Source organism: Solanum verrucosum, unplaced genomic scaffold (genome assembly GCF_900185275.1).
Source record: "Solanum verrucosum unplaced genomic scaffold, falcon-dt-bn FXZP01000238.1, whole genome shotgun sequence".
Taxonomy (NCBI): Eukaryota; Viridiplantae; Streptophyta; class Magnoliopsida; order Solanales; family Solanaceae; genus Solanum; species Solanum verrucosum.
Window position 1 is genome coordinate 1808613 of NW_026020630.1, and position 285647 is coordinate 2094259.

A 285647-nucleotide genomic window follows, 5' to 3' on the forward strand; every position below is an offset into this window, starting at 1 on the left:
AAGATGTTACACTTTACAAATGTATTATTTATTTATGTTAATTGATTCACTAATTTGATATTCATGACCACTAATAATGAATTATTCGAATGTAATTAGGCTTTAAGGTTAAGATATATAATTAGGGATTTAAGCTTAAGGTATAAGAAATTAAGGATTAGTACTTAATACGTACTTGATGACAAATGTCTTCTCATATACTAGTTTTTGTGCCGCTAAATGATTAAATTTTTTTTCAATTAGTAGTTAATTCAAAAGTCATATTCCAAAATTTTAAAAAATAAAATAAAATAAAAATGATTGCACTGCTTTGCATGTTATAAAAACACTGTCCATATTATAACTTTTTTATGTTTACCAACTGTTTTGTGGTTGGAGAATAGTTGAACTTTAGAGAAAATTAATCATTAAACATTATTTGAGGGAATAAATAATATGATTATTCATAAAACAAATGCTATGAAGATATTCTATATCTCCAATAGATACTTGTGATTTGCCATATAATCAATTTCAAGAATCACTCAATAAATTTTCTCATAAAATTGTTATTATGATGACCTTGGTTAGGTGTGTATATGAATCGGTTTGATCAAATTTTTATCAAAATTAAATTAATAATATTTGTCTGATTAGTTTTGTTTTTCGTTTTTTATCACATGAATATTATTTTTATCTTATTTTGTTGATCAGTATGTGTATAGTAACGTAATAACTGACAAGCATATGATTTATTGAACATATAAGAGTTAAATCAAATCGATAAAAAAAACTATGTGAAATAGTTTAAATTTATCCTTAAACTTTATGAAATTATGCATATTTTTATTTTTTTCTGCTATTACCCATTATCACTCTAATTTAATTACCGCCACAATAAGTAATGCTTTAAAGTCTTAGAAACATCACGTAAAGCTATGAAAATACTTATAATAAGAATATACATAAATTATCACATTCAAATAATTTCTCTCACTCTTTTATCTTTAACATTTTTCTATGTCATTATTTTACTTTTTGACGTAATATCCCACTATGATCATCACAATACTATTATAATTGATTTAAAAGCTAAATATTATGTACTTAGGTTTATTTTAGAATTAGGAGATCGATGTGGAGCTTTGACATTGTTATTAATGATTTGAGAAGTATTAGTGATCAAATCGTGTAAATGGAGTTTTGGCTAAGTTAATTTTTTTTAGCTTGATGGTGTAATTGTGTAATGTTTGAGTTCATTTAATAGATTATTCGAAATTTCAGGATATTTATATTAACTTCTGTTTAGAATAATTATATTATTATTGGAGATTTTGAGTATATTGAAAAAGATGATATTGTTGCCACTACAACATTAACCTCCTTCTTCAAAGTTCATGGATAAATTTAAATCATTTCACACGATTTAAGGATAAATTTGCTAATTTCCCTTTATAAAATATTCATATATTGAGAACTTTTATCGTCAGAGAATAAGAATATAATTGAACCAATTTATGATAACACTTGACAAGGATATATTTGACCTCAATTATTAATGAAGGATAAACTTAAATCATTTCAGAAAGTTCAGGACAAATATACTACTCGTTTGGACATGATTTGAAATCAGGTTAAATTGAAATTGAATTTTATTTTAAAATATAATTTAAATTTCTCAAGTCGTATTTTTCTTCTTGTAAACACGATAATCTTATAATTTGTGAAAATTATCATAACTTTCACAACTCTTATACAATTTCATCAAATAACCAAATTTTAGTTCATAAATCATACACAATGTATCAAGCTAAGACATCCTAATACGCTGAATTAACAAATCACATATTTATACATTTATTTTAATAAATACATTTCCCATACCATTACAAACTTTCAAATAAACTTAATTTCACAAAAGTTTCATCAATTAATAACTAATTATCCTTTTAAAAAAAAAAAAGACAACCTGGCAAGGGTAGGTTGGTGGGCGTGGGGTGGGGTTGCAATTACTATAAGCATACATTCATCCATTGAAACAAAATATACATGTTCTCTTCAACCTCCATAATATCACCATTTTCATCTCTGAAGCTTCCTCGAAGAAACAAAGAAGAAAATAATTGCTACGCTTTTACTAATAAGCTATTAGTTCAATGGATCCATGTCCATTTGTTCGTTTAATAATCGAATCATTAGCTCTAAAACTTCCATTAACAGCAACTAAATCAGCTTCTCATGGAATCCATCCATCTTCAACTCCCTGTTATGCAAAACTTAAGCTCAAAAATTTCCCTACCCAAACCACAATTCTCCCTCTTTCCCCAAATTCCTACACCCAATCCCCGCCGGAATCTGCCGCAATCGCAACCGGATTTCATCTCGACGCCGCCGCACTCCGTCGTTTATCCGCGAAACCCGTAACCCTAACTGTCTCTGTTTTCACCGGTCGAATGGGGGGCCGCTCGTGTGGAGTTACGTCGGGGAAATTGATGGGTTCTGTTCAGGTGAGTGTGGATTTGAGTGGGACGCATTCGAAGGGGAGGGTGTTTCAGAATGGGTGGATGAAATTGGGGGCGACGGCGATGACGGAGAAGGATAAACCGGTGGCGATGTTGCATATAGCGGTTCGAGCTGAACCGGATCCGCGGTTTGTTTTTCAGTTTGGTGGTGAACCGGAGTGTAGCCCGGTGGTTTTTCAGATTCAGGGGAATATTAGACAACCGGTTTTTAGCTGCAAGTTTAGTGCTGATCGGAATAATCGCTCACGGTGAGTCTCCGTTGCTACCGTTTTGTTTATCTCGTTATTTTGTTATCATCATTTTCCTGCTTCGGTTATATTCCAAGGGTCAATCTCCTATCTATTCTAATAGTGACCTCACGTAAAACTATGCTTAATATGTTATTATTAAAAACTATCAAAATCCGTTAGTATAAGTATATGTAAGGTTTTTTTTTTTCATGTTACTTCTCCTGTGATATTAGAGTTTTAAGGACTATTTAAGTATCTATTAATATGAAAATGAAAATATTTATATAATGTCATTTAAAAAGTAATATAATAAATTTTTTAAAAAAACTTAATTTTTACGTAGATATAATTTTGTCGTTTCTTTGAACTTTCTTGTGGAAATATGTCGTGGGGATTGGAAAATATGGGACCATATCATTGACTCTCTTTGGACAAATGGAGTGCTAATATTAATGGTTGAGTCGAAATTTTTACTAACGTTAATCAAAATATAAAAAAGTAATTATACGATGAAGCTGATAGAATGATAGTATTCAACATATATATAGTAGAAATAAATATATAATTTTAAAAGTATAGTAAATTTCAATATTAAGAACCTCTCAAGTATTTAGCTACTTAGTTAACTTTTACAAGAAATTTTGATAATTTATTTTTTGAAATACCCATCACTAAATATAGAAAGGAGAGTTTTGGCGTAATTGATAAAGTTGTTGTTACGTTGCTGTAATCAGAAGGTCACGTGTTCAAACTATAAAAATAACTTCTTGCAGAAATATAGTGTAAGACGGCATATAATAGACCTTTGTATTGTAGGACCGTCTTTACTTATTATGAACATTTACCTGTCTTTTTAATGGACAATTCTTTATTAGGATTTGTTTTTACTCTTAACATGGGAGATATTAACTAAAGTTGATTAAAGATTATCTCATGATTTTATTCTCTTAAATTGTGGGTCCAAAAAATTAACTATTTATCAAGTTGAGCATTTTACTTTAATGACAAAGATTAGAGAATTGTCAGTCAACATAATTAGTTTGATCTAACAGACAAAAAATTTAACTTAGTGTTATTGGCAACCACCATTGATTCCCTTTCCATGTGCAAAGATTTAGTTATAAATTCTTCATTAAAGTTATTAATATTCTTCTTTGACTGTTTGTTTAGTTGGATCAACCATCTATCTTAGCATTAATTTTGTGGATTATTGAATACACCTACCTTACTATTTAGTTTACCAAATTAAGCTTACTATTATCACTCTCTTAGAGGGTGTTCGTTATAGAGTGAACGTTTTCTTATTTTTTCATGTCTGGATAATCAAAATGTTTCGATATGCATTTTTCTAAGAATATAAGTTCCTTAAAACTATGAAAAATCACTTTACTAAGAAAACCAAGTATTATAAGTGGCATCCCAAGCTCATTGTCTCCTCCCCAACCCTCCAATGCCCCCAACACCCAGCCTCACCACCACCACCCCTCCCCTTCTGACCAGGGGTGGAGACTTAAGAGGAGCAAAGGGGGGTTCATTTGTCGAAAAATCTCACTATATATAAATATATGTAAGGTCAGAACTTTTTTCATGTACATATAATAGATGATGAATCCCCTTATTAAAACTTATGCCTACGCCCCCGATTCCCTACCCCACTCACCTTGATGTTTTTCAAGATTACGGATATATATTTTTGCTTACTTACTGAACACTAGAAATGTTTTTCAGGAAAACAATTTTTTTCATACTAAACACACCCTTCATTTATTGTTCTAGGTACTGAATTTGTTAATAAGTTGTCCCTAAGCTGATATTTGTCTCTCTTTTATGTGTTAAAACAGATCTCTACCAACTGATTTCAACTTAAACAACAGAGGATGGATGAGAACATTTTCTGGAGAAAGGGACAGAACAGGAAGAGAAAGAAAAGGATGGATGATAATAATCTATGATCTTTCAGGCTCAGCTGTTGCTGCTGCCTCAATGATCACACCATTTGTCCCCTCTCCTGGTTCCGATCGTGTCTCACGATCAAATGCCGGAGCATGGCTCATCCTCCGGCCTAATGGCGCTTGTGTTAGCAGCTGGAAACACTGGGGTCGACTCCAGGCGTGGAGAGAAAGAGGGCCAGTTGATGGTCTCGGTTACAAATTCGAGCTTGTTACTGATACTGGCCTTACTAGTACCATTCCAATAGCTGAAGGCACAATGAGCATGAAAAAAGGTGGTCAATTTTGCATTGACAATACAGTGAAAGACACTGCATTGAGCACGAATTCTCCGATAAGAGGATTCGTGATGGTGTCAAATGTAGAAGGCGAAGGCAAGATTAGTACACCGATGGTTCAAGTCGGGGTGCAACATGTCACTTGTATGGCTGATGCTGCCCTATTTATCGCACTTTCGGCTGCCATTGATCTAAGTATGGATGCTTGTAGGCTTTTCTCTCAAAAACTCAGGAAGGAACTTTGCCATGATGATCAAGAATCATACTTCTAAATCCGACACGGGTGCAACAACATTTTCACAGAGGTCAAAGACATACAATTTTTTCATTCATATGCAGTGATGACCAAAATGTGAACTCTGGTTTGAGCATGAAAGATATATACCTTTTTTTTATTGCTTCAGATTATTTTCAACACACACATACATACATATTCATTTAGAGTTTAATTATATACATCGTCAATGTAAGGAATTTTTACACTATCTGGTCATCTTTACCTGTTATAGCAGATAACAATGTCTTATTTTCAAGATTACGAATCTCACATTTTAAGTAAGCTTACAAGTAGATATTGTCTTTTTAGATGACCAGATAATGTTAAGAGTTCTGTACTATGAAGTATATATAATTTAAATCCACTTATTTTTTATTATTTTTATAATGAAAACACTTTTGACATTTTGTAATCCTTTTCGATTTAATAAATATAAAATATACCAACAGTGATCTTTTTTACTAGACCACTTATTAATGCTTAACATGGAGATTAATCTAAAAGTGTGTATAGATAAATAATCACCTATACTCGATATAAATGTTTGATTTTCACAATTCGAGAATAAAGCTTTTACCAAGAATTTCTCTATATTCAAGACTCAAACTCAAGACCTCAGAAATAGTCTCATTCACTGCACCTCGTCAACAACACGTAAGACCTAAGTCTCAACAGAAAGAAAATGAATCAAAATTTGGCAAGGCTAAGCTATAAGCCGTCCTCGAGACAACACCTTCTAGGAAGGGTCTGCCTTTGGACCTCGTCATTTAGCAGCAGATAGGTCTTACATTTAAATAACAACATATTAGCGTAATTCCACAAATTAAGTCTGAGAAGATAGTATGTATGCAAATCTTACTCAGTGGCGGCTTAAACTAATTAGTGACTTAAACACACAAAATAAATTGGAACCTAATTTTTATTTTATTTTTTATAGTTTTTGAGATGCAAAGTCATTTCATTCTTTTTATTGAAAAACCTTTATTTTTTCTGTGGTCTTAAACTAAATATATAAATATATATGTTTTTTGATCTTGTGGTTTTAAACATGTCATGTGGAAGATAAATTTAAAATTTGACAAAAATGAAAAAAAAAAAAACTTTAATTTTTGTTATCATAATTTTATTTTTATTAAAATATTGAGCCCCTACAAATTTGAGGGCCTATAACGGATGCCTTATTTTTTAAAGCATTAAATTGCATACACGACAAATCGAAAAAGCCGCGTAATTTTTAAAAATTGGCTTGTAAATGCAGAAATAGGCTTAAAATATAGTGGGACTATACGTAATGCTTCCCCAACTCATTACGGAGGTCCTCATAAAGTTTAATGGTGCTCCAAGACGTCAGATCTAGAGGCTAATACACACGAAAAGCCAAAAAAAGTCGCGTAATTCCTAAATGTTGGTTCGTAAATGCGAAAATAGGTCTTAAATGGACAATATGTACTGCTTTCCCAACTCATTACGAAGTTCCTCATAAAGTTTTTTCAGAATTTTTTTTTCAGTGCTCCAAGGCACCAGATCCATAGGTTAATACACATGAAAAACTAAGAAAGTCGCGCAATAAATGCAAAAATAGGCCATAAAATATGGTGGGACTATACGTCATGCTTCCCCAACTTACTACGGAGGTCCTCATAAAGTTTTTCAGAAAATAACTTTTGGGTGCTCCAAGGTGCCATATTCATTGGCTCATACACGAAAAATTGAGAAATTTGCGCGATTCCTAAAAATGGCTTGTAAATGCGAAACAGGCATTAAATAAAATTGGTTTGAGTATATGTTATGGTTCCCCAACTCATTACGGAGGTCTTCATAAAGTTTTTTGAAATTTTTTTTAGATACTTCGAAGCGTCAGATCCATAAACTAATACACACGAAAAATTGAGGAATTTGCGTGATTCCTAAAAAAGGGACTGTAAATGCGGATATGGGCGTTATAAAAATGGCGTGAGTATATATGATGGTTCCCCAACTCATTAAAGAGGTCCTCATAACGTTTTTTTTAGAAGAAAATCTCCGAGGCGCCATATACATGGACTAATACACACATTAAATTGAGGAATTTGCGCAATTCCAAAAAGGGCCTGTAAATGCGGAAATTGGCGTTAAAAAATGGTGTGAGTATACGTGATGGTTCCCTTACTCAATACGAAGGTCCTTATAAAGTTTTTTGAGAAAAAATTTTGGGTGCTTCAGGTACAAGATTCATGGGCTAATACACAAAAAAAATTGAGTAATTTACATGATTTCTAAAATTATGCGATTCTTAATAAAAATTTTGAGGAAAAATTGTGGTTGATTTGGACGCCAGATCCATGGGGTAATACATACGAAAAATTTAGAAATTTGCGCGATTCCAATAAAATTGCCAGTAGATGCTGAAATGGGAGCGAAAAAATAGTGTGAGTATATGTGATCGCCCCCCAACTCAATATGGAAGTCCTCATAATGTTTTTTTCAAAAAAAAATTTTGAGTGCCCGAGCGCCAGTTGCATAGGCTAATACACACAAAAAATTAAGGAATTTGCGCGTTTTCTAAAAAAGGAATTGTAGATGCGAAAATGGGAGAGAAAAAATTGGTGTGAGTATACTTGATGGTACCCCAACTCAGTACGGAGGTCCTCATAAAGTTTTTTGAGAAAATTTTTTTGGATGATCCGGGAGTCAGATCCATGTGTTAATACACACGAAAAATTGAGAAATTTGAGCGATTCCTAAAAAAGGGCCTATAGATGCGGAAATAGGAGTGAAAAAAAATGGTTTGACTATACGTAATGGTTCTCCAACTCTTTATGGAGGTCCTAATAAAGCTTTTTGAGAAAAAAAATATGGTTGATATGGGCGCTAGATCCATGGGTAATACACATGAAAAATTGAGGAATTTGTGCGAATCCTAAAAAATGGACAATTGATGCGGAAATGGGGGCGAAAAAAATAATGTAAGTATACGTGATTGTTCTCCAACTCAATACGGAGGTCCTCAAAAAGATTTTTGAGAAAAAAATTTTGGTGCTCCGGGGGCCAGATCAATCTGTTAATACACACGAAAAATTGTGCAATTCCTAAAAATGGGCCTATACATACGAAAATGAGAGTGAAATAAATGGGGTGAGTACACTTGATGGTTCTCCAACTCAATATGGAGGTCTTGATAAAGTTTTTTGAGGAAAAATTGTGATTGATCTGGGCGCCAGATCCATGGGGTAATACACATGAAAAATTAAGGAATTTGCGCGATTTCTAAAAAATGGTCAGTAGATGAGGAAATGGGCGCGAAAAAATGATGTGAGTATACGTCATAGTCCTCCAACTCAATACGGAGGTCCTCATAAAGTTTTTTGAGGAAAAAAAAATTAGGGTGTTCCGGGCGCCAGATCCATGGGTTAATACACTATAAAAATTGAGAAATTTGCGCTATGCCTAAAATAGGGCCTGTAGATACGAAAATGGGAGCGAAAAATATGGTCTGAGTACACTCATAATGTTTTTTGAGAAACAAATTTTGGGTGCTTCGGACACCAGATCAATGAGCTAATACACACAAAAAATTGAGGAAACTGCGTGATTTCTAAAAAATGCTTGAAGATGCGGAAACGAGGGCAAAAAAATGGTGTGAGTATATGTGATGGTTCCTTAACTCAATATGGAGGTCCTAATAAAGTTTTTTGAGAAAATTGTTTGGGTTCTCCAGTTGCAAGATCCATGGGCTAATACACACGAAAAATTGAGGTATTTACGTTATTTCTAATATTGGGGCTGAAGATGCGGAAATGGGCGCGAAAAAAATGGTGTGAGTATACGTGATGATTTTTCAACTCAATACAGAGGTCCTCATAAAGATTTTTTTTTTAAAAAATTGAGTTCTCCGGCCGCCAGATCATAGGGCTTATCACACAAAAGATTGAAAAAATTGCGTGATTCCTAAAAAAAGGACCTGTAGATGGTTCCCCAACTAAATATAGAGTTCCTCATCAAACTTCTTGAGAATTTTTTTTTGGTGCTTCATGCGCCAGTTTTATGGGTTAATACACACAAAAAATAAAGAAATTTGAGCGATTACCAAAAAAGGGCCTGGAGATGCGGAAATGGGCGCGAAAAAAATTGTGTGAGTATACGTGATGTTTGCCGACTCAATACGGAGGTCCTCATAAAGTTTTTTTGAGAAAAATATTTTAGGTGATTTGGGCGCCAAATTCGTGGGCAAATACAGACGAAAAATTGTGAAATTTTTGCGATTTCTAAAAAAGGGCATATAGATGCGGAAATGGAAATGAAAAAAATGGTCTGAGTTTATATAGAGCTCCTCAATAAGTTTTTTTTAGAGAAAAGATTGGGTGCTCCCGGTGCAAGATGAATGGACTAATACACACGCAAAATTGAGGAATTTACGTGATTTCTAATATTGGGCCTGAAGATGCGATAATGGGTGCGAAAAAAATATTGTTAGTATACGTGATGGTTCTGCAACTCAATAAAGAGGCCCTCATAAAGTTTTTTGATAAAAATATTTTGGGTGCTTCGGTCGCTAGATTAATGGCTAATATACACGAAAAATTAAAGAATTTGTGCGATTCCTAAAAAAGGCTTATAGATGCGGAAACAGATGCGAAAAAAATGGTGTGAGTATACGTGATGGTCCCCCACCTCAATAAAGTGGTCCTCATAAAGTTTTTTGAGAAAAAAATTGAGTGCTCCCGGCGCCATATTCATAGGTCTGTAGATTGAGAAATTTGCGCGATTCCTAAAAAAGAGTCTGTAGATGTGGAAATGGTCGCAAAATAAATTGTGTGAGTATACTTGATTGTTCCCTTATTAAATACAGAGGTCCTCATAATGTTTTTTTGAGAAAAAAAAATTTGGGTTCTCCCGGCGCCATAATCATGGGTCTGTAGATTGATGAATTTGTGCGATTCCTAAAAAAGAGTCTGTAGATGCGGAAATGGGAGCGAAATAAATTGTGGTGAGTATACTTCATTGTTCCCTTATTAAATACAGAGGTCCTCATAAAGTATTTTGAGAAAAAAAAATTGAGTTCTTCGGGCGCTAAATCATTGGGCTAATACAAACAAAAAATTAAAAAAATTGCATGATTCTTAAAAAAGGGTATGTAGATGCGCAAATGGGCGTGAAAAATGTGGTTTGAAAATACGTGACGGTTTCCAACTCAATACGGAGGTCCTCATAAAACTTCTTGAGAATTAATTTTTTGGTGCTTCGTGCACCAGATCCGTCGGCTAATACATACGAAAAATAGAGAAATTTGAGCGATTATTAAAAACGGGCATCTAGATGTGGAAATAGGCGCGAAAAAAATTGTGTGAGTATACGTGATAGTTTCCCAACTCATTACGGAGGTCCTAATAAAGTTTTTTAAGAAACAAATTTTTGGTGCTCCGGACGCCAGATTTATGGGCTACTACACACGAAAAATTAAGAAATTTGCGCGATTCCTACAAAGAGGTTTGTAGATGCGGAAATGGGCACAAAAAATGGTGTGAGTATACGTGTTGGTTCTTCGACTCAATACGGAGGTTCTCATAAAGTTTTTTGAGAAAAATATTTTAGGTGTTCTAGGTGTCATATCCATGGGCTAATAGACACGAAAAATTGTGAAATTTTTGTGATTCCTGAAACGGGGGATGTAGATGCGGAAATGGCAGCAAAAAAATGGTGTGAGTTTATTTAGAGGTTCTCATAAAGATTTTTGAGAAAAAAATTTAGGTGCTCCGGGCGCCATATCCATGGGCTAATACACATGAAAAATTGAGAAATTTGCGCACTTTCTAAAAAAGGGCATGTAGATACGAAAATGAGCGCGAAGAAAATGGTGTGAGTATACATAATGATCCCCCAACTGAATACAAAGGTTTTCATAAAGTTTTTTGAGAAAATATTTTCGGTGTTCCAGGCGCCAGATCAATAGGATAATGTACACGAAAAATTGAGTAATTTGTAAGACTCTTAAAAAAGGGCATGCGCAAAAAATATGTTGTGATTATACGTGATGGTTCTCCAACTCAGTACGGAGGTCCTCATATAATTTTGTGAGAAAATAATTTTGGGTAATTCGGCCGCCAGATCCATGGGCTAATACACACGAAAAATATGGAATATCGCGATTCTTAAAAAAGAGCCTGTAGATGCAGAAATGGGCACGAAAAAAATAGTGTGAGTATACGTGATTGAGACCAACTCAATATGGAGGTCCTCATAAAAAATTTTCTGAAAAAATTTTGGGTGCTCCGGGTGCTAGATCCATGGGTTAATACACACTAAAAATTTAGAAATTTGTGTGATTCCTAAAAAAGGGCATGTAGATGCCAAATGGGCGCGAAACAAATGTTGTCAGTATACGTGATGGTTCCCGAATTCAATACGGAATTCCTCATAAAAAAATTTGAGAAAACAATTTTTAGGTGCTCCTGGCGCCAGATTCATAGGCTAATACATACAAAGAATTAAGGAATTTGCGAGATTTCTTAAAAAGTCATGTAGATGCGAAAATGGGTGCAAAAAAATGGTGTGAGTATACGTGATGGTTCTTAACTCAATACGGAGGTCCTCATAAAGTTTTTTTAGAAAAAAAAATTGGGGTCTCCGGGCGCCAGATCCATGGGATAATACACACGAAAAATTGAGAAATTCGTGCGATTACTAAAAAAGGACCAATAGATGCGGAAATGGGCGCGAAAAAATGGTATGAGTATATGTGATGGTCCCCAACTCAATATGGAGGTCCTAATAAAGTTTTTTGAGAAAAAATTTTGGGTGTTCCGGGCGCCAGATCCGTAGGCTAATACACACGAAAAATTGAGGAATTTGCGCGATTTCTAAATAATTGCATGAAGATGCGGAAATAGGGTAAAAAATTATGTGAGTATACGTGATGAATCCTTAACTCAATACAGAGGTCCTCATAAAGTTTTTTGAGAAAAGAAATTTGGGTGCTTCAGGTACAAAATCTATGGTCTAATACACACAAAAAATTGAAGAATTTATATGATTTCTAAAATTACGCGATTCTTAATAAAAAATTTTGCGGAAAAATTGTGGTTGATCTAGACGCCAGATCAATAGGGTAATACACACGAAAAATTTAGGAATTTGCGCGATTCTAATAAAATTGCCAATATATGCGAAAATGGGCGCGAAAAAATGGTGTGAGTATACGTGATGGTCCCCAACTTAATACGAAGGTCATCATAAAGTTTTTTAAGAAAAAAAATTTGGGTGTTCCGAGCGCCAGATCAATGGGTTAATACACACGAAAAATTGAGGAATTTACGCGATTTCTAAAAAAGGGCCTATAGATATGGAAATGGGGGCGAAAAAATTGTGTGAGTATACATGATGGTTCCACAACTAAATACAAAGGTCCTCATAATGTGTTTTTTAGAAACAAATTTTTGGTGCTCTGGACCCTAGATCCATGGGCTAATACACACAAAAAATGGAAGAATTTGCATGATTTCTAAAAAAGTACATAAATATGCGGAAATGGGGGCAAAAAAAATGGTGTGAGTATACGTGATGGTTCCTTAACTCAATACGGAGGTCTTCATAAAGTTTTTTGAGAAAAAAATTTGGGTTCTTCGGGTGCAAGATCCATGGGCTAATACACATTAAAAATTGAGGAATTTATGCGATTTCTAAAATTGAGCCTGAAGATGCGGAAATGGGTGCGAAAAAAATGGTGTGAGTATACGTGATGGTTCCTCAACTCAATACAGAGGTCCTCATAAAGTTTTTTGAGAAAAATATTTTAGGTGCTCCGGGCGCCAGATCCAAGGGATCATACACACGAAAAATTATGGAATTTTCGCGATTCCTAAGAAAGGGGCATATAGATGCAGAAATGGACGTGAAAAAATGGTGAGTATACGTGATGGTTCTCCAACTCAATATAGAGGTCCTCATTAAGTTTTTTAAGAAAACGAATTTGTGTGCTCTGAGCGCCATATCCGAATGCTAATACAGACGAAAAATTGAGAAATTTGAATGATTACTAAAAAAAGGCCAGTAGATGTGGAAATGAGCGCGAAAAAAGCAGTGTGAGTATACAGGATCGTTCCCCAATTCAATACGGAGGTCCTCATAAATTTTTTTGAGAAAAAAATTTGGTTGCTTTAATACACACGTAAAATTGAGAAATTTGTGCGATTCCTCAAAAAAGGCCAGTAGATGCGGAAATGTTCCCGAAAAAAATGGTTTGAGTATATGTGATGGTTCTCCAACTCAATACGGAGGTCCTCATAAAGATTTTTGAGAAAAAAAATTTGGGTGTTCCAAGCGCCAGATCCATGGGCAAATACACACAAAAAATTGAGAAATTTGCGCGATTCCTAAAAAAGGGTCTGTAGATGCGGAAATGGGCACGAACAAAATGGTGTGAGCATACGTGATGGTCCTCCAACTCAATACGGAGGTTCTCATAAAAAAAAATTGAGAAAAAATATTTGGGTGGTACGGACGCCAGATCCATGGGCTAATACACACGAAAAATTGAGAAATTTGTGTGATTCCTAAAAAAGGGTCTGTAGATGCGGAAATGGGCGCGAAAAAAATGGTGTGACTATACGTGATGATTTCCTAACTCAATTCGGAGGTCCTATGAGTCCTATGCCCTCAATTAACCAAGCCTATGGTAATCGTGATGAAAGACAGAAGTTTATAGTTGCAAATTCTGGAATTTTAGGGGCAAATCCTGCGTCTACTGGGAGCAGTAATTTTGATATGGTCATGTTCTCTTGAAGTGGTCCTTCATGGTACAAGAAGAATTTAAATTTTCAGTATGAGTTTAGTAAAATGAAAGGGCACACAAAGGAGGTGTGTTACAAATTAGTGGGATATCCACAAGACTACAACAAGTTCAAAAAGAAAAGGAGTTCAGGTTGGAGTTAATTGGTACAACTCAGGTGCTTGGGCTCATAATGTGATAGTTGACAGTCACTTTCAAGGGCGTGATCAGTGTGATAGCATGGTTGATACATGTAATGTTGTGACTGAAGGGACTGGTCAGAATACAAAGGAAAATAATGGTGTAGTAGTTGAAGCCTATTATAGAACCCTACAGTAGTGTCCAAGAAAGTTTATTTACCTAATGGTGTAGTAGTTGAAGTCACTCATATTGGATCTAGTAATGTTTCTACAAGGACCTCTTTGTCCAATGTATTGCATTTTCCCCAATTCAAGTTTAATCTGATGTTTGTGTCGAAAATAACAGAAGAACTCGGGTTCTCAGTGAGTTTCTTTCCTGTTTTTTGCCTCTTTTAGGATCGAAGGGTGAGAGAGATTGGTAGAGAGGAAAATGGACTATACATCCTAACTGGAAATACAAATGTTCAGCATCAAAATAGTGGATGTGCTCTTGCAGTAAAAGAAGACAACATCTAAAGGATATCTGAAGATGTAGATTTGTGGCACAAGATGTAGTCTTGACATAGTTCATTAGACCAATTGTGCCTATACCCCCTCAGCAAACTGGGGTGGCTAAGAGAAAACACACACATTTGCTAGAAGTAACAATGGCAATCAAATTTCAAGTTGAGATAACTATCAGGATTTGGGGTCTGTGTCTTTTAGCTGATGTACATTTAATCAATAGATTACCTATTTCAGTGTTGCAATATAGGTCTCCATATGAGGTGTTTTACAACAAAAAAACCTTGTGTCTCACATTTAAGAGTACTTGGTTGTCTCTGTTATGCTAAGGTTGTGCAAGAGCTTGACAAGCTAAAACCAAGGTCTAAGGTTATACACAACACATTTCATGAGAACAAGGCATTCCTTGAAAATGGTTTGCAAATGGTTGTCACTTTGGTGAGGATCTGTTTACGCAGAAGGAAGACCTGAGACCCAGTATGCTTGAATCTCAAAAAGCACACTCTTGATCAATTGAAGTCTGCCACTATATGAAAGAAACTTAGTGGTCTAGCTACTGATTCTAGAGAAAATACTATCGATAATAGGCATGTATTGTTGAACAGTAAGCTTCTTTGAGGATAACGGTACCCCTAGATACTTTAAAGGGCATTTCTCCCCTAGTGAAATTCATTTCTTGTAGTAACTACTGCTTAAATTCATCACTCACACCAGCAACATACAGTGAGCTCTTGTCCATATTAGCAGGGAAACCAGAAACCTCAGAGAAAAGATTGAATGCTTTCATCATGAGGTGTATACACACACATTAAGAGGTCATTGGCCAGTTTTCTACCAAAGCATCACACAGACAATAACATACCCAACGTAATCCCACAAGTCAGGCATGGGGAGGGTAGTGTATACACAAACCTTACCCATATCTTGAGAGATAGAGGGGCTATTTCCGATACAGATACACCCATCACATTGATAATAGCCCTTCTATCTCCGATAGACCCATCACATTGATAATAGTTCAACTAATAAGGATACTTCATGATATTAGACAAATGAACGAAATGTTTGAGCTCTAGATTACATCTGCTTGTTCACACATATGAGGAAATCGCAATCAAAACTAAACCTTGCATTTCGTATAATTGAAAAGAAAAACTTAAGCAATCAATCCAATCATCTTTTGATGTACTCAAAACCAAAAATGGTACATATGATATGAAATCTCTATGAGGGAAAAGAAACAACAAAGAAAATACACATTCTACCAATTCCTACAAAAGAACACAAACTATATATAATGTATCACAAAACATCATTTTACTACAAAAATTTTTAGTTAAAAGAGTCTTCTTTTCCTTTTTCTTCTAGCAATCTTTATGTTACCAAGAAAACTAACCCATTTCTGCAAATCTTCTTTCAACAACAAACCTACCAATGCAGCACAACAACAAAACCCTAATGCCCAATCCAAAACCCCTCTTTTCCACACATTAACAGAAAACCCAAAAAGGGTTAAACCCAAACCCCCCAAAAACACATCAATTTCCAATCTTTTCATCAAAATCAACCACAACCCAACACCAAGAATTGCAAAAAACACAACCCCAAATCCCCAATTCATCTTCTTTCTACTTTTTCTTCTTCCCCACCCATCAAAACCACCCGACCCGAAACTAAACCCACCACCTCCACCTCCACCATTTCCACCTCCAAATTCCCTTAAAATAGAATCCAATGGCTCTGGCAAAAGCTTGAGCTTTGAAGCAATGAAGTAAGCTGATTCTAGCATGATTTTCGTTGATCTAACAGACCCAGATGGCCTTTTCTTTTTCCAAGCTGATACAATCGGTTTCTGCAAATGCAAATGCAAATGGGGAAGAACCCCATTTCTGGAAAATGGATCGGAATGGTTCACTGCAAGATTTCTTGAAGAAAAATCACTGGTTTTTCGAATTGAATTTGGTAAAAGGGAAATATACTTGGCTTGAGTGCTCTGCATTTTCGCTCTAAGAAAATTTTGAAGAGCTAACCGCAACCTTACGGTAATTTTGGCAAAAAAGACAAAGGAAAGGAAAAGAAAAGGACCGTTGATAGGTTTTAATGGAAAGGATTTTGTGTTTCGAGGGTGGAAAACATATCTAAATTATCTTTTTTATGAGTTGTGTTCTTTTTATATTGTGTATATTAATTTATTATCGAGATGTATTTCAATACCAATAAATCATAGTTGAGATATGAAATGGATGAAAATGTGATAGTTTCGGTGTTCTTTTAACCATTAACCAATTATATCTTACTATTGTGTATCAGAGATCGACTAAATTTGAACTTATTGAAAAAAAAATGAAAATATGTCAGGTGAATTCGTTGTAAATATTGTGATCTAGTTCATGGCTTATTAGAAGTAGAATGCATTTTGATGAAATGTATTTTCACGGACGAAAAAATTATAGTTGAATTGACAATCAAAAAGAACGTTGCTTCTAGTGACCCTAATTGAGGAAATATGATGCTAACGATTCTTATTCTATCCTATATCAGCGATCTCTTTGAGAAAAAATGATTTGGAGTTTGAAGAAGGGGTGTGAGAAGGAGTTCTTAACCTGAAAAAAAAAATTATCCAATTACATTGTTTAAACTCCTAGAATATGACATCCTCAAGAGTTTTTATTTGATTACATCAAAAGGCTCAATGAATTGTGATTTCACTTTTAATTCAGAAGCGATCTTGGAGTTTGAAGAAGGGGTGTGAGAAGGAGTTCTTAACCCGCAAAATTTTTTTATTCAATTACACTGTTTTAAACTCCTAGAATATGATATCCTCAAGACTTTTTATTTCATTATATCGAAAGGTTCAATGAATTGCGATTTCACTTTTGATTCAGATTATTTCAGGGCAAGCAAGTCATTTTTAATAAAAAAGATGAGCTTCAAAAGAGTTAATAATTCAAATTCTTTGGCCTTATTATTATCCTTATAAAATTTAGCTTATATGAATCATTATTGATTATATATATATATATATCAATAATAGTTATAAAAAAAAATAAGACATAATACACTATTTTAACTTGATGCCAATTTACTTTAAAACCTTTAATTTTAAACGTGTATAAATAGACACTTATTAAATTATCATAAAATTGAAAGTAGATATACACATCCTACATAACAAATATCATGTAATTTGCCATAAAGGACACATGTTTCTCACACGATTTGTCATGCATAACACGGATCTATTTATTTGATTTTATGATAGTTTAAATATTTACTCATGTACACACAAAACGAAAGATCATAAATGTCATTTGAGTTTAATTTAGAATATACGTTTATGTATTATATTATATGAATTCATTTTCAAACATTTATATATTATTATTTTTCAATTTCTTCCAACCAAGAGTCACATGCAACTCACGTGACAATTCCTAACTTGGACTTTTCTGTAAATATCCTTAATTCCATACCTAAATTATTTGCTTTCATTGCTCTTAATTTCCAAATTTTTTCCACAAATTTCGTTCTACTGGTCCATTTTCTTCTCTTCTAGAGTCCTCTCAGTTCAATCTTCGAAAATCTCCAGTTTTCTTACAATTATCAACGAATTATCCCTCAAAATCTCCATTTCTACACAATCTCCTGCTTTTTCTCTCTCGATCGATGTAATTTTCACCCAAAATCGTTAACAATTCAATCGCTCAAAAGTGTTTTTTCTTTTTATCAGTTTTAGGGTTCAAATCTTTAGCTTCAATCAGTTTAGTTGAGTAGGAATCTCGGAAATGAAGATCGTGTATGGTTTTTGTACAGTTCAGTGTTAATTGTAGACCCCCCAAATTTTCGTTTTGATCAATTTAGGGTTCAATCTTTAGCTGCAATCGGTTTGGTTGATTGGGGTTTGTGGAAATGAAGATCGTGTATGGTTTTTTTACAGTTCAATGTTCATTGTAGAACCCCCAAGTTTTCATTTTGATCAATTTAGGGTTCAATTCTTAGCTTTGATAAGTTTAGTCTAACATCAGTTCAGTATTCATTGTATAGAACCCCCAATTTCTCGTTTTGATCAATTTAGGACTCTAAGTGTTTAGCTGTAATCAGTTTGGTTGTTTAGGATTTTGGAAATGAAGATTTTTCGTCTAGCATGTGATAGATTTGTTTGATTTATGTATAGTTCAGTATTCGGTGTAGACGCCGTTGTTTTGATCAATTTAGGGTTCAATTTTTAGCTTTGATCAGTTAAGTGGATTAGGAGTTAGTGGAAATGAAGATTGTGGAATTGGATGGCTCGTTAATAGAAGGTGATGGTAAGTGTGTGAACACTGAGAGACGGGTGATTGTTGGTGTTGATGCTAAGAGAGTGTTGGTTGGAGCCGGAGCTCGGATCCTCTTCTATCCGACACTTTTGTACAATGTTTTTCGTAACAAAATTCAGTCGGAGTTCAGATGGTGGGATCAAATTGATCAGGTTTACTTCATCCTTAACATAAGTTTACACTCCTTTCCCTAAAAAGAATGAGAGTCTAGAACACCTAGGTCAATGCATTTTATTTTTTCAATGATCTCTCAATTTTTCAAAGTAAAATTGCATATTAAGAAATTATGTACTGTGTGATTTCCATAGTTGTAATATATTTGATGGATGTTTGAGAAAATCGTTGTAGAAAACTTTTGGACTCGCCAAAAAATGCCGTTGTCTTTGCAGATAGATGATTGCCAGATAATGGGTTCATCTAGTCCAATTTGACTGTTTTTATCTATGGAAATGCTGGGGAAAGAGTGAATTTTATTGGTCTGTTATTGTAATTTTCAATATATTATATGCTTTTGTATAGGGATGAGTTGTTGTGTGCAATAACTTATTCTTTAGTTGCTTGCGCATTTGCAACTTTGAAGAAGTAAGGAAATTGCCTCCTCCTGTTCCTGCCTCCCCACCCCGCTCTCATAAAGAAAAGTCTAAAGGGAGAAATAAACAATTACTTCTCATTTGCCCTCCATTAGTTTAATATGTTAAGGTTGATGCCTTTGTGACTCTGCTTTTTTGGTTGTTCAGTTTCTCCTTCTTGGAGCAGTTCCATTTCCATCGGATGTCCCTCGGTTGAAGCTGCTTGGAGTTGGTGGTGTAATAACGCTGAATGAACCTTATGAAACTTTGGTACCATCATCATTGTACCATGTGAGTGATACATGTATTAAATATCATCCATTTTCATAGTCATAATATGTGATTATATTCTCGATAAGATTTTTCTCCTGAGAAGCTTTCGGACTATGATGTTTGTTTTTTCAGTAGCTCAATTAAAATTTGCTTAGTTTGTTAATTGGTGTGTGCATATAGCAGGGTATTAGTTTTCGTTTGTCACAAATTTAACATTAGTACCAAATGACATGATAAAATCTTCAGGGTGTTGCTCAGGATACCCAAAGTGACATGTAGACACATCCCCTGTTGTAGGGTGGTAAAGATTTCCTTTCATGAATGAGTAGGCAGTTTATGAGCATCAAAGAGTAAACAATCTTCTGTCATTGAAACTTCACAGTTTTGATCTCATATGATATCGATCAGTAAATACACGTTTCTCTATTTCTGATATCCCATATTTCACTACCTGAGGTGGACACCACCTTCTGCCTGTATTATACAAAGACATGGAACAGCTTTCCCCCTTCCTTCCATCTCTGCAACTACAGTGTGCTGCAGAGGTTGGTATCTTCAAGAGACTCCTTGATATCCTTTACGATTTGTTTGATTCGTTTTTTTCCTTTTTAATTTGATACTGTTGTTAATGCATGGTAGAAATGGGTTTCCACACGTAGAGGTGTATTCACATTCCTATACTCTGATTTCAGGCCCATGGAATAGACCATCTCGTTATTCCAACCAGAGATTATCTTTTCGCACCCTCTTTCATGGATATAAACCGAGCAGTAGATTTTATTCACAGTGAGTGATTATCATTTATCTTCTGTATTATTGACTTATTGTAGGGCCCTTCCTCACTTCCTTTTTCTCTTCTCTGTTGCAGGGAATGCATCCTGTGGTCTGACTACTTATGTGCATTGCAAGGCCGGAAGGGGAAGGAGCACAACCGTTGTGCTTTGCTATTTGGTAGCTACCTTAACCCAATATAAAGCCATTTGTTTTCTGTGTGGATATTGTTTCTTGGCCAGCTAATTTTTTAACTTTCAAATGACTAAAAGGTTGATTCTTTCACTAATTTAGGTTGAATATAAGCATATGACTCCTGCTGCAGCACTGGAATTTGTCCGTTCCAGAAGACCTAGAGTTTTATTGGCTCCTTCTCAATGGAAGGTAAAGAACATTTCGAGTAAATTTTCTGCTCCATTGTGCACCATAGGAAGTTTATCTGTGTCAACATATCTTTTTCGTTAAACAGGCTGTTCAAGGATTCAAGCAGCAGCGAGTGGCATCTTCTCCACTCTCTAGTGACGCTGTGTTGATCACTAAAGCAGATCTTGAAGGGTATCATTCTTCTTCTGATGATAGTCATGGTAAGGAGCTAGCCCTTGTGCCCCGAATCGCAAGAACACAACCAATGATAGCTCGATTATCCTGCCTCTTTGCGTCACTGAAAGTATCCAGCAGCTATGGACCCATCACCAGGCAACTGACCGAGGCACGTGCCTGCTAACTGCTGCACACTCATCAGCAGAGCTTCCTCGTACAGATTAGGTCTCTGCTTAAATAAGGTCCCAAGAGCTTTATATCTTTGATTCTGTAAGAGTTTAACATCAAGGGATTCTGAATACAGAAAAAAAAACTGTTGAATGGGTCTTTCAACATTGTATAAACATGTGCAGAGTGTATGACTTTTGGTTTCATTTGTAAATATTTGGGTCATTATCACTCCCTCCATTTCAATTTATGTTAACATAGTTCGAATTGATACGGAGTTCAAGAAAAAATTATGACTTGAGAAACTTTTTTTTCTTAGTCATTGCGGTATAGCATTTGAAGCCAGAAAACTTTGAAACTTGTGACCTCAAACATGCTATAATATTTGTATGGTTATAAAAGTATACTAATAGTCAAGGTGTTTTGTTCACACTTGGATTAATTCATCAATATTTACATAGCCATGATTTTGGCATTATGCTAACCGAAATAATTTCAATTTTACAATAAATCCAATCCGAAGTTAAGTAAGTTGAATTGAATGTCTCTTATATAGCCGACAGAGACTTTTCATATCTTATCTTATCCTATACCTAATGAAAAAGAAGTTTGTACAGAAATTATGGAGTGCCACAACTTTTAATCGTTTTGTTGCAATGCAATAATAGAGCTAAATTCTTATATTCAATAATTTATTATAAAGTATTTTAAAATGAGACATATAAATTTAAATAAAGGTGAAGAGTAAGTGTAAATTTACTCAAAAATAAAGATCAACAAAGAAAGTTGTTTATTGATATGTACGATGAAGTTCGAGATCATTTGGACATGTGAAAGAAATAGCCTATAAGTAGAGATAGAAGTAGATCGAAGACTAATTATGGTTAGTTGATTAGACCAGACATAACATATTTTTAACGCACAAAGAACATGATGCTACTAGATAAGGAGAAGAAAGCATGAAAGTCAAAGCTCAAAGCAAAAAGTCAATAGATAATCGCAAACGTTTTCTCTCTTTTGTGTGAAAACAGGAGGGATTTTTATCTAATTTCTTCAATTCTTAATTTATCACTATTATTAATGGGTTTTTTTTTACTTTGGATATCTCACTATTTTTTATATCAATGCTTCTTTTTTCCAAGTATTTTCAATTAAAAATTACTTCACATCTGTATTTTTCAAACATGTTTTTTAAAACATTTTTCTTGAGACAAGGATCAATCAAAAACCACTTCTCTACCTCAAACAAGGCAGAGGTAAAGCATACGTACACTCGACTCTTCTCAGATCTCATTTGTAAGATAAGATGACATGTTGTTGTTTTTATTATACCAACTCCCAAGGCTAATTAATATCCATCAACCTTGGTATAAATTCATTGGATTCACAATATTGAGATAAAATTAGTATTTCTTCCCATTTTGGGCAAAGAGGAATTCTCAAAATTGTTAACTAGAGTAATCTGATGACTTCCAGCTGCAGCAGTAATGCCCTATGCCATTATGTCATCAAAATATCAAAGAAAGCTGAATGAATTACAAACTGTATACACAAAAACCATGTGCCCAGATGCTCTTTATCACAAAGCTTTGACAGAGCTGAATTATCGATAGCTCGTAACCCTTCTTATTTTCCGAAAATTACAGTCACACGCGTAAAGATTTTCTAAAAACCTAAAAAATAACAGCATGATAGTCCTGCTGTGTACTTCGTAGTTGACAATTGATTTATTTGGAACGGAACCTGCTGCTGACTGCATCGTATGATGGGAGGGAGAGAACTGCGATTTTGAAGTAAAATGAGCAAACCCACGGGAAGTCGAGAGAAACAAATAATTATAAAGAAGGATTCACAATATCAGTCACTTTCAATAGAAACAAATAATTGTAAAGAAGGATTTACCATCTCCATAGGATGCCATGGTCAGAGGAGAAGAAATAAGCTTCTGCACAACGGAAGCAATATCTTTTGCTGAAACTGCATCAATGGCTTTCAAGAAATGTTCCACTGGTTTCCTGAGGACCCAAAAGCAATTGCATAGAAAATCTTTGTAAGTACTAATTTGATCAGAGAGGTACAATGATCGATCATACGTGAAGAGGCCCGGGAGAGGGAAACGGGGGGGTGTCCTTTTTCTGGACAAAGGAAGAACACCATTTTGATCTCTTAGGGTCATATACAATATCCGCGGCAAAATGGGTCTTTGAATGGAATTTTTAATATAGGGAGGACAAAGCCTGAATACAAAGTTTCCTCAGATTTTCTTGATATATATTGGGAAAGCTAATTTTATGATTAGCCAATCCAATGGAAGGTCAACGTAAACCACCTAATCTATTTATTAGGTGGCACCAGCTTCTCAGATTCAAACAACGTAACATGGGCAATCCGTAGAAAACTTCCAAGCGAACAATGTTCATTCAGAGCAGCAATTTTTTTAAATAATTAAGTCAGCTAGGTGAACATTAGAAACAAGTGTGTATATACCTCTCTCCATATGTCAAAAGCTGTCTGCCGATATCTTCTGATGCAACCATCTACAAATTAGACATCAGCAGTAAGCACATACATTATACAACACACATCCATCTGCAAATCCAAGCCAATAGAATATAGCAGTTGAGTTAATATTACATACCCGGGATTCCAAGTTCATCAGAATGGCAGACTTTGTAGCCTGTTTAGCACGGTTTAGCTGTACTTGGTCAACTGTGTGAAACGAGCAGAGGCAAAGCCACAAAATAGCAATCAGTAACAGGATAATAATGGTGGTGGAAAATTGCATTGGCATATCGATGGACTTCTTTAGTTTGAAAGAATACTTCCTCTGGGGAAGTAACAAAATTAGGCAGAAAATTCAACATAAATTTAGGGAAAACAAAGTAATAAAGTTCAGAATTATATGTCAAACCTTCACTGGGGTTTGCTACTGCAATAAGCTCTTTAACTGCTACATCAACAGCTTGAGGCCCAAAATCAGAGCTCTGATAACAAGAACACCCAAAAGAGAGAGACTAAGCTTTGCAATTTAAGAAGTCGCTATTTCTTGTAGAAGTAACACAACATGAATCCGAAAGTGCTTCATAGATGGAACTCTGTTGGCATATGCAATGGTGAGTCACCCACATAAACAACAAAACAATAGAGTGACAAGGTTTCAATCATTTGCCCACAATGGAGGAAGCAACAACCTAACAAAACTAAGCCCTCATTTGTTTGCACTCAATGAATGTCTAAACATATTATTCATATCTCAATTAAGTTTGTTTTTTAAATCTGAATCTTGATCCTTCAGATCTTAATCATCAAGTGAGTTTTTTATTTTATTTTACAATCACTTAAATAGGTATGAATAGATCTGAATGATTAAGATGTATAACAAAATTTTGATATCAATAAGGTGTTCATCAAGGATTTTCTAGAAAGATGACAGTTCAACTTTCACAGCTAGCCGCCGCCGTCTACCATTATCAACTACCACTACTTACAACCACAATCCTCAGCCACAACACCTATGCTGCCAATATCGCTGTTTGTCATCCCCACCACCAACCACCACCAATAACTATCAACGATCAATTGATAACCATCAACCACCACTATATATCACCAACTACTGGCATCATTCAACACAATTATTAGCCGCCACCACCACCCACTAGCTACTATCCACAAGCAACACCATCTCAATCAACATCCACAACCAACATCAATGGCAATAATATTGTTTAAAAGGTAAGGTAAAAAAGCTACGTAAGTTTGTGACATTTCTATACCAATACCACAAGCACATTTCCATTATATCACAAGAAAATTTAGCAAGACAGATATGTACTTCGCATAGATTATTGTTAGTCATTAAGATCTGGATACTAAAACATCAAGCCACCCATAATGACAAGATAATTCAAATGATAAATACTAAATAGTAACCTATTCAGCAAGGTAGGGAGGAAAGGGGAAGAGAAAGAAAAAGGGTCTGGATGAAAATGATGCATAAGAGAGAGAAACAAACGCAAGTTACCAGATCAAACATTTAGTTTGAAGACGGTGATAGCATTGATAGGAATCATTGTATCTTTTTTTTTTTTGAAACTAGAATCATTGTATCTTTGTTTGAAATATAAACGGATAGATAAGCAATAATTAAATCATCATAGGGCTTATTACCGTAGTTCCTTGAATTCCAAACAACCCAGTGTTATTGTAAATGCTGCTGAATGCAGAGAATGCGTGAATCTGAGGGTACTGGTTTAAGACACGAAGATCTGCTCGTCATTGTGGAAAATCATGTAAGTATGTGAATGCAAGAACTAGGAGAAAATCATATTTCCAAAATTAAATGAGTAAATATACAAATTCCAACTTTGTGCAGACCAATAACCAAGTACATATCCATCTGATTATCTAAATATCACCAAACAATTGCATTTAACTTACTAATTTGTGAGTGTCAAATGAGTATGTTTCCTTTTGAGTTTTAAGTAAATGTTAACCCGTCTATGTGAAACAGCACAGACTGTTAACAAGACTCCATATGAAGAAGACACAATGGAGTACCAAATCCATCTTTTGAAAATGTTCAACATGGGGAACACAATAGAGGGTAAACAAGGGAGATGATGCCACCAAAAACTGAATTTAGAAGGAAGAAAGGAATGGAGATCAGGAGAACAGGGTCATCACTAAATCATGATTGCACCAGGGAGAGGTAGCCAGGAATGTCTGTGTCTTCAAAAAAGATCAATATGAAGCAGAAGATTGCAGTGGAACTGAAAGGCTCTGAATGATCCCAATAAAATAGTTATGATGAAACCAACTGTGTAAAAATGCAAGTCGTCAATGGTCTGCCTACAAAATTAAAGATAAGGTGAACATTATGATTGCACGAAACTTATGGGGTTATTTTTGGACGAAGTTTACATTTTCTTATTCCATAGAATCCACCAAAGGAATACAGCAGCATGTTAACTTCAACAGGATTGTCTTTCAACAAAGTAGAAAGAAAGCTTGGAAGTGAATCTACTGTCTTGTTGTCCAGTAAGAACAGAGAGAAATTGATGGGCATTTAAGAGCATTGAGAAATCAATCTGGAGCATTAAAGAGCTTCTTTATTTGTGCAGAGAAGAACTTTGGAAAGCTCAAAGCTGAACAGTGCATATTATAAATTCTGACGAACCTCTTTGGGGCTATCATTTCTGGAATTACTTCAGATTATATAAGAAAAGTAAAGACTGAGAAAAGCTTACATAATCTTGAGTACATCCCTTTTCCAGGACCGCCAGCTGAGAAAGATCCACCTCCTCCCATAAGCATCTGTTAAGTCCTCAAAATTAATAATTACATTCCAAAACCCACATATTATCACACGGACAAAGACAGAAAACCAAACTATAAAATCAGATGAATGTTCAAAACTATCAAAGCAACAAAGTTTTTCTAATTTTCTAATTCATGATACATCTTAACAAATTAGGTACCAAATTTCCTGATTAAACATGTATTACGAAGTAATCTTCATCCAAGTAGAGACTAACATCTGCACACATACATCTCTCTTTTCAGTTCTTTTTTTTTGGATTATTAACATCTCTTTTTGGGGTTGGTGACGCATATGCATATGTTCCCTATAAGTTTGTTGAAATGTTGAGCTAATCGGGTTTACAAATGGGTAATGACTTGACAAGATCTAAAGCTTAAAAGAGACTCAATGGAAATTAATTGATGAAAAAGTAAGGAATCCCTTCAACATCCCTCAGGGATCACACCATACAGTTGGAATTGCATAACACAAGCTGAAAAAGCATAAGAAATGTTGAATCATAAATTGTATTGGAAGCATTAGGATATTGTATAGAAGCACTAATGTCAAATCCTACTCAAACACTCCTAAAGGGTCAATAAACCAACTACTAAACAAAGATTTTGTATCAGAGGGATCATACTGTAAGTCCAAAACCATTACAATGCTTTTTATAAGCTTTAAGGCCCAGTCCTACTTCAAGGGTCAATAAACAAACTGGTAAACAAACACTGCTAATGTAACACCTATATTTCTATACAAACTCACATTACAAAAATAATTACAAAAATATAACAAGACTCCATAAACAAAACTAAATTCATATTTTGCAGAATATTCAAAAAAAGAGCAATAAAACCTTAATCCTGAAAGCAGGCAGGAACCTGTAAATCTTAACAGATTTGAGGACAAATACAAATAGGAACATATTAAAGTAAGACTTTTAAAATATATTAAAATGCTCAGCTTATGCCATCAATTTAATTATGTAAGCCCACAAAATGCTGACATTTGGGAACTATTTCATCTCGAGTATATTATAAACTGCATCCATTTCGAAAGCAAGAATATTTTTTAGTTCAATATTTGTTGGAATCGACACTTAAGAACTATTTTATCATGTTAGACTAGCCTTGCGTATATATATATATATATATATATATATATATAGATCTATTGTACAATATTTCAAAAGTTTCTTGATATGGTTCTATAGGCAATATTTTATGCTTTTCCATTTCCTGAGATTGTTTGAATTTGAGAGTTAACCTTTGCTGTTTGGCCAACTGGGAGATGGAAAGGGAAGTGCAAGAAAATTCAATTTTTTCTACATTTTTGTGCATTTGATAGTATATAAGTTGTTGGACCTATGAGAAAATCCTTCCTGCCAAAGTTGTAAGATTGTAAAACACCTGCAATTCATACTTAAAATATCATTTTTCCCTTTTCCAATAATAACTAAAATAAATGGCCACATACGATTTTCCTTCTCCTTTGTTAATTCATTTACATGATTTGTTTTATTTGACATTTTCCAAGAAGCACATCACAAACTGTCCTGTGAATATCCAAATGGACCTGATAGGTAAAATCTGGTGCAGTCTAAACATTCGAAGAATTTAAATGAAACCTGTGTACCTGAAGAACTGTTAAAGTCATTGTTTCTTTTTCAGACATCCAGCCACCGGGAACTTCAAAGGCAAGGGCAAAATGAGTCACCTGGGTTAAGAGGGGACATAGAAAAGTGTTAGACACAGAACACAACACGTATGTAAAGAGGATATGGGGGGAGGGAGAGATAAAAAAGACGTTTCAGATACATACCTCTGCATCGGCTTGACAGCGGTAATCTCCTCCCACATACACAGGTTTAGGCTCCTCAGTGGCGGCCACCTTAGGTAAATCAGACAGAAGAGGTTCTGCAACTTTTAAGAATTCTTCATGTTCAACACCAGATGCAGCAAGAACCATCCGAGGAGCAGTATAATTCTCCTGTAAGAAGGAAAACCAGTTTAAAAACAGAAGTTCCTCTGCAAAAGTAAGTAGTAAAAAGAGGATGTGGGAAGACCAGTGGAGGGAGATCAGGGTTTTGACACTCACAGCTACAAACTCCTCCAGCACTGTGCTGTTTAACCTGTTTATTGTAGCTTCTGTGGCCATCAGAGAATTCCCATATGGACCAGCATAACCAGCAGAATGAACTGCCTCCAAAAGCAAGTGTTGAGGGTTTTTGGAGTACTCGCTAATCTCAGCTTTAACCTTCTCAAGCTGCAAGGCGAATATTATTCTCAGAAAAAACAGTTTGAAAGCCGTTTCAAGGAAACACCAAAGATGACCAAGAAGAGGGAAACCTGTTCTTTAACTTCCCAATCCAGGAATGCAGGATTTCTAACACAGTCAACAAGCATCTCCACCATTTGTGGTACATAAGTTTTCAAAGCATCATAAGTGTAGATCATATGCTCTCGTGAGGCTGAAGCTGTTACATTACCACCAATTGCTTCAATTTCTCGTACAATACGCAAGTGACTCCGGTTTAATGTGCTTTTGAAGGCCATGCGTTCCAAGAGGTGTGTGGCTCCATATGAAGCTGGTGTCTCGTAAATAGAGCCACAGTCAACATAGAGGCCAATTGAGGCAGCAGGGTTCTGGATTCAATAAAGTAGAACCATAATTAGAAACTGCAGTAAAGGTAATTCAAAGTGAATTCAGTTGAAAAAAAATCCAGGATTCATACCACCGATGCTTCAGAGGCCACTTTGAGACCATTGGCGAGAGTCGTTATCTGAGTCTTTGCAGGTTCTACATAATCAGGTAATGGCGGTGAGAGTTTAACATCATTGAGGGGGAAATCCAAGGGAGTCACTGAACTTGACGTATCACCAGTTATCCAACTAAAAAGACCTCCAGATGGCTTGGTTGCAACAGCAGCTGAACTTGAAAATCTTGTCAAGACCCTGTTGCCTTGACGTGCCTACAATGCTTTATACTTTCAGAAAATGCGTAATCTAATGATTATCTTTTCATGAACATGAAGTTGATAACAAAACCTTACATCAGAATGCATCAAACAGAAAGTACGAATTCTACTTCAACCTTTTATTAAATAAAAAATACCCTATGCCCAACCCCTCTCCCCAAGAGTCAATAGTGATCCTTCCTCAATTTACTCCCTTGGTGACTCGAACCGCCAACTTCAACGTTGGACATGGAGAGTGATTCAACTTCAGTACCCATCCCTTATCGCATCAATTCTACTCTTAGATAAACCAGAACAATGTTCCGTAATACTAACTTTTCACAGTCTAATTCAACCTACTTAGAGCAGAATTAGCTTTAAAACTTGGTCCTTTTTCTAAATTTCCATCCATTACTCATAAATGCTCCCAAATTCTTTTCGCAATGCAACTTCCACCCATAAAAATGAAATATTTTGTATATCCCATTTATAGCAATACAATGAATTCCCAGCCGTAATACCAAACCACCAAAATCGTGGGATGGTGATCATAGTGGTTAATGAAGCGGGTTGAGAACTATAAGGCCTCAGGTTTCAAATGCTGGCCAGCAGAGACAAAAAAAATACTAGGTGATTTCTTTCTATTTGTCCTAGTCTAGGTGGACAGAGTTAGCCAATAATTGTTGCTGGCAGGAGCTGAGAGGTCAAAGGTATCCCGTGGAATTAGTCAAAGTGCACACAAGTCAGCCCGAACACCACGGTTATCACAAAAATAAAATGATCAAATAGTTGCACCCAAGGGTGTGGCCTAATGGTCAAGGAAGTGTGTTGAGACCTATGAGATCTCGACAAATTCCAATAGAGACAACCCAGGTGATTCCTTACCATCTATTCTAGGTAGCCTTGGTGGACATAGTTACATGTTACCTGGTAGGAGGTCGCATGTATTCGTATAATTAGTCGATTAGTCGAGTTGCGAGTAAGTCAGTCCAACACCACATATATAATAAAAAAATGATCAAATCAATGCCTTTTATCAGATAAATTTTGTTTACTAAATTTGAAAAACAGAGAAATGAACTCTACCTGCCATACATGATTAAACTCAATATATTCCATCTAATAAATTTATCCAATAAATAACATAGCCGTCATATCGACAAAAAAACGACCTAAGATCAGATCCAAAGATCTAACTAGATATCTGCAGAATCGATTTTAATATATGAATCTAACAATAACACAAGAAAAAAACATTGCGCTAAAATTAATTACAGTTTATATGTAGACTTTTTCACATATCTGCGTGTGAAAAAAAATTAAAAAAAATATGGCTGACCTTAAGAGAGCTGAGGCGAGACGATGCACATCTGTACATTTTGACGGTGATGATCGGAGAACTGAGTAGAGCTCCGGGAAGATGAGAAAAGCGATTTTGTAGGGGAAAAAAATCAGTGAAAAATGAAGCTGCGGGGAAGAAGAGCAAATATTTGGGTGTATTGGAATTTGGAAAAGTTGAGAAACTTTCTTTGATGGGCTTTTGCAAGAATGTAAATAGCCCATTGGGCTAAGGGATAATTGGGTGGGCTAGTCACTTTTGGAAATGTTTTCTAAAAAAAAAAAAAAAATTAGGTTTAGCAAACATAAAAAATCATATTTGTATGCTATAACTATAGTTTGTAAAATTGCGCTCCATAGCAAATTTTATATTTTCTATGGCTATTAATCTATATATTACGGTATACATATACATAAAAATTTGTATTTGTATATTTTGGTATACAAACTAAAACATAGTAATTGTATATAAATAAAATTACTACATATATACAACACATATGTATATCGAATGGGTCTATTGTATATTTCGGTATACAAATGGGTCCTGCAAATTAATTTTTATACAACACATATGTGTACTGAATGAGTCTATTTGTATATTCGGTATACAAATGGGTCCTGCAATTAATTTTTATATGTGTATACCGAATGGGTCTATTTGTATATTTCGGTATACAAATGGGATGGCAAAAAACATGGAATATTTGCTGCGAATTACAAATAAAATAAACTATGGCTATAACATTTAATTTGAATTAATAGTTTGTTATTTCATACAATTTTCCCTAAAAAACGAGTTTTCCAAAAAAAAAAATTTTGTGTTCGGTAGGTAAGTAAAAAATATAATTCTAAAAGTATTTGTATATATAGTTTAGACAAATAGAATGAAAGGTGGAGGTAGGGGTCGGGATGAGGGATATGGTTGGATTGAAGATAAGGCGTGTTGGAGAATGAGGGCTAAGGGGGATTGAAGATGAGGTGTGTTGGAGGATGGAGAGAACATAATCAATGTGAACTGCTACATGGGGAACTTGTTTTTTTAATGTTCATTAGAAAAGTCATTTTTCTTAAACTAATTTTTTTAGAGAAAATGTTTTTCAAAAAAATTGCCCCCAAAGCCTAGCTCGAGTGGCAAAAGGTGGAGGATTTGTCGTTTAGGTGGCTGGTTCAAGTCCCACACCACGCAAAGTGAAGCCTGATATTTAAGTGGAGAAGGGTAGAGAGGCGGGCCCATTATCCACCGAGTTTAGAAAGTTGTGATTGATCCAAAGGGAGGATCACGGACAGATTTCTTGATTATCCAAAAAAAAAAAAAAATCAAAAATGAGAAAATTGAAAACACCGTTAGAACACACCAACCGAGCTACACTCAATTTGTGGAAGTTATACATATGACCACTTGATAAAAAATATTTAAAATTGTTAATCAATACGTAGACGGACAACTATTTTGGTTAATTTTCTTTTAGACAATCTTTTCATTTGAGAAAATATCAAACTATGGTCTAAAATTTTTAAATTATTATAAAATGACATGATGGTCTAAAATTTTATCTATAAGATCAAGAAATATATTAGTAAACATTAGACTTGAGTTTAACATTATCCAAACAAGCTTGCTATTTTGTAATTCATCCACCTTTTAGTTAAACTATGGATCCTCATTTTGGTAAATATAAGTTAAATATCTTGTCACAACTTCATTCAGTCTCCTATGAATATTTCATATTATACACCTCGACTGTTTCACCGAGTACATGTTGTCTATGAGGTAACTCTGTTTACCAAGATTTGGACATATGGAAAGAAATCACAGCTAAAAAACTGTTTCTCCGGAAAATGTGGTATTTAGCCAGTTTTCGAACATTATCTACAAATAATAGACTGATTCAAATGCACAAATCAAGCAAGATGAGTTCATCAGATGGCTGCAGGTCTTCCATCTTTCCTAGGATCACTAACAGCCACAAGCAGACCACGAAAAATACCGTCTTTATATTGTTTTCCACTCCTTCTGCCTAACTGTAACGGAGGATTTGGAAGGTTTTGAACGATTAACTGACAGATGGCTCCTCCGCTTCTTGCCTCGAGTTGGTGACCTCTCTCTTCTAAGAAATGCTTTTTATCATCCGAGAGTTCAATGTGATCGCCATCTATGCATGTCCAGTTCTCATACAGAACAACATTTGGGATTAGCTGCAAAATGAAAGGAATTGAACACGAATCAATACTCGTGATTTGAGAAATGAGTAATGAGAATAGTGTACATTATGCAAAAGGATCAACCTCGTGGTAGACTCTCGGACTCTGTACTGCAGCTAAAGGATCCATCCCTAACACAAAATGGTTGATGAAAACTTGGACGACTGCAAAGATGATTTTTAGGCCACCACTACCACCAATTACACCAGCTAATTGATTGTCCTGTAAAACAATCATTCTACGTCATATGACTACACTAAGCAGCTAAAAGATGGACTTGTCGTTCAAAGGATCACATTCTGAATACCTTGAGAACGATAACTGGAGTCATGGATGATAACGGTCTCTTTTTTGGTCGAATAAAATTAGCAGGAGCAGGAGGGAGTTTATCGGGGGATATTTCATTAGGTGTTGAGAAATCTCCCATTTCATTGTTGAGTACTATACCGGTTGATGGAGAGAGCACACCGCCTCCAAATGGATAGTTTACTGTGGTTGTCACTGATACAGCATTTCGATCTGCATCCACAATGCAAAAGTGACTCGTTCCATGATCTCTTAGCTGACCCCACCTAAGAATCACGGATCAAACGCGTTAGAGCCAGTTGGTAGGCAAGAAGCAAGAATCTTGTTAGTCCTAGCTTCAGTCCGAAACAGAACTTATCTGACCTGGGCAAATAGTATTCAGGAGGAAAGGTGGTATTGTCAAAGATCTTTCGTTGAATTTCTTTGGCGAAAGACGGGGAAAGCATGTCAGATACGGTACTACTGATATTTACAAAGTCGGGATCACCAAGGTTCATTCGAACTGCAAGCATGTGTTTCATCGCCTCAATCATTCGATGCTGTCCTAAAGAACCTTTCACAGCATTTGAACTCACATAGTTTTCAAGGACTTTAAGAATCTGTTTTCCTCAGACATAAAGGTTTTAATCAGACAATCGTGTCGTATTAATTTTAGCAAAACAAGCTAAGTTGATTTATATACATACCAGAGAAATCCCGAGTGTTCCACTGGACGGAGGTGGCATCCCAACGATTGTATAGCCCATAGCATTAACAGTAACTGCTTCTGGAGTTTCCACTCGGTAATTCCTTAAGTCGTCCATCGTCAAAATTCCACCTGCTCTCTTCACATCTTCGACAAGCTTTTCACCAACCTCTCCGTTATAAAATGCTTCTGGCCCTTGTTCAGCAATTAGCTCTAAGCTGTGGCTAAGTTCTATGTTATGACAAATTTCACCTGCTCGTAACGGCTTTCCCTCAGGTGCAAAGACTTGTCGCAAGCCAGGATCTTTAAGTAGCAATTTTGCTTTTGTAGCAATAGAGTTTCCGAGATATGGAGCAACCACGAATCCCTCCCTTGCAAGTTTAATGGCTGGTTGAAATAGGGTCTTCCAGGGCAACCTCCCATTTTTCGACCAAGCTGCGTGAAGACCAGCTAGCTCACCAGGAACTCCCATAGACAATGCTCCATTTAACTTGGAGTCCCCATTATTATCATACATGTTCTGTTTGAGTATAAACAGATTAAATTCTGTGTTTCCAATATTTAGATACTAAACACAACAACTACTATGTCTCAGTCATAAACAAGTTGACGTCGGCCATATGGATCCTGACTTACCATGTTACTCCGTATAAGCTCATTTCATGCCAATATTATACAACAACAACAACAATATACCTAGTGCAATCCCACAAGTGGGGTCTGGAGAAGTTAGAGTGTACATAGACCTTACCACTACCTTGAGAGGTAGAGAGGTTGTTTCTGATAGACGCTCGGCTCAACAAAAAGCATATCAAAGCAGATACTATAGAAAACATGATAAAGCATGCTGGGGAAAAAGGCCACTAAAGTAAAATAGTGCGATAATTGAAGTACAAGAGATAATAGATGATTACAGAAATCGAAATACAAGAAACTATAGACGAAATACTACGACTACTAGTTTGAAAGGACATGTCAACATTATCCAAAATAAGAAGTAATAGAAGTTCATGATATTTGAAGGGCTAAACAAAACTACAATTATCTCATGCAAACAGCAGCAACAACAGCTACTATTAGTACTATTGCTACTACACCTCAATCACAAACACGTCAGGATCGACTATATGAATCCTCACTATACATGTCACTTCGTGTAAGCTATAACTTTCTCACGTACGTACAAACTAAATAGTTATTCGATGAATAAAAGTTGAACACAATGCTAAAAAAGAAGGAATTATGAACCTGTGAAGCAGCTAAAGGAGCAGTTTCCCTCATGTCAATTGCTAAGACTTCTGATGTAGATGAAGATCTAACAACCATAAAACCGCCACCGCCAATTCCACTAGCCATTGGATTGACTACTCCAAGGCACAGTGCTGTGGCAACTGCAGCATCAACTGCATGTCCACCAATTTTAAGCATGGAAATACCGATTTTCGAGCACCGACCATCATCAGCAGCAACAACTGCTTCCTCTGATTCAACAACATCAGCATTTTGCTGTAGTCTTTCATTATATCTGCTACTATTTACATCTCCAATTAGCCATACACCAATGTCTCCATGATGTGTAAGCCCAACAACTAAAAAAGAATGTTAAAAGTGTGAAAAAAATTGTGTAGGCTCAAGCAACTTCTTGAATTTGTATTTAATTAGACAATCCATGTTTAGCCATAAAATTTGATCAGATTTTGAAAATCTCCAAATTTTAGGGCTTCCACTCATAAAACTTCGATTTTTTTCCATATAAAATCCATATCATAACACAACTTCAAAAACTCAAATTTTCAAGTTTCAACTTTAAAATCTATGGTCAAACCCGAGCTTAATCAAAACATATCTCAAAAGGGTCAGTGGAATTCAACCCTACCAACAATAATTCAAGAATCTCCTTCACAATTTCAAGATCTACAACATGACACTTCACTTCTTTAATCCAATCTAATGGGGCACTTTAATCTTCGTAGTTTTAAGGGAAAATGGTTTGATATACACCGTTATAAAAGTAACTCATATATACTCTTAGTAGTGTTGCAAAAATGGCTCACAACCCAAAACCCAACTAAATATCCTATCAAGTATTAACACAATCATAACCAACAACAATAACAACACAACCAGATGATAGGATATACGCAGATGTTACACACAAACAACATTTTCTTGATTAGATTGTTTTTTTCCTCATATACACCCATATTAAAAACCAACATGTTTTCGAAAGCAAGATTGCAAGAAAAATACGATAACAAAATAGCAAGACACAAAAATAAAGATTAAAACTCACATGTTATGGCAATGAATGCAAATAAAAAGCAAAGAGAAAGACTCCATTTTTTCTTTCTATTAGAACCAAGAGGAGGAGGAGAGTCCAAAAGTGGACCTTCTAAAATATGTTTCCCCATATCTCTAAAATTCTATAGCTAAACAAGAGACATAATAAAGGAAGGGGAAAGTTAGATAAAACTTTTGCTTATAGTGTGGGACCTTTGTTAGTTGATCATGACTATGATCGCTTGGTGGTGCCAACATAAAGAATCTCCTTTTATGTATAATATATGGTGTTCGGATCCTACATTAAAGCTCTAATTGTATTTGAATTGCACACTGTAAACGTCTATCCATGGGTGATGCTCTTACTATAATTTTCTCAATATTCCGGCTCAAGTCGACACTTTTGATTAAGGATGGAGCATCCTCAACACTGCACCACAACTCATGTTGATAATTTTATGTGCTACAAAAGTTTGATATTTTGAATTTTTTTTAAGTATATCTATGTCGAAGTACAACTTTAAATTCTAAAAATCACAACTTTAAAATTTGTATATGTTGTTGTTAAAGAATTATAAAACCTTGATCTCAAAGTGAATAATAACAAATTGTGTCATTAAAGTAAAATTTTAAAAATTAAAATTAAATACTGTAACTTTTTATCTCTGTGCGGAATCAAAGCTGTCCACCTTAATTAAATACAAAACACACGTTTTTTTTCCATGTGAACTTTCACTATAATAATAATAATAATAATAGACTGTCTAATTATCATAACAGGCTGTATTGATTTTATATATTATTACCATTTTAAGTCCGTCAAAAATCATTAACTGCTTCCACACATTTTAACTTTTGTTGGTATAATATATCACAAATATAATAAATAACAAAAATGAACATACTTAATACTTCTCATTTTTTTCCATTCTATATTTTCTTATACATTTCTTTTCTTGTACTCAAAATAAAGTACAACATTTGATCAACACCATTTAAGAAATACTAATATTAAAATGTTGCTCCAATCATTTAAGAAATACTAATATTAAAATGTTGCTCCAACAACTTTCAATTAATTTTGGTCAACACCCCGCCCCCCACCCACCCCACCCCAAAAAAAATTGTGAATTTTTCAATAATTTAGCAAACTAATGGATGTATTATGCTAAATTTGCCTTGATGTCTCCATATATGAGGGGATTTATTAATTCTTAAAAGTACTATCAATACCATATTTTTCTTATTTAAAGGGAACAACAGATATAATTATGAATAATTGAGGAATTAAAAGTATAGTTATTCCTGATTTTATAGAAACAAAAAGGTTTAGTTGTTGGATTTTTCTCAATTTTTTCTTAAGGGCGTTTGGTACGTGGATTAAATTATTTTGAAATTGTAGTTTTAAAACTCCTTGACTAATTTATTCTATCTCAAAAGTGAGATAAAATAATATCAAATTTAATTAAATGAGGTGGGATTAAGGTTATATTTGGAATTAGAATTATACTATATGTCTAATTAACAATATAAATTTATCTTATAATATAAAGTTAATCTTAAATCTAATTTTGAAATATCTCAACTTATTCCACGTAGCGAATTGTTTAGTTGAGTGCCCTTATTATTTTGATTTTAGTGAAAACGACAAGGAGGAATCTTTATGGACTATGGTATACACAAATATAAGTGATTGGCCAATCCCCAAAAATATCTCCACACGTTTATATGATTTTACTATACTATTGGAATCTCATACTTCATCGATATATTATATTATAAGTGACGATAATAAATATGAGTATTTATAATTATCATTATATGTAAATATTATTAAAGGTTTTAAGCCTTTCAAGGTAAGATATTAACTTAATTATGGTTAAATATTTTTGCGGTAGTTAATATTACAGCTAAAAGAAAATTTTATCATCACTAGATATCACTTTTGTTATAGATCATATGATTTTATGGCTATAAGAGTTTTCATCTCTTTCGTTAATAGTGACGGATCCAACGATGAATTCAACAAAAATCATCGTTTTCGAATTAAACTAGATCTATACATAAAATATTAGTATTATTGATATACTTAAATATACATTTCAATCTTAATCGTTTTGACTTAAAACCTCTTTCAAACTCCAATAGAGAAAGAAAAAAAAAAGGAATTAGCTACTAATATGTCGATAATCATCGTTAAATTCTTAGTAGCTAACAAAATCTTCTGATAATATATCTTTCATCACTAAATAAAATTAACAATGAGTTTTATTGTTTAGATATAAAATTAATTTTATTTGATTTGTTTTGTTAGTTGGGGATGACTTGATGACATTTATACGTTTTGGTGAAAACGGCAAAGGAATAATCCGTATAAAATCCAATAATAAATTTTTTAGACTCTTTGGATTTTTTCATTATTTGTTATTTTTTTGTTTTATATTTGTATTTTTTTTTATTTGATTATTTTGTACATGACCTCTTTATTATTGTATTTTATTTTCTTTTTGGATTTGAAATATTTTACTTGAACCACGAGTCTATCGAAAAAGTTTTTCTACCATCATAAAATAAAAGTAAGACTGTACACATATTACTTTAATCAGGTTTCACTTATAGAAATACACCGTCCATATTATTAATTGTAATAAATTTGTAGGACGCAAATATATGTGATTGGCCAACCTTGTACCTTATTTTCAAAAATATCCCCACATGGTCATAATTTGTATATGAATAATATTTGGTCATCACTCACCATCTTACATCAATGAATAGTTACCCACATCCACAAAAAATGAAAAATCCTAAATAATAAGTGGGTTATTAAATATTGGTCGGATTGTGTTGAATTTAAACAGGTTAAATCGACTAAGTTAATAAGTGGATAGATCATAAATTCCCGCAAAAGTTATTTCGATTAAGTCAACATGGCTAAATAAGGGATCATGATCTAACATGTCCAACGCTTTTCAAATACTCATATCATATATCTTTTCTTATAATTTATTTGATAACCAATCAAAATAACTTTTATAATATTTATTTTACACTAAGAGGGTATTTGAATTGGCTTAAAACTTTTAGGTCAGTTTTTTACTTCTGGAAGTGTTTGACAAATATAAAAAATAACTTAAAGCAAGTCAAAAATGACTTAAAATAAGTTGAGAAGTGTTTGGCAAGGTCAAAAATGACTTAAAATAAGTCAAAAACTAAAAGTAGGTCTCCCCTTACTTTTTATTTTTTGACTTAAAAGTCATTTCAGTTTGACTTTTTATTTTTGACTTAAAAACTACCTTTTTTAAGTCAATCCAAACGGGCCCTAAATTTGAGACTTGTGATAAACCCATGATACCAACTGCAACTCTATTACAGTTTCAGCACCAAATGACGTCGTGTAGTGGATGGAGTTGATTCTCATATAACCAGAGGTCTCGGATTCTAGTCCTGGGTTAAGTATGGGGAGGTTTAATTTCTATCAGGCGCAAATTCGAATCAGTCATACTCCAATAAAAGTGTCGGACACCGAATAAAAAAACAAAAACAAAAACAAAAAAATAAACTCTATTACAGTCTCAACTATTTATTTTGCTTTAATTCTTACCAAATCCTCCAAATCACAAATATATCTACACTTTGGGCCTGACTGGCCCAGAACCAGCACGGCTAAGTTTATGTCAAGTGGGCTTAGTTTGGTTTCGAATTGGGCCTCAGTTTAACTGGGCTGATTAACTAATAGTGGATTAAGCCTAGGATTTGAAGTAACACCATTATTGGGTTTTATTGAGTTTAGTAATGAATTGTTCAAGATGACAAAGTAAATCTATTGATTTTTGAAGGTTTAAATTGAATTTAACAATTAGAAGATTGAATATCAAATTTCGAGTTGATTTGAAATCATTTGGATCAATTTTGAAATTAAAACGTGCTACTGAAATATCTATGACTTATCAGAATTATCGAGATTTGATATCAATTTATGACAATTTGCAACCTAACAAATTGTGTGGCGATTCATCAAAATCATCAAGATTTTATGACCAACTTATTGTGGTCGTCAGGATTTGTAATAAGGTAACTCGATAAATTTTATTGAGATCCGCTAGAATCGTCGAGATTTGATGATCAAATTATAGCGTTTTTAGTCGCAAATTTATTCTTGTAATTTGTTTTTTAAAATTACATCAAAATTTAAATATTGATATCATAAAATCCTATTAGTCAAAATCGTCTTGATGATCACATAAGTGGGACCAAACATGTCTCGTCATCATAAGCATAACCATATTTCATATCATTAGTAGGGTGTGTATTGATCAGTTTGGTTTAAATTTGTATATTATTAATTTGATTTATTTGATTTTAATGTGTAAAAATCGTAAATAATAAAAATCAATAAGATAACTATTATTGATTTTTGGTTCTTAATTATTTATTTTAACTGATAAAATAAGTAATCGTATATATACGATGTTCGTTATCTATTTTGTTGAATCTTCTACGTAAAGTTATTGAATTTAACAGGCTGTATAAGACAATAAAATCTCAATGGAATTTATTCATGAATGAAACGAAAGAAATACATTTCTAAATTTAAAATTAAAAAAAAAACGAAAATTACATTTCGAAAGGATAAAATGTTTTAATAATCAACATAAAGGAATATGAAATATAGTTGAAAATAGCTATTTCTCTATAATTAACAATTAATTATATATTATCTACTCTGCCACCATGGATTCAATTACCACCTCAGCTTTGTTGGGAAATACTGCATTGCATTAACAAAAGAAAATATTAAATTTATTAACAATTGAATCTACTATACCATATAAAATTATCAGGTTATTAATTTTTTAGTTGTATAATTTATCTTTTAGGTAATATGATACATATCGAAAAGCACTTACCTTTTCAATAAGAGAGAGATAGTATGGCTTGACTTTTTCCACATCAATTCGAACTTTACTCTTGCTGTATAAATCATATTTGCTGCATTTAAATTTGTAAATTATAAGAAAAAATTGTTGAAAATAAATATGTAATTAATAAAATTGAAAATAATAATAATTACTTAAAAATGTTGAGCCACTTCATGTTCTCTTTGTCCTCCTCATTCATCAAGTGTGTATATGCTCCTGACCTATGTAATGCTGTAAAATATTATTAAAAAAAGTTAGTTCACATTAATAAATCAGAATATCAAGAATATATTTTAAAAATATTTAAATTAAATAAAGTACTGATCGTGTAAAAACTATTTATATAATTACATCATTCAAAAGATAATTACATGTAACTGAACGCATTTCAACTGATTTACATAAATATTTTTCTTTTAGCACACCATTTTAAATATTAGACTATTTTCTCATTTTTAGAACCGATCAAACGTTTTCCTGTAAAAATTTCAATTGCGATCTAATAGATTCATATATTGCAAGAATTTCTAATCTCTTCCCACACCCTTTTAATGAATCTTATGTAACTCAAATTTAAATTAATCGAGCCAATAGATATCGATACGAAAATAAAAAAATCTTACCATAGAAAGAGTGGTAACGTATAACAAATAAAGCAGCAGAAGGAAGAGTAGTTTCATTTTCCTTGGAAACCAAATACATATAATCATCATGTCCCCATGACATAACAACTTTGTCAAGTCCACAGCCTTCTTTATATACACCATTTTTTGTGTTATAAATATTGTTGTTGATATCTGGATTTTCCTTAAAATACTGCATGATAAAAAAAAAATTATAAAAAAAAGTCGGTAAATATATAATATATGTATAATTCATGTCATATATATAATTTTTATGTATAATTAGTGTATAACCTATGAATACTAGCCGGAAAAAGTAAGTAATGAATCTAAAAAATAGGGGGAAAGTTAAAGGGTGCAAGAGGGTTAATGAAACTTGTTTTTGATAAAAAAAAATTATACTCTATATATAAAGTTACAATTATTTTTTATGTCCCTTGATTTTCTCGTCTATTTACTTTTTAAAATTTTGGAGTATAATAAAAATTCTAATTCCGATACTAATATGAACAAAAGTATTAGTAGTATACCTTGTGGTGAACAATTGATTCATCAAAAGCACAACCAAGAGGAAATGTGTCTCCAACAACAGCCCATTGAGGAAGCCCTCCAAAACTTGGATGAAGAAGTACTTTCCCTAGGTCTATGGTTCAAAATAAAAACGAGTTTAAGTTATACGTATTGATAATCACAATAATAATAACATATTTAATAAAATTCTATAAGTGAGATCTAAGAAAAATAATACGTATGCACTCTAAACCCTATCTTACGAAGATAAACAAAGTTATTTCAATAGGGCTTCGGCTTAAGTAAAAAAAAAAAACAAAATAAGAAGGAATGTACATAAATTTCCATGAGAAGTAATGATATCATAGCCTAATGTATATTTTGAATTATCAACTGTTGTTACGCAATATATATAATACTACAATATAAACTTCATATTCTGAACTCGCTACATAAATTGAAACAGAAAAAATACCATGAATGAGGCCAGTCAAATGAAGCCAATCTTCATTTGGATAATCTTTTCTAATAGCTTCAGCAGTTTGTAACAAATGCTCAATTTGTGGTTCATCCAAATCAGGATCACTATCATCAACTACATCATTCAAAAGTTCACAACAATCCCAAATACTCATTTCGATTTTGTTCAATTTTCCATATTCTTCTCTCATTTTTTTCACCTACAATATTTTACAAAAAAAATATCAAAATTAATTATATAAATCATGGTTAAATAAAAGAGAGCTTTAATGAAAAGATGAATTTTGTGGTTATATCTTGATCAAGAATAATATAGTATAAGATGAAAATATAACGACTTCTGACATCATCGAAAAGATCGTTCAATCAAGTAAGGAAAGGTCATGGGAAATCATGCTTCAAATTTCTATAGAGATTATTTTTTTTATTAAAAAAAATACAATTATTTTCTATAACAATCAAATACTTTTTAGAATCAGATTTTTATGTATATGTTATATCGAAATAAACGACACCGTTATAAAAAGAAGGCATTGAACTTACATAGTCATATGTTTGGTTAATGTGTTGAACCCTATAAAATTCTTCCACTGATTTTTGTCTCTCATTTTCTGCATTATAATCCCTATCAAACACATTCAACTTAAAAAAATTAGTTTCCATTTAAATCAAATCATTTTTGAGTTTTATTTTTTAATTTCAGAACTCGAATAAAAAATCTTTCACTAAAAATTGACGATAAATATATAAAAAAAATAAAAGTACCTAAATGATTGACCAAATGCATTTATGTCTGGCACTTCAAATATTTCATCTTGAGAAGACAATGTCTTTGGTACCATAAATCCACCATCCAAAATAAGTTCATTGGCATTGAATGAGACCTTTTTCTCCTCCACTTGTGATCCTATCATTTTTTTAAAAAAAATAAATCCATATATAATATTAATAAGAGTGTATACAACCAAATTTTTTTATAACGATTATTCTTTATGATGTTTTTCTTAATGGAGGCTATTTTTCACGATATGTTATACTATTATATGTTCTGATATTTCGTTATAGCAACCAAAAGTTATCAAAACACAACATCGTTTGGAGAGATTTGATTATAGATGTTATCGACTGAAACGTGTGGAAAGTTTCAAAGAAGAAAAAAAATATTTAAATTTCATATAAAATTTTAATAAAAATTAATTCATTTCAAATCTCTTCTCTCTCTATATATATATTTCCAAGGCCTAGCTCGAGTGGCAAAAGGTGGAGATTGTGGCTTAGGTCACAGATTTAGAGGGCCGGGCCCATTATCCACCAAGTTTAAAAGGTTATGATTGGTCCAAAGGGCGGATCACATACGGATTTCTCGATTATTAATATATATATATATATATATATATTGTAAAAATCATTTTTTGTTGAAAACATTTTGCTATAGCAATTAAAAAGTATAAAATCACAAAGCAGTTAGGAAGAGATTTGATAATACATTTTTAAAAAATAGTATACTCTTGGAAAATTAGATACAAGCGCAATAACATTTTAGGAGAATTCGAACAACACAAACAGAAACTCCATATCATTTCATTCACAATATAAACTAATATAGTTATTTAAAAAAAAAAGGATTATAACATACCAAATTCAGGCTGCTCAATGAGAATAGTCATTTTCTCAACAAAAAAATAATAATAAAATAAATCAACAAAAATTAGCAAATGAGATTTTGTTTATGCTGTTGTATGATGTGAATGATATTGAAAAACAATTTATGGGTATTTATAGTGTTTAGATTAAAATTGTCCTTGCCTGAAATTTATAATATTTTAGAGTCCTTAAAAGAAACCATTTGGTCAGTGGAGTCCTCAAAAGAAATCTAGCAACTCCTTAAAATTTCCAAAATTAGATATTTTGAAATCTTTGAGTCCTTAAACTGAAAAAAATAAATTAAAGTTATTATAAATATTATAATAAAATATTCCTTAAGACCCGTTCAAAATGACAACTACTTACTTCACCGTCATTTCCTCCACTCGCTTCATAAGCGCGTGTTTAAACAACCAAAATAACACTTCCGAAACTCGCCGTAGATTATTAGTTTTATAGCTTTAAAAATACTCTTATACTTGACTAACTGAACTTAAATACACCTCTAATTTTTCAACATGAGTGAAATACACTCCTAAATTATCATCAAGTTTAGGGATGTTTTCAACACTTCTTTCGACTTTTTATTAAGAGCATCATGCTCCTACAAAAGTTTGAAACCACTTGTTATGTCATTTGGCAGATCAGGGGTGTATTTAAGTTTAGTTAGACTATCAATAGTTCGGGAATTAAGATTAATAATTTGTGTCAAGTTCAGAGATGTTTACAATACTTCTATCTATTTTTTAATATTAAAGATTTCATTATAATATGTAATACCGTGTGATTGAAATGATTCACGTATAAATTTTGAATCTTTTTATTTCATGCTAAAGCTTCGTTAATAATAAGAAGTGTGAAGTGATTTGCTAGCGATAAGGATAAAATTGAGCAGTTTTGATTAGTACAGGGACAAATATGAACCTTTTATCTCGCTTGTAACGAACACGCGACTTGCTATGAGAGTGGGGAAGATTGAGTATATGTGTGATGAGTCAGCATTACGTGTATAGATAATCTTATTTTTATTGAAAATATTAGGCTAAATGACTAGGAACCAAGTCATTTCCTACAAATTTTTTGGATTAAATTCTAAGTCTGAGCTGTGAATTTTATTTTGTATTATCAAGACTAAAAACAAAATCAAGAACAAAAACCAAGAAAAAATAACTATCATCCAGGCTGTAGCCACGTCATCACACATTAGACCAAAAAAAAAATCGTGTTAAAAAAAAAGTAGATACAATTGGACGAGGCTAAATATGTGATCAGGAACGGAGCTAGTAGTTCAAATGTGAGTTTTGTCGAATTTAGATTATTTTTTTTTGTTTATATTGTGTTTGTATTCAAGTTTTATTGAAATATACTTATTAAGAATAGTAGTGAAGTTAAAAAATTAGTAAAGAATATTTAAGATTTTTTATACATATATCTTATTTGATGTGACAATTTTTAATTTTTCGTTTTTAGTCCGTCTCAAAAAGAGTGATGCCTTATTATAATTAGAAACAATTTAATTTTAAAGTTCTCATTTTACTATAAATAAAATGATTTATAGTCACACAAACATAAAAAAATTATTATAGATCATAAATTTCAAAAGTTTGATTTTTTCTTAAATATCGTGTCAAATTCAAAATGGTGCCATATAAAATGTTATTAGGGCTACTCATAAAGTATTAGAAGTTAAATGTTGTCAAAAATAACTTCAAATGTCATATATTATGAAGTTATCCGAAGTAAATGTGCATATAAATAATTTTAAAAATACAAATTATATGACGACATCAAAATAAATTCTCCACTAATTGAATAATTCATATTAAATAGTACAAAGATAGCGATTGATCGAATCAAAGTTGTAAAATCACCTAGTTGCAAAGTCCACAATTTAAGCATATTTTTTTATGCAAAAGATAACCAACATCTCTGTCTTGTTGCATTCATATTTTCATTAAATTTTTTAAATATATATATATATATATATTTGACTCAAATTTAAAATATCTTGCAACTTGGGATTGTTAAAAAACATTTTAAGTTGTCATTCTCCAATTTATTCAAATGCAAGGAAATTGAACTTGCATGTTGTACGTTGGTTTAGTTCGTAAGCATTGAAAGGCACGAATAGAAGCGAACTCATGATTTAAAGATAACGAAGATACTATAAAAAAAATGCATATTGGTGAAAGTGATCAATGTCATACTACATAGTTTTATGCATTCTTGTAAGGAAAAATTACGTGAAATAGCAAATATTTAGAGTATATTATGTAATACACTTAAAATTTTGATTATTTTTAATTTGTGGCTTTAGTTTCGCGAAATCTTGATATTCAGTTTCCTAATTAATTTGGTTCCTTGTATAAATATAGATTTTGTAAAATACGATTTTTGATTGTATAAATACATAATTTTTATATGTTTATCCTAGCTATATATATACGATTTATGAAAAAATTATAATAAATTACCATGTTTGTATATTGACAAGCGAATTATACAAATGAAGTTCTGAAAAAATTCTTAAATGTATAAATACAAAATTTGTATTTAATTACCCTATTTGTATATTGACAAACGAAATACACAAACGGGCAAACGAAATATGCAAGCCGCAGCCTCCTTAGCAAGTAGAACTATAGTTAGAGCACAATTACCGAAACTATAACTATAGAACCTTATTATATCTATTATTTTTGCTATTTCTGAAATTCTCTTTTTTTTAATTGTTAGCTAAACATGAAAATAATGTAGCAGCCCATCACATATGTCGGGCACACATAAATATTCATCTTCTTTAATTATACATATTAATATAAATAGAAATGCTAGGATTTAACGGTTCATTGAGACTAATGCATATAATTAAAAAGTGACATATTTCAAGTTGTTAACTTACATACGTAATGGGCATCCAAGAACACATTCAATTTTTCCCCTCCAAAAATTGATACAAATATGTCTAATATCAACAATTTATCACATGTCCTAATGCTCAATGGTCACAAGTCATAATTTGGGCGCATGAGTAAAATTTACTAACAAATTTAAGAAACTGACGTACAAAGGGTCACCCTTGTACTGGGCTCATATCCAAAACAAAAATCTGGGCCTCAAAGAGCACTAAAATTTGGACCCGTAATTGCAATACTTGACTCTCACATGTTGGCCCAAGAGAATTTTGGGCCTTTGAATCATAAGAAACTCACCAATGAATTCGGTTAGGTTTTCAGACGTTGATTGGGCTGGATCTATACTCACTTGACGATCTCTACAAGTCTCATCGCGTTGATAGACCTTAGACACCATATTAGATTCGCCAAATATATATAGTATACCGTCCCATAATTAGTCATGACAAATCACACTTATCATTAGGTCTATATTTATGGACTATTAAACTCGTGTTTTTCTTACGTTCATCTAAAATCTAATAATTTTATAATATATATGTATATGTATATGTATAAATTCTAAACAAAATAAATGAAATGATTATGATAAAATATCGAACTCAAAATTTATAATTTCATGACTTTCTGGGGTATAGATTTTGCATGAATTTTCCTTATTTCGAATTGATGTTTAATTTTTGCTCCTCAAATTTGTGATTTTTAAATACATGTCTTCTTAAAATAACAATGTTTAGCAAAGCTCACTATCCCACTAAAATGGGCTGATTGGGCCATAAGGCCCACTCAATAGAAGTAGCCATTGTGAAAATGTCATAGTTTGCAAATGTTAAATTACATGTTATAATATTTTATCTATAAGGTTGGATAATATATAAATAAATATTAAATCTAGATTTAATGTTACTTGAAAAGGTAATTTCTTTTGATTCAGCTTGGATGATATATGAATAAATAATAAATCTAGATTTAATGTTACTTGAAAAGATAATTTGTTTTGATTCAGTCGTATTATTTGTTATTGCTATTATTATATTCTCCTTTATTTTAGCATGACTTCTTTACTAGATGTGTTTCCTTTTCATGCTTGAATTTGATATATTTTACTAGAATTAAAATTTTATCGAAAATAGTCTCTCTACCATCATGTCATAGGAGCAAAACTACGTACACATTATCCTTCTGCCATTTATGCAACTACACTAGATATGTTGTTGTTTAGAACAAAATTTAAATAATAACCTAAAATAAATATTTGTGTAAATTAGCCAATGTTTGATGTGATGGTTGATTATGATTATTTAAGTTAATTGAATATGACATTCAAAGACAGCTATTTTACTTTTAGACAAAATTAGTGATATGTTGTTGAATATTTATATTTTTATATTATATAAAATTAATTCAACGGTTGATATTTCATGCAATATATCTTTAATGAATTTCTTGCTTGGTTCAATTATGTCACATCTTATCATTGAATATTATGTCCTTTCTATCAAACCAAAATAAGACATCACAAAAGCTAAATGACATACTGGTTGTGTTACAAAATGTTATCAAACACACCTTTAAGTATTTATGGACGTGATAAAATAACCCACAAGTCCATTCAAGAAGATACGATAAAATTGAAACGATATAAAAAAAATTGAGAAAAAAAAACAATTTATTTAAGTTTGAGTGGTATTGAATTCGTTCATTTACTAATTCAGTATTGAGTACATAGATTTCATATATTTAAAATTAGATTAATTCAAGTCAAATGTGTCATTTAAATTACTCATGAAAAAATTATATAAACAACCTTCTCTAATCACTTTTTTGATGTATTTTTGAAAAATAGTAAGGAAATTTTAAATTTTACTATTGAAACTCCAAGAGTTTTCCTTGTGCGTGAATAATTGTTTGTGTGAATTACTATTATTTAGTCCATGTTGACGCATTCCGTCTCATCTTAAATAATTCTCAAATACAATTACTAATTCACCTTTTTTTTTTTTTTTTTTTTTTTTTTTTATCAATTTCACTTTTTTTAATTCATTTAAAATTCAGTTAAATTTGATCATTTAACACGTCGAAACACTTAGGTACCTGGAATTCTAATAGAAAAATTCCTTAAACATTCTTCAATTGCTTGTTGTTATCATCATCAATAAAACACCATCATAATTAGAGCCGTCAAAATGGGCTTAGCCCATGGGGCCGGCCCAACCCAACCCGTTATTGGGATAGGATTTTTCAATCCCTTTTAAAACTAGGGCTTATAAGCCTGACCCATATAAACCCTTGGCCCTTGAGGCTTGATTGGGGCCGGGCCGGGGTCAGCCCATGGGATAAAACTTTTTATTAGGGTAACTTATAATAATCTAACTAGTATATAATTTAATTACTTAAATACACGTTATGTTGTAATATTATGAATCTTACTAGATTTTGGTACGTCCAGATACATATAACTCGAAATATATGGACTCAAAATTAGGTTAATATGTTCTAGATACACTTTATGTCTTTGTCAAAGTAGATTCGCATGTATCTAGGATGCATAGACAAAATCTCGCACCCTCGCCTCCCTCCAATCTTACTTATCACTTACTTATCTCGCTCGCGTATCTGGTATGTGAAATACACGCTAATTACACTAGGCTTTTTACTAGTATTATTAAAACAACACCATTGTTTATCATATTTGATTTGAAAATCTTCTCATTTTCTTAATGTTATAGAATTATAAGTTTGAAAAGAAAAAAAAAGAAGGGCTAGCCCGCCCTAGCCCTCGGCCCTTCAAGGATTGGATTGGGTTGAGCATATTCAGGCCCTTCCGAATGAAGGGCCAGCCCGCCCCAGCCCTTCAAATTCCTCGTCCCACGAGGCTTGGACCGACCCTTTTTTACAGCTCTAATCATAATCATTCAACTAAAGTGACCTCAACTTTTACCAAAGAAGGTAATGGATATTTCACTTTCATTTTACCAAAACTCCATCCATCTTTTAGAAATTATAAGGGGATTGTTCAATATTGTACAAAATAATAATAATAAGTAACTATAATTAACAAAAAATTAACAAGAATCTACAAAAACAATGGTCAATAAGAAATTAACAAATTACTGACTCTTCAAAAGTTATTTAGGCTAAAAAGCAGATTATAATAAGACCAATTTAATTCTTATTAAATTTTAATTTCTTTGTTTGTTGTTTTATAATTTTTAACACCTAACGAAACTATTTTTTCTTTATTATAATTACATATAACATATTAAATAAAAATATGTCATTTTAAAATTATCTCAACAAAAGATTTCATAATTCAATTTAAATCTATTCATTTTTTTATGGGTGGAAAAGCATTAATAAATGAACAAATCAATAGTGAGTTCAAAATTAAACAAATCATATTTTTATGATCTAATTTTACCGTGCAGAGTTAGGTATTTATTAAATTGTTATTAGTAGTAAGTTATATGAGAATATACACGTGTAAGCATATGGTACAAATTCAAAAAAAAAAAGTGGTACGACAAAATTAGATTTTATTATTGTCCCCTACTATAGTGGCATTGCCTTAAACATAACTCGTGGCGGGGTATCACGTGATTCATCTCCCCACCTATTTTTATTTTTTTTGACTTTGACTATTTCCTAACGCACTTTTTTCGAAAGGTGGTTGGATAGTGGCGAGAGACAGTGACGGAATCAGAATTTTTATTTTTCTTTGATGTGGAGGGTGGTGCGATGGGGCAAGAGTTGTGGTAAAATCAAAATTCGTACTTTTTCGATTTTGGCAATTTCCCAACTACTTGTTTTCTAGAGGGTGGTGGCCGGTGGGGGTAGGAGGCGAAAGCTGTGACGGAGCTAGAATTGAAATCTTTAAATTAGATAACATAATCACTCACGATAAAAGTAGAAAATTCGAGCCAAAATTGAATTAGATAACATAATCAATCACGATAAAGTAAAAATTTCGAGCCAAAATTGGATATTCGACCAGTGAGAGTTTTTACAACTCCTTAACTGTTGTGCTAACTCTTTATAAAGTATTGAAACGTATAATTTTATTTGTCCACTTTAAATTAGCGAGTTATGTTATTATATATTAATCAAAAGAATAATTATGAAAACCCAAATATTTAAATTTTAATTAAGCGCATCTCCATTTAAAAGTCATATAATGTCTGTGTAAAATTTATTGGCAAGTTATTGAATTTTATGTACGGAGAATTTATTGTTCACTTTATTAGTGTGGGCTAGAAATTCTTTCCAACAGGATTTGAACACTTGTAAAACCTTGTGCCAAGTGCTAAAACAATTAATAGTTATTATAATAGTAACAAACATCTCTCGAAGGGGTTGTATTTGGTCACCAAAAAAAATCGATTTTTAATAAAAGAATCAGAATTTGAATTTGAGCATCGAAATAAAAATAAAATTCTCGTAAAGATCTATTCTTCAAATAATTTATACAATAAATAAATGACCTATTGATCGCTCAAACTTAGATGAATTAGATAAATCATGCATTTATTGACTAATTTTATCACCTTTTATTTATGATATAATAATTAAAATACGCATAAATTAATCTGAACACCATCATTATAAATGAAAAAGATGCAAGTAGGTGAAGATTTAGTTTTGGATACTCCCCAAAAGTAAAAAAAAAAGAAGCTATATGGGAAGTCATGTGCTTCTTGAATGCTCACAAATAAATTCATCTCTACGTGTCCAACCTTATCTATCCAATTTATTCCCCTTTACTTCATATCAAATTGTCTTGTTTTATTATTATTTATTAGCATAGACAAATAATTTAAGATTTTAGGGGAGATATTTATATCTTCTAGCTTAGTATTTTATTAATAATATATGGCTCTTGGTTGGCAAAAATGGTGACAAATGGTTTCATTGAATTGAAGTACTTTGCTTAGTGATGTTAGGTAACGCCAATATTCTATCCATGAGGAGGCTCAGATGATTCGAGTCGAAGTCATAATCGAACATAACACTTATTTATTTAATGAGCTTAATTAAGAAATAAAATCTAATTTTTTATTATTATTATTAACATAGCATAGACAAATAATTGAGATTTTAAGGAGGTATTTATATGTTCTAGCCCAATAATATATGGCTCTAGGTTGGCAAAAATGTAGACAAAAGGTTTAATCTAAGTGCTTTGTTTATTAAGTACCATTTAGGTTCCATTTGTTAAGCTAGGCATAAAATTAGAGGATGTATTCGAAAATAACTTTTTATAACCCTATATGACTATAACATATATTGTAAAGAAAAAAGAAGTAAAAAAGACTATAGCCTATAATCTACTTCACTTCATTGATTTTTGTTTAATTGCAAGTCTTTTTTATTTTTTTGTTTTAAAATTTAAAAGTGTTTTTTTTAGATGAGAGATTATCATAAATAACTGATCTACTTATAAGATATTGAGATTTGTGTATTTTCTTATATATAATTCATTTATATAATTACATTAATTATATTATTATTGTTGTTTTAGAATTTTATCATTAACAAGGTGAAATTGTGGGCATGAATTTACCAATAAACCCCTCAAAAATTTCATTTGGGAGGGACAAAAATGTCCAATAATTTCAACACAAATTGTCAAAATTGGTCACACAATTCCCGGCCCATTAATTACTCTCCCTTTCCATTTAAATCCTTCAAAAACAATTTTATTTTTTTATTTTTATGAGATAATAATAAAATGTGCGCACCGTCTATTTTCTATACCTCATCAAATGATGTTTCACTAGATACATTATTCAAAAATAACTTTTCTACATTTATAAAGTAATGATAAAATCTGTACACAATTTATTTTCTTATATACTCCTTCTATTTTACCATTATCAAAGTGAAATAGTGGACAAAAAATTGTCAATCAACCCCTCAAAAATTCACTTGAAAGAGCCAAAAAAAAAAGGTACAATATTTTTTCAATACAAAATGTCAAATTTGGTCACACAATTTCCGGCCCATTAATTACTCTCTCTTTTCATTTAAATCATTCGAAAACGATCTTTCTATCTTCATTCGATAGTGAAAAAACAAGCATACAACCTTAAAAAATTTCACTAGATACATTATTCGAAAATAACTTTTCTATCTTCATAAAATAATGATAAAATATACATATAATTTGTTCTCCTCAAATTTCACCTAATAAAATTTCACTAGATACGCTATTATTATTATTATTTTTCCATTTAAACTCCCTCAAGTCTGCAAAAAGCCTTCACGCCGCCTAGGGAGCTCTAGAGTCGTCAAATGTAAATTCTTATTTATTAAAGTCACCTTTGGTCATTCTTAATTACATCACCAACCAATCATATCAATCCACACAAGTATACAATATTCTTATCCACAACACGTGTCCTTTTTAATAGAAAGCAAATTTCATCCTCTCTGCCCCCACCTAGATTTGGTAATACTCTATTCCGATTTAAATGTTTTACTTTTCTTTTTTTAAGACGCTCATGTTGTTCAAAAGTTAGAGCATATATGTCATTCATTTTAACGAAAGACTAAATAGGGACACGTGGTATAATCTTATCCGTCGATATGATATTTAATAAATGTCGATTTAATGGATATAATTATGACACGTATATGTCCGTTAGTATAAAGAGTATATATGCTTCAGTTTTTTAACAACAGGGGTATTAATATCCCAAAAATATGACGAAAAATATCTGAATATCATTAACAATAGTTCGGAGGTATATATTCCTTTTTCCGTACTTTTTAACATAAGTTTTTAAGTTGCAATATTTATGTGATAGATTAAAGATTATAAAATACAAAAGTTTCTTCTGTCCTTTTTTTTCTTTTAATTTTATGATCAATCAAATTAAGATTTTTAAATTAAAACGATGAAATATACTTATTTTAAAGCTTAAAACTGAATTTAATATATTGATTTAAGATTTAAATTTTATAGATCATTATCGATATATATTTTTTCAATCAAATCTAATGAAGTAGTTTTATTTTAAATCATTGTTCAATTAATTTATAATGTTAATATTGAATTTTAAATTTAATTTTAATATATATTTGATATTTAATATAATTATAAAATTTTGAGCAAAAATATTGTATTCGATTCAATAATATGTACGTAACCTTCTAGCTCCGCCCCACCGCTTTAATACGACTTTCTATTTCCATAATTTACTTGGCGTGTAATTTTAGCAACTCCCATTATTTTAACCGCAGTGGAACGTCGAAATGTCTAGCTCACAGTTTATATAACTTAACCATGGTTAGTAATTCTTAACCATGGTTAAACTCCACTTTATCACCCCTTTATATACAAACCATCATCACCGCCTGAACTACAAATCGCCACCACCTTTTCAACTAGCAAAATGATCGGAGAAAGAAGACGCCGGATTCCGACGATCGATGTTCCACCGTGGCCGTACTCCGATGATCAGACGGCGAACATGCAGTTCATGTTAAGCCCTAGTACAAATTCCATTTCTACCCCTAATAATTACAATTACAGTAACTTTGTTGTTGAAGATGATTATTCTCTGTTTCTACAAAATGATGCGGAAGATATCGATGAATTTGAGTTGGAAAATCGTGAGATTGAACTTCCGGTTGATGTTTACGCTTGTGATAATTTCAGGATGTATGAGTTTAAAGTAAAGAGATGTGGACGTGGAAGGTCACACGATTGGACGGAATGCCCGTATGTTCATCCCGGTGAGAAAGCTCGCCGGAGAGATCCACGGAAGTTTCACTATTCCGGTACTGCATGCCCGGAATTTCGTAAAGGGAATTGTAACAGAGGTGATGGGTGTGAGTACGCACACGGCGTATTTGAGTGTTGGTTACACCCAGGTCGCTATCGTACGCAGCCTTGTAAAGATGGTGGTAACTGTAAAAGAAGGGTTTGTTTCTTCGCTCACTCGCCTGAGCAACTCAGAGTATTGGCTCCGGGTTCGGGTTCGGGTTCAGATTCGCCTCGACGGTATGTTAAAGCTTTGCATTTTGTTTCATCGCCTGAGTCGAGTTCGCCGCCGACGGAGTCACCACCGATGTCTCCGATGACGGCGAACTCGTTTACCTCACTGAGTCGATCACTCGGATCGAACTCGGTGAATGAAGTAATGGCTTCACTGCGTCAGCTACAGTTAAACAGGTTGAATTCCATGCCTTCATCATGGAATGTACAGATGGGTTCACCTGTACTCGGGTCACCTAGACGACCCGTTATCCGACCCGGTTTTTATAGCTTACCTACAACACCATCTGGAGATCCGACCCGACCCAGAAACCGTTGTTTCGATCTATGGGAAAATGGGGAATGTCAAGAAGAACCTGTTATGGAGAGAGTTGAATCGGGAAGGGATTTAAGGGTGAAGATGTTTGAGAGGCTAAGCAAGGAGAATCCACTCGACGATCCGGTAAAGCCGAACCCGAATTTAAATTCGGGTCCGGGTCCAAATCCGGATGTCGGGTGGATTTCGGATCTGATCCAGTAAAGTAAATGGTGGTTCTTTTTTGTGTTTTCCTCATTTTGGAAGCTAAAATTGAAGGATATTATGTATGTTATTATTATATAATATGGTAAGAATTTAATAGTGGTAATAGATATGGGGAATTATGTTTGGTTGTAAAGGGGAAAGTGAAAATTTAGGAAGTTTTTTTTTGAAGGAATTGTAGGGAGCTATTATTATTATTAAAAAAAAAAATACCCCAATCTTTAGAACGATTTTTTTTATAAATGTTTAGCCAAAATGGCAAAGTAAAGATGGGGTGTTGTGTTTGTTTTGATATTTGAAGAATGGCAAATTGTAATCCTTTTAATGTTATGTATATGTACATTTATATATGATTTTGTAATTTGTAATGTTATTTTTATTATTGTTATTGTTGATTGTTTTTTAAGTTTCATATTTGTTAAGCTAGAGTAATTCTCTTTTTATGTCAATTGTTTAACTAACTAGATTGTTTATATCTTAAGTCGAGAGTCTATCAAAAAATAATTATTTTACTTTTGAGGTAGAGGTTAGGTCTGTGTACTCTCAATTCGCCATGGATTTTATTTTATGGAACGATAATGGGTTAACTAAGGTGCAAGTGCGAGGATCTATCGAAAATGATCATTCTACCTTAATATAATTAGGTTTGAATGTGTTTTTATCTTCTTTTTTTTTAGATTTTATTTTGTAGAACTACGATTAAGTTTTTTGAGTAGTATTAGCCAAGAGAATACGTGACATATTTTTGGTATGCATTTGCATAATTTAATCATAGTTAAGAGCATACTTTTTCATTAATATATAATTTAATTATGATTAATTTTGGCATGTACTTATTTAAACATTAAGGAGTAATAAATAAATAAATATTTAGGAAAAGACAATGAAGTACGTACTCTTTGTCATGTTTGATTATTAGAGGCTGCAGATGTTGTACGTATTCACAAGTATGATGCCAAGTGTAAGTCATGCCCCAAATACAAAAACTATCTAATCAATCGTTTCGTTTGGTGGGTGAGATAAAAATAATAATTTTGAGATAAATATAAAATAAAAATAAAATGATAGATTTATCAAATCTCGTATAAAAATGAGTTAGCTAATTTTATAAAATATTTCAATCGTTAAATTTTCTTATCTATCTTTATCTCACCGATCAAACGATCCGTCACAATTGTGGGGACATAATGGAATTGCCAAATGTGTGGAATTTTCTTCTGGTACAACTTTGTTTAGTTTGCTAAGGGTGTTTCGACGGAAAAGGCAAAAAAGTAGAAGTAACAATAGGCCATTATTGGTGTCATAAATACTGTAGTTTCATATGATCCAAGAAAACTTTATAATGTGTTTCATGTGTTCGATATTAATTGTATGAGATTTCTTTTTATTTTATAAAGAATAACTCGGAATAGATAAGGGCGGGCGGGGGATTATGCAACGGGCTTAAAAAGTATTTTCCTAATAAGAGATAGATAAACGATGGAAGATCTAGCATGTGTCCGTCTTTGATTTGCGATTCAAAATAGAAAATTCGTGTTTAATTTTTATGAGATAGAGATAAATAGAAATATTACATAATAAATATCTATGGTGTGAAATTTGTGATTACCACAATCACTTTCATTATCACAATCAATTATTGGTAAAGAGCGATAATCATTTACAACAATCACAAATCATACAATTTCATTAAGGTCGATAATTTATAAAGTCCACCTAAGCAAACTCAAAAAAAACAAATTTCTCATCAATTTTGAGTTTAAGAGTACGCTTGGATACAAGTTTCTTTCTAAGAGGTGAAATAGAATAATTCGATCTGATCAAACATGATAATCATACTATAGTAGAACATTATATGACCCATTATTGTACTATCTTTTAAAAGTATGATGACAAGTGTATGTTGCTCCAATAAGTGAGATGATAGGACAATTTTTGGGACACAATGGCATTGCCATATTTTGGGGCTTCTCTTCTGATGCTGTTTTGCTGTTTTTCTAAGTATGTTTTGACATAATATGCAAAGAGTAACAAGCAACAAAGGCTATAATTGGTGTCAGAGTTACTGTATTCTCAGATGGTCCTTGATAGCTTGTGTCACTGCTTAGGATGCGTGTGTTTATTTATTTATTTGGCTTAAGTCATTTGTAGCCATTTAAATTTGTCCGTATATTTCACTTGGACACCTTATCTTAGGCTTGTTCCAATTGAACACTTTTATTAGTAAAAAATAATATCTATTGAACATTTTTTTACAATCAATTAAAAATAAAAATTGTGTGTCATACACTCGCGATGACGTGGTATAATAACTAATCAAAAAAATACATGTGGCATTGAACCCATAATAACAATTAAAAAATAAAATAAAATAAAAATTATATTATCAACTAAAAAAGAAGAAAAACCTTTCTCTCCTTTTCTTCTTCGCCTAAACACCAGGCACCGACCCACCCCCAAAGTCCATTCTTCCTCATTTTCTTTTTCGCCGGAACACGCACAACCACTTCCGGCTAAAATCGTACACTCTGATAACTGTACACCTACCTCCTCTCCTTTATTCTGATTCAATATTGTAGTTGTTATTTTTCCCAATCTCATTCTCTTTTTCGAACAACAATCAAGATTTGTTGATATTTCTTCTTCATGTTGTGTGCTCTTCAGAATTTGAATTCTTTAACGATTTCAAAGAAAATAATTTTAAATTCGTATTAGTCTTGTCGGAATAATGGAGTTTCGCCGGAATTATTTTTTACTCAATTTGATTTTTATTTCTTTAATTGATACTTTTCCGATGAAGAAAACAACGACGATATTGATAATGACGGAATGATGCTAGAAAGAAAGAAAGAATGCAAGAATAGATGGAAAAGGGGGTGTATTGAGAAGTTCATTGGGGAAGATGACTAGCAGGGATTTTTTTAAAAACTTTTTTTTATAGGTTCAAATTATGATTTTTCTAATGGTGACATGTCCAATTTTGATTCGTCTGCAAAAAAGAAAATTGGCTTCACTCGCTTTATTGGATGTGTATTACACTCATGATGCCATGTCACCAAAAAGTATTCAATAGGTACATGTTTTGAACGGTAAAAGTGTTTAATAGGTACAATTTCTAGTTGAGGTGTCTAAGTGAATTATCCAGACAATTTTAAGGGGCCGCAGATGACTTAAGCCTATTTATTTTTATACAATTTAGGGGTTGTTTCGTTAGGAACAAGTTATTCTACGAGTAGTTATCTTGAGACAACTTATCTCATTATATATATGGGATAACTTATCTCATCGGCTATTACTATGGTATAAATGGTGGGATAAATTATTCTAAACATGGCAACCAAACGAGACATAAAATTGTCCTTGGACTAATTTTTTATCCCAAGACTATTTATTCTCATCCTCACACCAAACAACGTGTTTACTTGTGCGCATCCAAAATTAGAGAACATGAATGTCAGCTGGAACCAAATTAACATGTCTTTTAGCTTGATTGTAAACTATGACTCTGATAGTATTGCAAACGTCTTTATTTCTTCTTTGAGATTTATGAGGACTTGGTTCTTGAATCTTCATTCTTCCTTTTCTATATAGATTTGTTTTTCTTTACATAGTTTGTCATCATCAAATTACCTTATAATCTTAAATTTAGATACAAAGATGATGGTAATTTGATCCAATTTTTTTATTTTTGTTCTAGTTTATTTTGATTTGACTGTAATTAGGAGTCGCCATTATCAATAGTTATGAGTACTATTAATACATTACATTGGCCACCACCATTCACTATCATAAAAAATTACCATCATGTGATTAGTATCGGTCACCATCACAAATAGGTAGTACCCATAATCACTATCAATACTATCACCATAAACTATTTGCTATACCTACTAGTAGAGAAAATGACATAAATAGTCTCTTAATCATAGGAGTAGGTCTAAAATGGTCCCTTAACTATACACTTAACGAATATAGTCCTTTAACTATTCAAAAACTTATCAGTTTTGGTTCCTTAACTATACACTTACCGGTTTTAGTCTCTTATCTATAAAGTTACCAATTTTAATCCTTTAAGTATTCAAAAACTTATCAGGTTTGGTCTTTGTTCATTTTTAATATAAATTGCTTAGGTTTATATTAACGAAATCCATGCCTCGAGAAATTAAATCCTTTAGCAATTTTTTCTATTGTTACTCTCTCTCCGCTGCTTTTTCTTCCAATTAACCTTATGCGAAGAACCTTAACGATTCAAAATAAAATTCACGAGGAAAGAAAGTATAAGTCATAATTTCATTCAACAGAGTATAAAATGAAGCATTTTTATTGCTACTAATGGCTTGAATATGCAAAACTTTATTATAAAAAGAAAAAAAATTATTTCCCGCTAAATCCAACGTTTGTACTCCAACGACTTCATTGAACGGAATTGGTTTAATTTTTCAGGAATTGAAATTTATAAAATGGTAGATTTGCAATTTTTTTTATTTTTTTTAAATAGATCAATTTTATTATTCTATACATTTTATTTTACGTAAAGAATTTGAGTAAATTAAATAAAATCCGCACTAATTAGAATATTCAAGTGCGGCTTCAAGTCATTAACAATAATTATATGCTTAATTTTATCCTCCATTGAATAAAATCAGACGTATATCTTCTTTCCTCATTAATTTTATTTTGAATCGTTGATGTTATTGTTCTTTTCATAAGATTAGTTTGAAGAAAAAATGGCGGAGTTAGAGAAACAACTTTAAAAATGGGTTAACAACAACAACAACAACATACCCAGTGAAATCCCTCAAAGTGGGGTCTGGGGAGGGTAAAATGTACGCAGACCTTATCACTACCTCGTGGAGGTAGAACTTTAAAAATGGGTTAAAGATTTAATTTTACAAATATTTCCGTTAATATAAACCTAAGTTATTTGTATTAAAGAAATGGACAAAAATACCAAACCTGATAAGTTTTTGAATACTTAAAGGACTAAAATCGGTAACTTTATAGTTAAGGGATTAAAACCGGTAAGTGTATAGTTAAGAGACAAAAACTGATAAACTTTTGAATAGTTGAAAGACTATATCCATTAAGTATATAGTTAAGGAACTATTTTAGACCTACTCTTATAATTAAGAGACTATTTATGTCATTTTCTCCCTACTAGTATTGACACTCGCTACCACCAGTTAACACCTACAGTCATTATCACCCGTTACTTATTATATTACTGTTTTAAATTTTTCTTTTATAATTAAGTTGTGCATTAAAATTAAAATATTTAAATTTAAAAATTCATTTGAATATAAAGATATTGTAACAAATTGTGGACCCAACACAATCCAAGAGATAAGGTATTTCTGTTGTGTGATTTTCCAACACACTATTAAATACTATCAAGTCTTTATCATATGCCTAATCCTTTTGGACTTAAACTTGCATCATTATTTAAATTAAATGATCCCTTTGAAATCCGACGTAAGAATAAAATTATGGAGTAATTAATTGTTTACTTTGATTCAATTTATTAAGCAACTTTTTTTTAATCTACAAAGTTACATCACTAATAAATATTTTGACTGGGTAGCTGATCAATATGATGTTGACAACCATGACTTTGACCAATATAATTTTTTAATTATATGTGTTGGGAATTTATCTTCTAAATTATGACATAAATTATTTGAGGTTTAACTTACATTAAGTTAATATGAGCTGCATGAATATATATGTACATATCAAATATGAGAGCATGACTGGTTTTTGAATTGGAAAAGATAAAAAAAGTTTGATTGATTCATTCTAACCTGACTATCGTAATTGTAAAAAGAATTGATCACTAAAAAAACTGAAATTAATTACAATTTTTATTATTTAGCTATTAAATTTATTCGTCAAAAAATTGTCACAAAACATTTCTAGGCACAAGGAAAATGTTAGTACTACTATTTATTATTCTTATGTGTATATAGTTGATATCCGATGATGATTACAATAATATACTTTCATTGAGGCTTTACTACCACAATCAATTATCAGTATGATCAACAATTACCTTCATTATTACAACCAATTATCAGTAACAACTGCTAATCACCTTCATTACTGTAATCAATTATTCATAACGACCGACGATCACATTCAACCATCACAATTGCATAATTTCATTCGAAATTGACAATTTATGAAGTCAAGATCAACAAAAATCCACTTTAGCAAGCTTAACATAAACATTTTTGGCTAGTTTTGAATTTAGGGTGCGCTTGACGTACAAGTTCTTGAAGAATGTATAGTTATTTCACCTACATATTTTAGTTAAAATATCTTTTTCTTTCTAAGAGGTGAAATAGGATAATTCAATTTATCAAAACGTGAAAAGCGTACTCTGATAACACATTATTGTACTTATTTTTTAAAGTAAAATGACAAGTGTACGTTGATAAGTATGTTTTAACAAAATAGGCAAAAGAGAAACAAGCAACAAAGGGCTATAGTTGGTATCATATAGTCCTTGGTAGCTTGCTTCTTATGCTATGTCAGTAGTACGGTTTTATAAACGTGTTTTTTAATTTGGATTCCGTTGATTTTTATGCAGGCTAACTTTGAGTATGCATAAATAAACATTTAAATATGTATAAAATTAAATAAATAAACACAAATTTTATACAAACACTATAACGTGTGATTAAGCCACACGGGAAACCGCAGAGCAAAAGACCACTAGGCATGGTCAGTGTGCTGAGTAAATTCGTCATGCTTTAAAGAATTTGTAATATAAAATTAAATAAGTAGATACACATATCAGATAAGCTAAAGAAATATTTTCAATTGCTTGTTGTTATCATCACCATCATCATCAATAAAACACCATCATAATCATTCAACTAAAGTGACCCCAACTTTAACCAAAGAAGGTAAGTGGATATTTCACTATCATTTAACCAAAATTCCAATATTATTTAAAAATATTATCAATAAATAATCCTATTTAACAAAAATTTAATAACAATCTACAATAAATGGTCAATAAGAAATGAACGGAGTATTGACCCTTCCAAGATTATTTGGGCTAAAAAGTAGATTATAATCATAACAGTTCAATTCTTATTAAGTTTTAATTTTTTTATTTATTAATTTTGACACCTATTATTCTTCTTCTTATAAATGACTACATATAATATATAAAAGAACTATATAATTTTTTCATGGACCAATTTGGATATGTTCATTTTTGTATGAACGTTTTATAAAAGTTAATAAATGAATGAGTCAATAGTCAGCTCACCCCAAAGTATTCATTGCTAGATGATGCAAAGTCACTTCTTCAAGCAAGTTTTTTTTTTTTTTAATGTACAAATATTACTTTACGAATAAATATTTTGATGTGTGTCACAAAATAATTCTAGCAACTAGGAAATATATAGTTATTATTTTGATGTGTGTATAGTTGATATTGATTTTTCTTTTGCATGATTATTTCTTTTTATTTTTTTTATCTTCTTAATGAAGATTCTAGTTATGATCCCGCCATTATATAAATTTACTTGAATATAATTAGCAACTCCACTAGTTTAGGTACATGCCAACCAACTTTAATTAAGTTGTTGAAGAATTGATGCAAAAGCAATATATTTCTTATTTCCACTTGGACTATACTTTCTTTTATTAATTTTCTAGTGAGTTAGTGTTAAGCTTTTTGTCTCTAGTTTAACTAAAAGTATTACTTCGATTGAGTTATATAATAGTCTTTCATTTATTTAGATGTTGAGATAAGATAAATTGTAAATTTTTTATTAAAAAATCTCAATTTCATCACGGTATTATGATTTCAAGGAAATGCAATATTGAAGCAAACTACTTATTAATATGCTATCTCGGTCTAATAAAGGACATTCAGTAAGGATCGAGAAAATTTTGACTTTTATGATATACTATTAATTTCATCACGATAATGATAAGATGATGAAATGATAAAATAAGTTTGACTTTTCTCATCTAATGATAGTGAATTGTATTTATGACATAAAAGTCAAGATTTTTAAGTCTTAGATGTTAGTTGAAAGTTAATATAATTGTGTTGACTTTATCATGATCGGTATGATAATGGTTGAATTTGTCTCAATTAGCACATTTGTGAAGCAAGTATATAGATTTCAACAGTTAACTGAATAGTCATTGTCTTTGAATACATATTAGTTTAAAAAATCAAAACTTGGATAGCACTAAAGCAATACATAAACAAATAATCATCAACATCTCTATAGCAACCACACTCTCACCTAAACAGTTATACACTCCCTTAGTTCTACGAACCCTTGTTGGCGATCCTTTCACCGAAGAACTCTTCAAAGAGGTTCTAACAATTACATTCTCTAAATAAATCTTTTCTCATGCTCAATAAATTTATCGAATATGATATAATATAATATAACATGAGTTATAGAATAGGATGGGATAGATGATAGAGGACAACTTGCGCACAAAACCCCATCATATTATTAACATCGTTCGTGTAAACTTGTCTGCTTATTCCGAATAAAATTGTCGTCGTCATTTAACTTGTGTTTGTGTATCTATATTGGTATAACAATAGATATACATTATTTGAAGTTAGTCTTAACAAAGTCTAACTTCACACATTTTGTTTGAAACTTTATATAGTTGATGCTTATAAAAGACATATGACGGAAGTTCAATCATTCTTGTCTGATTTCAGTCATTTTTGTTTGAAGTTTAACAACATGTGCAATGTGCATGAACTTCGGACTGAAATAACTGAAATTATCAAAAGTGACTAAAATCCAACTATAATTGCTTGAACTTCAATCATATATAGCTCCAAGCACTGTGTCTGAAATTTGATTTTGTAAAATTCTAATTTCAGACACCACATATAAAAAGTAGATATATGTACCAAAAAGTTTCAAAATATTTTTATAAGTTAAATAACGATATCAAAATAGGTTGTCCCGTGAAATTTTTACGTTAAAAGAGAATTTGGCCCAAAACATGCAAAAAGTGATTATATTAAGAGATCTCTTGTATCAACTAAAACAAGCCCAACATTATCTTCATTCCAAGTTTCACAGACCACTGGATTTTGGCCCATTGTAACATTTTTAAAGTACGAACAATTTTGCGACACAACAAACATAGCCTCTCAAGCTCATATTTATTCGAAATATCGATACTTTAAAAAGATTATTATACATAGTGAGAGTTTGAATTTTAATAGAAACTATACCAAATACAAGTATCTCTGTATTTCATGTCTGAAATACAAGTGTATCTCATAAAATATAGTGACATACAAGAAAACTTTTTTTGTGAAATAATCTTATAGAAATGAATAATTTCTAAATAAGGTTGCTAAAAACAGTTACTTGGGTGTCATTTTTACTAGAAAATTATATTCAGTGACCTTAAAAATGAGTGATTTCGAATTTTTAAACGTCGTTTTCCCATTAAGGTCAAAAGTGTTTCCAGAGACAAAACTTGTTAAACTTTGAAATTTCTTATTCATATAATAAATAGATTAGAAAATAGGGAAAATTATGCAAAATAACAAACATTTAGCCTGCATTAGGTACTATAGCTACAGTTGAAGAGAACTTAATTTGCGATTACAGTGTCCCCAATTCTTGCTATTTGCATGGTTTATATAATTCACCTTATTTTTATAAATCCAGATTTGTATAATTCAGTTCCTTATTGTGTAAATCTAGAATTTTGTATATGCTTACCCTAACTATTTGTATACGATTTATGAAAAATTCATAATAAATTACCATGTTTGTATATTGGCAAGCGAAATATACAAACATAGTTCCAAAAAAATCCTAAATGTATAAATACAGAATTTGTATACAGTTACCCTATTTGTATATTCGCAAGTGAAATATACAAACTGGCAGAAATACATAAACCGTAGCTTCAACAGCAAACAGAACTATAGCTATAAAGCACAATTATCGAAACTATAGCTATAAGGCCTTATCATGTCTAGTATGTTTGTTATTTCTGAAATTTCTCAAAAAAAATCAAATCAAGGCCATTCTCTTGTAAATCATCCCAATTTTAACTGGGCTTTTTGGGCCGTTTGTTGAATATTTGAGCTTGGAATCTACACAAACTTGTTCACATTGTGTTTAGAAGACAAAGCCCATCCTAATTTCTAATTTGCTTAAAAAATGGCAACCAAACTAATTTGCTTAGATAATTAGAAGAAACAAATCCACTTTTTTTCCTTTGTCCTAATTTCTAAGTATGGTTTCAAGATTTAAATTATCGAGTTGGAATTATCATCTAGACCATGTGTGACGGTGTGAAGTCCCATTAAGATTTTCGTGAAATGTTTCGTTCATCCTTGTTGAAGATTCATGCATACTATATTTAGACGTGCTTGACAAAAAAACATCTATTAATGTATATATTGGCATATGGTAAGCAAGACAAAGCAAGTCGATGAAGGAAAAAACTTTCGATGACCATATATTTAAATGGTTAGAACATGCAAGATCTCTCTTGAAACTTTCTTACTTTATATAAGAAATCCTCTTGATCGGTCAAAGCTAGAAGACATATGAAAGACACATGTCTTACATTCACTGATATACTAGAGGAAATGTTCTTCTATGCACGCTTCTACGATCTTCTATTGTTACTTTCTATTAATCTTTTGAAAAGGTAAAAAGGTCATATAAACTATAATAAATTAACATATATTATATTATAAAGTAAAATTTCATGTTTGTAAGAAGTAAATTTCGAAGAAATAGTAAAGTTTAGTAGGTGTAAAAGAAGTTGAACATTCAACCATGAGCTAAGTTAATGTTTTGTGGGCTCTACATATAGTTGATAGCAAAAATAGGAGATATTATGTTGATAATTACAAAGTACCCCCTCAAGTCTCTTGAATACACATTGACTGAGTTATTTTTATCCAATAAATATATGAAAATGAAAATTTATAAAGTACATATAAAGATTGGAAATTAGTACTTCTTGTCCCTCGAATATTGATAAATTTTGGTGTCTTTCTGATTTTTGATTAACCACATCTAACCTTTAATTTGATATGCTGCTTTTGATCCCTCAACAGTAAATCTTCCTTTATAAATTTGATAAATTGTTATGTGCTAAACCATATAACTATCAATACGTACTCTTGTTACTCCATATTTAAATGTATTATAATTCTAAAAATAAGCTTAATGTCACTAATATCCTTTATAAAATGACCCAAAACACATATTTTCTGACAATTAAATGTGCGTAACAAGATATTACAAGAACTAAAATCAAACTTTACCAGTAAGCAAGGGACCAAAAGTGCAAATATCCCCTTAATATTGACCAAGTCAAGTTTACTCCCCCCCACCCCCACCCCCACACACACCCACACCCACACACCCCACCCCCACCTCCTTTTGGAAAAAAAATAGAAGTAAAAGGATGCCCTCTTCTCTTTATATAATGTAAGACTTAGGACTTCTTTGTTTGCTTCTTTTTAAGTAACAAAGACTACTATATAGTTATTATAAGTGTCTTCTTAAGACATTTCTAGTATTTTGTAGTAAAAAAAAAACAACATTTTAAGCTAGTGTTTAATTATAATTTGTAAATCATGGGAAGAGCTCCTTGTTGTGACAAAACCAAAGTTAAAAGAGGACCATGGTCTCCTGAGGAAGATAACATCCTCAAGAATTATCTTGAGAAAAATGGCACTGGTGGCAATTGGATTTCTTTGCCTCAAAAAGCAGGTTTCTAATATTTTTTTTCTCCCTCCAATATTCGTTATCAGAAAATCGCTAATTTTCGATGAAATTTGAGTGATGTGTAAGAAAATTCATTAGAAATAAGCAATTTTCTGATAGTAATATCCATATCTTCGCTTTAAATCCTTATGATTAAACTTATTATTTGGTGTTGATGCCTCTCATGTTTAATATTTCTTGATAGAATTCACCTTATATATATACTGATAGTATAGAGAATTTTTACATTAATGGTCAATATAATTTTAATTGTCTATAATTGGTTGTCAATTTATTGTAGAAAGTCTTTCTATAGTAATCTATTAGCTAGGTACCATGTTTAGTGTATAAATATTACACTCTTATTTTTAACGATATTTTTATATCTTTTTAAAAAAAATTATGTTAGGTTTAAGGAGATGTGGAAAGAGTTGCAGACTAAGATGGCTTAATTATCTTAGGCCAGACATTAAACATGGAGGGTTCACTGAGGAAGAAGATAACATTATTTTAACTCTTTATAGACAAATTGGAAGCAGGTAATTGGTCAAAGGATCTTTAATTATTTCATCACATGTTCAAACGTAACTTTAACTTTCACATATATCTTTTTTCAATTTTATTTCTCGTAGTATATATTATTTTTCAAATATCATTTGATATTTTATTTGAACTGAATCTATTGATAAAAAATTAAGGTGGTCAGTGATAGCTGCAAATTTATCAGGAAGGACAGATAATGATGTGAAGAATCATTGGAATACCAAGTTGAAGAAAAAGCATTTGGCAGCACAAAATAATAGTTTTCTAGACATAGGGTACAATTTCACCAACAATATTAATTCTAGTGATTTGAATCACAATTATTCAAGAAATTACTATGGGAAATTGGATTATTCTAACACATTCACAAGTCATATGAACACAAATGTAACCAATTATTCAAGTAAAAATTGTGATCAATTCCCTCTTCCAACCTTGATGGAAATTCAAGAAAATGATGCAACAATTCAATCAGTTCAAGAAGATAGTTCCTTGGACTCGTGTCAGATTTTCCAGAAATGTGTTACTTCTGAAGAAACCAGCATGTGTCCGTCAACGTTTTTGAAGAGTACGAGCAACACAAGTTGTAATTATATGGATTTGAGCTCCGGAATTTCATCATCATCATCTTACTATGATGACATTCTTGAAAATGGCTTTGATTTTCAAGAAAATGATATAGGAGGAGTTGATCCAAATTCTTCATATTACAATAATATTCTTGAAATTGATCAACTTTTCAAAGGATTTGAAAATTAGCTAAGGGGCTAGATTTAATATATGAAAATAATATGAGGGACAAGTAGGTTTATTTTATTAAGATTTGCACTTACTTTTTCTATTTTAGGTTCCTAGCTACTTATTTAGGTTTTAAGATAATGTTGTATGTATATATGACTCTTTAATAGTCAAGAATATTGAAATTATCTTATTCCATCTAACCATGTGTATTTTTATTTTTCTTCTTATCCTTTCTGTGAATAATGATTAGGATGACTATTCAACTTTAACTTTTACGATCGGAAATGATTTAATATTATCCTCTGTTATACTATCGATTTATATATATTTTTAAAGTTATATTATCGGTTCACATTATCATATATGTCCCTAAGATTATACAATCGGTTTATATATGACACGCGTTTCCAAAGTTTTACATATAGATTGATGGGAATTCAGTAACTTTTGCTCATATCACTGATATCAGTATTAAAAAATCTCTAGATATTTATAAATATTTGATTGGAAATCCAACTATTATTGTAAATTAATTCAAGATTATTATACGCGATATTCATGTTTGTTTTTTCAAATTCTGAATCTACCGTTGTATGGAATCGATGTCATTAATTAGTATTAAAAAATTAATCCACTAAATACTTGTAAATACTTGAACGAAAATCTAACTATTATTGTAAATTAATTCAACATTATCATACGTAAAATTTAATTTTTTTTAAAAAAAATCTTGAATTCACCATTGCTTGGACAATCGATATCATTAATTATCAGTACGTATATAGAATTACCTTGTGAAGCAAGTTGCCCATGAATGCATATAAATGTTGAAATTTTGTCACTAAATTGTCAGCATCGTGCAATCTTTGTTAACTCGTCAGTACGTAGTCATGAATATTGCATGTATTTGCCCAATTCAAAGACAATTCATAGCGTGTTGACGTGATTTTGGGAAACTAATTCACTTCTTGGTCTTTTTTTATTTTTTTTATGTTCGACATTTATATCGAGATTTCTGATAAATACTAATTTCATATCAGATTGCAGGTTTCAATCAAGACCTCTAATTAAAATGAGGAAGTACTTACCATTTCACCATTTTCTTTATTGGTTTAAGTGTTTGCTCTTTGATACAACAATACATATATTTAGTGTATAGTAGGGTCTGGGAAGAGTACTGATGTATGTAATCTTAGATAGAAAAACTGTTTATTAGACCATCGACCCAACTAAAACATATCAAAATCAAGTATTAAAAAATATACCGTAGTGAAAAGACACACTAAAATAAAAACGAGAACAGAACAGTTACAAAAACTTATTAAATAATATAGTAATCGAAACACAGGAACAACAAGTAATTATAATTAAAAATCAAAGAATAAAAGAGTGAGAGAGTAATAATATTGGTCATAATTGGTAGAGAAAACGATAAATGATTAAATATTTTGATTGGCAACTTTTAATAAACAATTAATTAGAATCAGTGGATAAAATTAAGCATCTTATCTTCACGATCGAAGAAATGCTTGCATCTGCATGTACGTAGACATTTGGCACTTAAATTCATAATTGCACTGATAAATACTTATGTACAATTTATTTTAGATCATAAATTTAAAAATATATATTTTATTTTTATATTACGTATTTAATTAAATACCATCATATAAATTGAGACAGAAATACAAGTAAATCTATGTTCTATAAGCTTTAGCTACTTGACATTAATGTGGTCCTCTCCCAAATGGTCAAATGGACATTTTTTGATCAATTAAATTATTAAACCAATAAGGGTGAGAGTTGAGTTTGAATATAATAAATCAACCCCCACAAGGGAAAAAAGAAGTGTATAATTTTCAATCCAAGCTAGTGTGGTTGAAATATTTTAACTAAAGCTTCCACATAATAATTGATGCCTCTTCAAACTAATTAAGGTGAGCCTATCCTTTTAGGGTTTGCCATAATGTTAGAGCTAAGGTTAGACCTTAGGTGAGCCTAGTCACACATCGATTGATTCCACGAATAAATCAAATAATAGTTTTATCAAAATTTGGACAGATGAAAAGAAAGCATTAATTAGTGTTTTTTGCCTTCACTGTTGTTGTTGCTCTTGGATTACCCATCTTTTTATTCCCCTTCGCTTGTCTTGGTGAGATCAGATTTTTAAAATGAATTTCTCCTGATCTCTTTCTTTGTTTCGTTCTTCTTTTATATTGTCACTTAGCTTGAATGAATACACTCGATGGCCGGACTGTATATATGCGCGCAAGTTACCAATTAATGATTAATTACATTATAATTTGGATACTTATATATTAGTATACTATTACTCCATCAAACATATTGAAGTTATTAAGTAGTATAAGTAATTAGTTTGGTAATTCTGAAATTTTCAAATATCCTTGTGTAGTTTCAAAATTGATACTACATTTTAATAATATGTACTATTATTATTACTATATATTAGTTTGCACATTTCTCTATCATTCCTTTTCTTCTTTTTATTTTAATTCTTCTAAGCATCAATTATATGATCAGATGTCAACTTAATTATTATCTCTATTATTAGTTGTTTTATGAAATTATAAGATATGTGCTAATTAAAGTCAATGGAGACTCGAGAGGCCACTTATTATTATCTAAATTAAGTTTGAATGTACAATAATTGTCAATACTTATCCAACAAAATCATAAATTAAAAAAATGTTAGTAACAACATTTTTTTACAACTATTGATTTAACAATTAACAATGTTTGTTCATCGTTCAATGTGCTAGCTAATTAGAAAATACATCAAATTAATTTAGTGGAACTATTTTAGTCCAATAAGTATCAAATCTAGCTTTCGAATTCTTTGGTTGCTTGTTGAAAATTAGTTAACTTGGCTATCAAGGGATGCATTTGAAATTGTGATTTTTTTTGGTTTTCATTTAACGGGTCATACATGTTACGAACTTAAACAATTAGTCGAAACCAAATTCTATTGAATATCGAATGATTATTAAAACAAACTAAAACATTATGCAAATACATGATACAAAATAATTGTGTAGAACTTATTCACTCGGTGTTTATATCAAATCATAGTAATTTATTACAGTTAAGTGATAAGTTAATCTTAGAATATGTACTACTTAACTATAATTAGTAGCAATCTTAAGTTCTTTTATTCGGTATAATCATCTTATATTCGAAATTCATTAGTCGAACTAATCCAAATTGTGAATATATAGCTAGCTTCATAAATAACAAACGAAAAAAGTACTAAAAAGAAGAATATGAAGCAGAAAGAAGTTCTTTCTCACATGTAGAAGTGGAGCCAGTATTTAAGATACAAATTTATAAATTGTTTGAATTTATAAGTTTTAAATTTTGATTCCACTTTGATGTACGATTGAATATTAATGTTTTTGTTTACTTTCATATGTAAATGCAAGGCCCGCTTTAGTAGACTGTACGAAAGACATTGCATATTAATTGTCTTGACCAAAAATAGGTAGCAAAGAAAGAAAAAAGGAATTTTTGAGTAATATATATATAAAAGAGAAAATATGGACCTTTTTCCAAACAGGAATAGAAATTTTCAAGAAAGACAAAAGACCAGTTTCTCTCAAGATAGACTAAGAAACAATATGCTAGCTCGAATAATGAATAATTCATCTAGACCAAGTAGTAGTCATCAGTTGGATGAACTAATAGATGTAGATAGAGACATAGAAATATTCAAACAAAATAAACTAAAATTATTAAATTCACAAGTTCTCTATAATACAAGATTTTTCTCGTCAACAACACATCTATACATACATTATAGAGAAGAACAGTTGAGTGTATCAGAAAACGATAGTGAAAGTATAAATTGTATATATATATATATATATATATATATATATATATATATTAAAAAATATAATTTCCACAGTGTTATGTGTTTTGTGACGTTCATGATGGAGGGCGGATTAATGAAGACAAGTCAGAAACATGTTTTAAGATAGATAAACTTGTAAAATAAAGAGTACACACAACACTTAGACATTAATCTTTGCATTAAAACAAAAGATAAGGTACATAATACAAATTTATATATATGATAGACAGTTTTAAACTCGATAATGACATAGTCCATAATGGACGAATTGATAAAGTCTATTGGGTCAAAATCGGACAATACATATCATAAATTTGGAGTTTGGACTATGCCATTTTCTATTTTACCTGTCTCTGCGTGCATAAATTCTTTAAACAAGGTACGAATAAAGTTCAAATTATATGAAAAACACACCATTAAATGAAGTAACAATATAATTAATGTGTCTGAATTGCTTTAATTTTTAACATCGTTAATTAACTCTTCAACACATCTAAACAATATGGTTAATTAGATACTCCTATTAGAATAGTACTTAAAATTACGTGGTAATTAAAGAGAATATCCTTTGTTATGTTTTGTTGAAAGATGATAAAAGAAAAGAGCTTGAAAGTCCTTTTGTGGAAAAAGGAAAAAAGAAATTTACTTGGATTCAATATTTACAGTAAATCAACAATAACCATATCTAATTATCTAGTATAATTTCATAAGTGAAATCTGTGAATTTCTCATCGACATAGAAAAATCATTTGCAATAGACTTTTGATTAAATAAAGTATCTTAAATTAGTTTGAAAAGAAGAATACATAAATAAAAACAGTAACAACAACAGAGATAAAGAACTAGCTATGAAAAGAAGTACATAACATACATAAAAAGAACAGTAACAACAATGAATTATCTAATGTGATAATAATCGAAGCACAAATGGTAACAACAATCAACGAATAAGAAACTACAACAATAGTGTTACTCCTATTGATAAAAAGATACAGTAGGAACATAAACACACACTTATATTCTATCATGCTCGAAAGCGAGAGAACGTTCAACTATCAACTAGCATTCTACTCAAATCAACGACCTCCAAAATCTCATATCTAAAGTCATGACCTCGTTAAATTCAAGATGCACCATATTTTGTCTAATCTCCTCCCCTCGATACTTTCCAAGACATGTCTCTAATAAATATTTCAAAATTACTAATCACGAAATCAAATACAAAATAAAATTATTTTTCGTATTATCGCTTTAGTATTACTCGATCCAAACAACCCCTTATTTGCTTTCTACATAAACCGGGTCTATATAAATAGCTACTTTTTCAGTACCGAAACATTCCCGCCAAAAATATCTTCTGGATTCTTCTTCAATACGCCTCTTCCCAATTTTTGTTTATCATCTCCGTGCAGCTTCAACTGCAACAAAGCCAACTTCCGATCATCGGTGATTCGAAATGGTAAGCATTTCTGTATTCTCTATTAACAGTAGCTTATCAATTTGTGTTCATTGATCTGTGTGTGTTTGCTTCTTTTCACGACTGTAAATACGTTGCTGGACCTAATTTCTACAGTATCGAAATCCTTAAATGAAATTCACAGGTTCGATTACAAATTTCCATATCTTTTGGTGGAAGTTTTTCGGTGATTGATGTATTTTTTTTGTAAAGTTATTTTTGTACTCCGATTAAGGTTAATATTGCAGTTTAACATCAATTTTGAATACATATGGATTTTTTTTTTATTCTCACTAATCTATGTGTGTTTGCGGCTTTGCACAACTGTTAATACGTTGCTGGATCTGATAGCACTGTGTTGAAATCCTGAAATGGAGTTTACCAGCTCCATTAGTATTTTCAGGTTTTTTGGTGGATTTTTTTCAGTAATTGATGTATATGTTCTATTGAAGTTTTTTTTGCTCTGATTAAGGTAAATACCGCAGTTTAACATCATTTTTGAATAGACATATGTGTTTGTATTTGTACACAGAGGAAAGAGTTATGTAGTTTACTGCATTAGATTCAGTGTAAGAAGTGCTTCTGTAGCCTCAATTAGTCTGCTCTCTTTGTTGTCTGATTCATGTAAGGCGAGGCTTCGTCTTATAGTTCAGTATCTGTCTCGTGCTGCTGGTGTTGTAATTAGTCAGGTGACTGTGTGGATTGTTTTCTATTTTATTTGTTCTTCAATTTTCATGTAATCCTTTTTTTTGTCTCTTTGCTTAATGTAGCTGTGGTTTATGCAAGTAACTATCTAAAAAGAACAAGACGTTTGGAGCTCTACCATACTGAGATAGCTATTTGGCTAGATAATTTAAATGAATGTAGTTTTTTAGCATTGGAAGTTGGAACAAATAAGGTGTAAATCATGTAGATCTAGAAGTCTAATTTGAACTCTAAATTCTATCCAATCCAATTTGATTGAAGTATGTCGCATTGATGCATATGATTTTGTGATATTCAGTATTCAACTCCTGTATTTTATGACACAGTCGAAGAAAAGAGGTCTTTCCTTGGATGAGAAACGAGAGAAAATGCTACAGATCTTTTATGATTCACAAGGTTTCTTCCTTGTAAGTATACTAGTTCCTTGTATACCTTTGATTTTTGCTATAAAATCATGCAAAATAACAATGGAGATCAATGACATTTAATTCAACTAGTGGTTTTAGTTTTGGTGCAAATTTGATGTCACAGTCACATCAGGTGTGGGAATCAACTAATTTCTATGTCTTATTTTGTTCTTTTACCCTGTTTTAGCGATTGATTTCCCTCGAACCGATTGTATCATGAAATCTAATATTTAGCATCATCCTGCCTATTCTTTATGTATCTGTTCTGACTATTCTTTCTGTATCTATTATGCTTTGCACCAGTGTTCATCTGTGGGTTGATAAGAATGCCTATTTAAGGGTTTTTAGTCTGGGCTTGTTAAATCTTTAGCACCATTTAAGCTAATCAAATTTAGAAGGGGATCTTTAGATGTTTACCAGAGAGCTCAAAAGTTTTGAAGTAGCTGAAAGGTTCTTGTTTGACACTGGTCTGTGATATTTCTAACCAGATAATTATCAGATAGTCAGAGAGAAACAGTCACACCCTCTCTTAGTTGTCTTCTCCTGTATAATACTGGAGATACCCTAATGACCAGGCTATTCTTGTGGTATCTGTTTTTATGTCTTCAAGAATGAGTCTCACCTTGCCTCATCCACCAAACTCTTTTCATATATAGTTGTTTTTATCCTGTTCTTTCTGACCCTCATGATCCATGATAAGATCACATGTTGCCTTCTGGAATAAGTTCAACATCTTTCGATTACTGCTGGAGTACAAATCACATTTTATTTATTTACAGTATAATTCTTCCTGCATTATGATCTAATTAGTATTAGATTTTTCAATTCGTTGTCATTTCAGCTTAAGGAACTTGAAAAGTCGGGCCCTAAGAAAGGTGTTATCAGCCAGTCAGTGAAAGACGTTATCCAAAGTTTGGTGGACGATGATCTTGTGTTTAAAGACAAGATAGGGACTTCTGTGAGTAATATCTGCTTTGTGTTATAACAGAATCGTCATTTTAATCCTTTGCTGCTAAGCATAAAGTTGATCATCTATATTTTATGTTCTATAAGCATCATCAGTATCCCTCCACACGTCTATAATCTCAAGCATGTTCGTTTTTAACAATCAATCTCAAGTATGTTAAATGACTTGCATATTCCAGGTATACTTTTGGAGTCTGCCTAGTTGTGCTGGGAACCAGGTAAGTGTTTGGATTAATCTTTGCACATGCTTGTCATCTTTATTTTCAGCTGCTTCATACATGATGTTCATTCAACAGCTGAGAACTGTCTATAGAAAGCTTGAGACTGATCTCCAGAACAATAATAAGAGGCACACTGAACTTGTTGAACAATGCAAGGCCTTGAAAAAGGGACGTGAAGAATCTGTAAGTACACCAAGTTCTATATGGTCCTCTAGGATAATCTTGACACAATTTTGTATGGAATAGGTTAACTAACAGACCGTTTCTACTTTTCTCTTGTGGCTTTACTAGGATGCACGAGAAGAGGCCTTGAATGAGCTGAAAGCTATTGAACAAAAACATAAGGAACTTAAGGTTGAGGCGTGCCTTTGATGTTTTGGAGCTTGCGAAATTAATATGATATTTAGATGAATATGGGTTAGCATTTTTATTCTGAAAAAACTAAGGTGAGATTATTTTCTTATTCAGGAAGAGTTGATGCAGTACGCTGATAATGATCCTGCTACTATTGAAGCAATGAGTAAGGAACTCTGAGCATACTTTTTAGGCTCCATCTCCAATAGTATTTACCAGACAATATGTTTTATTATTCAGCTGTCTATTTGCATGAACCAGTATGCTTCTCTTTACCAGAATGTGGGTGTTTCCTAACTTGGGAAGTTCTTTTTGGCAGAGAAGGCGATTGAAGTTGCCCATTCAGCAGCTAATAGATGGACAGGTATGACTGTTCCTGCATTATCCAGTCATTACCTTGTATGCTTCCCTTATTTCTCTCTTTCTTAACTATCATGTGCATTTTCTATACAGATAACATCTTCACATTGAGACAATGGTGTTCAAATAACTTCCCCCAAGCAAAAGAGCAACTTGATCAGCTATACAATGAGGTAAGAAGCAAAATCCATCATAAAGAGCCATGAATTTGTTTGTATAGGATTGTGAACTACTGCTTCATCATGCACCCCTTGGATATATCAGAAGAGGTTTAGAAAGTTAAGAAACTTTGCCATATTTCATATCGATTTTGCTACCATGTCTCTCCACCTTATTGACTAATGTAACACCATCAGTCATTTAAAAAAAAATCAAAGCAGAATTAGATCAACTCCCTATACTTGTAAAAAAGGAGTTCTCCCCTAGAAAGTTATACATAGACCAAATTAGCCTTCAACACTTTCTATCCCATCCCTCCCATAAGCCCTTGTGGCCCTTACACCTGATCCTAGTCCCCTATAATCCTCTCTTTCTCTCTTGTTTTTTCACTGTTTCTTGTTGGGAGCTTTTGAACTTGATTATTATCGCCTTTCTCCATTGGAATAACTACTTTTAGTTTAAAATGGTTAAAGTTTTTTGTGCTAAGGTTAAGATCGTATTTTCAAATTTGAAAGGGTTATGAATAGAGACTGAAATAAAGACCAAATAATGAAATGATTGGAAGAAACAAACTAAATGTAGATACACAGTTTACTAGCAAATTTTCAACTACCATGTTGAACTAGTCTTTTTCTTGTCTTATGGCAGGTCGGAATAACAGATGACTTTGACTACTTAGAGTTGCCAGCAGTGGTTCCTCTTGCAGTTACTGAGGGTGAACTTTAATTGTCTGTAAGCTAGTTTGACATATGCTTTCCTTGTGTTCTTTTACCTTTTATTATGTTTGTTCTTTCCAGTGGTATCGGAGTTGGTTCTTGCTTTAATAATTTGAATGATCTTTAAAAGCATTGTCATATATGTAGTCTGGGCAGCTTAATAGCCATAATTTTGATTAGCATTATGAATGTGCTTTCACTTTACCATGTTTCAGTATGTCTGGATATCTTATTCTCTCCCGGAAAATAGATTTCTCCAGAAAAGATTGTGAGTTCAATTCATATTTTCCCCTCATGATTCCTCAAAATCTCGTGCTAGAGGATATTGTGACACTGACCCATATAGAAAATTGTTTGTGGATGCTATCATACTAGATGAGGAGATTTTATTGATTGATTAATTCAAATTTACATTAGATAGATAGGTGTCATTTCGTCGTGTTATTTTATCTTGACACCAAAGTACTTTATGCAATATTAAAGAAATCCGTCAATTTGGGGGATGGAACTACTGATTAACGGCTGAATAAAAGTTCCAATAATTGAATTAAAGTCCCAATAACGGTTATTAGCCAGCTACAAAAACGTCAAAAAAGGAACGACCAACTCTATTTTAAAATTTGAAAAATTAAGGAAGGAATATATAGGACAAACATTCATGTTTGGCAAGTGGCAAGTGGGGAAGGAATTTTCATTAATTGGAATAGGTCCACAAATTATTTTTTCTACTGTACAACTCAAAACAATCTGTACTCATAACGTGCATTGAATCTCAACCTTACACCTGTCCCTTTATTAACGGCTAATAAAAATTTCTTATTATTGAATCTTTTCCAAATTGGAAAGAAATTTAATTTGACAGAGTGTATACTGAGTGGAGATCCTTTACAACCAAAATTTCATAAAATAAAAAATGAAGGAAATAAGGGATTAAAAATTCCCTTCCTTATTTATAAAACCCCAATTTTTCTTTTTTAGTGAAAACAAACATTAAAAGAGTCTCAACTCTCAAGAAAGAAGAAAAAATGGAGGTGTTGAGACTCTGTTTAATGGCTATTTTTGGTTTGGTTATGGCTTTGGTTATTCCTTCTATCAATGCTCAAGTACCTGAGCCTGCTCCTGCTCCGACAAGTGATGGTAAGTTCTTTCTTCACCCCCTCCCCCTCGGTGTTTAATATCTGTATTGGAGCATGACCAAGGAACAAACTCGAGACCTCTAGTCAAGGGAGAAATAGTTCTTATTTGAGTTTTTATAATAATAATGTATGAATGAACAATTCTTGATTTGATAATAGATCTAGGATTTATAAGCAATAGTACCACTTATATGTATAGTATATAAGAGAACATGTTGTGATGTACATGATACATACATTGCCTATACACCTTTTTTTGGTTTAACCATATGGTATATTTGAGGTTTACTAGCCGATTAATTTAGATTCGCATGAGTAGGCTTATGAGTGGATAAAATGCTCACTATTAAAGAATTTTTCATTCTCAAGTTTCGAACTCGATATTTCTGATTAAAGATGCAGAAAATTTCACTAATTTGGATTTGCCTTGAGTGGCCCGTGAAGGGATAACGTGTTTTTTACCAAGACGAACTAGTTTTTGTGTTTTGAAGTTGAAATTTCTAGATAAAGATATATGAATTTCAATCATCCCACCCTACCCCTTGATTGTCATTGTGGGTTATAAGATTAGGTTTCATTAGCATAAATTCATGTTTTTTTATTTTATATAAAATTCTATGTTTTGGTAGACATTCATTTTATTTTTTTCAAAAATGCAAATATTAAATGTGTTTTTGTTGATTTGATTTTTGCAGGAGTTGCAATTGACCAAGGTATAGCTTATGTGCTAATGTTAGTTGCTTTGGCAATTACTTATATGATTCATTAGGCAATGCGATACAGCTTCCATTGCAGTTTTTTTCTTATTATTTTTTCTAGTTGTGATTAATTTTTAAAGAAATTAATTTCGTTCTCTTGTATTCTTTTTAGAGGTTGAAATTTTCTATTTTCTTTTATTCAATTATTAAATCGTAGAAATTCTTTATACCTTCCCTTTCTTTTCCATTGTATATGTTCTTTTTATTTGTTTCTATGCAATGTCTTGTATATTGTTTTGTCCACAAAGAGCGGGAGTTGAGATTTTTATTAAAAAAATCGAAGCAAACATGTTTTTTTGTTACGTATTTACATAATTAATTTTTTCGATGAAAAAGTGCCCCCTTAAACAAGAGCCTTAAAGAAGAGTAGCTCTACCCTTGTTTGCAATTTACTAAGGAAAAGAAGAATTGTATAATAATAGAAGTATACATATGAGAAATTATGATCAAAGATTTCTTTACTAACCGCAAATAAATTTCTACAAGTTTTGCTTAGATAAACAAAAAGTGATATCTTTCAATTAGTGAATTAGATAGGATTCATTTGTCTAGAATAAGAAATGTTTGATCAAGTGGATCAATTTTCATAAATGTTGTCATCAAAATGACATTTGTACAAAAAAATTGCAAAGAAAAGGCAAACAAATAAAAACCTATGTTTTTTGAATTCTTTAAAAATATCGTGTAGAATACTTCAAAAGTAGTACATTTTAATTACAGAGGCACAACCACTAGGCGTTTGGCGGTTCTATTCTAAATTTCCTTCCCCTTTCTTACCAATGAGCTGTCAATCAGTTTTGTTATGGATTCACAAGTTAATACATATATATTTACTTAATTTTCTAGTACAAATACAAGGCCTATGGAAAAGGGATCGAGTTCGTCTAAACTCACGAACTCCCACCTAGCTTCACCCCTGATTTTAAATCAGATATTTTGGAGTGTCAAAGCAACGTATATGAAAACTAATCTTCAGTGATTCACCAGATATTTTAGACCATTTCTTGATTTGTGCTTTGTCAAACATTGGGCAAGGGCCATGCTAACAACATCACTAAACACAAATAGCATAAAGTTTTTTTGAGCATGGACCACAAATGGTAATGTTTTCATGAAAATCTCAATTTTCTGCAACAAATCTAAATATACAATGACCCTTATAGATCTAAAGATATGTGAAAGCACATTGTTCGTACTCTTCAATAAAAGCATTGGATGCATGTTAAATCCTTCAAAATAAGTATTTTTTTGTAGTATCTGATACGGGTATAACAATATTAATGAAGAGTCCAAAACAACAATGATGATCTCACTTAAGTCTTTAAAAAACACTCATTGCTCACTTTTTTCACCAATCATCTTGTCCATATCAATAATTTTCTTGTGATGAATTTAATATTTATACCTATGTAATAAATTTATCTTCATAATACTTTTTTATCAATAAAACATGAAAATATTGCAAAATATCTTCTTTTTTTCATTCGATGTCTGATACACATATTGAAGTTGGATTAATTTAGATTCATGTGCCCTGTAGGTAGGGGTGTTTACGGTTTGGATAAAAACCGATCCAAACCGAAAAATCGAACCAAATCGATAAAATAAAATCGATTTTATTTGGGTTTGGTTTGGTTTGGTTTGGTTTTAGATTTTTGAAAACCGATAGTATTTGGTTTGGTTATGGTTTTATTCGAAAAAATCGAAGAAATAACTGAACCAAACCGATGAATTATATACATATATTTTATTAATATACATACTTAATATATTATTTTTATAAACAATTTTAAAGATCTTATATATGTTTTCATTATAATTTACTTATTGAAAGCAAAAATTCCCAAGGTGAAAATATTTATTTTATTGATTTCATGTATAAGAGTGTCTGTGACAATTCTTTGTGGGACTGAAAATGTTAATGTTTTTTCCTTCTAAGCCAATATCGTGAATTTTAAAGCTTTAATCATAATAAATTCAGTGATCAAAAGTTCAATAATTTCAGTCATTCTAACTATTTTTTTGTTTTGAATGGATTGTTGTCACTTTTTTCACATTTTGAATGATTTTTTTCTTTTATTTTTGTTTATGGTTAATAACCGAATAACCGAACCAAACCAAACTGAAACCGATAAATGTATATTATATTTGGTTTGGTTTTGATAATTTTAAAACCGATTAAGTTGGTTTGGTTTTGGTTTTGATCAATAACCGATCCAAAATTCCAATCCAACTCGTGAACACCCCTACCTGTAGGGCCTCATTCATGTTCATACCAAGACTCGAACCTGAGATTTCTAGTTAAAAGAGAAGCAAGTCTCATCCGCTGCATAGCATCAAAACATTTCTAGTGTTCCCTCACCAAACACACCCTTATGGCTAGTCAGCTAGATTCTGATTCTGAATTCCCCAAACTACAAGTCAAAAGGGGCAAAAAAGAAGTAGATTTATTTTTTCAAGAACTCAACATTTTTCAACCAAATAATTTCTCATGGGTTTCTTGAAATGGGTTGTTGCCTTTTCCATTCTATGCAATTTTTTAGCAACACCCACCTTATCAATTTCTTCTTTTTTGAACAAAGAGGAGTTTGCAAATATATCAGTTAATTTCTTGAATCTTGCAAAAAGACCTGAGCTTTTTGATTGGATAGTGAGAATTAGGAGGACTATTCATGAGAATCCTGAGTTGGGGTTTGAGGAATTTGAGACTAGTAAACTTATTAGAAATGAGCTTGATAAAATGGGGATTTTTTACAAGTACCCTGTTGCTGTTACTGGTGTGGTTGGTTTTATTGGAACTGGAAAACCACCCTTTGTTGCTCTGAGAGCTGATATGGATGCTCTTGCTATGCAGGTGTTTTACCAATAACTAGTTTTTATGTGTATTTCTTAAATGTGTGTGTATATTCATTTCTTGTAATGTTTTAGTCATGTTAGTATTTTTTGTTATTTTGCAATTATATTGGTTTGAAATGAGCTTAAATGGAGTGACATGGTCTGTGTGGATTCATATAGTTGACACTAACTTGGTGGGGATTGAGGTGTAGTTGTTGTTGTATTCCTTTCTTGTCAATGTTATAGTCATGTTAGTATTTAATTTTTTTTGGTCTGAGATGAGCTTAAATGGAGTGACATGGTCTACGAGGATTCAATTAGGTGACACTAACTTGGTGGGGATTGAGGCGTAATCGTTGTTGTATACTTGTATTCCTTTCTTGTCAATGTTTTTTCAGTCATGTTAGTTATGTTTTTCTTATTTGGCAATTATATTGACCTGCGATGAGCTTAAATGGAAAGATATGGTATGTGAGGATTCATATAGTTGACACTAACTTTGTGGGGATTGAGGTGTAACCACTGTTGTATTCCTTTCTTGTCAATTTTATAGTCATGTTAGTACTTTGTGTAATTTGGAATTATATTGTTTTGAGTTGAGCTTAAATGGCACGACATGGTCTGTGAGGATTCATACAGTTGACCCTAACTTGTTAGAGATTGTATGTTTTATGTGCATTTCTAAATGTCTGTACATATATTCATTTATTGTCAAGGTGTTAGTCACTTTAGTACTTTTTTTTTTAAGATTGCAATTATGTTGGACTGAGATGATCTATAATGGAGTGATATGGTCTCTGAGGATTCATGTAGCTGACCCTAACTTGTTGGAGATTGAGGCGGAGTTGTTGTTGTATTCCTTTCTTGTAAATGTTCTAGTCATGTTCTTTTTTTCTTCTTTTGCAATTATATTGGCATGAGATGAGCTTCAATGGGGTGACATGGGCTGTGAGGATTCGTATAGTTGACCCTAACTTGTTAAATATTGTTGTTGTATTCCTTTCTTGTCAATGTCAGATAGTTTAGACAAATGACAATGTGAGGTTGATCTGCCTTATTGTATATATTGATAATTTGTGGTAGATGTTTGTAACAATATGTTTTCTTTTGGGGGGAGGGGAACTCTAGATGTAAAACTCTAATATGTAACTTATTTGTGTTGCACTTTGCCTTCAATATGTTGTTGATTGGCGCAGGAGGAAGTGGACTGGGAACACAAGAGTAAAATTCCGGGCAAGATGCATGCTTGTGGACACGATGCCCATGTTGCTATGCTTTTAGGTGCTGCTAAGATTCTTCAGGAGCAGCGCGATGATTTGCAGGTTCATACTGTAGTTCTCTCTCTTTGCTTGGATTGAATCAGGGGAAGTTGCTCAATAGATAAACGTTCAGTAGTTGCTCTCAGTTACCTTTTGATATATAGAAGTTGTAGATTGTCGATAGTTCTGTTTAGAAGGGTTATCTGGACCTATGTTGCTCGGACTCTTCAAAAATGTTATCGGGTGCGTGTTGGATTCTCCAAAAGGTTTGCATTATTAGAGAATCCGACATTGGGTGCAGAAGCATTTGGAGAGTTCGAGCAGCATAGTTCTAGACCTTAATATCTTCATTCAACTGACTTGGTCCACTTGTTGCTATGGCATTTCAAACTGATTTAAGTGGATTAAGAACTCCTTGGTTAGTCGGATAACTTATACCATAAGCAATAACGCTTATGTAGCTTGTTGTGAAGATATTAGCGGCGTGTTCAAGGATTAAACAGTGGGATCAACATATATGAATAACCATGGATGTTTTTGAGTTGGGAGTCGGGGATTGACAGATCGAATTTTTGATGGCAGGGAACTGTTCTTTTGGTTTTTCAGCCAGCCGAGGAAGGAGGTGGTGGTGCAAAGAAAATGCTTGAATCTGGGATACTTGACAATGTTGATGCCATCTTTGGTCTGCATGTTTCCCCCATAAGTCCTATTGGCACAGTTGCTGCCAGTTCTGGCCCTATCATGGCTGGAAGTGGCTTCTTTGAGGCAGTAATAAAGGGGAAAGGCGGTCATGCCGCAATTCCTCAGCACACTATAGATCCAATATTAGCAGCTTCTAACATCATAGTTAGCTTACAACATCTTGTTTCGCGGGAAACTGATCCCTTGGATTCACAGGTGCGCGCTCTCACGCTCTCTCTCTCTTTCTCCTTAATCTTAGTATCATGTGAATACCAACACATGCAAATAAATCTCAAAACTTGCATATGTTCTAGTAGTTGTGCAAAGCTTATTTATACAACCACCACTACTACACCTCAGTTCCAAGCAAGTTGTAGGGTCGGCTATGTGAATCCTTACTGATCATGTTACTCTAACTAAATTCATCTCAAGCCAATATTATATGCAAATGTACGCAAGTTGTCTATATTTTTCTAAATTTCCGAAAGGCTAAACCACTCCTAAACATTGGACCTACAATAAAAGTACTTACATGTCTAAACCATATTCTCGACTAATAGTTATCGTCTATATAGATCTTTTTCTTCCACTATATCCTATGTTTCGCTAAATGTGCATGGATCGATCCCAAGAAATTGTAGATTCTTCGAGACAATTTCCTTTCATGTGATTTTAGGTTTACTATCCTATCTTTCGCTAAATGTGCATGGATCCCAAGAAATTGTAGATTCTTCGAGACAACTTCTTTCTATGTGATTTTAGGTTTACCTCGTCCTTTTTTTAACACATTCACTCACCATGGTTTCACTCACCTACCCGTGCATCGGGAGGTAGTCACAGGACATGACCAAATCATCTCAAATGATATTCTATCAATTTATACTCGATATGTGCTACTTAAACCTTCTTATGAATGTGATCATTTCTAATCTTGTATGACTGCACATTTATCTTAGCATCCTCAATTTCTTGGGATCGATGCAGAAGTGTCATATGGAATAGTAACGCTTATAAAATAAACATAATCATTTTAAATGTTCAAGAACAAGACTCATACCTTTTTCATTCTCCAAGGACTTTACTTTGACCTTTACAACTTATGTATCGATTACCTCAAAGGTGTATGATTTTGCAGGTCGTTACAGTTGCAAAGTTCAAAGGTGGTAGTGCGTTTAATGTTATACCCGACTCTGTAACAATCGGTGGAACTTTCAGGGCATTCTCAAAAGAAAGCTTCACACAACTTAAACAGAGAATCGTAGAGGTATACTTTCAATATTTGTACTTGAATGCCCAAACTATCATATGATAGTTGAAGGTTGTTCCATGGAAAGAATGTGCTATGACTATTGAATGGTAAAAACTCGACTTGTTGAGTGAAAAATTACACTGTTTATTTTCTACGTGTGTCTAATTCTTTTATATTGTGTCACCCCTTAGTAAAATTCATGGCTCCGCTACTGTTGGAAACAATTTACAGGTTATCAAACGACAAGCTGCTGTACAAAGGTGCAATGCAACAGTTGATTTTGACATAAAAAATAGGCCGTTTTACCCGGTGACAGTGAATAATAAAGCTTTGCACGAACAATTCCGAAATGTAGCTGGACAGATGCTTGGTATCGACAAGATCATAGAAATGAAACCAACGATGGGGACAGAAGATTTTTCGTTCTTTGCTGAGGCTATTCCTGGATACTTTTACTTCCTTGGAATGGTTGATGAAACTAAAGGACGATTCGAGTCAGGACACTCCCCTTTCTACAGAGTCAATGAAGATGCACTTCCATATGGTGTTGCTTTACATGCATCGTTAGCCACGACTTACCTTCTTGAACATCAGCTAAAATCAACCACTCGGGATCAAAATGTTCATGACGAGTTGTAAGGTCCTCTGGGAGAGTGGAGACCTCGCAGATGAAAATAATTTCTACTACATGCAGCCGAGCAGAAATTGGTTCCTCTCTTTCTATTTACTTGATATCTATCTAAGCTTGTCCCAAATCAAGTTAGTGTTGGAGCTAGTTTGGTTGATCATCATCCAAAAAAAGGTTATTGCCATCAGTGGTGCTATTGCCTATTGGTGAGTCATGAAGAATCTTGATCTCGTCACATAGTTATTTTCTCTTTTCAATGTGATTGATATAAACGACCCCAACTTATTTGGGACTGAGGTATAGTTGTTGTACGCTATTGATATTGAATCCCCATTGTGCTTCTCTAAGGGTACCCATAGAGACAACTGAATTGCAAACAACGTAGTTTCTTGCTTATACATTCTCTTTTTTTAGCTGAATGTATAGCTATGTTATCGATGACATAGGGTGAAACATCTCCCAAACACCCAAAAATGGTGTTGAATTTCAAGAGATGAATTATGTTAACTTGTATTAGTTTCTTTCTAGGCTAAATGGTCTGGTGAACCCTTGTACTTGTACCCGTTTGTATTGTGAATCCTTCTACTTACCCCTTTGTCATCTGAACCCCCGAACTCATTTAAAGTCAACATGTTGAACCCTTTCAACTCATCATGACTCTCAATCGCGCTGATATCACATTCTATGTAAGATAAATTTTGCCACATCATTTTTTATTTTTTATAATAATTTCTTTTTGGACAAAAAATCATAAAGTTTTGATTCAAACTTTACAAAAAAAAGATTAATTATTCTTCTAAATTAAAATTTTGGGTCTCCCTACATCATTTGCCATTTTCACCGTGAAAAGGCCCAGTTGCCAAAGAAATTTGCCGTTGCCACCACTCCTCTTGCCGGCGAGACCACAAATACTCTCTCCCTCATCTGTCTTCGTCGCACACTTTCACCATTTTTGTTACCTCATCCTTCTCCAACCTCCAAAAACCATAAGCCATTGCACCAGCTCCTTGCCCCTCTCCACTGTCTTCCTTTTTCCATACCATCGACGACTCCTGCGAACCACCAAGGACCCCTATGCTCTCCATCCTCTCTGGTGTACCAGAAGGCCAGAAAATTTCTCATTGCCTCCGGTGTACTAGCATACTCCTCGCCGCCTCTCTGGTGTACAAGACCACCTAAAGAAGATGAAAGAAAGAAAAAAAGAGGGTTGGAAAAAAAATGGATATGGCTGAAAAAAGTGGGTCGTTGGGTGAAGAAGAAGGGTTTCAATTTTCTTTTTTTATGTTTATTATTTTACTCTTTTAATTTAAATATTTTTAAAATTTAAATATGATGTTCACTTGCCTTAATAGGCGTGTGGTCTCACTCTCTTGCCAACTCAATCATATTAATGCCACATAAGCATGGTCAACGATCAAAAGGACTTGATATATTGCGTTTTATTATGTAAGGGTTCAAATGACAAAGGGGTAAGTAGAAGGATTCACAATAAAAACAGGTACAAGTATAGGTATCCACCAAACCATTTTGCCTTCTTTCTATGATAAGGTACAATATTGTATTAATGTTTAGAACCACTGAACCAATAAGGTAACACAAGTATAAAGGGAACTTAACCCATAAACTTCAAATTTTGGATCCCCATATACTTGCAGAGTGTATTTTTTACCAACCAAATGCTGTCGAAAATGCCTACCAAATGAAACTATCAGAATGATCCCACTGAACTAATAGAACATCATAAGGTAACCTCTGTACCGAAACATTCTATCATGTTTATCTGCTCTACTAGCATAGCAAGAGCAACAAGGATGACTCCGAGAATCATCAAACTATTAATAGCATACCAAGAATAAAAATGATAGAGAAGTATAAAAGACGGAAGGATAAAATTCAATTAATTCTTGCAAAACAGAACGTAATCATTCATCCTACAAACACCAGTAATAAGCTAGTCTTCTCTCATTATGAGGTTTGAGAATCAAAATTTATAAACATCACAAAGATGAAAACTTTTGAAGCAGTAACTTCTCAACCTAAAGTAACTGAAGTTCTCGTCTACTTCTCAGAAGAGTTTGGTCCTCTCTTCTTTCCAAAGCCAACAACTGCAAGCAGACATAAGCAGCAATCCATAAGAAACAAATTTCATATGTCAAAAAGAGAAGCTTCAAAAAGTTAACAAGCATAATAAAGCACACATACAAGTATCAACCTAATACAGATAAAAGGTAAACACAAAAGAAACATCACAGCCACTTGTTCATTAAAAAATCCAACAGACTCAATGCTAGAATCATACAATGATGGGAAGAGAAATAGGAAACCTCAAATTAAACACCACGGATACTTTACAGAAGATCTGCAATCAGATCTCTCATCTAGAATACTACTTAGTAGCAGAGATGCAGGAAAAACTTAGGCGGATTAGGGAGATATCCTTTAAGGTAAAATTTCCCCAGAACTTTTATAACCAGCATACAAGCATATAATTATTATACTCAAGTATCTGCACGTCTAAGTGAGGTACATAAGCACTTTGAAAACACATTTAGTCTCTGAACATCATTGTGTATGTCTACAGATGTTAACAGTTACATTACTTGATTCTTTAAAAGAAGAAACGAAGTAGTATATCACTGTGTTAAGATCATATACTGCACTTAAAAGAAACAGATGAACTCAAACTAAACCACAGAGATATTATATACATTATAAAGATGTGACAGTCCCCAAAGTAGACTAGAATGCTTAATAGCTAAGATTCAAAGGTTTATTAGGGAGGTTCCATACAAGGTGAAATTTAATTTAGAACATACATACACCAGCAAAGCTGCTTCTACAGAAATGAACAATCTTGAATACTCAAGTATATGGACCATGCATAAGTGATTTGTACAGAGACACAGACACACACATACTCTTATGTATAATTGTGTGCGACTACAGTTGATTAACAGATCGAATCTGGTTTAAGCTTTCCCTAATCTTGAAATGGATGTGTTAATGTCAACTAATATACATTTGGCAAATTCATATACATTTGCATGTGCAGATGGATACCACAGAAACAATAAAAAAAATTAAGCTAGAAGGTATTGTGTACCAATGAAACAACTACTACTTCCAGACAAAAGATTAAAACTTGGTTAAAGGCGTAAACTTTATTAGTTTTTACTTACATATAGGCATAAATTTAATTAGTTTTTACTTGAATATACAATTCAAGCATGAGGCAGTAAACATCCATTCATAAAGTGAAATAACAAAAGGAAAGCAAGGTTACCAGCAGTAACGAATCTGCGATTGTATTGCATACGCTTGTGTGCACGTCCTCTTGGCTTCTTCTTCTTATCCTGCTTTGCAACCTTTGGTGTTTGCCCCCTAACCTTACCGGCACGAGCAAGTGATCCGTGAACCTTACCTACAATTAACAATATCAAAAACTACAAATCAATCCTCATTCAACAACAACAACAACTACAACAACATCCGTCCCAATTTAACTGTCTTTGCTTCCCTTTGTCCACTCTACATGACAAATTTAAGATCACAACATTCAAAATTCCGTCTTTATTTCCTAAAACTCCGTGCACAGTTAAATTAAGACACTTAAATTGGCTATATGATCTTCTATGTGGATGAAGATCCATTAATTATAGTTCCATTACACTACGGAATAATTGTACCTATTCTGAGAAAAAATGGCAAAAATTGAAAAAACTGACAATGAAGAGAAATGTATTTAAGAGTCGCCGGAGCTTACCCATGGTTGATTTCTGAGTCGCCGGTCGTCGGAGAAGCTGCGAATCGTTTGGAAGCTGCAAAAGTTGGAATACTAGGGTTAGGGTTTTTGGGAGAGTTGAATTTATAGGGAAGCTTTTAAGGCGTGAAACTGTACTGGGCCTTTGTTGTGAAAAGTTGGGCCTTAGGTAAAGAGTCCAAACGATGACCCGAAGCATGTGATCCAATTGGAAAATTAATTGGCCCGATCGACTGAAAATAATTACATGTATAACTTACGGAAATCTCATATATTTGGGGGCTAATTACATCATATCCAGGAATTTTTCCAATTACAAAATCTCAAAATTTCCATTGCTCTCGGATACATTCATTGGTTGTCTGATACATTACTTAATAGGAGGGATGTATTTGAGAGAGAAGATAGAGATGTATTCAAGAGAAGATAGAGATGTATCCGAGGGGGATAGGAATGTATTCAAGAGGATATAGATGTATCTGAAAGTAGGGTTGTTCATGGTTATGGTTACAAAATCAAACCAAACCAAACCACAATCTTAACCAAACGATTTAAAAACCCAATATTTTGGTTAGGTTTGATTTTAAATTTCGAAAACCGATACTATTTGGTTTAATTTTGATTTCACTAAAAAAATCGCAAAAATAACCAAATCGATCTGAAAAATTATATATATAAATTTTATAATTATTATATTATTCATAAGTAAAATATAAATATTTTGTTAAATTTTAATTAATTTTAAGTCTTTAACTTTATCATTTTTAAGCCCAACTATTAAAATCCTAAGAGCAAGTCCATCAAAATTCGTTATTTTAGTCTTGCCTATCATAGTTCACATCAGATAGTCATACATTCTCTAGATTGAATCATTTTGTTCGTGTAATATTAAGTTATTAACTCTAGTGTTGTTTAATTAAATCCACAGTAGCTTTTCGATGGACTTCTCATGTACTAGGTGTCTATGTCTATCGAGATGGTATGCCCTCAACAAATTTATTATTTTCAAATCGAAAAAATGAACCAAACCGACACTAATCAAACCGATAGCTATTTTTTTCGTTGGGTTTGGTTTGGTTTTTGAAATATAAGAACCGATTAAATTGGTTTGATTTTGGTTTTAACCAATAACCGATTCAAATCGAACCATGAACACCCCTATTTGAGAGGGGATGGAGATGCATCTGAGAGGATAGGGATGTATCCGAAAGGGGATGCAATGTGTCCAAGAGGGAATTTTGTAATTTTTTTTAAATGATAGGAAATTTTAGAGATTGTGATATATTAAGTTGTGTATTTATGTAATTTTTCCTAATTACATTGCTAGTGAAATATACAAAATATATATATTGGCTATTATTTTAATAGATGGCTATTTATGTTAATTGCTCCTTTCTCTCCCTCTTTTTCATTTTTGTTAGATTTATAATTTATATATTTGGTCCTATAGAGTATAGTTAATTCTCAATACTATTTTCTGGTTCTAAATGCTTGATGCAATTTTTGTTGACATATTTGTAATTTTTCCTGTTTTATATGTTCAATAGTCGAGATGTATTAAATTTTTATACTTTATTGATTTTGATAAAAAAAAAAAAAAAACTATATTGAATGTCATAAAACAAAATTGATGTACTTATATTTTATTACCGTATTTAGATTTGTCTTTTTAGTGTATTAGGGCGATTAAAATATTTCTTTATAACTCTAGTTCTTATTATCATCATTTGTTATAGATTGAATTAATAAAGAAGTATTTTGATTGTAATAATATGTTAAGGATTGAAATAATGTACAGTTAAATTCTCTTTCATCATTGAAACACGACCTCTCTATCATATGTTTTTTCATATATAAGTCAATGATGTCTTAAACTATAGGTGACAATAATCTCTATAATGTTATATTTATGTGTTCACATGCTTCATTCACTTGTTGTTGCTTTGTTTATGTCAAGTAGGGTTGCATATCGGTCGGTTCAGTTCGGTTTTGAAGTTTATCGATTTGGCTTATTGATTATCGGTTTGTAGAGATGCTAAACCGTTATAGAACCATTAAGATATTGGCTTATCGGTTATCGATTTTTGATCGTTATCGATTTAACAGTTAAAATTTGTCACACAAAAAAAAACATTGAAAATCACTTGGAAACAAGGTGACAAACCAAATAAACCATGCACATGAATTCACAAGTTACATCTTGCTAAAAAACAAATACTTTTACGTTGTAGAATAACCAAGTGTTTGAGACAACAAAAAATAAAAGTAGGAAACCAAACTCTAAATCAAGTACCTAATATACAAAATCGTGTAAATATAACTATTTAATTTACTATCGGATTATCGGTTAACCAAGAACCGATAACACGATAACAAAAAAAATCAAAACCGTTATCAAAACTGCTAAACCAATAACCCAATACTGATAAACCAATAACTTTTTTTCGATTCAATTTTGAACAGCCCTATTCAAGTCTTTCATGCTACTTATACGATTCATATGCTTTCACTTAAGATGTCTATTGTATCCATTTGATAATATCTCATGTCTTCGTCGAAGATGTTCATGTACTTTTATTTGAACTATCTATTTTCTTTGTGTTAAATACCATACGTGAATGCATTGAGCGTCACTTGTAAATCATTCTCAATAAATACAACTTGTAAGTCACATTCCATGAATCCATGTCCAAGAAATACAATTTATAAACCACATTCATCATTCGTGACTTAAATTTCTCAATTCCACAATATTATACCTACTTCTAATTTGTGTCTGAAGTTATCGATTTAAAATCAAATTGATTTTAAAGTTGAATTATTTATTAGAACATCCAATTTGAATCTCATAATTGATACCTTGCTCTTAAATATTAAAACCCTTTGATTTATGTGAACTATCAAAATTTTCCTAACTCTTGCAATATTATATCAAATGAACTACTTATAGTTAAAAAACAAAATAGCAAAATATCATAAAAGGTCATATTTATAAATATCACATTTCTATGTCTCTTTTATAAATAAATATTTGTGATTATATATCACCACAAACGATACGATACAATTAAATTTGAGTAACGATAAAAAGTAAAATATTATATTTAAACTAACATTACAATACAATACGTGTAACGCAAACCTTCCAAACAAGTTGTTATACGTGTCACGCTTATATAGCAAACCACATCATATTACAGTAGATCCTATATATAGGATATCTTCCCCCAATCGGTAAAAAAATAAAATACTTAGCAAAAACAAAAAACCGAACAGTTAATTAAAAAAAATAGTAATAGTTCCAATTAGAGACCGGAGAGAAGAAGAGACGGCACCGGAAAAATGGATTTGTTGCCGGCGGAATCATCACCGATACTGCCGAAGAAGCACAGATTTCGTTCACTGAAGCTTGTAAATGTGAATATGGATGAAGTATTATCGGAAACGCCGCAAGGGGTTGAATACGGGAAGCTCGAAAATGGGTTAACTTACTATGTCCGATCCAATTCTAAACCGAAAATGAGAGCTGCACTTGCACTTGCTGTGAAAGCTGGGTATGCCCTAATTGTGTTTTTGAATACCTCTTTATGTTGTTAGTTAGTTAGTTTGTTTTTACAATTGTGTGATATATACTGTGATTGATTTGTGATTTTTGACTGTACACTGGTTTGTTTATGATAAGAGTGTTGTGCAAGTTTTACCGTGTTTGTATGTTTGTGTTATTCCATGTCGAATGAGAGGATTGAGTTGCACCATGAAAATTGAACAATTTTTCTATCAATGCCAACCCCAATTATTTTTTAATTTTGATAAATGTGGTGTATGTGCTGTGCACCTCAACTAATTTCACGGAATACATGTCACGTTCCACTAGCAACAGGTACTAGGACCAGGTAACCATGTCCATCAAGGATAGGATAGATGGGAAGAATGCCAACCCCAATGAACAATAGATTGGATTAAGCTATGTAAACTGATATTGAAAATTATTTTTACTTTGAGTATTGGGTTAACTTATTATGTCTGATCCAATTCTAAACTCAAAATGAGAACTGCACTTGCTCTTGCTGTTAAAGCTGGGTATGTCCTATTTTTAAAAAATACCCTTTATGTTGTTAATTTGATTTGATTAATCCCTTTTAGTTTGTTTTTACGATCGTATAATTCTTTTACTGTTCATGTGTTGTGCGTAATTTGTGTTTTTATCGTACACTAGTTTGTTTGATAGAGTGTTGTGCAAGTTTACTGTGGTTGTCTGGTTATTTTACTCAAATGTTGATAATGTGGGGGCTGGTAGCAGCAAGAAAATTGAACAATTGTCTAGCAAAGCCAACCCCAATTAACAATATTTGATTGGATTAAGTTATGTAAATAATTTTACTTCAAGAAATTCCTAATTGTCTATCTATCTCTGAGATATTTGTATTTTTTAAATTTAATGGATACACAAGCGATAGAGCTTTCACTTGTTCAAATACTAGCAATTTAGGTGAAGCAGGGTTCTTTCTAGATCTAGCTAAAAGGATGTGACAATATGCAAAGACAAAATGCGTCACCTTATAGAAATTTCTCCCTCCCTTAGTCCCTTCCAATTTGTTTGTTTTACTTTCTTTTTAGTCCATTTAAAATGAACGTCTCTTTTATTTTTTGGCAACTCTTTAATTTCACCATTCCGCATTGCATGTTACATTTTGGTACTTTCTATATATCTCTAGTTTAAGACCACAAGATTCAAAAATCTTCTTTACTTTCTTAAACTTCGTGCCAAGTCAAAATCATACAAACAAATTAAAATGAAGGGAGTAATAGTTTTAGCTTGCGTTTGGACATGCACTATGAATTCATGACATGTTTTGGAATTCCAAATCATGGTGCCCCCAAGGCCTAGCTCGAGTGGAAAAAGGTGGAAGATTTGTGGCTTAGGTCGCAGGTTCAAGCCCCACACCACGCAAAGCGATGCCTTGTATTTAAGTGGAGAAGGGTAGAGGGGCGGGCCCATTATCCACCAAGTTTAGAAGGTTGTGATTGGTCCAAACGGATTTCTCGGTTATCAAAAATAAAATAAAATTCCAAATCATGATTTCAATTTTTTTAAAGGTATAACTTGACCCATACGTTTATTTGTAAAAAAAATAAGACATCATTTTATATTTTGCAAAAAAAGACTCGTGCTCGGTGTGAAGAGATTGTCTGTACCTTGTGTAATGAAGGATTATATTAAAGAATAACTAGTTACTAATATTGTTGACTAGTGGATCTTTATAAAATTGTGCGTATTTGGAAGTTTGTAATCACAAACATTTATTTATAAAGTAACATATACGATTTATCAATGATGCACCTTAGGATATTACGATACTTTGTTTATGAACTATGATTTTTTATTTGGTAAGATTGTATAAGAATTGGGAAAATTTTGATAGTTTTTCACAACTTGTGGGGTTTTCATGTTTATGAGAAAAATGCAACTTAAAAAATCTAAATTACATGTCCAAACAAAACTTCAACTTCAAATCAATCCGATTTCAAATTCTCAGTCTGATTTCAAATCACGATTCCATATCGCAGGTCCAAACAGGCCCTTATAATATAATTGGACTAAATAAAAAAATCTTTTCGAGTTGCGTGATAACTTTTTCTTCTTCTCGATTAGTCTAAATTAATTTGGTTGACCCTTTTTTAAAAAAAAAGATTACAGATCTAGTAACATAATAAAGTAAAATTCATTTTTGCAGTCAGTATACAAAATGTAAGGCTTATTGAATTCTTGCTATTTCAGCAGAGCATAAAATCAACTGCTTTTACTGCTTCAAGACTCTTTCTTCTGGGCTAAGATGAGAAGGAGCTTTCTACATAATTATTTTATGAGTAATGGGCTAAGATATTATAATTATTGGTAAATTAGCTCCAGATAATGGTTAAACAAAAAACTCTAGTCCTTTGCAACTTTCTTGATTGTTTGCTCAATCAGTTTGTATCACTCTGGCACAACAAGAAACAAGACCTTTTGGTTGTTAAATCACATGTAAATCATGCTGCATAGAGCAAAACTCAACCTAGATAATGGAGAAGTTGCATATCCTACATTGGTTCAAACTTCCTTTCAAATTCTCTGGCTTCCGATTCTCTTTGTAATCTTTCAAATATTAACTCAATCTGGTGCTTCCATTAACTCCAATTCTTTTTGTAATCTTGCAAAACTTGCACATTGGTTTGACTCCAACTTTGCTTCATTGTTACCTAACTAGTCAGTGCTTTCTTCCTTTATGATAGCTGACGTGCTAGTTGTTTTGATAAGAGATAGTTGACGTGCTAATTAAGTTCAAGGTCTTAATCCATTGCAGCTCAGTTTTAGAAGAAGAGGAAGAACGCGGAGTTGCTCACATTGTTGAGCATCTTGCTTTTAGTGCCACAGAGAAATACACAAATCACGATATCGTCAAGTTTCTAGAGAGTATTGGGGCAGAATTTGGTGCTTGCCAGAATGCAGTGACTTCTGCCGATGAAACTGTTTATGAGCTATTTGTCCCTGTAGACAAACCTGAACTATTGTCTCAGGCGATCTCGGTGTTGGCTGAGTTCAGTTCAGAGGTGCATACAGTGCCTTTCTAATGGTATCATTTAGATCATATCAAGTTTTCTTATATAACTTTGCTATATGTAGGTCAGAGTGTCACCGGATGACTTGGAAAAGGAAAGAGGAGCAGTAATGGAAGAGTATAGAGGAACCAGGAATGCCAATGGAAGGATGCAGGATGCACACTGGGTTCTCATGATGGAAGGTTCAAAGGTAACATTTCTAGCTCTTCTTGACTTCTTATCAGTTCCACTTGTCCTTTTCTCCACCCATATACAGTATTTTTTCTTTGAATGCACTGTATTTACTAGAGAGAAACCTAAAGCACAATAAGATGGCTAGTTATATTACTCTTTAACAAGATGGAAATGGTCTTCATATAAAGCTATGAGTTGTTTTCTTTTCAACTTTTTTTTAATTACTAATATTTTTTAATAAGAAAGCAATGCTATGAGCTGTTCTCTTTTTATTTTTATTTGGTTTTGGGACTAGCATTGTGTATGAGTTGACAGACTCATGAATATACCATAAATAATTGAAAGAGCTAATATGTTGTCTTCCATTGCTGATTTTAAACATGTTGTTGAAGTTATATCCTCAACTGACTGCTCTCATCCTGATCTCCTTATTTATTAGTATGCTGAGCGGCTGCCTATTGGACTGGAAAGGGTGATCCGAACAGTTTCTCCTCAGATAGTAAAGCAATTTTACAGGAAGTGGTACCATTTGCAGAATATGGCCGTGATTGCTGTTGGGGACTTTCCTGATACGCAGGTTCGTAGACTGTTGCTGTCTCCTTCCTGAAATATTTCATACTTCCCTTTTCTGTCTGTCCCAATCATCTGATTTATTTCCATCAATAACAATATCGATCATGTTGAAATTATTGAAGTGATATATAGATCTGTTTATATATATATCTAAATTGCTCGACATCATAAATAATTCAAAATCATTTCTCAGTTTCTGACATATCCAACAGGGATAAATAATACTTGATATCTAATCCTAAACCTCTGCCCAAGACTTTAGTGGATCAACTCATAAATGAGATGGAGTTAACCTAGATCTAATCTTTACATAAAGTCTTGGAATTAGACATTATCAACCATATTAATCATTTGCCTTTCTCTTTGACAGAGTGTTGTTGAGTTGATAAAAACACACTTTGGACAGAAGATTTCAGCAGTTGATCCTCCTCTTATACCTTACTATTCGGTTCCATCACACGATGAGCCACGGTTTTCATGCTTTGTGGAATCTGAGGCAGCTGGGGTTAGTATTCTGCAAATCTTTCATCAGTCACAGTAGATACATTGTGCCTTCATGCTGCTCTGGGTCTAAGACGTTTCTTTTGAAATGGCTTGTAACAGTCGGCAGTGATGATCAGTTGCAAAATGCCTGTGGAAGAGCTCAAGACAGTGAAAGATTACCGGGAATTGCTCACTGAATCCATGTTTTTTCATGCTTTAAACCAGAGATTTTTTAAAATATCTCGTAACAAAGATCCTCCTTATTATTCTTGCTCGGCTGCAGCGGATATCCTTGTTCGTCCAGTTAAGGCCTATATAATGACATCTTCCTGTAAAGAGAAGGGTACTGTTGAGGCCTTAGAATCAATGTTGACAGAGGTGTGTTTCCAAATCCTTTCGAATTATGTTCTGCTTTCTAGTTGTTTCTAATACCTTGTTTCCAGGTTGCTAGAGTAAGAATTCATGGTTTTTCTGAACGTGAAATATCTGTTGTTCGGGCTCTGCTGATGTCAGAGATTGAGTCTGCATATTTGGAGCGAGATCAAATGCAATCAACAAGTTTACGTGATGAATATTTGCAGGTGCATCTAATTACTTCCCTTCCTTTCTTTCAAGTTGCTTTGCCACAAACCTCTTCAATTGGGTGAATCTCAAGTGATTTTGTTTTTTCTGTGTAGCATTTTCTTCGAAATGAACCTGTTGTTGGGATTGAGTATGAGGCACAGCTCCAGAAAACTCTTCTACCCCGTGAGTGTCTGCTAGTATTTCACTTTCGTTTATGAGTTCTTATATATTTTTGAAACAGCATTGTATTTAGGAGGGAAAAGAGGGAATGAAAGAGAATCTTGTTCTCATTTCACCTGATGGAGGGGATATTAATATTGCTAAATCTTTTTTGATTGAATAGATATATCAGCATCTGAGGTGTCCAAATACTCTGAGAAGTTTCGGACTTCAACTAGCTGCGTTGTAAAAACAATTGAGCCCCGAGCAACTGCTGCAGTGGATGATTTAAAAGCTGTTGTAATGAAGATTAATTCTCTTGAAAGAGAAAAAAGTCTTCCTCCTTGGGATGATGAAAACATCCCAGAAGAAATTGTCTGTGCAAAACCGGATCCAGGGTAAACTATATCACGTTTAACTTTCATAATATCTTATTTTACCTAGTACCAGTTCTGCATACATAACAGACAGAGTCTCGCAACTCATTATATTGTTTATATGTAGGCTACTATTTTATAAAATTTAGAAATGCAGTTCATCTGTGTTTATATATTTTGCTTTGACACTTGTGATGTGATCTTCAAGGCAATGCATAGTTCTTAGCAGATGTCCTTGATAACTTCTTCTCTACTACTATTTGCTACTCTGTTACAACAACAGTAGCATACCCAGTGTAATCTCACAAAATGGGGTCAGGAGGGGAGGGTAGAGTGTACACAAACTATACGGCTACTTCCGAGGTAGAGAGGCTGTTTCAGATATACCCTCGGCTCAATAAGAAACAACAAATAGTAATGGAAGTACAAGAATCAACAGATAGTAACAAAAACAATAGATAGTAAAAGAACAATATCACAACAAAATAATACGACAGTCGAAGTACAAGAAACAACCAATACTAACAGAAATGGAAGGACAAGAAACTACAAGAGTAATACTATGACTACTAACGACCAATGCACTCTTACCTACTAACTGGGTATGACTTCCACGCTAACTAGATTCTGGAGTAAAATCTATTTTCTTTTATCAAACTAGGATGTCAAAGAGAACAGTTAAGCCTGACCTACCCCTCAAAAATAATAGAACTATTGAGCTTGTGCAATGAGCTACTGTACTGTCCATTGTATATTGAAGGCAAAATTAAAAAGTGCGTTCATATTATTGATAACCTCACTTGTAGCATTTCACTGGGTATGTTGTTGTTCATATTATTGATTATTACTTCATTTATCAGCAATACTTTGCATTCTCAGAGATGAAAGACTAAAAAGAAGATATTTTTTGTTCCACCTATATCTAAAGAAAATACCCTAGGATGATAATTACCTGCGGACAAAGCAACACTATCTGGATGATTTTCTCTGGGAAGACAATTTGCCCACATTAACTTAGTAGGCTGTCGTTTAAGCACCTTCTGTCACTCCAACATTTCCTCAGACTTGGTCATCAAGTTTACAGATTTGCTCTCCTAAAAGAAAAACAATCATGTGGCAGTTTCAGTCTCCTTCTTGCCATGATATATGCTGAAATTGATCCTAGTTTCTTTTTTCAGGCATATAATAGAGCAGCTTGAATATTCCAACATTGGAGCCACTGAGTTGATTTTATCGAATGGAATGCGAGTTTGCTATAAATCTACTGACTTCCTTGATGACCAGGTAAATTTTCCTAGGCACAGAGTAAGCTGGAGACATTTTATGAGATTTCTATTCAGCGGTCTCCATGTCTTATTTCTCTTTGGAGATGAAGTTTTCTTATCAACCTTCCTTTTAGGTGCTGTCATAGACTAGTGAATGGATGTCACGGATAGTCGTTCTTGTCATTGAAATGGTAGTTTGGTAAAAATGTACCTTAAGAATGCTCATGAAACATATGCAGCACTGATTTGGCTCAGTAACGTGCCATTGCAGATAATTAAGTTTTTTATTTCTTTCTAGTTACTAGAGCAATGCTTCTTCTTTCTTTACCAAGCCAATATCTCCATCCCAAAATTCCCCTGAGTTGTGAAATCTAGCTCTCACTGCTCATTAAAGAGATTCATTTTAAAAGAAGATACCTCTAGGAATAGTAACTCTGGAAACACATTGGTTTTTGAGTCCAAGTTGATGTGGTACTTGTTATTCCTATTAACATCTTGTTTAAATAGGTTTTATTCACAGGGTTCTCGTATGGGGGTTTGTCTGAACTCCCTGAGAATGAATACTTTTCATGTTCAATGGGTTCAACCATTGCTGGAGAAATTGGTATATTTGGTTATAGACCATCAGTCCTCATGGATATGCTTGCTGGAAAAAGAGCTGAAGTTGGTACAAAACTTGGAGCATATATGAGAACTTTTTCTGGTGATTGTTCACCTTCAGACTTAGAAACTGCATTGCAGGTTAGACCATTTTCTTGAAGTGCACATGGCATCTGTTTTGTCATCATGTATCTCTCTCTCTCTACATATATATGTGTCATTCTAAATTTATGTATATTACATAAGAAAACAAAAGGCATGCAGGACTAAATGATAAATCCTCCATCTCAGTTGTCTCAAGGTAAATTCTGCCAAATTCAGATTAGTTGGTTGGACCTAGAAAGCATTGAGCAGGAGTTTGAAGATACATAATGATTCCTTATGAACCTTCGCAGACGATTCATGAAGATTTCTATTCAAAGAGTAGTTATAAAATTTTCTTGATCGAGTATGCCGTTCATGTCATTAAGTACCAATATTACAAGGAATCATGTGGGGGTGTCTCTATAAGAGTACGGAATCCTAAATATTAAGGTTTGGATATACAAATAGAATTACCAGTATGGGTTTTCATAAATCTAACATTATCATAAACGTCACAAGCTTATAATATGTTACTAAAGAAATTATCACTTGACAAGTGATCACAATCCAACTATCTTTTCAGAGTGAGGCCATGTGTTTTTCTAAAACTATGTTTCAAGTGAGTGCTATTAATGGAATTTCAACAACTTTAAGGCAGATAATAGCAACAATGGCGTACTGTGTCTGCCTGTCTGCCCATGGTAGTTTGTTTTTCGGTAAGAGGAGCTATTCCAAAGTCAGATTTTTTTTAGGTAGCCACTTATCAGAATCGTGGTCCTCTAAAATTTTCAAAGTAATGGCGCTTAGCTGTTGATTGAGTAGCTCTGATTGGCGGGATCTCAAACTTTAGCTGCTTCCAATGTTTTTTGTTTTGCAAAATTTATGTTGAAAACCAGTTTCTTGAGTGATCTCTTATGTAAAGTTCTCTCCCATCAATTGAAAATATACTTTCTAAATAATAGTAGCAAGATTGTTTAAAAGATACCAATTGTTAAAATAATAGTATTAAAAAAAGAACATTACTTTAACCTTGGTGGCAGAGTTACTCGATATATGTGTTGGTGGGAGATAGTAAGTGCATCGTCGAATTAGTTGATGTGCGCGCAGGCTGACCCAGACACCATGGTTATCCCAAAAAAACACCACTTTAATTAAGTTTAAGTGGTTGTCTTGGTCTTTAACCTTAATTTTGTATTTTTGTTTGTCCTACTTGTATGTGATATTCTCTTCTTGCATTCTGCAACTTCTCAGCTTGTATATCAACTTTTCACAACAACCGTTGAGCCCGGAGAAGAAGATGTCAAAATTGTGATGCAAATGGCCGAAGAAGCCATACGTGCTCAGGAGAGAGATCCTTACACTGCATTTGCGAACCGAGTGAGGGAGCTCAATTATGGAAACTCCTACTTCTTCAGGGTAATATGATTTTCAATCTGCATTGCCAACTCTGTAATGACGGGGGTATTCATGACTTACATAGTAGAGTATTTTCTTGCAGCCAATCAAATATAATGACCTTCGGAAAGTCAACCCATATAAAGCTTGCGAATATTTCAATAGTTGCTTCAAGGACCCCTCAACTTTTACGGTGGTGATTGTTGGGAATATTGACCCTTCTATAGCATGTCCATTGATGTTACAGTACTTGGTACGTACTATGATTTCTAATGATGTTGGTCTGTAGAATTGTTTAGCATCTGTCATTGGTTTATTCTTCACTATGCAGGGTGGAATTCCAAGGCCTCCTGAAGCAGTTCTACGTTTCAGCCGTGATGACCTCAAAGGCTTGCCTTTCCAGTTCCCTACGACAATAACTAGGTGGTCCCAATGTTATTTTCTCTCTAATTAATAATGTAGTAAGCTATGCCCTTTCAATTAATGAAGCTAATTGATTGAAGGATACCTTAGCTTCAAAGACTTTACCTTTGCACCTTGTCCTTTTCCATTGTTCTCTCTCTCCTGACGCCTTGAGGTTTTTGAGTTGGGGGCATGGTTAGGGAGTCCTAATGATATGATGTTTATTATATATTGTTCTTCCGAAACTAGCAAATTATATACAGACAAACACATGTATATCCTTTATACTTCTTTGTTTTGTTTTCTTTATTTTGATGAACAGGTGTGTGTGTGTGTGTCTTTGAATACTTGATCAGGAGAGGATTCCTGTTCAGTGTGTGAAGTTACTGCAGTTTGGCCTGGAACAATTGGTTACACTTTTTCATAACACCTTCCCCGAAAAATAAAATAAAAACATAAAAAGAGAAGATCCAACTTGATTAGGGGCCTAGGGTTCCCAGTGTTAGTGTTCATTTTCGTCTATGTGATAAACTATTGAAGTTCTATGATGTGCTTTATGTGCAAAAAAACACCCTCATTTAATGTGTTGCATGTGATTGTAGAGAAGTTGTTCGGAGCCCAATGGTGGAAGCACAATGCTCGGTGCAGTTATGCTTTCCTGTCGAGTTAAAGAATGAAAACATGGTACGTGGTTTAGATACCTAATATTAGATCTATATATTCTTAAGCTTTGTGTTACATTGACATGTATACCATCTCATCTTATTTACAGATGGAAGATGTTCATTTTGTTGGATTTTTGAGCAAGCTTCTGGAAACAAAGATAGTACAGGTTCTCCGCTTCAAGTATGGACAGGTGTGTACGTGTGTAATCTGTGTGATATTCTGTAATTCATTTCGTTAATTTGTTACTCTTGGAACTTTTTGTGCCTTAGATTTATTCTGCTGGAGTTTCTGTTTTTCTTGGCGGCAATAAGCCCTCCAGAGTTGGCAATATCCGTGGAGATATTAGTATAAATTTCTCCTGTGATCCAGACATCTCATCGACATTGGTATGTTTGCAATTTTTTATCTGCATGTTGCAAAAAATGGTTAGCAAATCCTAACATCACAAATTCTTGACAAGGTTGATCTTGCTTTGGAGGAAATATTACATCTTCAAGAGGAAGGACCCTCAATTGACGATGTTATGGCCGTGCTAGAAATCGAGCAAAGAGCACATGAAAATGGGTTACAGGTGACGTTCTACAGAATCTTTGTCTATAGAGGATCAAAGTTTCATTGATTGCAAATATTGTGAGAAGATGGATATGAAGTATTACAGATATAATCTATAGTACTAAGCTCCAAATTTCTGCTGTCTAAATTTTAGAGTTTGAATGTCCATTTAATCCACTGCTGATTGCTGTCTTTTTTTCAGGAGAATTACTATTGGCTAGATAGAATATTGCGCAGTTACCAGTCACGGATCTATTCTGGTGACATTGGCAATTCTTTTAAGGTTCGTTTTTAGTTCAAGTGCTTGTACAATTCCTTAAATGCAGTCTGCTAAGTCTGGTGCTTCTTGTTCCTTGTGCATGTTGATGTTATCCCATTATTTGTCATCAATGCCTGTCTGAAATAAACGACCGTTGTGATTTCAGGATTGTAGACTTACGGTGTGTTGAATATGCACCAACACAACCCATCAGTTTTTCCTTATCAAAAAAAATATACAAAATGCACTAACAGTTGTAAATTGGGTTTCCTCCAGATTTTCATCCTAGTTGGTTTACTTTGTTAATCTGTATCTAAAGAATGCGTCCTGACATGTTTATGAATACTCTCAAATGTGGCTCCTTTTTATTTTGTGTTCCTGGGTTATTCTTTCTTCCGGAAAAGGGGGAAGAAAGAACATGCAAAGTCAAATATAAGAAGTTGTTTGGAAAATTTAAGATGTAAATGCTTAACTCTCTTTTTTCGTAAAAGCTCCCTTTCACTTCCACAGTGGAGCCTTTGGAGTTTGCCATATAGTTCTTCCTTTGAAACTCTCCCTTTCACTGCCACAGTGGACCCTTCGGAGTTTGGCATATAGTTCTTCCTTTTAAACTTCTGTAATTTCAACTATGTTCAGATATTGCCTTAGAATAGAATATCCTATGGGACAACACCTTTTGTAATTTGTTTAATTTTCTTATGCAGATCCAAGATGCTGCACGTTCCAAAGTGAGAAGTATCCTGACGCCATTAACTGCCCAACTAGCCTTGCAAAGAATTTTACCGTTCCCTTGTAAAAAGCAGTATACTGTAGTAATTTTGATGCCTCAGGCATCTCATATTAAAAGGTTGAAGTCATTGATGCAATTTGTACCCAAGAGTTATTCAAGAGATGCAAAGGTTAGTTTCATGAAGTTCTCATATTTCCTCTTCCAGCATCATGATCTAATCTACGTTTATATTTATAATATCTTCCCTCTTCATGTGTCCCTTGCCATGGAAAGAAAGAAAAAGAGAATCTGATCTTCAGCCTTGCCCCATCCTTCAGCACTTTAAACAAGAAAAGCTACATAACATCGACAAGTTCACTTAGGTTGTCGCATGCCTGAAGCCTTTACTCTATTCGTGTACAAGCATGCCAGTTAATTAAACATGTTCTAGTGCTTTTGCCTAATATTTTTAAGTTACGCACAACTTAGTTTCATATCTTGGACCTCTAAAATTAATACACATGCATGAATATAAAGTTAACATATTGGTGCTATTTGCTCTTAAGTAGATTTCTTTCCTAGGCTGTACTTTATACATCCATAATCTTCAACGGTCAACCTTCGAAGTCATTCTTCATGTTCTGCTTTTTTATAATGTCTTGCCTACTTTTTCAGATTCTGGCTGGAATTGCCGGTGTGACGGTTTTAGCCCTCAGTTTATGGAAATACTCACGAAGTACACTGAAATCGTAGTAGAGATCTTTGCTGAGAAAATAGACTTGGAGGGAAACTGTTGAAAATGTAAGCAATGTTCTACACTTGCTTATCCAACCCAAAAGTAGTACAGTCAAATGGCTTGCATGCCTCACATTTTTTGCCAAAACATCTGTTCATACTCAGCTTTGGCCTTCTTGTACCATATATCGATGCGCCATTGTTATCGACAACTGTTATAAAGAACATTAGGTTGTGCCAGGATTAATACGCTTAGAAAGTTGATAATCATTGTGCTTGCACTAATGTATCAACCAAAGTCTTTAAAGAATGTGTCTTCTTGGGTTTGATCCCTACCTTATAATTGAGAAAGTATGAGGTTCTTTTTTCCTCTTTGGGTTACGTGCAATTTTCGTCTCTTTGGTTTGGAGATTCCATGTTTGTTCTTTGTTTAATCGTCGCTTTGGTAGCAGGTTGACTTGAGAAAGTTGTCAAATCGGTTGAAAGAATTGAAAGGAATACTGAGAAATGAGCTTCAAAGATTGAACTTTCACTTTCAATAGTCAGAAAAAAGCGTTGATGGCACCAATCTTGATCGTTTCGAAAGGTTTTTTCCTATTAATGAGTACACATATGCGGCCTTAGTATTAAACAAAGAATTAGAAGGGCTACAAGTGAAGTATTCAAAAAAAATACTATTCCTATACAAGGATTTTAGTATGAAGTTAGGTTTTATAGTTTAAACTTCAAACAAAAGTGTCTATAATTAGATTTTGGAGCCACCAGATCAAACTTGAGACAAAAATATTTGAAGTTTTGCTTGTTTCCAAACTAGGTTAAGTTTGATTTTGACTACAATTAAAAGTGACTAAATCATAAAAAATAAAATCACACGCAAATATATACTAGTTAATTAGTTATATAGCTATAGTTTTAGTTAATTACCAATCACGACCAACATTCAGTGATAATTACGTGGACTGGGGTTTTGAGTTTGTATAATTTACACATTTATATAATATAATTTGTATAATATAATTAACTGTTTAAAGTTTTGTGTTTATATAAAATCGTTATTTCGAGTTTATAAAAAAATAGCTCAATTATACAAACGTACCCGCGAATTATATAAACCCGTGAGTTATACAAATGAGACAGCTTAAACTGTAGCTATAATCCATAAATATGCAAACTATAACTATGGAGCATAATTAAGTTTATTATAGTGATTATTCGCGAAATTTTTTCAATAATTTATGGATCCTAAAAACTGGCTATTAGTGCACTTGTTCGAAACAAAGCTGTAGTTCAGATTTTCAAGCCCATAGTCTTTAGGCCCAAGCCCAAGCCCATCAATACTTTTAACATTTTAAATACAAAATAACCCCTGATATAGACTATAATTACGACATACCACTAGGGTTTTAATTCGTTCGATATATATACTTCATCTTCTCTTCTTCTTAGCACTTTGCCTCCTTCCTTCAAACCCTAGTAAGCTCTCTTTCACTCTAAAATGGAGGAAATAATTGATTAGTTTTCGTTGTAGATCTGAAATTGTGTAATGGTGTTAAATGATTTTGTTGTTTGAATTCAGGAACGGTAAGTGTAGTGAAAAAAAGGAGCGAAAATGGTGGAGAAAACTAAAGGAAGAAAAGAGGAGGTTGTTTCCAGGGAGTACACCATTAATCTCCACAAGCGTTTGCATGGATGGTAAAAATCTTCTCGCTTCTTATTGATTTGTGTTTGAAGTTCGTCGATCAGATGCAGTTTAGTAGGTTTTTTTGGTTATATTAGGTCTCTTATGTATATTTGAAGTATGATTTTGATTGAATTGTAAGTAGTGTAAAGGATTAATATAGCTGATCTCGCCTAGTTTGGAATTGAAGTGGTTTATTTATTGAGTAGTTGTTGAGCTGAGAGTATCTGAAACACATTGGGTATGTTGCTGTTATTGTATGTGTTGTTGAACATTAATATATTTGTATTTATGGATGACCTTTGAATCTAGGCGATGGTCAGTGGTAACATGAGTGTATATAGGTAATATATGAGGATTATTATTTTCAATGGAAAAATGGTGATTGTTTTGGTTTGTTCTTTTTAGGGTTGGTGGAATTTGTAGAACATAGACAATTTGGGATCACTTATCTATGAAGTTTGTGTTTGCAGTGCCTATTGAACAAACTGCCATTGTTTTTACTTGCTTAAAAATGCATAGAGAACTACGAGGTTCTGAGGTTGGATATGGTGTGGAAACTACAATACGGTTAATTTAAGTCGAATAAATGATAAAAATGTTAGCTTGTTGTAGATTGTCTGTATCACGAGTTGGTAAGTGTAGTGACCTGATGAATCCTTCCTATGAGTCACTGCATTGTTATGTTGCAATCTTTACATTTTCTAACGCAATCTACATCCTATGACACTCCAAAAGTGAGACTGATCATATCTTGAGATCAATCATTTTGCTTTATTTTTGTACGAATTGAACTCTTCGTGTTCTTTGAGAAGTGACCTATTAAGTTTTGCCCTTACACAAGTTTTTGTAATGATTATGGCATACGACACAGTTGGATAAATAATGAATTGGAGATCACCCACTTCCTTGTAGATTCTTGCCTGACATTGTTGCATTATCTTCTGGGATTACAGTAGTACTGTCTCTAGCCCTATTTGTGTTTTCTGTAATGCCATTACATATCCAACTCCATAATTGAATCCATAAGAAATCACTTCTTATTGGCATTGTATTTGGTAAGAGCAGAATCATGTTGTTCCTTTTTGCAGTTAGATTCTGGATAGTCAGTACTAGTTTTGTGTTACTAGCACCCCTTTGACTTGTTGGCAAAACAATTTGGTTTATGTCCTTGTTGATGTTGGCTAACATTAGACTGGCTATATTATTAATAGCACATTCAAGAAGAAGGCCCCTACAGCCATCAAGGAGATCCGAAAGTTTGCACAGAAAGCTATGGGAACAAAGGATGTCAGAGTGGATGTGAAGCTCAACAAGCAGATCTGGAGCAGGGGCATCCGAAGTGTTCCAAGACGCATCAGAGTTCGTATTGCTCGCAAGAGGAATGACGATGAGGACGCAAAGGAAGAGCTCTACTCTCTTGTCACTGTTGCAGAGATCCCAGCAGAGGGTTTGAAGGGTCTTGGTACCAAGATCATCGAAGATGAGGAATAAACTGTCTTTTTTAGCGAAGAATGATGATACCATTAGTGTTTTTTGTTATCCCTTTTAGTGCTTTGAGACTGCTAAATTTTGTTTATGATACTCGAGTATTTCCGTGTTTCAAAGTTCTCACCATGATTTTATGCTATTTATCTTTTCTGTTTCTCTGGATTTTTTATTGATTTAGTTCTGTAGTCATAATTTTCAACAACAAAATTGCCTCTAGTAGACTCTGCAAAGCCAAGTGATAATTGAATATATGCAGGGTCATGTTTGGTACTACTATATTCCAAGAGCATATTTCAAATGTAAGGATAGAGATTGAAGTGCGTAGAGAATCCTGAGGACTAGATAATGAAGTGCGTAGAGCATTGTGAGGATAGATACTACTAGGCGACCTTCGAAACTACTATCACATTTATCTTGTCATAGACTTTTTTGATCCTCTAGCAAGACTTCAGTTAAGTAGGAATTTTGGGAAGTCAAGATTGTAAAGGGGATGAATCGAAGACTACTTCACCCAAAGCGAGAATCATTTATGAGTTCTTTGTCGTGCTCTTTGGCTTGACCAAGGTGCCAACAAACAACCTTTTGGAAGAATTGACTACAAGAGGCAAAAACACTAGGTAAACTTGAGCTGATGGCAGATGACAGAGAATTAATCGAGATACGCATAACGTGAGCTTGAGTTATTAAAAAAAACTAGTAAGGCTACACTCTACAAACACTATTGGCGGGTGCAATTAATAAGAATATCGTTAACATTTGAATCATTTTTACGATCCCTAAATGAATTAGTTTTGTAATAGTATCCAGAAATATTTTCCAACAAGGGCGTTTGGTCTAGTGGTATGATTCTCGCTTTGGGTGCGAGAGGTCCCGAGTTCGATTCTCGGAACGCCCCTTTTTGTTTTTTTTTTCTACGGCTTTCCTTAGACCATGCTAACGCGTGATTGGAAGCATCCAATAACATATATGCATTAACTCTAACCAATTACAAAACGAACAATATACTTCGGGGTATATTTCAACCAAATCTCAAATCTCAAATCATGTCTCAATTAAGCACTTAGCATTTTAATAGGATAAATTAGGTTAATGTCTTTGTTTCATTTCCACTTATTACGTTTTCTTGGTGTTTAGCATGAGCCAACAATATAAGTGTTTGTAATAATCACCTCTTTATAATGTTATAATTGTGATTCAAAAATAATAACGATAACAGTTTAATTTGAACAAGATGGTGAGCAGTTCGAGTGAGATTGATTTCCATTGTATTTTGCAGTCTATCTACCAAAAAAAAGAACTCCAACAAAAGGTTTAGAGAATTGAATGGGAAAAGTGGAGATTGAATATGTTTTAAAGGTTGAGTTGTGTCATGAAGGGAGAGTGAGTGAAAGGTCAAGTAGTGTCGCGGTGGAGAGTGGAAATGTGTTAAGTGCCACACGTTGATTGAGGGAAATAGATGTCTCCTTGTGTGATCTAAGACTGTCCCTCACCTCATGAACTAGCTTTAAGGATTAATGATCGGGTTTTGGTTGTTGTGGAAGGGGAGCGTACCGGGGGGGGGGGGGGGGGGGGATTTGATGAAAAGATCGTTCAACTTGTACGCCATGCAGCACAGTAAAAAGGGGCGGCCTGGTGCAGAAAGCATTCTGCATGATCCCAAATTCTCAAGTAGGGCCGTAATCCAAAGAGAGTGTAACGTAGGCAGCCTACCTGATGCAAGACAAAGATGAACATGGGCAAAGAGCAGGGAACTCCCAAGTACTGAGGGATACAAATGATAGGAGAGACTGGGTTTGTAGCTCCGGCAAACCAGTTATCTTGCTCGGATCCTCCAAAAATGGATAGCTTTTGGAGGATCGTATTTTTGAAGAGTCGGAGCAACATAAGGTATGGTGGATCAGCTACTCCCCGCATCAACAAAAGGAACACTAACAAAGACAGATATTGTCATAAGCAGCACTATCACTCAAAAGATAAAGTTACCTTTTACAAAGTTCAGTCTAAGCCTCTCCACTGAAGTGGGAATGAAATGAGCAAAGACGAGCAAATTATTGCATCAATTTAAACACTGGATTTCTCAGATCCAAAAACTCTCTTGGGAAACAAAATGTTGTATGAATTCCCTGTTACTCAACTCATCCTAATAGAAAAGAGAGACCTTGCAATTGTTCAATTTGCCCAAACAAATTTTCAGAAACTGTTATCTTAGACATAGTAACCAGTGAATGTAAATCCTCTTCCTACTATCTCACCAGCACAATACCATGCAAAGCATTCCAAGCCGAACAAAGCAGCAATGCCTGCATCTTCAACCTTTAATTCCTTTCTGTTCCTCCACAAGTGCTTGACAGAGTCAACTTCCTTCCAAAATGACTCATAACGGCCAGGGATGCTGGAAGGAGCAAAATAGGCTCAATGACAAACGACACTCATAACATCCAGTAAGCTACTCATAAATATTTCAAATGTAAAGATGCATACCACTCCATTTGGCTCTATGGAAAAATGATCATAAAATCTCAGACAGGGGATGCATTTTTTTTTTGTGCGCGCGCATGTGACAAATACATAATGATGTCTTTGGCCATGTTACATTACATGCAGAAGATTAGTTCGCATAGTAACATTTTATTATAGAGCATAGAATTGTCTATAATAATCTTTAACCAGAGAATTTAATGACCGTTGCTGTAAATCATAATCTACTTGATGCTTTTTAACACGAGATTATGATTATGGATTTACTATTTACTTGGTTTGACTGACAAAGACCACAAACATTATGATGCACAAAAGTTTGTACTTCAAAAACTATCATATAAAAGAACTATAAGATGCAGTCCAGGGTCTACTCTGCATCAGTAAAATCAAAGCAATTTGGTGTACCTAATCCATCACCCAAGGAACCAAAATTACTAATACTCACTTTCATGTGTAAATTAGAATTTAGAAGAAAAGTCAAAGCAGATAGTTGCTTGCGTATTACAGAACTCTTTTAGAACAATGACTGATTCTAAAAGCTTAGCAACATCTATCAAACAATTAGGCTGAAGAGAGTATAACCTGGCAAGGCGAGTGTAGAGCAACTGCTTGGACAATTCATTGCATTTTTCAACAGTGGGTGGCTCTACAATATACTGTTTGTTCTGCTCCAGCAACTGTTTGTAGTAGGTAGTACCATGCTTAGAGAGAAACTGTGAAGCTTGACAAGCCTTAGATTGCAGTTGCTGAATCTTGGAAGCCATCAATCCCAAGAAAGTCCTGGACCCAACAATTAAGGATATAAAATCAACATCGAACCAGCTAACAGACCAAAATACACCCGCCCTAGCTCAGTGGCGGATACGATGAAGATGCCCAATTATATAGAAGTTGGTTAGATCTAGGCTTGATGGACTTTTTATACAGAATGTCTCAGAGTTGTGCCACCAGAGTCTTATATTTATCCAACCAAAAAGAAAAAGAGGGTGGGAAGAAGAGCAGACGTACACCCCTCATGTTGCAACTTTATTCAATTTAAAAAACAGCATTAAATCAAATCAAATCCAAAACCATTTAATTCCACCAACTTACTAAAATAGGTAACCACTAATGATCTAGCCTGAAAAAGGTTCAAAATATCACACACCAATTCCCTCAGAAAAATACAGCAAAAGGTTAGCTGGAGTGAATGAGGCTTTTGATCAAGTAGTATCAAACTTGCTCACACATGTACCTAGAATGGATCACACCTCTATTTCCGTGGTTCATTCTAAATGTTCTTAAAATAAGAACAGAATCAAGTCTCAACTCCAAAACTTCCATCAAATAATCAATCAACTGAGCCTCAATCCCATCCATTTGAAATCATCTACATCTATTTTACTCTATCTCGGGCCCACTTCAAAACTTCAATGATATATTTTCCCAGATAAATAAGTAAAAACCCTACTAAAAACAGGCAATCCAAGATTTTCATCTCATTTAACAGCATATAATCATTTGAATCTTAATGCACACAAGATGAAACAACAGTATCTTTTTGTTGTTTCGTTGACAAACTACAAGTAATTTCTCTCAAAACGCAAGCTAATGGTTTTCTCCTAGCTAATTTCAGATCCATCTCACATACCAAGCTAAACATCAACAGTCATAACCGAGCCAACCAATAAACCAAAACCCTTATCATCTCCCATCAAAAGCACAAATATAAGGCCTACCACAAATTCAATCTCTTATGCACATGCCTGAGTCAACAGCAGTTCTTTTCGTGTTCTCATTGACAAAAAACAAGTTCTCTCAAAACCCCGCAAAATGGAAGCTGACACTTCCCTAGCTAGTTCAGATTCCATCTCACAGATCAAAGCTAAAATCAACAATCAAACATCATAAGTCATAGCTGAGTCAAACAAATAAACCAAAACCCTAATCATCTCCCACCAAAAAACACAAAACATAAACCTATCACAAATTCAATCTCTTATACACATGCCTAAGTATACATCTTGTGCTTATTATTTACACTTTCTTTTTTAATAACCGTGATGTCCAAATCAGCTTGCGTGTACTTCAACTAATTCCACACGATACTTGTCACCTCCTTTTTCATTTAGCTGCTCTAATGTTCCTTACTTGAGCCGAGAATCTTTCGAAAAAAGCTTCTCTAGCTCCTCAAGGTAGGAGTAAGGTCTGCGTACACACTACCACATTCATACCCCACTTTTGGGACTACAGTCCTACACTGGGTTTGTTGTCATTATTATACCCTCCTTTTTCTTTTAGCTGCTCTAATGTTCCTTACTCGAGCCGAGAATCTTGCGAAAAAAACCTCTCTACCTCCTCGAGGTAAGGTAAGGTCTACGTACACACTACCACATTCATACCCCACTTTTGGGACTACAGTCCACACTGGGTTTGTTGTTATTATTATACATGTCATTTCCCACCAACAACAAGTTTTGGAATAGATGGCAAGAAATCACCAATTTTTTTTTATCCCTGCTAGAGTTTAAAACTGAGATCTCATAGTTCTCCGTTCACTTGATTGACCACTAAGCCACACTCTGAATGCTATTTACACTAATAATTAACGAGATCTGACAGAAATTGATTAGCAAAAAGTTGAAATCTATCACTCAGTCAATCAATCAACTCCGCCTCAATCTCAAACTAGCTGAATCGCCTATTCAAATCCTCTTTATCCATTTCAGTCAATTTCATTTCATAACAAAATACTGCACTAAAAATGAAGCAAAAAACAGGGAAAAACTACGAATCAAAGAACACAGTAGTATGAAGATGGAGCTAAAAAATTTACCTTTCGTTCAGCGGATGAAATCTACGATTTTTGCTTCAATCGCCGATAACCGCAGATGAAATATTCTGATGGAGACTTTTGAGAAAATTATGAATGGCAGAATTTCAACCTTTCCACTGAAGTTACGATTATTACAGTTTGCACCTACAAAAAACAAGTAATTCACTTGTAATACCCTTAGTTTAGGTTTATTACCAAGCTTTCGACTACGATAAAATTTGAATATGTTATATATATATACTCACACATTATATATTGCGCTTTTATTATTTATTACTAAACTAAAGGGCATGGGATAATAACCTTGAGAATAGATTTATTATTCTTTTCTTTATGATTTTGAGCTGATCGTTAAATTTCTCGAATTAATTAGACTCGTTAGTAGTTAATTTTGGTTTGCTCATGTAGTCATTTGTCTTTGCCAAGAATATTAAATTATAAATAAATCTATTATATTTATGTAAGTTCGCTTGAAAAAAATGACTTAAAAACTATTTTATAATTTACCTTTTTATTGTAGATTTGAATCTTTCTGAGTTTAAATGACATACTTTTTCAATTCGTGTTTACTCCTATAAATGCACTTGTTGTGTTATAATATTCACAAAAAAAAAGTTCTATGTCCTACTAATTATTTCCAACTATTATGCAAATAAACATATTTCCTCACAAGTTAAGCTAATATTATTTTATGCAAATTCTAATGGGCTTTTTAATTATTTTGTTAGCCCATTTACAACAGATCACATTTAATGGGCCGAGTCATGAGAACATTTCAATGGTACTTTAACCCAAATATCAGAGAGGGCCCAACATGGAGGGTTGTTAGTAGTCTGTCGTCTAACTTTTATAAAAATTTAGATCGTGATTAAATGTTTTGTCTTATGAGATTTCAATTTTCATAGTTAGCTTGCGTCTGGACATACGATATGAATTCATAATTTCAAATCAGCGTTTGGACATGATTTCAAATATCAAATTCTCCACACACGGAAAAAAAAAATATGATTTTAGGATTTCAAATCATGGATTCAATTTTTTTTCTTTAAATGTAAAATTTGACTCTCAGTTTATATTTTGAAAAAAAATATCATTTTAAATTTTGTAGAAAAAAAAAAGGCGCATGCTAGGCGTGATAAGATTGTGTATGTCATGTGGAAAAATTATATCAACGAACAACTAGTTACTATTATTGTTCACTAGTGGATTTTTATAAAGTTACGTGTATATGAAAGCTTAGAATTGCAAATATTTATTTATAAAAGAAATATAAAGATATATGATTAACAATGCGGTATTTAAAATACTCCGATGCCTTATTTATAAATTATGATTTACTCATATGAGAAAATTGTGTAAGAATTGAAGAAATTATGATAACTTTCATAACTTGTGATAGGTTTTCATGTTCATGAAAAAGAAATACAACTAAGAAATTTCAATTACACGTGCAAATAAAATTTCAATACTTCATATCAATGAAATTTTATATCATAATTTTAAATCGTAATTTCATAACTCATGTTGTCATGCAAAGTTTTGTTAGCGAGGTTTTAAGGAAAAAATGTTTAAATACACATCTTATTTTATCATAATCTCTTAAATTCTAGACCATTTAAAAAAAATTCATAAATCCTCTCTCGGATACATCACCTTCTCTGATACATCCCTCCCCTCTCGAATACATTTCTCCCCTATGTATCCGAATATCATATCCCCTCCCTGATACATCCTTATCCCCTCTCTGATACATCCCTCCCTATGTATCTAGATGTCTGTTGATGTATCCGAAAGTCTAATAATGTATCTGAAATCCATAAATTTTAAGGATTTTTTATAATTAAAAAAAATAGAAAAATAATATACGTAACTCTTAATACTATGAGATTTATGTAAATTATTTCTATTTTAACTGTCAAATCTTATTGTACTAGATGGGCAAGCCTATGCTTCGCACGGGCCCAATATAAATTACTTTTGGTTATCAAAATTGGAAATTTGGTGAAGCAAGCTCTTTTCCTATTTTTATAAAAAGTATGAAAACTATTGTCTACTAAACAAATTAAAAAGTAGATACATGTATCCACAAAATTCTATATTAAATTGTAAAATACATGTGTCTATACTAGAAGGGCAAATAAATTACTCATCTAATAACATATGCCCAAGTTGACGGTATACCTCACATTATTGCTACTTTAAAAGTACTATCTATATTGCTTTTTGTACAAATATTTATAGCTGTGTTTGTTCCACCCTTTTTGGGCTAGTAAAGGCCAAAATTTATGAGTCTTATAGTACAATTTAAATAGCTTTTGGTACCACTATTTAATGCTGTGTTATTGGTACCAAGAAAATCTTGGACCATCATATTATTCTACGCATGCAACAACTTTTTCTTGATGAGCACTTAGCTGTATTCAAATTGATGTCGGAGTAATAAAGCTTTCGTTACAATTTTATATTAGGTAATTCTATAAGTGATTGTTTTCATGACTTATTGAATCGATGATCTCTTGATCATTATATAACAATAACTTTATTAGTTATGTCCAGGCTCTCTTTCTGATTGAGGGTAACAACTGTTTTTGCAAAATAAATTCCATGTTAACAATTGATGTTGTACTTTCTTCGTCCACCTTTTTTTTTATGACAATAGTATTCGGGTCAGCTTTTACGTACCTTGACTAATTTCACGGAATACTTGTCACCTTCTACCAACAATAAGTACTAGGGAACTCTGTCTATGGGAAGAATCACCTAACGTTTTTCCTCCACTTTTACTTGTCCAACATGTTTTAAAAATAGATGTCCATTGTTTACTTGTTCAATTTAGAAAAATTGAAACACAATATATCACCTAGTCCCTAATCAAAGTATTAAATTTATTTTGTCCTCAAAGGATGATATAATAACATTGTCATTCTGTTTATCGTTTTTTAAGATCAAATATGTCATGTTAATACTGAACAAATAAAAATGAACGGATAAATAATAGTAGTATTTCTTTAATTAGTGCAGCAGGTTGGTTGGCAGATGAAGATTTCAGTTTAGTCTATGGATGATTGGAAATTTTTTGTATTACTATTATTTTTTAGAAATTAATCAATTCATACTATGATTTGCAACTCACGAGGCACATGAGGTACTGATTTGTACGACTCTGATTGGTTTGAAATTTTTTGAAGACTTTATATTAGAGGGATCATTTGACTTCACTATCACTATGAGTTGGTGGTAATTTGACCATTGTTAATGAAGAGGTTTTTGGTGTCGAGTTCGAATCTTGAGTATAAAAAAGTCTTTAATAGGGAGCGCTAATGAAGTTGTCATACACAATGCGAATCTGGATGATTGATCTTTAATGTAGATATTGAACACCAGCTGGAAACCAAAAATATAATAAATGAAAATAGTTTTTGCAAAAGAGTCAAGAGTGATCTGAAGTCTAAACTCTTTATTATCCTCGTTAGGGTTTGAACTTCGAGTTGAACTACCTATGAAAAAATTATTGATAAGGAGTGTTTTTCCCAAAGAAATTTTATGTGGCATGAATTCAAATTACAGACCTCGGATAAAAGCCAAGATAAAGGATTGGATTATATATTTATTTGTGGCGTCAGCACTTTTTGAAACTCGTTGATTTCACATGAAAGACAAAGTAATAATACAAGAGAACGAGACATAATATCATACGGTGTATTTGGTACGGAGGAAATATTTTCAATTTTTTTTATATTTAATTGGTTAAAATATTTTGAACAATATATTCTATCGTAGAAAAACAAGTTTATAGAAAAATGATTTTTTTAACGAAAATAGTAAAAATAAATTTCATAAATACCACGATTGAGGATTAAACTTTATTTTATGCCACGTTTAGAGTGTTTGGTAGAACTACAACACGGCAATGACGCAAATTTATGAAAAAAGCCAAACGAATTGGAGTTTTGGGGTTCAACTTTGACTTTTTCTATAATTTGTGTATAAATTATAACTTTGATTGAAAGAATTTTCTATTGAATATATGGAACATGGTTTGACATCAACAAAGTAAAGGAAAAAATAAATTACTTAATATTTACTTTTAATAAATTGATTTGTTACACCAGAAGAATAATAGCGATAGACGATAGTATAGCTGTACTGATTTGATATACTCTAATAAAGACGCTTTTGATATAATATTGACGATCTCACAAAGACGGAATTTTAGTTGATTGTCAATCTCATTTTTTACGGAATCGATTGTCATGTTAATTTAATGAGACAATATATTTTAAATACCAATTAAAGTTTACATAATTTGATATTTGAAAAGTGAAACATGAGACACAAATTTGTCATATAGGATGAATGTGTCTATTTGTTCAATTTTATACAAGTTTAAGTGTCTATTTGTGTACATTCTAAGTTGAAGGGTCTAGACAACCGCTGAAGCTAAGTTAAAAGACATATTTATATATTATGTCAATTTATTAATATATAGTACGAGCTTTGACCAAAATTGTTAAGTTCACATAAACCCATAATCAGAATAGTAGATTCACCCCTACGCCAAAAGTAACACTAATGTAATTTAAACATGTTATTATACGTGTATAACTATAAAATCATATTATTAGGAATAACAATAAAAATTAAATATCACTAATAATTTCCCAACATATAGAATCATGTCTTCTTCTTTTTTAAAGATAGTAAAGACAATATCATATAAAATAGAACTAAAGAAGTAATTCTATATATAACTTCAATTCAATAATGATGTACAATTATATGAGGACAAAAATCCAAATCCTTGGAATTAACATCAATTAGAGAATTAATCCAACATCAATCAAAATTGGATTTTTCCCCCTCAAACCAAAAAGAACTAAAGAAGAAAGTTTTTTTTTTCTCTGAGTATCCCATCTGATGTTCGATACTTGTATTAGGGTCCAACCATTCAATGTTTGATACCTCTATTAGGGCCCGATTAATCTGGATTCACCGCTACATAACCCTTGTTGGTCTAAAGAAGAAAGTTAATCCCTTTTTTGTGTTCTTCTTTTCATGAAATTATGTAATCTTTTGAGTGCAATTTCTAATGTTTGTTCACTCATATTAGCAAAGCAAACTCTAAACCATCCTGGCTCTGAACAATGACATGATGATCCTGGTGAAATATTCAATTTTACTTCACATAAAATTGAATTCCAAAGTTCCAATTCACATTCTTTTGTTGAATTTTCCAATAATTGACTCAAATTCATCCAACAAAATAACCCTGCATTCCCTTGCAAACACTCAATTCCACTACTCTTTAATCCATCAATATTTTTTTCATATCTCTTCCTCAATCTATCGCGATTCGTCTTAATATAATTCGTCGTAAATTCCTCATTAGACAACATGGATGCCAACAATTGTTGTGTTTGAGATGAAATCAACGTAAAACTTGACATCCTCCTAGCTGTTGTAACAACATTGTCATTGTATGAATAAATTGTACCAACTCGAAATCCAGGGAGACCTAAGTCTTTTGAAAGGCTATAAACGATGTGGACTCTCTCTGAGTCCACACCATTTCTAGATTCCAGAACCTCAGCTATGCTCACGAATTCCGAGGAACAAAATGCTGAGCCAGAGTAGATTTCATCAGAGATAAGATGGATGTTTTTACGAACCGCGAAATCAAGAATACCCTCAAGATTTGATCTTTGGATTGTTGCACCTAGAGGGTTTGAAGGATTTGTTATAAGTATTCCTCTAACTTTAATTTTGTTGGATTTTGCTTCTTCATAAGCTGATTCTAAGGCTTGTGGTGTAACTTGGAAATTATTTGAACTGTTACAATGAATTGGAATTATTTTTACACCTGTTCTCCACCTTAAATCTCTATCAAATCTGTAAAAAAAAAAATACAAATAGAATCATAAGTTATTGGTAAAACATAATTATAACTTAGATTGTGAGTGAATTGAAATAGGGGAAAATGTTCAAATTTACTTGTCTACGATACGAAATATCTTAATTTTATCTTTTGTTATACTTTCAAGTTATTCATATTTTGTACAGTATCAAAATCAGGATTTTCACCTAAGGAGATTTAAAATAAAAAGAAAAAAATGCACCAAATTAAAAGGCTAAGAGAATCCAACACCTTCTATATTCAATATGTAATTTTTCAACGTAGAGAATTTATATATTCCTACTTGCATTTAGGATTAGGAATACGCGTATTAAATTTAACTAATAAGGATATACATGACGACAAAGTATAACATACTATTAAATTTAAGATATTTTAAATAGTAAAAAGGTATCTTTGACTCTTTTCCCTATAAAAATATATATACTATAGTAACTAATAATTATTTGGATAAAATAATTTACTTACTATAAATAATATTACTTACCCTGGATAGTAAGGAGTTGGAACAAGTAAGGCATCACCAGGATCAGCTAAAATAAAAGTTAATAATTCATTAGCAGCAGTAGCACCAGCTGTAATAACAATTCTATCTGGATTAAATTTTGCCCTTCCACCTCTTATTTTTTCCATGAATTTTGCCATTGATTTTCTAAATGAATATAATCCATGATAATCTTGAAATAAAGCATTTTCTCTGAAGTTAGAAATTCCACTTCCACAATTAATTGTTTTTGAATGTTTTTCCAAGTATTCTTCCACCATATCAAATGATACCTATACACAAAAAATAGAATATATATTAGCTTAATCATGTTATTCAGACTCTTAAAAAATGTTGTGAATTACTATATTTTTGAAGGATTTAACGTGAGTGTGGTAACATTTTAAGAGAGTCTGAGCAGTTATTAAATTGTGTTATCATTTCATCTATAAGTTTTTGTTATTAGACAAGGTAGTATGTTTTTACAACAACATCTACATATATATCAGTGTAGTTACACAAGTGAGATCTGGGGACAATGATGTGTACGCAATTGTGCTCTTATCTTGTGAAGGCAGATAAATTATTTTCGATAAACCCTCGATTCAAAGAGCAGAACCATTAGGTTTGCTTAATTATATCTTCAAATACGCTCTTCAACGTACGAGCTTGAATTTTTTTCATGATCAACACGTAAAAATTCTTTTCAATATACCCTAGAGATGATATTCTAAGATACTATTCAAACTTACTTCCATTTCGAGCCAAGAAAAAAATAAATGGTTCGAATGTCACCCTAGAATGAAAGAAGGGATGATGAATATCAACGAGATTCAAACTCAAGACTTCAACCTGATGACTCTAATATTATGTTGAATTGCAAGAATGTATCATCTAAAAGTTTAACCTGTACGAGAAAACAGTTTATACTTACTTGATTTTCAGCCAATCCCATTTGAATTACTCCACATGGATTGTGCACTTCATCAAAAGGATCTTCATCATAAGCTTTCCATCCTGCAAAATATGGTGAATCTTCACCATGAGTATCTGAATTTGCAACTTTTGATAGCTCAACACTGGCCATATTTATTATTTTTTGATATTTTATTTTCCAGAAAATATGAATATATTGCACAAACACAAGAAAATGAGAACTATTTGAATGAAATTTTATGTCAAATAAACCCCTTATATAAATAGAAAGAAAAATTGGGCCCCTCAAATTTCATTGAAAAAAAAAGGGATAAAATTCCTTCAAAATAACCAATGATTGATTTTGTAGAGTAAACAAGATCAAAGATCACCTTTTAACAAAAATATACTATAGTTTAAAAATTAAATGGTTGGTGACAACTATTAAGCTTTTGTCATCTTTTTCAAATCTTGTATAAATCTCAATCTCCAAAAAGATCCCCATAGAAAATATGGTGGTTGAAATATGGGGTTTGGGAGGGGGGGGGGGTGTTTTTAACAAAAGTCACATTTTCCTAACTTTGTTGTTTGTTTCTAATTACAAGTAATAAACTAATAATGTCTTTAAATATGTACTATATTACAAGTAATAAACTAATAATGTATTTAAATTATGTACTATATTATTGATCATGCATGTGGTTGATTTCTCTATTTCATACCCCTTCCATTTAAATTTGTTTCGAAATATGAAGGTCAAACTAATTAATGTTTGATTTAAATTTAGATGTAAACTTTTTAATTTTTGTTTATATATTTAAAAACAACAGTAATAACTTACTTGCTTTATTACAAGATAATTACTAATTAATCTAGCCTTTTTATGGAGGCTAGCTATTTCTAGGTTTCTTTATTATAATTTAATGGCATAAAAATTTCTTTACCTATATAAGTTAAACCCTTAAAATTTGTACTTTAAATTGTGAAAACATATCAAACTATTTGAAAAGTTTCTAGAGTGGTTAAGTATAGCCTGATAGGGACATATATTATTCTCTTGGCCTCAAATTAATTTTCGTAATTTTTAAAAATAGCTATTTTATATTATTTAACATTTTAGAAGTTTAAGATAAAATTATTTCATTTTATCCTTATAGTTATGGGTGATGTTATGTTCATTCAAATATCAGGGACAATAAAATAGTTTTAAAATCCCTGATCAATATGTTTTAAAGAACATATAAAAGAGAATCATGATAGATAATTTGAGGTCGAGATTAATCATAAGATCATTATGATTCTGATTTTTTGGTGCAAAAACAATTAAAAAAAAATAAATGAAGCTGCGAAAGGATATTTTTGGCCCCACATACTTTTAAGGATATGTTAATCATTATCATTAAGGTTTAATTATCATTATTGCTTCAAGTACTTAACCAAAATATACAATCTTCTGCAGATTATATATCCTAGACCACAATGGTATATATTTTATATGCTTAATATTCTTTGTTACAATACCTAATTTAGGTGGCACTTTTCGTTTTTCGAGAGTCAAACAATTTAAGTTTGATCGGGAATTCACGCATGAAATCTTCATTTTTTTAAAATAAAATTTATATATTTGTAAACTACATAATTAAAAAGTACTATAAGTCACAATAATTGACAATTCAAAATGTATAAAAATCTATGAAAATTTTATGGTAAAAAATAGACTTATTTGAATTTCGAAATCCGAAAAGTACCACATAAAATAAGACGGAGGGAGTATTTATTTTAATCTTTTCTATCAGAATGTAGCTAAATTAACTCATCGATCATATGGTGAAACAAATAAGTGTAATGATCAAATATTTTTAGTGGTGTGAGGTTTATTAAAAAAAAAGTCATGCAAACATTACTTCAAAACAAATATTTTCACATTATATTAAGAGTGTTTTTAAGCTAACTCAGGAAATTAAGAGTGATTGATTATTTTTTATTTGCTACGACTAGTATTAATAGAAGTGGACAATATTTTAATTCCTAGCATGATATTTTTCTCTCCTTTAATTTATATTAGTGAAATGAAATCAATTAAATTTCATGTCTATTAAATACTGTATATATAAAATATAATTTTGATTTTGTAAAACAAGGGTATTTTTTGATAAAGGGGTTCAGATGAATCATTTGACACATCCTTAGCTCCATTCCTAATCTAGATGACTGTTAGACTCACAAGGAAAATAAATTGCTCTTTATTGAAAAGTTCAATCTCTATTTTAGGATTTGATTCGTAAAAAATCTAATTAAAATAGTGGAGAATTCTCGATCAATTACTACATTGTCAATCAATAGGCTATGTATAGTATTATCGACAATGTAAGTACACTTGAAGGTCAAAATAGTAACCTTAAAGAGTACTTTTAATTGTCAATACTATTATACTATCGTCCGACGATCGCGTGTGGCCTAAATGTTTAATTATCATGTAATTCAACAAAATTTAACAATTTTGATCTAAATAATTTATATGTGTTCAAAATATCTTCAAATACATATTAAATATTAAATTGAAAACTCAATTACAACACTTGATTAGGTGACTCCAAAAAATCGAAAACTATAAAATTCAATAAAGTTTAAATTCTGAATCTATTGTTGTTTCTGGTGCTTCTTAATTAAGCCGCAGTTTAATTAGAACCTCATCAGCTAAAGTTTATCTATTTAGCATATAATATAAGTAGTGCAAATTTGACCAAATTAAATATTATATCTCATGATTAGAGAAGGGGATGCTTTGTGTTTTTTTTTTTAATTACCTTAAATATATATGTGGAAAAGTGTTTGTTTGATGTCATTAATTTATTAATCTAATTATAGGGATTAGATAGTATCTTAAAGTGTCTTTCTCTATAAGTAACTTGCTACAATATAATAGTATAAGATTCAACAAATTGAAGAATCATAAAGGTATTATTATATTCTAGTGGGTTAGGTAACACTAGAAATTAAAGAGATACTGATCATAATCAAATCAATATTCAATCTCAAAGGATACAACAATAATTATATATTTTAGAATAATTTTATAAATGAGGTCGGGAGAAGATATAGTCTGAAGAGAGCATAATAAATATAAATTATATGGTATCTTTTTGTAGAAACTCATATTTTCAATAAATTCTTTCCTTAAAAAAGGTGAAATGAGGATGAAAAGAAAATGATAAGATGAACGTAAACAAAAGAAGTGATGTAATAAAAATTAAAGATTAAGATATTATGTGAATACTAACCAATGTTATTAATTAATGAGAAGATGACCACTTGAGCAAATGAGACTGGCCCCTGTTTCTCCCGCATCAAAAGTATGATAACACTCTATTTTTGACTATTTTAATCCTTAATTTTTATATATTTTTATTAAGAATCGTATCTTTCGTAAGCTAAAGATATGTTATATCTTGTCCATACCTTCTACTTAAAGAATGAAATGCTCATTAATTTGTGATAAATTGGATTACAGCTAAAAGTGCATTAATAGTGAAGAAATTACAATAAAACATGAGAGATGTGACAATTTTAAGATATATAAAATGTGACAAACTGAATTTTCTTTGAATAATAATAAAAACATTACTTATTGGAACAAACTTAATTAATTTCAACTTTCTATAGAGTATCAATTAAACACTAATAAATAAATAACTTCACTTATTAACAACTCTTTTACGTTGTTTGAATATGATTGATTTCTTTGACGATCATTCCATTAATAAAGCTTGATAAAGGACTTCGTGAAGATGTTAAGTGTTAAAGGGAACGTCTTCTAAATCAATTGAAATAAACACCTCAAAATAATATTTTTTTTAAAAGTCAAAGAAATACGCAATTATATATCCCCTCTAAAATAGGAGTGCCCAATTAGCTTTAACAATTACATCATTAACAAAAGGAAACTTGTCTTAATTTCTAAACAACTCTCTAGAAATTCGACTAATTATAACAAACTTCCAAAAATGTCCAAACACATTTATTATAATCGCGCACATCTTAATTATCGCGATTAATTAATAAGTTTGCTTTAGCATTGGCTTGTGAACATCATCATAGAGTCAATTAATCCACCTAATCACATCTAATTAACTAACTAAAGTACTTATTTTAAGTACTCAAAATAATTCTAGACTATAATGTCAACTTAAAAAATATTTTCTTGTAAATTATTCCATTATTGCTTGTATATATGAGATAAACTTTAAAGAGAATAAATAATGGTTTGACATTACTATCTACTATATCAAAAATTCAGATCTGCAACAATAATTTGTTTATGTGGAATCATCCAATACCACAAGATTAAAACTAAATACTCCATGAATCAGACAAAAATAAAATTATTATGAAAAAAATAAATTAATTTATTGAAACTATGAGGAACACTAATTTCTTTTTTGTAGCTCTAAGTTATGGCACAAATCTTTTTGGAAGATATAGGACCAATAACAACATGACATTTGTTGAAAAAAATTACTTAATGTGAATGATGATAAGATCAGAATCATACTAATTCTTGACTTTGGTTAGATATTAGAACTAAGGTTCTCTCATGAGATTTTCATGTTTAACATTTGGAGTTTATGTTTGAATTATATATATTGATGGTGTAATTTTCAAAAATATTATCAGTATATTTTAACATGTTATAACATGATATTAGTTAATTATCTAACATATTATTAATAATAGTCTATAATAATCTGATTGTGTAATATATATTTTTTCTAGTCAAAATATATATAGAAAAAAGAAAGTTTTGAAGCAATGATAAAATTATCTCTTAACTTATAGGTTATGAATTCGAGTCATGGAAGCAATCACTAAGACTTGTATAAGCATTAGATTATAACGTCTATATGAGGTCCTTGTCCAAATATTATTAACGTGATATTTTTTTTTTAATCAGACTTGAAATTGATAATATACTTTTAGAAAACGATTTATTTAATTTTATTTCTTCTAGTTCGACACACATTTCCACGATCATTTTTTTTTACTTTATAAAATTTGCAATGTGTTTGGTGAGCTAATTATTATATATGTAGTGATATGTATCAAGAAAATTTCTTTTGGTCTTTGGACGCAAGCATTATTGTGAATCTAGTGACAAAATCAACTATTCCCTAGAAATCCTTTTTAGTGGTTCCCTCTTTGCAATATATGAAATTAAGCAAGATGAGGGGAATGTTCTTGGTGAGATTTAGTAGTTTTTGTGAGTAATATCATTTCTTATATTGATATTATTTTGATAAATCTATGCCCCATAACATCATTTGGAGCAAGATATATGTGTTCTTGGTAATCAGATTGCATGAATTTCATATTAATTGTATATAAAAGTATAATCACCATTACTAGAATTGAAAGACAATAATTTAGAGCAAAATTTGTAAAGTTTAACTAAACTCACCATTGTCAACCTCAATTATATATATAATAAATATATTAAAATGTATATATATTATAAGATCATCCTTATTATAAGCCTATCAAATTCTGAATTCGCTAATATTTTAAGATGTAAGTCAAATACTTTTTTGCAATATTACATTCCCATTCGTGTAGCCCTTTCATGTTTGTTGTATTCATCCTCTTTCTTCTCCCCCCTTTTTATTATTATTATTATTATTATTATTTTAGCTAGTTATTACGATATATATTGATTCTTTTGATACTTGTATTATTTTCATTTTAGCAAGAATACATTAATTGACGACAAAAAAAAAAACATCCTACTTGAACAAGAAGATCAATTCTTGCATATATTATTTGTGTAAATGTAAACTACCAAAGTCATATGTAGTTGTTGAGAATTAAGTTCCTCAATACTAAACAAATGTCGACGTGTTTTTTTAAGATGAACAATAAATGCGACACACACGAGTTTCCACATAAGCCTTTGACAACTATTCCGCTTGATGTCTCGTATTCGCACTGAAATTTGTGGTATATTATAGTTATTGATTTTGCGTCAACGCTTTCAATATGATTTTTTTATATTTCCAATATTTCAATTTCGAAATATTTGATTAAAAATGAAGGAATCCTAACTGATAGTACAACCCAAATATTGACTCTTTGATCACTAGTTATGAATTGACGGAGACATTTTCTTTAACATTTTTAACATAAATAATTTAAATATGCCTTCATAGTTCATAGTTCATACTATATAAATTGAGCAAATTTATCATCCGTTACTTGTCTATGTCCTTATCGTCAAATACTCGACTCAAATTTTTGTCTTATTTTAAAAGATTTTACCACTTAAACCTAATTACGAGATTAATCGATTAATTAACATCAGACCACGATACACTTCAAAACTTAAATTTATCTGACCTCATATAAAAGACATAGTTGATCCCACACTCATACTTTAACGATATATTTATGAAGTTATATTACTAATATATTGCGTCCAACTATAAATATATATCCACTAATGTGGGAGCCTCACAGCCGCGCAAGCTGAAAGCAAAATAATCATATGGACGGCTCTTTTATAATATGCATTGGAACTAGAGAAATTATTAGGTAGCAACTAGCACTTGGAGAATCAAGCCACATGCACTCAAAAATTGAATGATTGTAAAATCACTTGCGGTTACAATGCCTCTATCGAAGCAGAATAAGTCTAATACTCCAGTCTTGATTTTCAGAGATTTCATTTCGATCTATGCCAGGAAACTTATATCTTTATATACGAAATTACTTTTTTTTTTCTTTTTTTTTTTCGCTCAGAGTCCGGAGTCTACATTGGAGCCCCGACTAAATTCGGAGGGGAGTGCTCTCTCTCTTCTATGTCAGCAAAGGAATTGTTATTCCACATACGGTTACAATGCCTCTATTAAAGCAGAACAAGAACTAATACTCCAGTGAGTCCAACCCCAGTTTTCAGGAATTCCATTTCAATCTAAGCCTGAAAATTCATATCTTTATATACGAAATTATTTTTTTTCTTTCTAAATTCCTTTCCTCTTATCGTCAAGTGGTGGAACACTACTTTCTTTTTACTAGTTCTTACATAAGCATTTTGTAGAACGCATTGCAGGGCTACAATATCTCGTACACGTACTATCATGAAGTTACACTCTTTTTAAGTTTGAAATCCACAACAACATCATGAATTTCAAAATTATGTCAATATCCTAAATTTTTAACTTACTCAAGTACTAGTAATTATTTTTCAAAACGATCGAAAAGTGGCTAGGCCTTGCAATATTTGCCTTGTTCCTTTTGTGGCCCAAAATCAAATAATTGCGGCCCAAACATTGTTCATATACCTGATCCCCAATTTTAAAGCCCATTTACACAGCCCAATGGCCCATTTAATAAAACGCCGTAGTTTCTAGAATAATAATAGAATTGTTTAACTCGATTTTTTTTCTACACTCACCTTCACAAACCCTAACAGCGTAGCTGATCGCCGAGCAGTTTTCCGGTTCACCCTGCCGGAGAAGTTGTAGCCGTTGGCCGGTTTGTTCTATTCTCTATGTATCTATATGTACAAACTTAAAATATGTTCTGTTCTGTTAAAACTGAGTGCGAAATTATATAATCGACGTCGAAATTGATTGAGATTTTACATGTTCTGATTTTTGAATTATCAGGATAGTACTTAGAAGTGATGAATGCATCATTTTGCAGTGTTTTTTTTTTTCTCATTTAGGCCGAGATTTTGGGAGGTAAAAAAATGTGGTTTTTCTTCAAAAGTGCTTATTTTTAAAAAATAACTTGTTGTTTGGATGTGGGTAGCTGGTTTGGAAGTGAGTTATGCGGATATTGAATTCGGCTCAAGTAATAACACGTATAGTAGCTGGTTAGAGGATAAGTAGTTCATGTATAAGACCAATACGGTGTTTGGTTTGCAATTTTAAGACCTGCTTAACTAATATATTTGTAAGTTATGAGGAAATATAGCATATTATTATATGCAGGATAGAAGGTGGATAATTAATACATTAATAACCAATCTTGCATAACTAATATCTACTAAATTAATACATTAATTCCCTCATAACTAATCCAAGCATTATTAATACCTTCGTAATTCTAACCAGTGGCGGATCTATGAAGGGCTGTGGGGGTGCCACGCCACCCCCGAACTTCAACGGAAACTCTATATATACATAGGTATATATATATATAATATTTATATAAATATAAAGCGTGCCACCCACAGAACAAAATTGGCTTGTGGTGCCACGGTAGGAGGGCAACTTTAGAAGGCTGATGTTGCGGGTTTGAATCCCATTTGTACCTATTTTTTTGAGAAATTTTCTGCATACGTTTTTTAAGAAAAAAAAAGACACGTTTTTTTAAGGAAAAACAACTGGCACAATTTTTATTTTTATTTTTATAATTGTTATTGACTTAAATTAAATTAATTACGTTATTACTCTTTTGACTTTTCTTTTATTTGATTAAATACTCAATAAAAGTGTAATGTCTTATTATTTATATTTTATTGATTGATTTATGATATATATCGAAAAGACGAATAATTCAATCAAATATAAAATTAATTTAATCGATAAGTCTATTTGGTACCCACGGACTCTAAATCCTGAATCCGCCATTGATTCTAACCAGCTACCAAATAATCCCTTGGGTCGTTTGGTTGGAAACAAGTTATCCATGATTAATTATCCTGGGATAAGTTATCCTAAGATAAGTTATCCTACCATGTATATGGAATAGCTTATCCCATCAATATGGTATAAATGGTGGGATAAGTTATCCCAAACATGACAACCAAACAAGACACCAAAATTTTATCCCAGGACTATTTATTTTTATCCCTCACACCAAAACGACCCCTTGTGATTGACCAAGATTTTGGAAGAAAATAAGTACTTTTGGGGAATAAAAGCTGATTTTCTGAAGTTAAATATCGTAGCTTGTGCCCAAAAGTACTTTTTTTAAAAATACTTTTGGGACAAAATTCTCCTTTAAGCACTTTTTAAAGTTTGGTGAAACATTAATTGCTGCTCAAAATTGTTTTTTAAAATTTATTGGCCAAACACAAACTGTCTCTCACAAAAAAATGTACTTTCTTAAAAAACACTTTTTAAATAACATACTTTTCAAAATAAGCTGATTTTAGAAGCTTGGCCAGATAGACATGTGTTTTAGGATGTCTTAGCTAGTTTGTGGTCCTAACATGTTTTAGCTTCAAGTCAGGTGTTTTACTCCAAATCGTCTATGGATCCCAATGAAAATGGGCTTACTCAGCTCACTCCTAGTGATACTGGTGGTGATAATGAAATAGCTGGTGTGGATAACGGAGAAGAAGAGCATAACTCGAGCAAGAGAAGATCAAGCTCTAAGGTGTGATGAATCTTTTGAAAGTTTCTTTTTAACCATATTCAATATACATTTAAGGAGTAGAAGATAAACATCTAGACAATGGTGAAATTTTGTGACTGTTAAATGTTATAATAATCTGTTATTAATGATCTTGCAAATTTTCTGGTAACTGTTTCTGTTTATGTTTAGAATACACCATAATATTAGGCCAGACATGTTAAAAGGACACATTTTATATTGGTTTGTGACCTTTGGGCATTTTAATGTGTATGCTCCATGTTTTGTTTATGCTTCTTCCGTATAGAGGGTGAATATGCTGAGCTAAAAGGGAGTTCCTTCTATTGTTACAGACTCACCCCTGGTATCAGGGTGTGGACACTTGAACTTCAAAATGGCATGTATTTTGTCAATGGTCAACATCACATAGAACATTCCAGAAATTTGATGTGTTTAAGATCATGATATATGTTATATGAGATGAACCAGCTTAGCAATTGTGAGTCATCTAAAACCTGTTTAGTTTTATTATTCTTATATTGGATAAAATGGGATGTTCTTCCTTACGAGAACATCACATCATGGAAATGAATACTTTTTAGTGCAAATGTAAGGAATTGGGGTTTTAGTTTTTCATTCTGGAAGTTAAGCTTTTATATAGGTCAGTCAAAGAAGGTTCCTTCTGATTTTAGTGTGATATTGGAATTTAGTCATAGCATTTGATTTCCTGCGAAATAAATCAGAGTTGTGTATTTGGATATTACCCTTGTGCAACCCTTTGTCCCGGCCACTGTAGCACATGTGTCACCCAGGGCATTAGGAGCATGATGACTTGAGCATTCTAAATACATGCTTTTCATTATCTCTTTGTTACTCGCTCCCCTTTATTGCTTCTGCTTTTGATAAACATTTCCAATGATTTTACATCTTTCAGCCTAGTTCCCGTGATTATGAGGGTGAAAGAGAATCTTCAAGAAGCAGAGACAGAGAGGGGGGAAAAGGATGTGATAAGGACAGAGGTAGGAGCAGAGACAAAGATAGAGATCGGGAAAAAGATCGCGATCGTCGCCACAGCGATCGAAGCGAGAGGAGTAGGACTAAAGGTAGAGATGATGATGCTAACGTTTCTGATGGTGGTCCTGAGAGCCGGGAATACTGGTAATCATTACTCACTGTAATCACTTGTGGTAGAACCGTTGACATATGTGCCACTGCATTTTCAGTGTTCTGGATTACCCACTGTATATTGTCTACTACTCTTTTTCGCATTATTTCGTTATTGTTACTGCTCGTGTTTCTGTATCCCCTTTTTTGAACTGCTTTGCTATGCATAGGAGGGTCTATCGGAAACAACTTCTCTATCTCTACGAGGTAGGGGGTAAGGTCCGCGTACACTCTACCCTTCCAGACCCTGGTTGTGGAATTACGTTATGTTGTTGCCTTTTCATTGTTTTGCACTTGTGCCTTTTGCCTTCTTTTTGGTTGGGGACAAGCGGTGCATAGTGTATTCATGTCCGTGTGCTTTTTGTTGGTGCAGGCAGAAAGATTATGATAGAGAGAGGGATGAGAGGCACAAACATAGGTCAAAATCTTATGAGAGAGAGCGGGAGGAAAGGCATAGACACAGGTCCAAATCATATGACAAGGATAGAGAGGAAAGGGATAGGCACAGGTCAAAATCCTATGACAAAGATCGAGAGGATAGGCACAGGTCAAAATCCTATGACAAAGATCGAGAGGATAGGCACAGGTCAAAATCCTATGACAAAGATCGAGAGGATAGGCACGGACGTAGATCTCACTCGAGGGGAACATCTAGTCATAGGTCCAGATCACGTTCTGGGTCTCGTTCACGCTCCAAAAGGTAAGGTGTCTGCTGTCCATGAAAAACTGATAATTTATAGTGCAGGGAGGATTTGCTCACTATTGCATAGACTGATAGTTCTCATTTTTCTTTGGTTATGTTGAGGAATGTGACATAGCAGCGGAGATTTCTTGAACCCTTTTTCCTTTGGTTATGGAGATAAGATAGTTTTCAATGGTCCAATTGTTATTTCTTAAGTTGCCAAGGAGTAACATGGTTATTGAGGGTTCATTTTATTGATGCCAACTTGTTTGACATTGAGACATAATAGTAGTTGTTCCGGGCTTTATGTGATTTCAGTTATGAATGTAATTTTGGTTGTAATAGAAAAACCAGATTGATGAAGCTAATGTTAGTTCATTCATTGGCGTTGATCTGCAGATTACACAGAAATATCCTCACTCTTATGATAGGTAATTAGTTTCTGAAATGGGACACACTCCCTTGTTTTTAGGGGTCGGGGGTGTGAGGGTAGAATATGGTTTTTATTCATAGGAGGACAATTAAAGACTTAAGCTCTTGGAGCATCCAAGGGTATGATGTTCAAGAAGTTGGAATGAATACAATGGAAGACCAGGTATTCAAATCTCAACAGATGCAGAAAAAAAGAAGAAACTAGAATATTTTTTCAATTTGTCTAAGCCGTGGTAGACATAGTTACCATTGTAACAGTGGAAGAATGTATACCTGGAATAGTGCAGGTGCGCCAAAGCTGGCTCAGACAGTAACTTTTAGGAATTTTTTTAGCTTAGATGAGTTGGAAAAAACTCCACTGGGAGTGGAAATCGTGGATATGTCACTACTAATTGTGATGGTAGAGAGTTTAATTTCTCTTTCTTTTCTATTACTTTTTTTTCTTTTTCTCTTTTTGGTGCTCTTTTATGTGGGTGGGTTGGGGAAATAAGTTAGTACTGTTGGTTATTTTAGTTGAAGGGTTTTGAAGCATTTCTCTAACTGTTCATACTGATATGCTTGTAGCAAAAGGGTCAGTGGGTTTGACATGGCACCTCCTACTTCTGCTCTGTTATCTGGTGCTCCTGCTCTTATAGGTACTTACTTATTCTTATATATTGGCAATATTTTGGTAACTGTTATTTTTTTTTCTCCTTTGGATGTAGTGTGGGAAGTTCTTACCAAAATGCATGGTTTCATTTTGGTATGTCGCTAGATTGACTGTTCACATTTTATTTCTGTTGATCTATTGTTCACATTCTATTTCAATTGCTTACTTGGTTAAATAACTCCGAAACTGAGAAAATCTTTGGTTTTTGTTGTCTTTGGTGTTGTTTCTTTGTTTAGTATGTCTTATCTTATGTTCTAAGAAGGCAACGTTGGGCTAGTTGCCCCACTGTGCTGACAATGGGCGTGAGCCAACAGCTCTAGCTTTTATGTTCAAGGAAGACAATAAAAGGTCTCGTTCATCTTCAACCAGGGATTTTTTGTTTGGTAGCTTTCAAGTTATTTCTCCAAATTAATTTTGTAATATTTACTGAAGAATTATTTGAGGAAACATTGAAGATGTTCTTATTGTAATAGCCAAAGTAAAAAAAAAAAAAAAAGTAGATCTATATGTTCAATGGTCCTTCTCATTGATGAACAAAGAAAATGTCCTCATTTTTATCCCTATGAGAAGCTTCTGCAGGTCTACTCCCTGGCACTGCCCCAGCTATTCCTGGAATGCTTCCTAACATGTTCCCTTTGGCCTCTGGACCGGTATTTTCTCCCTGTTGGAAATATAATATATTTTGTTCATAATTTTTTTGAATGATTTTAAATTTATCTTTGTTTGTGGCAGCTTGGAGCTATTCCTGTTCTGCCAGTTCAGGCAATGACTCAGCAGGTATTAGTTGTCTCTTCAACCACTTCCTTTTGTTCGATGTTCCATGATTAGCTCTCTGTCTGCTTTAATTGAATGCTCTATTATATTGATGATATTTCAGAATGGTCACTTGACTTTTATAGATGTAGTGCAACAGAATCTTCTTCCTTCCATCTTATCTAATTGAAGGAAAATGTTAAATGTCATGCTCTCTAAATTTCACATTTGGCATAAAGTTTTGAGTTGTAGGTTAAATTTCAATAGACTTGAGGAAATATTTTAGTATCAGAATTTATTTGTGAAGTTATTTGGCGGATCTTCTTAGAGTGCTTATTTCTCAGGCAACGAGACATGCAAGGCGAGTTTACGTTGGTGGACTTCCTCCAACTGCAAATGAACAGGTAATCTTTTTCATCCTGTAGTTCAAATGTTTTGAGCTCCCTATATTTGTGTGGAGTTAGTTGAGTCAGAGTTATCTTTGTTTATTAGTCTGCTGGTGGTTTCATAACTATTTGACTCATGCTCCTTCATTAGTCATCCCTTCTTCATAACTTATTTAAGTCCATCCATGTTTCAGTCTTGTATCAGTTCAAGCATTTTGACATTTCCTTAGCATGGCTGGGGAGGGTTTGAATGTTTTCCATTTTCAGTCGAATAGCCCTTGTAGCTTCAGCTTAATATTTGTTCGACTTGCCTTTCTCAATATCCCCTAATGATATCAATTCCTAATTCGAGAAATTGCATCAGTTGTCAACTGAAGTAATGAACTTGAAATTCATGTGAAAATTGATATCATGATTCAAGCATTCCCTGGAGAAGCTTCTAGAATGCCACTATGTTGACTTTTTGATCTTGTCGTATAAAACAGGAGTGGGTGATGCTTTTTGACCTTTAAATGAATCTCTTAACGCCTCGGGAGATTGCATTTAAGTCATTAATAGCAGAGATATCAAATCCTTACAGTGCCAAAATGTTCATCAATCAATATAAATCACCAACAAATACAAAGGGCCCCCAAAAAACATCAACATCAACAATTACACCTCAATCCACATATCAAAAGCAAAGAAACTATGTAGGAGTATTCAAGGAATATGCTAGCTACGCGAGTGAAAACATTTGTTTATCAAGAAAATAAGATGGAAGAAATATTCTTCATTTTATACGGGATCCCTCAAATTAGGGTTTGACTTACATAACATTAATCTATGCTTATATTGGAAATTTTGCAACTTCGTTTTTTCTATTAAATGGGAAATAATATCTAGAACTAGGAAAGCACCTGTTCAATAAATTTTGAACTTATAGGTTACAAATGATATCCTAGAATGGGTAGATCGGACTTTATCTTGTTTCTTCTGCCCGCATAACACAGGAACCTTTAGAGACATATTTCACTTATTTGAGCTTGTAGATTCTGTCTACTGATAATATTGTCACCGTGCAGTCAGTGGCTACATACTTTAATCATGTTATGTCAGCTATTGGTGGAAACACTGCCGGTCCAGGTTAGTTACATTGAACTGTCTTCAGGTCTTGATGCAACTATGCAGTACCCATTCTTGGATGCTTTAATTTTTCACTATGTTTTCCAGGTGATGCGGTCGTTAATGTTTATATAAACCATGAGAAAAAGTTTGCATTTGTTGAGATGAGATCTGTGGAGGAGGCCAGCAATGCCATGGCCTTAGATGGCATTATCTTTGAGGTAATCATCCTTCTAGTTTTGGGATCAGTTTATATTCTGAATGCTTCTGAATCACCTGCAAAGACAGAATGTGAAAGGTTGACCTGGATTCATGTATAGGCTGGTATTTGTTAAAATTTGGGAATTGATTTTACCCCCTTTACATTAGTCTGAGGCATGTATTTGATTGATGGTTGTGGTGTTGTTTCTTCTGTGTTGGTTCTTTTGTTTTTTCCTGCTGGCTCCTTTTACTTTATAGTAGTTAATTTTTTGGCATATGTAGGACTTGTTTTATATGTGCTATAGCTTTTGGAATAATTATTTTTAGCATTGTACTATATTTAGTTCACATTGGAGAAAACTCAAACTTGTGCTTATATCGTCTCTTTGGGGCTTTTAGGGAACACAAGTTAAGGTCAGAAGACCGACCGACTATAATCCCTCTCTGGCTGCAACTCTTGGTCCGAGCCAACCGAATCCAAACCTTAACCTTGCTGCAGTAGGATTATCACCAGGATCCACTGGTGGGCTTGAAGGTCCTGACCGTATTTTTGTGGGAGGCCTGCCTTACTATTTCACTGAAGCTCAGATTCGGGAGTTGCTGGAGTCCTTTGGCCCTCTTCGGGGGTTTAATCTGGTCAAAGATAAAGAAACTGGAAACTCGAAAGGCTATGCGTTTTGTGTCTATGCTGATGTGTCAGTAACAGATATTGCCTGTACAGCTCTGAATGGTATTAAGATGGGTGATAAAACTCTTACTGTCAGGCGTGCAAGTCAAGGTACTTTACAGCCTAAGCCAGAGCAGGAGATTGTATTAATGCATGCTCAGCAACAAATAGCACTGCAGGTAAGGTGTATCCTTTTGTTACTCAATTTGTTGAGCTTTTTAATCCATTCCTCGGCTCTTTTAGACTATATATTTTAGGCTGTCAAATTCTTGTACTATTTAAGCGAAAAATGGCGACTGACCACTTGGCCCTTTGGTTTGCTTATGGAATTTGATTTGCAGAGACTCATGCTACAACCTGGAGGACCTCCTACTAAAGTCTTATGCCTAACACATGTGGTTAGCCCGGATGAGCTCAAAGATGATGAAGACTACGAAGATATAGTGGAAGATATGAGAATGGAATGTGGGAAATTTGGTAAATACATTGTCACTTCAGATAGATGCATCAAACTAATCAATGTTTTATTTTACTTTTTGACGAGTCGAGCTTCGTATTTGATAGCTCTATACTAATCTTCGCAATTCTAGCCATAAATTTAATTTATTTTCTGGGTTCCTTCTGTTGATGTGTGACATGTATACTATATTTTCTTCAATTTGCAGGTGATTTAGTGAATTTAGTCATCCCACGCCCAAGGCCCGATGGTGAACCTACACCTGGGGTTGGAAAGGTTAGTAATTTAGTATGCATTATGACGCTTTATGCAGAATTTTTTTATTCACCAATGTACTTTAAAATAAATATAAACTGTGTATGGTACTCAACATGAACATATAAACAGAAGTGCCAGTATTGTTACGATGCTATATAGGTGGTGACATAATCGCTTGGTTTTGTCACAGCAACAACTGATCATATAATATTTCAACAGGTCTTTTTGGAGTATGCGGATGTGGAGAGTTCTTCGAGAGCTCAACAAGGATTGAATGGCAGAAAATTTGGGGGAAACGAAGTTGTTGCTGTCTTTTATCCAGAGAACAAGTTCTCCGAGGGGGACTATGAGGGGTAGGGTAGGTAGTATCTGCTCTTGAGTGCACTCTCAGCCAGACAATGTCTTGTATTGAATAGGTAGCTAATGTTATATCATTAACGTTGGAAATGTTAGGTCGGTGTGGGGATTTTATGTAACCAGCTATAAGACTGGCTGCTACTTAGATAGCGATAGAGCTAGTAGGAAAGCAGTTTGCCTAGTCAAAGAGGCATCGCGTGTTTTGCCCGTGCATGGCTTTACTTGCAATAGCCTGGTCTGTGCATTATTACTTAGTGACACATTGATATCGTTAACCATCTCGAAGTTCTCTATCTCTAGAACCAGAAAGTTATTGTGGCTAATACAAAATTGTTATCTCAATTTTATAATGGTAGTAGTTGTGAACCTTGTGCCATCCTCATCTATGTGAAGGGAGTTTCAGTAAAGCTAAATTTACTTTCAGTTAATTGATTTCTGCACTTTGTACTCTCAAATAATCGATATTTCATTAGTTTTAGTCTTTCCCTTCATATGGCAACTTGATCAATTCTTTTGAATTCATTCGATCATTTTTCACGTTTGAATATCCCTCCTTTGAAATTGATTGAGTGAGTTTATCAAATGCTCGACAAGTTTCATACATTACTAGTTTCTATAGACTCGAGTACCTACTTATAATGTTGTAGGTAAAGAGTGTTTTTTTCTATAATTTGCTAATGATTTTGTTTAACTATTAATTTCATGCTTTATGACAAATTAAGTAGTTTTGTAGTGTTTGTGTGGGTAAAAAAATTGTTTATAAAATTGAAAAGTTAATGCAAATAGGCTCTAAAACTAAATAGAGGAATTCATATTAGATTAAAACAATATCTAACCAAGGTAATTTCATGAGGATGATGATAACTAACCTTATTATTGTCATTTCTCTTGTAAAGATATATCGACGTTACTAGTAAGCACATTTACAGTATATCTGAACTTGTACAATAGCTTTTTCATTAAACCAATAACAACACATGCCCATGGAGAAAAAATAGTAGAAAAAGTCTTGAAATCAAAATTAGTTACATCGACATGATCAAATAAAAAGTTGACCTAATTAGAGTAATTAAAAACTTTGGGGTACATATTAAAATTTCGGATTATGAGAGTTTCCAATGCTTAATGGGAATCATTTTTGGTAGGAAAATTGTAAGAGCAATCTTGAATTACCAATCTTCTGCCTCCAGTAATTCAGTATCACTAGTTTTTGCTCCCAAAGTGATATGACCATGACTATAAAATATTTGGTGTAATGAACCATGCATGCATCAGTAAGATAAACAGATCTATATATCCATTTTGCTAACAGTGAGAGCAGCCAGCCAGCTCTCCCACTCCAAATTTGCAGACAAACCAACACCTTGCTGTCTAGAGTGTCTGTCTCTCATCCAAGTGCTCGGGGTGATGAAAACATTCACTCTATTTCCTGCACACATCCCATCCCCGAAACAATTAGCAAGAAATGTATTATTGATGCTGCATGTTTCTTTTGAAACAGTATACATAATGGCATAGGTCAATACATGCAGGCAGAGAGAAGATGAATTCCGTTACTTAACTTAAAGCAGGGGAAGTTGATGCATTGTTATCATTACTCTTCTTTTTTACAAAAGTAACAAACAAACAGAAGCTTTAATTTTACATGGAAATGACAGAATTTCCAACTGGCCAACATTAGGAAGGATACGAAATCAGGAATATGAAGCTCACTATCAAAATACTAGCTTTAGCTCCCACACAATTGGTAATAATTTTTGGTGATTTTCCTCCCAACTATCACATTTTGTTAGCACCATGGCATATTATCAAAATTTATGATCAATTATGATGCCATAAGGAACGTGCACAAAGCTCACTGTCAAAAACTTAAAAAGAAAAGAGAGTAATCTGCAATTGTTTCAGTGTCACATGGTTTACACACACTTCAAGACCATGCAGAAAATACTTTTAATTTCAACTAATAAGCGAGTACGAACCAGAAAGCCAATATTTACTAACCTGCTACTCCTTTTTGAAGGAAAAACTAGTCCCCTTTTCTCCAGGCTTTTAAACCCATCTATTGCAAGGGTGCAGCATCCCCTTGTTCAAAATAGAAAGCAAATCACATAAGAGAAAAACCTTGAAAATCGAAATCAGGAATGCAACCTTCAATTTACGGAGGGAACCAGTAATCTCTTCAGACAGTAAGACCTGAGCAGGAGCAGGCACGAATCTGAAATGACAGAGGTCATTAATCTTTTTGTCAACATCGAAAGTTATTGCAGGAATAAAGGAAAACCACAAGAAAATGAGTCTCATTGCTCAGTTCATGCAATCATCATTCTTTCAAACCCCAAGCTCCCAGTTGAAACATTTTTAAGAGTTAGAACTGTAAAGATCCCTTTGAAATCTGATGTTCTAGAAAAACACTTTTTCTCAGCAATTCAATTGTTGAAACGTTTTTACTCTAAAATGAAACAGCACATACTTGCGCTTTCCCAAGCGTGATGGACAAGATTTTAGTTTTTCTTTGATAACAGTAACACGGCGTAGATGTCTTTTCTGTTTTTCTCCTTCCTCTCTCTCTATTTCTTGAATGATATCCGGTAAGCTGCAGGCACAAGAACATATCACAATCTGTACAGAAGGCAAATTCTATTTAACTGGAATATGATTAGCCTGATATTCTAAGTATTAGCAAACCTATCAATCTCTTTGGAGAGCTGTGCTGCTTTTGTTGCTTCAGCTTCTGCTTTCAACTGTTCTTTGCGTCTAGCCCGTCGATTCTTCTCAACTTGTGTCAGCATTTTGAGCTTTTGTGGCCTGAATAAAGTTAATGATGTATAATTTCATTTAGTGTTAAATGAAAATACTGATGACTAGCAATAATGCACTCAACGTAACATGAAATGCCAATGACGCTAAACTTAGCACACTGCAAACTTTCAGAAAAAAGTTTGGATCACACTTACTGGAGACTTAGCACACAATCTAACTCAGCTACATTAAGGAAGGATCATACCTCTTCACATTAAAAATATGATTTCAGATGTAGTTGACTTAAACTGAACATATCCAAGCAACCTTAGTGATATACAATGTACTCATTCAGCAACTTTAAATAAAAAGGGAAGACTTTCCAACGGGAAAGAATCTTGAGCGACTCTATCCTTTGCCTTAAGCTATTGAGTTCAATGCAAATTCTTTTACATGTTATCATAAGATTTTGGTTAAATCCATTTTTCACCCAAAAGTCAGATTTTCTGTAACCTGTGAAACCTCTAACAACGAGTGGGACAATATTAGAGATATACACAGTATTTCATATCATGTGCGCCTCAAAGCATTTCCTAATTGCAGTACTGCTCAGTTATCAAAATATAAGAGCTACTAATGCTGGAAATAAGAACTTCCCACTGAATATATTATTTCCTAATTGCAGTACTGCTCAGTTATCAAAATAATGTGAACTTCCGCATTAGCTACAAATGTTGGAAGAAAATAAGAGCTACTACTAATGCTGGAAATAAGAGCTTCCCCATCAGCAACAAAAAGTAAGCAAACAGAATAGGGCAGAACTGGATTCAAATAAATAAGAATGAAGGAAGCATGAGGTTTTAGATCATCAGTGATAGCAGTACATATATCACCTTTGACTTATAAACATCCATCAGCTTAGAACCATGTGAAAACTATTAAACATGCAAAGCCACATAAATAAAACAAGATTGTGTTTCTAGTGATCAAGAATGATATGGAATTGAAAGTAGAATGTGACAATTGTGAGTCACTAACAAAAACGAGGACAATGCAACGCATGTTACCATTGTAAAGTTATAGTAAAAATGTAGGACTTAAAGCTAATTTGGGTGTAATCAGTGTCCAGAGATTGAAATGTAATTAATTTTACTGTCAGCAAAATTAATCATGTAGTTAACACATCGAACTGTCACATGATTAATTTCTCTGAAGCCTAAAGCCTAAAGATTGTCAAAGAAGCCTCTATTCACTACAAACATGAACAGACACAGGTGATTAAATTCTAAGTAAAAGCATAATTTTAAGTACTCCTGAATACTAAGCTAGCAAAGAATAGAACATGTTTTAACGCTAATACTATCATGACAGATGAGCAATATAGAAGCTTACCTTTTATCCAAATCTGTTTTTCCGTCTTCCACTAGATTTTCATTCTCCCTGTCACTCCCACTATCCGCTTCAAGGAAATACATCTGAGGAAAATGAATCTTCAGTGCATACTCATACCGAGTATAAGAAAGCATAGCCCATGATGCATCTGCAACGGCCATGGTCAAAAGTACTAACAAGACAGTAACAGCTTAAACTTACATCTTCTTCATTAACTGCTTCTCCAGGAACAATCAATGGAATAGGCTCCGGCCCCAATTCATTTCTATAAATTATCTGCATTTCATCTGCAACAGCACAAGCTAATGCATCCTGAATTGAGAAGATATGGAGCGAATTATTAATTGTATGGACTAGGAGCTTGGTAATGGCAAAATATGACATACAGAACAAATTTTACCTGATGACTTTCGGATGGCGGATTGAATGAGCATCCTTGAGGTTCAACTTCCACGGCAGGTATAACAGACTACTTGGGTTTCTGTCACAGGCAATGCATATAAAATTGATTACATATACTAATGCAGATTTGTCTTTTCCCTTTTTGAAAAGTAAACTGATGCAAAATCTTCTAGGAAGGTAAAGAGATGGAACTAAGAAGAAGAAGACAGGGAGGTACAAAAAATTTACACCAAGGGGTCGTTAGAGAAAAGTTATGCGAGGACTGTAATGTAGGGATTGTGTCTTAGGGATTAGAGTAATACAAGGATTGTAATGCATGAATTATATTATAGGTTTAAGTATGTGTTCTGTTTAATTTTAGAAAATGATCAAATACATGACAGTTAATTTGGTCATTTTAGTTGTTTTAATACTGAGTTTATAACATCATAGTAATGCAACCAAACGAGCTTGTTTCACCAGCCAACCCACCCCAGCTGCTGAAAAGGGAAAATTATGAAGATACTTCGCCCCGCAGCAGCAGGAAAATACAGAAAATCAAACCCTAAAATGCAATCACAATCTAAACATGCATCACATATTTTGAACAAGATCTTTAGACAGCCTAGAGCATCAACAATGCTAAAAGGAAGGATTTCAAACTGCCAAATTGAGGCATGAGCAAAATGGAAAAGAATCCAAGTTAGATTTTTCTTTTTGGATGCATGTTATCTTATTTGATGAAATCTTGTATCAGTTACAGATCATAGTATCTGCATAATCTAATTCGTCAAATGAAGTGGTGAAAGTGTGTCGAGTGAATGGAAAATTAACTGAATCAATCAATCAACTATGCATCAATCACGAACATAGTTAGAATCAGCTATAATGGGTCACTACATCCATTTTGCTTTATTTGGGTCCATTACCTTCCACGATAAAGGATCTTTTATATCCAATCTCATGCCTCTTTTTTCCTTTTTACTTTTTTACTCATCTATTCTCTGACAGGATAAGCATAGGATGTGCAAGGAAAAGGTTCATCACAAAGATGCTTTTTATATGTGATGTTTTCTTGAAAATAAGAGATTCAATTGACTTTAGACAACTCATTTTTAAGAGGACTTTGAAGTAATCATTGTAAGGCAATAATAGTAGTGCTCATAGAGAAAGGCAGGTTGCATTAATAAACCCTATAGCAGGTATTGCATCACAACTTATAAGGACAAAATCCAGCTGATTTAAAATATGTTTTTCATGTGAGGACACCAAAATTGAAAAGGAAGTTCCTGACAAGTGGCCCCAAAAAAGATAGGGAGAGGAGAAAAGAATTAAAAAATTTCAAATACGGAAAGGAGAAAACAGTGTACCTTTTTGGTTTTGATGACCAGGTCACCTGCAACAATGCAATGAAGGCTGTATCAGAAAAGTCATTTTACCACAAAAGTGATGAGGAACAAAAAGGCTCTAATCACAAGGACACCTTTATCATCCCAAATGTCAACCATGCCAGAGTCTCCACCAGCCAAATCCTAATCACACAAAATTATGAAGAAATAAACAATGAGGATCCATTGGGCATGTGCATTCAAATGAATAGATTTTTCCCCTATTGAGAGATGTGCAATATGGCAAGGAAGCAGCAGCCATAACATCTTGCAATTGGTGAATTGAACATTTAAAATGAAATACTGAACAACCTTTTGATCCTGTTGGGCAGTATCTTTCGCTATCTGAAGTTTACTTTTCTTCTTGGACTTCTTCCCAGTTGAAGAAGGTACAGGTTCAACAAAGGCATTGCTTTGTAGCATACTATCACATCGAAGTACTTTCTCCCGGTGTTTTTCAATTTTCCGTTTGACAGAAAGATCTGGATTATAGACATAAAAACTTGTCACATAATCGTTAAAGAAGGATTCACCAACAAAAAACGACAGAACTGCAGTAAAGGAACAAGGAAGATGCACCCATAATGAACATCAACTGCTAAATATTCCAGTGATATAGTACTTAAGGTGATTCTAAACTTCCCTCTTCTAATTCTAAAATGTCAGTTACTATCTCCAAATTTTGTCCGGCTTCGTATTACACCCAACAATTGGATGTGAACAGGAACCATTGACTGAAAGTAACACCCAAACTCTACGGGATACCGAACTATTTTTTCTACTTGTTCTTAGTACACAATACTCTTGAATGATTCCACCAAAACAAAAATTCTGGAGGAGATTATCAGAGAACTCAGTTATTTCCCTGCATATCAAAAAATTATTCCTAAAGAAACAACCATTTTTCACATGTGGAGCAATCCAGTTATCTAAACAAAAATAGTTCAGTACATCTGTTGAAACGGTAAATAGCATACATGCCAATCCATCAAACGACTATATCAACTGCTAGAACATATACGTGAATGCCAGCCTGATATCAAAATAGCCTTTTTTTTAACCTTGTTATGTACTTGAACAAAAGATATTTTCTGGAAATTTTCGAACAGGAAAAGAAGTGTTGAAAAATAGAATACCTCTGGATTTGTCGACATAAAAGAGAGTCACTGGGAACTTGAGCAAGAGAACTGCCAGAAAGAGCATCTTTAGTGGAGTTGTCAAAGAAATCTTCAATATCCTCCGAACTTATGTTGGCTCTCCATGCCTTCTTCCCTTTCCTTGAGCTCTTATTCTTCCCCATCTCTCTACTTAACAAGTGCGGTAAAAGGAGCTCTTATTCTTCCCCATCTCTCTACTTAACAAGTGCGGTAAAAGTCATATGAAAATCATGGTTCCAAAAACAGATTTAGCATTAATGTAAAATACTCACTTGAGACTTTATACCTCTTAATTCCTAAGTGAACAAGTAGCAAAGTCAAAGAGATGAGTGGACAGTGTTAAGATAGGATAAGGATGAAACATAAATGTGACAAGATTTGGCACGCTAAAACTCTCGTAAAATGGGATATGGATCTCTGACAGCTGCTGCACAAACAGGGAGGGCCAAACCAATCTGGAAAATTATTACCACTAAATTCTTAACGGATTTAGTCTTAACTAATGATACTAAGGTTCATTATTCAGGTTTTAAGAAGTGGTAAGCACAACGAAGAGAGCAACAAAGCCCCTGAACAATCATGGGTTTATGAACAGTGAAATGAAGAAAATAGTCACAAAAAAATAAATCGCATCCAACCGTTAGACATAATACATCTTCATCCAACTTGATCCATAAACTACATTTTACATCACCACATAACATGAGAAAGTGAGCAACCCTAGTCTTCATCTTCACCATCGTAGTATTCTTCATCATCGTTGCTGCTCCCGTAATAGTAGTCATATTCATCATCATCCTCTTCTTTGTCATATAGAAGCCCTTTTATACTCTTGGTCCTCATCTGCTCTTGAATTCGGTCTCTTATGACAGTTCCCTGTTGAAATTCCAATACGTATGATCAGAAGTGCAAATATAAACCACTCTCATTTGTGTGTGAGAGGTGCTAAATTTTTTTCTGCCTGGAAAACTGTAAGGGAATTGAACACCAGATAGAGACAAGAGGAGAAGAGCATGGGAGGGAGGAGGGATGGGAAAAGCAGCATAGAGATCTTACCATTTTGTGGCAACCCTCTTCAAACATCTCAAGGAAACCAGCAACCAATCTATCAGCATTCTCCACCCAAATATTTCGATGCTTTGCTACTGTTTGTATCTGCAACAAGTAGTCTTTTTAACATGTTTTGTGCTTGAAGACTAGAAATAGGTTTTACTGAGAAAGTGATGGTTCTTCAATGACGACAAGCATCCGTCTTATGTTTATTTCATTAACATACGAAAGAGCTAGCGGAACTGCTACCTACTGCTCCATTTTTGGTAACACTGAGCTACAAAATACATAGTGAGAATAATCATGGAGAAGAAAGAGCTTTCTTTACTCGGAAACCTAGCATATAAGATGAAAAGTAGCTTCATCTATCATAGTTTAGCACTCACTCTTCAGATAATTGCAACTTCCACCATCTCCACCACCCAAATTCTACAAGGTGATAAACTATTACGAATTGAAAATTAATACTACACCCCTTCCAATTTCCCCGATCATTGTACATTCCAATTTGAATTAGTAATTTTGTGTCCCAACTCTAAACAGTCCTTACCAACTTATGCATCTGATCATATATGTATTATCTATACCAACAAATAATATAAAAGAACGGGGTTTGGATGCGTTGGCAGTTCATTCCAATTTATGTGAAGGCATTTGACTAAAGGAAGCTTGAAGTTAATATTTTTGTTAAAAAGAAAAGATTTTTGAAACTTGTGGTCTAAAATAAGCTATAGAAATTTACGTGGCTATACATCATTTCATTACGGATAAAATGGGAAGTTTGAAGTAAAATTTTACTAAATCTAAAAAAATGTTATTCTTTTCGGGACCAACTAAAAAGGAAAGAGTGTGACATGGAGGGAGTAGTAATTAGTAGAATAGTAAGAGGAAAATTTACCCAGAAGGTAGTACACATTGCAACACAACATTAACCATAATCGGATGCAAGCTCAATGATAGAAATAAATATATATACTATCCCTATTAAAAAAATATGTACTTATATACTATCAACCGAGCCGCATCATAATGGGGAAGCAAACCACAAAAGCTCATGAACACTTCATTACAGGTTAAGAAAATTACTTATACTAATTAAAAGCTCCAGGCTTCTCAACAAATGAAACCAAACCAGTGTTGCATTAAACAAAAAGAACCATCCACCTACTAAAAACAAACAATTCGGTCAGCAAAGATATCTACTTATGCATCTAAAAGTGGTTAGACATCACCCTACTCATAAGAAATAGCAACTAAAAGCACAAGCAATGATCCAGGCTAATATAGCTAATATGAAAATGTGGATAGCTATTGTATTTGTATCAAAAAGTTCCTATGCATGACATAATACGAATGCTTCATCTCCTTGGGGACAAACTTGACCTTATGAAAATGTTGTCAGCTTAAAATATAAAGGATCTAATAATACGAGAACCTACAAGAACATGTCAGTTGTACAGCGATGATAAAAGATTAGAACACCTAACACTGACATATAATGTTGATATTCCATAATAGGATGTGTTAAACCAAGTCGCCTACACTTCATAATATTCACCACCACCACAACAACAATATACCCAGTATAGTCCCACAAGTGGGGTCTGGGGAGGGTAGGGTGTATGCAAATCTCAGCCCTACTGCCTACCTTTGTGGGGTAGAGAGGCAATTCAATTGTATCCTCGAATTCAACCTTACCTTATATACCATATTGTTTCCTGTGCTACCCCTTCATTGCTCAAAGTGTCATTTGCACAATATTCCTATGTGTTCTAAATGCCTTCTATGTGGAGAGAAAATGAAACAAAGAGCCACCTATTATTTATCCATTGCAAAGTTACCAGTACCCTGAGGCAGCTCTTTAGTCTTACCGAATATGAAAGGGATCAAATGGATAATGAATGAAACGTATAGCCAACTATTTATCCATTGCAAAGTTACCAGTACTCTGTGGCAGCTCTTACCGAGTATGAAAGGGGTCAGATGGATACTGAATGAAACAAGTAGCCACCTACTTATCCATTGTAAAGTTACCAGTAATCTGTAAGCTCTTACTGAGTATGCAAAGCCTCAAATGGATAATGCCTAAGAAAACTGCTGAGTTGTTCACATGCTGGAATAATCCAGACAATTTTGTAAGGCAGAAGAGATGGTGGAGAATTATTCCTACATGCGTCTGGTGGACAATAGGAAGGAAAAGGAATGCGTGGTGTTTTGAAGATGCAGGCACTCAACAGAAGACTAAAAATATATTGTATATATTTTTGTTTCATTTTTGGTGTAAGGAGGCCTAGCAGAAGATATAGAGATTCTGTAGTTGACATTATTGGGTCATTGTAACTAGTTAAGGAATCGGTTTATGTTTTTTTGGGGTTCCTGTAACTATGTTTCTCTTATATACTCTTTTGGTTATATAAAATATGGTTACCTCTTTAAAAAAAAATTTGCACAAACGATAGAGGACACAGATCTTAATATCCTTTTCCCTTGCTTTTTCCAAATAATTGCCAAACTATATTCAAAACCACATATTCTATGGAGATTGGAGACTCTTCTAACAAGCTTGTATTCGAAATAGAGAAATGAAAAGCAGTCAAATAATTAAAGAGTATACCTTCTCTTCCACTTTCTCTTGTTGTTTCTTTACTCTCTCATGCAACTTTTTCAAACCCCTGTTCACTCTCAGTCTTTTTTCCTAAAAGAGGCAATAATGAAGTTAATACCTGGCAAAGCAAATAATGAAACAAAATGTAATCTTTGACTGTGTGCTATTGATTCTACTATTATTAGTGCGGAATAAAGCTAATGCTAGCAGAAAGTCTACATCATCCAATTAGCACACTTTTTCTTTCATTGCATTTGCAAAATAAGAAAACTTCTTTCCTGAGAAAGGTAAGGTATTATTACATCACCCAATCAAACACTAAAGAGTATACCTTCACATAGCTCAGACCAAGATCCGTTCTTGAATATCCTCGGTCCAAATTGCGCATCACATATTCATTGTAGTCTTTTACAATCCTCATTATTAAATCTGAAGTAGATATTCCATCAGTCCGCTTGGTCTCCAAGAACTTACCAATGGATTTAACCTAATAACACAGGTTTTAAAAATATTCACATTACACATGGCTTCACAGCAAGCATTAAAGAGTGAATATCAAACTAGATATCTTACACTGATTAATAAAGGATAAAAAATGAGCAAATAAAGACCGACTTTCATACAGCATGTTAAAAAGATGAACAAGTTGCAAATCACCCTGGTTTATGCACACAAAAACATTGTACAGACACAAACTAAATTGTTTAACAGAAACATCAAATGAATAAGGTAAAAGTCGCGTATGATAAACTGAAGTTCATTTTGGACTTACATACTCGTAAACGTCATTTCCAGCTCCACTTGCATCCGCATAACTGACGTGTACAGATAAGAAGACGAAAAATTAAAAGAAAAAATATATATGAACTCAAAATGAAACACAACACAAACAAATAAAACAAAGCAAATCACACAACGGGGGAAGACCTTAAATTAGTTATGTAAAGCTAATTCCATCTTAAAGTAAAATAATGAATAAGTCAGATAAGGCATATCAAAAGCTGGTCTAAATATAGTTCCAAGGAAACAGGGACCGTTATGCAAATCAACAGAAGTAAAAATTTTATGGGCCGTTTTGCCTTACGGAAGAGCGTCATGTGCCACATAGTCAATCCGATGTTTCTCAATGAACTCTGGGGTAACAACCCAAGGCGCATCTGGAATAACTTCATCAACCCATCTGCATCAATGCATACACAATTAACCTAATTGAAAACGCACCATAACAAAATTGAAGATAAAGGCAGATATCAACCATTAGAAGCTACAATATTAGAACCATCATAAGCAACATTTTTTTTTCAAAAGAAAGGTAACAGGCTTGTACTGATAATAAAATCAGCACCTGGCAAGTGCTGATAACTGTATGTACAACTCAAAAAGAGAAAAAGAAGAGAAACCTCATGTAACAGTTACTTGCAAGCCACCTATTAAATCCATCCGGTCTCATACATAATCCAAAAATTCCTGTTTACACCAAAAATAAAGCAAAGAAAGACGATTCATCTTGATCTTCTAAATATAACTGCTTTTGTCTTCAAAATATTTTGAGTTCCTTTCTGTCTCTGTCTTTCTCACCATTTCTTCTACCAATCTGTTTATCAGCCATAGGCCACAAAAACTAAGCTAATCCTAAAGAGCTAGTGAAGTTCAAAAAATTAATAGGACAATTTACAGGGGAGAGATTCTGCCAACTATACAACCATAAAAGACCTTGAGCCTTGAGAAAATAAGTAGGAGTTGAAATCCCATCAAAACATCTACAATTCTTTTCTGTCCAGACACATCAAAAGATACAGGCAGGAATCATCTGCGATGGACTTATCAACTTCCGAATTAGACCAGCATTCATAGGCCTCTTTTACGTTTTGTGGCATAACCCATTTGAGACCAAAAATAGAGAAAAACGTGCCCCAAATATCTGTGACGATTGTGCAGTGTAGCAAAAGAAGTCTATTGGAATCTAATTTATTTAGGCATATGAAGCATCTACTCTCTGAATTTTCCTTCTGTAGAGTTTATCCTGTGCAAGGCATGCTTCATGTAAAGCTGTCCAGCTAAAACATATGATCTTGAGACGAGCTTTAATTTCCAGATATATTTCCAGAGCCATCTATCAATTATCTCATTGTAGGAGAGCAGAGGTGAGAAAAGCCTTCCTTCACTGAATAGGGACCATCCTTCCATTTTAGGTTGTCAATAATACATGACTTGACAACAGTGTTCTAATTTAAGCCATAACTCTATAAGGTGAGGCAGTTCCCAGTCTTAAATATTCCTCCTGAACTGTATTTGCCTGCAGTTATTTTGCCAATTCTGAGAGATGGTGGAGTTATGTTCTGAGCTATCTGATACAAGCTTGGAAAGTCATTCTTTAGGGTAGACCCCCCTAACCATTTGTCTTCCCAAATTTAATGTTGGTACACTTACCAATTTAAAATAAGAACTTAGGGAAAATTTACACCATAACTTTCTGATACTTTTCCAGAGTCCAACACCATGAGGTCTTCTTGAAAGATTGGTGCACCAAGGGCATTGATAACCATGTATTGCCATTGAAGCCTCCATCCACAAAGAGCTCTCCTCCTTGCAATACCCCCATAACCATTTCATAAGCATACATTTATTGTAAATGCTAAATTCCTAGTGCCTAGACCATATGTAGTGTATACTTTAGCCTTTCTTTAATAAACTAGATGGCCGAATGGTATATATTGGTAACTATCCCATATTCTTAACCTATTAATATCTGGATAACCTCTGGATTAGAGTTAATAATGAAGGTATCGTTGAAGCATCCAGTAAGACACTTAGAGAAAAAAGAGTCAAGCTCGCCTACTCTGTAGGCTCCAACCATATTAGAAAAGTTTCTTGCGATCTATGGACCCAGAACTGGCCATTGAGCGATTTCTGCAGCATCAATATATGAGTTTGAACTAGCCAAATTTAATCTTGAATCAATGTGATTCCCCAAAAATTTAATGATTTTGTGTGCAATGTAGTCCCAACACAATGGCCTCCCCTTTTACTTTGTAATATAGCTAACAACGTCTTTTACTTTTCTACCTTCTGTAAATATCGCATCTTCTTGATGCCTTCTATGAAATTCATTATCTTATAAAAAAAATGATCTTCACACATGCTATATTACTCTCATCCTTGTTTCTCTTAATTCTCACAACAACAAGCATTTTTTATACAAAATATCTAGAACTGACCTCAACTATTCATCTCATTGGCAACCGAAAGGAAAATGAACAGACAACTACAATCATTTTAAAAATCAAAGTTACCATCAATATACACAATATAAGAAACATCTACATGAAAACAGAAGTTCATATATTTGAGAATGTATTCTGAAGACATCAGACAACTGAATGAATCTCACCCCAGAAATTAGAGATACTCGATCATTTCACTATTACTAAAGAAGAAAGATCATTTCATTATGATCTGACAGAAAAAAACATTAAACTTAAAACAGAATTGACAACCCCATAAAACCAACCTGCAGTGGCGCAAAGATTCATATCGCTCCTTTTCATTCATAACAGTTTTTCCCTTGAATTTGTGAGTAATTTCATCATTGCAGCATCCAACAAGAAGCTGAGCGTTAGGCAATCTACATTTAGGCAATGAATAATTCAGTTTTAAGTAAAAGTATGTTCAATTTCACAAATTCTTCATGGCTCTACAATCATACTACTAAAAATATTCCACTAACAATTAAAAACAACAACTTAGACAAACACCTATTTCGTTTTCTTCTTTTCCCGACAGCTATATACTGTATCTTCACAATCAAAACACAGGTATCGTTAAGTTTTCTCACCTAGGCTTACCTAGATGAGAAGAAATCAACCAGATTTCTCATTGGATCCCTCTCACAACCACAAAAATTTATTTTTCACAATAAAAGTTAATTAATAATTCCAGAATCATATAGAGGAGAAGACATACAGTTTCTTAGCTTGTTCGAGGGCGCGAGCATGTCCGAAGTGAAAGAGATCGTAGATGCCATCGGCGTAAATACGAGCCGGCCGATCTGTTGGCGGTGGATTCGGTGGGATCGGCTTCAACCGTCGCTGCGGCTGTGGTGGTGGTTCTAATTGTGGATCTTCTCCTCCTCCATTCTCCATTACTATATTATCAGCCCTTCTCTCTCTGTGCTGCTGTTCTCCAAATGCTAACGCCTACATTGTAAAAAAAAAAAAAAAGTCTTATTTAACCTCTTTTGTTTCTTCTCCACCCAACACACAAAACACGGATACCGACTACTACTCCCTGGGAATGAATAATTGAAAAAAGCTTCGTGGTTTGTGGGGGTCCTAGTTTATTTTTACACGAGGCGTAATGGGTGGGCACCTCATACGTCAAAATCCAAATTTATCAAAGCTTTGTTCTAAATAAAGGTTTAGAAGGAAGATAATGTGATTTAAGTTTGCTAACAAGGAAGAAATTTGGGAGCATGTGATTTAAACAAGAGATTCGAATCATAAGACACTCAAATCTTATATCAAAACAGTTCCAGTCTATGAGAAGCAGAGGTACTACACAAGTTTGCAAAAGCTACAACATTTTCAAAATAAATGAAATATCAACAGAACAAATGCAAACTGAAACAAATCTAAATGGATTCAACACACAAAACGCAGGTGGAACAATATAAAAGGGGAAGAAAGAAATGAAGGTAATTAAAGAGAAACGTGTCATTCTCACCGGGCAATCAGTGCCATGGAAGATGATAAAGGAGCCGATGCAGATCCCAATATCCGTTTCTTACCTGTGAGCTAAGAACAAAGAAGAAGAATATGCACAAACAAGTTTCTGGACAAAACAGAGAAAATGACATAAATGGTAGCTAAACTATCAAGTAGCTTTAAAATAGTCCTTTTAACTATATACTTGACGGATATAGTCCTTTAATTATCCACTCTTTTGTCAAGTTTGATTTCTATCCACTTTTTATATCCACCGTTAACAAACGCCGTCATTCAATACTCTCTCTGTTGATTTTCTTTTCCCCTCCTCTTTTCTTCATTGTGAGACGCTAAAGTCAAGAAAACCCTAGAATCTAGATTTTGGCGCAGTTTCTATGCTAATTTTTGTGTAGTTTGGTGCTGATTTTTGGTGGGTGGGTGCTGCTGTTTGTGTAGTTTGGTGACGTTTTTGGAGCTATGTTTTGTGCAACTTGGTGACGTTTTTGGAGTTGTGTTTTGTGCAGTTTGGTGCTGATTTTTTGGTGGTTTGATGTTGCTGTCTAGTGTTGTGGTATATATAGTTTGGTGTTGATTTTGCAGTTTTCTGCTGATTGGGTGTTTTGGTGCTGCAATTCGATTGAAGTTTGATAGCTGCTATTTATTTTTTATTTTGTAGTTAAAGCTATTTTCTGCATTAAAACTATTGAAAATAGAGCACTATAGTGCAATTTAGTTGCTGATTGTTGAACTTTTCTGCAATTTTATGCAGTTTCATTGATATAATGACCGATTATTAACATGAAAATATAATCATATTTTTTGCTCACAATATTTTCTCAATTGTGTTGGTTACTTTGCATTTTGCTTTAACTCGCATCAAATAACAATCAACGACATAATTGCATACAATGAAGAAAAGAATTGAAAAAAAGAAGAAGTGAGGAAATAGTGAGATAATAGACAAAGGAAATGACAAAAAAGAAAGTCCATGGAGAAGAATTGGAAAAAGGAAAGTGAGGAAACAATGAGATAATGGAGAAAAAGAGGTGGAAAAACGAAAGGAGATAGAATTCAATCATGTATGTTAAAGGTGTTTGTTAACACTTTTTATAAAAAATGATATAGACCAAACTTGATAAAAGGGTGGATAGTTAAAGGACTATATCTATCACGTATATAGTTAAAGAATCATTTCAAACTTATTATGATAATTTAGGGATAATTTATGTCATTTTCTCAAAAAGTTTTCATAAAAGATAGCCAAAAGTTGATTTTTCTTCTCACTATATAAGATTTCTTTTAAAGTAAAATATACCAAATATATATTTATCAAATTTCGATTATTATTATTATTTTAATAAACGAGTAAAAAAATACTACTTTATAAAATTCTCAAAGAGGTTCTATACCTTTATATATTAGCTCTCATAAACCCTAATTTGGAGCCACCCCTTTGTTCTTAAACCCTAAAACTGTGAAGAGAGCTCCAATGGATTCTGTAAGCAATAATGAGATTGGGAATTCAGCAAGCTATGGAAAAAATCCATCAAAGATCAAATTTCAGTATGAGGATGATGATGAACAAGTAGTACAAGATGAAACTGTTACGGAAAGCTCGAATCTTGAAGTGGATGAAGATATCTCCATGTGTGACCCCACCACCGCTGCCGCCGTGGATGACTCGATGGTCGGCGGTGATAAGACCAGCGCTGACTATTATTTCGACTCATACTCACATTTTGGTCAGTGATTTGTACCATGTGTATGTTTCGATTTATTTGAATTTTAGCTAAAATTTACTTAAATTGAGCTTCTGTAAGTTGTAAAATCTCCTTTTTCTTATTCATGGGAAGCTTTAGAGTAGAAAGGAGAAAGACCCAAGTGTTGTTTTTTCCTGTTCTTTTCCAAAAAAAAACTGATTTGGGTAATTTATATCTGTTGAGTTTTTTTTTTGAACATGGTAATGTTGTATATCTGTTGAGTTTTTTGCATAAAGTATTTATTTGGGAACTTCATTACTTATAAAACTCTATTGTTATGCTTATTTTCTTTGTTGGAGATTAAAATGTAGTCGAAGAGTCCTTGTAATGTAAAAAAAATAAAATCGGTAGACCTGTAGTACTGGCTTAACTTTCAAATTTATTACTTTTATGCATCTTGCTTTATATGAAGTTACTTATGGAAGCTAATTATCTGCCTTTGTTTTGTTGATGCTATTGCAGGTATTCACGAAGTAAGTATCCATCTTTGTTTGTATTGTTTTTCTTGTTTGGTATCTCTTCTTGATACAGTTTTGTTTAAAGATGATTTGTTTTGCGTTGTTCTAATTGTTAATTTTTATTTGGTAACAGGAGATGTTGAAGGATGTAGTAAGAACTAAGACTTACCAAAATGTAATCTATAAAAATTCCTTTCTTTTCAAGGATAAAGTGGTCCTTGATGTGGGAGCTGGGACAGGAATTCTGTCACTCTTTTGTGCTAAAGTTGGTGCCAAACATGTTTATGCGGTATGCATTTCACTTGTTCCATGTTCTCGTTTTATTCTTCCATTTTATGTAGTTTCTTGTTCTTTCATGATTGGTCCATGATTGCTATCTTGTGGTGGCTGTTTTGGTGTGCACACATTATGATGCTTTACATTGTGGTTCTTGTGAAGATATTGCAAAGGACTTTAGAATGTAAATTGATTTGAAAGCTATGTGGAACTGGCAGTTGTCTTTGCAATATCATCAAATATGGCTGAACTTTTACTATTTAATTTTCAGATCGAATGCTCCAGTATGGCTGACATGGCACAAGAAATTGTTAAACTCAATGGATTTTCTGATGGTGAGAAGATGCTATCACTCATGTACTTTGTGACAGGTATTCTGGTGTGTGTGCTTTACTGAGTCTGTTCTCTTTCTATCTCAGTTATAACGGTTATCAAGGGAAAGGTAGAGGAGATTGACCTACCCGTTCCACAAGTGGATATAATAATCTCCGAGTGGATGGGATACTTTCTTCTGTACGAGAACATGTTAGATACAGTCTTGTATGCTCGCGACAAGTGGCTGGTAAGTTACTTTACTTGTGATGATGTAAAATTTGTCTCTTGGATTAATGATGATATCAGTTCTTCAGAATCGATTTTCTGTGCAAGCAACGAGATTGCGTATGCATGAATATGGATGAAGAGAAAGCACAGATGCATAGAGATTAGATTTTGAGTGCTTTTTATGGATGAAAGAAATTGTGTGTAGCACAATAGATACTTATCCATAAAAGAAAATGTATGTAGTCATTGGAAGACACCATGAAGGGGACCAAAGACTGTTGGCTTAGTGTTTTAATGAGTTAACCCCTGAATTTAGTAAAACACTAAAACTGACTGCAGGTTGAACTACTTATTGTAAAGAAGCTACCTGTGGAATATTGTTTCCAATTATATGTTTACCATTGGTTCCAGTAAATGATGCTACCCAGTACAAACTATGGATAAACATCCCCAAAGAGGCCTTATTTAATATTTATCTTCTCAATGCATGGGCGTCATTTTTTTTCCTAGCCGCTTTTGAATTCTGGTTTTCCTGCTTGGTGCCTAAGCTTGTTTATTAAATTAAGAAGCTAATTTGACTATCTATTGCCGGAATAGTATGAATAGTTTTGGATGTTGATGAGAGGTTGAAGTTTTTTCCTCGACTTTTTGATTATACTTGATGGGTCTACTATATGTTGTGGATTAGAATTTAGACCTTTAAAGGGGAAATGGAAATGATGCCACAAAGTAAAAGGTCTGAGCAGGAGGAAGTGTTGGTAGTAATGAAATATGTGTGGAATGAGGAAGAGGGCCCCTGTCCTTATCCAAGCTATGATATTGTGACTGTCGCAACCTCTTCTACATTAATTAGACTATGCTTATTATTGAAGCTTGGTCACGGGTTTAAATAAGGCGTGATTACATTCTATCATTGAATGCTAATCTAGATTTTGCCCCGACATTTTGTTCCCACAGGTGAAACATATTTCATCTATCATCACATTCACTTGCAGTGATCAAACCTTCTTGCTGATCCTCCTCCCTGCCACCTTAAGCCCCTTAATCTCATCTGGAAAAAGGAACAAGTCAACAAAAGCAAAGAAAATAATGTGTGATTGACGTCTGCGTGTGTTTGGTTGAATGTATTTGTATAGCAGATATTAATAGAGTGCTTATGTGGTGATTTATATCCTATTACAGCTGTGAAGTGTGCTAACTTTTATCAATTAAGTCAGCTATTGGGAAGATGAATATGAAAATATGGCTTCTTTAGAAAATGAGAATGAGTACGTGTAGTTAGTGTGTGGTTTACCCTGAGGATTGCCATATCGTTGTTTTTGGGAGATATTGCAGGTTGGTCAAGATTAGCTCAGCAAAATTATGCCAAATGCCTGGCTTTGCTTTCTGTGCTCACTTGTCTTGAAGTTTTTCGTTCTTGGTTGATGGATAAGAAAGAGTTTTTTCCTAATCCTGTCCTCTTTCTTTCCCATTGCAGGTAAGGGATGGTCTTGTTCTGCCGGATAAAGCTTCTCTTTGTTTGACAGCTATTGAAGATGCTGATTACAAAGAAGATAAGATTGAATGTAAGTTTATTCCTCCTTCATGTTTTTGTTTTATACTTGATGGATTTTGATATTTTCTGTTTAGTTATGTACTTTGAATGTATTTTCTTGTGGCATCAAACATCTTCCGTTTTTCTCTTTTGTTAATTTTGGCCTCCGTGTTCTACTGCAGTTTGGAATAGTGTGTACGGTTTCGACATGAGCTGCATACGAAAGCAAGCTATGATGGAACCTATTGTTGACACAGTAGATCAGAATCAGATTGTTACAAACTGCCAGTTACTGAAGGTAATCAAGTCTAGTTTATACGTAGTTGCCTTGGGATTTACTGAATAGTCGTACAATGCGTGATTTGTCTTTTACTTCACTGACAATGGATGCTTCCCTTCAGACGATGGACATTTCTAAGATGACTTCTGGGGATGCTTCCTTCACAGCTCCATTTAAGCTCATTGCAGAACGTGACGATTACATCCATGCCCTTGTAGCATACTTCGATGTCTCTTTCACTAAGTGTCACAAGTTGTTGGGCTTCTCAACAGGTCCGCACTTTGGTCTTTGCATTTGCTTTTAATTTTGACATTAGCCTTTGCAGTATTCTCCTTCCTTGAAGTTTTTTCCATATATTATTTGTTTCTGCTGTGTTATTTTTCCTTATTCGAAGGGTCTGAGGTGTTTAGATTGGTCACTTTGTAGTTCTCCTTTTTTACGTTTTTGGGAAGAGTATGTAGGATTCAGAAGAGTTCTTGCAAAGACCTGAACAATCTATGCAATAGAATATTATGAGCTCTCTTTTTTCCTTCTCGGGAACTGGGATAAGAATGTTTGACCCCCTCCCCAAATAAACGAGCTCATGTAGCTTCGTCGTTTCTGACCATGAAAAAAATAATGATATGCAGGGCCCAAATCTCGAAGCACACATTGGAAGCAAACAGTTCTCTACCTGGAAGATGTGATAACTGTTTGCCAAGGGGAAGCTGTAGTTGGAAGCATGACTGTGGCTCCTAACAAGAAAAATCCTCGAGATGTCGATATAATGCTCAAATACTCCGTAAATGGTAAACACTGCCGCGTTTCAAGAACTCAGTATTATCGGATGAGATGATGCATTCAAGTTGAAAATGACAGATGAGTGAATTCCTGGGTTGTCAGCGCCTTTCGGGATATAATATACAGGAACTGATAACATTTCTACCTGCTTCCCAAAGGCAATCAATGGGTAAATGTATTCTCTGTTTATTTTCCCCATCAAACTGTATTATTTTTCTTTCTATTTGCTTAGTTATACAACTAAGAAATTCATTTGTTGCATTATCTGATGCTTGAGGCCAAAGAGGCTATTGTAACTTATATTTTTTTTTATTATTATAAAATGATGTTCCTTGTTTATGATACTCTAGTTAAGCTCATTTAAGTCCTAGTTAATTTTTTCCTGTTCACATTTGGTGTTTGGTATTCGTATTAGAATTCAATTAAATTTGAATTCATGCACATTTCGAAGACCAACACACATGAAATATGTGAAATTTTGAATTTCTATTTCGCGACATTGAAACGCTGTAAAAAGAGATCGTTAATGGAAGTCATGAATATTGGTCACAACTCACAAGGCCTTAATACATGTGAAATATGAGATAATCTTGAATTCATGTTTTTACGACCTAGAAACACCCCAAAGAAGGTATTGTCGGTCCTGGAAAAATAATGAATATCGTTCACTAGGTCATTTTGAATGATTGCTCAATATTTGGGGTCAAATGAAGTAGGGTAATCCTATTCTGAAAAATTCATGGAATAATACACACAAAAAGCTATGATAATCCTGCATTTGTGATTTGTGATCCCGAAACTTCAAAAATGTGATGTCACTCATATAGAGATAGTGTATATCATTCACTAGGTCTTCACAAATGAAACCACAAAATTTGGGATAAAATGGACTATGTTGGACATATTTCAAAAAAATTATGGACATTTACACATGAAAAGCTGAGTGTTCTGAATTTGTTCTTTTGACCACGAAACCAAAAAAGTGATGTTTGTCCTGCAAAGGCAAAGAGTGTCATTCAATAAGTCGTCACAAATAGACTTACAAAATTTGAGGTCAAATGAAGTCTCGACTAGTCATATTTCAAAAAATTCATGGACTAATAATATACACGAAAAATTGAGATAAACTTAAATTCTTATTTTGGGACCCGAAAACTCTAATAAAGCGATATATGTAATTGAAAAACAATGAATATTGCTAGAGGTCAAACAAAGTCGATGAAACATATTTCAGAAAATTCATAGATTAATATATCTGAAAAAAGGGTAATTTTGAATTCCTATTTGTGATCCCAAAACTTAGAAGAGATCTTCTATATGGATTTCATTCATCATACATTCTATTATTTTTCCCTAAACTAATTCTTTCAAAATTAAACTAAAATCAGAATTACTTTTAATCTAAAACAAAAGGAACTTTTGGACCTTAAATTTTAGGTACCAGAGAATATTAGCTGGAAAAAAAGAAAAGAAAGAAGCATTACAACTTACAATTTAATATGCAAACTTTCAATTAATTAAAACAAGAATAAAATAAAATACAAACATTTAGAGGGAATCAAATCTTTTTATCAACACAGAATGACAGAAGTTCCCTTTCATGAGGTCCACTATGTTAGTTTAATTAAGTAGGCATTTGGTTATAATATTTGGGATTTAAATTTTAAATTTTAATTTAAAATAAACATTTTATTTATGAAATCAATACAAAATTTTAACTTTAATTTAAATAATAATTTTATATTTCAAATTCTTCTAAAAGTAGGATTTAATTTTTTTTTTACAATGTAAACTTGACTTGTATTATATTTCATAAAGAAAAGACTCATGTTTGATGTGAATAAATTATTTGTACCATGTGAACATATTATATTAAATAATAGTTAATTATTACTAGTGTTGATTTTTTGTATATATGAATTTTTGTAAAATTATATGTATCTGAAACCTTGTAATATCATGTAATAACAAATATATTTTTATGAAAGGAAGATGGAGATATGTGATTTATTAATACAATGTATTAAGATATTCTCATATCTTGTTTATAAACTGTAATTTGTTTATTTGGTAAAACTATATAAAAATTGAGGAAGTTTTGATGGTTTCTACAAATTGTGGACTTTCGTATGGAAAAAAATAAATACAACTTTGAAATTCAAATTACACATCGAAACAAAATTTCAAATCAAACTAATCCTAAAAAAGCAATTCCATCATACCTTATTATAGAATTGGAAACATATTTAGATGCCCACTTTAATTTCTTTTTTCTTATACATTACGTACTATTTTGGAAAAGAATATAATCAACATGTATAGGTTAAAGTATAAAAAGGAATTATGCTACTACTTAAACCAAATCAAGTAATTAAATTTAATTTGATTCTTTTTGCTATAAAGGGCTAATTGTTAGGGATTAGAAAAGAATAATTCTATATAAATTTGCATAAAATAATTATAATATTGATTGAAGGTTCATTGTGACAAATCTAAAATGTTGTTGATAGGTTACACAAACACAGTAACTTTTATTAAGAATTTTTATTTAAAAAATTACTTGTGAACTGAATCACTATCATATATTGACTTGAATTCGCCATAGGAACCTATACACTTTGAATTTTGAATTCGTCTCTAGAGATTCGTATGACTAACAAAATATTGAACAACGTATAAGAAAATAGTTCATATTATATTTACAAATTAGTTAAAAATTATTTACACAATTATTTTTACTAAACAATTATAGATATATTTTGATAATTATAAATACTAATCTAATAAAATTGAGATTAAATTGCTAATCATAAATTAAAGTTTATTGAATTATTGTCAATCATAACTTAATGCAATATGTAGTTGGTCATATTAAATAATACTCATAATAAATCATACGACAATATATAAATATATTAGTCAAACAGCAGCAAGTTTCATCAATTGGCTGTTTCTTTAGCAGCCAAAATCAATTTTGGCCTACAGAAGTAAAGACTCCATTAAAATCTTGAATTTGCCTTCTTTATTGAACTTTTTTCCTTCTTGGGGTTGTTCGAGATTTGTGTGGAGAGAAGGAGAGACCCAATTAGTCTCTCCTTTCTCAATTTTGTGTATTTTTCAAAAGGGGTTTTCTTGTTTTTTTCAATGGCAAAACAAAGAGATGAAAGGGGGGAGAAGAGGGTGGTTTGGGATGGGGTTATAGAAGGGATGCCTTTGTTTGCTAAAGAATTAATAGCTGGTGGTGTAGCTGGTGGTTTTGCTAAGTCTGCAGTTGCACCTCTTGAACGTATCAAGATCTTGTTTCAGGTATTGTTGTTTTTTTGTTGAGTTTATGGTTCAATTTTGCTTCATGGGGTTGAAAGTTTTAAACTTTTACGATTTTGGATGAGTTTGATGATGATTTTGTAGTGAATTTGTTTTTTTTAGAGTGTTTTATGTTAAATGAGACAATTTTGGTTGATGCATTGATCTTGGAGGATGGTTAACAATTGCATTTTTCTCAAAATATGATCTTTGTTGATGTTCTTGAGAGGTCTTGGCTTCTCCAGTCTTGTTGTTTTCGTTTTTCGAGCTGCTTTGTAATGGTTTCACTTGAGCTGAGAGTCTATCGGAAACAACCTTCTCTACCTCCAAGGTAGGGGTAAGGTCTGCGGACACTCTATCTTGGCTATGTTGCTGTTGCATTGATTGTGGAGGATGATTAACACTTGAATGGAACTAATTGCATTTTTCTCAGAATTTGATCTTGCTTGATGTTCTTCACTCCTGTTGTTTTCGTTTTTCGAGATGGTTTGTAATGTTTTTACATGAGGTGAGGGTCTATCGAAAACAACATTCTCTACCTCCCAAGGTAGGGGTAAGGTCTGCTGACACTCACTCTATCATGGCTATGTTGTTGTTGTTGCATTGATCGTGGAGGATGATTAACACTTGAATGGAACTAATTGCATTTTTCTCAGAATTTGATCTTGCTTGATGTTCTTGAGAGAAGTCAGAATTTACCCTTTATGATTTTTATTGTTGTTTACAGTTTGAATTATAGGATGAACTCAGGGGCTTAAGTTAGCTCTCTTTGATGAGAGCATCCACCAATCTTTGTTGTAAAATACTGTGACTTGTATTACAACATTTTTGCATTTCCATGAGGTGCCTGAGGTGGTTCAAATCTGTGTGCCTGGACCTTTCACGACACATTGTTTACCTGTGAATATATATTTTGCTCGTAGAATCGATTCGAACCAAGCTGAAAAAAGTCATCCTTGTATCTGTTATTAGTAAAGCGCTAACGCTCTATCTATAATTAGGTGCACTTTCTTGATCGAGAGCGTTGTTTTCTGATTGCAGCTAGGCATCTCTTTTCTTTCTCCAAGTTAACTTCCTCACTTGTTTGTCCTTTAGATGCTTACAAAGTGATTGCTAAGTTGTGTATATCAAACAAAAAACTGAAGTTTCATATAAGCATCTTAATTAAATTGGGATTAGGGTGTAGTTAATCAATATTTCTTATTTAAAATGCCTGTAATCAGTAATGTATTTCATTAGATCTGTTAGAGCACAAAGAGAAGGGAAACAGATGCTTGATATATTCCATGATCTATTCATGAGTGGAACTTATGGATGAAAATGATTCTTCTTGCATTATCAGAATCATGAAGGACCTCAAAAGGCATATTGTTTAACAGTTGGTGCTCTTGAATATTAAAAAGTGAAATGTGCTATGAATAGCAAGTATGAATTTGTGAATCTAGAAAAAGTTGAGTTCCTTATGTTTGATTTTCTTTTCCTTAGACCAGACAAGCTGAATATCGGAGTTTGGGGCTGATAGGATCCTTTACAAAGATTGCCAAGACAGAAGGAACTCTTGGTTTTTTCAGGTGCAAAATGCAACATTCTCCCTTCGATTTTAACTGTTCAGATGAGTTCGTCTATAAGTTTACATGTATTTTTGGTGGAACTCTTCTTCAGGGGAAATGGAGCTAGTGTTGCTCGCATTGTCCCTTATGCAGCACTGCACTACATGGCCTATGAAGAGTATCGCCGCTGGATTATAGATGGAATTCCTGGAGTGGGGAAAGGTCCCATTCTTGATCTCGTTGCAGGATCGTTTGCTGGTGGAACTGCTGTACTCTTTACTTATCCACTTGATTTGGTTCGAACTAAATTGGCTTACCAGGTGAGAAACATAACGACATACTCTAAAAGCTCTTTGTCCGTCACTCTATCATCGAACATCCTCTAGCTCCAAATTCTTTCTAGCTTTGTTAGTCTAATGAATATGAATTTATTTCACTTTACTGCTCTGTGAACAATTGAAGACTGATTCACATATGATCAGCTAGGTAGTTGGATCCCAAAAGTTGAATATACAAGGGATTGTTACTGGTGAACAAGTTTACAAGGGAATAAAGGATTGTTTTTCGAAGACATACAAGGAAGCTGGAATAAAGGGCCTGTACCGTGGAGTTGGTATGAAATGTTTTGCCTTGCGATACTTGTATTTACTGTTAGTTTGCAGCTCTTCTTACGTAATGTGCATGCTGCATTCCAGCTCCGTCACTCTATGGAATCTTTCCTTATGCTGGGCTGAAATTTTACTTCTATGAGACAATGAAGAGCCATGTCCCTAAGGAGCGGAAGAATGATATCACGATAAAACTAGCATGTGGATCTGTAGCAGGACTTCTAGGACAAACTTTCACTTATCCTCTAGATGTTGTTAGGAGGCAAATGCAGGTAATTTAGTGAGAGTGTATAGTTGGTTAACTATTCTTGTGACAAACTTGCAGTTAGAATGACAGAGTACACGAACATTTCAGGTCCAGAGACTCTCAGCATCTAACAGCCACGAAATGAAAGGAACAGCAGATACTCTTGTTATGATTTTGCGGACACATGGATGGAAACAACTATTTTCCGGGCTTAGCCTCAACTATCTGAAGGTAAGAAACAAACTACACATCGACTGGCCTTTATTGCCTTTTGTATCTATCATGTTAACTGATCACTATGCTATGTTTGAACATTAGGTTGTACCATCTGTTGCAATTGGGTTTACTGTTTACGATTTGATGAAAGCATACCTGAGAGTACCATCACGAGATGATGCTGTTGTAGAAGTCGTCACTAGTAACAGAGATGGTCAACCATCCACCCTGCACTCCTAACAATCTTCTTCAGGCTCAGCGATTGTCAAGTTCAAATTCGGGACATCCTGAGAGCTGCTAAAGTTTGTAAATTTTCATTCTTTAATATAGGCATAATTCTTCTTTACAATAAGTTGTTACCAGAGAGCTATCAGATGGTATTGCCTTAATCCCAAACTAGTTGGGGTTGGCTATGAATCCTTTGGTATTAATTCATCTATATACGAGGTTGCACTGCAAAAATGTATATTAACAACAACTTGCTGTAAACTAATGCCTCATTCTGGCGTCTTATACATTGATTGACAAGTACGGGCGAGTAGCACATATTTGTGTGTTCAAGTGTCTGTTCTTAAGCAGATCTGAATTCTCGATGAAATTCTTTAGTTCTCATCGATAATAAAACGTGTTCCATATGCAAAGGCAATGCATAGAAGTGGAGAAATCAGACATTGCAAGTATTTTCTCCAGCAGAATCATATACTAATGTACAGTCTGATATCTTTCTATAAACAGGTTTCAAGGCCATTCAAACACCAATTGGTTACATGTAGTGAACTCTACTGTGAATAAATATTACTCAATTCCAGGAACACTATACTTTTTATTCATCCATACTGGATGTCTTCAACTTTCACAGTATGCAAAGTACAGAAAAGCAGAAGGATAATCTTTTAGAGTAGATAGATAAAAGATATTTTCGTTATAGACTGTCAGCAGCAGTAAGACCAAACCTCTGTCATCTCGTTTATGTTCTGAGACGACGACTTCTTAGTTCATTTGGCAAATGTATCATACATGATATGCAAGTCATATGATGTAATCAGACCATCCAGATATGAAAGATGTATGGTCCATACTCTCTCCGGGACATTCCTCATGCTTAGTTGGCTGTTCTTTCCCTCCCACCAACCTAGCTGGATTTCCAACTGCAGTTGTTCGTGGTGGCACGTCAATTAGAACCACTGATCCAGCGCCAATCTTGGCTCCCTCACCAATATTTATGTTGCCTAATATCGTGGCACCTGCACCTATGAGCACTCCATCACCAATCTTAGGGTGTCGGTCACCACCAAACTTACCAGTTCCTCCTAAGGTTACATGGTGAAGAATCGACACATTGTTTCCAATAACTGCAGTTTCACCAACAACCACTCCAGTTGCATGATCAAAGAGGATGCCTTTTCCGATTCTGGCAGCTGGATGAATGTCAACAGCAAAAACATCAGAGATTCGGGATTGAAGTGCAAGTGCAAGTGGCCTTCGGGATTGAGTCCAAAGTTTGTGAGCTACTCGATGTGCCTGAAAATAAAACATTAAATTGTTAATACCTAATACTACCATTTGAAGAGAGAGTCGATATGATATGAAGTGAAAAGTAAGCCCCTTGACTTACTATTGAAACACAGGCAATCTGTAAATATGCAATTTCCATGAGATGCTAATAGCTACTCATTTTATTGAAATAAAAAAGCATCTCACAGTTGTTAACCAAAGGAAACCATACTTTTTCCTTCTCAATTTAGAATATGGTGAACTGTCCAAATGCATCTGTAAAGTTATTTCATTGTCAGCGGAGAGCCAATACAACACATGATAGCTAATGAACATTGTGTAACAGAAAAGGAAAGATCAATTGCATACATTCATTTGCATCTGCGTATATAGGTGTGTTCGGGCCTTTTGAGACATATAAACAAGAAAACCCAGGGGTACGATGTTTCATTAGCTGCTTATCTTAAAATGGATTGGGATAGAAAAGAAAAAACAAGGAATGGTAGAGATCACCTAACTGGCAACATTTTATCTTTGTACTACTTTCAAACCGTACCTACCACCCAGATACTAGAGACTACTGAGCAAACTATATCACAGTCCTTGGCTCCATTGCAGCACACACTTTCACCATTTTAACCCGTTCAGCCATGACATAATTATTCACAAATAGTAGTTTGGCTGTGAAGTCTCGGCTATAGAGTGAAGTCTTATTTGAACAATAAATAAAATCTTGTAGTAGTGGTTTGAAAGTTTATTAGAAGCAAGGCTCTTCAAGTGTTCAACTTCTACTCACAAAGTCACAGCATTCACAAACTTTTTTTTTCCAAATGTATTTCATGTCCAAACATAAACGTTAACTTCCACAAACTTTTTCCAACTTCAACTTCAAATACTCTCTTTTTAACTTCAACACAATTGTTATCCAAACGCTTACCAAGTATACATCCAAAGAAAGATCTAATTCCACTATCTTGCTGAAATAATATTTTAACAAATGTGCCTATTGTTATAACATAGAAATATAGTACCAACTATGTCTTGAACACTGTCAAATCCCAAAGTGAAAAGGTCATATTATCAGTCTCACATTCAATTGATTGGCATCTGCCATATACTTCTAACATCCTGTGTCAATCTTTTGTTTGGTATAACTTCCAAGGAAACAATTGGAACATTTGAGTCTTCCTCGATGAAGACTCAATTCAACCAGGGGTGGAGCTAGGGTGCTGCAAGGGCATTCATCACCGAAAAGGTGAAAACTTACATAGTATGCACAAGGTCGAAACTTTTTTGTATGCATATAATATTACTACAGGTATAAATAGTAGATATTTCTCTTCTTGTACGTCAAGCCGATGGTCTATTGGAAATAGACTCTCAACCCTGCAAAGGTAGGATACGATCTTGCGTTTGCATATATCTTGCCCTTCCCAGACCCCAGAAGTGGAATTACACTAGGTATGTTGTTGTTCTATATATAGGAGTAGTTATTGAATCCCTTAGGCCTTTTCGTGTATTTACTCTCTATATTTTGAATTCCCTTGTCGAAAATCCTGGCTCCCGCACTTCAATCATCAATTTTTCATACAAATCCCCCCCAAAACTCATCTTTTCATACTCTAAAGTTCCCATCTTTCCAGAAAATTTTAACATAAGTCCCCAGTTTTCCTATTTTTTCATGAAGAGACAATTTCACAGTATCACAATATACTAAAAATAAATGTTATTAGTTACTAATTTATCGTATTATTAACTATAGTCATTTCCTGAAACATAAATTTATTATATTCAAACAGTAATATGGTAAAATTGGCATTCCATTTATTGCATACTGAATAAGTAAAATAGGCATAATGAGTAGTTACAACTTACAAACCTGACAAGCAAGGAAGCCTTTGTAATTAAGCAAACAATGAGAGAAGGAAACACAGGCCGGGTCACGGTAGCGAGCGGCGAGTAGGTCAGCGGATGCGGCGGCGCGTAGATCAGGATCACTGGAGAAATTATTGAGGAACAGATCGTAGAGAAGAGTAGATAGAAGCGTTGAAGAACAAAGCTTGTTCCCCAAATGAAAAGAGAGTGAACGTTCAAGCGAAGAGTGAGATAGTATAGTTGAGTACAAATAGCTTGCTAATGCTGGCTCAGCTTCAGCGTCCCGCCGAGCTTCTGCTTTGATCTGTGTCCATAACCAGATAGCTTCTTCCGCCGTGTCCGTCGGTGGATGTGGCGCCGTCGGCGAGGCGTTACGGTGTTCTTCGGCTGGCATATCGGAATACGGCGTCGTTTTGATGGCGGAGTCCGTGAGGTTTTATTTTCTCCAATTTTTAAGGGAGCATTTATGGAAAAAGTAGTAAGGCATAGACAGACGACACGTGTCAAATTTCTAGAAGGCTAAAAGGAAGAGTTAATCAAACAAAGAGTACTACTTACTAAATCATACCGTTGCGGTCTAGAGAGAGTGGTGTGTACGAAATCTTATTCTGGCTTTATGAAATTAGAAAAATTATTTGCTGATAAATTTCGAATGAAAGTAAATTATATCAAAATCAATAAGAAGAGAAATATAATAACGAAGCAACCATATTAAATAAAAAACAATAGCAATAGAAACAATACGATAATCAAGGCAAGAAAAAAAATATTTCATCTATTCAACAATACTTGTCCACTATTGATTTTGCACACTTCTTAAAAAATTATATAGAGGGGTAATTTTATTATATCAGTCTTTGAATATAATAAATTGTATATCTTGAAAAATATATATAACGGGGAAATGACTATAATTAATGATAAGGATAAATTAGGAACTAAGTATAAAATTATCTATTGATTTTATAAAGTGAATAAGTATTGTTAGATATCCAAAATAATATAGTGGATAATAATTATTGGACGGAGGGAGTATGTAATAATAAAATCGAAGCATAAGATAATAACAACAGAAATGACAATATAAAGGTGAATTCTATATTGTTTTTTACTATGTGTAAAGATAAAGTCGCTTAATAATTACTCGTTTCATTTTATGATTTTAAAAAATAATAATTATTCTAATATGCTTAAGATTATAATTTTTTTTTGAGACTCTCACAGAATTCGCATTTGCCATTCTTTAAATATATCTAAGTTTTATTTTATGTGATCATAATAAATATATTATTATTATATTCTTTAGATGTGAATGAAATAAATTAACTTATATATAAATTATAATAGCTCATAACTTATCTTATAGATATAAATTACATTACATTAATTCGATACGAGGAATTCGATTATAATATTTGATTTCTTGAATTTGTAGTGCATGTTACGTTTGGTTTTTGACTAGTTGTCTTGTTAATAACTTAGCGGTCTTTGGCCTCTACTTACTTTTAGTTTAAAAAAATCAAATTATTTAAATCTCATTATTTTATGTTTTTATTTTTATTTTATATTTATATCTTTTCATGGAGAAAGAATCTAGATAGGATACGATTTTGAATATTTATCAACATTAGGTGTTTATAATGAACAAATGGATGCATAATATATATTTAAATATATATCATTATTATTTAATTACTTAATTATAATAAATCAAATAGATTTGATGTAAATAGTGTGTGCAAATAAATTTCTACCAAACACTATTGTTAGACACCATATGTAATAGATTTGATGTAAATATGTGCAAATAAATCAAATAGTTACTAAGTGGATTCTTTAAATTTTATAATATTTTTTGGATTGATCACTCAACTAATAGTTATTAATTCAAAAAGTCGTCTTTGGATTTTCTTTGTGATATCTTAATTAATGTATTTTCAGCTAGAAGTATGAATCACTTGTTTCTCATACGGTGTCTAATAATAGTGTTTGATTGAATTTTTTTTTTATGCTTCCCACAAATCAATACCCTTTTGGTCATTTCTTTATTCAAACTTTATCACATTAAAAATTGACTTAAATCGAATTGTAAAGATGCTCTTTTAGTCTCATACGTTTTTATACCTCTTTTGACATCGATCTTGACATTGACCATTATCTATGCGTTAGTTTCAATCTGGACTAACAAATCTTTTATATTTTGGGCGGTGACCAATAATGATGCTTGCCTTGCATCTTCATTTTATATTTTTATCAAATTAGTACCCCTCGGTCATTCCTTTATTCGATATTTTCATGCTAAAAAGCAAGACAAAATGAAGAAGAAGAAAAAAAAACTCCATAACAAAATACGAAACAACTTTAACAAACAATGTTGAAGTTTGAAGTTTTGACAAATCGAACTTCAGACAAATTCTTAAAGTTTTCGAGTTTTAATCAAAGGGTATAATGGAAAAAATGATGTCTCTATATTAATTAGTGACTAAAGTTTAATTAATTTAAAAAATGATGGTTAAAATTTGATTATTAGAAGTTTAAAAAGTGACTATTTGCATATTTCACCCAATAAAATACATGAAAATTCGAAACAGACCCTCAAAATTTTTGAACACACATGTCTTCTCTTTTCTTCTCCAGCAGTCGTAGGCCTCTCTCTGTTGCTCTCAGAAGATTCAGTCTCTGCAGATTTTCTTCCATTGTTACTTGTAAAGTTCCCATTTTTACTCTTATTTTCCTTTGAAAAACTCAAAATTTTAAGTATTTATTCTCTTATGGGGTTTTTTTTTTGTGTGCAGATGCTACAGAGGAAGAAAAATCAAGATTTATTCACCCCTCTTCAGTTGTTCATCCAAATGCCATTTTGGGTGAGGTAAAGATTCAATCTTTATTCTGTTTATGCTTTTTTGTTGATGAAAATCTGAAGTCTTTACCATTTATAGGTGTTTGCTGTAGTAGTAAGTTTAATTTTGCTTCATTTGTCACATTCAATCACTTTCAAATTGGGGATAGGGGAAGGGGAAATGGGGGGTTGTAACAAGTTGGGAATACCCTCACCATCAAGTTGAAAGTTCACGTAGCCAACCAACTGAGCTACTAAGATTCCCTGGTATATTTCAATCACGAACTAGTTGGGATCGGTTATGCTGAGAATTGTCTTTCTTTTGACTCAATGCTGACTGTCATAATAACTGCTCTTTTGATGCAACTAATGAAAAACCAAGATTCATTAACACCTCTTAAGTTTTTCATTGAAATGCTAATGGATGATGTAAAGATTCAATCTTTATTCTGTTTATGCTTTTCTTTTGATGAGTTTCTCAAGTCTTTATCATTTATAGATGTCTGTTCAAGTAGGAAGTTTAATTTTGCTTCTTTAGTCATATAATCATGTATACTTCAATACTGAACCAGTTGGGATTGGTTATATTGAGAATTGTCTTAGTTTGACTCTATGCCGACTAGGGGTGGGTCTTGAAGAATGAAAAAATCCCACATCGGTGGTTAATGAGATGTGTGGTGTCCTTATATGGACTTGGGCAATCCTCCCCGTTAGCTAGCTTTTGGGGTTGAGTTAGGCCCAAGATGCATTGCTTAACGGTGGGCATAGTTTGGGCTATCTGAAATCCAAACTTTTTGGATATTTGGTTTGGATTTTTGGATTATAGATTGGACTTAGGATTTTATTTTTAAAATCCATTGATGCTGCTGATGAAAAACCACGATTCGTTCACCTGTCTTAAGTTGTTCATCCAAGTGCCATTTTGGGTGATGTAAAGATTCAATCTTTCCTCTGTTTTTGCCTTTTTTTCTTGAATTTCTCAAGTCTTTGCCAGTTATATATGTTTGTTCTAGTAGCAAGTTTGATTTTGCTTCATTAGTCAAATAATCATGTATAATTCAATCTCAAACTAATTGGGACCGGTTATATTGAGAATTGTCTTAGTTTGACTCTATGCTGACTGTCATAACAACTGCCCTTTTACTTTATTCGGATTGGGACCTGCTATATTTTGCACATGGTGTAGCTGTTTCTTTTCTTCATTACCGTAGTTTGGAATATTAGGGCACTTGATTAGGATTGGAACCTCTGGTTATATCTTTTAGGGTGTTCCTGTCAAGATAAGTAGGGAAAGTAAGGAAAATGCTTCAAACTTTTAGTTGCATAGGAATAGGTCATTGTCGTCAGCACTAGCGAATCCAAGATTTTCATTAAAGGGATTAAGAATATAAAGAAGTAAATACATGAAGAAGCCAAATGGATTCAACATCTATGATATATGGATATAAAATAATTTTGACCTTGAACAATTACTTGTGACCATTCTCAAAAAAGTAAAAAAATTAACTTTTTTTTTTTATAGAATGTAGTTTTTCGACGACCCCCCTTGTGCCCCCTAGATCCACCATTAATTATCAACATTTAGTTTTTAGCTCTAGTGATTTTAATCTTTTATAACTTCTTAATTACAAGCTTAGCTAGTGAAGATTTGAGATTAGAAATGGTTAACGCTGGATCCTTCCTCCAATAACCTTTATATTCTTCACTCTTAATTTAGAATAGGTGTTGTTCTTCTCTCTACACTTTTATATATTGGAGGAATTTCTTGTGACTTCTTCTCTTGGAATTAGCAAACTTAGCTAAGAATAGAATGAAGTGGAGGTAAAAGATCCATTAGGTAATTGCACCGCAGTATAAGGTATAGCCGTATAGCCTAGTGGTCAGTGAAAACTATTGGAGACCATAGTTCAAGTCCCAACAAAGACAAAAGAAAAATACTCCTTGTGTTCCTATTTATGTGACATAGTTTGAATTGACATGGATTTTAAGAAAGAAATGAAGACTCTTGAAGCATGTGGTCTGAAACATGTCATAGCGTCTGTTGTGTGATTATAAAAGCTTCTCGTTAAAACGTGAAGTTTCCAAAAAAATAAATTGTGTGTCATTCTTTTTGGAACAAACTAAAAAGTAAAGTGTGTCACATAAATTAGAATTGAGGGAAAGAAATCACTTACTCCCTCGAAAGAAGAGACCCATATAGGTAATTCTGATTAGCTGTGATTAAGGCTTAGTTGTTATTATTATACTTATATTAGGTACAATGTTTGCGGTGAGTCCTTTTATTCTAGTTAAAGATGTATCTTGGTGTAGAGATACTATGGCATTTACATTACTATAGTTTAAGAGAATCTCTGATTTTCCGTGCAACACAAAATATTTATTGTTTGGGCTGTAATAAATATAGAGAAATGAATGCAGAGGATTCATATAGTCAATTCCACCTCCGTGGGATTGACGTATATTTGGTTGGTTGATTGATTGATTGATCTATTTGGATGTGACGTTTCTTCCTTTGACTCATTATAGCTGGTTTATTGGAGATGTTAAGGTTTATATGTTAAGGCCTTTGGTGAATTAGTATTTTGCAATTAGTTAAAGGAGCTTTTTCTGCATGTAGGGTGTTTCAATTGGTCCCTTCTGTACCATTGGGCCTTTCGCAAAGTTGGGGAGGGCTTGTCAACTGTACCCGGGAAGCCACATCTTTGGAAATACTGAACTAGGGGACCGTTGCATCCTGATGACGTGAGTTAAATTTTCTTGTTGTACTTGAGTTTTACTTCCTTTCTGTTCTCTCCAGTACCGTTTAGGGTGCATATTTTAAGCAGTGGTGCTGTAATTGGAGATGATCTTCCTGGTCAGACAGTCGTCGGGAGAAATAATGTTTTTGGGCATCATGCTGTAATTGGTGTCAAGTGCCAGGACATGAAATATAAGGTCAGTATCCTGGTATTAAACTCATTACTGAAAAAAGTTAAAAAGAAATTTGAAAAACATCTTGATAGTGTTGACAGCTAAATTTATTCAATACTGTTCTATCACATCATATAGATTTAAAAGTGTGCTGCCGCCGAATTGAGAATCATTTTTGTTTGGCTTATGAGCTCGGAGTTGTCTCCATCAGTTCGATGATCTGTCTGTTCATCATGATCACTCTTTCCCTCACCCTCACATTTAAGTAGGTGGTGCTTATTTGAAAATGCAAATAACCGTTATCTTGTTTGAATTTGACTATTTCAGTTTGGGAATGAGTGCTTTCTCGAGATTGGTGACAATAATGAAATCAGGGAACATGTATCCATCCATCGATCTTCAATTCCAAGTGATAAAACCGTATGAAACTAGCTCGTTAGTTTTTCTGTTGTGCAGAAAGTTATAAATTTTAGTACATAGTTATCTTTAACGAGCTTACATAAACAGGTTATTGGTGATAATAATCTTATTATGGGCTCTTGCCATATAGCTCATGACTGCAAAATGGGCAACAACAATATTTTGGCGAACAGTACACTTCTTGCAGGTCATGTTGTGGTGGAGGTGATAGACTATTCCACTTTCGTCATTTTCGTGAAGCATGACCTATTCTGGAAAAATCAAATCGAACTGATAGATGATGGTTTAAATTCTTCTCATACAGGACTATGCTCACACTGCTGGAGGTATTGTAGTTCATCAATTTTGCCGTATTGGTTCGTATTCTTTCATTGGTGGTGGTTCAGTGGTGAGATTCTTTCCTAATTCAAATTAGTTGCTGTCTTTTAGTTTTTCGAAAGACTCAGCCTTCCTCTCATGATAAACTAAGATATCAACAGGTTCATAGTTTGGTGTTTTTCCTGATGTAAGCATAATTTAAGTTAGCAAAGCATCTATAACTGCTAGACGCTTAAAGTTCTTTGTAATTTGCATCTCATGAAAGCTTAGCTTCGAACTGCTTACGTTAAGTTGAATATCATCAAATTATTTCAGCTGCATTTCTAATATTAGAAGCACATACATTCTTGTACTGTAGCACGCTAACTGTGATATTCGAGATCACATATGTGTTTCCTTTTTGGGATCTCAATCTTTTTGTTCCCCAGGTTTCTCAAGATGTTCCAAAGTACATAATTGTCTCAGGGGAAAGAGCTGAGCTTCGTGGGTTGAATCTTGAAGGCTTAAGACGTCGTGGATTCTCCGCTGTGGAGGTTTGTTTCATTCTAACAAAAATTACCCTATGTATCTAGCAAATAGATGTAGGAAGTTCAATTTTGATAAGCTATTTGGTCTGTGTCTCAGTGGCTAAAAGCCCATATCGTGTTTTTTTCACGTGTTATTCCTCTGTTGTAACATTTGCTATGACTTGTTTTTCTACTTTCTACTTGGTAGTGTTTTAATCAATAAGAAAAAAATAATTATGTTCTGTGCTGTTCATTCTGGAGAAAAGACATGCTGCTGCATATATTGGACATATACTAAGTAATAATATCCCAATGAGAAAAAAAATCTATATAGACTCTAAAGAAAGCCATATGAGACATTGCATAATCTGGTAAACTGAAACATGTGGTGTGGATTAGGTGTAAGTCACAAGTTCGAACCATGTTGCGGACAAAACATGGTATTTATGTTAGGAGGAAGGTAGGGGGCGGGTGTGGGCCATACTTCCCAGAGTTCTGAACCTGTGCGCCAACTGGAGTTGAGCAAGAAGCCTACAGGGGGTTGCTCTGATATCAAAAAAGAAAATTGTAGATACCTGCAAGGGTGGCCGAGTTGGTTGAGCAGGGATCTCCCAAATGGGGGTCTCAGCTTCGAAACCCTGCATGCTTTCTCAGTCGAGCTAATCGTACGAGTCTTGCCTAGTGCGGTTTGTGCACTATTACACTCGAGCGGGATTTACCCTGTGCACACCTGAAGGATAAAGGCTGCGGGTTCCCTTGTCATCAAAAAAAAAATTGTAGACCTTTTTTCCTTTTTCCATTACAAGCTATTAAAAGATTAATGTGCTATCAGTTTCAATATATTAAATTGCTATAATTTTGCCCATAACTTTAATGTCTCTGATTTTAGTTTTAAATTTTTCTTGCAAGTATCCAGATTAAGAGCCTGAGAGCAGCTTATAGAAAGATATTTATGCCCACTGATACGAGCTCCGGGAATATTGAAGATCGACTATCTCAAGTGGTATTGAGTTGCTTTGAACTTTTCGATTAGTAATAGCTCTCTTCTAAAATGATGTAAACGGACACTGTATTTTCAGGAGCAGCACGAAGACCTCGGTCTATTTCCAGCTGTCAGTTCCATGGTTCAGTCAATACGTGATTCTTTTGCTGAAAATCGCCGTGGAATTTGCAAATTTAGAAGCTGGAGCGGGTCTTAGCATCTCTTCTTCGTAAGTATTCTCGTTGTTTTATTTCCCATATGCCGTCCTAAAAAGTATACCTTGAGCAAGTCCTTTCTATTAGAATTAAGACCACTATTCGTATGTTGACTGCAAAATGGTAATTCATTCTACTGAATACTTGGTTCATACTACTCACCGAGGGTCTATCAAAAACAAGTCAAACAACCTCTCTACCCACAGTAGGGGAAAGGTCTGCGTACATCTTACCCTCCCCAGTTCCCACTTGTGGGATTACACACCAGCTATGTTGTTGTTGTTGTATTATCTAAACTCATTGGATACGTTGCGAAAATTCATAACTGTTTTTGCAGTTAAGAATACTGAGCTTCACCTCCATCATGGTCTTCTGATCTCATACCCTGAGAAAGTGAAAACAAGCAACGATATCCTGCCCGTCTTATGAAAGTTTTAGTAAGGTGAACATCGCTGCACTAGGATTGTCCTTATTCATGCTTTCAGTTCATTATGGAGGAGTAACGAACTGAGAAGAAGTTCCAGATTGAATGGACTGTAATGAAGTTCATCATCTCATAGGTTTGTATATCTCAACACTGCATTTTTTCCAGAATCTCGTGGTTGATGTTAGTAGTTCGTTGACCTTGTTCTTCCTCTCCGCGAACAACTGTAGTGTCCCTTGCTCTCTATGTCGTGGTGATATCGACAACAGAAGCTGCTAATTGATTCAAGCAGCCATATCGCGTGTTCATCGCCTTGTAATTATATGTAGAGAGAGCAACATTTGCAACAAATTCCTTTCTCAGTTACTCTGTACCTGTAATTCTTCACTAAGGTAAAGAGTTAGATTCTTGTGATGAATACTCCTCCTCCTTACGTTTCAATTTGTTTATCTAGTTTTGATTTGACACAGAGTTCAAGAAAGTAAAGTAGATTTTTGAATCTCATGATCTTGAACTAATAGATACGTAGAATGTATTAGAATGTACTTAAATCTTATGGTCTTGAATATGTCACGTGGAAAGTTAGAATAACGGACAAAAATAGCAAATAAGACAAATAAATTAAAACGGAGAAAGTATGATATTGTATCTCCAACTTGTGATGTGCTAAAGATATTTCAGCAGGAAAGAATTAGGCAGAGAGATATATTTGTTTATTTTGTTCTTGAAAATGAAAATTCTTCAAGGGACAAAAATGCCACATCATATTGGGGGGTGGGGTGGGGTTGGAAGTACAATAATGATAAATTTTGTTTTTTTCACTAGTGGTTATTGTTTTAGAATCTTGATTAATTTATATTTACTTAGCGCAGAACCTGAAAATGCATGCTTTTTACCTATCCTCCTCTTCCTCCATTTTTAGAATTCAGACTCGAGATTTCTAATACATAAATACTTTTCAATATGGATAGAGATAAATCCCCTTTTTTTAAAAACTAAGATTTTTTTTGTCAGATTTTATTAAGAAAGATATTGTATCTTTTGTTGAAGTTCTCATCCCATTTGCAACAAAGTACTAGTACTACCAAAAAAATATCCCACAAGTATAATCCAATCTAGAAAAATCATAGGCTATTTAAAAAAAAATTCAGAAATAGTAAGTGATTCTATAAATTCGAATTTGCTATTATGAGAAATATATATTAAATAAGTTGGAAAATATCTTATATATTGGTTGACATGTTGAGTTGTTTTCTTCGAAAAGAAATAGATTTGAGTCGTGTAACGGCCATAAAAAGATATACAGAAACAAACTTATTATTCATCGAGTTTTAAACTGTACATCATAAGACTTTCAAGATTTCTAAATCATGATAAAAAGAATATTACATGACTGAATTTATTAATTGACTCTTTATACACACATTCCAATTTCCAACTCTTTGCTAGAAACTAATTTCATGAATTTTGTACATATATTGGACTTATTACCACCCACCCCAAAATATAAAAAATAAAAAACAGGAAAAGAGGTCTTTATTTATGCAATGTTCAAAAAGCCATTGATAAATCAACATCAAAAAATTTCCAAATATCTTCGACAAGATAACCTTATTGACCATTTCTTTTTTCAACAATTAATAATAGAGAGTTTAGTGCATATAACTATAGTAAGTTATAATCCTTACATAACATAGTCAGAAATTCTACTAAAGAGATTAATTTATTTTAAAGTTATTTTTGTGTAAGCTATATGTTAAGTCGTGAAAGTAATCACTAATATTTTGTACTAATAAGTTACGTTTATTAACACCCCTTAAGGTATGACTCTTTTTCAAACTCTGAGTAAACGTGAAATGCTCTCTGCATTCTATGAGAGAGACCTTTGATCATTATTTTCCTATAATAATTCCATCTTCTTTTTATTTCGTCGTTTGTAAAATCACAAAAAAGTTGTTGCTGTCTACTCTAAAACCCCAACTTGGATAATATATCCAACCAACCAAAAACATTAATGTCCATCCAATCATCTTTACTTGGCTATTTCATAAAACCCTACCTTGTACTATACAACACATCATCATTATATAATTTTATTTTATTTTTAAAAAAAAACTAAATAGTTCTTGTATATATACATAACCCTCTTCTCTTCCTCCCATTTCAACAACCAAACAAAATAATAATTGTGAAACTAACCTTGTTTTTTGTGTATGTGAAAATGGGGAGAAAGTGTTCACATTGTGGCTATATTGGTCATAATTCAAGAACTTGTAGCACTTTGAATTGTGCTATTAGTGGTAGTAATTTTATTGGTGGATTAAGGCTTTTTGGAGTGCAACTTGATATTTCTAATTCTTGTTTTTCTAGTCATGATAATAATTTGAAGAAAAGTTTTAGTTTGGATTGTTTGTCTTTAACAAATAGCCACTTATTCTCTTCATCTTCTTCTCCATCTCTTAATGAAAGTTGGGAAAAAAGTAGTACTACTTCTATTGATAATAATGGTTATATCTCTGATGGTACTCTTGTAGGTTGTGTTGGTGAAAGGAAGAAAGGTATGTAATTTAATTAATTCATATATACTTATTTGTACACACACATTTCTAGTATGTTTTATTAATGTACAATAATAATGGTTTATATTTGCAAATTTGGTTCACTATATGGTCTAATCCAAAATGTTTGCCTTTTTTTTTGTGTGTGGGGTGGGGGGTGGGGTGGGTGGTAAATCATCTTCTTGACTCATGGTTCTTTCTTATTTGCATGTTGTCATCACCAGAACACACATTTTTTTCTATATCGTGAGAATTCATCATGAATTGACTAGTTAGTTTTTATGTTGATTGTCAGCCAACTGCGCCCCCCACCACCACCCCTACCCCTACCCCTACCAGTACCACCAACAACGACCTAGCCTAAAATCGACAATATGAACTACTAAAAATTATGAATTTTAGTGATAGATTATGTAGCTAAATATCAAAATTCATTGCTAGTCCTATTTATCAACGGATTATCAACAAGTTATGTTAGCTATTAACTATAACTATAGCTAATTTCATTTTATTTTTTTTGTGTGTATAATGAACATTTTCACATTAAACTAAGATGAGCTTAAATGAGACATATTAAATAGTGAAAATTCATATAATTGACCTACCTAACTTAAGTGGAATTAAGTTGTAGTTGGTGTAGTACATAAACATGTAGAATCTTTCTTATGAGTACACAACTTCAACTATATTGGTCTAATTGTAACTTATATATGAAGGGGTTATACCATTATTAAGGTTAATATATCCAATAGAAAATATTCTATTAAGCAACCATTAATACTTATAGCAGGGCAGACTGTTTATATCACACTTCTGATGGTGCGATTCTTTCCCAAATTATGTGTGAACGTAAAATGCTCCTTTAATGTGATTATTGATATATATATATGTTTATATTGGATGAATTAGGCGTTCCATGGACAGAAGAGGAACATAGAAGATTCTTAAATGGACTTGAAAAGTTAGGTAAAGGAGATTGGAGAGGAATTTCAAGAAATTTTGTGACAACAAGGACTCCAACTCAAGTTGCAAGTCATGCTCAAAAATATTTTCTAAGACAATCAAGTCTCAACAAAAAGAAAAGACGTTCAAGTCTTTTTGATATGGTAAATATATTATTTTTGGATTATTGACACACCTAAAATTAGATATGAACTTCGTCGCTAATCTGCTAGTTTCAATACTAATAGAATTATTTGATAATTCGATGCTAAATAGAGTGAAGAATGAATTTTACTGTTTAGCTATAGAATATGTCTGTAGTTAACTCTTGCTTTTTAGTAGTGAATTTGCTTAAGTAGAAATTTTGAGGTATTATATCCATGGGAAGTAAGCAATGTTGTTCAGAATTTTCAAATATATTGTCATACACCAATGGTGCAGCCAACTTTGTCCTAAGTGGTGTCTTCAACTTGAAAAATTACATTGCGTAAATAGGAAAAAAAAATTAAATGGATATATACTTTCGTGTGTTTACTGTTTTATATTTTAACTCTTTTTAGTGAAAATTTTGACTTCACTACTATCACACACATGTAGCACTACTAAAACAAGTAAATTTTCAACGACTCATCGAGCCAATTCCCAACGAACACATGTTCTTTTAGTAGCATCTGATCGTAGAATATGAATGCATTTAGAGGATCGAACAAGGGTACATCTTGATTTTTGAAGAATCTGAGCAACATGATTATCTTATAATTGACCTGATTATGTAAATATATTTTTTGATATACAATTAATTACTAACTCTTTTTTGTTAACATGATATAGGCAAGGAGCAACAACAAATATGTAGATTTTGGTCATAATTGCCAAGAAGATGGTCAAGAAATTACAAGATCATCTCCATTAGATCTAAATTCATTTGGAGAAAAGTGTGAAAATTCTATTTGGAGTTATGGATCACAAAATTCTCATCACAATAAAGTTCCAAATAACTCCATTTCTTCAAATGGAGCTCTTGATTTGGAGCTAAGTCTTTCATCTCCAAGAAATAATATTGTGGAAAAAAATAATTCATCATCCTCCAAAACTACTTTCATGAATATTGGACCAATTAGAGTTACCTAACTTGTACTAATTAAAGTCCTTGTTTAGTTAAAAGTGACTTTACTATTAGAGTTTTTAAGTGATTAATTAATTAGCACCACTGTATGTATTGATTCTTCTTTTCTTCTTTTTTCCAAGGTAAAAAAAAAAATTACAATATTATAAATCCACTTATAATATAGTATTCACTTCTATTCTCCATCAACTTCAATCTTTTGCTAATTAGAATCTTGTTCTGACTCTTCAAAAATATTACCGCATTCATGTCAGATCTTTTAGAAATACACTATTTTTGAAAGATCCGATACACATTCCTCAATGTTTTGAAGAATCCGAGCAACATAAATTAGAACAAAGTACTTCATGAGGATTTCTTTCCTAATATTTCCTCTATCTCAAAATAAGAGTAGTCAGCTTTAATTAGAAAAAATATATTATTCCAATAAATAAGTGCCGCTTTAGGAATTCAAGATAAAAAGTAGTAATCGTTTCCAACTAAAGCCAGTAGATTTAGAATATTAAATGACTAATTATTTAATACTTTTCAAGTCTGCTATTATGTGATATCTCCGAATAAGATATACTTGGATTTTTTGGGGTAAACTTTTTCCTACAAAAAGGGTCCATCACCACTATTACTCCAAATTTAATAGGACAAAAGAACTAGAGAAACACCAAAAGAAAAAAAAAATCTTATTTAATAATCACGATATTCTGATTAATTTGTTTGCATCTCGATTAATTTTATGAAGTTTTTATTATTTTTCATGGTCAAATAATTCTACAACAACAATAAGGTATTCAATATAATTCCACAAATAAAAATTGAGAAAGATAAAGTATGATGTAATTATTTTAGATAGATCTTCTACTATCGTCGAATAATTCTGTCCACAAATATTTGAAGAGTTGATAAAATGAAAACTACATTCTTGAAACGTGTTTAAATTGGAATCAATAAATAATTGTACCTTCATTCATATATATACACCTAAAAATAGAGACAAGTAATTTGACATTACTTGACAATATAATGGTCATTGGACCACTATAATAACTTTAGAAAATTTTGGATGATGAATCATATATATATTTTTTTTTGATGAATCATATTTGTCTCCTTTGAACTTAAAGTATTTTAACTAGTTAGTGAAAATAAACATATGAACCATATTCAAAGACTTGTCGGTTGTTCAACCTAGCTAGCTCATGGCTCGTAATTCGAGGCGTATTCATAATTTGAAAGTTTTGAATTATTAAAGAAGATCAATGAGATCAACTTTGAGCTTCAGTTCGGATTATCTTCTTAAGTTGTATGACAAATAGATTGAACTATAAAGTTCTGAATAAAGTTTGTGTTCGCGCTCTCTTTCTATACATGCTTATTTCCTTGCTTCTTTGAAAATTATATAAATTCGTGGTAGAGTCAAGATTTTTACTTAAAAATTAAATCATGAAAACATAAATATATGAAGAAGACGTTAGAAAGATTCCACATCTACTATCAATATATTATAACATAATTTTAACCTTAATATATCTTAGGTGTAATTTGAACCTCTTTGCGTCTACCTAACTCTGATCCACCCATGAGCATAATATGTATTGTTTTATTGATTTGTTCAAATTTTATATAGCGCATATTGATCAAATATATAGTTTAAGAAAGAACGATAAACATTTAAAAGTTAATGTCTAAAACAAGTTTTAAATATTAATGTGACTACAAGTCATCTCATTATAAATAGAATGAGAATTTAAATTATTTCTAATTAAAAGATGATAGTTTTTTTTAGGACAGATTAAAAGGAAAATTGTAGAGAATTTTTCATCCATTGAGAGACGGATATAACATATTTACAATGAGTTCAATTAAACGACTTAGTAATTTCAACACAAAATATATGTATATGTACGTAACCTTAATCCTACTTCATGAAGATAGAAAAATTGTTGTATGTGTGTACGCACACGAATGGGTGAATTAACAATCACTAAAATCTATTAACCTCTAAGGGTATGTTCGATGTGAAGATATATTTTTAATTTTCTAATATTCGATTGATCAAAATTTTAGAAAGAGTTTAAGGGTCAAAAATACGTTTAAACCATCCCACTTTACCGAGTTTCATACCTAAACTATTGAGAGTGAGTGTTCTACCAAACTATCACCCAATAGTTAGTGAAACACACCTCAACCAATTTTTTTGATGTGTGTACACTCCCTCTTTTGTTTGAAAATTTTGTCATGTGAGACTCCACGTGGAAATAATTCAACTGTGGCAAATCTAAGTAAATTACTATTAGATTAAAATTTAAAAGTATTATTGTATAAATTAAATTGTTCCAACTGTGACATCCATTATCTTCTTCTCCACCTTCTTAGCTATGGTCTCATCTTTGTCGTGACATCGATATCTCCAACTTGAAAAGGTAGAGTTTAGGGTTTTAAAGAAGTCAACTAAAATATATTTTAAAAAAATTAAAGAATCATTATATATATTAGGTGGACAAAAATATTATGGACAATGCTCCTAAAAGCATTTTTAGACAAATATTTAATCTAGTCAACGTCTAAATGTTTTTTGCTAACTATTGAGTGATAATTCAGATAGAAAACTTATACTCTCAATAATTTATGTATGAAACCTAATAAGATAAAAAAGATTTAGATGTATTTTTTTTAATCCTTTTTAACTCTTTTAGAAAACATTATCAACAAGAAAGTGATAATTCAGATAGAAAACTTAAACTCTCAATATATGAAACCTGATAAGATAAAAAAGATTTAGATGTATTTTTTTTTTATCCTTTTTAACTCTTTTAGAAAACATTATCAACAAGAACCTAACATTCTCAACACACATGTAACACACTTATCTTTATATTTTTGTCATCTTCTTAGTGGGGAACTAAGAGTGGGTGAGGGTATCTTTTAGAATTTGCTATAAAATCTTGGTGTCAACTTAAATATTTACCTGGCAATTGTCAGCTGGTCCTACATTTACTTTATAGAGATAGTGATTTTAGAAAAAAAAAATACAAGGATTATTGGGATAAATATTAATTTATATGATATTGTTTGATTGAATATAAATGTTATTAAGAAAAATGTAAATATTTGATAGTTTATGTACACTTTAACTATTTCAAAGATACCTAGAAACACCCCCCCCCCCCCCCCCCCCCGGTCTACCCATTGGCTAACACAGGTATCGAATGACTTTAACCGCTCAATCAAATGAAAAGAAATATCCTATCTTTTTTTTTTTTGTTAGGATTTGAATGTGATAAACTCATAATTCAAGACTTTTGAAACTTAACGTCTAAAACAAGTCTTAAATTTGACTAAAAATTATATCATTACAATTAAAATAAGAAGTTTATAGTTAAATCATTTCTAAATAGAAACAGTTTTATCAAAGGCAAAAGCGCAAAAAGCTCTAAGGTCTATTGGGGATTTAAGCGCAAATTAATGAAAAAAAAGCGCAAAGGAAGAAAAAAATAAATATATATGTTTAGTTCAAGACTAATAATTATAAACATGAATGACAATTATATTACCAAATAAATTGAATTTTTTTTAATGATAAAGTGAAATATCAATTGATAGTGTCACCTCCGAAGAGGAGACTCATTGGCAAGGAAAAATATGCCTTAGAACCTTGATGACAACACCAAAGCGCACATAAAGCTAGGGGAGATGCTCAATACGTTTTGAGCCTTGCTTCAGGGCTTAAGCGCGCCTTTGATAAGGCTTAATAGAAAAGTATAACATTGTTTTCAAAATTATTATAAAGAAAAAGAATACTATATAAACTGAGATAGAAGGAATATATATTACTACTAGCAATGAGTTGTCAAGAAACACATTCGTCCTTCTGGTCACCCTTTATTAATGTACTCCAAATCAACAACTCCAATGTAGTTTATTTTTGTAAGTGGAGTCTTGAGATGATGGAATGTAGGTAGACCTTATCCCTATCTAAACTCTCGACTTGCACTTTGAATCAAGTTCAAACAGATTGAAACGGAGGGAGTGTCTAATTTCTTCTTTTAGTTTGATCAATTAGTGTTCAAATATCCAATAACTTATACATGTATATATATAGAGTAACTTCATTTTCAAACTTGAAATTTCCTCTTGTTGTATAATGTATAATTCCTTGTAATAGTAATATATACATATATATATACTAAGACAAAGCAAATTATTTTCCACTGGCTTTTCTTCTATCTTCATTGAGACAATTATAAGCATCCTTTTTGTCACTTGTGATTTTGGACCATTAATAGAGCAGGACCATAGAGGAGCCTAGAAACTTTGTATAGAGCCCACATACCCCACACCCACCCCCTACCCCCACCCAACATCCTAACATTTAAGGCATAGGGTTAGGAATTGTTTTTTTTTTTAATGATCATTGTGTTCGAGCCAATTTTCGTGCCTCGACTAAATCCACAAAATACATGTTACCTCACATCAACATGTACCAGGTGTGTTTTGGTCTTTGGGACCCGTGGATTGTGTTAAGAAATAAACTCACATTATCAAGTTTTCTTAAAAATATTTTCTTTATGATGGTGGTTTTCGAGTCCGTCCAACCTTGGTTATATCAATAGGTAGTTGCTACTTCCCATCAACATAAGTACATCAGGTAAAAAGGAAGAAATCACATGTGTCTTTTTGCCTTCATTGAAACTTAAACCTAAAAATCTCATGATTCTCTTCCAACTTCACTTAACGTCTTTTTCTCTACCAAAAATTAAACCCTAATTTTCACCTAATTCATTGATAGTTACATAAGTCCAAAAAATAACAGATATACCCATACTATACACACAGCATGAGAACACTACTTGGGTCCCCTCTTGAAAAAACCATACACTGTCTTGTTGGACCACTGTGCTTTTAGCTTAGACATGTCAATTCCTCATTTGGAAACCATTGTTAGCAGTGTAAGTTGTATCAGTATTTTGTGTCCTGTCTTGTATATGAAAAAACATATGGATGACTAGTTTTGGATAGTACTATGGAAAAGATTACAAATTGTATAGAATGAGAAAAATGAACAAGCCAAACTAAACCACGTCTCAACATTTAATACCATGTACTTTCTCTCCGTTTCAATTTATGTGACAGTTTTTCATTAGGCATTGAGTTCTAACATTAAAGAAGGCCCTTGTCACAGCTTTTAGCCCATGGTACGTATTGTTCACTTCTGCTCATCAATATATCTCATCTCTTAGACTAGTCATCATTGAGCCCAGAAATGTGTGCACCGTGTAGACTTATGCTATGGATTATAAAGCTCATAACTTTCCTCTCTTTTCGATGTGGAATTCATCTAAGATATCGTACATTGTTACAACCTGTAGGTCCTTCTCATTGACCCATCCTCCGCCATGGGCCTCACAACTTTTAACAAAGGAGTAATTAAATGTGATTTCTAGTTTAATTATTTAAAGTATTTGCAAGTTTAAATAACAAGACAAACAAAACCTAGCCCACTTAAACATGACTTCACCAGGCCCAACAAATTTGCTTAATGGTCATGTGTCTTTCATTCCGAGTTTCAAAATGGCCCAACTCCCAACCAAGCTCCTTAAGCCGAGTCTTTCCCGACTGTCTCGGGAATTCATGGGACTGAAAGCCTTAAAGGACCGGGTCAGGTCTAATCCCACCCGACCCACTTGACACGTCTAGTTCAACACATGTCTAGTTCAATGCACCCTCGAGTTGCTTCATTAAAGTTGTTAGGAATTGTCCCACTGTGGTTAGGCCATTTCAATAATCTGCAAGAATAATTGTAAAGAGAAAGTACTCTAATAAAATACTATTGTCCCTTGGACAAACCAAACCCACAAGCAGGGTTTGGGGAGGGAAGGATGTACGCGGAGCTGCGGGAAGGACAAAAACATTGGTGGAAAAATGAAACAAATTATCCTCTGTTTAGTGTGAACTTCATGCTTTTGGTTTTCTTATGCATCAAACTTATACATTCTGGCAAATCAAGCCATGAAAACAAATTTCTTTTGATACTTCATACAAATACAGAAGACAAGGAGAAATACAGGGAAGGACCAAAATAGGTATAGATAAAATTTGCAAACCTATATTATAATCTTTACAAGAGAGGATAGTTCAAATATAAATGCACAACAATTGTAGAAAAATGGTACCTTTCTTTTGTTACGTACCAGTTCTGGAATTGGTGGATAATGGGTCTGCCCTTCTACTCTTCTCTACTTAATAGACTTGGTTCCCTGGCAAGAGTTGAACTCATGTGTACCTATCACACATCGCGTGTTGTAGTACCTTTGCCGTTGAACCAAATCCTAAGGTGATGGTTTTCCTTCTCCTAGAGCCTATGTTGGATGCCTAATAACTATCTAACTGACTGCAGCTCAGAGATCGAACTTCCCCATAGGAGGAACGTCACCTCTCATTACTCTCCAAGGGCCACCATAAAACATTGGTTTCATTAGAGGCACTTCTTGCCCAGGGTGTTCTTCCCAGTATTTCTCCTGTCATTATGGTAAAAAAGAAAAACTCTTATACTAAAAGACAAGAATTTGGAATTGGCAGTAAACTTAAGGCTGGAAAAAAGAATATAATTCTTAATACACAAGGGGAAGTCTTTATGTTGAGCAAATATATAATGTATTAATAGCAAAAAGTCAAGAATAAGATCAGAGAGAGGAGCAAACAACAGAAGCAATGTGAGTAGCTAAAATAGATGTATTTATATAAACCTCTTATTTTGACTGCTTTGATCTTTTCAGACAGAAAGAACAAACAATGTACTTCTTCCAATTCATAGGATACATACGTCAAGAATTTAAGTAGCTAACTTGATTTTTACATTGTATTTATAGCTGTAGAAGAACCCATTGAATTAATTAATAATCTAGTTTATGATTAGAAACTGTTAATAATACATTTGGGAATTATTAAGTAATCAAATAGGAATTTTATTGTTGATACTCCTAAGCTAGCAAATACTTAAATGAAGCTGTTTTTTCAAGAAAGGACTGCTTCCAGTCGGATGAAGCTTAATCTGAGAAAGGGGCACATAGATAATAGTCTTAGTTACTTTAAGGTTGCAAAAAAGAAGGAAAAAGGTATTGTGTGTAATCGGCCAAGGAGGGGTCAAGCAAGGAGGACAAAGGATCAGAAGGACCTTCAAACAGATGTTTTACCTGCAGTGGAATCTCTTTAGCATCAAGTAAATGAAACAAATGTTGCTTCAAAATCCGGTCCATGGAAAAAAAACTCCGAGTAGGATGAGTTCCAGAGGTAGGAGATGGTCCAATGATGGAGAGAGAACAATGTGCTCACTCCTACTGCAGCATACTTTGGATATCAAACATGGGTTCACAGACAGCTTTTTGAAAGGCTGGGGGTGACAAAAAGGCGGCAAAGGGCTCGGAGAGCTAAGTCTTATGTGTCTCCTCGTTTCTTAGCTGCTGAGTAATTTAATGGAGAGTATATTTTTTTTGAGAATGGTAACTTTTTCTAAGAGTAACATTCATCATCTTTGCAGCAGTCTCTGGATTACATATCAATTGGGGGAAGAGTAATTTATGATGAATATACTCTCCATTTATGATGAATATAATTGGGCATTCATAATCTTGCCTATACCCGTCCAACCAAGAAACCATCGGTGCTTTCAACTTTTAAAACTAACTTCACAAAGCAGCTATCCCCACAAATATGTCAAAAGAAATGGCAAGCAGTTGGTGCTTAAAAAAGGATGTAAAGCCACTATACCTTGTAGAGTTGTTCAGTGATGGCTGCTCCAATAACCCCTGTATAAAATGCACATACGTAGATAGTAACAAGAGGAGTAAACGATTTTGGTCTCCTAAATGGTTCTACCATATCCCAGAGGAGCGTCTTTTCCCATTTTGTGTATACATAATCTGCATATTTCCTCCATAAATACGTTGCCATGTCCACGAGATCCTTCAATTATCAGCTGAACTGCACAGAGGAAATATTTGGTTAATTGGAAGATGTAGCTATCAATATGCAGAAAACAGAAACAAGATTTATTAAGGGATAGGCCTAGAGTAATCCCACAAGTGGGGTATGGGAAGAAAACGCAGGACAACCATAATTTAACATGAAAAAAAAGCTTCAAGTTTCAAAAGACATCAGATGCTAGGAGAGGTATGTCATGTATCCTAATGAAGCAACAGTGATATGAGATCATTTTTAACATAGCAAATACACTATTTAGGTAAGAAACAATCTCGGGCCAAAACTTTGAACAAAATAAGCGAGCCCTAATTAACATTAAATACAGAAACTGAATCACTAATTAGTTATCAAATGCAAAACATCGAGACGAACTTCAGCCAAACTCAAATTCACAACAGTCAAAACAATGACAAATTCACCTAAGACTTCCCCTTATGAAACTAAAATCAAGTATAGACTAATTGAGAATAAAGAGACAAGGAAGCAAGGGAACTACACATAAAGGAAACGAAAATAACTTTTGGATCAGCAAATTCCATCTATTAGCATACACAAGAACTAAGGGAAAACAGAAAATGAATTTTTCAAATGGAAACTCAACTAAGAGAAATAAACCAAAACAGACTAACTAGAATATCCTTCTTTCTGTAACTATTTGAGCATAACATATTATAATTTGAAGCAAAATAGGGGGGTTAGGAGTCTAACGCGACAAATGACTACAAACGGGGAGGCAACACTTTGACAATAGACTCTATTTTGATTAAAACCAAACTTGATCTCATGTTCATCATCAGGTTCTCAACATTCTACGTATGTGAAACCATCAGAAAACCTAAATCACTATCCCCAAAGACATAAAAAAAAAAAAACTTAAAACAACCAGATCAGAGTTAAAAACCTACCCCCTGAACTCGAATAGTCCCCAGATACTTCAGATCAAATAATAAGCTGGCCAAACATGTCTATTGGACAAATTCTAATTTAAAGCACTTAAAAGAGAGCTAAACTACCACTTTGGAGAATAAGTTGACATATACAGAATCATGGAAGGTAAAGCAGGACATAACACTTCATTTCGATATTAAACATAGCTCGAGAACATGTCAATCAATTTTGAGACTCATGCACTTATCTAAAGGCGATACCAACAGCAAATAACGGAGGACCTGATGCTTGAAGATAGAGTAAGGTAGGTATACACAGATAATAGTTTGACAACATTCCAGTGAACAGATTCGAGATGAGGAGTAATGAAAACACGAAATATACCTTGATTCATACAATTTAGCTTAAGACAAAGAATGAATAACAGGACGTCGAACATTAATTATTAATGCAGATTCATAACAAACAGAAAATAAACTAAGACGAGTAGAACAGTTCAGACTAATCATAATACAGCTCTGGAGGCCAAGAGAGTGAGAATAGTAGCAAATTAAGATTATGAAATCAGTCCAGAATGCACTTTCAATATTCAAAAACATACATATTCAACAAGCGAAAGATCAAAATCTCGATCACACGAGGAACCCTTACCCTTACTAAAACTATCAGTCAACTAAGCAAACAAACAGAGCCAAAAAAAGTTGAAGTGAGTAATATACCTTTTCCGATGGGCTTGAGAGCAGAGATTTCCACCACCTCCGACGGAGCTACGATGAATTCCGGCAAAAAGCTCTGAAGAAAGCTTCAGAAAAGGCCCATTGGTGAGGATGTGAGGGGTTCAGTACAGAAATCAGATGAAACCGGGTCGAATTTGGGATCCATTCGAATGAATTTGGGCTTCATCCAACTTCCATTTAAATGGCCCAATACGCTAACAATAATAAAATACGATACAGTCAAATCTCGTTATAGCGACATTGTTTGACTGAAAATTTCATAATATGTTATAATGAGGTATTGTCACATATATATTTGTCATTGGACGTTTAGATTTTATTTAGGTGTTGTTATAATGTCACATATGTATTTGTCTCAAATCTCGTTATAGTGATATTGTTTGACTGAAAATTTCATAGATATGTTATAATGAGGTATTGTCACATATATATTTGTCATTGGACGTTTAGACTTTATTTAGGTGTTGTTAAATGTCACATATGTATTTGTCATTGGACGTTTAAATTTTATTTAGGTGTTGTTATAATATATGATTGTTATAGAGAGTAATTTTATAAAGAGTGTATTGCTTAATGAATATATTATTATTATAAAAAAGCATAATATATAATTCTTCAAATTCAAGAATATATAGCTACAAATGAGAAAATGATCAAAATGGTCCTTAATGTATGGACTTTGATTCCATTTGGTCCTTAATGTATGGACTTGATGGAAATGGTCCTTTATGTATCATAAATTGTGATCAATTTGGTCCTTAACCCAAAAATTTTAATGGCATCGATTATTTTTAAAAAAAAATTAATTAAAATCGCTACACGTGGAGCGATTTCCCATTATTTTTTAAGCAGTCCTCGCCTCGGAAATTTTTAATAAAAAAATTTAAACTTTTTTAAGAAAATGGCAGCTATAGTAGCTATTTCTATTTTTTAAACGCTGTTGGGGCAGCGTTGTTAAAAAAAAAAATCACAGCAGCAATTTAAAGAAAAAAGAATTTTTTTTTGGACCGGCAGCGATTTTTATGTTTTTTAAAGGAGTAACAACGTCAATTTTGTCAGAAGAAAATCGCTCCATCAGGAGCGATTTTGCCCTTTTGGTTAAAAAAAATTTGATGTGCCATTTTGGAATTTTTGGAAACAGGGGAAGGAAAGTCTTGAACGAGCGCATCTTTTACATATTCCGTGTATTTTGACGGTAAAAATAAAATAAAATATTAATTTTAGGGTTAAGGACCAAATTGATCACAATTTATGATACATAAAGGACCATTTCCATCAAGTCCATACATTAAGGACCAAATGGAATCAAAGCCATACATTAAGGATCATTTTGATCATTTTCTCAGCTACAAATTATAATGTTCTAGAATATTTGGTAACGTTACAAAGTTTATTAAAAAATTTCAGTGATTTCATATAATTTTTTTCTCCAACAATTGATCCAAGGTTGAAGCATATGATTGATGTTGAATCTAAAAGATATAAGCATAATGAATTCATGTACTAAAACAACGACCCATAATTTTATAAGCATAATGAATTCATGTACTAATAAAATCATCAAATATCAAATCGATGAAATTTAAATGCTGAATCCGTTTATAAAAATAATAAAGAAATGTTAGACGCATGTGTTTGTAACATTTCGCTAACGTTTAAACTTCTTTGTGTTTTTATTCTATGGTGTGGGTCGTAGGGGACCTAAGATGAGGGTGAGTTGACAGTAGAAAAAAAAGAAAATTAGATACTATATATTTCTTCGATTTCAGTTTATGTGATAATACTTTACTTTAATTATTTAAAAATAATAATTTGCTAAACTTAGAAATCACTTAATGTAATTTATCTTTTGTTTTTAGCGAGAAATTTTGTCACGACCCAAAAATGGATGTGATGACACTCGTCGTATCCCACCAAGACAAGTCAGCCTAAAACCCAATCATTTCGATAAAGTGCGGAAATAAAGCAAAGTTCAATAGCAATTACTATTACGAAAACAAGTCAACTTAATTCAATCCCCAAAACCTGGTTGTCACGTGCACAAGCCTCTAATGTAAATACTAGAATTGAAATAAAATGCGCAAGTCTCAAATGATGTTGTCTTTCAAGTAAAAACAAAATCATAAACATGAGTAAGGAGGTTCGCTGAGATGACAAACAGCTACCTCTCAGATCTCCACAGAAAGCCTCGGAAACGAAGAGAATGGAAGGTATCACGAAGATCCGGGCTCGTAACCTACAAAAGATTGTAGAAGCAAGGGGTGAGTACCAAACCACACGGTACTCAACAAGCAAACCTCTAAACACAAGCTAAGAGTACAGAATACGGGTACTCCTTACACCCCATCCTAACCTCCATAACTACAACCTGCATAAAACCAACCCAACCTAACAATTTACAATTTACAAAGCATACAACTCAACAATAGCACTCTAACAGGTCATATATTCTCAATAACACCTCAATATTCGTCAATAACCAATTTCACAGAAAGGCACTCACAAGATCAACAACACACAAGATCAAGTTCATTAATAATAAAAATGTGCAATGCAATGAAATGCAATGTCAATTATAGTGATGCATGTCTGACCTAATGATACACACCCGCTGTCTCTCAGTCCGGGACCCATGGGGGACATATCTGTCCATGCATCCATCGCGGCGCGCGATACGTCCCTCGAAATATAATATCCGTCGCGGCGCGCGACACGTCCCTCGAAATATAGTATCCGTCGCGGCGCGCGATACGTCCTTCGAAATGGTACATCCTCCTTAATTTCTTATTCTTTCTCAATGCACATAACACTTGTCACAACCATGTCTCAGAATAATGCAAATGACATGTTCACACAAATAATGAGGAGATGACCATTTTCATAACATTGCACAAATCACAAGTTCAACGATGATTCAACAAGCCTTTCAAACAATTCTCAACACATTACACAAACAATTGATCACATTACTCCCAAACATATACCACAAGGAAATACACGAATTCCATACGCTTAACAAGGGTTTAGAAATCCACTTGCCTTAAATAACCGAATAATCACTCCGAGACTTGAGTCTTCCCTTTCCGTTGAGCTTCCAAATCAATGTAATCTATTCAAGTGCATATTCACAATAAGATTTCAGAACTAACAATGCCCATATTACTATAGGTTTAGCCTAGACCCAAAAACTCGCTCAAATGTACAATAAAATTCCTAAATCTTGATTCCAACCAATAGGTCAAATTCCATATTTACTAAATTTCAAGTCTAAGATTAATTCATAATTTCTCCAAACACTATAACTCTAATAATTTTCGTAACATAATACACCCAATATTTCATTACTTGGCTCAATATATCACAACTTGAATGAACACCCGTAGAACTTTACTATATTTTTGACAATCCACTTCTATCCAGCACTTCCCAACTATTTGGTCATTATTACACTATCGTTGGATATCAAGTGCTTGACCAATCATTATGATAATTTGCCATCCAAATTAAGAAAACAACAGTAGTTGTGCACTAACATTTTATATCTATATAAAAAAAAATAAACCAACATTGACAATTAATTTAAACCCATTCCAAACTTTCAGATTGTTACCCTAACCTACTGTATATACCAATTTAACTTTCTTTTCCTCCCCTTTTGTTTCTTTTACAATTCAATTACTGTCATATCATAATATTCCACTCGTAAGGAGTAATTAAGGTAATCCTACGGAAGAATTGAAGTTTGGTTAAACAAATTTGTTTACCTGAAGCTCTTCGTTCCAACTCCTTGGACGCCGCCACCCAAGGTTAGTTTCTTCCTCTTCTTTAATTTCTATTCTGAATCTTCTTTATTTCTAAATTAATTATTTATTAAAATTGACAAAATTCACTAACTTATTTTTAACATATGGCCCTAATGGTATGGGGTCTTAAATAAATGATCACTTTAGCCCACTAATTATCGAATAATTAACTCAAGTTAAGCGAATAGTTCAAAATTTCCAAAAGAAAACCTTCCGGGTCATCACAAATTTTTATAGTAATACAATAATGACAACACTAATAAATTTAGTATAATCTTCGGATCGACTTGGAAAATGGAAAGATTTGTACAAGTTATTTACGTTTCGTCACCACTTTGTGGAAAATCGTTAGGTATGAATATGTTAGATACCTGTGACTCGATTGGTGAAATAGTATCCCTCCCCCAAAAAGCATGTTTTTTTTTTACGGACGCACAAAGAAAATATTTTGTTGCGAATGAACAAGATATTGAGAAATTGTCCATACGTAAAATCCGAATTATTGATACGGGCCTTTTCCACAGAAAAGGGGAATCTTGTGTTCCAATAGAAGCAGAAGTGATGTGAATTATTCAAGAATCGAAGTGGTTTTGCTTTATAAAAAGAAGATATCAATGAACTTCTATTCCTATATACGAGGTTTATGAAGGATAAAACATACGCAATCTTACTTTTATAAGGTAGAGAGGTTGTATCTGATTGACCATCTGCAACCTTCCTCCTTTACTCGAACTTGAGACTGACGATTTGAACGAGCTCACACAAATGGAGTTACCTAGGGGTAAAATTTGCATATGCTCTATCCTACTCAAACCTTAACATCATGCTAGGTATGTTGTTGTCGTTGGTCAATTAAAATGGAGTGAGAATAATACTTTTGTTTTTCTGTTTGCTTTCTCTCGCTCCCTCCGTTTTAATTTGTTTATCTAATTTTGACTTTACATGAAGTTCAAGAAAGTAAAAGAAGATTTTTGAATCTTGTGACTTCATACTAGAGATACGTAGAATTTACCAAAATGTCTTTTTATCTTGTGATCTTTTAATCATATGATGTAGAAAGTTGAAATTAAGTAATTGTCAAAAAAGAAAAGAGACATTCAAATTCTTTTTTAAATAGACTAAAAAGAAAATAAAACAAATAAATTGAACTGGAGAAATATTTTTCATATATAAGTATAGTCAGACATTTGTATAACAATCATCTTTTATAATAATGTAACTATAACAATCACGTTTTCTTTGAAATCAACTTTCTTATTATGTTAAATTACATATTATCTCTACGAACATTTTGTTATAATAATTAAAAATTAAAGTAACATTATTATTATATAAAAAATAAAATTGACTATACATAGTAACTTTCTTACTGTAAAATGACTTCTGCAAACACCAAGAGCTACTGTTTATAAATGAAAAAAATAAATAAAAATTCAGAATTATGATTCATATATAGCCATTCATGCCAGCCTTGTACAGTGTAAAGTATCACTTTATGTTTTTTGTTAAAAGCCTAATTTGTTTTCTTTTGTAAAAAATGGTCCCAAACCCTAATAGTTACTCTTTTTGCATATATATATATATATATATACCCAACCTAAGCATCCACATATTTTTGTCAAGTTGATCATTGTACTCATTGATTTTTCTTACCCAAATAAGAAATTATATTATTTAACAATATGATATCAGAGTAAACATATATATTCTCACTCATTACGAATAAGAATTTTAATATGTTTGGCGATCGCACATAATTAAGGAGATATCATAAAAATATACTATGTGTGTTGTATTTTTTGTGACACACTTTTTGTTAATTAGTCTCTTTCTGAACGAATGGAATAATTCTATATTTGAAAATTATTTAACTTTAACTTATCGTATAATTAACTATTTATAATCACTCAAATGAAGATGGCTTATTTTAAATTACGAATTTCAAAAGTCGTATATATAATAGCACGTACCTTTAGTCCTTCGATTGTTGGTATTTATATTTGGTCTTAGCGATATTTGATTAAGTACATTGAACTTTCAATTAATTAAAGTGATGCACTTTTAATCATTTTGCTTGTGATCGATTGATTCTTCACAAAAATCACCAAACTACCAAATAGCCGGTATATCACTTAATTATGATCATGTGTGATATTAAAATTGTATTGTTACTTTATATTTCAGGATAATATAGTTTTATAAATCGTCTAAATATATAATATATTCCCTACCTAAAAGAATAAAAAATACACATTTTTGTTAACTGAAAATTAAATTTGTGTTAAGTCAAATATCACAAGGAAGATTAAATCAGAATTTCGCAATAAACAACATGACTAAAGCTGCTATTTATCTCCCCTTTTTTTTCTTCTTCAATTTCGTGTCAATTAAATATTGTTACATATATATACAATAAGACAGAAAGGATAATTAATTTAAATAAAAATATATTCTCTATAACAACTTGAAATTTTAAAACAATTTTTGGATAAAATATTGTTTCAATAAACTTCAAAATCATCACACAAGGCTATAATAGATGAACAAGTGACCAAAATATTCTTGATTGTCACCTTGTTCAAAAACTATCATTGAGCATACAAAAGATCAATGACCAACACACATATCAAACTTATTATAACTCCTAGCTAGCTAATATTAAAGTACTAATTATTAAAAATTTTGTAGCTTGACTTATAACAACTCTCACTCTCACTAGTATTAATCTAGATCAATTTCACACAACTAATTTGATGCTACTCCATCTAATTAATAATTTAAACTAATAATGGATACTCAAGAAAATTTTATAATGACATTAACCATGAACAAGGCCACTAGATAATGCCATTAACAACATTGCCGCTTCCTTCTCATCCTGTGGAAAAACGCGATGGATTGCCAAATTATTGCTCAAATTCACAAAGAAATCCTCGAAACAAAGCTTCTTCTTTTGTTGCACATCGTTGTTATTATTATAAGACGATGATGATGATGATGAACCAACACGAGGAGCAGGTGTAGGTACAGGTGCAGGAGTAGTAATAGTGTTACTTAGAAATTTACACCTTTTCTTGAAGGGTACAACATGATTGGTATTCACTTTTGTTATCTTGTGCTTTTGTTGTTGTACTTTTATCTTCATTGTTGTTGTTGTTTCAGTACTAGTGAAATTTGTCCCATTATTTGTTGTTGTTGTTGTTGCTGCTGCTGCTGCCGCTGCTGCTCGCCTTGCTTTTCTTTGTCGAATTCCACATGCGTTACAAAGAGACTGTACCAAAAAAAGAAGAAGGCATAAGCGAGTCAGAAGCAGATTCAGAATTTTAAATACTGGTTAAATTTCAGAAATGTAGCTTATTGAGTTTGAAATTAATTATTTATATATATACACTAAGAAGTTCTAGTCAAAAGTACTAAGTGAGACTAGTTTTTGTGTACTCATGACATGAGTGTTTACTTTTTCAACACTATGTGTTGAAAATGACCTATCCAATAGGTAACTGTCTATAGTAATCTTATTTGGTAATCCAAAAAATGCATAGTAAATCATATGTTTTAATTTATGTTGTTGAGATTCTTATAAAAATATCAGTATGTATGTACTGAATTCTTCAAAAAATAATGTGTTTTTTGAAAATTTGGTGCGAATGCAATAATATTTTTGGAGAGGTCACAAGTTTAAATCCCAAGTCTTTAAATTAATTTGGTATTTTTCTTAACTCTCTTGTTAGAACTAGTAGTTTCACAATAATTGATCAGTGTATATAAGTTACAACAACAATATACCCTTAATTGATCAGTGTATATAAGTTACAACAACAATATACCCTTAATTAGTGTAATCCCACAAGTGGGGATAGGGGAGGGTGTTGTGTATGTAATTTTATTCTTACTGTGGGAAGGTAAAAAGATTATTACTGATAGACCCTCGGCTCAAGTAAAGCATATCAGAAAAAAGGTAGGAATACTTCATTTGACTGATATAAGAATTAAACAACAATAACATATTCAATATAATCCCATAAGAGTGGTCTGTGAAGGGTAGTACTGTGTATACAACCTTATCCCTATGTTGTAAAGATAGAGCTAGAAACTGTTTCCGATTGACACTCGACTCAAGTAAAACATATTAAAAAAAGATTAATAATTACCTTAGGGCCTTTAGGACCACTTCTCCAAAGAGGGGTTTTAGTAGTGTTACAATCAGAACAAACCCTAATTGGGATGATATTGTTGTTGGAAGAGCTGTTGCTGCTGTAATCAGTTTCTATGATCTGTTGCTTTTGATCTTCTAGTTTCAAATTCTTCATTTTTTGCTCTCCTTTTTTCCACAAGGTTAATTTGAGTCCCTTGTTTTTCTTCTCCACATGATCATGTGATCCACTTGATCTTGAAGCAAAATTATCAACCTATAATAATCCACAAACGCTTAATTTGCATATAAAAGAACATGATCCAAGTGATTATATAAAAAAAAAATATGACCTTCCAAAAGAAAAAAATAGAGAAAGAATCGTGATGATCAGATACTCCTTGTAACGTCTGTACCTCCTTACTTGTACTTTTCCTTTTTACGATGTTATTCAAAAATTTGACTTTACTTAAAGAAGCGAGAAAACCTTTTTCTGTCTAATTAATCAAGCACGCTAGTTGCAACTTAAAAAAATAAAGCTAACTAGCTAGAAATAGAAAGTGTTTCAAAAGGCGTTAACTACCTTCTTACTGACAGTACAACTAGGTATTAACACTCGATTAAAAAATCGCGATCTACATGGAAATTAAAGAAAAAGAACCCTATAATACCTCATGTTGGTGTTGTGGCTGGTGAAATTGATGACAATGATAATCATATCCACTTTGATCTTGAATATTAGTAGTAGTTGAAATATTGAAGAAAGTTTGACAAGATGAATTTGTAGATGATGAAGAAAATTGATAGTTATTATTATAAGGACTAACAAGAGACATAATATTATTATTATTATTGTTGTTATGATGACTTAGATAATCATGATGAACTTCATTATTAAGTTCAAAAGGAAAGGAAGAAGAAGAAGAAGAATTTGTGTAATTGGGAATCATGGCAAAAAGAAGAGTAAATTTTGTTGTTGAATTTGATCAAAGAAAAATATTGTAACACAATTTTAAAGAGAAATTTAAAGGGGGACAAAGTGAAGGGGGTAATAAAAATTCACGTGACTTGATGACAAACAAACAAACAAATAATTTATAAGAGACAAATAAAAAATGAGTAGTATGCTACCACAAAGATCAAATGGATGTGTGAACCCTATCTTCAAAAGTTTCATGATTATTCATATTTTAATTAATTAATAATAATAATTTCATAAAGTCAAAATTTATTGGAAAATATATTTTTTTAATGAATAAACAAGTACAATTTAGGTGTTTGGAAAAAGGATATGTCAACCACACATAGAATTTGTCATGTGTACTCCTCAATCATCAAGTGATCATCTAACACCAACTCCTAATTCTCTTTTCTCTAGTAAAGTCTATTTCACTTCTTAGTTAGGGTTTTTTGCTTCTTTTTTGTATAACTCTTTGATATTCGAATTATTTGTTCGATTAATTTGGATTCATATTGATTATAACATAGACTTCTAGACTTGTAAGTTTGAAGAAGGAATGCACATGATACCATAGACAAATGGTACATGAAAATAGGAATTAGGGAAATTAAGGTGAAGATCTTTATAAGGTAGAACACAAGTTCATAAATGGTACGCATATTTTCGGGCTTGATGATTGGCGTAGCCTAAGGAGAAAATATGTGAGGATGGTTGGATCGAAGCGACAATACATGTCACGGGCTTGAGATGTGACAAACGGGTCATTCACACAAAAAGCTTTATATGGTCTGTAATTTTTGCCCCTCATCAAAATCATTGGCCTTTAATCTCATTCATCTCACCACATCCCTCTCTCGATAGACGTTAACTATTGTTGGATGATCATGTAAGATACAAATTCTTGTTTATGAGCCAGGATTAATATGATAGAGATTTTTTTTTTTTTAGGACTTATCTTATATATACACCATCCTTTTTTTTTCTTTCATATTATATCTTGGCTAGGAATTGTCCAGGTGGGCTGGAACCCTTTGTCGCAACTCTCGAGAAGCTGGAAAGTACCCATATGGCTTATGAATTGTGGTACACCATCCACAAGTATTCCAAAGTGTTCGTTACATAAATATCAATGTATCAAATTCCGCCATTTATAAAAAAAAAAAAAAAGTGGACTATGTAAGTTTAATATTTATTATACTCCATTGTGATTTATTTTTTTTACCATAATTTATTCATTTGTTCATTTCTTTAAATATCTCATACTACAACAACAACATCATGTGCATGTCAAGTGGTCTAAAAAAGATAGATTTGCATGGCAATAATTTCATATTGCCATATTAGTATTGCCAAAATTTGCATTGAATGCTGTGCAGGCTAAGGACAATATTAATTTAATTTCCTATATATATAATTAATCTTAAAAACTATATGTAAGGTTAAAAAGGTAAAAAAAGAGGCTTATATACCGTTAATAAAAATGAGTTAGATCGTACAAATTTACATATTCAATTTATAATTATAAAAGTTTCTATAAGAAGAATGTTTTCGATAAAAATTATCACTTTTTAAGTTGGAGGCTCGATAATTACTTTCACTTTATCAAATTTAAATTTTAAAAAAATGAAATTTAATTAAACACCGCCTCCAAGCAAAACGGCTATTTTAAGCCACTGAAAATAGTGAAAGCTACGTTTTGTTATTATTATTGTTTTTATTGCAAGTAGCTCACATGAGGAAACAATGATATTTTCCTTTCAAAAAATACCTCGAAATCCACTCTCTCTAACTCTTCTCCGCATCCACCCCCCACCCCACCCCACCCCACCCCCACTACACACACGAAAAAAAATAGAGATCGAGTTTAAGAATTATAAATGATATTGTGCATAATTAGATCATTTATATGATTCGAAGCATTGTGAAATCGAGTTTAAGGATTATAAATGATAATTGTGAAAAATATTTATATATAATCAGATTATTATATGATGTTGAAGCGCATGCGTGATTATCTCATCTAGAGAACACACATTTTGTTAGTTTATTAATTATTTCATATGTTATGTCTTAATATGCACCACCCTTGTTAATCTAAAGAACACACATTTAGTTATTTTGAATGCAACATTTTTATTTGTTATGATATCATATTGATTAAATAATATGTGACTCGTCATTTCATTCATTAATGAAGTTAGAATTTTTACTAAGATCATGTGTTAAAATATAAAGGAGTAAATAAAATAAAAAAACAAGAAATATCAATATTTCGTGTGTGTATGTATATATATATAAAAAGGAATTTTCTCCCAAATGCACAGTATAATTTTCGATGAACGGATGTCAACTGAATACATGTACTAGGTGGTGGAGTCAAGAATTTCGAATAAGGAGTGTCAAAATATAAATAATAAAAATCGTGTGTATATATATATATATATATATACATAAAATAATATTTTTACCTAGCTAGTAGCTACATATCCCTCAAGTATATGTGACTCCGTGTACTAACGGCTTTGTCACTGATCTTATCTAATATCTTAAGCTGTATGAAAAATCACTAGTTAATTACTCCGTATTATTATGTCTCAATATACAATACTTATGTACAAGTAAATGTCTATGATCAATATTGCTCTGGTAACAAGAAAAATGGCAATAGACAAACTACAATAGATTACACTATATTAATAGTGTGATTTTTATTTTATTTTTTACATTATAAGTGCTATAACTAAAATCCTAAATTTGAAAACAACCCCAAAAGCAACTCTACATTAGTAACCTTCTACTTAATTTATTGATTTAATGAATAATATGTCTTGAAATATTTTCATATATCATTGGGTTTTGGTGGATAACTGCGGGATTCCTTCATTCTTGATTAGAAATTTTGGGTTCGAAAAACAAAGAATTAAAAGATTTTTTTAGGGAGTGCTGCCTTTATATATAAATGAGTCTTGCTATGTATGAGTTCGAATTTACTTCAAGAGTAGAAGAGGAGAAGTCGTTCCACATTGGCTATCCAACGTTAATTATTGTGGGCACGATAACTGATACACCAGAGATGTGTTCTTCCCTATTCTCTCGTACTAGGGAAAGGCCGCTCTAACGCCTACATTGTTGGGTATATAGCAAGAGTTAATGGGAAATGGAGGGAAGATGAAAAGAGAGGAACTTGAAAAGTTGGAAACTTGAAAACTCCTCTTATGCTTTAGTAAAAAGGCATTTCTCCCTCATCGGTGGTGGAAAGAAAAATAAAAGAGTTTAAATAGAGAAACACTTCTATTAATTGTTAAAAGGGTTGGAAAGAGGGACCCCCCTCGCGTCCTCGTCGCTCGGCTTGGCTTTGGCTTCAGATTCGGATTCGAAAAATGATCGAGAGATTATTTTTGGAGAAAGTACCGTTTGAAAGATTGCAAACTTTCAAGAATGGTCGTGTGGATTCTGAAAGGTTGCAACCTTTCGGAACCGGTTCCTCTTGGCTATAAATACCACTGATTCTTCAGACTTTTTCCTTACGATGTTTTATGATTTCTTCTTCTTCTGCACAAAGTTTCTTCGTGCACTTTACTGCCGTTGAGTGACTCGCTGACACCAGCATTTTGGGAATCAATACACTGGTGATTGAGATCATTCTATCCTAGGAGGACATATTCCAAATCAAACCTCGAATACTAGAGGGGAATAATTTCCTTAAGGGGACACTGTGCATTCAGTGGACTTGATCTTTTTCCGTTCTGTTTTTCCAGATTCTGGTATGTTTTACAGATTTTAGTTTTTTGTGAATTAATTTCTATTCTTCTGTTTCATCACTGGGTCATTGGAAACTTTGGTAACTTCGTGTTTCTAAAAAGTTTCTGGTAATCAGTGCTACTGTTTTAAACACAGATTGACAACAATCTTAAGGAAATTATTTTATTTTATTTTAATCTATGTTTCTAGTGGAGACAAAAACCTTCGTGGTTTTATACTCCTATCAAGTTTGCAATTTAAGTTATTGCTTACTGAGACATTTGTATCAATTTATGTTTATTACAGATTCTGATTCTGAAATGACAAATGATAATGTTACGATGGTTGTTGATGCACCAACCCGAACTGTTGTACCTCCAACAGAGAAACCTGGAAAATTTTCTGGTGTGAATTTCAAAGGATGGCAACAACGAGTATTTTTCTAGCTTACCACTCTTGGTTTGCAGAAATTTACCAATGAAGTAACTCCGGTGCTTGCTGCTGAAATGCGAGACAGAGAAAAAATCATGATTATTGAAGTATGGAAACAGGCAGACTTCCTATGTAAAGGCTACATTTTGAGTGCTTTAGAGGATGGCTTATATAATGTTTATAGTGCAATGACAATTTCGAAAGAATTGTGGGATGCACTTGAGAAGAAATATAAGACAGAAGATGCATGCTTGAAAAAGTTTGTGATCGCAAAGTTTTTAGACTATAAAATGTCAGATAGTAAAACTGTTGGATCACAAGTGCAGGAACTTCAACTTATTTTCCATGATCTGATTGCTGAGGATATGGTAGTATTTGAGGCTTTTCAAGTGGCTGCAATGATCGAGAAGTTACCTCCTTCGTGGAACGACTTCAAGAATTATTTAAAGCACAAACATAAGGAAATGAAGCTTGAAGATCTTGTGATTCGGCTCAAGATTGAGGAAGTTAATAAAACCGCCAAAAAAAAGTCTCGTAAGAGTTCGACAGTAATTGGAGTTAATATTGTTGAAGAAGCTCCTACCAAAGACAAGAAGAGAAAGAAGTCCAACGGACAGAAGTCAGAACAGGCCAAGAAGAAATTCAAGGGCAACTGTTACAATAAGTCTTTTGATTGTCGTGCTCCAAGAAAGGACAAAGGCAAAGACAAAGACAAAGGCAAAGGCTAAAGTCAAGCAAACATCGTGGAAAAGATGGAATATGCAGATGACCTCTGTGCAATGATCTCGGAGTGCAACTTAGTTGGAAATCTGAAGGAGTGGTTTCTCGACTCAGGTGTCACTCGACATATTTGCTTTGCGAAAGAAGTCTTTGCAACATACACTCATGCTTAGTTTGATGAAGATTTGTTCATGAAAAACACAGCAACAACAAGGATTGCAGGAACTGAGAAAGTAATGTTGAAAATGACATTCGGTAAGGTGTTGACTTTGAACAACGTTCTACATGTTCCTACTATTAGGAATGATTTAGTTTCTGGTGCACTGCTCGTTAAGAACGGGTTTAAGTGTGTCCTAGTTAGTGACAAAGTTGTAATAAGTAAGAATGATATGTTCTTAGGAAAGAGCTACCTCAATGAGGGCCTCTTCAAACTGAATGTAATGGTTGTTGATAATATTAATAAGAATTCTGCTTATGTTTACTTATTGGAGTCAAATGATTTATGCATTCCCTTTTAGGACATGTAAATTACAAAGCCTTGCAAAAATTGATTACTTTAGAAGTATTGCCTGATTTCAAATGCGATAAATCGAAATGTTAAATTTGTGTAGAAAGTAAGTTTGTTAAACATCCTTATAAGTCTGTTGACAGGAATTTAACCTTTAAACTTAATTCACACAGATATATGCAATATGAAGTCAATACCATCTTGTGGTGGGAAAAAGTATTTTATAACTTTTATTGGCGATTGCACTCAATTATGTTATGTATATTTGCTTAATAGTAAGGATGAAGTAATTGATGCATTTTAGAAATACAAAAATAAAGTGGAAAATCAATTGAATCTAAAGATAAAAATGATTCAGAGTGATAGGGATGGAAAATACGAATCTCCTTTTGCAGATATATGTTTGGAATATGGTATTATCCATCAAACTACTGCACCCTATACACCACAATCCAATGGTGTGGCTGAACGGAAGAATAGAACATTAAATGAAATGATGAATGCCTTGATAATTAGTTTTGATTCACCACGGAATCTATAGGGAGAAGCCATCCTTACGGCTAACAAGATACTCAATAGGTTACCCGGTAGCAAAACGCAATCAATTCCATATGATTTATGGAAAGGAAGGTTACCCAACTTGAAATATTTCAAAATGTGGAGGTGTCTAGCCAAGGTAGAGGTTCATTTACCCAAGAGGGTGAAAATTGGACCCAAAACAGTGGATTGTGTATTTATTGAATATATTGTGAATAGTAAGGCTTGTCGGTTTTTGGTTCACAAATCTGATAATCCTGAAATTCATGTGAATACGATAATTGAGTCAGATAACGCTGAGTTCTTTGAACACATTTATCTGTATAAAACTGAATGTGAGTCGACAAGTGAAAGACCTAAACGACCACGAGAATAATCAATGTAAAATACACTACCTAATGAGGATCCTAGGCGTAGTAATCGCCAATGAAAATCCACGTCTTTCGGACTAGATTTTGTGGCATTCTTGCTTGAAAATGAGCCTCCAACATTTAAAACAAGTTATGTCTTCGTCTGAGTCAATCTATTGGAAAGAAGCAGTCAATAGTGAAATCAAATCAATTTTAAGTAATTATACTTGGGAATTGGCTGATCTTCCTCCAGGATATAAACCTTTAGGATCAAAGTGGATCTTTTAAAGGAAAATGAAAGTCGATGGGACTGTTGACAAATATTAGACTAGACTTGTAGTCAAAGGATGCAGACAAAAGAAAGGTCTGGACTACTTTGATACATACTCTCCAGTAACAAGGATAACATCAATTAGGCTGTTAATAGCACTAGCGGCAGTGTATGATCTTAAAATCTACCAGATGGATGTAAAGACAGCCTTCTTAAATGGTAAGTTGGAGAAAGAAATTTACATGGAACAACCTGAAGGGTTTGTCGTTCCTGGTAAAGAAGAGAAAGTGTGCAGACTTGTGAAGTCGCTTTATGGGCTCAAGCAATCACCCAAACAATGACATGTTAAATTTGACCAAACAATGTTGGCAAATGGATTCAAGATTAATGAATGTGATAAGTGTGTTTACATTAAAAACGTTCTGAATCATGAAGTCATTGTTTGTCTGTATGTTTATGACATGTTAATAATGAGTAAATATATTGACGATATAAATGTTACTAAGCGTATGATGTCCAATAAGTTCGATATGAAGGACTTAGGAGTTGCTGATTTGATCTTAGGGATCAGGATTCTCAAAATTCCTCCAGGACTAGCATTATCTCAATCTCATTATATTTAAAGAGTATTGGATAAGTTCAAGTACTTGAATTTCAATATTGTCAAAACTCCAATTGACTTAAGCTTTACATTTCAAAAGAATGAAGGTGAAAGTGAATCTCAATTGGAATATGCCAGAGTGTTGGGAAGTTTGATGTATATTATGAATTATACGCGACCAATTATAACATGTGTTATTAGCAAACTGAGTCGGTTCACTAGTAATCCGAATCAAACTCACTAGATGGCAATGAAACGTGTGTTGGGGTATCTGAAACATACACAACACTATGCTTTGCATTATAATAAATATCCTGCCGTGATTGAATGATATAGTGATGTAAATTGGATCACTGTGTCAAATGAAGTAAAATCCACAAGTGGTTATGTGTTTACACTTAGTGGATGAGCAGTCTCTTGGAAATCGTCCAAATAAACATGTATCGCTCGCTTTACAATGGAATCTAAATTTATTACTTTAGATAAGGCTGGTGAAGAAGTTGAATGGCTTCGAAATTTCTTAAAGGATATTTCATTCTGTCTCAAACCTGTGGGACCTATTTGCATACATTGTGATAGTCAAGCAACAATAGGTAGGGCAGTGAACGTCATGTACAATAGGAAGTCTCGTCATATACGACGGAGACATAACACCGTAAGACAATTGCTCTCTAGAGAATTATCACAATTAATTATGTGAAGTCAAGCGATAATGTGTCAGATCCACTAACTAAAGGCCTAGTGAGAGAGACAGTTGAAAGATCATCTAAGGGAATGGGTTTACGGCTTAGGACAGTCAGCATGGCGGTAACTCTATTTAGTAGACTGGAGATCCCAAGAGCTAGATTCAAGGAGAAAAATAAAGTTGTGACTGACGGTTCGACATTGTCAATAAACTTAATTTATTCTCATGATGAAGACAATGTTCAGGAACAAGGTTAAGACTTTAAGGCTTGTTAATGAGTTAATAAAGCTTAAAGTTTTTAATGATTTGCTAAGCTTGGCAGATTTGACCAAATAGTGCATCTACGAGATGACACGGTTAGAAATCACCTATGTGAGTGTGAAATTTAAGCCGTTTCAAAGAGAATTTTATGTCAAAAGTATATTCTCTATACACTCATGAAACCAGGAGGTGTTTATGGCTGAAACGAACACAATCGTAAGAACCATAAACGGTAAAAGGTTAATTGTGTGACATATGGTTGTCTAGGTATACACCAAAGCTCGACGGTTCAAAGATATCACATCTACCGATTGACAGAGTATATCCGACATATGTTCACTATGGGACCTACTTATCCAGATGAAATTGATCCTTGCTTGTAAAGTACGCATTCGTCCATGCATTCCTTATGTTATAACCATTCCCCATTCATGTGGGGGATTGTTGGGTATATAGTAAGAGTTAATGGGAAATGGAGGGAAGATGAAAAGAGAGGAACTTGAAAAGTCCTCTTATGCTTTAGTAAAAAGGCATTTCTCCCTCATCGGTGGTGGAAAGAAAAATAAAAGAGTTTAAATAGAGAAACACTTCTATTAATTGTTAAAAGGGTTGGAAAGAAGGACCCCCCTCGCGCCGTTGTCGTCGCTCGCTCGGCTTCAGCTTTGGAAAATGATCGATCGAGTTATTTTGGACAAAGTTTGTTTTAATTATTTAGTTAATTATTTTTTAATTAAGTAAAATAAATTAAATGGCCAAAATGTTTCAATTAATTAGTTAATTAACCAAAACATTCCGACCCAACTCGGATCCGCGCGCGACCAATTATATTTAAACTTTCTCATTTTATTTGAATTTCCGCTATTGGAAATGACTGTTCTGAAAGGTTGCAACTTTCAGGAACAACCGTGACCGCTTGAAAGGTTGCAAACTTTCAAGAATGGTCGTGTGGATTCTGAAAGGTTGCAACCTTTCGGAACCAGTTCCTCTTGGCTATAAATACCACTGATTCTTCAGACTTTTTCCTTACGATTTTTTCTGATTTCTTCTTCTTCTACTGCACAAAGTTTCTTCGTGTACTTTACTGCCGTTGAGTGACTCGCTGACACCAGCGTTTTGGGTATCAATACACTGGTGATTGAGATCATTGTATTCTGGAAGGACATATTCCAAATCAAACCTCGGATACTAGAGGGGAATAATTTCCTTAAGGGGACACTGTGCATTCAGTGGGCTTGATCTTTTTCCATTCTGTTTTTCCAGATTCTGGTATGTTTTACAGATTTTAGTTTTTTGTGAATTAATTTATGTTCTTCTGTTTCATCACTGGTTCATTGGAAACTTTGGTAACTTCGTGTTTCTGCAAAGTTTCTGGTAATCAGTGCTACTTTTTTAAACACAGATTGGCAACATACATTAAATATAGACTAAACTGTCTCACGATTATCCCCCAAAGTAAATATCAAATATCAAGTGAAAATTCAAAAAAAGTAAAGTATATATTTTCATATGGATCTGAGCATTTTAGGCCCACTGGGCACCTCTTGCATTGATCTGTTACTGTTACTGCCATAAGAGTAAGGATATTTGATAACTTCTTTTTGTACTTTTACATCATTTAATTTCATTCTTGTTCTTTTCCTATGATAATTAAATATGTATATATTATACCTTTAAAATTATTACAAGTACACCATTGATTCCTTTGATATTTACTCTCTCTCTATATATATATATATATATATTATATATATATTATTGCAATAAGAGTGAAAGATAAAAGAAACGTCTTTATCAAAGTTAAGCTATATATATTGATAGTATATATATACAAGAAACTAATAGTAAGTTCAATTTAATTAATTGTAGCAAGTTACTACTTTATATTTTTAGCTTGAGTAATTATATGCTAATGTAAGCCCATTTAACTTGATATCTAGTTTCAATGTTTTCGATGTATAAGACTTAAACTCATAAAGTATTAAAGGGTCTAATTTTATAATAAAAAGTGTAAAAAAAACATGTTACATATTGGTTTATTCTCTCCTAGCTACTGCCCTTTGTCTTCCTAATGAACTTATGTAGATACTAGACAGTTAGCTATTCAATATTGATATGTCAATAATTTTAAATTTTGATTCTGTCACTGATCTCTCGAATATATTAAAGTTGTGGATAAAATTTATATAGATGTAGATAAATATATTTGCCTAAAATTAATAAGTATTCACTACAACAAATAATAAAAAAATAGTGGAGATAATATAATTTTCATTATATTATATTTGTCTGCAATAATAAATATGTGTATTTATAATCCACACGCTATATAAATGATGCTAAAAACTTGATACAATTACCGCTAAAAGAAAAATATATGGCCACTAATTTCAAATCCTCTTAATTTCATCCTCTTATCTCTTTATATTTACTTAAAATTTTGATTTCGACACCAATTTTGATTTTGTGAATATATCGAAATTGAATGAACTCAATATAAATGCAAGACTAACAGCATTAATAGAAGATTTTCCACCACATATAAAAATAATAATTAAACATATCTATAGGAACAGTAAAATGCATGAAAAATGCCACTTATATAGGATATGACATTATACCAATTGCCTAAAAGGAAACTTTGGATAACACTTAAATAAAACCAAATGAAAAAAGAAATACTTTGTCTTTACATTAGCAAGATAATATATATACTATTGATGATCAGTACTCTTCATTTGATTTTATGATAAGATTAGTTTATAATCACATAAATTAATAAATAAAATTGTATCATAAATTTTTAAAGTTTGATCTTATTCAAAGAGATAAATCACAAATATTATATGGATATGATTTGATCTACAACAATCATAATTGCGGTACACTTGATCTCACAACCTCGAAGAATATAGATTCACATCGAATAAACATTCAAATCGAACTCGTTCATCCTTTTAACTACGCATAGGGATGTGATCATTTACAACTAAGGAAAATAAAATTAAATGTCTACCACAAGGTGAGAGAATCTTATAATATGAATTATAGACATAGAGTCAAAAGTATAAATTTATAGATACTAGATTACAATTTTAATACTTATTGAGTCCTAAATCGATTATTTGTACATATTAAATAATTTTTTAAACATCAATACAACGTTTAAGCCAAAGTACAATCTTGAGTTCTGCCAAACACATAACTATTACTCTTTCATTTTTTCAAACTTATTCTGAAAATGATTTTTTTGAGTCGATGATCTTTTCAAAACAATCTCTCTACATACGCTTCATTATCTTCAAATCCTACTAAATACGTTATCGTTATATTTTGACCAACATAATTGTTTTTTACCCTTTAAATTCCATATTAAATCAAAGTACATTACATAAATTGTGACGAAGAAATCAATCAAGAGGTGAGGAATAAAAATAATAAAAGATAAGGAACTTTTTTTAATTAATATTATAAGAGAATAAAATGGAATTTTATACGATGAATAAAGATGCTACGTAATAGGTTTATGAATCACAGGCTGTAGGGAGAGGAGACAGGGATAGAGACATTATGGGTAAAGAAATGATCATATAATATTTGTCATAACATAATATATGTCCAAATTGAGGTTGTTTTCATATTGGTTGCTTCAAATCTTAGGGGCCATAGGCAATTTTTGCTACATGACATTTATGTCCAATGTCAAAAAATTAAAGGTCCCCTTTTAAGTTTTTTTCTTGTGTCCCCACACAAATATTATATGGAGTATGGTTTCAATACGATCATAGCTGAGTCAGAAATTTTAGTAACAATAATTTGTGATTTGAAGCAATCTTGAATATTGACAATAGTGGAAGTGATGGATGCATGGTGGGAAAGCGGTGTTATGGGGGCATTTATTCATCGGAAATTTTTTACTTTTTTGTATAAAATGTGGGTAAAATTAAAAAATTTCTTGAAGATATAAAAAATAATCTTCAAATCTTGAATCAACCTCTTTTATTGCTACATTAATTACAAGATTATTTTGTTTTAAGGGGATTTCACAAATATATATATATTGTCAAATGCAAAGTCAAGATTTAAAGCTTATTGGTTTCAAGAGTTTAATCTTTTTAAGTTGAGGATTATATGGTAGGAGCGCCCTCCATGGTGGATTAGATTAGGAAGGCGAGATTGAGATGGTTCGGGCATGTGAAGAGGGGATGTATACATATATATCTAAATGAGGCAGTGTGAGGTGTTGGCTATGGTGGATTTTAGGAGAGGTATAGGTAGATCAAAGAAGTATTGAGGAGAGGTGGTTATACAAGACATGACACACCTATATTTACCGAGAACATGATCCTGAATAAAAGGATATGAAGGTCGAGAATTAGAGTAGAAGATTAGTAAGTAGTCATGTTTCCTTTACTAGTACTCTCTTACTACTTTATTTTGTTTCCTCTACTTCAGTTATCTTCTTATTTATCGTTGTTGTTAACTTTTTCTCCATTATTTTCTATATAAATAATTTCTTCACTATTATATTTCTTTTTCTTACTAATTTGATATGCTTAATTATATGAGTTGATGATTTATCGAAAACAACATTTCTACCTCCACAAGATAAAGGTAAAATTGTGTGCATATCACTATCTCAAAATCTTATTTGTAAAATTACATTGGTATGTTACTATTGTTAGGTTTCAAATTACTATTTTGTACACATTGAGTAAATTTCTTCAAATCAATACAAAGTTGAAATCAAAACTATTAGCTTCTCCTAAATTCGTAAATTACACTCTAGCTTCGCCTTTGCTCCTTTCACAATATAATTTTTTTGACGAAGTAAACTTAATTGAACTTATGGCTTCGTCGTTTGTTCAACAATTTCAATTGATCCAGATGATTTTTTAATAAATACTAAGTTTTGAATTCGTAATTCAAAAGTATTATAATTTTGCTAATTTTTTTAAAATATTAAATCGATCAAATTCAAATTCTGAATACGCATCGAAGTCTGTTTTGGTACTCAGCCTTTCTGATCGGTAAAGTTATATGGTGGCAGTTGCAGGGTATCGAGTTCATGGGCTCAAAGAGGATAATTGTAGTATGGAGCAGCTTTTTCTTTCTTATAAATAAATAATATTACTTGTTTAATTGATGTATAGTTTTTTTTTTTCCTTAAATAATAAATTTGGAAATAAAAATAGTTAATGTTGAGAGTAAAATAAGAAAAAGACAATTATTTATCTTGATATATTAAAAATGATAAATTAAAATTAAAATTTATTCTTAAAATAGTGAACAAATTAAAATGAAGAGCGAAACCTGCCCACCCTGGAATCATCTAATTATTAGAATTTAGAGCCATTGGATCTTGTGTATATATCTGTTTTGCTCCTTCTATTTTAGGTTTTCTTAATTTTTCGATCCTTACTCGAAGCCACCATTTAAGCTTTGACCTTGTTAAAAAGAAAGTGTTAAAATAAATTTGTGATCAATATTAAATAACGAAATCCTGACAAGTTGTTAGGATTATAAATAAATAGTAAAACTTATCTGAAAACTATTGTGATTTCAAGGTCGTCAATTTTTTTCACAAATCCTAATATATTTTAAATTGATAAGCTAAACTAAACTTGTCAAAAATTACTTTCGGATTGTTGATCCCCCCTTGCTCGATTTTAAATGAATGTCCTTTCGGATAAAATTAGGAAATTACCGAATGGTCTTGAATTGTTGATCCCCCCTCGCTCGATTAGCAAACCTATATCAACATCAAAAGTAAAAAATGTCGTCTATAGGGCAGAACTTGTTAGACTTAAAATTTTATTCATGAAGCTAGCGAAGTCAAAAGTTCAGAGTTCAGACTAGTCATTTCCAAGTCGTTCCTTGTAAATCACTCGAAAAAACCCAAGTCAATTCATGTTGGGCTGAAGGTAGAAAAAAAGGAAAAAATTTCAAAATAGCAATATTTTAGCTTTTAATGGGACTCCTTAGCAATAGTTTCACTATTTATTTAAAATGTCAATATTTTAGTTTGTTAAGGATTGAGTTATGTATTTATTTTATTTTGATTAATTTGAAAGAATACAAATAATTAATAACTGAATAGAGAAAATCATGGAACAAAAAATTTCAAAAAAGGTAATTTTTTAAAAAAATTTAACATCAGTTACGTTTTTTGAAAAAGCATATGTTGCCATTTTTCTTTCTAGCGTTTTTTTCTTTGTTCTTAAGAATTTCAATTTTTTTTTGGAAACAGTAGCTTGTATTTTATATCTTATATGAGTGGAAGTGTTGGAAAATTTCTAATGCCCTCTGTTTTGGATATTTAAATGTTTGAACTTCTTTGAATATGTGTTCATCCGAAATGTATTCGAATACCTAATGATATGTATAACTAATTTAAAATACAAAAAATGTTGGTATTGATTTATTATGAATACAACTCTTTGGCATTCTAGTTCAAGTACAAAAATAAAGGCAGTTGTGTAGTATATACCAAAATATAAATACAAATTAGTTGTCTATCAAAATGATATTGAAAAATACAATTGCGATGAATACATATATAATACATAGAATAAGTTTATTCAAAATAAATTGTATTTATATTTCAATATCCAATTTTGTTATATTATTATTTCACTTTAAATTTGCAGAAAGTATTTTCTAGCTTAGTTTTTATTTCAAATATCATGTTGTATTTCAATATCATTTTGTATATCAAACGCAGAATGAATACCAATAATTTTGTATTCCCCTTCTTGTGATGTATTCGTCGCACAATTTTATATATTATGTATTCATAAAATTATATTGCTTTAGCCAAATAAAATACAAAATATGTCTTACTAAGTTTGTATTTCAAATATCAGGTTGTATTTCAGTATGATTTTGTATTTCAAACGAAAAAATGAATACCAATAAGTTTCCATTTCCCTTCTTATAATGTATTCGTCACAATTATATAAATTATGTATTCAATCATAAGATATAGAATTGTGATGACTACATTATATACCTATTTAAATTACTACAAACTAAAAAAATACAATGTTTTAAAATAAAAATACAAATGATGAGTAAAAGAAAAACAATTGACAAACAAAAATTAATAGGAATACAACTGTGGTATGAATACAATTTTGTAACCTTCTTCTTTGACTTTGTCTTTCTTCTTCTTCTTCATCTACTATGTTCTTTTTTCCGATTTTTTTCCCATCAAAACCGAATCTGAATCCGTATTCACTTGTGCATTAGTAACCCTATAAGCAAAATTCGAAATTATTAAATATGAATGTATAAAAAAATCAAACAATAAATGATGTATGTGTGCTAATGTAGTTACTACAATCTACTAAATCTCAAATATGAAGACAAAATTTTTGATAATTTGAATTTCGAAATTATCAAAAATTAGAATGTATTAAATATCAAACAAAATAAACATACATATGAATTTCTAGATTCTCCAAAATCTGAAAAATTAAAAGAAAATCACAAAAAAAATTGAAAAAATTGAAAATCATAACTATGTGATGAATAACTAAACAAAATCACATAAAAATTGAAAAATTCGACTGAAAATCCGTAATATATAGAATCGGTGATTTAAACATCAAATCAAAATGGATAATGGAAATTACCTTGTCAATCGATAAATCTGCTTGAATTAATAAATAGATTTCATTTAACAATAAAGAAGATTTCTTGATGAACAACAATTTAGCACCTTGAAGAAAGATAAACTTGAAACATGAAAGGTGAGGAAGAAACGTGAAAAGTGGGGAAGAAATGTGAATGGAGTTGAAAAAAGGTTAATGTGTATTGGTTTAATTTTTTTTCTTTAAACGGTTATTGGTATATAATTTGGTCCAATATAGGACTCTTTCCATAAATAAAATTAATTTTAAATACTAAAATCTGAATACATGTTATTTTATAAAAAAATTGTCATTCTGCCATTTTAAATAAATATTTTAAAGTGTTGTTATTTTGACTAATTATGTTAGCTATTATGACTTAATTGCTAATTTTCCCAAGAAAAAAAGCTTTTGTTATGCAAGACAAATGGATTGGTCCATTGAAGCCCAATGTCCTTTTAGGAGGGCATGTATTGGGCCTACCAAAATGTGGGTTCAAAGCCCAAACATTTTAGTTTAGAATACCAAATGCACATAATATTCAATAAGACTATTCTTCCAAAGCGCGCTCCATTCATTCTACTCACAATAATTCAATAAATTCTCTATCGTTTTCATAGAGCATGGAAACGATGACGTGGGGGCGATTACCCTGAATAACTTCGCTTGCTTGGAGGTATCCGGATACTCACACAACACAACAGACAAACAGAGTCAAGCCCAACCATTTACATTCAGGAGATATATAGGCATGATGTTCACATGAATCCGATACTTTCTATACGGATTATAAATTTATATGTAAATTTTTTAACAACAGCGAATTTAGTGCTAAATTTTTTAGAGATAAAATTAATTAGAACTTAAATTTTGAATCTGCCTTCGTGCTCCAGACACAAATGATAGCAACAACAGTTGCAAAAACAAAGTTTTTGGATAGGCTTCTCATGAAAATGACCATGCAAAAGTTGTTTCTTGAAACTAATTACCCATTACGTAACCATAAAATGTCTTTTTTCCTCTTTACAAATGTTTACTCAAAACTTCTAACTCCTTCTGTCTCAATTTATAAAACAGTGTTTGAATTTCCCGAGTTAATTTTTTTTTTTTTTTTTATATATATATATATATATATATATATAAAACTAACCATTTACTAAGAGTAATTCAAACATTAAATAAATATTATAGTAATATAAACATTATATTAAACATTCATAATAATAGTACAATAATAATATCTACATGATATAGGGAGAAAGTTACGAGGATCTAGAAAACTAATAACTACTCACATTATATATATTATTTTTTTTTTTTTTTTTTTTTTTTTAAAAAAAATATATATTAAATCATTAATTGTTATAATTAATACTATTTTATGTAAATTTCAAATATACTTAAATTTTATTTCGAAAAACAAAAAAAAATTCCTATCCGATATATTTTGAATTTTGAAAAGCGGAAAGCTTTACGTAAAGATAATAATAAATTTTGAGGTGGCTATAGCTTTTGTCTTTGTTACGCAAAGATTTTTAATCAATACCACTACTAAATATGCAAAGTATTTAATAAAAAAATTAGTGACTCATATTTTGCAACGTGTTGCATTAAAAAATATTTATAGAATTGCTTTTGGAATTTCTTATCCTAAAATTGTGACTAAAATTTAAGTATGTGCTGACTATGCACAACTTTTGTTGGGATTTGTTGATCTTTTGGGTATAATATAAGAATTTGTAAGTATAAGACCCCATATTTTACGAGGTAATATCTTATAAATCTATTTGACTATAAAACCATAGTAAAATCGCTTTTAATTTAGGTTAATCTTTACGACGATAATAATTAGCGTACAATTATTCTTAATACAATAATATATATTATGTAGGTTCGTAAAAAATATTCTAATGGAGTGTTTGTCCATATTGAGCAAAACAAATGTTTTTGAGTAACAACTAAAATTTGTTATTCAGAAGCTAAAATAAATAGCTTTATGCGGAAGTACTTTTGAAATCTTGATTACGTACAAATTAATATATTAATAAATATTTTTTAAAATTGATTAACCAAATACAACTATTCTCCAAAAATAATTTTCAAAATAAGCAAATTCTTGAAATTTTAACTTATGATCAATTTTAGAAATCTTTCTATATTCAATAAGTAAAAATAATTTTCAAAATAAGAAAATTCTTGAAATTTAACTTATGATCAATTTTAGATATCTTTCTATATTCAATAAGTATATAACAATATATTTTGTCTTTATTCAATAAGTAACAATAAGCAATTGTTATTTGGCTTGTACTTTTTTCAATCAATATCAAAAGGAATTCAATTTTTCTTTTTCTTCCTCGTAAAATTATAATATATAAATAATATTTCTTTATATACATAGAGAGATAAATTAGTGAATCTTGTTTATAATCACACCTTCTATAGTAGTTATTATATATATTTATAATAATAGTTTACTATTGTAGTAAAAAATATTCAGACAAATAAAAATAGAAATAAAGTTTGTAATTTTGCATATATTCATTCTTTTTAGATTTCACCCGTCGAGCAATATTTGGTATATTATTAATGTTATTGAACAACGTCTTATTATAATAACCAAAAAAAATTCAAACAAATAAAGTTATTATAAAGAGATATTCAAAATTTATTTTAGGTTATGGTTAAATTTTCAACCTGAAAATTTAACATTCTAGAATATATTTTGGAATTACCTTAAAAAATTTTATTTCGCTACTAATTTCGATTTGAAGCTAGTGTCCCACCCCTTTTAACCCACTATTTAAATTTTGTCCTATTTTTAAATATTTTGCAAACATAGAATTTTAGAAAGTATAAATTATAGGAACCACATATTATAAGTACTAAATAACATCCTATCCCTTCTAGTTTTCTATTTCCAAAAATTCCTTAAAAATGATGTTTGCAGGATACATAGCGTTGTGCACGGGATACATTAAATTTGATGCATTCCACATAGCGGGATACATAGCGTCGTGCACGGGATACATTAGGTTTGATACATTCCACTTAGTGGGATACATAGCGTTGTGCACGGGATACATAGCGTTTGATACATTCCACATAGCGGGATACATAGGTAAATAAGGAATTTTTGAAAATTTTGAAATAAGTAGGGATAAATGGATATTAAGGTAAGTAAAGGAGTGTAGTTAAGTAATTTGTCCTTTTAGAAATTACCCTTCTAAACAACATTAAACCTAGATCAAATTGTTGCTCATGAGATCAATTTTACAGATAAAATATTAAACGGTCACCTTGCGTCTTCTAATAATTTATAAAATTTTAGACCTTAATTTAACATTTTCTTATAAAATCTCCAGTTTACTCAAAATGAGTTTCTAAGTTGTGATCTAAATCTTTTTATAAATTGCACGAAAAAATAATAATAATATATATAAAAAAATATTTTCTAAGCAATTATCTCAAAAAAAGACACAATTACCAGACATGAAAAATTATGTTTTGAGAAATATTACATAACTAAAAGTGGTCCTAATTTACATCCTTATGAATGAACCGTCTGAAGCTCGTATGAAAGTTGATTTAATTGTCTTAACGATAGCAAAATATTTCTAAAATATTCACGAACAATTCATACTTGTGTTAATTGACAATATCTTCCATTTTATCTAAGTAGGATCCAAAGTACCAATCTTATTGGATAAAATATCTTTCATTGGATTATCAACCGATCGTTAGTATTAAATTACGTTATTTACCAGGGAGAATTACTTAGGTCCATATCCACTTCTCTCATCAGAAATTAATCTCAAATGCTAATGATATATTGGTTAAGAAAAATTTAATAACATAGGGTTGGCAAAAATGAAGAAAATTTGTGTGAAAACTTCAAAAGACGGACAAAAAAATTCAGTGAGTTGGTAGTAGTTGAACAAATACTGATCAAGATGCCCAATAATTACTTCTTTTTTTTTTAAATTTTTTTAAAATTATGTACTATAATTAAATTAAATGTCTACCAATATAGAGGTTTAGTTTATAGATCACTTTTTTTTTCATTTTAATTAAATAGGGAAAATAGTACTTTGGTTCCTCAATTTTAGCTAAATTCCTAATTTTTGTCATCATGATATATGACTCAATATATTTAACGCTTAATTAATTAAAATATGTGTTTTGGACTACTTTTAGAACTCGATTACGGTTAAATATAGAGTAATAAACAGAACAAGCTATCAAATAACATGAGTAATTAAGTGGCAAAATAATTACCGTCAAAAGTGTATACTTCAATTAAATAAAACTTAACATAATAATTTATCTATAACTAAGGGACTAAGAATGTTATATTATCCTTTTTAAGTAATTTGATTTTTAAGCAATTAATTTTTGTTAGAGCTTAGATTAGTTAGACCTAAAACTAAATTAGTTAATGTTTGAAGAATAAGTCATTTTCAAAATTATTATTATTGTGATTTATGTGTCTAATAATAACTTAGACATCACAACCAATTCTTGATGCCAATTATATTATCCAACTGCTGCATTATTATTATTACTATTTGACTTGATAGGTTACCTGATTAACTACTTGAAAGAGACTAATATAATAATCACTAACCCAATAATAATAATAATAATTAACGACAGGCAACTTCTATCACTAAAAATTAAAAATATATCGCTAATTTTATTTAAGTTGTAGGATCCAAGTCATTGAAAAAAATATTCTATGAAATTTGTAGTGTGGCATTTAAGATAAGGATGGCAGGTGTGGAAATTGGAATAGACTGATTGAAAATTAGTCCTAACAAAATTTCAAAAAGAAAAAAAAATCAATTTTTAATTGAAAAAATTATTAAACTTTGCAATGTGACATTTAAGATAAGGTATGGAATTTGTGTGAAACTTTGAATCTAAAGATCACTACAAAAACAATCAAAGAATTAGTTAAGAAATTCATTGATATATATATATATAGAAAATCTAGGCCGTGTCTCAGTCTCAGTGTGGCTTACTGATCATCACCTTGGTAAGCTATTGTCTCACCAACTAGCTAATTAGACGCGAGCCCTTCCTTGAGCAGATTCCTCCTTTTGCTCCTCAGCCTACGGGGTATTAGCAGTCGTTTCCAGTTGTTGTTCCCCTCCCAAGGGCAGGTTCTTATGCGTTCCTCACCCGTCCGTCACTGGAAACACCATGTCCCGTGTTTCCCATCCGACTTGCATGTGTTAAGCATGCCGCTCCTCTTATAGATAGACTAAAAAATTGAACAGAGTTCTTTTTGTAGCACTACGCCCCTCTTTTTATTTTTTTATTTTTTTCTAAAATTGAGTAAAAAAATAAAAAATATTCGAGTTAGTTATAAATTATGAACTAATGAACTAGCCCTTTTATTGGTTATTGGAATTTAACACTTACTAAAAAGAGTTTCCCTTGGTCTATGAACGGGAAGGATGAAAGCGAGTCAATAGGCTAATTCCTCATCCGCAAATCAGCCCCTCCCGTAGGTTCTTTTCTCAAAGAATAAAGAATAGGAGGCGGGAAATCTTGATAGAATTTGAAAAAGCAAACGACAAGTCGATATATAAATAAATAAAGGAATAATACAATTCCATTATGAAAGTGCCATACTAATAAATTTTTAAAGCTTACGTGAAGATGGCATTTACGTTCCTTCAATTTTCTATATATCTATATTCATAAGTCAATTTCCTCATCATCTTAGTGGAGACTTGTCTAGAATACTTCACTTTTATTGTCATGATTCATATTTTGGCGAAAATTTCCTTCTAGAATATTTATATTTAATGTTCCTTTATTACTTTTATGCTGAGCTCTAGGGCATCACTACCATGGTCAATATCAATCCAAGCCCCAAAAAAAGAAAAAAAGTGATGGCCTTCTCGATCACTAATTTTGAAAAATCTCGTAAACATTGGCATAAGAATTCAACAAAGCGAGAAAATTACTTCAAACGCCCTTGAATTCTTACTATAGCTAAAACCTCTAACTTGAAGAATCGTGTCCTCATTTGAACATACCAGATTGGTTGACAAATCCAAAGGCAAAGCTAAAAAAGGAACGTACAACCATAACAACATAATTTTGAGATTCTCAAAAATAAATCTTTACTAATGTAAATCGAATAAAATCAAAAAAAGAAGTAAACACTTTGCGAAACGTTTTAATTTTTTTTTCTTAAAGAAAAAATGGGCCTTTATAATGGGCCCCAATCCAACTAATATGGATAAGTTGAACCAATTGATTGTCCATGTTTACAAATGTGGCATTCTAATCCATTACTTGAAAATTTGGCCATGCAACTTGCCAAACATACCCCACAATGTTTTTAAAATGAAAGGATGATAATAATTAAAAATTATTTATCATAGGAAAAGAAATATCTTTTTAAGGTTACGTTGCAGGAAAGCAAATTATGTGGCATATAATAAATATACCACCAATAAACCTTTTATAACAATAATGTTTGTTATAATTATACAATAACATCACACTCGTGTAATAACACAAATGAGATATGCAGAGGATGGTGTCTATAGAGACCTTACTAGTATTCCTATTGTGTGAAGGTAAAAATAAATAAAAATACTTTTAATAGATTCTCAACTCAACTAGATATTGTTATAGATAATGATTATTATAGCGACGATAATAATTTTGGTTGTTTGATTTTTCCAATGCAAACTAATCAGCAAGGTTTGGCATTATTGGGAGTCACTTTCATAGGAAGATTTAATTAATAATAATAATAATGTTTGTATAATGCCACTTTATAAAGTCACGTATTTGCTTTATCTTTTGCTTTTGGTCAATGATAAAACCAAAAAAAGATTGCTTATTGAGTCCATCTTTTGAGTTTAGATAATTTACAATTCTTAATTATTCCCCAAAGAGGGGAGGGGGGGGGGGGGGGGAGGGGTGAGAGGTGATATTTTTTATTTAAAAATAAATAAATTTAGTTTGTGGTGATGGAGGTTTGATGTTGATTTCGACCTTGTTATATATTATAATTAAAGGAGGAGGACATAACCATTTATTTTGATCTAAATGAAAATTGAACATATTTAACGTCTTACATATCGTTATCTTGATCTTTTTATATAAATAATGAGTGATATAGACGTTGTATATATATTGTCATAGTAATTTTCTTTGCATGCATGTGATTCGTTCGTATTTTTCAAAATATTGTACGTGATTCAACATGATAGAAAATTGAAAAAGAAGGACATAATCATTTATCGTGAACTAAAAAGGAATTTCACAATTTATATGTTAAGGGATATATAAACATCCATGTAGTTTAAGTAATAAAGTAAGTTTTTGTGTCAAGTTCAGAGTTTTTTTTTTAATGTATTTTCCCTTATTAATTTTATGTTTAGAGTATTGTTCGAGTGAGAAATAAATATACATCACATATACCAAGCTACAATAAAACCATATTGACAAAAAAAACGTGCTTAATTATATATGTTATCAAAAAAATTAATATGTATATATTGCTTTAATTTAAATTATATTTGTTGATCCAATTATTATTTCTTGTAGGAGGATAAGAATTTTCTTTCACGTCAAAATTTAATATTTGTCATGTGAAAGCAAGTAGGTAGGATATTGACACCTATATATATTTAGCATTTCACATTGACCAATGTGTATTTTTAATTATTTTTTTTGTATAAAATATAGATTAATTAAGGAAGAAAATTAATACCTTGTTGAAAATAATGCAAGAAAAGTCCTTGTCTGGGGTTTGGAAATTATAATGTAAACCTAATTCTATGACCCCTACTAAAAAAAATTATTTTTGTATTTGAAATTTTTTATTGAAAAATATTTCGGAGCTATTTTCATAGCTATTTTGATTGAAATCATTAAGAGAAAAAACACTATAATTTTTTGACACAAAAAAATTAGATAACTTTTCAGTATTTCAAAAGACTTTCTACAAAGACGAAAGAAATATAGTTTTCATAATTTATATTTATGTGTATAAGATCAGTGTTTTGTTTGGTACGATAAAAAATATTTTCTTGAAAAATAATTTTCTCATTTATTTTTTTAGTGTTGGTAATATATTTTCTTACTTTTATTAGGAAAATCATCTCTCTCATTTTTAAGCAGCTTATTTTTTAAGAGAAAATATTTCTCAAAACAATCGGGCCAAAAACATAAAAAAATTTAAAAGTATTTTCTAAAAAATCTTACGTTTTAAAAGGGGATTGTATCTATTCATGTAGAGAATTATTTGTCTACCCTATCCTATCACTCGTCATTGTCTTGCCCTATTGTCATCCCTATTATTGGCAAGTCGTGAAGTTAACTAAGTAGTTTCAACCAAACCATTAATTGTCTAATTTAGTACTTAGTTCTTTTTTAGTGTTTATTGACTTTTTTGACGACTTCAATACTAGTAGTATTATTATTAGTTAGAAAGTACGTAATGTAGTCCAACTAAAAACAAAGAAAAAATACATATCTATGTAAGCATGGTGGACTAATTAGAGAAAAAAAAAAAAAGTGTGCGTGTAGGTGCATTTGCTATTTTATTTTTTTGTTCTTTTCTCTTTTCACTACAATAAATAAATAAATTAATTGCAACTAATAAATTTTTATAATAATTCATCGTTAAATAAGATCAGCAATGAATTTATTGTTTGATTATGAAAATTTGTCTGTCGCTAATTATTTTTTTCTCAATGGTGTCTTTTTCTTTTCTATTTACTTTCGCTTGTGATTTTTCTCTTTCTCTTTAAAATCAGAAAAAGAATGAAATTTTAAATGAATACAAAATTTCTTATTGATTTATTTTTAATCTATTGTTTTCTTTCTTTTATTTCTTGGTGAAAAATATGGTAGGTATAGTTTCAACCAAAAATTAATAAGCTGGATATTGTTGATGGATTTGTTTTGAATAACAACTCATACTGTTGACAAAAAGACCATTGCTTAATTACTTGTTGGAGTTGTCTTCTTCATGTATTCTTTTATTTTTGTATTTTTTTCTTTCTAATTGGCTTTTTTTTTTTATTTCTAGATCTTTTAAATTGTTTAGTTTATAATTAAATATCTATATATATTTAATAACTAGACAATCCATCGTATGAATTTGTTTATTCTTATGATTGTAATTGTGTTTCTTGGATAGTTATAATATTTATAACCACTTATAAGATTTAAGATACATTTTATTGGGGTTGGAGGGGTGTGTGTGGTTGGGGGGTGTCCAACATAATTCTTTCGCTCTTAATCATTTATTTTATGCATGATCCTTTAATAATTGTTTCTACACGACAAGAATTCAAGCAGAAAATAACTTTCATCTTGTGGTCCATTGAATGAAAATTATTTTCTGCTTGAATTCTAGTCACGCAAAATTAATTAAAGGTGGAAATTTTCTTTATTAGAATTTTTTTCTTTTTTTCTTTTTATCTTTTTAGAACTCGAACTCAAAAATATTTGATTGTGATTTGAAGATACCACACTCCTACTAGTGTGGTGGCTTCATGTGTAAATTAAAATGATATCTTCCTCCCTTGTAAGTATTACATTCTTAAGGATTCAGAAAAGGGACCATAAAGTTTGCTTATTTGTTCTTTTTGCTGTTTGTTTCAAGAAGAATGGACCAAAAAGACATAAATTTATTTTTGCTCGATATTTATATTAAATTAATAAATACAAAAGATGTATCTTTCACATTTATTTATTACTTAATCATTATTATGTAATATATATTTTAATTTTAATTTTAAACGATAAAAGTAAATTTGTTGAATATATTAAAGTGCGAGTAAATATAAGGCTGATTAATCTTGACCAGGCTCAATATTCCTAGTTTTGGAAGACGTACACATGAAATTCGAATGTTATATAAAATGTGTGATCAAAACTAAACTCCGTAATATCTATGCATGTGAGATGTCAATTAAGTCGCCTAAAATTTAAATTTATCTATTAATACTTCAATAGTTAATTAATAATAAGGCTATAATAGATTTTTTTTTTAAAAAAAAAAACTAAAAATCTCTCTTAATTTGCTAAATAGACTAGTCAAGAAAAAAAAATATTTTTAATATACAAAATTATAGTAAAAGAGAAAGTGGGAATATACAAGTTGAATCCTTCAATGACATTTTTGTTTTTGATTTTTCATTTGGCGTTCAATCACCATATTAATATTTGAGTAATTTAAATACACATTATAAAGCGCCAAGAATGCATAACAATTATTTCTGAACCTCACTTAAGAAATCAGATTATATATGTTGTTATTATTGTATTTGGGATATGTCCAACATCACAACAATTTTATTTATTTTCTTTAATAATTACCAAAAAAGAAGAAGAAAGAATAATAATTGTTTTTGTCATAGTGACCCTCCATCTAATACTTGCCCTTATTTATAGTAGTTATTTTCTTTTCTTAGAGAAACAACAACTACAATTATATTATCATCTTTTTCCTCTATGAAAACTATATATAACTTTTCCTTTCTTTATTGAGAAAAAGTATTTTCATTTTTGCTTACAAAGATAACCAAAGTATGCTATTCCCACCCAAAAAAGTGCATCCCCTTATCATAAGTGAAGTATTTTCCTATTCATAGATAAAGTTGCTCTAGATAAATATCCACCATTATTTTAAAAGTGAAAGTTAGAATTTAAACTTGAGTATTATTCTAAATTTTAAGATATATGATAATATATGTATTAGTTATTTTATTTTGAATTTAATTTATGTATATATTTAGTGAATTTTTAAATATAATAAATTTATAATTAAAATCTGTTGAATCTTATTTATATTCATGATTGATTTTTCTTACCCAAAAGTGTTATCAAACTCTCTTCTATCAGTATAAGTATTATGATCTACACATATAGCAATGACTGAAAGAGATAATGTCGCATGATCATATTTTTAAACGTCTTATTTAATTTAAGAACTAGGCTTAATAGCGAAATAAAATAAATTCATCTTAATTTCAATATATCGAGTATGTCTAACCATTCTATAATGATGGATCTATCTTTTACTGAGCGAGCCACGAACCTAATTTTCTTTCTTTCATTCCATCTGTCTTGCATGTCTCGAAAACAGGTAATTTTCCAATTTTGCCCCTACATTATTTTACTTCCAAAGTTACTCAAACAAGAAAATAAAACATTAGTTAAAATTAATCCATAAATTGGATAATCTAAGTGCTGAGTCAAATTTTGGGCCCCATTTAAGGAGTTGGGCAATTTCTTCTCCTACTTTTTTGTTTTTGTTTTTATATATAATAAAATAAAATAGCAGTTAGTAACCAAAAACACCAAAAAACACACACACACACAGTGAAAAAATATTTGTATAAATATCTTTACACATTTCATTTCTCAAAAGAATCAATAGAGAAGAGACAAGAAAAAAAGTTTCATTTTTTTTTCTAAAAGAAATAAAAATTTAATTTTTTTCTTTTTTGAATGTGGAAAAAATGCTAAGGACTAATGTGTTGTTGTTGGTGTTATTATTAGTTATTTGTTCATTGGATTTTTTTTCTTCAGTGAAAGCTAGTGTTTCTTATGATGACAGAGCTATAATCATAAATGGGAAAAGAAAAATTCTTATTTCTGGTTCAATTCATTATCCAAGAAGTACTCCACAGGTAAATTATACACAAAAAAATTTGTATTATTTCATTATTTTCTTGTTTTGGTTCTAAAAATCTTTTCTTTACTCTTTATTATGGATTCTGTGAAATGGGTATGCTTTGTTTTTCTGTAATTCTTGTTTTTTTAAGCATTTTGGTTCTAAAAATGTTACCTTTATGCTTTTTTATGGCTTCTGTCAAAAGGGTCTGTTTTGTTCTTCTGCAATTTTTAAGTTCTAAAAATCTTTTCTTTATACATTTTTATGGATTCTTGGAAATGGGTGTATCTTGTTTTTCTGTAATTCTTGTTCTTTTAAGCATTTTGGTTCTAAAAATGTTAACTTTATGCTTTTTCATGGCTTCTGTCAAAAGGGTCTGTTTTGTTTTTCTGTAATTTTTAAGTTCTAAAAATCTTTTCTTTATACATTTTTATGGATTCTGGGAAATGGGCATATCTTGTTTTTATGTAATTATGCATTTTAGTTATAAAAATCTTAACTTTACAAATTTTTATGGTTTCTGTGAAATGGGTCTGTGTTGTCATCTGTAATTCTTGTTCACTTATGTTTTTTTGGTTTTAAAAGTCTTTTCTTTACCCATTTTATACCATCTAAAACTTGTGGGATTACACAGTATGTCACTGTATTAATTGAGTCGAAGGTCTATCGAAAACAAGCTCTTTACTTTCTCAATGTAGGGGTAAGGTTGCGTATTCACCACACTCCTCAAACTTCACTTATAAAATTACATTAAATATGTCGTTGTTGTTGTTATTTGCATTACTTGAGTCGAAAGTCTGTTGGAAATAACCTCTTTATCTTCACGAGGGTCACAGTCCCCACACTCCACTTACGAGATTACACTAAAATATTGTCTTTTTTTTTTTTTTTTTTTGCTATTGGTGATTTTAGATGTGGCCTGATCTAATACAAAAGGCTAAAGATGGAGGCTTAGATGTTATTGAAACTTATGTTTTCTGGAATGCACATGAGCCTTCTCCTGGAAAAGTAATGTCTTTTTTAACTCTATTTTATTTAATTTTTTTTCTTGAATTTAAATCATGATTCTGCAATTTAATATCCAAAAAAAGAAAAAAAGAATTAATTTTTTTCATTCTTTTTTTTTGAATTTTCAGTATAATTTTGAAGGAAGATATGATCTTGTTAGGTTCATCAAATTGGCACAAAGAGCAGGACTTTATGTCAATTTACGTATTGGCCCTTACATCTGTGCTGAATGGAACTTTGGGTAAATATACACTTGACACAAAGTTTAAGAAAATAAAAAAAAATTGAATCTTGCAGTTTTAAACTAAAGATATGCAGAATGTATCAAGATGCTCTTTAATCTTGTTGTGTTAAATATGTGAAAAGTTGGAATTAAGGAGATTCCTTTTTAAAACGAAAAGTAAGACAAATAAATTAAAACAGAGAGAGTAAAAGGATTGGCTTTAGTGTTTTTATCTTTGTAGCTTCCCCTGTTTTATACTCTGTTTTTATGTTTTATTTGTATGCAGGGGATTCCCTGTTTGGCTAAAATATGTGCCTGGTATGGAATTTAGAACAAACAATCAGCCTTTTAAGGTTTGTTTTTTTAACTTTCCATCCGTCTAAAAGTTTGAGCTGTTAGAAAGAGCACAACGTTTTTCTTTGCGTGATTCTTTTTTATGTGCTAAAAACGTGTAAATATATTTTGGGTAATGCTAAATGGCCAAAAAATTTGGCCAGAAATTTAAAAAATTTGTAATATCTTTTTTATTTTAAAGTAAATTGATCTTTTTTTCATTTTTTAATTAAAAGGTATTAAAGTTAAAATGATAAAAATGTTCAAAAAGGTAAAATAACATTCTGGTCAAAAGGATTTTTCCATATATTTTTGTCTTTTAAAGACAATTTATGATATCATATTGAAATATGTGATGATCTTATTTAAAATTTTAATCTGTTAGAGAAAGTACACTTGTCTGTTATAGTATCATGTAACAACGACTCTTGACGTGTGGGATTAATTCTTATTTATGACTACTTGTTTGTTATGATATCATATTCAAATGTGCGATAATCTCATCTAAAGTGACAATACATTTTAAGTTAATATACTTAATTATATCATGTCACAACGACTCTTCATGTGTGGGGGTTAATTCTTTTTATAACCGAAACATGTGGACATGTTTTATGTATTTTGAGTGGCGGGGTCAGAGTTTTACTTAGTATCTCTGTTGAAATGCGTGACCATTTCGTTTAAATTTTTAAATTATTAGAGAAGAAAACCACATATTTTTTAATTAATATTGTGTCTGAACTATCATGTTTCTGGTTGACTATGATGAAAGGTGGCAATGCAAGGATTTGTTCAGAAAATAGTCAACATGATGAAGTCAGAAAATTTGTTTGAACCTCAAGGAGGACCAATAATAATGGCCCAGGTTTGGATTATGCTCATGCCTTGTCTTTACACTATTTATAGAAATGAATTTGGAATTTTTTGTCTCCCTTTAATTGTTGTTTTGTCCCCTGATTCTTGATTAAGGCAGTCGAGCGTTGTTTAGTTTTCCTTATTAGTAATTCTCCTACTGTTGTATTCTTTGATTTTACTATTACCTATTGTTTCTTTGTTTCGTTTATCATACTATATATGGTTGCTACTATTCTTTTCTCTTCCTTGAATGTTGTTTAGTTCCCTAATTCTTGATTAAGGTAGTCGAATGTTGTTTAGTTTTCCTTATCAGTAGTATTATTAGTAATTCCCCTACTATCATATTTTACTATTACCAGTTATTTCTTTGCTTCGTTTATCATACTATTTGTGGTTCTTTTTTCTCCCCTTAATTAATTGTTGTTTTACTCCCTAATTCTTGATCAAGGTAGTCGAATGTTGCTTAGTTTCTCCCTTATCAGTAGTATTATTAGCAATTCTCCTACTATCGTATTCTTCGATTCTACTATTTCATGTTGTTTCTTTGCTTTGTTTATCAAACTATTTGTGGTTTCTACTATTTTTTTTCTCCATCATTTTCTATATGTTTCATTTGAGCCGGGGGTCTATCGGAAACAACCTCTCTACCTTCACAAGGTAGGGGTACGACTGCACACACCCTACTTGTGGAGTTAAACTGGCTATGTTGTTGTTGTTGTATTATGTTAATTAAACCTAGAAAACTATAAATGCTGCAGATAGAAAATGAGTATGGACCAGTAGAATGGGAAATTGGTGCTCCTGGTAAAGCTTTTACAAAATGGGCAGCTCAAATGGCTGTGGGTTTGAAAACTGGTGTCCCGTGGATCATGTGTAAACAAGAGGATGCTCCTGATCCTGTGGTAAGCAATTCTTAGTTTCCTCCTAATTTCAAATAACTTGATTGACTATCCTTTTGTGTGGACTATTTCTCGATTTGTTCGTGTGATCCTTACACATTGAGCATGTTTATCTTCTTTGTATCGTTCTGATATTATCAATATCCGCAAAGGAAACTACCTGCATAGGGTATTTTCTGAGCACTACTTAAGCCCATTTAAGTTGTTTAAATGAGTGTGAAAAAGTATGGTGTTATAAGTGACGGAACCAAGATTTCACAAAGGAAATTCAAAATATAAAGAAGTAACAACAAGAAGAAGCCAAAAGGGATTCAACACTTACTATAAATCCGTAAAAAAAGAAGAAGGGAATTTTGACCTTGCATAATTTTTCGGCAAAAGGGATTCGGATAAACTCCTTGTGAAGTGGCGGAGCCACCACCTTTGTGCAAGGAGTGTCAAAGTGACACCCTTCACCGGAAATTTACACTGTGTAGAACTGTGATAGGTGATTTTTTATGTACATATATTATATGTTGAATCCCCTTGACTTCTTCGTGTATTTACTTCTTTTTTATATTTTGACTACCCTTAGCTAAAGTCCTGGTTCCGACTGCGCTTTACGGCCCTTTAGCTCCATCCATGGATGGCATCATCTAGCTCCAGTTCTTGGAGGCTTGGGTTTTAGTTACTTCATTTCAATATTTGTTACTGTATAAAATCATTTTGTTGTGGATTAATATAGGAGGAACTTGTCAATTCTTGAAGCAAATAACTATAGTGACTTGTTTCAAGATTCTTTTTCGGATATCTCTCTCCAGAACTCATATTTTCTTGATTCTACTACAGATTGATACTTGTAATGGCTTCTACTGCGAAGGGTTCCGTCCTAATAAGCCTTACAAACCGAAAATGTGGACAGAAGTATGGACTGGCTGGTAAGTTCCAAGAATGCAAATTACATGACTCTAATACAGTTTATGTTCTTCTGAGTTGGTTTCTTAATTCAACTACTCTATTTAGTCGAATTTTCGTTAATGATATACTCTACTATGCTCAGGTACACAAAATTTGGTGGTCCAATTCCTCAAAGACCAGCTGAAGACATTGCATTTTCAGTTGCAAGGTTTGTTCAGAACAATGGTTCATTCTTCAATTACTACATGGTAAGTTAGACATCTGATTTCGTGTTCAAGTTTTTCTCATTAAACATAGCTATTTATTGTATTGATACTATGGTTGCTTCAGTATCATGGAGGAACAAATTTTGGCCGGACATCATCAGGGCTTTTCATTGCCACTAGCTACGATTATGATGCTCCTCTCGATGAGTATGGTACGAAACAAGAACTAGAATTCTTCTTATACATATCTCCACATCTGCATAACACAACGAAAATAATGGAAAATTTTCCTACAAATTATTCATGCTTGTCTTGATGATTTGCGTTATGGTGTAAAAGGGTTGCTGAATGAACCAAAATACGGGCACTTGAGAGACTTACATAAAGCTATCAAGCTATCTGAACCGGCTTTAGTTTCATCATATGCCACGGTGACTAGTCTTGGAAGTAATCAAGAGGTTAGTCTGTTTTTTTTTTTCCCTTGAGTCGAGGGTCTATTGGAAGCGGCCTCTCTACCTCAAAGGTAGGGGAAAGGTTTACGTACACTCTATCCTCTCCAGATCTCACTATGTGAGACAACACTCGATATGTTGTAATTATCGTGATTTTTCTTCTAATGTTGTTTACATTTTTTTTGACCAACATAGGCTCATGTCTATAGATCAAAATCTGGAGCTTGTGCTGCTTTTTTATCCAACTATGACTCTAGATATTCAGTTAAAGTCACCTTTCAGAATAGGCCATACGATTTGCCTCCATGGTCCATCAGCATTCTTCCCGACTGCAAAACTGCTGTTTACAACACTGCACGGGTAATGGTCCTCTCTATAACAGTCATTCTCCATAACAACATTTCTCTGTTATAGTCATGTTTTTTGTGGAACTGATCTTTCATGTTAAGGCTATATTATATGTTTTCTATAACAACATTTCGCTATAGCAGCCAAAAAGTACTGAGATAAATAATGCTGTAATTGATGCAGTTATAGAAAGGTTTTACTGTATAAGTATTCTGGGCAGAAGTTTTAATGTCCTCTATGTAATGCTGCAGGTTAACTCCCGAAGCTCGAGCATAAAGATGACGCCTGCAGGTGGTGGATTGTCTTGGCAGTCGTACAATGAAGAAACACCGACTGCTGATGACAGTGATAGACTTTCAGCTAACGGACTATGGGAACAGAAAAACGTAACAAGAGATTCATCAGACTATCTGTGGTACATGACAGAGTGAGTAACTTTCATTTTCTTACTTTTTTCGAATGATTATATTTAGTTCCGTCTTTACTCAGACATATCTAATATCGTGATGACTTTTTTTGTTACTTTTTCCAGTGTAAATATAGCATCTAATGAAGGATTTCTAAAGAACGGAAAGGATCCTTATTTCACTGTTATGTCCGCTGGTCATGTCTTGCATGTTTTCGTCAATGGCAAACTATCAGGTAGCAGAAACAACACTATTTTGGGATTATGACAAATGCTTTTTCCTAACAAAGTACTCCCTCAGTTCCAATTTGTTTGACTTGACACGAAATTTAAGAAAGTAAAGTTTGACTCTTGTGGCTTTAAACATGCTGCGTGGAAAGTTGGAATAAAGAGTTGCCCATTAAAGAAGAAGAAAAGAGACATTCTTTTTGGAATGGACCAAAAAGGATAGTAAAACAAACAAATTGAAACGGATGGAGTACATCTTTTTACGTCTATTCCTATATTCCTAATTTCTCTTTGTCCTTGAATTGTTGTAGGAACTGTTTATGGGACATTGGATAATCCAAAACTTACATACAGTGGCAATGTGAAGTTAAGAGCTGGTATTAACAAGATTTCTCTGCTCAGTGTTTCCGTTGGTCTCCCGGTTAGTTTTCTATTTCCTGTTTCTCCCGATCCTTTATTAGCAGCGATAACTGAACCGTTACAGTAATATTTTTTTATATAACCTATGGTTTTAAATACATTTCAGAACGTTGGCGTGCATTATGATACGTGGAATGCAGGAGTTCTAGGTCCAGTCACGTTGAGCGGTCTCAATGAAGGGTCCAGAAACTTGGCGAAACAGAGATGGTCTTACAAGGTATGTTAACTAACTAATTGCTTCTCTTCTCTCCCTAAAGCCTGATCTTCGTATAACTTTGATATGCTTTTCCTTGAGCCGAGGGTCTATCGGAAACAACCTCTCTACCTCCCAAGGTAGGGGTAAGGTCTGCGTACACTCTACCCTCCCAAGACCTTACCTGTGGGATTACATTGCATATGTTGTTGTTGATACCTGAATAGTCTATAATTTACTTGTTCATAGGTTGGTCTGAAAGGCGAATCGTTAAGTCTTCACTCCTTAAGTGGGAGTTCTTCTGTTGAATGGATTCGAGGTTCACTAGTTGCTCAAAAGCAGCCTCTGACTTGGTACAAGGTAAAATTCCTATTGGTATAACGTCTATAACGTCAACAAAACTACATATCAACATGTGTTTATCGATTTTATGATGTTGAATAACATGTTGTAACGCGTAGTTAATAGACTAATACCTTTTCCAGGCTACATTTAACGCGCCTGGAGGAAATGAACCACTAGCTTTAGACATGGCAAGTATGGGAAAAGGTCAGATATGGATAAATGGTGAAGGCGTAGGTCGCCATTGGCCTGGATACATAGCACAAGGCGACTGTAGCAAATGCAGTTATGCTGGAACGTTCAACGAGAAGAAATGTCAGACTAACTGCGGACAACCTTCTCAGAGATGGTAAGCGATTTCCATAATTCCAACAACCTTTAGCGGAGTTGTGGGACTAGATCAACTCCTACTTGTTTACAACAAAGAGTTGAAAACCGTTTAGATATTAGGAACATGTTTTATCACTTATATTCCATAGGATCACACGAGGTAGAGGTAAGGTCTGCCTACACTCTACCTTCCCCAGATCTCATCTGCGGGAATAGACTGAGTATGTTGATGTTGTTGTTGTTCCATAGGATCACACAAATTAACAAAACACAAGATGTTTGAAGAAATGTGGTACTTTTTACCTTCAACTTGTTTTGAGAAACTTCGCGAAATTGTTAATTTCAGGTACCACGTTCCACGATCGTGGCTGAAACCAAGTGGAAACTTGTTGGTAGTATTTGAAGAATGGGGTGGTAATCCAACAGGAATTTCTCTAGTCAGGAGATCAAGATAAAGAACTCGAAAAGGTATACTTTTCGCCTTTGACAACACTGGTCTTGATTCAAAATTATGTATTTCACGTCACGTCTAATTCCATAAATTATCTATATATATTCATATTAACTGTTACCATTGTTTTCTACTATGACAGTGAAACTTGTTCAGTAAATATGGTGCTTGAATTCGCGCCGAAAAATACATACAGGAAGCTAACAATGGAGGCTATAGTTTGCAAATTGCAGCTGAATAAAACATTTGAAGAAAAAGAAATATTTGATTAAAGGTATATAAATTTACAGAGAATTTTCTTGATTCTCTGTAAAACTTTGGTTTATAAAGTTTATACAGAGTTCTGTTATTTGGATTATGAGATTGAAGAAAATTGTACAGCTTCCAAATACTATTAGAATACAAATAAGTTTCATGTAACTATATACAATTATTACAATTTGTGTATGTGAAATATCAATACAAGTTATATCAAGGAAGTCAATTTTTCAGTAACCAGATGTTTCATGTTCGAGTTCTGAGTTTTGAGTCACTTTTAGTTGTAGTGTTTTAACCCTCAAAGTGAGATTTTCCAGCGCGGATCCAATTATACTAATTGGGCTCCAAAGCAGGTACCAAACACGGAGAACCAAAAATGAATAAATAAGATCTAAACTATAACATTTGTTGTTATTTTTGTTAAGAGCCTTGTATCACTTGGTTTTTACATTAATGTTTTGAATTCTATTATAGATTTGTTTCATTTGAGGTTGAAAGCCAATATAGCAATTACAACTCCATGAATATCATTTTATATCTTATATTTGTGTTGGTGGAAAATAACAGATATTTTGTAAAATTAATTGAGGTGTGTATAATGGTTATAAAAGAAAAATAAAAATCGAAAGTAGGATGATGAACGGAACTTACTCATACTCCTTGTTTACACCAAGTCAGTCACGTATTTGTACATCATTTTTTAACATTTACTATTATTAATTGACATGCATGAATTCTTACCTCGTTAAATCATTTAACTATAGTAAATTTAAATGCTTGCCAAATGAGGGGAGGGGAGGGGGGGGGGGGGGGGGGAAGGGGGGAATGAAAGAAAGAGGTGTAACGCTTATTTTATTATTATAAATGTCAATTATTCTTATTAAAAAATGTCATTTAATTTATTTTTCAAATTCAAATGTTTTGCTCTTAGGATTTTAAACGTGATTTTGAAATTTTAGGCATAAATATTGTTATTATAAATGAAAAATGATGGACAAACTTCAAATCCTAATACAATATAAAAGAATTTACTATGTATTTGACTTTGAAAAGAACATTCATTATTTACTTGATATGAACACAAAAAATAATACTTACCATGTTGGCATAAACATGTATTGCTATATAGACCAAAAATTAAATAAAATTATATTACTATGAACACAAAGATATTTCAATTATTATTTTACCAAAGATGTATAATTAATTTATTACCAAAATTAGAGATTTAAATTTATTACCAAAATTAGAGATGTATAATTAATTTATTACCAAAATTAGAGATTTATTTTAATTCATCTTTGGAGATGTTTCAATAATTTTTTTGCCAAATTTGAATACTACTAATCCATCAACTTACCCCATAATTATGGTTAACAAATCACATTTATAGATTATTTCACTCTACTCTTTTAACTTTTAATGGTCAATTTTGGTTCCTCAATTCAGTCCTTATGATATTTTACTAAACATATTTAAACTTCAATCAATCAAAATATACACTTTTGATCCATTTACTCGTGGATATTCAAAAAATCATATCACTTAATAACCTTTATAAGAATCAAAATAAGAATTTATCAATAACCGAGGAACTAAAAGTATAAATTATGTAAAAAAAATACTATGATTACCCTCCTATATTATATATATATTTGCTTGTTGCTCAAGTAGTTTCATACTCACAAACAAAACAAGTTCTTTGTTTTCACAACATATTCATTATTTTTCGATTGATTGGTCTGAGGTTATTGATAAAAAAGATTTGTTTAAGTTTGCCTCTAAAATGGTGTCTCAAAAGCCCAAAGTTGTTATAATAGGGGCAGGAATTGCTGGTCTTACAGCAGGTAAAAAGCTCTACACAACACAAAACTCAAATGAACTATTTGAGCTTTGTGTTGTAGAAGGTGGAAACAGAATTGGTGGAAGAATTTTCACTACTGAATTTTGTGGTGATAGAGTTGAAATGGGTGCAACTTGGATTCATGGAATTGAAGGAAATCCAATATACAAAATTGCTCAAGAAATCAATGGATTTGAAACTGATGAGCCATGGGATAGTATGGGAGGTAAAGTCGATAAAAAAGTGACTATAACAGAAGATGGACATGAGGTACATTCATCCTTAGTTAACTCGGTATCAAATTTTTTCAGTAATCTATTGGAGTTTTCATCAGATGAAGGGGATTTTGATGGTGGGGTTGGTAGAAAGATTGTTGAAAGCTTGAATCTTGAAGAAAATGGTGGTGTTGATAAGATAAGTATGGGTTCTTATCTTAGAAAAGGGCTCGAGTTTTACTGGGGTTTGAAGAAAGATCAAGAAAATGTTGGAAGTTTCAATCTTGAAAATGATGGTGTTGAAAATGATCAAGAAAATGTTGAAAGCTTCAATATTGAGAATGATGGTATTGAAAAAGATCAAGAAAATGTTGAAAACTTCAATCTTGAAAGTGGTGGTATTGAAAATGATCAAGAAAATGTTGAAAGCTTCAATATTGACGATAGTGGTATTGAAAGAGATCAAGATAATGTTGAAAGCTTCAATCTTGATGATGGTGGTGTTGAGAAAGATCAAGAAAATGTAGAAAGCTTCAATCTTGACGATGGTGGTATTGAGAAAGATCAAGAAAATGTAGAAAGCTTCCATCTTGAAAATGTTGGTATTGAGAAAGGTCAAGAAAATGTTGAAGTTTTTGAAAATTGGAGTAGAAAAGCACTTGAAGAAGGTATTTTTGCTATGTTTGAGAATATACATAGGCATTATTCATCAACTGGTGATTTAGGTACTTTAGATTTCAATGGAGAAAGTGAGTTTTGTAATTTTCCTGGAGATGAAATAACAATAGCCAAAGGGTATTCATCTGTTGTTGAATCTTTGGCTTCTGTTTTACCATCTGGTTTGATCCAATTAGGTCGAAAAGTCTCGAAAATTGAATGGCAATTGGAAAATAGTGATGGTAATAAGCCAGTGAAGTTGCATTTTAGTGATGGATCAGTTATGTATGCTGATCATGTCATTGTTACAGTCTCATTAGGAGTCCTAAAACAAGGAATTCGCGAGGACTCGAGTCTTTTTAGTCCTCCCCTTCCTAAGTTCAAGACTGAAGCAATTTCAAGACTTGGTTTTGGTGTTGTTGATAAGGTGTTCTTGCAACTTAGCCCAACTCATCATGATGGGATAAATTTCCCTAACATGATGATGGTTTTTCATCAGCCAGGCTCAAAACTGAAGAACCCGAAAATCCCCTTGTGGATAAGGAGGACTACACTTACACATCCAGTTTATCCAGAGTCCAGAGTTGTGGTATCCTGGTTTGCAGGTGAAGAAGCTATGAAGGTTGAAACTCTTGATGATGAGGAGATCATCGAGGGGGTCTCGACAACAATGTCACAGTTTATAGCAAACACAAAGCATTTCAAGAATTCCATCAAGTTTAGTAAAGTTTTGAAGTGCAAATGGGGTACTGATCCATTGTTTTTGGGATCATATACTCATATAGCTGTTGGATCAAGTGGAGATGATTTGGATGCTATGGCGGAACCATTGCCTGAAGAGATTAGTGATGATAAAAATTCGAAGAAGAGTCCTCGACTTCAAGTTTTATTTGCAGGTGAAGCAACGAGTAGAAATTACTATTCAACAACTCATGGTGCTTATCTTACTGGTCTTAGAGAAGCTAATAGGCTTCTTGAGCATTTTCAATGTGTTGATGTCTGAAAAAAGATTGTTCTTGTTTGCTTGTTTGTCTTGTTATTGTTTTTCATATTCATTTGGAATTGTGTGTTTGTTATACTCTCTCTCTGTATGATGGGAATTTGAAAGAGTAAAGGGAACTAAAGAAGCTTTTCATTTTGTATTGTTTTAATTCCTTTCTATAATTTGATGGTTCTTGCTTTCTTAACTTTATTGACAAATGACCAACATGAGTTGTGGTGCACTGGTGAGAGTGTTTCACCTTTAACCAGAGGTCTCAGGTTCGAGCCCTGGGTATGGAGAAAATCTTGTTGGGAGCGCCACCCCCGAATGGGCCCTATAGAGCGCGATCTGGATTTAGTCGGAGCTCCAATGTGGGCTCCGGACACCAGGGTGGGAAACCAAAAAAAAAAAACTTTATTGACAAATGAACATGAGGATATAGTTGGAAGTTTTTTAAAAGTATATATTTGGGAAAATACCTAAAAAAAATCCCAAATAGCCCATTTCCTCTTATTACGATCTTTAACTATGCAGGTATCCTATTGCTCCCCTATTCTATTGTAACGTATCATTTACCCCTTCAACAATTGATGTCAAAGAGAGTGTGATACACATATACAACAACATATACAATGTATTTTTTTTTTGTGACAAGGGAAACCCACATCTGCTACCTTTGGGTGCGCACAAGGAAAAAAACCCAACTCCTATGCAATAGTTTGCAAACCATATAAGAGAGGTAACCCGTACTAAGGTGTGTACAAGGGAAACTCCTGATCCTATGCAATAGCTCGCAACTAGTCAAGAGAGGTAACCAGTACTAAACAAGCTCAGTGTGACGAGCTCGACCTAGAAGACAAACTTCTTGCTTTTGCTGGGGCAAGGGATTTCGAGCTTGAGACTTATCTGGTGTAATTTCACAAGTTCATTTCAATTTTTGAAAAAAATAAAACTAATAATTTTCTTTTTAATTATTCCTTGTCCCCTTTGTCACAAAATTAAGGTACAAAATAAGACAATGATAAGTCACTTATTTAAAGTTCTAAAATCTGTCTACTATTTGCAAGATTTGCAGCATGTAGTAGAAACTTAGCATCATTTTATTACTTTACACTAACAAAGTATATCTATGGTCAGACATCTCTATAACATCTCATTATAACCGATTTAAGTGTATTTTGAAACTGACTTTACATGTTATGTTATATTCTATGTTCTCTATAAACAACATTTCGCTATAGCAACCAAAAAAATATCCAGACGAACAACATCATTATAGACAGGCTTCGACTGTATAGGTTTTCTGTTGGTAAACCCAAGCAAAGGGATCCTTACCCCTGCCTCGAGAGGTAAAGAGGTTGTTTCCAATAAACCTGTGGCTCAAGAAAAAACATAACAAAGGGATACACTCATTTTTGTTCTATAAAGTAATTGATCATAAGAAGTATTTTCTTGTACCTCAGAAAATTTTCAACTAGTTCTCCAATGCTTGCCATTAAGTTATAAATTCTCAGACTGCACTAGGTGATAATAATCAGTTCTATAGATACTGTCTTCAACGACAAGTCATATAAAATCACAGCAGTACTAAAAACCGATCATGTAGAAACATTAGTAAAAAACTTCATATCTCTATCCATGTGGATGGATCAAACATATACGCCGGAAGCAAGTAGCAAAAACAAGGATCCAAAACCCTGCATGAGATGCGGTGAGGAGTCAGCACAAGCAACTAGCAAAAACAACAGATCAAATCATTATAGTGTACGTACCAAGAAAACAGACGCCACTGTCCCTGTTACAAGCTCCTTTGCAAGACTGCGGTATTTCCTCGGAGAAGTAGCTTCATAGCTGTCACAAATTCATAGGTTTTGTAAGAAGAAGAAAAGACAACAGCACTTGTAGAACCCGCAAAAAAATAAAATTGCAGCAAACTGTTACTCTTTAGCATTGTAAAGTTATAGTCTGATGAGTAATCCGAGAATATTTTTTATTCGTTGAAGTACTATAATTTAATGATTTTGGAGAATTGCCATGATTCATGGATTACATCTCAGTAAGGAATTTCGGAGAATTATATCTCAGCAAAGTTGCATATCCCACTATGTACTCATCAAGAAGTACGTCACAGAACAGATACTTCCTGAAAGTGATGTCTCTCAAATATCTAAACTGCCCGAGGGCAAGCTCTAAACCTTGCTAGTTTGCTCCAAGGTAATAGAAAAAAGATTTCTTTTACCACTTTTTCCTATAGGTCATATCTAAGAGTAGCAACTCTAAAGTCGTATAGACTTCTCTTTGTTTTCTCTTTTGATTGTAAATTTATATAGACTTCTGAAGAGTGATTACTTACAAGGTAGGCAGCGTCAAAGCCAAAGAATTTTGAAATCATGTGGAGGAAGACATACAATTAAGACTACTTTAGCTACAAGCCCTTAAGCCGTAATTGTGACTTGAACTTTTCATCTTAAAGCTTCACATTAAATACAAGTGGAGAGCTCTAATTGTACCTTGGAACAAGTTCCACGATTTCTCTCAAAAGGAAAAGGAAAGGGCTTAAAGCTTTTAAGGGGAAAAAGGAAAATAAACCCACCAGGTTGCTTAATCTATCCATACTTACTCCCCACATCCTTCCACCTCGAGAAGGAAGGAAAAATATCTCACTCTGCCTGGTTAGACAGTTAATCTAATACAAGCATGTGACATTTTTAAACAAGAAATAAAGTTGACCAAAAGTTAATGGCCCAAACTCTTCAAGTTTAACTCCAACAATCAAAAGATGCTATAAAACATAGTTGTGATTCACATAAAATGAATAATGTCTGCATGCCAGGGGTATGGAGTAGGAATCATCTAAGTTGCACAGACTCTTCACTTTTGATGCCGCATCCGCGTTGGATTCCCCAAAAATACACTACTTTTGGCGAATCTGACACGCAACCCTTGACATTTTTGAAGAGTCTGAGCAACATAGGGAATGATCTACATCCCCTAAGATTTCTTATCCTATTTGATGTAAACTGTACTCAAACTTCCATCATTAACAAACAGCTACAACAAGCATGCCTAAACCCCAAAGCTATTCTAACACAATCAGCCACCAAAGAAAAATTTCTTCAACAAAAGTAATATGTTCCTAACTAAGTTGCGCAGACTCTTCACTTTCAATGCCGCACCCGTGTCGGATTCTCCAAGAATACACTACTTTTGGCGAATCCGACACGCACCCCTTGACATATTTGAAGAGTCCACGCAACATAGGTTCCTAATAAGCATTGTACTTCATATTAGATAACCAAATTAACAATTTCATGTTATTAAATTCCTTACTCACAAAATCCAACTAAATCTTCAACAGTCTATTTCGTTCAAAAATAAATAAAAAATCAACTGCATTTCAACAAACTGACAAAGCACCCTTTTCGCACAGATGCTGATACTATCAATTATCAAATATCAATCAACTATGACTCAGATACTCTCCTTCAGTTATAGCAAGGAAAATCTCAGGAACGGTATACACGTAGCATAAGCAAATATTTGTATGTGATCTAGCAAAAAGCTATGACAGTAGGAGGAGGAGACAATGAACATGAAATGTCACATACGAAACTTCTTTTCCCTACTTCTATTAGGAAAGTCATTTTCCTTATTGTTAAGCAACTTGTTTTCCTAGAGAAAATATTTTCCTTAATACTTTGACCAACCAAACATGAAAAAATTGGAAATTCATACCAAAAACACCCGTATTTTCTCCCTCTATAACTCGAACACACAACCTTACTGTTGCAACCCCTCTTCTCTGCCAAACACACCCTTAATCTAATTAGATCCACTAAAGAAAACCCTCAAAATCACTCTAATTCAGGTCAATTTCATTCCAACATTGATCAATAAGCATGAAAAAAATTGCAAAAATATCAAAATCCACCATTTTATGAGCAACATTGATAAATAACACATCTTTTTAATGCATGAAAAAATTGCAAAAATATCTAAAATCCACCATTTTTATGAGCTTGAAAAAGATCAGATCGAGGACTTACATGAAAAATGAAGCAGTTACAACAAGACCAATTGCAAGCATGAACACTGCTAGGGTTGGGTACCACGCATCAGGTACTGGACTCGAGATCGGTTTTGCTGATTGAGCCTTTCACAAGAAAAATACAACAAAATCACATCAAAATTTTCAAAAAAAATCACCGAAACTATAAGATTAACAACAAAATTGAAACAAAGGAGAAGAAATTGTATACCATTTCTTCAGTAAATTTGAGAGAAATCAGATGATCTCGCGTAGACTCGAACTGTTGAAAGCCTCTACTACGGCTGTGAATCTGTCTTTTAAGTAGTCAAGTAAGAAAGGAGTGGCAAATGGTCGGGTCGGGTCGGAAGTGGACGGGTCGAAAACGGGTTAAATAAAGTAAAATTATTTGATTACCCAAAATAAGTTTAGATTCTCAAAAAACAAGAATTTATATATGAAAAAAATTAACAAAAAAAAATTAATAATAGGATATTCATTTTTCAGTATATCCATATTGGTTTATCAGACTAATATTTAATACGTGACATTAGATGGTTACTTGTTTGTGTTTTGAACTATTGTACGTTATTGAAGTTCAATATTAAAAGAAGTGACTTTTGAATTTCGAATATAAAAAATAAATTTATATCAATGAGAATATTATGGAGAAGTTTTGAAAACACTGATGAACCACTATTTTTGAAAGCTTGAAAAAGTGAGTTTTGAGGACATTAATAGGAATGTGAATGTTACATTGGTAGTTCAAGCCTTGGTAAAATTACTCTTTTAAGTTTGGAACATACTCATTCCGTTGCTAGTTATATGTCATCATTTTTTATTTCACGTACCTTAAGAAATTAAGTAAGTTTACTATTTTACCTTTATTTAATTTTTTTAAGTCAACTTTTTAATCAATGATTTGATTAATTAATTTGACCAATGAGCATGGATTATTCATTTAGTTTTTCTATATTGATCAACTATATATTTTCAAGGCAAATAACTCACAAAGGTAAAATAGAAAAAAAATTGTAATTTATGCATTAATTTTATGAAATAACAAGTATTATGGACCAACTATTTATCGTAAGGATGACATATAAAAAGAAACGGAAGAAATAATATATTTGAAACTTAATATATTTGATTCAAACTTCAAGCTCGTATATAGAAAGTTTGATAATGACAAACCAAACTTATTCTCTTATTATATTGTGATGTCCAATCATAAACTCCCTATATAATATATTATATAATATAATAAATCATTTTTTTTACTATATAATATATATTTATTTTTCTACTATAAGGGAGTTTATATAATATATAATAATATAATATAATAAATCATTTACAAATGACTTAAAATATTTCATATTTAAAGGATATATAATAAAATAGGTTCACTCTCAAAATTCTATCCGGGTCACATATATTGGGACAGAAAAAATAACATATATCATTTTAAAATTACCAAAAAAGTATTATAAATAATAATAATTAACAACTTAAAATATCTTAAAGACATTTTAAAAGGGTTAATTTTGTAATTGTAATTTCTACTATATAATAAAAGGGAGTTTATATAATATATATTCTACTATTATATAATATCATAATAAAACCCCTTTTATTATATAGTAGAAATAAATATAATATATATATATATAATATAATAAATCATTTACAAATGACTTAAAATATTTAATATTTAAAAGATATATAATAAAATAGGTTGACTCTCAAAATTCTATACGGGTCACATATATTGGGACAAAAAAAATAACATATATCATTTCAAAATTACCAAAAAAGTATTATAAATAATAATAATTAACAACTTAAAATATCTGAAAGACATTTTAAAAGGGTTAATTTTGTAAGTTTATCCATATCACATAAATTAGGACAAAGTGACCAGCAATGTAAGTTATTTGAAAGTTACATAAAAATATTATAAATCACAATAATTAATAACTTAGAACATTTTTTTTTAAAATGCAAATTTGGATGACTCTTCAAATTTCATTTGTGTCACATAAATTGAGACAACAAAAATAACATATATTGCGCCCATTTTAATTTATTTGTCTTAATTTTTTTTTATATTTAAAAATTGCGTAAAAATACTATAAATCATGATAATTGACAACATAAAATATTTCAAAAATAAATACATATAAAAAAATTCGATTAATTCTTGAAATTAATCTATCGTTAAAAATTATGTATAAAATACAATAAATCGTGATTTTGACCACTTAAAATATTTATTAAAAAAACAGAAAAAATAAATTGACTAATTCTTAAAATTAATCTATCAATGTCACATAAAATGAGACAAAAGTAGTAATATGTATTGTTTAATGTGAAATTATTGAAAACTACATAAAATGTATTATAAATGTTAACAATTAACAACATTTGATTGAATCTTGAAATTTTATCAATGCTACATACATTGAGACAAGTGGAGTAATATATATTAAGTATTTAAAAATTACGTACAACCATATTGCTTTCTGTAGGCTTCGAATTATCGTGGTCATTTTTTAGGCTGATACAAGTTTTGTACTTTTTTTTTAATATTATAAATCGCAATAATTAATAATTTAAAATATTTTAAAAAATATATTAAAAATTTAGTTGGTTTCGGGAATTTTATTTATACTATATAAAATGGGACAAAGGAAGCAACATATATCGTTTACAAATGACTTAAAAAACATTAAAAATTAGAATAATTACCAATTTAAAATATTTAAAGCTATATAATAAAATAGGTTCACTCTCAGAATTCTTTCAGGCTCACATATATTAGGACAGAAAAAGTAACACATATCATTTTAAAATTACCAAAAAGTATTATAAATAATAATAATTAACAACTTAAAATATCTGAAAGACATTTTAAAAGGGTTAATTTTGTATTTTTATCCATATCACATAAATTAGGACAAAGTGACCAGTAATGTTGGTTATTTGAAAGTTACATCAAAATATTATAAATCACAATAATTAATAACTTGAAACATTTTTTTAAAAAAAAATTAAAATTTGGATGACTCTCCAAATTTTATTTGTGTGACATAAATTGAGACAACAAAAATAACATATATTGGGTCCATTTTAATTTATTTGTCTTATTTTTTTTTGGGTTTTTTATATTTAAAAAATGCGTAAAAATATTATAAATCATGATAATTGACAACATAAAATATGTTTTGAAAAAAAATAGAAAAAATTCCACACATTCTTTAAGTGAATCTATCGTAAAAATACTATAAATCATGATAATTGACAACATAAAATATTTCAAAAATGTTGTATGTGGATAGTCTTATTGTGCCTTGAATAGCGTCAAATAAAGTACAAGTTTGTGATAAAAAAACTTATTCCTTTATCCACGCAAACAATCGCTTCAAAATCTCCGTTATTAGCTCCAAAACATACCATTTATATTATTGGGCCCGTGCCCGTGCATAGCACGGGCAACATTACCTAGTATAACGTATAAACCCGACCGACTATTTGGGTAAAGATCCCAACCTTTAATCCTCAATCTATAGACCATGTGTATTTTGGTTAGATTTTTTATTTTTTTTATTTTTGGTGTTTGATAGGAGGGCAAAAAGTAATTTTTCAAAATAAACATCTATTTTTAAACAACCAAAAAGCAATTCACATGACAATAAAGTTACAATTGCTTCAGCAAAAAAAGAAAGAAGTTACAATTGTGTATTACATTATCTCAAATAGTTGAAACAAACTCACAAGCTCTTACATGAACAACTACCTCAATAGCCTAACTGACAGACTGAGTTACATACATGAAAATTGCAGCAATGTTGTTGCTGCCCGGTTAGGCGTTTACAACAGCGTCCTGTTACACGACAACAATGTTTTCAGATAATCATATAGTGACTGTTCAAGCATAACACGAACACGAACACGTGCACGTAAAGAATTTGCAGATACTTGCAGTTAGATAGACGCCAGGAGCAAAGAGAACCTCAAGGAAATGTTGAAGTTGCATGAAATGAAGAACACGAGAGAAAGAGCTCGCTATAGTGTTGCATATTTCTCGGCTATCCTATTGATTTGGATCGTATTCCTGAAAGCCGTTCTTGAATCTCTCAACCATTTTAGTTTCTTCTTCTTTACCAACCTTACAATTTCGCCAATCAGCTCTATCTGCTATATTCAACAAGCCTGCTAAAACCTGTGGGATATTCATGCAATGTTACGTCTGTTACTAAAGCGAAATTATAGCTGTTAAGACATATTTTACATAAAAAAGGATGCAAACTAAGCGTTTATCACCTCTCAAAGATTTTAGCTAAATGATACAGTACTAGATAAAGGTGGACACATCTTACCTCCCGACCAAATTGAGCTGGGAATTTTTCATTCTCCTCAATAACATGTGACAAAATATCACCTCCAGGAACTTCAACATAAAATAAGCTGCAACTTCTGTCGAACTGTGTCCGCAATGCTTGTCTTCCTTCTGCAGTAAAAAGAAAGCACCAACATGTCATCACTTAGACTGAATTGCTCTCACGCAAGACAATCTGATAGTTAAAACGCAAAACAATGAAAGCACCCGTGGAGTATATTCAAATCCATGAGGTTTTCTCCACAACCATGCTTACCCACATTTCCAATTAGCAGAGACTAGGACAAGAAAAGAATTTAATGAGGAAATCAGAGGTTTAGAATTTAGCATCTGTGCTGCTACCTAGTATAACAATGGTTAGAATTATCGGTTGAGTAGAACTTGCAAGATAGGTCTACATAATGTAGGAGTAACCTATGCACCCAAATGTGCTGGGCATATATAAATATGGTAAATTATCAAAAGAAATTGTTCACATCCAAAGCTTCTCAAGAAAATGATATTCAGTTTTATAGTCTCTTTTTTTTTTTTTTTTTTTTTTTTTGGTTTTGGTATTAAGACAGTGGTGGAGATAACAACCTTCCTAGGGTACTCTTGATGCAGGTGCCATGCTCGTAAGGACATTTGAAGAAACTACTCATTTCAGTCTGTATACATTACCAGGAAATTAAAGGATAACGACAAGTAGCTAAGGCTGAGGCATGAATAACAACTGAGCTGTTTTTTCCACATTATTTTTTCTACCTTTACCATTTTTCTTTCTATTATCTGGTTGGGGAATGTGGCAGGGACTCAGGGTTTCATACAATAAAGTGAACATACCTTTAACCATAGTAAGCTTGAATCCCAATTTGTCAGCAGCCAAGTTAAAAATATCTCGAACCGCAGATGCCCTGGACGAGGGAATAGGAACAACCTACAATAGACACAAGGAGTGGAGGTTAAGATAATGGTAAATAAGCAATAATAAAGAAGAAAAAGTAATGGATTAAAGAACTGTGACATGAGACAATTACACAATTGTGCATAATATTATTAATGTTAAAAAAAGAGATTGATCTATTAAGACGAGGCAGCTGCAGTTTGATCCAGGGGTACAATCAAATGCATACTTCTAAAAGGTGCACTTAAGGCTCTGCTTTTTGGATGTCTTTATTGTAAGCCCTGCATGACGAGTGTCAATCATGTTTGATCCCTGTTTGAATCTTTCTTCTCAGCCACAGTTTAGGTAAACCATACTGAAGTTTTAACAAGCTTCTACAAACTGAACATTTTTTTTTCCCCGATTAAATATTTTATTCTTACATATTTCTTTGATTTGATCTCTCACTCGTAATTTGAATATAAATCCTGTCAGGCAAATGCTTTGTGCTTATTCAGAGTTCCTAAGGCTAGAAATCACAAATAGAACATGTTGGAGCTGCTACATAAAACCTTTTTCCACAAGTACAAAACATGTAGAGTAAGGTATGTTTACAAACCAATTTTTAAGGACAGAATGGTGGTATAGACATATCCTCTTTTTTTTTTAATAATATGCAGCACAGGAATACAGGAATACATTCATAGCAATACATGAATGTAAATTTTTCCATACCTGAAGATTGGCATGACTTCCTCGCTTAAATACCCACTCAAAGAAAACTGCTTCCTTCCCTTGCTTTTTGAAGTAAGCTTTGAAGCTGCTTTGAAGTCGTTCCAGTTCCTTCTCACATTCCAGTGGCAGAGATAACGTATTGGGTGTATGTTCAATTGGCATAATTAGCACATGATCAGGTGTTAAAGGTCCTTTAGCAAGTGCACAGTAGTAATATTCTCCGACACTAGTGATGAGATGTGACTCAACGTTCGGGCTTGACAAACAAAACCAGCATTCTTTTGACCTGAAAAACAGTTAAAGTTACCACAAAGCTTATACAAAAGAAAGGGAGCACTAATGAAGATCACAAGCCAGTAAATATTGACACTGCAACGTCATCAAGAAAAATCAAGTAGTTCGATAAATATTAACCTGTTAGAGCTTGCTGCCCTAGATGCTGATCTGTCACCTTCTTCCTGCAAACTGTGCTTGAAGTTGCAATCAGGACCTTTTTCACATTTTCCCTTGTTGAGAAAGTCAAAACACACACCTCTTGAGTATTGTTCCGAAGCTTCTTCATCATGTCTAAATTGGCACTGGTTTCCTCTTGGACAAGAGCCAGAAGAGACAAATTTAAAGCAGAGTCTGTCACCACCACCATCTCCATGTTTCTGCTTTTTCTTGGATACATCATACCTCCAATACTGTGACTCAGAAGTACTATCACCGGGCCTCTTTGTCGCTCCATCGGGTGGGGATGCTTTGTCAACATTTGTATACGGACATAAAGTAGTGTTTGGTGGCTTTGCACTAAGCTCAGTTTTTGACATTGTTGATGCTGGAGTGGGGGATATCGCATGAATGAATTTCTGCAAAGAACTCATGCATAAAATGAGGATTCAAAATGATATAAGGGCTGAGGTAGACCTAAAATCACGTGGAGAGAAGTTGTCGTTTAAAAACCAAGAAATAGATGCAGACTTAGCTAAGAAGATATGTTCTGCATTTTTCAGCAGAGAAGTCTTTCATTTTAGTTATAAACTTGTATGCCATTTAAAAGAAGTGTGAAGTTCAGGAAATTTCTAGCTTTGCTCTAATTCACTTTATATCTTATAATGGCGTTTCAAGAATTGAAAACTAGATCAGAATTCATCAGAAAAATGAATAGATTTAAGAGTTTCTATGGCATTTTGAGTATATATAATCATTATTACCGTTCAACAATAACTACGTGGCATATTTATTTTGGTGGTGATGGTGTGGGCCCTGGGGGGGGGGGGGGATGTTGAGGACAAAGTGTGGGTTAAAGGGCGACAGCCACCGAAATTAGAGAAAGTAAATAATGTTTGATTAAACATTCTCGATTTGTGATAGAACTGCTTAAGATGGTACTTTTACAAATACTTGCAGGAAACTTAACTCAAATGTCGGCTGTAGTACCTGTTTATCTTTGTTTCCAACAGGAGCTAAGCCCAAAAAGCGAGTTGCGTGTAGAGCATCAATGTTAGCATATGGTTCACGATCAAAGTATACACCTACAGTTCCTGCAACATGATACCTACCAGTAAAACAAATTCAGTTGGGGAAAAATTCATATCTGTGGATTTATTGGACAACAATGTACAATTTCAGTTCTGGTTCGTTAAAATGAAAAATGAACTAGAAAGCAACAGAAAATTCCTGACTGCAATAGCATTTCTTTTAAAATAGCAGGATTACAAAATAGCCATTTGAACAGATACTTCCTTCACATGAACAGAACATTGTGGATTCTCTGAAAGGCAAGAATATATTTATTGAAATTTTACTTAGTTTTTCAGATTGACATCCAGTAAGCAGTGCTAAATGCAAATTCCCACTGCTTAATTTTATTTTAGGTGAAGCCTAAGTATATCAAGGACAAACATTTCCACTGCGAAATGGAACTCTTGTAAAAGATTACCAGTTCAACCACCAGATAAAGAAGATCAGTGACACATATCAGCTCAAATTAACTATGAAATGGCAGTCTGCAGTCCAATCGAGGTGTGATGAAGCTTGCACTATTAATGACTAAGAAGAATAAGCTGAATATAAAGACAGCGAGTGGAAGCATATAGATGTACAAACAATAAGTTTTGTAGTACAAAATTAAAATGAAAAATTCCACATAGTTGGCTCCAAATTTTGAGGAGTTCAAATTTTCTTCTCCAAAGGTTGAGAAGGAATGTTCAAAATGAAGCTCAAGAGCAAAGGACTTGTTTGCCCATGACACCAACTCAACAAGTGAACTGTATTTTGAAAAATATGATCACTCACCGAGGCTTAATCTCAGTTACCAACTCTGACACTGTGGGATCACTCCCAGATGAATCAGAAATTTCTACAAGAGCTTTTGATGTCGTTCCATTTGTTACTCCACTGGGCCACTCATTAGTGTTTTTTGATTAAGGAAATCAAAGAGATTGTATAGAGTACTTGCAATAGGGGGGTGAAGAAAATGACAAAGATCAATATAAAACCAAAGGATATGTCAGAAAGATGTCTACTGTTCCTGGATCCTCTGCTAAAGCCCTCAAAGCATCAACATCATCTTGACTATATGTTCCAAATTGAGTTCCACTTGGAGTTCGCCTACCAGATAAGTATGCCACAGATAACCCTAAACATGAGTACAGTATATCAGCTATCATATCCAACAAAAAATATTATTGTTGAGTCATGCACCTCTCCATATAAGAAAACAGTACTTCGATACGGAGACATAATATGAAACCCTAATCTCTTGCAGTCTCACTATTCCAATAACATGAGCTTAGACACTCCCTGTTTGGTGAGATTCTATTCTCACAAAGCAAATTAACCAATCAATAGGATGAACCTTCCAAAATCAGGGTAAACCCCAGGGTTATCGTGGACTGGATGCAGTTATTAAGATATAACATTGAATACGACAATAATAACCAATAACATCAATTGGACAACCAACTGCACCTCAATCCCCAATGAATTGAGAAAACAAACTAGCCAATTAAGCAAAAAAGGCACACAACTTCACGAAATTAAGATAAATTGTTTGATGTTTGGAATTTGGATGTTCTCACATTTTATTTTCTTTTGGATATGTAAAATTGCACGGTGCTTAGATACTCTCATGAAAAGTTCCAGTTTTCAAATCATAGACACCGGCATCTCACAATGTATAACTTGGAAATGGTGCAATTGTCCACTATCTTTAATTCAATACACAGAGGCGAATCCAGGATTTTAAGAAAACGGGTGCATCATTGCTTAAAGATAATATCAAAAAAATTATAATAACAATAACTAAGTGAGCAATACATAAAAATTACATTACCACAAAAAATATCATCAGTTTACAATTGTACTCGACGAGACTTCATATTTTGAAAACGATTTATAATAGCATCATTACTTACATTTTCAAATATCTTCCGCTCTATCTTACAAACTAAACATCCATTCAAAAATTCTTCACCAATGCTATTCAACTTAATTAGTCACAAATTTAACTAGCAAATTTAAAATAAAATAAGAGAATCGCATATCTTTCACAATAAAAAATAAGGGAATCACACCCTTGAAAGTTCAAATAAAATAGAGGAATCACAATCTTTACAAATCTAACTAAAATAGAGAAATCACACCCCTTTCACATTTAACAATAAGAAAATCACACATTCATAATAAAAAGAGGACTTATGCCTCTTTTGCAATCACATAGAAGAGGAATCACACCCTTTTCACATTTAAAAAAAATAAGGGAATCACACCCCTTTCACATATAAAAAAAAAAGGGAATCACACCCCTTTCACATTAAAAAAAAAGGAATCACACCCTTCAAAATTGATAATATAATATGAAACACATTCCCTACAAGTTACATTCGCAAAATATGTAAGTTTGAGATAATCAATTCTTTAGCTATTGATGATTTCCTATTATAAGTAATGACAAGATTTTTTTATATGAAAACCCTAAAATTTAAGTGATATATATATATATATTTATTTATCTTGTTAGTTTGTTTATTAAAAAGAGAAATCATAAACTAAAATTACCTTAAACTTTGACAATGATGATTTATCTAAATTCTTGACTTGAAGTTGGAGACTTGAAACTTCTTTTTTGTGTGGAAAATAGAAAACAAATTTGAAGAGAGGGAAAATGTGGAAAATAGAAAACAAATTTGAAGAGAGGAAAAATATTGTTGGAACTTGGAAAGTGTGTGGGAAGGAAACTTTTGAAGTCTTTTGACTTTTAAACTTTCAGAATTTAGCTTTTTCTTTCTTTTTTTTTAATGAAAAATGTGTTTTTAGTTAATAAAAATAAATTGAAGCGAATTGAAGCTGCCTGGGATCGAACCTGCGACCTGTCAGTTGAAATCTTGCAGTGGTACCAGTGAACCATCCAGCTATTTTGAGAATGGGTTCAACAAGTTTTAATTTAATATATTCTTTAATAATTATAGAAGTAATATATCGAGTTTAGTCGGATGACCACGGGTTCGGGTGACCCAAAATTAGTACATAAATTCGCCCCTGTCAATACAACATTGGGTTAATAATTTAGCAACATATAGTCCATTTGGCTTCTGTAAGCAATGACATAGGCTTTTGTTCAATACCACAGAGTGGTAGGAGACAATACAACCCTTTTTTTACCAACTACTATAGAGAATTTTAGCCGATAGTTTTAAAGACTTAACAGCTTTCAATATATCTGAGCCAAGATTTCATTCTTGCTACATGTGTGAACTGCTAGACCAAACAGTACAAGTTAGAACAAGGAAATGATAAACTGCATTAAACAAAGTCATTTGGAAAAAGTTGCACCCATCTGCTTTGCCCAACAACTTTAAATATTATCCAAATGCTCCCCTCTCTATCCCTATCCACCAAGGCAGATTAAAAATTGTGGGTGTGTGTACAAGCCACCATTCTTTGGTAGCAACAAATACGAACTTTGTGTAACATACATCTTTTAAGCATGTATGGATGAGGCTTAACTATAATGAAGCCGGAAAAGACCATATGGAGACCAGGGTTTATATCCCAGAAAAACAAGAGCAAGTTGATTTCATTCCACCTGTCTAAGCCTTGGGTAAAGCTATGTGAAATTGCATTAGTGGCAGGAGCAGGCACCAGGTGAAATAGTAGAGGTGTGCATAAACTGGCTTGTCCAGCCAATAGACATTTCCAACTATACACACACCTCCCCTAGTAGAGTAGATGCAGACAACACCCCAGGGTGTGGCCTATTGGTTAACAAAGTAGGCTGAACCATGAGGTCTCAGGTTAAAATTCTAGCTGAGGGAAAAATGGGAAGTGTTTTTTCCGCGAGAGAGCTCAAGCTTGCCAGGACACCACAATTATGAAGAAAAAAAAGTGGATGCAGACACATAAACTTCTAAGCAGCCCGTTCAGTCCTTACACTAAGTCTTTCACTTTCATTAAGCAAATTGGAATAAAAAGATAAACGAGGTGATGGTTAATGTCTTACCATGAAGGCTAAACTTCCCACTTCCTTTCAACCAGTACAAATTGTCACAGACTCTTAAACCCTCCATCTTAAACCCTTTGTTACTCGGGTCCTTCAATGCTTCTGGCAATATTTTTGGGGACCCTGCACCATAATCACCAATGAAATAGGTCGGTATCGGAATCTTGGAACGCCCCTCAATGTAGCCATTGAATTCCTCAATCCCCTCAACCGAATCAGGAAAAAATTGGCCTACGCAAAGAAGAGCATCAAATGGACCAGCTGCCTTGTTCACCTGAAAGAGTTCAAGTTCAGCTCTAAACTACAACAACATAACCAATGTAGTCCCACAAGGTGGAGTCTGGGGAGGGTAGAATGTATGTAGACCTTACCCCTACCTCAGAAGTAGAGAGGTTGGTCCTGATAGACCCTCGACTCAAGAAATGAACAGTCCCAAGCCGTCCAAAAAGAAGTAATGTAAGTGAAAGCATTCTAAGCAGTTACTACAACAAAATAATACGATCATCAATATACAAAAAAAAAAAAAAACAGAAGCATCAGGAATCGAAGGGCTAGAAACTACGACTACTGGGATGGACAGATAGCGAGACAAAACACTACTATATACTAACCTTTTCGCCTAATTTGTTCCTCCATGACCTTCTATCTATCAAAGGGCAAGAAACTATGACTACTAAGATGGACGGCTAGCTTGACAACACACTACTATATACTAACCTTCTAGCCTCGTTTGTATTCTCCACAACCTCCTATCTATCCAAGGGCAAGAAACTACGACTTCTAAGATGGACAGATAGCTTGACAACACACTACTATCTACTAACCTTCTAGCCTAATTTGTGTCTTCCTCACCTCTTATCTATAGAAGAGCAAGAAACTACAACTAATAGGATGGATGGATTGCGAGACAACACACTACTATCTGCTACACATCATATTCGAATGAGAAATCAAAATATCTTGCCATGGAGTCCGTGGAATGGAGAGAGACCAAGAACCTTTTATTTCATCTGTAAAGACCCATGTGTACTTACAATATGCTAAGTTCCATATATATACACAATGTACAAACTATAATAAACTGACACTAAGTATACTAGAATTGATATTTTCCAATAGCTTCTAAGTATCAACACTATCTACTAACCTTCTAGCTCTAATCTGAAATCGCACAACCTCAACTCTCAACTGAGTAATCGCAGCATATCTCAGCTCTAAACTAAGTAATCGGGTACTTACACACAATACCAAATCCAGAATTTAAAGTCAGCAAACTATCTAGAGCATAATTTAAATTTAATAGTTACTCTTAAAGGTGCTTAGCATTACTCCCATAGTATTTTCAAAGTTATGTGTTCTATTTGTAGCATTTTCGTGGATTTAAAACATAAATTACTTCTCCGTATCAAAAGTATTGGATTCAAATGAACTCGGGACCAATACTGTGCATCCGCCTCTGTAAAACTATCTATTTTATGAATACATACATATTATATATGAAAGTAGAGAAGACGACGAACCGAAGAAACGCGTTTGAATAGCTGATTGAGACGGCCGAGTACATCACCACAGAGGAGAATTTTGAGAGGAGCCATAAGCTGAGAGCTTGTGAGAGAGCTTACAGTGAGAAAGAAGAAGAAAAGAAAAGAGTGAATCGGGTATTGGGCCAAATCCTACAATGGGTTTTCAGGCCCAATATGTAACAATTTAGTGTTATAACCAATTTTTGCCTTGATATTTGAGGTGTACTTTTGGCCAGAGTGTATAAAAATAGGTTAAATAATGTGTATTGCTAATAGTGATATTAATTATTTTGAAATTATTTATCATGAACTTTTTGATTGGGGTGTACTAAAAATAACATTCATAAAAATACCATCCACAAATATAGTGTGAATGATTTAGAAATTTTTTTCAGGACAATTATATTTTTAATCATTCATTAAAAATTATTACATTGTAAATATCATGATTTGACATATATTAGTTATATAAAACATAATACCTCCTTTTGTTTAACAGTTGACCTATTTTTCTTTTTAGTCTGTTCAAGAAAGAATGATCATTTTTCTTTTGATATACTTTAATTTCAGTTTTTCCCGATGACATATTTAAGATTCTAGAATTAAAGAATATTTTGATATATTTGACTAATTTTAATTTAGGATCACAAAATTTAATTTTTTTTCTTTATTTTCTTAAACTTCAGTGACAAGTTAAACTAGATTATTATTTTTTAAACAGAGAAAATATCAAATAAAGTGAATATTAGTTATACTTATACATCTATTGAAAAAGATATACTTCCAAATAAGATATTTATAGTATACAATTCCAAGATAAATTTATAATGTCAATCAAACTCGATATAAGTTTTATCTCAAACTTAATCTCAAAATATACAATTATAATCTCGAGATAATTTAGTTCGGCACCTAATGACACATTTTAAGGCTAAAACCTAAAAGTTGGCCATCGAACCCTCGCTAGCGCAGTATCCATATTTTTGTTCATAAGAAGATATCTTTTTTTTTAGGAATTAAGCTATGGATGGTTGCTTGAGGATTCACAATACAGTTTCTACTACAATTACAAGCCCAGTTTTTTCGAAAAAGTCTGCAAATTTCAGAGTTTTCACTGTTAAATGCTCTTCAGATGGTGCACTTTCTGGTTAGTTTTTTTTTCTTTTGGTGTATCATATGATTATATCTGAATTCATTTGTGTTTTGTTGTTGTTATTCAACTGTTTAAGTGTGTAAATTATAGGCGGAATTATGATTTGAAGCTTATGAGTTCGCATTTAGTTTATTTAGTGGTAGATTAGCCATGTTTCATTGGTGAAGATTGAAAAAAAGGTAGCTTTTGTTTAGTGAAAAATAATATCTAGAGTTGTTTTTGGCTTTTTTGTGAGTACTTTGGAGTGGAAAAAGGTGAAAAACACCTTCTTTTTTAATGTTGTTTTTCAAAATTTTGAAAATTTCAGAATTTTATGGCTAAACGTGTTTAATTGGAGTACAACTCTGGAATGAAGTGAAAAAATTTCATGGTGAAATGCTCCTAAGTTACAAGCCCATGTTCCAAAGCTTGGCAACTAGGCATTGGAAGTTGTTGGCCTTAACTCAGCTTATATTGTAGAGAAAGCTGGGCTACTTTACTTATCAGTTTCATGGGGCTTTAATTTGTTTGTATTCCATTAAACCACTACTTTAGTCACACAAAGAGGATGAAATAAGATTTTGTTGTAATTTTCTGGGTTTCGACATTTGCTTCTTTTTTGTTTCTCCATAAGCTGAGACATATTTAGTCCCATCTCAATTTTGGTATGATACAAATTTGTGTTATCTTTCCATTTTTCAGTTCAGTACTTTTAAGTTTTCTTTATAAGTTCAAGGACCTTTTATTCTTATTTGAAATTAACAGCGTATATTAGAACTTTGAATGATTTAAATATTGCTGCAGGAGCTGCAGGTGTGGCTGAAAGACCTTGGAAGGTAGCAGATGCTAGACTTGTCCTCGAGGATGGTTCCATTTGGAAGGCAAAATCATTTGGTGCTCGTGGAACCCAAGTTGGAGAAGTGGTTTTTAATACCTCTTTAACTGGGTAACACAATTTTTTTTGCTTGCTTATTTTATGACTACATATCTTCTTAAAAGGATACGTTATGTACGAAATTATCTTTAGCTTTCGATCTTACCCAATTTAGGTGGTAGTCAGAGCATTCATAATGAACTAGTACAGAACTATTATCGGCTTGTTTCATCATCATTTTCCCCAAACATTTATTTAATTTTGAAATTTGGTCGTATAAACTTCCATTTATGCTGATCTATGCTCAATGATTTCAGTAAAGGTATCGTTATCTCAAGTTTGCGTAAAACTATTAAATAACATTTGGCTTTCGTTCAAGCAATTCCCCAGCACTCCCTCTTCCCCAGAAAAAAAGTCCAAGCATGTAGTGATTTCTACTTAAGTGGGTGTTTTATCAGGTGGAAGTAGGATTTAAGTATTCTTTGTTCTTTGCATTCTTTAAATGATTTCATTACCTCCTTCTTTTATCTATGACTCGTGAAGATTCCTGAAGAAATACTATGAGATGTTCTCAGGAAGTAAACTAATTCCTTTTCTTGATAACCTCTTCCCTAGAAAATGAATACATGAAAGCTCATTTCCAATATGAAGAAAATCCCCTTCTGTTATTATTTTTTTTGGTAATAAAAATGATGTTCAAATTAAGTCGTGCATATCTTGATTATTCTCCACCATTACTTCATAGAGTTATTCAGAGAATGCAGAAAAGAACAATTATTCTGTTCTCTACTTTCAACTCTTTCTACTTGACACTTTTTTCTTCTGAGTGTCTATTTACAAGCTGCTATTTATATTTCCTGATATTACAGGTATCAGGAGATAATTACAGATCCCAGTTATGCGGGCCAGTTTGTCTTGATGACTAACCCTCATATCGGGAATACTGGGGTCAATTTTGGTGCGTTTAGCGTGTGTTTCATGACAGATTGTTATTTTTGTATGAATAATCTTTTGTGACTGTTTTGGAATTTCTCTGCTCAGGCGATGAAGAATCGATGCAGTGCTTTCTTGCAGGATTAGTCATTAGAAGCTTAAGTATCAGGTTTGGTCGCTATGCCCTGCTTTCCAAATGAGGCTTTAAACGGTATTATGATCATAGTTTAAATTGTTGTATATTTCTCTCAGCACCTCAAATTGGAGATGCAAAGAGACACTTGGTGACTATTTGGCTGAAAGGAACATCATGGGTATATGTAAGTCCTATGTGTGTCCTATACAAGACCACTTGTCATTTCCATGTCAAATTATGGAATTTAAATTCTCTGATATTAGCCACTCTACCATGCAATAGATGATGTTGACACTCGAGCAATTACACGAAGATTGAGAGAAGACGGTAGCCTCATTGGAGTATTGAGCACAGAAAATTCAAAAAGTGACGAAGAACTTCTTGAAATGTCCCGTACATGGGACATTGTGGGTAAGTTTTACCAGCCCTGTATCTTCCTTATTTTGGGAAACAATTTTTCTTTTAAAATTGTAAAGATATGACACTTGGGCCTAACTCAACCCCAAAAGCTAGCTCATGAGGGGAAGTTTGTCCAAGACCATATTAGGAGACCAAATTCCCATCCCTCTACCGATGTGGGACATCTTAACACTCCTCCGCACACCCAGACCTCAATTGGAGCGTGAACACTTCTAAATGGGAGCCCATCATCGGTGAACAACAAATTGGGATGGGTTTGTCAAAGGCACGCTTAATCCCTGAAGCGAGGTGCAAAACATATTGAGCGCTTCGCCTTGCTTTATGTGTGCTTCAGTGCCTTCATCCAGGCTCTAAGGCATACTTTTCCTTGTCAATGAGCGTAATCCTGAAGATGTACACTACACAATTGATATTTCACTTTTATCGTATCTTTTTTTCAATTACTTTGTCTATATATTTGCTATTCATGCTTATGATTGGTAATCTTGGCTACACATACATATTTCTATTTTTTTTCTCCATTTGCGCCTCTTTTTAATAAAGCCCACACTTTATTTGTGCTTAAAGCCCCAAAGGACCTTAAGAGTTTTTTGCGCTTTTTGCTTTTGATAACACTGGTATTACGTTGTGTAGGTGTGGATCTAATCAGTGGTGTTTCATGCAAATCTCCTTACGAATGGATTGATAGAACTGCCTCAGATTGGGAGTTTAATGATAATGGAAGAAATAAAGAAACTTACAATGTCAGTATTGTTAGAGTTTATTAGATTCTGGAAAAGAACATTGTTTCTTGTGAGCAAACTAATTCTTTTTTCCCCGACATTGGATGAAGGTCGTTGCATATGATTTTGGAATCAAGCATAATATACTTCGGCGCTTAGCATCCTACGGCTGTAAAATCACTGTTGTTCCTTCAACATGGCCAGCATCTGAAACTCTGAAGATGAAACCTGATGGAGTTCTTTTCAGCAATGGGCCAGGAGATCCCTCTGCAGTTCCCTATGCAGTCGAAGCAGTAAAAGAAATTATTGGAAAAATTCCTATTTTTGGCATTTGTATGGGTCACCAGTTGCTTGGTCAAGCATTGGGGGGTAAAACATTCAAAATGAAATTCGGCCATCATGGAGGAAACCATCCAGTTCGAAACCTTCGAAATGGCTGTGTTGAGATCAGTGCCCAGGTATGTGCCATAGAAAACTCTAGCTTGATTGCTTCTGGTCGATTTCCAAACTTTCTGTACAATTACACCTTAGTTCATCAACGTGTACATCCCTTTGAGTACTACATTCATTGCATAATGATGGTGGTCTACGTTTTTAGTTTAAATTAGAGCTGTTTGTACTTCAGATTTGTAGCGTGGATGACCTTAGATAGGAGGTTATGGAGGAACGGATTAGGGTAGAAGGTTAGTAGGTAGGAGTGCATTGTCTTGCCGTCCATCTATACTGGTAATTGTAGTATCACTCTTGTAGTTTCTTGTCCTTCAATTTTTGTTGATATTTGTTGTTTCTTGTACTTCCATTACTTCCTTTCTCAGACTGCCTTAGACTGTTTTTTCTTGATCCGAGGGTCTATCAGAGACAACCTTTCTACCTTTGAGGTAGGGGTAAGGTCTGCATACACTCTACCCTCCTCAGACCCTATTTTGTGGGACTACATTGGGCACCTGTTATTGTATTTTTACAGTCTTGATGACTTTCCATTTGCAGAATCACAACTATGCTGTTGACCCCAAGTCTCTTCCAGAGGGTGTAGAGGTGACTCATGTAAATTTAAATGATGGAAGTTGTGCTGGTCTTGCCTCATCTAAAATGAAGCTGATGTCACTTCAATACCATCCCGAGGCATCTCCAGGACCTCATGATTCAGATATTGGTAAACATATCCTAACTCGTTCCTCCTCGTATGCAACAAACCTCGGACACTTGTTTCAGTGGTTGTCTGTCTTTAGCTGTAAACTTTCAATGAATATTGCTGTCTATTATGAGGATTTGACGAAGACGATAAGTACAATCTTGAGAATATTGATGTCACATGACCAGTCTAGGATTCTGCTGTCTTGTCAATCTTCATCAAACAAATTCTGCTGTCTTATGTCAATTAAAGTATTTCTAGCTGGTCTTGTGTTTCATGATAGTTCTCGATTATTTCAGTTTCTATCGGTATTTTTGAGACAAATAGAAAGATAAAGGGTCGAGTGAATCAAAATTTGCTTGAACATGAATGCAGCTACTTGAATCAAAACTGATTATATCCTTTCTTTATCTGGGCAGTGTTTGGAGAGTTTATACAACTTATGAACCAAGAAAAAGTGAAGGCATAAGCCACAATTGTGCAGAGGCTGAAGCAATAACTGGTAAGATCTATTTCGAAGGAACCACATTTTGATAATCACAATTTCATCGCGGACTTGCCATCAACAAGTCATTGCAATTCGTCATTCTGCACCTCTTTCTTGCCATAAATTAAGTCAGAGCAATCTATCGTGCTGCGCCTCTTCTCTGCAATTATATATATGTATGGTACTCTCTGTTCTGGTACTTGTAACAATACACTTGTTTGTTAGGTGTAACTGGTACTTTGGAACAAGTTAATGAATACTTATGTGTTCTCCATGCTATTCTGTATAAGGGTTTGTTGGAGCTTCTGTGCATAACGAATTGAAGTCGAAAATGGATCAAGGTAGCTTGCCTTCCAAGTCGATAGGTGAAGGGCTGAAGGATTAATAATATTTATAAGTTAATTTGACAATCATACCTTGAATCTAGGTTATTCTTTTTGGACGTAAACACCAATCACATATTCAGTGTAGTTCCTCAAGTGGGATTTCAGTAAGGCAGGGTGTACTTAGACTTTATTCCTATTTTTGTTGGGCAGGAAGATTGTTTTCGATAAATCTTAGGTTCAAGATGTGTAATCAAAGAAGGATTAGAAGCAAAATAGCGATAATAAAATAGCAAGATAAACAAAGTAAATGAAGCAACATGTTTTAATAAAAACTGAAAAATAAGATGTGTCATGAATACCAAAAAATGTTTGCTTATCCTACTTAAAAGTATGATAACACTCGGTTATTTACTACTTAATCTTCAAATAACATACTTTCGTATTCAGAATCATGTCTTCAATAAGCTGGAGATATGTCATGTCTTGTTTAATCACATCCTCTATCTCTTATAAAACTTGTTATAGTCAACCTTCCACATCTTCTCTTCACATATCCAAACAATCTCAATTTCGCTTCCTTCATCTTGTCAACTACGAGGCCACTTCTGTAAAGCTTTGTTCCTAATTTTCATTTTTTCTACATAAAGTCCCCATTGAACTTAGACCTTATTTTGAAGTAGACACTTAAAGTTTGCGGAAGTTCTATTATCCCACTAAACTACTTTCTATCAAACTAAATATGTCATTTTGACCCGCCTCTGCACCTGTTGATATATTTAGTTTAATGGGGACTTTATATATTTTCTCTTTCTAATATGTCCACACATTCATCTGAATATTCTCATCTCCGCTATCTTCATCTTCTAAAGGTGTGCATTCATTTTTTTTGACATAAAAATATATATTTTAGGTTAAAAGGAGGAATCTGTGAATGTAAAAAGTGAAGACAGGATAAAGACAAGCAGCCACAAAGGTTAAAAGGGCAAAGATTTGGCTACTTGTTAAACTCTTTATTTAGATTTTAGCAGCCTTTTTGCCTTTCATACATTTCAACTTTTTGCCCTCCATATTCCAGGCATAATCATTAATCTAGACTCACATTTGTTTAATCCATTCTTTTAACTTTTATAATCATCTAGTATTTGAAATTCATCCGTTTATTCATTCCACTGCATAGTAATAATATGAAAAAGGATGGTCCAAACTCCAATGTATTAAACATTTCACGTTCACGTAAAATTTGGAAAAAGATCGCACCCTTAAAGAATGTATCAATATGATGTTGATAGCTTATTCTGATGTTGGTTGATTGCACAACTCAAATTCGTGACCCATAAATCACAGTGAAATTAAAACTTAAGCCACATGAGCTTCTCCAAACAAAACTAAAAAGAAAAAGGAAAAAATAAAAAATAAATGAACAAACATAAAGTGCCCAAAAGAAAAAGATAATAAAAGCATTTGATTCATCATAGTTGCCTCGTGTGAAAGATCTAGTTGTCATAATTCTAAATTTTATTTGCAGAAAAGTGAACATTAATCATCCTATACACGTTCTTCGTTGAAATATTATATGATGTACAGAAATTAAATAATATTCACTATTATAATTGTATATTTAATTTTGCACACCTTTAATATAACTGAATAAAATTTCCACACTTTCACTAAATTTGGGAGGGGGTGTTGGACATGTACTTGAGAGAAAATATTTCATTTGAAACATTTAATTAGTGCAACCAAAAAGGTGAAACAATATAATGATCTTATATCAATCAAAGTAAAAAATATTGATATGGAGAAAGTTAATGCTAATTAAGTCATTGCTTGAACAAGTGAATTATAATATAAATAATATCTATACCGTTTGTTTTACTTGTTCATTATAATAAAAATAAATGTTCAGTACTTTTACTTGACGAATATAAAAAGTTAAAAGAGATAATTTACCATTGTATATCTATTTTATTCTTAGTATTAAGTATCATTCATTTCCTAACATTTGAATAATTTATAATAATTAGGAGGTGATATATCAACATTATTATTTTACCTATTTTATCATATTTATCAAAAAAAAAAAACTTGACATATTATAACTAAGTGGTAGCTAAAAAGCTTTACATCATCTAATTTATCTTTCAAAACACCAAAAATAAAATAAAATAAAAATACATCAACTCAAACAATTAAAAACTTGACTATTTCTAGACAACCCCCCTCCCCCCTACCCCTATGCTTGTTTTTAACAACTCTGATGTCCGAGCCGGCTATTACATATATATCGACTGATTTCACGAGATATCTGCCGCCTCTCCCCTCCCCTATGCTTATATACTACCATTTATTGGTGAAAAGCTAATTAAAAATTCTTTGTCCTGGTGATAGAATCATCTTTGGATCAAATAGATCTTTTCTTTGTTGAAAAATATTCCATTTTTTACCAAAATGTTTGATCCAATCCTCTTTTGTCTTGTAATGTGGAAGATATTGCTTTATATTGAGGCCAACTTTATCACAATAATTTAATATTTCTTCATTTTGATTATCCAAAATCTTGCATTCTTTATATCCACTTGAAGAATGTAAAAGTCCCACACAATAAAATGTCTCCTCTTCTGGTATCATTGTTGACATCCTATCATCCCATCTGCATTTTCAAAAATAAATAAATTAAAACAGAGAAATATTATATATATTAACTAATCTTCTTAATATAAATATAGAGCTATAGAACAAAGTTACTGAATTTAATTAATAAACTCGTAACTTTTATTACGCTTCCCCCAATAAATATATTAAACTCTACCACTCCCTCATATTCAATATATATGTAACACACTTTTTTCTTAGTCAGCTCAAAAAGAATGACCGACACATCTATATATTTAGTAACAATTTAACTTTAAAACGTCCATTTTACCTTTAAACAGATAATTTATAACCACACAAACATCTATGATTAATGTCTTACAATTTTTCTTAAACTCTATATCAAAATTCAAATCAAACAACATCACATAAATTGAGACAAAATGAGTGCTACTCCATCTATCCACTTTTAATTGTCATGTTGCGCTTTTCGAAAGTCAATTTGACTAATGTTCAAAGCTAAATTAGATTATAGATATTCAAAAACTATACGAAAAGTATTATAAATTCCATTTCTTCGCATATCAATATGTTGAAAAAATATATCTAAATGTTAGTCAAAGTTATTATCGTTTGACTCTAAAAAAGAAAACTATACCAATTAAAAGTGGACGAAGGTAATAGTATATTATAACTATATTATTACTTATGTCTATATTAAAAGGGTGTGTGTGGGTGGTGGGGTGGGGGGGGGGGTGAAAAGACAGTTTTAAAGAGTACCTTTTCCTACTTGTTGGGTAGACAAGTATGGGTCCAGTTGTCTTGTTTTGTCTGAGGATTATGTCCACAAAAACAGCAGCATGAAAATGCATGATAGAAGACTTTGGTACAAACAAATTGAGCCATGGATGTGGAACATCCCACTTTCCTTTTGATTGTAACTCTAATTCCCCACTTCTAACTCTATTCAAAAATTCCACAAAACTCACATCTTTCTTGAACATAAATCCACCTAAATACTTCAATCCTTTTACCAACTTCTTCAACTCCTGTACATCGTCAAAAAATTACAATGTATATGTAAAGTCAGCCTCATATATATAGTAGATATTGAACCTTCTTAGTAAAATAACATGTTAAAATACATTGATAGTGTCAAAATCAATGCACACGACTTATAAGTTATATGATGCACTTTGACTGGATATATGTGTGGTTGTATATCATCTAGAAAAGTGAATCACGTAAATTAAAACAGAAGTATGCATGATACATACATACCTCATCAATTGTATTAGCATTTTGGTCATCATAGTACTTCACTATTTCCAAGCAATACATAATTTTATTTTTGGATAATAATGAAGCAATTTCGGTTTGATTGGAAGGTGAAAAAAATGAAGATCTCCAATTATTTAGAGAGCTTTGTTCCATCATTAGAGAGCCTTCAACATAATCCAATCCATTATGATGAATTGAAATAAGATGTTCTTGATCTTTTGTGAATTTTGAGAAATCATCATACAACATTCTCACCCATTTCACCTACAAGAGAAAAAAATCATAATTATATAATTGCATATGTAAGAAATAGAAGTAAAAAATCATTAAACTAATACTTATCTGTTCTATTTTATGTAACACGCTTTATTTTTTAATATATTTAAAAAAATGACATATTTTAATAATTAGAAACAATTTGACTCAAATAAGTGTATTTTATTTAGAGGCTCGATCAGTACCAACTAGGTTCCTCGAATGGATCTCTTAGTTGTTCGAAAGCAATATATTTATAAGACGTATCCAGAAAAACATACAAGTAAACACCATATAAAGATGGTGACTAGGATTCACCGACTCTAAAAGTCTTTTTCCTCTTCATAAATTTCGTGCTCAATCAAATACCGTCATACTTACTCTTGTTGGTGCTTTATCCAAGACAATTCTTGCTCTTGTTATTATTCCAAACTGTCCTAAACCTCCTAAAACTCCAAAAAACAATTCTGAATTCATATCTTTGGAGCAAGTCACTAATTCCCCTTTACCTGCAACCAAACATGAGTCAACACAACAAAAATACTAATAATAAAATAAAAAAATCATAAATTAATTGTATTATCATATATTAGCATGCATCACCTAAAAATATATTATTATTATTATTCCCCAAATTAATTATGTGATTTAAGGAAATTAATATATAAAGTATGGTTTTGGTCATGCATGCACTAGTAAATTACCATGTATATATAAAGCTGCCACTTGCAATTAATTAAGTATAGATAAATTTTTCTATTATAAAAAAAAAGTTAGATTTTTGTGATATATTTATTTTAGTATAACGTGAAAAATCTTATCTACAAGATCTTCCAGGTGGAAAAAGAGACATTACAACCTATGAAATAGATACTAGACACATACTTTTACATATTAAAAGAAAAAAAAATTATGAACTTTTTTCTAAAAGAATCTTATATTAGTTAGGCCCCAAACATGATATATTTCTTACCTTAACTAATATATTGATAGTGACTATCTCCCCCCTTTTTTTTTTGGTACTTACACACTTTCCATGAAAATACCCAATAAAATAATAATAATAATACTAGAAAGACCTTTTATCTTTATGTGACCCATATGAATATATGAAATATCAATATAGTTTTCTATTATATTGGAAGAGTGAGTAAGAATCGAGACTTTTACTGATACCCTTAAGGTGTTTAGTATAGAGGAAAATAAAGTATAATGAGATTTTACCTGTGATAACATCCATCTCATGAACGTTACTTATTTGAGGACCATATCGGAAAGTTTGACCACTAATTCCAGCATTAGAGAGAGTACCACCAACGGTTAGGTACAAATAATCTGTCCACGAAACAGGTGCTAGGCCATACTCTAGGGTGCTACGAAGAACATCAATCCATAATTGTTCACCTCCAACATCCGCGTAAAACCCTAAACCCGAATCCCAAGAAACCCTAACACCACAATTCTCATTATTATTAATATTATTATTTAAAGAACTCATTTCCACAATTACCCCATTTTTTGCCATGGCTTGTCCCCTAATGGAATGTCCATGACCTTTGGCTGCTACATGAAAAGGGACAGAAAGGTCATGAGAAAATTGAATGAGGTCAATTATGTCATTAACACAAGAAGGATAAAGAACAGCAGCTGGTAATATTTCTTGAATAATTTTTCCAAAATCTTTGGAAGATTCTTTAATAGCATGAGCATTTGTGCTAAGTTTTGATGAAATATTAAGTGAAAGAATTTCATAAGGAATTGAAGGATTCCATGGATTTAACTTTCCTAAAATGGACATTAAATGACTAATAATAAAGAAAATAATAAGATTATAACCATAGGATAAAAAAAACTTAGCCATAATAGAAGGAAGAAAAAAAAGGAAATTATTAGAAGTAGGTGATTTTTGGTGAAGAGAAAAGAGAGTGATATGAGGACATATATAGAGGGGAAATAATATAATAATAATAATAATATTTGCATGCAAAAAAGTACAAACAAAAAAAATATATATATATTTTTTTTGATATAGTGGTAGTACAAGATTTAGAAGATCTTGGAAAAATAATATTACACATGGGGTGGGGTGGGGTGGCGTGGGGTGGAGTGGGGGGAAGGGGTTAGAAAATTGTGAGCAAGATATATTAAAGGACAAAAGATTTTTGTGATTATTGCTCCTTTGCCTTTATGTTCCAAAAAACGTCACAACTTTCTCATGGGATGGATAAACACCTCTTTCATGTTGTTCATAGTATTGTCATTATATGATTAATCAAAGATTTTTTAATTATTCGATACGCAAGATCTTTGATTGATGTATGTGTCAGAATAAGGTTGATAAATGGTACGTAGTTATTTGGAGCTTTCTCGCTTAAAGGAAATAGGAAATGTGTTTCATCTTTCACTATTTCATCGATCATTTGTTGTCTTCCTTAACAAGTTCTTGAGCCTCCTTTGTGTCACCTTGTCATAGAAGTCGTTGGGATAAGGCTTGCAGGTGCGATCATGAATAGAACTAGATCGAAATATAAGAGAATCTGATAACTATTATGAATATAGAGGAATGGGGCATTTTTCTCGTTACCATTCCAAAATTTAATGTTTATACCAAATCATTTAAATTTATTATAGCAAAGTGATTAAGATAATGAGGGGAATTAATGCACGTGATGCTAATTAATTAAGCTTTGTTAATTGTTAAAACTTATGTAAATACATGTCAATGAATATAAATTTATTATTATTATTTTGTTTGGATCTATTTAAGTTAATCGTGTTTCAACATTATACTTGTGTGGAAATAATACCAAACATCTAGCATCTAGCATTTATTATCAGTATTGTACTCTTGAGTTTACTTAGTTTTTGTTTCACATATAGGAACGATATAGTCATAATTAATAGGGGTGTGTTCGATACGGAAGAAAATATTTTCGAAAAATAATTTCTCAAGTTTTACGAGTGACATTTAATATTTGATTATATCCTTCCAACCTATATTGCCTCATACCCACCACCCCTATATCCCCAACTGCATATCTATAGTATTTGTTTAAATTATATACGAAAATACGGAATTATCAACAATTTTTTACATGTCTAGACAAAAGGTATTAAAAAGGAAGAAAGAAAAGGAGTGTTTAGGATAATATTTTCTGTTTACTTACTCATTATTAGAAACATAAGTTTTTTCTAACAGGAATCAATGAAAAAATTATGTTATAAAATATGATTTTTTTTTCTCTATTTCCACTAAATAAGTTCACCGAAAAAATACATGATAGAAAACAGATTTCCACTAATATATTGTATATAGCCATTGCACATATTTTTTTCTCTGATTCAATTAAAATATCCGTGACAATGACAACTAAACATTTTTCATTGAAAAAATTAAACTAAAAATTACTAGTGGCCAATTTTATTTTTTTAAATCTAGTTATTTTCTTGATTTTTTTTTCATGAAAAACATTGTTTCCTTCCTACCATACACACCCTAGGCCTAGGTATGCACATATGAACAGTAATTTCCAAAACTATACACTCAATATCTTATGAAATCTTCAAGTATCTTTGATTTAATTGGATAAGAAAATAATAAGATTTGGAAATAAAAAGAATCTTCAAATAAAAAGTTGACACACTAGAGAAGGGAAATGTATTGGAAAGTTGAAAGAAACATCAATATGATTTTCCTTCTTCATATTAAGATCTTTTTTTTCTTCAATGTAAGATCTTATTTGTAGGTATTTGATGTAACATATGAATATGAAAAGTCAATTCCATGCAACTATAATTACCACCAATATTCTTGTCAATTTCAATGTAGATTTCATCACTTTCAATTGATCCTATCTTTTACTTCCTTTTTTTTAAAAATAAAATAAAATAAAATTTACCACTACACAATAGCCCTAGCGGTCTTTTATTAATAGTAAAAAAACCTAAATTTCACAGTAAGAATAAGTAAAATTAAGGAAAAATTACTTAAATACACAACTTATTTTATCATATTCTTTAAAAATTTCTACAATTTAAAAAAAATACAAAAAAAATCATTTTCCTTTATTAGAAACATCATTCTTACACGATGTATCGCGATGCGATATATCGGGACATGTGTGTCTAGTATCAATAAAGGTAATATAGCGAGACGTGATGTATCGGGACGTTGAGCGATTTATCAAGACATGTGTGTCTTGTATCAACAAAAGTAATGTATCGAGACACGATGTATCGGGACGTTGAGTGATGTATCCGAAATTCTTAAATTTTAAGGGATTTTTGTAATTTAAAAAAGAGTTGGGATATGATGTAATTAGCTCTTAATACTACGAGAATTGTGTAATTTTTATAACAATTAAAGGGGTGCTAGGCGTTATCCGATCAATCCTAGTGAGATAATGAATCTTTGCTAATTAATAACCATGGAGAAAATAAGAGTTAGAGAGCACTAGATGGTCTATATCATACACTTTTCTTCTTACAATTTTCCTTCTGAATATTTTAATTTCATGTGCATGCATGTTCTAGATTTATTTTCACAGTACTATTGTATAACATGATCTAAAGATTCTTTTTTGGGAAAATGAAAAAAAATTATAAGAAAATGTTAAATCACAATCATGTTCAAGCTGAAACCATAAATCATTTTTTTCCTACTTATTTTCCACCAAATCAAGTCACTATAAAAATGCATGGTGAAAAATAGATTCTCACTACAATAGTGGGAAAATATCTATGGGATCAGAATAGCTCTAAACATTTTAGTGGGAAAATAATAATTTTTAAATGGTGATTCAATTTCCATTCGTAGTAGATTCAGAGGTGAAATCAGTATTACGGAACTTAGTTTATCTGAACCAAATATTTTCGACATATAATATGGACAGGAACTTGCTAATTGGAACAAATAGTTGATATGAATTAGCACTATACCATTTTATAAACTTTAAAAATTGAATAGATAGAACTTAAATTCTAAATCAACATAGATCGAAACTAATAATTCATTATATGTTATAATGAGCTTGTAGTTCTCCTTGCTTTAAATTAGTTCATAATTTCACACTTGAATTGTTTCAATCTACCATAAGGAAAAAGATTTGCCAAAATAAAATTTAAAAAAAACAAGTGAATCCAAATAAGATCCTAACGATTTGAATATGGTCTCTTGTTTTTACAAGTCTAGCTAGAGTCTTTGATAAGACAAGCTAGGCAAGCATCTAAGAACTATGAATTAAGGCAGCACGGATTCAAAATTTAAATTTAACGAGTTTAATATTTAAAGTTTTTACTTTTTAATATCGACGACCTGATCATACATACATTTGAAAATATGGGTTCCAAATTAGATTATTTTGTTAAATTTTTGAATTTTTTTCATGTATATATATATTTGTATCGAAAATATTGAATTCAGCTAAATTCATCGTACTCGAATTTGGTTGGTTCTTGCATATACATATTTCCACATATCCAGCCTGTACAATTAATGTTTTGTCTAGCAATGTGATTTGTGAGGAGTGTCCCAACAACCAAAAGTAAGAGGAAATAAATGAAATACGTAGAACAAAATAAACACACACATATATATATATAAAATTCCTTGTGATCATATGGAGTATTGGTCCTGAAAATTAATGCTACTCAAATAAGACAGAAAAAATGTGAGACATATTTGTTATTGCGATACTAAACTTTCATAAGGACCTATTACCTTCCTTAGAGGTGTACAAAATCGAACCGAAAACCGAACCAAATCGCAAACTGAGTCAAACCGGAAAAAAAAAACCCGACTAGTGGTTTGGTTTGACTTGGTTTGGTATTAGAAAAAAAACCGACTATATTTGGGTTGGTTTGGTTTCAACTAAAAAAAACCAACCCGAGACCAAACCAACCCGACATTATATATATAATTTTAAAATTTTATTTTATACGTAAAAATATTTACTTTGATATAATTTTTAAATATTTCTTATACTTTTTCATAGTTTTTATCTTTTAATATATTATTTCATGTTTGAAAGTTAGAATTTTTAATGGTCCAATAAAGATTATAGTCCATAGATGTTGGTAATTATAATAAAACTTAAATCAAAATCAAATCAATACTAATGCAAAAAGAAAATCAATTCAACACTAAGAATGACAATAATATTGAATATTTGTTCTTTAGTTTTACATAGGTTTAGACAATTAAAATACATAATCTAATTTTAATTTGCTTTAAAATTTAGTCATGTAACTAATACTTATTAAATTTATTTTAGCATGATTTAGTACTTTTAAATTATGATCATTGTTATTATTTCTTATTAATTTACAATATTTGTTTTACGCGATTTCATTATCATTTTTTTGTTGGATATTTTAGTGTCATTAATCATATCATATTTTGTGTTATTTTCTTAAGAAACATCTTAGATAGTTGTATTTTGGTAGGACTAAAGAAATATTTGAAATACAAGTAAATTATATGTTTGTATGAATACTTTACCGGAAAAACTCGAAAAAATCCGAAAAAACCCGAGGTTGAAAAATCCGAGTTTTATTGGTTTGGTTTGGTTTATAAATTCAAAATTCCGACACAAATGATTTGGTTTGATATTTGAAAAACCCGAACCAACCCGGCCATGTACACCCCTAAGTCCTTCCTAGACTATTTAATACCGTATTTTTTACCCCCTGAACTATTTAATAGTGTATTTTAAAGGTATATATGTGCCCACGTGGACACATTACTATTTATAATTTTGCATTATTTTTTATGTCCAAGTGGGCAAATATATATGTTTAAAATACGGTATTAAATAGTCTAGGGAGGTAATAGGTCCTCATGTAAGTTTAGTATTGCACTAGCAAATCCGACCAAAGTTAGGGTATTTTTCAGACCCTTATCCCTTATATAAACGTATGAATGGTGTGAATATGTCAAATATTACTATTAAGGCGCGTAATGAATTAAATTTACACAAATAGAGGCGGACATAAGATTAATATTGGATAAACATACATTCATAAAATGCTAGTACTATAAATAGTTGAGAGTCGATCAATTCCATGGCCTAAAACAATTTTGAATCCCTTTTATCGTCATTACACTTTAAAAAAAAACTTCTCGTGTATATTATGGAGATTCTAACGATCAATAATTGTATAGATAAAAAGAAAATATTTCATTATATATAATAAATATTTACTAGCAAAGCTAGCTTGCTTGAAGACTAGGGAGTTCAATTGATAATAATCTCATTTGTTGAATAACTATATCGTGTAAATAAGATTTAAAAAAAGATAATATTTTTTTTTGGTTATTATAAATTATAGAATTTCCTCAAATTCTAGTAAAATGACCAAAGGAGTTCAAAATTTGATTAAAGTCACAAATTCGAATCTTTTAATTTCTTGTAAAAAAAAAAATCTGACTCAACCACTAAACGAACAAACATATTTAACACACACATAGATCTCCATGATTTAGTTTGAAGAATTATAAATTATAATAAGTTGATTGAGACACAAGAGATGTTATGTGTTTAATAAGATATAATTGTATATATGTTAGTTAAGTGTAATAGTCCCCAATATATTCTGTGAGGTCCCAAGCAAAGATTTAGGTTTGAATATATCATCATTATTATTATTAATATTATTTATTTATTTTTAAAAAAACTATATACTATGCCATTCAACTTATAATCTTTGACAATTTGACCTAAAGATCATATCTAGCAGGTAAGGATTTTTATCCAAACAACGTGCCATAGAGTCTATATGTTTTCATATATTTTGTGGTCCAAACATATATAATTTAAAAGATTCTAAGCATCACAAAAGAATTTTATTTGTTTTGCAATCTTTGAACAAGTTGAATTATTTATAAAATCATTGAATATTGTGTTTCAACAGTATAAATTATGAAATATCATCATCAACTGTAAGATATATAAGATGATTCCTTTTAGTATAAAATCGAATATTAGAAAGGAGAGTGTCATGTTGCACGCATGTTGAATGTTATAAAATTAGAACGATACAGAAAAAATTAGCAATAAGAAAACACACACAATCTCCAAAAGAAAAAAAAAAATTATCTTATATATTTGTCAGGTATGTACCCACTCTTCTATTTATTATTTTCTAGAACTCCAAAAACTCCGATACAATATTTTTCTTACATAGTGAAAATGTCTTAGTAGTTGAAGTTTTACGATTAAGGAAAGAAATGTTCTTTGAGTCTACAAGAGTGAGGTCTCATTAGTTAAAGAAGATCCTAATCAATTCAAATGGCTTATTTGACAAACGTCAATGATGGAGACATCATAAATTAATTTTTAAGCATTGCAATAAACCCTATGTTCTACTAATTATCTCTTTTCAACCCTAGAATATTATGTCACGACAGGACTCACAAGAAAGTCAATTTTTTCCCACTGATTTCTAGTACTTGAAAATTAAATTGATCAGAGTGTTAAACTTTTTAGACAAGACTTTTATGTCTCAACATGTTATGTTTTATATACTAACTATGTAAAATATATTTTACATAGTTATTTGGTTGCTTATAAGTTAATTACACATAGATTTCTTGATATATACTTTCTCAATTCTAATTTATAACATCTAAATATTGAATTCGCTATTGATCGAGAGGAATTAGAGCGTCAAGTTGGGTTGATAGATTGAGAGAGACAAAAGGTCGTGCAATAGTGAAGGCCTCGTGGTTTAATGATGCATTCCAAAATTATTACTCTCTCAATTTTGATTTATAACGTCTAAATCCTAAATTCGCTACAAATCGAAAGGAATTTGAGTGTCAAGTGGGGCTAATAGATTGAGAGATGGACAAAAGGTCGTGAAATAGTGAAGGCCCTTGTGGTACATTGAATTAAGTTAAAAGATGCATTTCGACATTCACTCTCTCAATTCTGAACTTAAAATGTTTGAATTCTAAATTTACTATTGATTGAAGAGAATTAGAGCATCAAGTGGAACTGATAAATTGAGAGACATATAAAAGGTTGTGCAATAGTAAATGCCTCATAGCACCCTCAATAAAGTTAATAGATGCATGCATTTCAAAATTCACTCTTTGTGCAATAGTAAATGCCTCATAGCACCCTCAATAAAGTTAATAGATACATGCATTTCAAAATTCACTCTTTCAATTTTGACTTATGAATTTACTACTGATCGAGAGGAATTGGAGCGTCAAGTGAGGATGATAGATTAAGAGACTGACAAAAAGTCATGCAATAGTGAACGCCTCGTAGTTACCCTCAATAAAATTAAAAGATGCATTTTGATATTTACTCTCTCAATTCAAAACGTGTAATGTTTAAATTTTAAATTTAATATTAATCGAGAGGAATAGGAGCGTTAAGGGGGGTTGATAGATTGAGACACAGAAAAAAGGTTGTGCAATAGTAAAGGCCTTGTGGTATCCTCAATAAAGTTAAAAGATGTGTTCCGAAATTCACTCTCTCAATTCTAATTTATAATGTTTAAATTCTGAATTTTCTACTAATAGAGAGGAATTATAGTGTCAAGTGAGGTTGATAGATTGAAAGACATACAAAAGGCCATGCAATAGTGAATGTGCCGTAGTTACCCTCAATATAGTTAGAGATGCATTTCGAAATTTACCCTCTCAAATCAAATTATAATATTGTTTAAATTTTGAATTCTCTATTAATCGAGAGAAATTGGAGTGTTAAGTGGGGCTGATAGATTGAGAGGCAGACAAAAAGTCGTGCAATAGTAAAGGTCTCGTGGTACCTGATGTGAGGTCAAATATATATATTTTTAATCATTATTTGCTTCACATTTAATATTTATATATGTCATTTTTTAGCATTGATTTTATGGATTGTGTTAAATAGTGTATTTTATTTATAGGAATAAATTAGTGTAAAGTTAAAGAAGTTTGGAACTAAAACGAATTAAAGATGAAATGTCGAAGAAGAAAATCAAGCAGATAACTTAATAGATTAAATTGAATATTATATTAATATTTATATATATGAAAAAGATTGGCAGAATTCTAGTTGAATTGCAAGTTGCTGCCACGTGGCAGATTCTGAAAAGAGCAAAAAGTTTGAGGCGGCGAACCACTGTACGGAAGCCGAATTCCGTTTAGTTTTGGAATCATAATTTGATTTGAACTCAATTATTTTATTTAGGATTTTCTACATCTATAAATAGTTCATAAAAATAATTATTAGAGATTATAAAAAAGGAGGAGGTACTTTTGAGGGAAAGTCATCAATACTTTTTAGGGTTCTTTTCTTCTCATTTTCTTAGAGATTTGTGGCTAAAGTCCTCGTACTAGGGCTGTAGCCATGAATCGAATGTTGATTATTTAAGGTTTATGAATTAATTTTCGGTTGTCAATAAAGTTACTTCTATATTCTTGTTTTAGTATTTTATGTTTGCGTACCATGAGATAAATATATTGTCTAAACTTAAAATCGAGAGAGGAGAGGTTAGATAGACCAGAGAATATAAAGAGCTCAGTCCACCCATTAAATTGAGGTGATTAATGTTCAGGAGTGACGCTCAGACGAACACATTGCTTGGTTACGAAATAGGATGAAATATAAATTCTCGCCAGTTAATCTATTTATTCCCGCTCAACTATGTAGTTAGATAGCTAACTGAGGTACGCGATGAGAGGCGTATAACCTGGATCATATCATCTACCCTATAAACCAGTAACTTGACAACTGAAATTAATTCTAAGCCTATAATATGATACATTGAGGTTCAATACATGCTGCAGCCCTGAGATTTTCCAACTATTGTAAGTAATCTTATTATTTTATTCCTACATTCTTTTTTATTTGACACTCTTAAATAAATAATTAGACCAATATAATTTAGTTAAAATAGTTAATTGACAAGTCCTTTGGGTTTGATAATCTGGTTCTTTTAAGAGTCACTATATTACTTGCGCGACCACCAGGGGCGGATCTACCTTGGCGGCAGGGGGGTCACCCGAACCCCCTCGTCGAAAAAATTACACTGTATTTATAAGGTCAGATTCGATATTTATGGTTATATGTAACAAAATGAACCCCCTTAGCACAACTACGAAGCTTGGCTCAGTGGTCTGCGGGTTCAGAATTATGTCCATGTTGCGTGTTCGATTCTCCCTGGTGCGCCATCATTTTTTATGGCTTTTCCAGCAATACTTGGGTTATTTAATAGTTAATACATATATCACCAGAAATATATGGGAAATTGGCTTGAAATTGGATGATAATTAATTAACATAACATTTGTTTTTTTTTTTGTTTTTTTCATCTTTAATATTTGCATAAATTATGTGTAAAATTTTATAGTATTTTACGAAGAATATAATATAAAATAAAAATTGGGTACTACTAATAAATATGTTTAAAAGCTAAAATAATAAAACTAGTTGCGTGATTGATTATATTTCTAAAATTTGTTAGTATGAAAATTACTTTTTATCAAAGTATTTTTGTATATTAACAATTTGTGTTTGACTAATCAATTTAATTATTTTTTTGTTAATATATTAGAGTTCTATTTGTCCTTGACCAAGATTCCAAAACTGTTTTTGAAGAAAAATAATAATTTCAAAGATAACATACGATTGAAAGAAGGAAATTAATTCAGAAAAAGCTCAACATTGCAAAGTGAAGGGGAAAAAAAGCACAACAAATTTTAGTAAGGACTCGATGTAGTAAATGTTAAACGGGACATGATAATGTGAGTTAAAATTTAGTGGGTTAAAATTAGTGTTGTCCTTCCCTGTGTCGCTTTTTTTAGTTATACAGTAATTTTCGCGAATTTACTTCATATATATTTTGAACCCCCTGAATGAAAATCCTGAATCCACCACTAGCGACCACGTACACTTGTGTGTACAATTGGGAGCAACAGTACCCTCAATAAATATATGCATTCCAAAATGTACTCTCTCAATTCTGATGTATAATGTCTAAGTTCGAAATTCACTACTAATATTGAAGTGTCAAGTGGGGTTGATCAATAGTACTGATCGAAGGCCTCACCGTACCCTTAATAATGTTAAAGATACATTCTGAAATTCACTATCCTCCCAATTCTATAACATCTAAATTTTGAATTCGCTATAGATCGATAGAAATTGATGAAGCGTCAAGTGAGGTTGGTAGATTGAGAGACAAACAAAAGGTTGTGCAATAATACTGAAGGCCTCATGATACCCTTAATAATGTTAAAGAGACATTCCAAAATTTACTATTTTTCCAATTCTATAGCATCTAAATTCTGATTTCATTTCTGATCGAGAGGAATTGGAACGTCAAGTGGGGCCAATAGAACAAAAGGCCTCGTGGTGTGGGAGTACCCTAAAAGATATTGCATATCTTCATGGGGATGACATTATCATGATTCATGAGAGTGTGGTCTCATATATGTCTCTAATTGAAAGAAGAAAAAAAAAACATAAGTACTTAACCAACTTGTCTTTGGCCAAGACCAAATTTGTTCTAATGTGCAATCATTGCAATGCATATATTGCATCAGAACTTTTAGTGAACCCCATAAAGTACAATAATATTAATAAATGGTCCAATCCCAATTATATATGTCCATATGACAGCCAATATATATATATATATATATGGTGCAAATTTCTTACTATTATACATTATATTTTGTGTACATAACTTTGATGAGAGGGAGTTGCTCAGATGATTAACACCCCTCAATGGTACAGTTAAATTTATAAACGTGATTTAAGAACATGCTGATTGAGATAATCAAAATTAACATGTGTATTGTAACTTGCTTAGCCAATATGAACAAGGCAAAATCTCAAATAAAGGAATTTATGACATGATATAATAACTATTAATAAGTTATACATATATTTATATTTTTTTTTATTATTATTTTTATATATTAGAAGGAGTTTCAACATGTTAGTTTTAAGTCATTTAAAAAAAAATTGAGGGTATTATGATCTTTAAAATACTTTACAAGATTTGCTTGTTTAAAAGGGTTATCCCTTATGCTTATTTATTTAGACCTTTTCAATAACTCTAAAAATAAGTCACATTTTTCTCTTAATTTACAAATAATGCCCTAAAATGAAATGTCATTGAGTATTGTGGAGCCATTAAACTTTCCAAACTGACACATTGACATAACACTTGTCAATTTTCTCCGGTGGGCTGTTGAAATTGCGACACCTGTCCCAATAACAAATAAATGATGCAGATTTATTTAATTAAATATTGTTTTTTAATTAAAGTGCAATTGATATTTTTGTTCATTTACGTTGTTTGACAGATTTGAGAATTAATAGGAGAGATGAGATTTGTTATTTGTTTTTAATATTATTCTATTATTAAATAATTATATAAAGTACTAATAATTTAGACAAAAATATTTTTATTTAAAATTTTAAAATATAATTAATAAAATTATTTCGTAATATGAATTTGGTAAAAGAAATAAAAATAAGAACATTGATGACTATTGAAAAAAATGAATCAACTTTCACTAATATATAAATAGTAATACTCTATATGTGTATAAAATGTCGCTTCAAGTATCTAATGGTATAATGATTCCATGAGTATAATAATTTATTATTTGACAATCATCATCTATTCATGGATCGAGAGCGTACTCAACTTTTAGTATGCAATACTATGAGTATATGATTAATAATTACTTAGGATATGTTAATTAAGATTTAAAATATTATTTTAAAAATAATTTCTAGGAAAATAAATATGTTTCTTACTTATATTCTTGTTTTTGACAGGTTAGCAAAAATTATTATCCTAAAAGCATTTTTATATAATTTAGAAAAATATTATAAGAGTTGAAGGTAGAGGGTAGAGATGTGTGTGGTGGAGGGGATGAAGATGGGGGAGTTCCATATTATGGGGTAAAGATGAGGTGTGGTAAAAAACTGAGGAAGATATTATCAATGTAAAATATCATGTGTAACTTTTTTTTTCATTCGTCTATTGTAGAAATCATTTTCTCATTTTAAAAGGAATGATTTCTCATTTTAAAAGGAAAAAAAATATTGTCTAGAGAAAATATATTGCAAAAATTTTAAGATTTTAACGGGTTAGATATAGAAAAAATAATTTTTTACATAACAAACACACCCTTAGATTCATCAAATTTCTTTTCTCCAATTTCACATAAAAACAAACTTAACAAAAAAAAAGGAATAATACTTAATAATATTGGGTCCTGCTGGCACGGGCCATTGCTTTCTCTCTATATATATATACATATGAAGCTGTAAGATGAGCTGGTATGACAAACACAGGAAAAGTTATGATAATGATGGATCTGTGCAAAGTGCTATTATATTAACGGGCTGGATTTTAAGTGGTCAAGACGATTCAAATAATTAATAAATTGGGCTATATCTTTAGGTCAAATTAGTCTAGTGTAAATTTTAGATAAGTTCAATTGAGTGAGTCAAGAAAATCCGAGTTAATAAATTAACATAATATATAGACAAATATCTTAATTTAGTTCTAACTGGCAATTAAATACCTCAACTTTGAGAATGCACATCTAAATTCCTCAACTCGTCCTAACAATGTCTAGTGGACACCCAATGCTGCAATTCACATAAATATTAGAAGCGTTTAGATGACCATTATATAAGTTAGTGTGTTTAACTGACACAATGGAAACAAGTTGAGGTGTCTAGATGTACATCTTCAAAGTTGAAGTGTTTATTTATCAGTTGAAATCAAGTTAAGATATATCTATATATATTATATCATAATAAATCAATGATTATTAAATCACTCAAACTTAAACAAATTGGAAAAATATATTTTCATGATTTATTTTTACGATGTATTGCATATACCGCACCTTTATATTATTAGAAAGAAATTAAGTTGTACTATAATAAATAAATAAATAACGTTTAATTATATTCGAATTAATGGACATTTTCCAAAATTTTGGATGGATTTTGTTGCCACTCTCCAAAAAGAGAAAATTATTTGTCAAATAGCCAAAAATGGTAAAAATCTTGCAAAATCAAACAATAATGTACCATGAAGATATACTTGGGTCCCTTAGATTCTTTGGGTTCCTTCGTTATCCACAACTCCAACTTTTTAAATGAAACGATCACATAATTTAACATGTTACATAAAATATATGAAGATGATAAGTTTGTATTTCATTGATATTTATTATAATAAATAAATAAAGAATCATATTTGTTAATATAAGTGTTTTATATTGAACAATTTAAAATTTTAAACGTGATGATCATGAAATAGAACACCCCTAGATATCAGTAATGACTCAATAATGAATTCACGAGTTTGACAAAATCTAGTGAAGTTTAGGCGTCAAATTGTATATACGTGTATTTAAAAATAATAATTATTTATATATTTATATATAAATATTTCAGAATCTACAACGTCTAAATTTTGAATCTGTTAGTGTCATATTTTCCACTTTTTCTTGAGCTTATATTATCATTATCATCACTCCAAAAACTTATTGATTTTTAAAATTTAATTAATTTGACAAACATTATCATGATGTAGTAGACATATAGTGCAAAATAGTCAACATGTAATATAACTTTAATATTACTCCTAATATTTATTCTATTAGTATAGCTGTCTAATTAATACCAAAAAGGGTGACCTAATTATGCATAAATTAATAGTATAGACATAGAAAAATCCTTGCTAATTATGCTATGTCTAGCTCTAATTAATTTAATTTATAGCCCTTTCTCCAATTTAGGCTATGTTAGGGACATCTATAATCACTTTTTGTCTTGCTAATTACTGTACAAATCCCTGCTGATGGTAATAAAAAATATGGCAAAATCATTAATATTAAGACAAAAAATTTATGTATTCAAGGATACACGATTGCAATTATGAGGCTAATTAATCAATAATCATCACGCTATATATAGGTTACAAATTAAATTTAGCCAAAATAATTATGTTCACATTTCTTTTTTAAGTCTTTTTTGTCTCCGTGTGCACGCATGCTTGGTTTAAGATCATAATTATCTTGGATTAAAGATTTCAATTATTGGCTTTATCAAGGTAACCTCATTATTAAGATTGACATTGATCTCAAGTAATTATTGAAGGGATTAGATATAAGTTGTATGCATTGACGGTGTATACAATAATAACTTTAACATATTTAGTGTAGTTTCATAAGTGGGGTCTGAGTATCGGAGAGTAGAAACGTATACACACCTTATCTCTACCTTGAAGAGATAGAAAGACATTATTTTAAATAGACCCTCGGCTTAAAATAAAGCATATTCAAGCAGTTTGATTTTTTTTTTACAGAAATAAGAACAAGCAGTTGTGAAATGAAGAACAGTTCTACATATAGAGGAATGAACAATATTATGACAATAATCGAAGCAACAAAACATAAGTGATACCCGAAAAACAAGAAACTATGATAATAGTGCTAATACAACTAGTAAGAAAGGGGGTTCAAGTATGACCACCAAACAAAGCAAGAACGCTCAACTATCAACTAATCTTCTACCCTAATTATCTGCGACTTTCAAACTCTTCTATCTACTTATAATCTCAATACTTTGTGTTATTCAAGAACATGATAAAAATACATATATAGTAGCTAACATGCTATCAAGTGTTTAAAAAAAATTGATAATATAACTAATACTTGCATAACGTAGCTGATATTTACATGACTAATATCTACATAATTCTAATCAGCAACCAAACTACATACTAAATTTATTCTTGGTTCCTACTCAATTACTCTATTCTTGTTTTCTTGTGGTGGGGTGTAATTCTCTTACTTAGTAGTAAGAATGTAATACTTTCTTGGGACAAAAAGTAGTTCTATGAAACATGTTGATGTAGTATATTTGAAACTTGGGCAATCTAGAAGGCAAATTCACACTTAGGAGTTAGGAATGTAAAGAAAATTGTAGTTAGGCATGCCAAACATACAATAGGTGGGGCTAAATCTAAGCTAAGCCATAAGAAAATGAAAGGGAGGGCACAAATATGATATATTTGGTCCAATAAAATTGACTCCACATCAAAAGTCATTGGTGGATTGGAATTTGGATGTGCTCACCATGCTAACACACAACTATGCTTCTATCTCAAACAAGTCAGGTTGATTTTATCAGAGACGGTATATGATATACGTAAATTCGAGCTAGATACATTTGAGTCGTACACCTTGAATATATTTAAAAAATCCACTAATATTTAAATGTAAATATAAACTTTGAACGTTATAAATTAATTTAAATGTGATAACATTCTAAACTCAAATTCATAGAGTGCAAATTTTGAATTCGCATTAATCTTCATTGTTTATGTGCCTATACGATCATGCTTAGATTGTCAGTCTCCAATCAAGATAAACGTGAAAGACATCAACTAAATAACTTTAAAATAATCAATTTATAGTGAATTCTTTTGATGCTCTAAGATGTTTGATTAATTTTAAAAAGAATATACATAACAAGTTATGAATGATATATATAATATGTATGCGTTTAATTTTGGCTAGTAGGATTTCACCAATAGAAGAATATTGATATCATTTGACATGCCTTATGTGAAACTTCTTTTACAACAGAAAAAACTTGTTAAATAAAATATAAACGCGGTGATGAATTCAGAATTTAAAATTTGTATATATTAGAAGTTGAAAGTGTAATTTCGAACATTTTTCTGAACTTGACTTTGACATTTATATATAGGTATGAGTAAAATTTTAGTTTTAACAATCGTACTTCGGCCAATCCCTCAAAGTTAGTACTGACAATGGCAGAACCATATAAGTTTAAGGATTGGTAATCAATTAAACACTTCTCATCCAAAAATTATAGATAATGTAGTATATTTAAAATAATTTTAACGAAATTTTCGCCTCCGTCACTAAACACTGAATTTGTCATTAGTACCTTAACATTCCAAGACTTGTGGTAAATGTTCGTATCAAATTTGCCTAGAAATTAAGCAAGCAAGAATGAGTGACATAAAGAGACTTTAATCAACTTTAAATAAGGTTTAATTATATAACCTTTTCAATATTATAAATTATTGAAAACATAGTTATATATCACAGGCTCGATTGATGCCAAGAAATAAAGTAAAATAAGTAACTTTTCGTATTTAATCTGGTATGATAACTTGGTAAAATGGAATAATAAAATAATTTTTATGAAAAAAATTAACCAATATAAATACTGACTGATATATATATTTTATTTATTTATTTTTAAAAATAAACATACTGAAAATGAATATAAATCCTTCCAACTCATTCATTTTGAGTTCGCTAGATCATATTAAAATAAAAGATTAAAAACTCAATCGAGCTCGATCGATTTTATTAAAACATTGGGATCAAATCAAACGAGTCGATCGGTTTATAGGTCAATTTAAAATTCAATCGATTATTGTCATGTTTTCCATAATCACTAGTCACTAGGGGTGTGTATCGGTCGGTTCGGTTCGGTTATAAGTATTATCGGTTCGGTTTATTGGTTTTCGGTTTTTAAATATGCTAAACCGATAACCAAACCAATAAGGTATTTGTTATTGGTTTTCGGTTTATCGGTTTTAGGTCTTTAACGGTTCGGTTTTCGGTTTAACCAATAAGAAAATGCTTTCAAAACAAATATATGACTTATCTAATAATTTGACGCGATACGCATACATCAAAATAATTATTCCAAACGGGACAACAAGGACCAACTTGTTGTATTTTGGTCATCACAACAAAGACTTGGTTAATTTTCGATCACCATAATATATATAAAACGAGGTCCCCTTTATGCAATAAAGAGAATCAAATAAAACCAAATCATAGACAAAAGTCAAAACAGTAGCAAATGAGGCCATGCTTATGGTAACTAAATGAAGTTCTTACGTTATTTAAAAAAAAACACACACACACACAATTTGA

The 285647-nt window shown here is 32.4% G+C and overlaps 30 protein-coding genes, 1 long non-coding RNA gene, 1 other non-coding gene and 2 pseudogenes across 41 annotated transcripts; 18 read left to right on the forward strand and 16 right to left on the reverse strand.

Moving 5' to 3' along the window:
* The first annotated feature begins 2025 nt into the window (after positions 1 to 2025).
* On the forward strand, positions 2026 to 5336 carry LOC125811700 (uncharacterized). Its single transcript, XM_049491232.1, has 2 exons — positions 2026 to 2749; positions 4573 to 5336. The coding sequence occupies exons 1-2, from the start codon at positions 2136 to 2138 to the stop codon at positions 5228 to 5230; spliced, it is 1272 nt and encodes a 423-aa protein (XP_049347189.1). The 5' UTR covers positions 2026 to 2135; the 3' UTR covers positions 5231 to 5336.
* A 10442-nt stretch (positions 5337 to 15778) lies between these two features.
* Positions 15779 to 16662, reverse strand: LOC125811704 (uncharacterized). Its single transcript, XM_049491236.1, has one exon. It carries the CDS (start codon positions 16619 to 16621, stop codon positions 15959 to 15961), a length of 663 nt encoding a protein of 220 aa, XP_049347193.1. The 5' UTR covers positions 16622 to 16662; the 3' UTR covers positions 15779 to 15958.
* Positions 16663 to 18167: 1505 nt separating this feature from the next.
* Positions 18168 to 21513, forward strand: LOC125811703 (phosphatidylglycerophosphate phosphatase PTPMT2-like). Its single transcript, XM_049491235.1, has 6 exons — positions 18168 to 19090; positions 19676 to 19798; positions 20473 to 20566; positions 20649 to 20731; positions 20846 to 20935; positions 21021 to 21513. The coding sequence occupies exons 1-6, from the start codon at positions 18887 to 18889 to the stop codon at positions 21273 to 21275; spliced, it is 849 nt and encodes a 282-aa protein (XP_049347192.1). The 5' UTR covers positions 18168 to 18886; the 3' UTR covers positions 21276 to 21513.
* Positions 21514 to 22613: 1100 nt separating this feature from the next.
* LOC125811697 (mitochondrial-processing peptidase subunit alpha) lies at positions 22614 to 31057 on the reverse strand. Its single transcript, XM_049491228.1, has 13 exons — positions 30860 to 31057; positions 29299 to 29535; positions 28913 to 29209; positions 28662 to 28829; positions 28386 to 28553; positions 28200 to 28280; positions 26509 to 26575; positions 25430 to 25527; positions 24171 to 24243; positions 23898 to 23968; positions 23747 to 23796; positions 23162 to 23274; positions 22614 to 23039 (listed from the first exon to the last, which is right to left on the reverse strand). Exons 1-13 carry the CDS (start codon positions 30896 to 30898, stop codon positions 22987 to 22989), a joined length of 1515 nt encoding a protein of 504 aa, XP_049347185.1. The 5' UTR covers positions 30899 to 31057; the 3' UTR covers positions 22614 to 22986.
* Positions 31058 to 32559: 1502 nt separating this feature from the next.
* On the reverse strand, positions 32560 to 36501 carry LOC125811694 (glutathione hydrolase 3). Its single transcript, XM_049491225.1, has 7 exons — positions 36348 to 36501; positions 35303 to 35643; positions 34056 to 34574; positions 33733 to 33968; positions 33371 to 33635; positions 33148 to 33285; positions 32560 to 33057 (listed from the first exon to the last, which is right to left on the reverse strand). The coding sequence occupies exons 1-7, from the start codon at positions 36463 to 36465 to the stop codon at positions 32782 to 32784; spliced, it is 1893 nt and encodes a 630-aa protein (XP_049347182.1). The 5' UTR covers positions 36466 to 36501; the 3' UTR covers positions 32560 to 32781.
* Positions 36502 to 40869: 4368 nt separating this feature from the next.
* On the reverse strand, positions 40870 to 44708 carry LOC125811597 (inositol oxygenase 4-like). Its single transcript, XM_049491117.1, has 9 exons — positions 44506 to 44708; positions 43635 to 43776; positions 43413 to 43494; positions 42865 to 43069; positions 42410 to 42522; positions 41880 to 42072; positions 41409 to 41487; positions 41245 to 41326; positions 40870 to 41105 (listed from the first exon to the last, which is right to left on the reverse strand). The coding sequence occupies exons 1-9, from the start codon at positions 44534 to 44536 to the stop codon at positions 41079 to 41081; spliced, it is 954 nt and encodes a 317-aa protein (XP_049347074.1). The 5' UTR covers positions 44537 to 44708; the 3' UTR covers positions 40870 to 41078.
* A 10025-nt stretch (positions 44709 to 54733) lies between these two features.
* On the forward strand, positions 54734 to 56335 carry LOC125811596 (zinc finger CCCH domain-containing protein 20). Its single transcript, XM_049491116.1, is given in 2 exon segments — positions 54734 to 54820; positions 54823 to 56335. Coding segments are annotated over 2 exon segments (1212 nt in total). The 3' UTR covers positions 55948 to 56335.
* An 11123-nt stretch (positions 56336 to 67458) lies between these two features.
* On the forward strand, positions 67459 to 69180 carry LOC125811668 (transcription factor MYB36-like). The gene is made up of 3 exons (XM_049491192.1): positions 67459 to 67703; positions 68107 to 68236; positions 68396 to 69180. Exons 1-3 carry the CDS (start codon positions 67568 to 67570, stop codon positions 68997 to 68999), a joined length of 870 nt encoding a protein of 289 aa, XP_049347149.1. The 5' UTR covers positions 67459 to 67567; the 3' UTR covers positions 69000 to 69180.
* Positions 69181 to 74199: 5019 nt separating this feature from the next.
* LOC125811615 (meiotic nuclear division protein 1 homolog) lies at positions 74200 to 78271 on the forward strand. Its single transcript, XM_049491135.1, has 10 exons — positions 74200 to 74311; positions 75340 to 75420; positions 76262 to 76378; positions 76566 to 76604; positions 76683 to 76790; positions 76899 to 76961; positions 77076 to 77127; positions 77281 to 77325; positions 77415 to 77494; positions 78129 to 78271. Exons 1-10 carry the CDS (start codon positions 74309 to 74311, stop codon positions 78204 to 78206), a joined length of 666 nt encoding a protein of 221 aa, XP_049347092.1. The 5' UTR covers positions 74200 to 74308; the 3' UTR covers positions 78207 to 78271.
* Positions 78272 to 79072: 801 nt separating this feature from the next.
* LOC125811661 (uncharacterized) lies at positions 79073 to 80259 on the forward strand. The gene is made up of 2 exons (XR_007441930.1): positions 79073 to 79333; positions 80028 to 80259. It is a non-coding gene; the product is annotated as an uncharacterized LOC125811661 (long non-coding RNA).
* Positions 80260 to 82513: 2254 nt separating this feature from the next.
* Positions 82514 to 86784, forward strand: LOC125811713 (IAA-amino acid hydrolase ILR1-like 4). Its single transcript, XM_049491245.1, has 5 exons — positions 82514 to 82944; positions 84122 to 84247; positions 84767 to 85081; positions 86001 to 86129; positions 86346 to 86784. Exons 1-5 carry the CDS (start codon positions 82582 to 82584, stop codon positions 86751 to 86753), a joined length of 1341 nt encoding a protein of 446 aa, XP_049347202.1. The 5' UTR covers positions 82514 to 82581; the 3' UTR covers positions 86754 to 86784.
* A 1830-nt stretch (positions 86785 to 88614) lies between these two features.
* LOC125811537 (40S ribosomal protein S30) lies at positions 88615 to 90624 on the reverse strand. The gene is made up of 3 exons (XM_049491043.1): positions 90506 to 90624; positions 90026 to 90163; positions 88615 to 88847 (listed from the first exon to the last, which is right to left on the reverse strand). Exons 1-3 carry the CDS (start codon positions 90507 to 90509, stop codon positions 88801 to 88803), a joined length of 189 nt encoding a protein of 62 aa, XP_049347000.1. The 5' UTR covers positions 90510 to 90624; the 3' UTR covers positions 88615 to 88800.
* A 3144-nt stretch (positions 90625 to 93768) lies between these two features.
* Positions 93769 to 106473, forward strand: LOC125811439 (zinc protease PQQL-like). Of its 2 annotated transcripts, XM_049490931.1 has the most exons (22): positions 93828 to 94039; positions 94566 to 94582; positions 96847 to 97093; positions 97167 to 97292; positions 97716 to 97853; positions 98220 to 98354; positions 98453 to 98710; positions 98776 to 98913; positions 99010 to 99079; positions 99240 to 99453; positions 100611 to 100716; positions 101205 to 101438; positions 102633 to 102797; positions 102880 to 103029; positions 103108 to 103199; positions 103781 to 103862; positions 103951 to 104034; positions 104114 to 104230; positions 104305 to 104415; positions 104599 to 104679; positions 105360 to 105554; positions 106040 to 106473. In XM_049490931.1, exons 1-22 carry the CDS (start codon positions 93845 to 93847, stop codon positions 106115 to 106117), a joined length of 3033 nt encoding a protein of 1010 aa, XP_049346888.1. In that variant the 5' UTR covers positions 93828 to 93844; the 3' UTR covers positions 106118 to 106473. The 2 variants fall into 2 exon arrangements, with proteins under 2 accessions (XP_049346886.1, XP_049346888.1); XM_049490929.1 differs by lacking the exon at positions 94566 to 94582 and having other exon boundaries at positions 93769 to 94056.
* Positions 106474 to 107483: 1010 nt separating this feature from the next.
* On the forward strand, positions 107484 to 109422 carry LOC125811631 (60S ribosomal protein L31). Its single transcript, XM_049491156.1, has 3 exons — positions 107484 to 107572; positions 107676 to 107791; positions 108992 to 109422. The coding sequence occupies exons 2-3, from the start codon at positions 107709 to 107711 to the stop codon at positions 109269 to 109271; spliced, it is 363 nt and encodes a 120-aa protein (XP_049347113.1). The 5' UTR covers positions 107484 to 107572; positions 107676 to 107708; the 3' UTR covers positions 109272 to 109422.
* A 669-nt stretch (positions 109423 to 110091) lies between these two features.
* Positions 110092 to 110163, forward strand: TRNAP-UGG (transfer RNA proline (anticodon UGG)). The gene has a single exon. It is a non-coding gene; the product is annotated as a tRNA-Pro (tRNA).
* Positions 110164 to 111212: 1049 nt separating this feature from the next.
* LOC125811804 (uncharacterized) lies at positions 111213 to 114676 on the reverse strand. The gene is made up of 3 exons (XM_049491347.1): positions 114565 to 114676; positions 112332 to 112529; positions 111213 to 111660 (listed from the first exon to the last, which is right to left on the reverse strand). The coding sequence occupies exons 2-3, from the start codon at positions 112511 to 112513 to the stop codon at positions 111474 to 111476; spliced, it is 369 nt and encodes a 122-aa protein (XP_049347304.1). The 5' UTR covers positions 112514 to 112529; positions 114565 to 114676; the 3' UTR covers positions 111213 to 111473.
* Positions 114677 to 119588: 4912 nt separating this feature from the next.
* Positions 119589 to 122049, reverse strand: LOC125811647 (1-aminocyclopropane-1-carboxylate synthase 7-like). The gene is made up of 3 exons (XM_049491171.1): positions 121897 to 122049; positions 120966 to 121255; positions 119589 to 120453 (listed from the first exon to the last, which is right to left on the reverse strand). Exons 1-3 carry the CDS (start codon positions 122047 to 122049, stop codon positions 119592 to 119594), a joined length of 1305 nt encoding a protein of 434 aa, XP_049347128.1. The 3' UTR covers positions 119589 to 119591.
* Positions 122050 to 131076: 9027 nt separating this feature from the next.
* LOC125811436 (splicing factor U2af large subunit B-like) lies at positions 131077 to 138748 on the forward strand. Of its 4 annotated transcripts, none has more exons than XM_049490923.1 (14): positions 131077 to 131255; positions 132166 to 132389; positions 132769 to 132903; positions 132982 to 133095; positions 134074 to 134144; positions 134729 to 134808; positions 134891 to 134935; positions 135256 to 135315; positions 136362 to 136422; positions 136510 to 136622; positions 137002 to 137448; positions 137611 to 137746; positions 137935 to 138002; positions 138204 to 138748. In XM_049490923.1, exons 1-14 carry the CDS (start codon positions 131130 to 131132, stop codon positions 138339 to 138341), a joined length of 1818 nt encoding a protein of 605 aa, XP_049346880.1. In that variant the 5' UTR covers positions 131077 to 131129; the 3' UTR covers positions 138342 to 138748. The 4 variants fall into 4 exon arrangements, with proteins under 4 accessions (XP_049346880.1, XP_049346881.1, XP_049346882.1 ...); XM_049490924.1 differs by having other exon boundaries at positions 134738 to 134808; XM_049490925.1 differs by lacking the exons at positions 131077 to 131255; positions 132166 to 132389; positions 132769 to 132903; positions 132982 to 133095 and adding an exon at positions 134395 to 134506 and having other exon boundaries at positions 134080 to 134251; positions 134738 to 134808.
* Positions 138749 to 140390: 1642 nt separating this feature from the next.
* LOC125811886 (ribosome biogenesis protein NOP53-like) lies at positions 140391 to 145545 on the reverse strand (annotated as a pseudogene).
* Positions 145546 to 146041: 496 nt separating this feature from the next.
* Positions 146042 to 153826, reverse strand: LOC125811673 (choline-phosphate cytidylyltransferase 1-like). The gene is made up of 9 exons (XM_049491198.1): positions 153776 to 153826; positions 153017 to 153249; positions 152565 to 152678; positions 150138 to 150233; positions 149826 to 149868; positions 149385 to 149540; positions 149063 to 149143; positions 146455 to 146553; positions 146042 to 146274 (listed from the first exon to the last, which is right to left on the reverse strand). Exons 2-9 carry the CDS (start codon positions 153193 to 153195, stop codon positions 146119 to 146121), a joined length of 924 nt encoding a protein of 307 aa, XP_049347155.1. The 5' UTR covers positions 153196 to 153249; positions 153776 to 153826; the 3' UTR covers positions 146042 to 146118.
* Positions 153827 to 155141: 1315 nt separating this feature from the next.
* LOC125811686 (protein arginine N-methyltransferase 1.1-like) lies at positions 155142 to 159734 on the forward strand. Its single transcript, XM_049491215.1, has 9 exons — positions 155142 to 155498; positions 155979 to 155989; positions 156108 to 156263; positions 156522 to 156585; positions 156670 to 156812; positions 158271 to 158358; positions 158510 to 158625; positions 158729 to 158879; positions 159237 to 159734. The coding sequence occupies exons 1-9, from the start codon at positions 155246 to 155248 to the stop codon at positions 159440 to 159442; spliced, it is 1188 nt and encodes a 395-aa protein (XP_049347172.1). The 5' UTR covers positions 155142 to 155245; the 3' UTR covers positions 159443 to 159734.
* A 2575-nt stretch (positions 159735 to 162309) lies between these two features.
* On the forward strand, positions 162310 to 165869 carry LOC125811442 (mitochondrial carrier protein CoAc2). Its single transcript, XM_049490934.1, has 7 exons — positions 162310 to 162693; positions 164176 to 164261; positions 164353 to 164560; positions 164727 to 164853; positions 164936 to 165120; positions 165204 to 165326; positions 165414 to 165869. The coding sequence occupies exons 1-7, from the start codon at positions 162532 to 162534 to the stop codon at positions 165549 to 165551; spliced, it is 1029 nt and encodes a 342-aa protein (XP_049346891.1). The 5' UTR covers positions 162310 to 162531; the 3' UTR covers positions 165552 to 165869.
* Positions 165870 to 166045: 176 nt separating this feature from the next.
* LOC125811443 (serine acetyltransferase 5) lies at positions 166046 to 169113 on the reverse strand. The gene is made up of 2 exons (XM_049490935.1): positions 168685 to 169113; positions 166046 to 166832 (listed from the first exon to the last, which is right to left on the reverse strand). The coding sequence occupies exons 1-2, from the start codon at positions 169072 to 169074 to the stop codon at positions 166341 to 166343; spliced, it is 882 nt and encodes a 293-aa protein (XP_049346892.1). The 5' UTR covers positions 169075 to 169113; the 3' UTR covers positions 166046 to 166340.
* Positions 169114 to 171288: 2175 nt separating this feature from the next.
* LOC125811540 (probable acyl-[acyl-carrier-protein]--UDP-N-acetylglucosamine O-acyltransferase, mitochondrial) lies at positions 171289 to 177685 on the forward strand. Of its 2 annotated transcripts, none has more exons than XM_049491046.1 (11): positions 171289 to 171385; positions 171476 to 171549; positions 174137 to 174261; positions 174345 to 174453; positions 174757 to 174849; positions 174937 to 175053; positions 175154 to 175237; positions 175596 to 175700; positions 176590 to 176676; positions 176753 to 176884; positions 177208 to 177685. In XM_049491046.1, the coding sequence occupies exons 1-10, from the start codon at positions 171295 to 171297 to the stop codon at positions 176870 to 176872; spliced, it is 1005 nt and encodes a 334-aa protein (XP_049347003.1). In that variant the 5' UTR covers positions 171289 to 171294; the 3' UTR covers positions 176873 to 176884; positions 177208 to 177685. The 2 variants fall into 2 exon arrangements, with proteins under 2 accessions (XP_049347003.1, XP_049347002.1); XM_049491045.1 differs by having other exon boundaries at positions 177265 to 177285.
* A 1769-nt stretch (positions 177686 to 179454) lies between these two features.
* Positions 179455 to 181650, forward strand: LOC125811600 (transcription factor MYBS3-like; annotated as a pseudogene). The gene is made up of 3 exons (XR_007441926.1): positions 179455 to 179852; positions 180762 to 180958; positions 181626 to 181650. The product of XR_007441926.1 is annotated as a transcription factor MYBS3-like (transcript).
* A 6269-nt stretch (positions 181651 to 187919) lies between these two features.
* LOC125811601 (uncharacterized protein At4g29660) lies at positions 187920 to 189911 on the reverse strand. Its single transcript, XM_049491121.1, has 2 exons — positions 189682 to 189911; positions 187920 to 188432 (listed from the first exon to the last, which is right to left on the reverse strand). Exons 1-2 carry the CDS (start codon positions 189862 to 189864, stop codon positions 188313 to 188315), a joined length of 303 nt encoding a protein of 100 aa, XP_049347078.1. The 5' UTR covers positions 189865 to 189911; the 3' UTR covers positions 187920 to 188312.
* Positions 189912 to 197805: 7894 nt separating this feature from the next.
* LOC125811626 (putative GATA transcription factor 22) lies at positions 197806 to 200515 on the reverse strand. The gene is made up of 3 exons (XM_049491150.1): positions 200126 to 200515; positions 199474 to 199731; positions 197806 to 198593 (listed from the first exon to the last, which is right to left on the reverse strand). Exons 1-3 carry the CDS (start codon positions 200402 to 200404, stop codon positions 198141 to 198143), a joined length of 990 nt encoding a protein of 329 aa, XP_049347107.1. The 5' UTR covers positions 200405 to 200515; the 3' UTR covers positions 197806 to 198140.
* Positions 200516 to 227514: 26999 nt separating this feature from the next.
* LOC125811426 (beta-galactosidase-like) lies at positions 227515 to 235898 on the forward strand. 2 transcript variants are annotated; one of them, XM_049490906.1, is made up of 19 exons: positions 227515 to 227830; positions 228727 to 228822; positions 228951 to 229063; positions 229332 to 229398; positions 230151 to 230243; positions 230992 to 231135; positions 231961 to 232049; positions 232172 to 232277; positions 232360 to 232447; positions 232575 to 232693; positions 232883 to 233047; positions 233287 to 233462; positions 233568 to 233677; positions 233981 to 234090; positions 234196 to 234306; positions 234532 to 234642; positions 234768 to 234973; positions 235301 to 235427; positions 235554 to 235898. In XM_049490906.1, exons 1-18 carry the CDS (start codon positions 227660 to 227662, stop codon positions 235407 to 235409), a joined length of 2184 nt encoding a protein of 727 aa, XP_049346863.1. In that variant the 5' UTR covers positions 227515 to 227659; the 3' UTR covers positions 235410 to 235427; positions 235554 to 235898. The 2 variants fall into 2 exon arrangements, with proteins under 2 accessions (XP_049346863.1, XP_049346862.1); XM_049490905.1 differs by having other exon boundaries at positions 235301 to 235422; positions 235548 to 235898.
* A 1551-nt stretch (positions 235899 to 237449) lies between these two features.
* Positions 237450 to 239381, forward strand: LOC125811683 (probable polyamine oxidase 5). The gene is made up of 2 exons (XM_049491211.1): positions 237450 to 237996; positions 238354 to 239381. Exons 1-2 carry the CDS (start codon positions 237450 to 237452, stop codon positions 239379 to 239381), a joined length of 1575 nt encoding a protein of 524 aa, XP_049347168.1.
* Positions 239382 to 240753: 1372 nt separating this feature from the next.
* LOC125811887 (uncharacterized) lies at positions 240754 to 244197 on the reverse strand. Its single transcript, XM_049491439.1, is given in 7 exon segments — positions 240754 to 241057; positions 241133 to 241211; positions 243407 to 243513; positions 243620 to 243648; positions 243651 to 243741; positions 243743 to 243822; positions 244194 to 244197. Coding segments are annotated over 7 exon segments (438 nt in total). The 3' UTR covers positions 240754 to 241009.
* Positions 244198 to 247182: 2985 nt separating this feature from the next.
* Positions 247183 to 256483, reverse strand: LOC125811658 (zinc finger CCCH domain-containing protein 59-like). Of its 3 annotated transcripts, XR_007441929.1 has the most exons (10): positions 256392 to 256483; positions 254872 to 255145; positions 251667 to 252009; positions 250809 to 250926; positions 249801 to 250237; positions 249387 to 249672; positions 248612 to 248705; positions 247770 to 247900; positions 247403 to 247612; positions 247183 to 247273 (listed from the first exon to the last, which is right to left on the reverse strand). XR_007441929.1 is itself a non-coding variant. In XM_049491182.1 (9 exons), exons 5-9 carry the CDS (start codon positions 250196 to 250198, stop codon positions 247484 to 247486), a joined length of 1038 nt encoding a protein of 345 aa, XP_049347139.1. In that variant the 5' UTR covers positions 250199 to 250237; positions 250809 to 250912; positions 251667 to 252009; positions 254872 to 255145; positions 256392 to 256483; the 3' UTR covers positions 247339 to 247483. The 3 variants fall into 3 exon arrangements, 2 of the variants coding, with proteins under 2 accessions (XP_049347139.1, XP_049347138.1); XM_049491182.1 differs by lacking the exon at positions 247183 to 247273 and having other exon boundaries at positions 247339 to 247612; positions 250809 to 250912; XM_049491181.1 differs by lacking the exon at positions 247183 to 247273 and having other exon boundaries at positions 247339 to 247612.
* LOC125811888 (zinc finger CCCH domain-containing protein 64-like) lies at positions 250749 to 256466 on the reverse strand. The gene is made up of 5 exons (XM_049491440.1): positions 256392 to 256466; positions 254872 to 255145; positions 251870 to 252009; positions 251667 to 251776; positions 250749 to 250926 (listed from the first exon to the last, which is right to left on the reverse strand). Exons 1-5 carry the CDS (start codon positions 256464 to 256466, stop codon positions 250749 to 250751), a joined length of 777 nt encoding a protein of 258 aa, XP_049347397.1.
* A 920-nt stretch (positions 256484 to 257403) lies between the features above and the next one.
* On the forward strand, positions 257404 to 262240 carry LOC125811640 (carbamoyl-phosphate synthase small chain, chloroplastic-like). The gene is made up of 10 exons (XM_049491164.1): positions 257404 to 257541; positions 258340 to 258472; positions 259270 to 259358; positions 259442 to 259502; positions 259586 to 259653; positions 259752 to 259880; positions 260523 to 260632; positions 260722 to 261069; positions 261599 to 261764; positions 262163 to 262240. Exons 1-10 carry the CDS (start codon positions 257418 to 257420, stop codon positions 262210 to 262212), a joined length of 1278 nt encoding a protein of 425 aa, XP_049347121.1. The 5' UTR covers positions 257404 to 257417; the 3' UTR covers positions 262213 to 262240.
* Positions 262241 to 264689: 2449 nt separating this feature from the next.
* On the reverse strand, positions 264690 to 268585 carry LOC125811957 (cytokinin dehydrogenase 3-like). The gene is made up of 5 exons (XM_049491505.1): positions 267909 to 268585; positions 267066 to 267193; positions 266430 to 266693; positions 265929 to 266197; positions 264690 to 265206 (listed from the first exon to the last, which is right to left on the reverse strand). Exons 1-5 carry the CDS (start codon positions 268543 to 268545, stop codon positions 264915 to 264917), a joined length of 1590 nt encoding a protein of 529 aa, XP_049347462.1. The 5' UTR covers positions 268546 to 268585; the 3' UTR covers positions 264690 to 264914.
* Positions 268586 to 285647: the final 17062 nt, after the last annotated feature.

Excerpts from the sequence above, each read along its gene's own strand:
- LOC125811700 (XM_049491232.1), top strand. The coding sequence starts at position 2,136 with ATGGATCCATGTCCATTTGTTCGTTTAATAATCGAATCATTAGCTCTA. Across the intron at positions 2,750-4,572 it reads GATCGGAATAATCGCTCACG|ATCTCTACCAACTGATTTCA; the intron begins GTGAGTCTCCGT and ends GTGTTAAAACAG.
- LOC125811704 (XM_049491236.1), bottom strand. The coding sequence starts at position 16,621 with ATGCAGAGCACTCAAGCCAAGTATATTTCCCTTTTACCAAATTCAATT.
- LOC125811703 (XM_049491235.1), top strand. The coding sequence starts at position 18,887 with ATGAAGATTGTGGAATTGGATGGCTCGTTAATAGAAGGTGATGGTAAG. Across the intron at positions 20,567-20,648 it reads AGCAGTAGATTTTATTCACA|GGAATGCATCCTGTGGTCTG; the intron begins GTGAGTGATTAT and ends TCTCTGTTGCAG. Across the intron at positions 20,936-21,020 it reads TGGCTCCTTCTCAATGGAAG|GCTGTTCAAGGATTCAAGCA; the intron begins GTAAAGAACATT and ends TTCGTTAAACAG.
- LOC125811697 (XM_049491228.1), bottom strand. The coding sequence starts at position 30,898 with ATGTACAGATGTGCATCGTCTCGCCTCAGCTCTCTTAAG. Across the intron at positions 26,576-28,199 it reads TGACTTTAACAGTTCTTCAG|ATGCTTATGGGAGGAGGTGG; the intron begins GTACACAGGTTT and ends AGGACTTAACAG. Across the intron at positions 23,797-23,897 it reads TGATGAACTTGGAATCCCGG|ATGGTTGCATCAGAAGATAT; the intron begins GTATGTAATATT and ends TCTAATTTGTAG.
- LOC125811694 (XM_049491225.1), bottom strand. The coding sequence starts at position 36,465 with ATGGGGAAACATATTTTAGAAGGTCCACTTTTGGACTCTCCTCCTCCT. Across the intron at positions 33,286-33,370 it reads CTCCAGTTATCGTTCTCAAG|GACAATCAATTAGCTGGTGT; the intron begins GTATTCAGAATG and ends ATTGTTTTACAG. Across the intron at positions 33,058-33,147 it reads GTCCGAGAGTCTACCACGAG|CTAATCCCAAATGTTGTTCT; the intron begins GTTGATCCTTTT and ends TTCATTTTGCAG.
- LOC125811597 (XM_049491117.1), bottom strand. The coding sequence starts at position 44,536 with ATGACTATTCTCATTGAGCAGCCTGAATTTG. Across the intron at positions 42,073-42,409 it reads AATCAATTGTTCACCACAAG|TATTTTAAGGAAAATCCAGA; the intron begins GTATACTACTAA and ends TTTATCATGCAG. Across the intron at positions 41,106-41,244 it reads ATCTCTCTCTTATTGAAAAG|TATTTCCCAACAAAGCTGAG; the intron begins GTAAGTGCTTTT and ends AATGCAATGCAG.
- LOC125811668 (XM_049491192.1), top strand. The coding sequence starts at position 67,568 with ATGGGAAGAGCTCCTTGTTGTGACAAAACCAAAGTTAAAAGAGGACCA. Across the intron at positions 67,704-68,106 it reads TTCTTTGCCTCAAAAAGCAG|GTTTAAGGAGATGTGGAAAG; the intron begins GTTTCTAATATT and ends AAATTATGTTAG. Across the intron at positions 68,237-68,395 it reads TATAGACAAATTGGAAGCAG|GTGGTCAGTGATAGCTGCAA; the intron begins GTAATTGGTCAA and ends TAAAAAATTAAG.
- LOC125811615 (XM_049491135.1), top strand. Across the intron at positions 75,421-76,261 it reads ATTCACAAGGTTTCTTCCTT|CTTAAGGAACTTGAAAAGTC; the intron begins GTAAGTATACTA and ends TTGTCATTTCAG. Across the intron at positions 76,962-77,075 it reads AAAAACATAAGGAACTTAAG|GAAGAGTTGATGCAGTACGC; the intron begins GTTGAGGCGTGC and ends TTTCTTATTCAG.
- LOC125811713 (XM_049491245.1), top strand. The coding sequence starts at position 82,582 with ATGGGTTTCTTGAAATGGGTTGTTGCCTTTTCCATTCTATGCAATTTT. Across the intron at positions 85,082-86,000 it reads CTGATCCCTTGGATTCACAG|GTCGTTACAGTTGCAAAGTT; the intron begins GTGCGCGCTCTC and ends ATGATTTTGCAG. Across the intron at positions 86,130-86,345 it reads TTAAACAGAGAATCGTAGAG|GTTATCAAACGACAAGCTGC; the intron begins GTATACTTTCAA and ends AACAATTTACAG.
- LOC125811537 (XM_049491043.1), bottom strand. Across the intron at positions 88,848-90,025 it reads TCGCAGATTCGTTACTGCTG|TTGTTGGCTTTGGAAAGAAG; the intron begins GTAACCTTGCTT and ends GTCTGCTTGCAG.
- LOC125811439 (XM_049490929.1), top strand. The coding sequence starts at position 93,845 with ATGGATTTGTTGCCGGCGGAATCATCACCGATACTGCCGAAGAAGCAC. Across the intron at positions 102,798-102,879 it reads GAAACTCCTACTTCTTCAGG|CCAATCAAATATAATGACCT; the intron begins GTAATATGATTT and ends ATTTTCTTGCAG. Across the intron at positions 104,416-104,598 it reads CACATGAAAATGGGTTACAG|GAGAATTACTATTGGCTAGA; the intron begins GTGACGTTCTAC and ends TCTTTTTTTCAG.
- LOC125811631 (XM_049491156.1), top strand. The coding sequence starts at position 107,709 with ATGGTGGAGAAAACTAAAGGAAGAAAAGAGGAGGTTGTTTCCAGGGAG. Across the intron at positions 107,792-108,991 it reads CACAAGCGTTTGCATGGATG|CACATTCAAGAAGAAGGCCC; the intron begins GTAAAAATCTTC and ends TATTATTAATAG.
- LOC125811804 (XM_049491347.1), bottom strand. The coding sequence starts at position 112,513 with ATGGCTTCCAAGATTCAGCAACTGCAATCTAAGGCTTGTCAAGCTTCA. Across the intron at positions 111,661-112,331 it reads CTCTACACTCGCCTTGCCAG|CATCCCTGGCCGTTATGAGT; the intron begins GTTATACTCTCT and ends TGCTCCTTCCAG.
- LOC125811647 (XM_049491171.1), bottom strand. The coding sequence starts at position 122,049 with ATGGCCAGTGTTGAGCTATCAAAAGTTGCAAATTCAGATACTCATGGT. Across the intron at positions 121,256-121,896 it reads TGGGATTGGCTGAAAATCAA|GTATCATTTGATATGGTGGA; the intron begins GTAAGTATAAAC and ends TTTTGTGTATAG. Across the intron at positions 120,454-120,965 it reads CCAACTCCTTACTATCCAGG|ATTTGATAGAGATTTAAGGT; the intron begins GTAAGTAATATT and ends TTTTTTTTACAG.
- LOC125811436 (XM_049490923.1), top strand. The coding sequence starts at position 131,130 with ATGGATCCCAATGAAAATGGGCTTACTCAGCTCACTCCTAGTGATACT. Across the intron at positions 132,904-132,981 it reads GAGGAAAGGGATAGGCACAG|GTCAAAATCCTATGACAAAG; the intron begins GTCAAAATCCTA and ends GGATAGGCACAG. Across the intron at positions 136,423-136,509 it reads TGGAAACACTGCCGGTCCAG|GTGATGCGGTCGTTAATGTT; the intron begins GTTAGTTACATT and ends TATGTTTTCCAG.
- LOC125811673 (XM_049491198.1), bottom strand. The coding sequence starts at position 153,195 with ATGGAGAATGGAGGAGGAGAAGATCCACAATTAGAACCACCACCACAG. Across the intron at positions 152,679-153,016 it reads CTCGAACAAGCTAAGAAACT|ATTGCCTAACGCTCAGCTTC; the intron begins GTATGTCTTCTC and ends GCCTAAATGTAG. Across the intron at positions 146,554-149,062 it reads AAGAGAAAGTGGAAGAGAAG|ATACAAACAGTAGCAAAGCA; the intron begins GTATACTCTTTA and ends TACTTGTTGCAG.
- LOC125811686 (XM_049491215.1), top strand. The coding sequence starts at position 155,246 with ATGGATTCTGTAAGCAATAATGAGATTGGGAATTCAGCAAGCTATGGA. Across the intron at positions 158,626-158,728 it reads CAAACTGCCAGTTACTGAAG|ACGATGGACATTTCTAAGAT; the intron begins GTAATCAAGTCT and ends GCTTCCCTTCAG. Across the intron at positions 158,880-159,236 it reads GTTGTTGGGCTTCTCAACAG|GGCCCAAATCTCGAAGCACA; the intron begins GTCCGCACTTTG and ends AATGATATGCAG.
- LOC125811442 (XM_049490934.1), top strand. The coding sequence starts at position 162,532 with ATGGCAAAACAAAGAGATGAAAGGGGGGAGAAGAGGGTGGTTTGGGAT. Across the intron at positions 162,694-164,175 it reads GTATCAAGATCTTGTTTCAG|ACCAGACAAGCTGAATATCG; the intron begins GTATTGTTGTTT and ends TCTTTTCCTTAG. Across the intron at positions 164,262-164,352 it reads GGAACTCTTGGTTTTTTCAG|GGGAAATGGAGCTAGTGTTG; the intron begins GTGCAAAATGCA and ends ACTCTTCTTCAG.
- LOC125811443 (XM_049490935.1), bottom strand. The coding sequence starts at position 169,074 with ATGCCAGCCGAAGAACACCGTAACGCCTCGCCGACGGCGCCACATCCA. Across the intron at positions 166,833-168,684 it reads AAGGCTTCCTTGCTTGTCAG|GCACATCGAGTAGCTCACAA; the intron begins GTTTGTAAGTTG and ends TTTTATTTTCAG.
- LOC125811540 (XM_049491046.1), top strand. The coding sequence starts at position 171,295 with ATGTCTTCTCTTTTCTTCTCCAGCAGTCGTAGGCCTCTCTCTGTTGCT. Across the intron at positions 175,054-175,153 it reads CAGGTCATGTTGTGGTGGAG|GACTATGCTCACACTGCTGG; the intron begins GTGATAGACTAT and ends CTTCTCATACAG. Across the intron at positions 175,238-175,595 it reads TCATTGGTGGTGGTTCAGTG|GTTTCTCAAGATGTTCCAAA; the intron begins GTGAGATTCTTT and ends TTTGTTCCCCAG.
- LOC125811601 (XM_049491121.1), bottom strand. The coding sequence starts at position 189,864 with ATGGCAACGTATTTATGGAGGAAATATGCAGATTATGTATACACAAAA. Across the intron at positions 188,433-189,681 it reads TCACTGAACAACTCTACAAG|GAGAAATACTGGGAAGAACA; the intron begins GTATAGTGGCTT and ends CCATAATGACAG.
- LOC125811626 (XM_049491150.1), bottom strand. The coding sequence starts at position 200,404 with ATGATTCCCAATTACACAAATTCTTCTTCTTCTTCTTCCTTTCCTTTT. Across the intron at positions 199,732-200,125 it reads AGCCACAACACCAACATGAG|GTTGATAATTTTGCTTCAAG; the intron begins GTATTATAGGGT and ends GGATTATTATAG. Across the intron at positions 198,594-199,473 it reads GTGGTCCTAAAGGCCCTAAG|TCTCTTTGTAACGCATGTGG; the intron begins GTAATTATTAAT and ends TTTTTGGTACAG.
- LOC125811426 (XM_049490906.1), top strand. The coding sequence starts at position 227,660 with ATGCTAAGGACTAATGTGTTGTTGTTGGTGTTATTATTAGTTATTTGT. Across the intron at positions 231,136-231,960 it reads AGGATGCTCCTGATCCTGTG|ATTGATACTTGTAATGGCTT; the intron begins GTAAGCAATTCT and ends ATTCTACTACAG. Across the intron at positions 232,694-232,882 it reads GTCTTGGAAGTAATCAAGAG|GCTCATGTCTATAGATCAAA; the intron begins GTTAGTCTGTTT and ends TGACCAACATAG.
- LOC125811683 (XM_049491211.1), top strand. The coding sequence starts at position 237,450 with ATGGTGTCTCAAAAGCCCAAAGTTGTTATAATAGGGGCAGGAATTGCT. Across the intron at positions 237,997-238,353 it reads AGATCAAGAAAATGTTGGAA|TTTTTGAAAATTGGAGTAGA; the intron begins GTTTCAATCTTG and ends AAAATGTTGAAG.
- LOC125811658 (XM_049491182.1), bottom strand. The coding sequence starts at position 250,198 with ATGTCAAAAACTGAGCTTAGTGCAAAGCCACCAAACACTACTTTATGT. Across the intron at positions 248,706-249,386 it reads GAAGTCATGCCAATCTTCAG|GTTGTTCCTATTCCCTCGTC; the intron begins GTATGGAAAAAT and ends TGTCTATTGTAG. Across the intron at positions 247,901-248,611 it reads CAAGCTTACTATGGTTAAAG|AAGGAAGACAAGCATTGCGG; the intron begins GTATGTTCACTT and ends TTTTTACTGCAG.
- LOC125811888 (XM_049491440.1), bottom strand. The coding sequence starts at position 256,466 with ATGGCTCCTCTCAAAATTCTCCTCTGTGGTGATGTACTCGGCCGTCTC. Across the intron at positions 255,146-256,391 it reads TATTCAAACGCGTTTCTTCG|GTGAACAAGGCAGCTGGTCC; the intron begins GTTCGTCGTCTT and ends GAACTCTTTCAG. Across the intron at positions 250,927-251,666 it reads GTAACTGAGATTAAGCCTCG|GTATCATGTTGCAGGAACTG; the intron begins GTGAGTGATCAT and ends TTTTACTGGTAG.
- LOC125811640 (XM_049491164.1), top strand. The coding sequence starts at position 257,418 with ATGGATGGTTGCTTGAGGATTCACAATACAGTTTCTACTACAATTACA. Across the intron at positions 257,542-258,339 it reads TTCAGATGGTGCACTTTCTG|GTGTGGCTGAAAGACCTTGG; the intron begins GTTAGTTTTTTT and ends CAGGAGCTGCAG. Across the intron at positions 259,654-259,751 it reads AAGGAACATCATGGGTATAT|ATGATGTTGACACTCGAGCA; the intron begins GTAAGTCCTATG and ends ACCATGCAATAG.
- LOC125811957 (XM_049491505.1), bottom strand. The coding sequence starts at position 268,545 with ATGGCTAAGTTTTTTTTATCCTATGGTTATAATCTTATTATTTTCTTT. Across the intron at positions 266,694-267,065 it reads TGGATAAAGCACCAACAAGA|GTGAAATGGGTGAGAATGTT; the intron begins GTAAGTATGACG and ends TTTCTCTTGTAG. Across the intron at positions 265,207-265,928 it reads TACCCAACAAGTAGGAAAAG|ATGGGATGATAGGATGTCAA; the intron begins GTACTCTTTAAA and ends TTGAAAATGCAG.